At 41.6% G+C, this 288358-nt stretch overlaps 2 protein-coding genes, 1 long non-coding RNA gene and 1 pseudogene across 7 annotated transcripts; 1 reads left to right on the plus strand and 3 right to left on the minus strand.

The window, feature by feature from the left end:
• Positions 1-389: 389 nt before the first annotated feature.
• Positions 390-139159, minus strand: TXNRD1 (thioredoxin reductase 1). Of its 5 annotated transcripts, XM_077914819.1 has the most exons (17): positions 139046-139159; positions 112143-112315; positions 106777-106837; positions 85762-85871; positions 66173-66295; positions 64097-64169; positions 62158-62277; positions 56819-56961; positions 56299-56414; positions 54688-54913; positions 50651-50743; positions 49982-50058; positions 48237-48393; positions 41444-41551; positions 39135-39230; positions 35681-35815; positions 21674-23601 (listed from the first exon to the last, which is right to left on the minus strand). In XM_077914819.1, exons 1-17 carry the CDS (start codon positions 139131-139133, stop codon positions 23539-23541), a joined length of 1962 nt encoding a protein of 653 aa, XP_077770945.1. In that variant the 5' UTR covers positions 139134-139159; the 3' UTR covers positions 21674-23538. The 5 variants fall into 5 exon arrangements, 3 of the variants coding, with proteins under 3 accessions (XP_077770945.1, XP_077770946.1, XP_077770948.1); XM_077914820.1 differs by lacking the exons at positions 106777-106837; positions 112143-112315; positions 139046-139159 and adding an exon at positions 87163-87316; XM_077914822.1 differs by lacking the exons at positions 106777-106837; positions 112143-112315; positions 139046-139159 and adding an exon at positions 86024-86173.
• EID3 (EP300 interacting inhibitor of differentiation 3) lies at positions 74165-75849 on the minus strand. The gene has a single exon (XM_077914823.1). The coding sequence runs from the start codon at positions 75725-75727 to the stop codon at positions 74621-74623; it is 1107 nt and encodes a 368-aa protein (XP_077770949.1). The 5' UTR covers positions 75728-75849; the 3' UTR covers positions 74165-74620.
• LOC144323884 (ATP synthase F(0) complex subunit C2, mitochondrial pseudogene) lies at positions 98679-99197 on the minus strand (annotated as a pseudogene).
• Positions 131297-138237, plus strand: LOC144323885 (uncharacterized). Its single transcript, XR_013389239.1, has 2 exons — positions 131297-131448; positions 136095-138237. It is a non-coding gene; the product is annotated as an uncharacterized LOC144323885 (long non-coding RNA).
• Positions 139160-288358: the final 149199 nt, after the last annotated feature.

Consider the following 288358-nt stretch of genomic DNA (forward strand, 5'->3'; position numbering starts at 1 on the left):
GTGCATGGAGCCTGCTTCTCCCTCTGCCTGTGTCTCTGCCTCTCTCTCTCTGTGTGACTATCATAAATAAATAAATAAATAATTTAAAAAAAAGAAAATTAAAATTTCATCTGTAAACACTTTTCCATGGTTTTATGCTCTTCGTGGTAATTCTCATAACTGCATCCATTTCATTGCATTCAATACCACAGATTTCTCAACCAGAATGTAAAAAAATAGTTTTCCAATATTATAAATAATGCTACAACGAACATCTCTATGCCTATGGGATTTTTGCATACTGACTACTTAATTTTCAGTTATCTGCTCAACACATGTTTATTGTAACCTATTATGTGAGGTCCTAGAGATAATAGAAAAAAAAAACAACAACAACAACAGACACAGTCTCTGCCACAAAGGCTAAGTAATCTGTATTTTTAATGATCTGCAGGTCTTTCTTGAATACAATAACCCTCTGATTCAGATATTGTAGCATTCACTGCCAAGAAAGTAGATTGGGGCCTGGGACACACATTATTGGGGCTAATCACCACCACCCCTCTCTCCCCCACACCGCACCCCAGCGGAGCATGTGTAGGTCACAGGGAAGGACTTGCCACAGGAGCTGGGCTGAAGACAGAGGCTCTGGCAATGCCGGAGGGGGCTGAGGCCCCACTGCAATGGGACCAGGCCCACCCCATGACAGAGTGCCCTAGGCCTCTGTAGGCCTCTCCTTGTCCCCTCCCTACAGCTCATGCACCCAGGGACGGGCCCTGCAAAAAAGTGCTGGGATTCGGGGAGCAGGGAGGGTAGAAAGTAGGCTTCCTACGGGCCGGGCTGGCTCCCAAGGGGAGACGATGCTGTAAGCATGCACAGCTCCTTCTGCCATGCTCTGGAAGCAGGTATCCCTCTCCTCTGGATGAAGCCGGGATGCTGCTTCTCCAGGGGTTCCCCCTCTGTCCCCACCCGCCACCCTGCATGGAAATGGAGGGATGGGCAGCAAAGGCAGTGATGGTGGATGACGGTACAGACAGTTGGGAGCCCTCAGCCCCAGGTTGCTTTTGATTTATTGTTGCTAAATTAATGTACTGAAGCCTTACTGTGTGTCAGGCAGGGGGCCAACCTTTTGATGTCACTGTCCTGTGGAATCATCTGGAAAGCCCTGACCGGGAGCACTTACCATCTATCTTCACATCTTCTCCAGGATCACACTAGGAAGTGGCAGCAACTGGCTGCAACCAAAATGGGTCTGATGGCAAAGCTGGGGTTCCCAGCCTCTGAACTATGCTGGCTACACTGGTCACCCCCGTCCTTCTTGCAGATGCATGGATTGCTTTCAAAATCACTGCTCACGATACCAAAGGGGAAAGAAAGAAAGAAAATGTGTCTTTTGGCACATGCAAGAATTCTTGGGTCTAGCCAAGAAAACCCCGAGTCTCCTGACGGCCAGATCTGCCACCTGCCCATGGTTCACATGTGATCACCACTCACAGTGGCAAGTGCTCAGTCCTCCTGACGAGCATGTGAGGGGGAATGATATTATCATCTTTTTTGCTAGCTGAGGAATCAAGGCCCAGAGAGGTTAAACAACATAGCAAGTGGTTCAGCTAAGATTTGAATCCAGCCCGTATGACTTCAGAAGCTGTAATTGTCACTACCTCCTCTAATTCCTTTTGGACCAAAGATGAACAAAGCAGCTAGGACAGGACACTGTGGTGATTGGTCATGGGGATTTTCCCTCGGTCCTTTTGGCATATACACTTCTAGATTTTTCCACCAGTCTCGGGGAAATGTCCATTACTCCGTATAATGTGGGCGTGGAGCAGCAGGGAGGGGCAGTCTCCAGTTATGGAAGTCTCCAGTTATTTCTGAGCCAGTTGACTCTTCAGGGGCTTATTCTTGTACCAAAGTACTTAACCCTTTTTAGCCTTTTTATTGACTGTCCTTGGTTCTAAAATGTCTCATGCATAGAACATTCCATTTCCATAATGTGGCCTTTCTTTCTCGTGAAGACTTCTCTTCCCTGCAAATATTGAGAGGGTTTTTTTTTCTCTGTTGATGAGTTAACACACGCCACAGCCCAGCCGGCTTTCACTGCCCCCTGTGCACCTTGAAATGTACCCAGAAGGTTTTTCACCAATTTTATTTGCAGAGAGCACTAAGAGGCCCTCATTGCACTGAGAACAAAGAGTAAACAAAACAAGGAGGGATCACAAGAGGTGAAGCTTTAAAGCAAATCCTTAGGATGCTTAATGATGACCTAACTCACAGCCAAACCTTCTCTAACAAATAAACAGGGGAATGCAGACTGCTCCGGGGTGGTTAGCCTGGCTTTCCCTTTCAGCAGCTCTGATATTCTGAATCATGACTCTAGCTTGTTGTGTAGCACATTACAGAGCTCTTTCATGCCCACAGTCTTCTCTGATCCCTCTAAAACTGTAGGGGAGTGATGGAGCCCGGAGGAGGAAGACAGACATGAAACAAAGATCAGCTTCTCCCCTGCCTCTCTCCACTGCCTGGTGTTATCTCTGCCTTGTGTGGCTAATCCACCCAATAGATTGGAAAAGCTCAAAACAAAACAAAACAAACCTCACTTGCCCAGTCTCCCTTGTAGCCCAAGGTTGTCATGGGGCATAGCTCTGGCCAGGGAGGTAAAAGCAAAAGTCTGCTGGGGATTGCTAGGATAGCTGCATAAAAGGTAAAGAGGCAGTTCCACCTCTTTTACCCTCTCTTCTTAGTGCCCTGAATATGGACTTGATGCTTGGAGCTGCAGCAGCCGTCTTGTGACCATGAGGGAAAGGACAAGAGAATTGCCAAGAAGCCAAAGCAGAACCCTGACATCACTGAGTTGCTGCTCCAATAGCTGAAAGCACCTGCCTTGGGACTTCTCCTTATGGGAGAAAAAGAAACGTCTGTTTAGGCCCCTGTTAAAGAGTGTTTGTTCCTTGCAGGCAAAAACATTTCTAAACAATGGAGTGCTACTTGGGTGCTATTATCTCCATTATTCAGGTATCGAATGAGGTCAGAGACACTGTCTTGTTCAAGGTCCCATTGCCAATCAACAGAACATGCACTGAAGCATGAGCCTTGTCCTGGCCTCTCCCTGCCCTTTCACAGCTGCCTCCATAGTACGGTAGTGGCAGAAATTCTACCTAGCAAAAAAACCCCACTGCCCTGAATAACTAGCACTTCCTTCAAGCCGTGAATATGTTTTCCTGAGTCAATGGTCCAAGTGTTTGTGTGCAGCAAGAGGGCTCCCTCAGTTACTTTCCAGACACTAACCAGTTGGGACTTTGGCCACATAAAGGGAAGAGTGAACTATCTTAGCTGTTGGAAGCTTTAGGATGGAAGCTTTAGGTGTTCAGTTGGATTGAAGTAATACTCGGTAAGCTTTCCCTCCCATCTTGAGGCACAGCTGAGTGCAGTCCTGCATCGTCACTGGACGAAGTCAGGGGACATGGACACCAGCTGAGTGTCCAGAGGGGATCTGGTGACCCTTGGCCTCCATCCACCTGTGTAAATGCTCATGGAGTCTCACAAGCCAACCATGCACGTTTTCTTAACAAACACCTGCTTCTGGCCTGTGCAGGGTGATTTTCTGGATGCCTACCCCCAGTCTCCCATGTCCCTACCCTCCAGACTCTAGCAGTTCTCTGTGTTCAAATGCTTTTAAGTCATCTGGACTGTATTGTGTGTCATTTAACTGCAGTTGTAATTAAACAATTATTTATGCGATGATCTGCTGAAGGTCTGTTTCCCACATTAGACTGGAAGCTCCACATGGGCAGACACCCTGCTAGCCTTATTCACAGACATACCCCTCAAGTCTAGCACAGGACTTGGGCAAAGTAAATCCTTAATGATGTGCTTTGAATGAATAAATGAGCAGATAACTGGGTGGTTTCAGGAGCTCTTTCTACCTCTTGCTAATTTGGAATCCCCCGTCTCTCCATCTAGCACAGGAGGTTTACCTGTTCTCTCAGCAACTGCCGTTTTTCCCTCCTCTTCTGATCTGGCTCTGGTTCTAGGCCTTGAAAGAAGAGAGGTGAATGATAATAATATTAATAATAATAATAATAGCAGTTAACATTTATGAAACAGTTAGTATGGGCGCCGAACACGGTGCTAAGTGCTCTCTAACCATTACCTCATCTGATCTACATGCCAAGACTCTAAGGTAAATGCTACAACATTTCCATTTTGGGGGGAAGGAAAGTGGGGCTTCTTTGAGAGGGAGAGGGAGGGAGAGGAAGAGGGAGAATGACCAGGGGGTGGGGCAGGCTTTGCACTGAGCAGGGAGCCCGATGCGGGACTTGATCCCAGGACCCTGGGATCACGACCTGAGCTGAAGGCAGATGCTTACCTGACTGAGCCCCCCAGGTGCCCTGATAAATCTTTTGAGATACAGGAAGAGCCTGTTGAATACCAGGGTTTCCCTTTTCTTTCTTTCTTTTTTTTAAAGATGTTATTTATTTATTCATGAGAGACACCGAGAGAGAGACAGAGACACAGACAGAGGGAGAAACAGGCTCTCTGCGAGGAGCCCAATGTGGAACTTGATCCCAGGACGCTGGGATCATGCCTTGAGCTGAAGGCAGACGCTCAGCCACTGAGCCACCAAGGCATCCCCAGGGTTGCCCTTTTCAATGCCCTTCTGGGTTGAAGCCCGGGGGGCTGTGGGGAGAAGCTCTCTGGCTTCGGTTCCCAGTCCTCAGAACACAAGGCCATGGACAAGCTGGAAGACCACCAACCGAAGGCCGATGAGCTGCTGTTGCAAAACTCCCCATGGCCTCCCTTCCTCTGGGGGCTTCTCTTGCATATCTTGCTTCTCACGCATCCTTCCTGGTCCCCACGCCAGCTCCAGACAAGACTTCAGGCCTTCCAGGAGCCCTGCCCACCAGAATTTACCTCAAAATTTCTCCACAGACTGTGATGTAGGGGAGACTGTGGGATGTAGGTTGCCCCAGTGGTGGCCAACTGCCCTGATCAGGATCCCACATTTCAGGGGGTGGTTGGGGCCTTCCGTTGAAAGGCTATACTCTGGAGGGGCCACCACCCACTTGGGCTCCTCTTCATCCCTGGTCCATAGTGGAGAATTTGCTACTTATCAATAATAGATATTAGAAATAGATTTTGGTGGTGAATATTCATGGCTGGGGAACATCATGGAAGCTAGAAATGAGCTCTCCTTGGTAAAATCTGTGGTTTTCAGATACGTGCGGTGGCTGACATACGCTAAAGGCATCTCATCCATGTGTGAACAGGAAATGGAGCCCAGGGCGCCCTCCCCCAGGCCTCCGCTGTATGCTCCATTCCTAAAGGGCCTGTGTCCAGCCACCAGTTGAGAGGATTTGGTGACACTTGGCCTTAATGAGCCTTTTACCCAAGGTACAGGTAGAGCACCTACAAGGACTATGAATTGGGACTGAGTGAGCAGGCTGTAGGATTGCTTTGCAGGTCCTTGCTGATACATGTGAGTCCAAGTGGGTAGCATTCCTACCAGGGAGCAAAGTCGGGGAGTACCACCCCTAACAACCACCAGCCTCTGCTATCAACCAAACCTTGCCAAATTGCCATTTGCCTAATGAAGTTGGCTAACATTAGTTCGCAATACATATTTCTACTACTCAACCCCAGTGCTGCATGCATGGATCCTTGTAGGGTTCTGTGAGTTGGCTTTTAAAAATTTAATTTAATTTAAATTCAATTAAATAACATATAGTGTATTATAGTTTCAGAGGTAGAGTTCAGTGATTCATCAGTTGCACAGAACACCCAGTATTCATTCTACCACCTGCCCTCTTTAATGCCCATCACCCAGTTACCCCACCCCCCAACCATCCTCCAGCCACCTTCAGTTTGTTTCCTAGAGTTAAGAGTCTCTTATGGTTTGCCTACCTCTCCAGTTTTGCTTCATTTTCTGTGGAGTTTTTTGTGTGGAGTCTTGGAAACAGCTCTGGAAGACATTCTAAAGCAACCCTAGAGCAAGGTATTTCAACCTTAGCACTGTTGGCAATTTGGCCTGGTTCATTTTTTGTTGCAGGAACCATGAATTGCAGGCTTTTGCAACATCATGGCCTCTTCCACAAAATGCCAATAGCACTCCCATCCTACCTTCTCCTGGCCCCCTGTGTCCAGTTGTGACAACCAAAAATGCCTCCAGACACAAATGACTGCTGGGAGTAAAATTGCCCCTAGTTAAGAACTACTTCCCCTGAACTATTGGGTTAGATTCCAATACAGTCAACACGTCCAGTAACTGAAGGAAGGGCTCTCCAACCTCCCAAAGAACAGAGTCTCTGCAGAAACACACTGGCCAAAACACAGCCCCCCATCTCCACTTTCTAGTGGAGACACAACCTTAAAAGTTACAGAAAAACTAGGTCTGAGGCACACTCTCATCTCTGAATCATCTTAATGTTTGGAAAAGAACGCAATCTGAATGACAGAGGTGCCTTGGAGTGCAAGCCACCAGTGCCATAGCCATTCCCAGTAGTCGATGATGTCAGAAATTCCCATTCCCCACAATCAGAGCAAATTTTCCCACACTCAGCTTGCTTTGCTTTGCATGAGCGTGACATTTGATCACTGCATAAATGCTGGAGCCACGAGCATCCCACAAGAGTTTGCTGAGAGACGCCAAGAGCCTTCGGTCTGACGCTGCTACCAGGCATGAGCTGCGCGTCTTTGAAGTCACTCCTTCCCAACCTTCACAAACGTGCTCCTGCAAAATGGGTGGATTTTAGAAGCTGCAGAATTCTTTGTAAACCTGAAAAAGACCAGGCACCATCTCCCTGGAAAATATGAGCATAAAAGTTCCTCGCATAAAACGTCAGGGGTTTCACAGGTGTGTGTGTGAGGATGCAAGACCCCGGTTAGGAATATTCGGTGGGAGGCCTCTAAGCCTGCTTTCAGTTCTGACTTTCTGGAGCCTGTTCTCTTCCTGGAACAATGTTGACCACCAGTTAGGGCGGCTGGGAAGCTGAGGGCAGGGGGGAGCTTGACCAGGGGTGGAAGGGAACAGCATGAGTAACAGAGTATGAGTAACAGAGTGGGGAGAGGCTTCTTACTGTTTTTCTCTGAGTACATCAAAGAAAGTCTCAGCTGGATGCTGTAGTCTCCTTACCCCCTCCGCTGCCATCTAATCCTCTTTATGGTAGAGGCCTGAGGCTGAGCCCCTTCGGGAGGCAATGCTATGAAATAATTAGTGGTAGAAGATCAATAATCCAACAAAACTCTACAGCAATGTGGGAATATAATCTGACCCCCTTGATATTTATAATCCTGGGGAAAATAAGGCATGAGTAAGTAGCAGAAAGCAGAAACCCACCCTGAATTCTAATTACAACAAAAAGTCGTTCTATCCAGAAAATGTTGGAACTGTAAGATCATTATGCTGCACCCCTTATACACTGCTGTATGTCAATTATATTTCAATAAAATTGGGAGGAGGAAAAAAAAAGCCTCTACATCAGGAGGTAGTTCCCTTGCAGTGTCTCACCAAAAATTACGAGGCAGAAATTTCATTTACACCTAAAAGTCATTCTCAAATCTTGACTCTAGTTCCAACAAGAAATTTTCCAAGTGTTTCAACATCTCCAAGTGAGGACAAATAGCAGGTGTTAACACCCCCAGTATCTCCAGGAGTACCTTAACTGCCCAGGGGTCCCAGCAGCACAGTAAAGTGGGCACTTGGCTGACTCAGTCAGTGGAGCATGCAACTCTAAATCTTGGGATCATGAGTTTGAGCCCCATGTTGGGCATGGAACCTACTTATAAAAATAGACTTTTTTTTAGAGTAGCTTTAGATTTATAGATAAAAGCAGAAAGTACAGACTTCCCATCTACTCCATCCCTCAGATTCTTCTATTATTAATATCCTGCATTGGTGTGGCACATTTGTTATAATTAAGGAGCCACACTTTGCATTAGGATTCTCGCTTTGTTATCCACAGTTCTATGGGTTTTACAAAGACATGATATCATGTATCCACCATGATATGGTCATACAGAATCATATCACCATGCTGAAGATCCTCTGTGCTCTACCTACTGACCCCTCTGTTCTTCCCTCCCTCAACGCCTGGCAACCACTGATCTTTATCCTACTGCCTCCATAGTTTGCCTTTTCCAGAATGTCTGATAGTTGGAATCATACAGTATGTAGTATTTTCACACTGGCTTCTTTCACTTGGCAATATGCATCTAAGGTTCCTCAGTGTGTGTGTATGTGTGTGTGTGTGTGTGTGTGTGTTTAAGATTTTGTTTATTAAAAAAAAAAGATTTTGTTTATTCATTTGAGAGAGAGAGCACAATTGAGGGTGGGGAGAAGAGGGAGAAACAGACACCCCCTGAGCAAGGAACCCTGATGTGGGGCTCAAACCCAGGACTCTGGGATCATGACCTGAGCCAAAGGCAGACCCTTAGCCTCCCAAGCCACCCAGACGCCCCCCTCTGTGTGTTTTTGTAACGTGATTGTTCATTTCTTCCTATAGCTGAATAATACTCCATTGTGTAGATGTACCCTAGTTTATCTATTGAAAGACATTTGTTTGATTCCAATTTTTGCCAGTCATGAATAGAGCTGATACAAAAAAAAAAAAAAAAAAAAAAAAACGGAGGCAATGCTATGTAGTCAGAATGTAATGCCAACTTTTTTTTTCACTGCATTTTTTTTCAAACCATTTATTTTTGTTTAATTCCAAAGGCAGAAAGTATAAATGGGATCACCCAGGAATCTTCACTCAAAGTGGTTTCCCGCCCCGGCCATCAGCTTTTCCTTCTCTCCTAGGTGATCCCCGAGTGCTTCTTATGTGGCCTTCCAGAAATATCTCATGCACTGCGAGTATATGCAATATGCATTTTTTGCATTTGTTTTAAAATTAATATTTATTTATGGCAAGTAAAGCTGGTCTCTGTTTATGATTTTGATGTATGGTTTTGTTTTCAAATAAATGTGTTCAGGGGCGCCTGGCTGGCTCTGTCAGTAGAACACATGACTCTTGGTCTTGGGTCGTGAGTTCAAGCCCCACCATGGGTGTGGAGATTACATACATACACACAGATGCATGCGTTCACACTTAAAGGAAGGAAGGGGTCACTTGAGTAAAGCACAGTGTCAGGTGTATGCACAGAGACGACACAGCCCCCAGCCCTGCTCTGCACGGGGCCAGGGCCAGGCTTCACTGCCTCTCTTGGTTGCCCGCCTGTGGTGACCAGTGGCAGAGGCTGGAGGCATTTGGTTCAGAGCCAAATGTGTCGTGTCGTGTCGGAGCAGCCCCCTCCCTGGCACCCTGTCCGCCGGAAAGGAAGGGGAGCCCAGGTGGAGGGCACAGGCCCTCTGTCAAAGGGATCTGGAGGTGGGATCCTGGCCTCTGGTCTCCTAGGCTCATCAGAAGCTTTTGAGCCCCTCAGTTTCTATTGTTGCCCCCACGTGGAGGAGCTTCCGTTACATCATGCCTGACGTGTATCTGCTTTCAGAAAGAACATATCATCTGGAGACTGTCCTTCCACTGTGCGGGGGGCCTCGGTGCAGGGGCATGCACACGTGACTGCGGGAGGGCTTGTGGGGCCCCACATGGGTCTCAGCAAAGGAGCAGAGAAGCTGCAGAAATGGACCAACGACTCCGAGCTCCTATCTGTGCCACATTGGCCCAGCTGGAAGCACTTAATAGTCATGAATAGAATATTCATGCATTTTATTTGTGCACTAATGAATTTCATTATAAATACAATGAATGCCCTCATTCTTCTCAGACACAACACCTCATAAATCTAAGGAACAAAATTGAGAGAGAACCACTTACTGTCATTTATCCATAACTAAATTCCAATTTTGGAAGATACACGCAGACTCTCAGGATGGACCCTTGTGACTCAGACCCTGGACCACTCTCGTGCACGTGGATTCGTTTTAGGAGCCGTGTTAGATTCAAAAGAGGTGGGATGTGTTTACCATCGCACAGAACAATTCTAGGATTAATTTCACAGGGTTAAATGAAAACATGCTCAGAAATGCCTGCCACTGTCAGAGTCACTGTGATGCCACATGATAGTCACACAGTGACAGACCCGGTTTTCCTTTGATCACTAGATTCTTGCTCATTCATCAGTTGCAGGGATCATGAGAACTGTAGACCTGGCTGAGCCCTGGGAACCCATCCAAGTATCTTACAGACAATTGTTCACTAGTCACAAAAACCTCCGTGTCCCGGGGCTGCCTTCAAATAAACACGTGGACCTCTCAGCAAGCCATGAGAAGGTTAAGCCCATTCCACGGAAAAATGTGTGGGTCTTCGTACTTGGCATGCATCTATGCAACTGGGTTTTTTCTTTTCGTTTTAAAGATTTTATTTATTTATTCATGAGAGACACACAGAGAGAGGCAGAGACACAGGCAGAGGGAGAAGCAGGCTCCCTGCAGGGAGCCCGATGCCGGACTCGATCTCAGGATCCTGGGATCACGCCCTGAGCCAAAGGCAGATGCTCAACCACTGAGCCACCTGGGTGCCCCAAGCCTCCCTCAATTCCAACATCTTGACCAGAATGCTACAATCCATGAACCTACATTTGACATGTCATGATCACTCAAAGTCCAAAGTTTACATCAGGGTTCATTCTTGGTATCGTACGTTCTATGGGTTTGGACGAACGTATAATGACATGCATCCATCATTATATCACCATACAGAATAGTTTCAGTGCCCTAAAAATCTTGCTTTTATATACTGACTTTTTTTCCCCTGATGAGCTATACACCATAAGCGTTTTCTTGGATCATTAAATATTCTCCGGAAAAAAAAATTATTTACGTGGCTGGATTAGCTGGAGAGCAGGCTAAGCTGCTACATCAGAGAGACCACTTCTCCCGGGTGCCGTATCTTCAAAGAGGGATCCACATACAGGTTTCTTTCCCTCTCATCCAGCACATAGAGGTGGGCAGGGTGCTATGGGGCTGCTCACTCAGGAACCTGCTTCCTTCCATCTTTTCCTCCCTTTGTACTTCATTTGCTGAAGAGAGAAGACTATCTGCCCACAATCTGTGCTTGTGCCAACACCTAGAGATTCTTCTAAAAAAATAGGACAATAATGCCCAGCTCTCGGGGTCATCTGTGAGCTAACCGAGACGAAGGCATGACCGAGCCTCTGATGGCACCCTGCAGAGTGGGTACATTCATAAGCGCTTCCTTCTTATTGCAGAGGCTCAAGGGAGAGCAGAGTCGGTGATGGTAACCGCAAGCAAAGTGTTTATGAAGTGCAGCTCTGATATCTGTGTGTGGCTGTGGGAGGGCCCCACGCCAGCCTCCCAGAGCTGCGTGACCACACCTAGCAGGGAGGGCCCTGGCAGGCCTGGCCCTCAACACCTGCTGTTGGCTTTCTCTTCCCTTCCTTTGTTTAATGGTCCTGGGTATGGACCCAGGCTGAGTGCTACCAGATTCGAAAAAAGAAATTTATAATAAGGCAGGCATCAAACTCCATGAGCCACACAGGAGGCAAGGCAGTTACATCCCTAATCATTTTCCTATCTCTGCACTTTACCATGAGAAATTCATTTCAACAACTATTAGGCTTGAATTCGCTACAGTAGGAATGCCACGGAAGGGATGGCGGATGCACCCACAAAATTCCCTTCCCATGGGTTGTTTCTTGGTGAGACATCACACTAGAGTGATGCTACAGTGGACAAGGTTAGGCACGTTCCCTTATGGACCTGAGAACTGTCTGAGGCTGGTGCCCTGGAGCAGAATGGCCAGGTCATGAGGTACATGGTGCTGGTCTGTCTCAACTCTTACCAGCACAGCCTGAGAGTCCCCTCGTTAGGCATCAATCAGCTTCTGATGTTGCCAGATCTCATGAGGATAAGGTGACCTCTCGTCATTTCGATTCACTTCTTAGTTACTCGTGAGCTTGCATCTCTCTGGTCTTGTCAGATTCTTCATAGAATTCCCAGCTCAGCGTCCTCCGCTTGTTTTCCTCCAGGCCCCTGAAGGTTGAGCAGAACTCCTTGGTGGCATCTGGTCTAGGCCCCTTGTCAGCTTTAGATGCTGAAAGTTGTCTTTTCCCAGTGTTGCTGGGACTCTATTACCTCTTTTTCATGGTGGCCCTTTGGATCAGAACCTGTGATGCTGTCGGTCTATGGTTCACGTGTTGAGACCATGGTTTCAAAGTCCTTCCCACCTCCAGATCACAAAGATGGTTTCCTGTTACTATATACATTTTCTGTTTGTAGCACACACAGGCATTTCGGTGTTAATCTGTTTCAAGGCTAATTTTGTTATAGGGTTTTAGACAAGGATCCAGTTTTACAGTTATACATACAGTGATAGAGTTTTCCCAGCATCATCTGTCAAATTGTCCTTTCCTCTTGATTTGCAAGTCCTATACTTCTTTAGCTCTGTGGACTTACTCATTCAAGTATAGTTTGTGTCCCAGTAAAAGTAACCGATTATAAGCAGGAGGCAGAAGCAGCAGCCTGCTGTTCACACAGATGGACGCCAGGGGACACACCTTCTCTTTGTGCTTTCAAGCCCTGGGAGCTTGGACAAATGTTTGGAGGTCCGACCTTGAACCTCACCTTTTTCACTAGGACAACGGGTACAATAGTCTCAAGGATTCTTACAAAGATTAATCGAACCGCTGCCTGTGAAATGCCCTGGGTGTGCAGTCTTTTGTTTTCTTTGTCCAAAGTTTCCATCAATTCCTGCCTCTTTTTCTCATTTCATCTCCAGGCTGTTTTGAGGCCTTCGTTTTCCTATGCATTTGTTTGCAAGTCGCCCCCACATCATCCCAGGCATAAGCAATGCATCCCCTTCCATGTTGAATATAATGTTTGCAAATATATAGGAACTGGATCTGATTGCATTTGATTGGCTGAGATAATATCATGTGCACGTTTAAAGATGTCTCCATTGCAATTTTTGTGTCGACATTTTTCCTTCATATTTTGAAGCATTTTTTTTAAAGATCTGAAATGTTTTATAAACACTACCACTTAGTGGATAAAACAGCCCAGACTTCTCTACCTCTGCAAAACTAACCTTGTGGCTACCATTTGCCTTCCTGTGTAGATACCTACTCAGAACCCAGCATGGCCGCTCCCTCATGAACCCAAGCCCCACCATTCCATCTTCCACCTGACCAAACCCACTCAGTGCTCTACCTGGGTCTCCACCGAGGACATGCAGTATTCTTTTCTAGAGCCAATAGCCAAGGACACACGCCCTGGACCAGGCTAGCTGGGTTCAAATTCTTGTTCTGCCACTTACCAGCTGTGACTTTGCAGAAGTTCGTTGACCTCCCTATGCCCATTTCCTAATTTGTAAAACAGGGCAGGAATGACAGCTACCTCATGTGCAAAGTGCCTGGGCAAGTGAATGCCAAATTCCCTTGTGCTATCAGTACAGTTCTGTTCAGAGATGCAGTCTTCTCCACTGGAGGCACTCAAGTATTTCCAAATTTGACTCACAAGAATCACCTGTAGGACTTGATAAAAATCTAGATTTTCCAGGTTGATCCCTTGAGGGATCTAATTCTGTTGGTCTAGGGTGGGGCCCTGGGTTTTGTATTCAACCTCAGTTCTGTAATGTGAATCATATAGTGTTAGGCAAATTATGGAATCTCTCTGTGCCTCAGTTTCTTCTATGTAAAATGGGGATAAGGGCTATCTAGGCTGTGGTAAGAATTAAAACAGTGTCTATAACACCCTGCACAATGCCTGGGGCATAGATTCCTTTTCCATCTGTCATCTTAGCCTCTGGCATAAAAACAACAGTTCCTTGGACCAGATCATTATTCAATTTTTTGGAAAATTGTTTTTATCGGTTAAATTTTTTTAAAATAAAAACAGCTATAGGGGCACCTGGCTGGCTCAGTCAGTAGATCACAAGACTCTTGATCTTGGGGTTGTGAGTTCAAGCCCCATGTTGAACAAAACACTTACTTAAAAATTTTTTTAAAAGGCTCTAAATTTTCCTAGGACCTTAACTATACCCCATCAGTATTCTTTTCTGTTATTTTCAATTATTATAGTTTCAGTGACTTCTTTGATCCAGTTTTTAAAGACTGTTTCTCAGTTTCCAGGTGGGTAAGTTTTCTGGGTTATATTTTTGCTTCTGATACACTGTAATCAGAGATTATGGTTGTGATCGCACATCTCTGTGAAATGTACAAAGGTTTCTTTTTTTTTTTAAGATTTTATTTATTTATTCATAGACACACAGAGAGAGAGGCAGAGACACAGGCAGAGGGAGAAACAGGCTCCATGCAGGGAGCCCGATGTGGGACTCGATCCCGGGTCTCCAGGATCACACCCCAGGCTGCAGGCGGCGCCAAACCGCTGCACCACCGGGGCTGCCCTGTACAAAGGTTTCTTTTGTGGTTTCCAGAAATGCTTCATAGACATAAAAGAAAAACGTGTATTTTCTATTTGTAGGGGCAGAGTAATACAAGCTCATTGATTATGTCATCCAGATATTCTGTATCCTTATTATTTTGGCTTTTTTCAGTGTTTTCTAGAGTCATTAAAATACTCACTTTTGTGATTTCCCCCCCATACTATACTGCTATTTAATATATTTTACTTTAAAAGGAAACCAATATTAGGGGCCCCTGGGTGGCCCAGTCTGTTAAACGTCTGCCTTCAGCTCAGGTCATGACCCTGGAGTCCCCAGGGTCAAGCCCTGCGTTGGGTTCCCTGCTCAGTGAGGAATCTGCTTCTCTCTGCCCCTCACCCTGCTCATGCTGTCTCGCTCATTCTCTCTCAAACAAATAAATAAACACAATCTTTAAAGCAAAATAAAAGGAAACCGATATTGTCTCTTAATTTCCACATCAACACAAGTCTAGCATAGGGCACTGAAATATTTGAGAATGAACATGTTCAGGGCTGAACTGCATCCTCCCTAAAATTCATCTTAAAGCCTCAGAATATGACTATATTGGAGATAAGATGATTACAGAGGTTAGTTAAGGTTAAAGGAGGTCATGTGGATGGGCCCTCATAAAATATGACCAATGTCCCAAAAGAGGAAATTTTGGATAATCAGAAACACCAGGGAGGCGAGCATAGAGAAAGGGCGTGAAAGAGATCAGCAGGAAGGTGGCTGTCTGTGAGCCAAAGAAAGGAGCCTCAAGAAAACAAACCTGCCAGAACCTTAATCTTGGACTTCTAGCCTCCAGAACCACGAGAAAACACATTTCTATGTTTAAGCTCCCAGCCTGTTGTATTTTAATAGGCAGCCCTAGCAAACAATATGTAATGAATGAGCTGTTCCCTTCTCCCTGGCACTTAACATCAGCTACTGTTTTATACAATTGACTTATTTATTTTTGCCTGTTTCCCTCAACTATGCTGTACAGGATTAGTAATGTTTTGCTTCCTGTTGAATTCTGCCTAGAACAGTTCCTGCTGCATAGCATTTTTGAAAAGATTTATTTGAGAGAGAGAGAGAGAGAGAGAGAGAGTTAGCTCATGGGCAGGGGGAGGGCAAGAGGAAGAGGGAAGAAGCAGGCTCCCCACTGATCATGGAGCCTGATGTGGGGCTTGATCCCAGGGCTCTGAAATCATGATCTGGGCTGAAGGCAGATGAGCACACACACCTTCAGAGTTTTAGTCAGAGTTTTCTAGAGAAATTAGACCTACTGGCCATATGGATAGGAAAATATTTCTTATAAGAAACTGGCTCATGCCATTATGGAAATCGAGAAGTCCCACGATCTGCCTGGGCCAGCTGGAGAGACCTGGGGAAGCCGGGGGTGTAGTTCAGTCTGAGTCCAGAGCTCTGAGGGCCAGGAGTACCAAAGGGCAGGTGAGGACCGATGTCCCAGCTCAAGTACTCAGGTAGGACAGGCTGAATTCTCCCTTCCACTAAGGCCAAGGGCAGGAGAAGACTGATGTCCCAGCTCAAGCAATCAGGTAGGACAAACTGAATGCTTCCTTCCATTAAGGCCTTCAATGGCACCCACCCACCGAGGGCAAACTGCTTTACTGAGTCCACTGATTCACTGCTAATTTCCTTCAGAAACACACTCACACCACACCCAGAAATAACGTTTCACCAAATATCTGGGCATCCCATGATCCAGTTGAGTTGATACAGAAACTAACCATCTTGTTTATTCACTCTCTGTATCCACTGCACCTTGGATGTAAGGAACATTCCATAACTGTGTCTGTCTCCTCACTCATTCAGCAAACTCACCCAGGATTTTCACTCTTGCAAGGACTAGGCAGGCTCTTCCTCATTTTCCTGATATCCAAGAAGATACCCCCATCATGCCCACAAGGAAGTGACACCATGGGCTCTGATGCCCCGCTGTACTCTGCACATCCTCTGTGCGCTGGCCACCAGGCCAATGACCAACCTATTTGCTGCATATTTCCAAGTCAACACATGCTTTTGTGCCCTTGGTTCCCTTGCAATCAAGAGTGTGCTCACATGGCTGGTGTTCTTAGACATGTGGAAGAATCTACAGAGGAGATGGTGGCAGGAACAAAGCAGTACCATGCTGCTGTGGGAAAGCACAGAGCAGGAACACAACGGCTTCTGGTTCCAGCTCTATGTTGAGCTGTTTAACCTTGACCTTGATGTCGAGGCGGTAGCTTCACGTCGAGCCCTCAGCTCCTGCACCCGTAACTGGACTTGGAGGAGCTGACCTGCCTTTCCAATCTCAAGTACTAGGAAATAGTGCCTGAGAGGCACATGGCTGTAATAAGGCAGTTCATGGTGGGGTACCACTCACAGCCATCCAGGGGATCCAGAAACACCCCAACCCCGCTCTACTCAGCATCTGTGAGACTCCCCACAGTACCCAAAGGACGGTGTATGGGATCAGTGCTGTGGAGCATTAGCAGGAAAGGCTCTGCAGTAAAATCCCGCTTTCTTGCAGTAGAATCTCAAGTTTAAAAACAAAACAAAAAAAGGCTCTTTTCTTTTTCTAAATAAAATCCTATGAAATATTAAAAGTTGAGTGCTCTCGGCAGCCCTGGTGGTGCGGCAGTTTAGCGCCACTTGCAGCTGGGGGTGTGATCCTGGAGACCCGGGATCGAGTCCCACATCGGGCTCCCTGCATGGAGCCTGCTTCTCCCTCTGCCTGTCTCTGCCTGTCTCTCTCTCACTGAATAAATAAAAGCTTTAAAAAATAAATAAATAAAAGTTGAGTGCTCGGACTTAAAGTGGGTTTAAGGGAAGAGATATGGGCTATTCATTTTATGACCTCCTTCTCTAACCCCCATTGCTGTGTCACAATTACCCCATAATTAGGTTTATGTTCTGCTCATTCCTAGATCTCATATCAGGGATGGAATTATGGTGAGAGATGTTCAGGAAAGACCTTCCGCTGTTCGGGTACACCTCGGAAATACTGCGGGTCTGGTTCTGGGCCACTGTGATAAAGTGACTATCACAATACAGCGACAATATATGTTTGGTTTTTTTCGGTGCATGTAAGTTATGTTCACACTATACTGTAGTTTATTAAGTACACAACAGCATTATGCCAGAAAGTACATACCTAAACTTAAAAATATTTTATTGATAAAATAGCCATCATCTGAGCTTTCAATGAGTTACAATCTTTTTGCTGGTGGGGGGGGCGGTTCTTACCTTGATGTTGCTGGCTGCTGATTGGGGCAGTAGTTGTGGAAGGTTGGGGTGGCTGTGGAGATTTCTTAAAATATTGAAGTCTGCTCTATCAATTGACTCTTGCTTTCACCAACGATTTCTCTGTAGCATGAGATGCTGTCTGGTAGCAGCGTTTTTTTTTTTTTTTTTTTTTTTTTAAGAGAAAGAGTGCATGTGTGGGGGTGGGAAGAAACAGAGAGCGGGGGAGAAAACCCCAAGCAGGCTCCACACTCAGCACAGAGCCTGACGAGGCTGTTCAATCTCATGACCCTGAGATCATGAGCTGAAACCAAGAGTTAGACACTTAATCAACTGAACCACCCAGGTGCCCATCTGGTAGCTTTTTACCCTCAGTAGAAATTCCAAAATTGGGAGTCAATCCTCTCAAACTCTGTCACTGTGTTATTAACTAAGCTTATGTGTTATTCTAAATCTTTGTTTTCATTATGATCTTCTTAGCATCTTCATGGGGAGTCGATTCTCTATCAAGAAACCACTGTTTCTGGGCAGCCCAGGTGGCTCGGTGGGTTAGCACTGCCTTCAGCCCAGGGTCTGATCCTGGAGACCCGGGATCAAGTCCTGCGTCGGGCTCCCTGCCTGGAGCCCGCTTCTCCCTCTGCCTGTGTCTCTGCCTCTTTCTCTCTCTGTGTCTCTCATGAATAAATAAAATCTTTAAAAAAAACAAAAACAAACCACTGTTTCTATGTTATAGAGATGGCTTCTCTCCTTAAACCTCATGAACTAACCCCTTCTAGCTCCAAATTTTTCTTCTGCAGCTGCCTCCCCTTTGAGCCTTCATAAAATTGGGAGTTAGGGCCTTGCTCTGGGTTAGCTTTGGCTTATGGGAATGTTGTGGCTGATTTGATCTTCAATCCAAACCAAATTTTCTCCCTATCAGCAAGAAAGCTGTTCCACTTATCATTCATGTGTTCACTGGAGTAGCACTCCAAATGTCCTTCACAGACTCTTCCTTTAAATGCAAAACCTGGCTGTTTGGTGCAAGATGCCTTGCTTCCAGCCTGTCTCAGCTTTTGACATGCCTTCCTCACTAAGCTTAATCATTTCTAGTTTCTGACTTAAAGTGAGAAACACATGACTCTTCTTTCGCTTGAACACGTGGAGGTCACTGTCGCGTTATCAACTGGCCTCATTTCAGCACTTTAGTGTCTCATGGAAAAGATGACGTAGAGAGACTGGGGAATGGCCAGCTGGTGGAGCATTCAGAACACACATTTATAGATTAAGTTTACTGTCTTGTGTGGGCAAGGTTCATGGTGCCCCTAACCCATCACAACAGTAACATCAGAGATCACAGATGACAGATCACTGTAACAAATATGGTAATGAACAAGTTTGAAATATTACAAGAATTGCCAAAATGTGACACAGACACAAAGTGAGCAATTGTTATTGGACAAAGAGCACCAGTACTATGCAGGGTTGCCAGAAACCTTCAATTTGTAAAAACAAACAAAAAACAAACAACATAGGATCTGCAAAGCACAATAAAGTGAAGCACAATATACTATTCTCTTAGAGTGTGGTTTCCTAGCTCCCAGGGCAGAACTTCAGTGGATTCATTCTTGCTCCCTGGCATTCTACTAATATTCAAGCTGCTCCCCACCCCTGTCCTTTTGAAGTTGTCTGAATGAGCTACCGAGTAGATACTAAGGAACTTTTGTAAACATAAATGATACAACAGATACAGAAGTCTTCCACATGGGTTAAGTAAGAAGCCTTTAAGGGGCCCTTGGATGTCTCAAGTCATGATCCCGGGGTCCTGGGATCGAGTCCCATATCACCTGGAGCTCCCTGCTCAGTGGGGAGCCTGTTTCTCCCTCTGCTTCTGCTGCTCCCCCTGCTTGTGCTCTCTTGCTCTGTCAAATAAAATTTAAAAAATTTTTTTCTTAAAAAAAAAAAAAAATCTTTAGGTGGCTCAGTCGTTAAGCATCTGAGAGCCCCATGTTAGGAAACTGTGCTCAGTGGAGTCTGCTTCTCCCTCTGCCCTAGTTCATACTCCTTCTTAAACAAATAATCTTAAAACAAAGAATCCTTTAGTTCCTACATGTCCCTTCTTGACCACCCCCTCCATTCTATCCCTTCCTAGGCAACCACCAGCCTGTACTCTACATATTCTTCATTTTGAATTTTCATGCTTTTGCTTTCCCTTACTGTTCTACACCAATTTTCTCTCTAAACATTGCTTCGTCCTGCCTGTGTAGGCAGTAGGGTCACACTGACGTTTTCACTCAGTGCTGCTTTAGACTCATCTGTCATATTATTTTGCTGCTGTAGTCTTGTTACATGGAGACACAATTTGTGTGTCCATTCTTGTCTGATGGCTTTTGGGGCTGCTCCAAAAGTTTCCCAAAGTGACTGTACCCATTAATGTACACTCCTGCTGGCAATACATAAACGTTCCATGCTCCACGTCTTGCCAACATTTGGTTACTGTCAGACATAAAATCTGCCAGGTAGCTGCAACGCAGTGGTGCCTCCAAGCAGTTTAGTTTGCCTTTTTCCTCATTGCTGAGGTGGACCAGTTTTTCTGTTCCTGCCCTTTCTACTCTCATTAACATTTGCATCAAAGGTTCCTAAGATAAGAGGAAGAGATTAACAGGCTCCCTTAAAGTGGCCATCTCCGACAGGATCTGATCCAAGGTTAAGGCTCCACCAGCCAAGCCAATTACAAACTTTTTTTTTTTTTTTTTTTTTGGTGCTTCTGCAGTGCACTTGCTCTTGTGCATACATGTGGCCTTGTGCTACAAGCTGGGGGGCAGAAAGAGGTAGAGAACCCTGATTATTAAGAAGTAAAGACAGATGAGAAGACACATGTACCAGTCTCTATGCGGAGTAATTCAAAGTGCTCTAGAGAAAGCACAGAGTACCACGATGTGTATAAGGAGAATTCTTGATGGAGGCAGTCCAGAGCAGCAGGGAGGTCAGGGGAAGAGTGTGTGTGGAGCACAGAGCTAGTGTGACCAGACGAGCACGTGAAAGCCAAGGTCAGAGGTACAGGGCACAGGCCTGGTGTCTGGCAGGGGGCTAAGGGCCTATTTAGAGGCCTCTGGAAGATCCTGACGGCTTGGAGCAAGGGAATCTGAGCAATAAAATCCTGGCTTTCGTGTGGAAATAAATTGGCAGTGTAAAAACCAGTCAGGAAAAGTGCTAGGACATCTCAAAGTATTAACCATGCCGACGATACTGCACCATGTGTGTGAAAAATGGAGAGTCCCTGGAATGGCTCCAGCAACCCTGAAAGCTCCCATTTGTCACAGGTGGATGGGAGGCAGTAAGGAAAGGTGGTGAAGAGGCAGGGCCCAGTGAAGTCACAGATCTAGCTCTTGTTTCCAATACTTGCTACATCACTAACTAGCTGTGCAATCCTGAACAGGGATTCCCACCCTTGGCCAGTTTCTCCACCTATAAATGGGTGGGTACAGGAGCACTTTAGGACAGAGCTGTTTAAGGATGAAGGGTGAAGGCAACTCATGCCTGTCAAGCCACAGCACCCAGCACAGGCTATGGTGAGTGCGTATTACACTATGACTGTTAGCACTCTGCAATCACTCAGGGTGGAACAGAAATATTCTGGAAAGGTTTTTTGTTAAGAATGAACACATAGAGGAGTTTCTGCTTAGCAACTGCAACTGATGCATAAGAAAATGAAGTGCTTTACATGAGTAAGTGGAGCATGACGATTGGCATTATTGTAAATAAGTACTGAATGCCTACCCCATGCCCAACACGGCCAGAGGCTGGGAATGCCAATAACTTGTCGATTGCTCTCCAAGGACTGCTGGGAGGAAGGATGGAAGGCCTGCAAGCTGCTCTGTGGGGCAGTGACAGGTGCATAGCCAGTGGAGTGGGAGTTTGCCGCCCTAAAGATCAAGACTGAGTGGGAAAATCATAGTAAACTGGAAAATGGAATCGGAAAAGCCAACAACATGGAAAAATACACCTTAGTGGCCTCAGTGGAGCTTCTTCAGCAGTGAGTCATCATCATCGTCAACACAAAGCCTGAAATCTAGCCGGCACTCGTGCAAAGAATCCTGAGAACACACACAGGGTGCATATTAATACCTTTTAATGTTTCACAGTTTTTTTTTTTTCCCCAGAAGATACATAACAAAAATACATGGAATTTAATATGAATCTCAGTACAGTGGGCAATTACAGAACCTAAATAAGACAAGTCTATCAAGTATAATCCTTCTTATGGGGGCCAAACATTCCATTCTACTAAGAAGAAAGAATCACAACATGATTAGGCACAAACATATCATACTGCCTATTGTTCTAACTTCTGAGACTGGTAGTCTTGGAGAAAAAAAAAATCGATTAAAAAAATAAATAAAGCTGAACACAGTCAACTGCCTCAGTTGTTGTCCCCTCCCCCCCCACATCCCCGTTTTCCTTTTTGTGCTCTTCAAAGAGCCGTATGGGTGAGGGCGTGAGGCAGAGCCGTGTGGGACAGGGGTAGGCACCCTGCTGACTACATGCCAGGCAGATGCAGAAGTTCCCTGAGGTGACCAAAAAATGTACTGCCACTCAGCGTTGCTGCTGAGAACTCGAGCTGAGAGGAGGTGATGGGCTGGCAGGGGCCTGACAGCCACAGCATATGGTGCAGATCCAACTTTGAGAGACAAAGTGGCCCACACGTCATCGTGGAATAGTCAGCACATTCATGTAGGAATCTCGAACTGCAGAGCCAACCCTCTCTGTCATGCTACAAGCTGGAATGCTTTGACCACAATTCTGCCAGGATCAGTCATTCATTCAACAGAAAAAAAGTCAAAACCATTTGGTTTTTAAATGAAAATCCTTCACGTCCACCTGTGTTCAAAAATAATAACTTAGGACATTAATACTTCCTTAAAACATCAATTACCATAACAGAGTTGAATCGTAAGTGTGGGGGACCTATTTTCCTATGAACACAGCTCATAGGAAGGGATAGATATGTAACACACATGAAAAGTAAGGCTGTGATAGTCTTTGTTTTTAGCTTAAAGCTCAGGTTACCCCCAAAAAGTATTACCCAAGTTAAATGTTTCTTACTGAGAAAGAGCTCACTTAGACCAACACGATACACTAAATAAAGGAAAATATTTATTGTTCCTCCCCATTTAAAGGTGCACCTCTGCCTCCACGGTGAGTCCTGGTGGGAACCCTCCTCTCTGACTAGGTCTGCGCAGTGGAGTATTACTTCAAACAAGCTGGCCAAGGAGCCACCTTTTTTCCTAAACAGCATTAAAACTAAGAACAGTAGGTGATGTAGCAAATGGGACAAATGTGGCCAGATCTTGTCATAACTGTACTTGTTCTGACACAAAACCCCTGAGGGGAGACACTGAATGATAGGTTGGTCACAAAGGACAGGACACTGGAATCCTGGCACAGTTCTGTTGTGCAGGACAAGCCTAAGCAGCCTCCAAGTGACCAAACCACGCCTCCCGTGCACAAGGCACCTTACTTGCATACTCAAGACCTACTTTTGAACAAAAACCAACTGCTAACATTTCTCCTCTCTAGTATCATTTACACCTTGGAGGGGAAAAAAAAGGAATCAACATTAAAAAGCTTAACAGTGAGAATAGGCAAACTCAGAAAGGAAAGATCACACTAAAACTGCTCGACAGTTGCTCCATCACTGCCCACCGCATGGCTTGAGGCCAGTGACTTCATGGACGCACCACGCCGATGCATGCCGAATGTCAGTTCCAGTCCTTCACGGTGACCCCAGTGTGACGCTGCCTGCCTTCCATTCACCACCTCCTGCCCAGGAGATCCAAGGGGGCCTTGGGTGCTGTGCGCACAGGACGTCCAGGTGCCAAAGCCCAAGACCTTCCTAAAAACTTCCCCTTGGGTTTGGGTAAGGAAACACAGCAGTGGTTTGGAGTATTGGCAGCAGCATCCACACTGGGGCTTAACCTCAGCAGCCAGCCTGGAGGATGCTTGCCCCAGAGCGCTTGGTCACTGACAAGGTCGTGAATACCTGCGGGAAGGACAGAACAGGAGATGTTCAGACACCCCAGCCAAGAAGTCACCAGGGAGCGGTGCCAGTAACACCAAACCTACTAAGATGGACTCAGAGGACTACTTACAGTGAACAAAATGGAAAAGAAGTATGACCAAAGGTATCACAACTTTTTCAGAGGATAAAAGGGGAGATGTATTTTAAAAACAAGGTAAAAGAGGAAAAAAATTTAAGTTTTATCTAATTTTATTTTCATGAGAGTGATTAAAACAATTAAATGTGTCATCCCGGTTGCCGGCCAACTCTCTCAAAGAAATGCATGGTGAACCTAAGACCCAGCAATTGCACTACTGGGTATTTACGCCAAAGATATAGATGCAGTGAAACACCGTGACACCTGCACCCCAATGTTCATAGGAGCAATGTCCACAATAGCCAAATTGTGGAAGAAGCCTCGATGTCCTTCGACAGATGAACAGATAAAGAAGATGTGGTATATACACAATGGAATATTACTCAGCCATCAGAAAGGACCAATACGCACCATTTGCTTCGATGTAGATGGAACTGGAGGGTATTAGGCTGAGTGAAATAAAACAGTCAGAGAAGGACAATCATCATATGGTTTCACTCATACAGGGAATATAAGAAATAGTGAAAGGGATTATAAGGGAAAGGAGGGAAACTGAGTGGGAAAAATTAGAGAGGGTGACAAACCATGAGAGACTCCTAACTCTGGGGGGAAAAAGGCTTATGGAAGGGGGGATGGGGTAACTGGGTGACAGGCACTGAGTAGGGCACTTGATGGGATGAGCACTGGGTGTTAGACTATAATTTGGCAAATCGAATTTACATTAAAAATTTTTAAAAAGAAAACCTTTAGTAACGTGGAGGGAAATAAAACATAGCAACTAAATAAAACATAGCAACTATAATTTTAATAAACTGTAGATTATGATGTATTTACCTTTCTTTAAAGATGTGTTTTAATGATACTATGATTAAATATGGAAATGGAAATTTTCTCCACTTTTTTCCAAATGGAAAATTTGAAGACAGAAGGGTTATGCCTTTTTTCAATTATTGTAATTTTATAAAATGTTTAGTTTCACATCAAATAAGAGAAACTTTCTAAATTATCTATGAGACAACTTTCAATTTTACTAAGATGATAGTATGAGGAGGATCAGAAAAAAAAGAGGGGGACGCCTGGGTGGCTCAGTGGTTAAGCGTCTGCCTTTGGCTCAGGGCATGATTCCGGGGTCACGGGATCGAGTCCCGCATCAGGCTCCCTGCATGGAGCCTGCTTCTCCCTCTGCCTATGTCTCTGCCTCTCTCTCTATGTCTCTCATGAAAAAATTAATAAATAAAATCTTTAAAAAAAAAAAAAGAAAAAAAGAGAGGAACTAATTGGAAACTAGCAACTATTTAAAATTTCTAGAGAAATGCTGGGATTTCTATAAGAAGAAAAAAGTAATTTTGATTCTTGATGGAGTTATAATAATCTAAGTGTTGCTGTATGTGGCTTAGGTTCTCAATAAAATGTTTGTGGAAATAAAAAAAGAAAAAGAAATGCATGGTGAGATATTCTGGAAATGTAGAAAGGTATACAGTATACTGTCACAAATACCCATGTGCTATTAAGCGTGTATAAATGTGGTTAGAGCCCCATGTGCGCTCCTCCCTCATCACCTCTCTCCTCTCCTCCCCAACCAGTGCTTACCACTCCTATACATTTCTTGCATTTCTTTGGTGGGTTTCTACCAACTTTACCTCTAAATAGCAAGATGATAAATGTACTCTTCTGCCACCTGCTTCCTTGGCATCATCTTGCATTTCTGTAATTCATTCACCGATAAGGATACAAGTATCTCTAATTCTTCCACTTTTCACTGAATAGTATTCAAGTAACTACAGTACACTATATACACTGTGTACTAGAGAATCCAATTATTCAGTGAATATATTACAAATTACATACCCAGGCTCCTATAGGTGGCCCTTCCAGCAGTTGCTAATATTCTATTTGCAATATGCTCTGTGACATTCCAGTTGTCTCCTTGTACCTGCAGTTAGAGGTACAACTTCTGGGTTGGAAAGTATATGTCACTTCTACGTGACTGGATTCCCAAGGTGCCAGACCAACTGATGAGTCCACCTCAAGTCACATCCTGCAAACATCTGGTGCTTATGGACTTAGAGCCTCAACATCTTCAAGTAGCTATTTTACCATCTACTATTCATAAAAGCAGTGATTCTCAAGCATTAGTGAACAAAGTCTACTCATAGATAAAAATACACAGAAATTATACTGATGTCAATATGGCAGATTTAGGGTAGGGCCCAGCAATCTCATTTTTTTAGCAGGAGTCCCAAGTGATTGATTCTAATGCAGGTTTATCTATAGTACACTTTCTTGTGGAACACTAGCGCAGGAATTTTGGGCAAAATCCAAATTCAAGAAGTCTACTGCATGTAAACTAACCAGCACTTGCTTATCTTTGTAGTTTTACCAAATAGGAAGCCTACAGTCAAGGTTTTTAAAAACCTATACTCTACACATTTAGAAACAGAGAAACAAGGTGAGCCTTCAACAGTCCTGGCTTTCTACCCGGAAGCCTCTGTATGACCCTGGTACAGCCCAGAGACAACACAAACATCTCAGGGACTTGAAGAGACAGAGTGGAGACTGGGGAAGCTGAGGTGGCTGGGCTTTGTGGGGCCAAATTCCTAAGAGGAGGCAGCCATGTAGAGAAAGAGCTGTCCCCTCATCTCCACCTGAATACCAAGCTCTGCACATGTGGGGGGCAAGACCCCATGAGGCCAGAGAAGAACCACCAGCAGACAACTGTATGCTGAACCAGCACCAGAATCCACTTGGGGCTGGGAGATGTTCCAGTTGTCACCAACTGGAGTCCGGAGACTTCTCTGAGGCCCTGGAGCAATCAGTAGAGACCCCAGAAAGCCACATCTAAAAATAGGGCTAAGCTAGTAATGTTACTGGCCCCAGAGTAAAAGCTACCCTAGACCACCCTAACAAAGCTCAAAAACAAGCTTCCAAAGGATCAAATGATCCACAAGGACATTATCTACCACAAGAAAACTCGTACCTTTTAAAGGAAGACAACAAAACCCAGGTACCTGGCATGGATTCAAAGAAAAAAACCTGTCAACCCAGAATTCTATGGTCAACAAAACCTTCCTTCCATGAAGAAAGCAAAATGAAGACATTTCAGATAAACAAAAGCTAAGCGACTTGTCACTAGCAGACCTACGATACCAAAAATGGGAAAGGAAGTCCTTCCAGCTCAGGGAAATGCACCAAGAGGTAACATCTTTCCTACCATCACCGGCCTGTCGCTTGCCACCCAGGGATAGCCCACTCTTACCACCACTCCTCCTCCATGACTCCGCAAGAACAGTCTTCAGGCTGCCAGGCTGGGCTTAGGATCCCACCCCTAGCGTTCTTTCATACATCACCTGAACCCACCTCTTTTTATTCTCAAGTTTGCCTTTACCACTGCTTCTTCCTCCTTGGCTTTCAAAATGTGTTTATACTGCATTTATCCTGAAACAATTCTCCTTCCACCTTATGATCACCTGTACCACCAATGTCTCTCATCCTCTTTACAGACAGAATCTTGAGCTCTTGGTACTGTACTTACAGTCTATTTTGATTCATTTCACAGTCTATTTTGATTCATTTCACTGGATTCTGTCCCTGCCACCACGCCTGGGGTTCATTAAGAATGTCTGGCTGCCAAACCCAGGGGGACACCTTGAGTTTTCTCACCCTCACACACCCTCTGCAGCACTTCTTGTCATCCCCCTCATCTCCCTTTTAACAACTCCTTCCTCTTCCCATGCCCATGTCCTCCCCTAGTGGCTCCTCCCACCGTGCAATGGACACATGCAGGAACACCTATCTCCCCTGGCTAATGCACTGGCTGAGCCCTTGGGGGGCTGCGCAGCCCAGCTGCCTGTCTGCTGTGGGGTGCTGCACCAATGCTGCCCCAGGCTTCGGCCACCATTTCTCCCCGTAAGACAGCCTCACAGCACATGTCTTATTCAGTTGGTCTCTCCCTTTTAGGCAGATGAAGGCACCACTTCTCCAGCCACCGTGTGTCCCTCCTGAACTGTATCTACCAGTAAGACCCAACACAACACTTCTTCCCGGATGACACTTCAAACCCATCACGTCCAAGACTGAACTATCCCCCTCCCTGAATCCAGCTCCTTCAGTGAAGGCCATCACTAGGCCACATATCTGCAGTTAATGTTTCATTCTTTTGTCTCCTTCCTGCTGCTAAGCAATCAATTCTGAGGTCTTCCATAGCTTCTCTTCTGTCATATCTGATCTCTTTTTGTGTTAACACTGACACTCAGCTCATGTCTCATCATTCTGACTGACCTACTGGGAGGTTTTTGCTAGTTTCCAATGTCTTCGTCTCACCATGAAGACTTCTGTATGGCACACATTACACACTTTTGCCCTATTAGATGTTAGGGGCCCAGCGCTTGCAGTGTAAGGAAGAGGGATGCGTCACCTCTGAAAACCGGGAGCACCAAAGTGTGCCTTCCTACATCTTGTTCCCCTCTGCATCTTAGCCAGAAATGCCCCAGGAAGGGGCTGCTTCTATGAGTCAGGGCCTAGAGTGAAGACAGAATGGAAATAGTCACATCTGGTCCATGATGACCATGGAGCACTGGCAAGGAAGAGACCTGGTTTTATAAGCAAAACAAACACCACCACCCAAACTGTCCATCTGTACTGCCCAGTCATGAAAACATAAAAAGGCATTGTGTTCAATTAATTAAACTTAGAAGCCTATTTGGATATCAAGTATACTTAAGATTTCAGTCCAAACCTTTTTGGCCACAGCACTTGGATGGAGAAAAAACACCAGTAAGTTTCTGTAGACTCCATCTGTCCTCTACACCCAGGCTGATCCCCTCCAGCCAGTAAGCATCTGGAGTAAGACTGGAGGCCATGGCTTAGTTATGAGAGTCCCCAGCAGAAGCAAGACTCATGCAGTACCCACAACTGTGCTGGCACACCAGGACACCTGGGCAAATTTTTTGGTCAGCTACCCCCTTGCTTCCTGAGTAAAAACTAGTTTCCTGGTTTTTAATATAAAGAAGAAAGAGCACAAGAAAGCAAGACTACTTTGACTTAATGTCAGTCAAAGCAATAGCAATCAGCATCAAAACTACTTTTGAGGGCAGCCTGATGGCTTAGCGGTTTAGCGCCGCCTTCAGCCCAGGGTGTGATCCTGGAGACCCAGGATCGAGTCCCATGTTGGGCTCCCTCCATGGAGCCTGCTTCTCCCTCTGCCAGGTCTCTGCCTCTCTCTCTCATGAATAAATAAATAAAATCTTTTAAAAAAATACTTTTGAATAAAAGGAGAAAAACTTTTGTGTAAAAGAGGAACATTATTGAGAAAAGCCCTTGGTCCATTTCAGTCTTAAACTAGTGACAAAAAGCCTTTTTACTACTTACATACATATAGATACACTTATCTATAGAACTATATATATCATCAGCACCTTAAAAAATTCAGACCCAAATAATAATGAACAGTATATTAAAACATTAAAAATATGAAGCTAGAAGAAAATATGAATAATTCATATTTTTAAAAATAGGTTAACAAAGATATGTAAAAATCCTTGAAAGTTAGTCCTTTTTTACTTGATACAGAAAAAGATTTATTTACACCGAATTTTGCAACATTTTCATTAGCACTCCCAAATTCATGCTGATGACACTGTAAGCTATGGCAACTTCTGAAAAGCAATAAAAAATTTTTTGTTTAAAAAAATGTGAAACTGAACAAGGACAGAAAGACAATACATGATAATGAAAATAGCTGTGTTAGGATGATATCATGGGCAATTTAAAGTATCATCAAATGCACTGGCCTCAATTTTTATAAAAGAAGAAAGATAAAGAGCCAAGGAATACATTACAACACATTTCAGGCTTCGCGATGTACAAGCTTCAGTTTTACTTCTCAGGAATTAATTTGGAAATAGAACTGATGGGAGATTTTTGGTAGAAAAGGAAACCTGGGTGGCTCAACTGGCTAAGTTCCCAACTCTTGATTTCGGCTCAGGTCATGATATTAGGGTTGTGACCCCAAGCCCCGAGTCCAGCTCCGCACTGGTGTGGAGCCTGCTTAAAATTCTCTCTTTCCTTCTCCGTCTGCCCCATCCTGCCCTGCTTGTACAAGCTACCTCTCGGAAGGAAGGAAGGAAGGAAGGAAGGAAGGAAGGAAGGAAGGAAGGAAGGCAGGCCCATCAAAAACGCAAAGTGCCACTGTTGATTAGTCTAAATGAAAAAAGAAATAAGGTCAATTTTTACAACATTTTTATTTGTACATAGCTGCTTTAGAATTTTCCTAAAAGCACATATTTTAAAGATGAGCATGGAGGCTACCCCTTCAAACTTTCCTAGCCCAGCAAGAAGTGCACTCACGAAGGTCAAGTGCTGCTATAGGCACCCCCCTCACATTCAGATCCACCACCACCTCCCAGCCTCACAAGCCCCCCTGTTCCAAGGCTGCGATGTTGACATTGTTTACAACTTTTGATGTTCAGCACTAAGACTGACTTAAAAACATTTCCCGGGTCTTTCCTAATGTTTTCTCCTCTTGGGCTATTATTTTTCCCCTACAAATAAACATGATTAGTTGAAATTACTCCTCCAAATGATGTGCAGTTTCCTATTCAATTACTGCTGCTCCAAAACCTGGAATAAATTATCACCACACTATCTTCACACTGAATAATGCTAATGCATTACTGATGCTCCAGCCATTAAGATTCCCCCAGTATTGATACCAAAAAAAAAAATTGCAGGCTAAAAGAGTTCTCTCCTTCTCTTAGAGCAATTCTTCAACTGAGCAATCTGTTGACTTTTCTCAGTAATTACTCCTCAGAACCAAAGGTTGGTTGCTCAAACAACAGGTTACATTCCCACAATGGTGTGAAGAGCCTTCCGTGATTCATTCCGCAAACCAGCGCCACTGGCCCCAGAGCTGTGGCTAGTTCCGGTCACTACAACAGTGTTCAGGACCAGTTTTTAACTTACTTCTAATCCAGCCCATGGACTGATATTTGTGAAATCCAATAAAATGAAATTTTCAGAGGCACGTAAAATTTTTTTTTTTTAATTTTTATTTATTTATGATAGGCACACAGTGAGAGAGAGAGAGAGGCAGAGACACAGGCAGAGGGAGAAGCAGGCTCCATGCACCGGGAGCCCGACGTGGGATTCGATCCCGGGTCTCCAGGACCGCGCCCTGGGCCAAAGGCAGGCGCCAAACCGCTGCGCCACCCAGGGATCCCTCAGAGGCACGTAAAATTAAAAGCCAACCTGAGATATCATCAAGTTTCTAACCTTCCCTTCTTCATTTCCATCCATATCTCAAATGCACTACTAACACACACTCTGGGGTGGCTGTGAGAGGCATGTCTCTATAGCATAAAGCTGGACATGAAAAAACTGGGTCCAGCAACTAATCCAATCATCATCCAAGCCAGACCCCCCATTTAACACAGAAAAAAAGAGCCCCTAAAAACTGCCTCCAAATCAAATTTTACTTTCCCTTGATCAAGAAGCTGTAAAAAAATATTTCCATAGTTAGAGATTGGAAGAATTTGATTTTTTCAAAATCCGATTTGCCAGCAAGCAGTTCATACTGAGAGATTAAAAAAAAAAAAAAAATCACTTCTCTCTTGCCTGAACAGAATAATTGTAAATCCATATCTATTAAGGGGCTAAATATGTAAAATACACAAAGAATTCATACAATTCAACAGCAAAAAATCAAATCCAATTAAGAAACAGATCTGAACATTTTTCCAAAGACACCCAAAAGGCCAACAGGTACATGAAAAAATGTTCCACATCATTAATCATCATCATTAATCATCAGGGACATGTAAAGCAAAACCTACAATGAGATACCATTTCACACCAGTTAGAATGGCTATTATCAAAAAGAAAAGAATTAAGTACTGATGAGGATGTGGAGAAAAAGGAATCCCTGTGCACTCACTGTTGGTAGAAATATAAGTTGGTACAACCACTATGGAAAACAATATGGAGGTTCCTCAAAAGTTTAAAATAGAACTACCAATATGATCTAGGAATTCCAATATTGGGTATGTATCCCCTCAAGAAACACAAAATACCAATCTGAAAAGGATATCTGCACCCCAACGTTCCCTATAGCACTACTTACAATAACCAAGATATGGAAGCAACCCAAGTGTCCATCAGTAGATAAAGAAAATGTGGTGTACACACACACACACACACACACACACACCCTCTGGACTATTACTCAGCCTTAAAAAAAAGAATGAAATCTTGGCATTTGCAACAACATGAATGGACCTCAAGAGCATTATGCGAAGTGAAAGGAGTCAGAGAAAAATATTATAGGATCTCTCTTATATGTGGAATCTGAAACAAACAAAAAAACATGATCCCAGAGAAAACAGGCTAGTGGTTACAAGAGGCAGGGGTGAGGGTGGGAAAAGTGGACCAACTGTTTTGTTTTCTCCTTGTTTCACATGTTTTTAGTTTAAAATTTATTTAAGATTTTATTTTTAAGTAATCTCTACACTCAACGTGGGGCTCAAACTCATGACTCTAAGATCAAGAGCTGCATACTCTTCTGACTGAGCCAGCCAGGTATCCGGGACAGGACCTTTTTCAAAATACACATCCCTACCCACCCCACCCTCCAGCCCTCTTAAGAAATACTGTAAGGATGACCTTGAGTGAAGCTACATCTTCTATAATGATAGAAGAACCCAGCCTACACACTCTCCACACAGTGTCGTCCACTAATGATAGAAGAACCCAGCCTAGACACTCTCCACACAGTGTCGCCCACTAATCCTAGGACTCTAGCACCATCTCTGCTTTAGTTAAGGTGTCTGAAAAGCTGGATGCCATGGCCAGGCTGAGATTCTGCTGAGATTACAACCCAGCTCTGTGTCTCCAACTACGCTCATGTTACCACCAGGAAATCATTTCTATGTTTTAAATTCTACGTCAAATATCATAGAAGAGGTATGCAAGTAGAGTATCACTTGTGGTGTCTCAGGAGCCAGACTGGTTGGGTTTGAAGCCTGGTTCTGCCAGTTCCATTCAACCTCCCTGTCCTCCATTTCTCCATCTGTCAAGTGGAGCTACTACCGCCCCCGGGGAATGCTTGTATGGACTTTGCAGAGAGCAGAGTGCCTGTCACACAGAGGAAGGCCTGAAGAATGTCAGTGCTGTGGTTAGAATCACTCCCCTGGAACCTGCTTTTTTTTGCCACCACTTCCCACTTCAAGCCATAGCTGTGAATCACTCTGCTTCTTCCCTCTCCCACTTGCAGTCAGTTGGCAAGCACCATGAAGTCCACCTCCTATTTTTCTCTCAAATGTCTCAAGGTCTCCTGACATCCACTGCCACTACCCTAGGCTGGCACCACCTCCCCATTCCCTTCTGGATGTGTCTGCTCTGGTCCAGTAGAGCAATGCCCCAATGTAGCCAGTGATTTCTCTCTACAGTGCATCTGATCACATTACCCCTGGCTCTAACCTTCTCCCAGCCAAACCTCAGTGCCCCCAGGATAAAGCCCCTGGTTTACAAGGCCATGACCTTCCTACCAGCTTCTCTAGCATCATTGTTTTTACTTCTCTATAGGCTCCTCAAGCTACAGCAGTAGAGGTCCTCCCTGTTCCTCCTTGAAGAAACATGATCTCTCCCACAGAGGCCTTGTACTTGGTATTCCCTCTGACAGGCTAACTACCAACACACTACTCATCATAGACCAGAACTACCTCCTCAACTGTCCTGCCTGGGTCTCCCCACTCTGGACACCATCAGGATTGCCCCTGATCTGGGGGCCTGTCACACTGAACTGCAATTGCTATTTCACTCAGCTGCCACTTGCTCTTTCTGAGTCTCATCTTCTATCTCTGCTCTAACCCCATAAATGCCTGGCACAGTGCTACACTCATAATTGTACAACAAATGTGTTCACAGAGTGACGTAGCACCCAAGTTTTCTCTCATTAATAACCAAACACCAGCTTGGGGAAAAAAAATTTTTAAAGCCCTAACAAATCAGTGAAACTTTCAGCCTCCAAGCTTCAAAGTCATAAGAGAACCAACAAATGGAGATGCACAGGAGCAAATGCTCAAAATGTGCCAAGTATACCAAAAGGAAGAGACCTTTGGCTGACCTACCTGCAGGCAGGGGCTTCAGGAAGACTCCCTGCCTCTTCAATACCATCTCTCTGCACAGCTGGCTGTCATCCTGCCAGATGCCACCTCACCTGCCACTGCCGGGTCACAATACAACAAAACCACGTGGATGATGGGAGTCAGTCTTTTAACCAGTCCACTGAGGGCTAAACTCAAACTCAGAGTTAAAAAGTTAAGACACTCACATACACAAGTTGAAAAGTCACCTTTTCATCCAGGACAGAGACGACTGCTGTGGTTTTTAAATATCTTGGATTGGCTTCTAAAATTTTAAATATACTCAGTGTAGTGGGTTAAGTCTCCCAGAATGACATGCTCAATACCTGTTAACGTGATCTTATTTGGATAAGGTCAGGCTGGATTGAGTGGGCCTTAATCCAGTGACTGAGGTCTCTCTAATAAGAGGAATCCAGACACAGACACACAGGAGGCAAGGCCATGCACGTGAAGACAGAGATGACAGTGATGCAGGACTCAGCCAAGGTCGACCAAGGACTGCCAGCAACCACCAAGAGCTCGAAGAGGCCAGCCAGGCAAGATTCTTCTCCAGAGCCTTGGGAGGGAGCATGCCCCTGCTGACACCTTGGTTTCAGACATCCAACCTCCAGAACTATGCAAGGATAAACTTTTTTGTCTTCGGCCACCCAATGTGTGGCACTTTGTTATATCAGCTTGGTCTTTTAAAGACATCATATTATATACTAATATTTATCTCAATGGAAGTATTTATGAAAAAACTGAAGTTAACTGGTTCCTTCCCCAGGCAGATAGTCTTAGTCATTACAATGAACAAAAAAGATATGCTGTATATTCTTTAAGAGCTTCAATCTGGACTCTTCAATTTTGGGGTCATTTTTTTAGAAGCTTAGTTTTATTTCACAAAAACAGAAGTTTTCTATGAATAATGCCCTGGTCACTAAACATGTTAATATTTTATGCTTCCATCCTAGCCTGGTGTATATTATTAACACAGAGGAGGACCCTATCCCTAATTATAGAAAAGGCAAAAGCAAAAGGAATCCCAAATGTTTCCTCAGTCTTGAAGCTGACATTTCACATATTCAGCAAAGAATTCAGTTGTGCAAGGGCAAAAAGAACAGACACCCATCAGTAAACCAGCTGCAGAATGAAATCAGGCATGCACCTGCAGGTATACACCCTGGAAACCACTCACTCTGGTGACCAGATAACAGCTATGGTTTTCAACTCCATACCTACGCTGGTCTAATATGAGCTACCTTCTCCCAACCTTCGCCAGTCTCCAAAGTCGACACATTTTTGGTTTACAAGCCCTGCTTAGTAGTAAACATAATAACCTTCAACTCTTGCATGATCATGGGCAAGCATGAAGAAATGCTGGCACCCCAGAGGCCCAGAGTGGTCAACTTCCAGTTCTAGTGTCAGTTGCTTGATCTTTTAAAAGCAACACTTTCAAATCTCATCCTTTGATACAGAAAGCTAGAGGCAGACAACATCACTGAGCCTTGAGGTGGCTCTGGGATAACTAGGACTGCAAGCTCTTTCTGGGTATGAAGGGCACTAGTCATTGACTGCCAAGAAAACCATTTAGGAGACATGACAAAAAAAATTTAAGGCACATCTCTATAAATAAATCACTGCCATCATTTTACCATTAGCATGATACTCCTATCCAGTTCATGTCAGGAACAAAAGTATCTGAAAAAGGAAATTAAACTGTAAGGAGGTACAGATATAGCTCAACTACAACAGAAGGACACTAACTTCAGAGTCCTGGACTTGCCACTTGAAAGGCAGGTGATGTTGTGCACTTTTAAACAGAGCTGTCAAAGTGCAGGGGACCCACCTCTGCACAGATGGGGTGGATTCCAATGGTACTGTCCAGCTGCATTTTGGTCAGTCCACACTTGAGGGCAGCTGCAAAGCCTTGTGTAACTTCTCCAGCATTTGGACCCAGTACGTGGAAGCCCACGACACGTTCCTAAGATATAAAATAAAGTAACAGTTACGCTGATTCTTTCCCCCTTAACAACCTAGAACATGAACCCAGTCTATTCTAAAAACCCTGTTCAGAAAGACTTATACTAACACATGCTAAAAGTGACTTAGGCTGAAGAGACTCCAACATGGGCTAGTAGAGTATAGTGGTTACAGCAAGTAAGAAGGGAGAGACATGAGTTGGCCTTGAGGGATGAGAAAGAAAATCACTAAAAGCAAACATGCCTGCAACTCCATGGGCACCAAAATGTTCTGGAAAATATTTTCAACGAGCAGTTCTATCCTCATCTCCTCTATTTGGTTGTCTCAAAGCTCCAGATAAGCTATGTGTGATAGCTGTACATTCAAAAACAGTCATTTCAGGGTGCCTGGCTGGCTCATTTGGTAGAATGTGACTTTTGATCTTGGGGTTGTGAGTCTGAGCCCCACGTTGGGTACAGAGATTACTTAAAAAAAATCTAGGGGTGACTGGGTATTGCAGTCAGTTAAAGCATCTGACTCTTGGTTTTGGCTCAGGTCATGACCTCAGGCTCCAAGCTTAGTGTGGAGTCCCCTTGGGTTTCTCTCTCTCCCTGTGCATCTGCCCATCACTCTCTCTCTTTCCCTCTAAAATAAATAAGCCTTAAAATAAAAATAAATAAATAAAAATAGTCATTTAAATTTAGAAAGTATTCTAAGGCCTTGAGGGCAGGCAGCATAGTTAGACTTCAGACCTTTTTAATCTGAAGCCATTTAGAAACCAACAGAAAAATTTTTGGCAACTATGAAAAGTGATGTGGGAATTACTTTGAATAAACTCCAAATCTCAGACTCCAGCTACCTCTGCCAAAGGCAAAGAAATCTGATGCATTCTAATGTTCAGACTTTCATGACTGAGCTACACTATCTAGTCCAACCTCCTCAGCACAGGAAAGGCAACTGACACTGCAGGGTACACAGCCTTATCTAAGGTTCAATTGCTGCCTGGAAAACAATCAGGATGGTTGTCCTGTTGCCAAAGTACTATAATATATTCCACGCTGAGTTCCTCCATATTCATTCTGCCAATCAGGGGTTTAGTGTATGGATAAAGCACCAAACACACTGCACTTAAGATATATAGACTTACGTTTAATGATATGGATATATCTCAAAGAAAGAGATTTTTAAAAAGTTACAAGGTTCTATTTTTAGCTGAGGATACCACTCTTAAATCACAATGCGTGTTTATGGATACGTAACAGGCAGCAAATGTAAAAACGTGAACAGGTGAGACACTCGCTTCAAAACAGTGTTGCCTCTGGAGCAAGGAGTGAGGAGTGAGTAGTACAGGATCACAGGACTGAGAAGGACTACAAACGATTACTCAGGCATACGGTAATGCTTAATAGTTTGAGATCTACATTGCCTGGGATTGAGTTCCAACTCTGCCATCAACTAGGTTAGTGACCTGAGCACAGTTACACTTAATCTCCATGTGTTCCAGTTTCCTCATCAATGAAGAAGGGATAACAGGAGTACACACCTCACAGGATTGTGTAAGAATTAACTAAGTCAATACAACAGACACCCAAGTAGTACCTAGTGGTACATAGTAAGTGCTCAATAAACATAAGCTATTCTAAATTTCCTCTGTGATGGTTTCTCTCTTACAACAGAAAAGCTCTGAAGCAGACACACTAAATCTGGATGGTAGGTACTTTCCCTATCCTTCTGTAAATGTTAAATATTTCACATAAGAACAACATACAGAAAAATAGAACCCCAGCAGATAATAAACACTGAAAAAGCCAAGCATAGGTAGACACTGTAAAGTGACGGACTCAAAATGAATAAAACATATGCCCCAAAGATGGTCAAGTTCTAGAAGCATGCTTTTGCATAAGACTGCTCATGATGGCTGAGTGTCTGCCTTTGGCTCAGGGCTTGATCCTGTAGTCCTGGGATTGAGTCCCACATCAGGCTCCCTGTAGGGAGCCTGCATCTCTCTCTGCCTCTCTCATGAATAAATAAATAAAATATTAAAAAAAAAAAGAGACTGCTCGTGACAAAAGAACAATGACAAGTATTCATTTTTTCTAATACAGTCTTTGTGAAAATAATTAAAAACAGTATCATCCTCCTTAAGGCCTCAACTATTTTAATTAAGATGGGCTCATTAGTAGTGAAAACTGCTCTTCATATTTTATTTAAAAAGTGTTATTTGAACACATGACACAACAGTGGGAAAAGAAAACACATACAGTTAAAGAAGATTTGCTTGGTCTGAAGGAAAATGTGGAGGTTTCATTGCTACATGCAACATGCAACTGAACTACTTCTTGTTGGAGGCAGTTATCAGACTGCTAGTGACAACCTCAGACATTGTCTCCTTTTGTCTACAGCCGCATGAGAGTTTTGTATACGCAAACACTTTTAATAATAAAACATGTCTGCAAAGGAAAAACTGCATAAAATCATTCTTTATGCCAACTGTATCCTAGTATCCTCATTTATTAAATGCATCTAAATGCATCTAGGATCACCATTCCTGTAGGCAGTGCAGGTTTTCCTCTACTACTACCTGAGGCAGGAGTTTCTTAGTAGGATACATGGCTTAATTTTATTCAAACCCTCCAAATAAGAAAAGTATGGATTCTTCAGAACCATTTACATTTTTACTTAGGTCTTTTTTTTTTTAAGGTAAGATCCCAACTAAGTTAAAAATACCAGTTCTCATCAGATTTAATCCATAAGCATATGTGCAAAGATATATACATTCTGAATCACAATATAAAATGAGGACAGTAGCTAAAAAAGAAAACCAACCGTGTATTCAATCATTTTGTGGGTATGGAAACAAAACTGTGAGGTGAAGGAGTTTGCCCACAGGCTTTCAGTTACCAGTTGTTACACGTAGGAGCTGGCAATGAAATCTTCAATCAGAACCCAATTAAGAGCTCTTCCTATTACACCTTTATCATTAGTGCCAGCTGCCCAGGATACGAACACGTGTTACTCCTTTTATTTTTCATTATTTCTAGATAGTCACTGACTTCACTGCTTCCCTTTCGCAAACACAAGTGTAAACAGTTCTCAAGCTGTCTCTGTGGTCTTTGCTCGGCGAGGTCTTGTGGACCTGCGACCACGTGCGGGGCCCTGTGACAGTGACCCTGAGTAGAGATCAAGCAGTGTCACCATAGTCCTTGCCCTCAGTGTCCACACGGCTGGGAAGACCAACAATAAAACACTAAAGGAATGTGAGGTACATCATGTGGTCAAAATAGAACTACATATTAAAAACGGAATTACTGAAAAAAGGATTCAATGAGGATTTCACTTACATTATCTTTGATGTTACAGATTACTTTTGCGTAACATTTGTTATTATCTCTTGAGGGAATTGTCCACTCCAATGGCCAGAAGTAACTATGATAAACCTGAGAAGATACACAATTTAGGCCCATTATCTTAAGAAGTCTGTTTGTCAAACACCAGCTGTGATTTGAAAACACTGAAGGCTCTTTGATACTTAGACTTTCATGAAACAATAAAATTCATGGAATAAATAGGAAATTTGGTCAGAAGGTAAATGACCTTACACTTGTCGTCAGGCCCCTTTGCTATAAGCTCCTTCCCTTAATTACATCTCAACCTCAGAACAGTAAACCTTAGGTAATAATAACAACAAAAAGCAAGCAAATGAGAGAAAGAAACCAGGTAATTACTTGCTGTCTTACATTAAAAAAAAAAAAAAAAAAAAAAAAGAAAAAACCCAACACTATCTTGCATCTTGAATGGCAACTTTGGGCAAAAAACAAGCAAGGTGCCACAAACAATTATAGCAATTACCCAGTTCCTTGCTTAATGCTTCCAAAGAAATTTCCTCCTTTGGTATTTTTCACCAAAAGTAATGAAGAGGAGGAAGAGGGAGAGATGGAGGGAAGATGAGAGGTGGAAGGACACAGATATCTTTACTGATGCTTCATGAACTTAAACCTGGGTGACTACAGGGATTTATTTCCACCTCCAGCTGCTAGCCTCAATTGAAAACATACATGGCTGGCTACCTTTTAAAAAAATATGGATTATGTAGCCATTATAATAAGTGTTCTTTGATGTTATAATACAATGTGAATTTTTTTAAAATGTGGGTTATAAAATTGAATATATAATGTTATAGTATCACCACAATTACATAGGGAAAAGATATTAAAGAAATTATCCCAAATTGCGAAGAATGGCTATTTACAGACATAAGTCTATGGATAATGGTTTCCTACTTCCATTTTCAAAATTGCAACCCAAATGCATTACTTTTAAATGAAAAATGCAAATTTCATAAAATGAAAGCCAAAGCCTGTCAAGAAATATGAAATATATACTAAGAACCTTAAAACATAAGACTCTTGACAGGACTCTATTGTCAGAAAATAACCAGAGAAATACAGTGAATTATGAAGATGTTCACTGTTCTATTTGTAAAAGTGAAAAACTATGAACAATCTAATAAAAGTATGGCTTATCAAATTATTTTATAGCATCCAAAAAAAATAAGTCATTTTTTAAAATGCTGGGTTTAGGGTGAAATGCTCATGACCTAACATTAACTGTAAAAGAGAAAACTGCAATAACTTAATCATACTTAAATTAAGACACATGTACCTACAATTATACAATACACACAATGTATATATACAAGTATACAATATATAAACATGTAAATAACTTGGAAAGAAACTAGAAGGAAATATGCCAAAATATTAATAGCAGTTTTTGCTTCATGAATTACAATTTCCTTTTTTATATTTTCCTAATTTTTCAAAAGTCCTAGAATGAGGAGATACTATTTTTGCAATCAGAAAATGCTACTAATGTGGTACAAATAGACCAAGATATTACATACTACCACTAATGTATATAGTAAGAAAAAATTAAGATATTTAAAATAGGCTTTTATATAATAAAATTTACTCTTGATTTACAAATCTGGTCTTCTGGAAGGTTTTACTGGAAACTTTTTTCCTGAACAATTTAAAGCAGCAGTCCCTGGGGTAGCATCCTGTTTCCAAAAATAGCATCTTTCAGGTGCCTGTTCCTGGATTATGGCAAAGTTAGAAGAGGGTAATGGTACCAAAAACCCCGACTATTACTAACAGAGTCGTAGAAATGGAGTTTATTTTTAGTTTTCTTCTTTGTATTTTCCATAATTCCAACAATATTATTTTAATAATAAAAGGAACCAGTAAAAGTGGTTTCAAAAAGTAGAAGGAAGTATTCCTGGGTCAGCTGACAATATTGAAAAACAGAAGGTAGGTCATATCCAAGTATTGTATCAACATTAAACTTGTGAAAAGTGGTGACTATAATGTAGTTAAGAAATACCCTGTTCGCAGGAAACACACACCGAAGAATTTAGTAGTAAAGGCGCATTTCATCCTCTTTCAAAAGGTACGGGGAAAAAATACAGATACAGAGAGAGAAAAAAGAAAATATGAAAAGTATAAAACAAATGGCAATACGTGAATCTGAATTATAGGTATACAGAAAGGTCTTTCTACAATTTTTCACCTTTTCTATGTGCTTGAAATTACTTTTAATTTTGAACAAATGAGCAGTATAACTTAACATAGGCATAAAGAATATAACTTACCTCAATATTTTCTTCCCCGAATTTCTCCACAGCTCTCTCCTCAGAAAGACCACAGGCACCATATTCCAAAGGAGTAAACACAGTTGTTGGAACATTTTCATAATCACACTGTTTCAAAATGAAAGGTTAAAGACTGGAGAAATTATAACTCTAAAAAGAATATGTCAAAAAAGTTTAAAATCAGGAGGGGAGGGCAGCCCTGGTTCAGCGGTTTAGTGCCTTCAGCCCAGGGTGTGATCCTGGAGATCCAGGATCAAATCCCACGTCAGGCTCCCTGCATGGAGCTTACTTCTCTCTCTGCCTGGGTCTCTGCCTTTCTCTCTCTCTCTCTGTGTCTGTCATGAATAAACAAATTTTAAAAAATCTTAAAAAAAAATCAGAAGGGGAAAGCAGACTAATAAATTTCTATGAAAAGTATGGGAAGTCACAACACCAGATATAAACCTACTACACTGAGAACCATTAACTCATGTGGCAGTTTTAAGAGGTCTGAAGTCTGTCAAGACCAGGTATAAATAGATTCATGTGCCTTCTCCATCGATCTACTAACTGATGTTAACAACAAGGACACACTTTTTCTCCCTTTATAAAGCAGCCAAAAACAATACGAGTGTATTCAATGCTGACAGTCTCATACAGGTGACAGAAATTAATAGACTTCTTTGGAAAATCAATTAGGTAATACCTAGTAAGAGCCATAAATACATTCTTTATCTTTGTGTCAAGAACCCCACCCTTAGAAATCTTAATAATTTATTATATGGAAAAAGTGACAGGCATTGAGCATTGCTGCAGTCCTCAACAGGGGCAATATACTGAGTGGTTATAAATAGCAAACAGGAGAGTGATTCTATAGTATATACTCTCAGTGTAGTATTATACAACCACTAAAGTGGAAGACCACAGAAACAAAAAAGTTAATGATGGTATTTCCAAAGCATATTTCATGATGTTAATAGTAGAGATGACAAAAGGATTCTGAAGTCAAACAAGTTTGTGAAACACTAAATAAACAGGTTTCTCTACTATGGATTTCTCAGAGCTTCCAGTATACTGATGTGAATTGTGTTAAAGATATTATGCAAAAAAAAAAAAAAAAAAAAAAAAAAAAAAGATATTATGCAAATACCAAACATGTTTACAAATGATTTGGTAAAAACCTACCAAATCACATTTGTACACAGAGGTGAGCCTAAGTAACATTTTGCATTTAAAATATCAGATATTCAATTCCCCTTTAAAACACTCTCCCTCTAGAAACAATATAATCCTTCTTCTTTAAAAAGAACATAAACTCTTAGAATTATGAATCAAAAGTATAGGTAGACATCAACAGACAGCCATAATAGTGTATCAGGGACCAGATGTCCCTTCCTTCTTTCAACAAGCAGAAAACCAGACAAACAGCAGCCACCACTTGCAGACCCTGGACAACAGGCAGTGCAGGATGTGTGATTCCGGACAGAAGGGAAACAAATGAGGTGAGCCCAGTGATTTCTCATTTACTGTCCAGAGCACTAAGGACTGGTGCAAGAAGAGGGAACACAAACAGAGCACAGCAATCTCTCTTAGTTATGGAGATAGAGACCACAGTTTAGGCTTAGGGCTGCAGGGCAGAGCACCTGAGGGTAGAGCAGGACGAACTCTTGAGATCTGCAAAGAATGGGGCTGAGAACTGATCCATAAATGTGTCATAGGTGGTCCTCAAGGGTGAGGAAAGAGCTACTGGAAAGCAGAAAGCAGCAGGCCCCCAAATGACCAGAACTCTTATAGGACTGGAAATAGCTCCTGTTTCCTCAAGCCAGAGTAGAAAGAACTCATAAGGAGGAATGGGGTAGAGTCCTCCAAAAGGCAGGAGTTAGGAGTGGAATTAAATCAGCCCTAGATAGAAGGTGGCTACTTGCAGACCCTAAAAAAAGCTTAAAAGCAAGTTACAAAAGGATAAAACTAATTCCATGTAACTTAATGGGCTGCCAGAACAAAATTCAACACTGTATAAAGGAATTCAATAAAACCCACCACCCAACAGAGTAAAATGTACAATGTCCACATCCATCCAAAATAACGAGACATGCAAAGGAGAACATGTGAGCCAATAACGAGAGAAAAATCAATGAATAGAAACAGACACTAAAAATGAGATGATGGAATTATCAGAAGACATGAAATGAGCATATTATAAATATGTTCTGTATAGTCAAGTAAATAAAGACATGAACCCATTGAGGAGAAAAAACAAAAACATTTATTTTTTAAAAGATTTTATTTATTTATTCATGAGAGACACAGAGTGGCAGAGACACAGGTAGAGGGAGAAGCAAGCTCCTCACAGGGAGCCCAATGCAGAACTCAATCCCAAGACCCCAGGGTTACAACCTGAGCCAGAGGCAGAAGCTCACCACTGAGCCACCCAGGTGCCTTGAGAACATCTTAGGTAAATAAAACTTGTAGAGATGAAAAAACTATTTGAAGTGCAAACTACACAATCTGGATTTAATAGCCTAAGACAGTGCAGAAGATAGTCAACTTGAAGACATCACAACAGGTCCTTGAAAAAAACACAGCACAGAAACAGAGGGGGAAGAATATGAAAAGAGCATTAGACACTCAGGATAACACTGAGTGAACCAACATTCATTAACTGGATGCTGAGGGGGAAAAAGGGAAGGGGGAAGACAGGAAAAAAAACGAATGGCTAAAAATTTTCCAAATCTGATGAAAAGGAGAAACAGAAGTCCAAGAATCTTGACAAACCATAAGCAGAATAATAATAATGAAAAGCATGCCAAGGCACACAGTAATTTAGCAGTAATTGCTAAAACACTGTGATAAAAGGCAATCTTATAAAGAACAAAGATAAAAATGACAGCATACTTGTGTTCAGAATCTATGTGATCAAAAGATAATAGGCAAATCACTAAAATATTTAAAAAACACAGTAAATCTAGGACTCTATATTCAGCAAAAATACCTTCCCAAAAATTGGAGGCAAAATGAATCTAAAAAAACAAACAACAAAGAGTAGAAAAGGAATCTACCAAGAGCAGACACACACTAAATAACTATTAAAGGAAATTCTTTAAGCAGAAAACAGTGTATCAAACGGAAATCAGTATCTACATAAAAGACAGGTTTGTCCCCGGTTCCAAAATGCAGATTCCTATGGACTTAAAGTGGACTGTGTGGCCTAGCCTGGAAAATGTAACCCTTGTTTCTATCACTTCCATTTGGAGAACACACTTCGCAGTTTTCACAACATCAGCTTAATGCACTTTTAGAATGCACATTCTGAAGTTGAAGATATGTGTACTGCAGTTTCTCTATGGTTTTCACATAAAATACATGCACACACACACACACACACACACACATATATATACACACACATATACACATTTTAAGTAGGCTTTACACTCAATATGGGACTTGAACTCACAACTCTGAGATCAAGAATTGGACACGCTACAGACTGAGCCAGCCAGGCACCCCTAAAATATTTTATATATACTATAATACTCAGTTAACAAAAAGTACCACCTTAATAATAAAGATGCTAGTGTTTACTCTTTGTAAAAACGAAGTATTTCAAGTGTTTGAGAGCAACTTTTTTTTTTCATTTCTTCATTTTGTTTCCAAAAGAATGGAATAGTTTAATGGCAAATATTTTTAAGTTTTGAAAGTTTAATTATTTTTTTCTAAGATTTAATTTATTTATTCATGAGAATACACAGAGAGGAGAGAGAGGAGAGAGGCAGAGACACAGGGAGAGGGAGAAACAGGCTCCACACAGGGAGCCTGACATGGGATTCGATCCTGGGTCTCCAGGATCAGGCCCTGGGCCGTAGGTGGCGCTAAACCGCTGAGCCACCAGGGCTGCCCGAAAGTTTATAATTATTAAGTGCTAAAAAGGGTCATACAAATTTTCCCTATATATTTTCTGCTTCATTTTATTTAGGAAAATTTTATTTGTTACAGAAATTTTTGCAAATTGGTAGATTCTTTAAGTATGGAGATATCTTTCCTATTCCACCCCCTATTTTTCTATAATCTATACGTCCTAGATCTTCTTTCTTAGGCAATAAATTGTTGTGATTAAGAGAGCAGTACCTACAATCAGAAATGGACTTCATTTTTATGCCTTGGCTGCCTCCTAGCCTCCTGACCTCACGCAGTTACCTAATTTCCCTGTATTATGTCATCAATCTCCACAACTGCCCTGAGGCTGAATGAGATAAGGTCTACAAAGCCCTTAGCGCAATGTCAAGCATGGCACAAGCACTCACATGTAGCATTATCTCTTTTTCCTCCCAACACTCTTGTGAAGCAATAAGGAATAGATGATAGCAATTTTGGAGTAAGGCACCAACACCCACGATTCAATTTGAGCTCCCTTAAAATCCCATAATGGATTGAACTCAGCTAGGTGTTGATGTTAAACTAAACTTTTCAATAGAGCTGCTCCCTTAGAAGGAAGGAAGTCATGGATCCTTTCACCTTCTTAGATAATATGTGATAATGCTCTCATTAACATATGTTGGGCAAAATGAAAGGGAACAAAATTATGCAGTTGCTTTAAAAGTGTGTGATTTCCCCAAATACATTTAACCTAGATATCTACTGGCATTTTGACTTTATTTATTATATTGAAGGACAGACCAGGGAGACTTCAAACTCAGAGATAAGAGCGCATCTGCATCTGTTTATTTTCTTGTTCAGTAAAGTATGTCTTATTATTATGGTTAGACTAAAAATAAGGAAAAAAACATAAAACAGAATAAAAAAAGAGTCCTTTAATTTCAACCTACATTAAACTCTGATGTTGATAAAAGCTTAAGGCACTTTAAGAAAATTGGCTCTACCTAGGAGAGAACAGAATACAGTACCATGCCAACACATGGAAGGCCACAAATAAGTAGGTGCAAATAAAGGTTTTTTAAGAATTAAAGTTTTTTAAAGAATTTTGTGCTACTTAATTTAAAATTTGTTTAGGAGCAAATTTTTGCACGTGTCTTCTTTGGTTATTGTTGGTATACAAAAATACCTCCATTTTAGGAAAACACAAAGATATAAGGTCAGGAACAAATACAATGCATCTCAAGCTGTATTTCCAGGTTCCCTTTTCTTGGTTTACCAGATACTCAATAACTGCAACAATGAATACAAGACATAACTCATTCCAGTAAGTAGTTAAATTTATCCCAAATAGTAATAAGAATCAGCTACTATGCCCTGGATGTTCAGACAATCTGGAATTCAAATCCTTTTTAGTCTAAATCCTATTAATTTCAAGATAGAAGATCTTATTATGCCACTATCCAAACTAACCCCAGGTACATTTGAAATGCCTGTCATAAATTTTACTAGCCATATTTTTGAGGTTTCCATTACTATAACCAACCCAGATCAACCCACGGTGATTTATGTGCCAGGAAAATGAGTAATGACTAAGTTCTTTAAAATCAATGTTCCTGGAATCCTTTCAAATAATCAATTAGGGAGGAAATGCTGATGATGGGGAAGGCTATGAATGTATGAGTGCAGGGAATAATATATGGGAAATCCTGGTACCTTCCTTTCAATTTTGCTGTGAACCTGTAACTGCTGTAAAATTTGTCTTAAAAAATTACAGTACATTTATATTTGCCATCTAGTCCTATGAAACATACCTAAAAGTTTCAATTTCATACACTGACTTAAAAAAAAATCGAAAACATTAATATAGCACATTAAACATTCCAAGAGCAGAAGACATATTTTTAGAAAGGACAAGGTAATAAAAGCTTAAGTATCTGTTTAAGCAGCTCTGTACAATGACATTATTACCTACATCCTCAAATCCTTTTATAGCCTAGATGGGTGCCATAGAAAGATTCAGAAAATTATACTAAAATGGGTAATAATGAAATTAATGTAAAATGCAACTATTATGCATCTATGAAACATAATAGTGCTGAAACTTGATTAATCAAACTCATTTTATTCCGAGTGTGATTCCAAGAATGACAATTTTCATAATAAAGTCAAAAAAGAACAGTAGTCTTAACAATGTCTTGTTTTGAATACAGTTAATAAAGCACATCTAAGATGCTGTCAGCAGATAGCTAAATTATTCAAGACCCGGAAAACTTGGGACATCTGGGTGGCTCAGTGGTTGAGCATCTGCCTAGGGCTCAGGTTGTGATCCCAGAGTCCCGGGATTAAGTCCTGCATTGGGCTCTACAAGGAGCCTGCTTCTTCCTCTGCCTATGTCTCTGTCTCTGCCTCTCTCTGGGTTTCTCATGAAAAAATAAAATCTTAAAAAAAAAAAAAAGACCTGGAAAACTTCACAGCTACTCCTAACTAGAGAATTGGGAGCATTATTAAAAACAGTCTCGGGATCCCTGGGTGGCGCAGCGGTTTGGCGCCTGCCTTTGGCCCAGGGCGCGATCCTGGAGACCCGGGATCGAATCCCACGTCGGGCTCCCGGTGCATGGAGCCTGCTTCTCCCTCTGCCTGTGTCTCTGTGCCTCTCTCTCTCTCTGTGACTATCATAAATAAATAAAAATTAAAAAAAAAAAAAAAAAAAAAAAAAACAGTCTCAATAGGTGGGGTGCCTGAGTGGCTCAGTAGGTTAAGTGTCCGACTCTTGGTTTTGGCTCAGATAGTGATCTCATGGATCATAGGACTGAGCCCTTGTATAGGACTCCACACGCAACAGAGTTGGCTTGGGATTCTCTCTTCCCCTCTCTAATAAATACATAAATATTTAAAAAAAAATAAAAAACAGTATCAATAGGTGTCAGCTACAACTCACCTTCACATTGGAGCCAGCATAAAGCCTCTGAGCCAACAATCTTCCTGCCTGGATTGCTACTGGGGTGAGCTCCAGCTTCCCCTCCAATATATCACCAATGGCATAGATGTAAGGTACATTGGTCTGCTCTTCATCTGTGACAGGTATTTTTCCAGTCCTGAAAATTCATTCAGTTAAAATTATTAATTACCACTATTAAGTAAAACAAAATCTCCTTTCTCCCAAAGAAGCCCAAAACTGTGATTCTAGCTAAGGCCAACATTCTAATGCATTAACTTAAAAATACATACGTCAGGGGCAACTGGTTGCTCAGTTAAGCATCTGACTCTTGATTTCAGCTCAAGTCATGATCTCAGGGTTGTGGGATCAAGCCCTGTATCAGGCTCTGCACTGAATGTGGAGCCTGCTAAAGATTCTCTCTCGCCCTCTGCTTCTGCCCCATGCCCCAAGCACTCTCCTTCTCTTAAAAAAAATAAAAATAAAAATAAAAAAATAAAATAAAAATTAAAAAAAATTCTTAAAAAGCTTAGAGACAATTCTGGAATAAGAAAAGCGTAAGAAACTCTGGAGGGTTTCAACAGTGGTTAAGAACATGCAGGTGGATACTAGGGGTGCCTGGCTAGCTTGGTGGGAGGAATGTGCGACTCTTGATCTCAGGGTTCTGAGTGTGAGCCCCACGTTGGGTGTAGAGATTACCTAACTAAATAAAACAAAAAAAGAATATAAAGATTCTAAACTGTAATAATCAGGTCTGTTAGTTATCACCTCTATGATGCTGGGAAGGCTATTTAATGTCACTAAGCTTCATTCTCCCAGGGGAAAATGGGAACCATGTATTGGGAATGGGAACCATAATACTGGGAATACCAGTAAGAAGGAAAAGGATACCATCTTCTACTTTAAGAGGCAGCGAGGACTGAATGAAAATGTGTACAAAATATTTAGCACAAAAGGCCATGGCTCATAGTAAGTGCAGAGTAAGTGTTAGCTGTTAACATAACACAAAATCTAAGCCTTGGGCCCACTGGAAACAGGCTAGCAGGTATATTAAGCTGATGGAACATTTGGTCTGCTAAACCTTACTGATGACCTCCTCAACAACTGTCTCTTCATTCACCCTAGTAAAAAATGAATAAAACAAAAATCCTCACAATCAGATTAGGGAAGTCTCTTCTCTAGAAGATAAGATTATTCCAGTAAAAGGGAAAGTAACCTGCATTTTTAGTTTCCCAGACATTTGGCATTCACAGTGCTTGTTTTTACTTGGTTTAAGGAAGGGGATATTGAAAAACAGCCTCAGGCAGCAGATAAGCAGATACCACCCAGGTCAGTTATCTCAACTAGTGCTACAGTCCAGAACGTTTTAACTTTTAACCTTGAAAAGTTTTTGATACTTGTAGCTGTCACTAGAAATACAGTGACCACTCATCATCCTAAAATTTGGTAGCTCTAAACTTGGTTCAATTTATATATTTAATGAGGCTCAAAGCACACACCTGCAATTAACTGTGGGGTTAGATTCTTTTTCTGTACCCTAAACATTAAAAGAAACAAAATGCAAGCTGCTCTATCTTCCATTTAGATTCTGAAAAGGGGAAAGAGGTAAAAACAGAAAATACTACTGTGAATAGCACTGAGAGTTTTCTCCAATATGACAACTAACTAAAAATCTAAAACTTCACTATTAATCAGTATTATAAAATAACTGGAACACTAATTCAGTAAGACATAAATTTTTTTCTTACTTTTCATTTATTTTTACTCCCACGGTTTCTAAGCCAATTTTTCTTGTGCAAGCATCTCTTCCTATTGCCAGCAATACCTGAAAAATTATTAATATATCAGTGACTGTTACCAAAAGGTTGCATATAAGTTACTTAATCATTAAGCCAATCTCATTGCATTTTCCAGTCCTGGAAAGAAATACTTCACTAAGAAAATACTGCAAGAGTTTAAACAAATTAAAATCTTAAAAAATATATATATAGCCATTGAATAGGATACGGTAGAAATCCTTATCCATTTATTAAGAAAAAGAAAGTTAACAATTCCTTTATAAATCTAGCCAAGTTTAGGGACAAAGAAAGCACAGCCTATGACTGAACTACTTTTTTTTAAAGTAGTGAGCTAGAGAAATTAAAATTTTTAAGGACAGAGAAGTTCTAGCTCATTTTAAAAGTTGGATGTCCTTTTCAGCTCTTTGACAAATGATGTTTTAAAGTTACATTAAAGAAAATCTGAAGCCATCCCTATACTAAAACAAATTGTAATACCACAAGCAATAACAATGTCTTAGAATGGGAATATAATCAAGGGTTTTGGAAATAGCAAGCAGCCATTGTATATACCCAGCAAATAACCAATAAGCACATTATCTGCTTTCTAATGCATAATGACCTGGGTCCTCTCCTTACCGTATTATACTCTCCTTCAATGGTTTCACTACTACTGGTGGACTGAGCTACCACCCTGAGTCGGCCTGGTGTCCCTGCTTCAATTTGTTCAACCTATAAAAGTAATAAAGTTTCACTTACTCCACAATAAGGACATGTACCAAGCCTTTTCTATCAGGTCAACCCAAAGTTAAAACACAAAATCTGGCTCGAAAGGTCTTTCATGTCTCATCTCCCTCACCTTAACATCATGAGGATAATAAGAGATTTTTCTATTTTATCCCCTTCTTTCTTATTGTTTGTTTGCTAGAGGGGCTTTCTTTCAAATAGTTCCCAAACAGAATAAAATTCAAAGAGAAAATTGGGAGAGAAAAAAGTCAGAGACCCTGGTAACCCAGTAAAATGTTATGTGCACATATTTATTTTACTAGGGGATAGTCCACAAGATTCTCAAGGTGCTCACAACTCTCTAAATGTTAAGACATTATAAAGGAATGGTCAATTAATCTTCAACAGAGAAGGAAAGAATATGTAATGGAAAAAAGACAGTCTCTTCAACAAATGGTTTGAGGAAAACTAGACAGCTTCATGCAAAAAAAAGAAAAAAAGAAAAGAAATGAAACTTGCCCACTTCCTTACACCACACACAAAAATAAACTCAAAATGGATTAAGGACCTAAATGTTGAGACCTGAAACCATAAAAATCCTAGAAGACAACACAGGCAGTAACTTCTTTGACACTGGCCTTAGCAACAATTTTCTAGATAGGTCTCCTCAGGCAAGGGAAAAAAAAAAAAAAGCAAAAATGAACTATTGGGATTACATCAAAATAAAAAGCTCTTGCAAAGCGAAGGAAACAATCAACAAAAGTATAAGAGAATACTTTCTACTTCTGTAGAATGAGAGATGAGATTTGCAAATGACATATCTGATAAAGGGTTAGCATCCAAAACATATAAAGAATTTATATAAAAAAATTTATACAACTCAACACCAAAAAACCAAATAATCCAATTAAAAAGTGGGCACCTGAGTGGCTCAGTTGGCTAAGCATCTGACTTCTGATCTCAAACCAGATTTTGATCTCAGAGTCATGAATTTAAGCCCAACAGAGCTTACTTTAAAAAAAAAAAAAGGGAGAAGACATAAACAGAAAGGCATCTCCAAAGGCATCCAGATGGCCAACAGACACATGAAAAGATTGTCAACAATATTCATCATCAGGAAAATGCATATCAAAACCACAATGAGAAAAAAAAAAAAAAAAAACAAAACCACAATGAGGAGGAGGCGCCTGGGTGGTTCAGTCAGTCAAGCATCTGCCTTTATTTACACTGCTGGGGATTTACCCCAAAGATACTGATGCAGTGAAACACTGGGACACCTGCATCCTGATGTTTCTAGCAGCAATGTCCACAATAGCCAAAATGTGGAAGGAGCCTCAGTGTCCATTGAAAGATGAATGGATAAAGAAGATGTGGTATATGTATAAAATGGAATATTACTCAGCCATTAGAAACAGCAAATATCCACAATTTGCTTCGACGTGGATAGAACTGGAGGGTATTATGCTGAGTGAAATAAGTCAATCAGAGAAGGACAAACATTACATGGTCTCATTCATTTGGGGAATATAAAAAATAGTGAAAGGGAATAAAGGAGAAAGGAGAGAAAATGAGTGGGAAACATCAGAGAGGGAGACAGAACATGAGAGACTGCTAACTCTGGGAAATGAACAAGGGGTGGTGGAAAGGGAGGTGGGCAGGGGGTGGAGGTGACTGAGTGACGGGCACTGAGGGGGCACTTGATGGGATGAGCACTGGGTATTATGGTATATGTTGGCAAATTGAACTCCAATTAAAAATAAATAAATAAATTGCTTTAACAAACATGAAAAAAAAAATGCATCTGCCTTTAGCTCAGGTTATGATGCCTGGGTCCTGGGACTGAACCCCTCATCAAGCTGCCTGCTCCACGGGGAGTCTGCTTTTCCCTCTCTCTCTGCTCCTTAACCCCCACTCATTTTCTCTCTAAAATAAATAAAATTTTTAAAAAAAACACAATGAGGTATCACTTCACATCTGTCGACGGCTAAAATAAAAAACACAAAAAATAGCAAGTATTGGCATGGATATGGAGAAACAGGAACCCTTGCACACTGTTGGTGGGAATGCAAACTGGCATAGCCACTGTGGAAGACAATATGGAGGTTCCTTAAAAAATAAAAAATAGGGATGCCTGGGAGACTCAGTGGTTGAGTGTATGCTTTTGGCTCAGGGTGTGATCCTGGGGTCCCACATCGGGTTCCCTGCACTGACCCTGCTTCTCCCTCTGCCTATGTTTCTGCCCGTCTCTCTGTGTCTCTCATGAACAAATAAAATCTTAATTTTTTTATTATTTTTAATATATTTTTTATTGAAGTTCGATTTGCCAACATAGTTTTTAACACCTAGTGCTCATCCTGTCAAGTGTTCCCCTCAACGCCCATCACCCAGTCACCCTAAATAAAATCTTTTAAAAAATTTAAAAATACAGGGGTATCTGGATGACTCAGTCAGGCATCCACCCCTTAGTTTCAGCTCAGGTCATGATCTCAAAGTCCTGGGATCAAGCTTCACAGTGGGCTCTGTACTCTGTGCAAATCTGCTTAACCCTCTCCATCCCTCTCTGCCCCTCCCTCCATTCATGCGTACACACTCTCTCTAGAATAAATAAAATCTTTTTTTTTTTTTAATTAAAAATAGGGCAGCCCGGGTGGCTCAGATTAGTGCCGCCTTCAGCCCAGGGCATGATCCTGGAGACCCAGGATCGAGTCCCACATTGGGCTCCCTGCTTGGAGCTGCTTCTCCCTCTGCCTGTGTCTCTGCCTAGACTCTCTCTGTGTGTCTCTCATGAATAAATAAATAAAATCTTAAAAAAAAAAAAGTTTTTTTAAATTTAAAAATTAAAAATAGAACTACCATATGATCCAGCAATTGCACTATCAGGTATTTACCCAAAAGATATAAAAACATTAATTTGAAAGGATAAATGTACTGTTATGTTCACTGCAGTATTATCTACAATAGCCAAATTACAGAAGCAGCCCAAGCATCCATCAATAGATGAATAAAGATGTGGTTTATACAAACAATGGAATATTAGCCATAAAAAAGAATGAAATCTTGCCATTTGCAACAACATGGATGGAACTAGAGAGTATAATGCTAAGCAAAATAAGTCAGAGAAAGACAAAAAAAACCTATGATTTCATTCACATGTGAAGTTAAAGAAACAAAACAAATGAACAACAACAACAAAAGAGACAAATCAAAACAACCAACTCTTATTAGAGAATAGATGGTTCCCAGAGGGCAGGCTGGGGTGGGGGGGGGGGGAAGAGTGAAATAGGTGATAGGGATTAAGGAGGGCACTTATCATGATGAGCATAACATGTTGCTGAATGACTATATTGCACACTTGAAACTAATATAACACTGCATGTTAACTACACTGGAATTAAAAAAAAGACATTATAGGAATAGGTTACTCTTCTATCAGACAACACGTACATCCAGCTGTTGTTTTCTAATCACAGTCCTAGTGCAAACATAGGATATCTACCTCCACTCCTTAAAAAAACTCTAGTAATTATAAAGTAAAGGGATGTCCAAAGAGAAGCATTAAAAAAAAAAAAAAAAAAAAAGAGAGAGAGAGAGAACCTAAGGTAAGAAAGTTGAGAGGAGAGTATTATTATTAATTATTAATCTGCAGACAAGAACAAAGCTGTTGGGGTGCCTGGGTGGCTCAGTGGTTGAGCATCTGCCTTAGGCTCAGGTCATGATCCCGGGGTTCTGGGATCAAGCCCCACACTGGGATCCCTGCTCAGTGGGAAGCCTGGTTCTCCCCCTCCCTTTGCCTGTCCCCCAGCTTGTGCTGCCAAATAAATAAAATATCACAGGTGAGGCTAACGGTTTATAATGCTGAAAGAAAGCTCCCATCATCCACCCCAATGCTTTCTCTCCTGCCTTTTAAACCTAAGTATAGAAACAATAAACCTACCAGCAACTCCACTTACTTTTATTGGTACAAACTGTCTTATAAACTTGACACCATGTTCTTCCATATGTTCACCAATTTTGTTGGCCATGTCCTGGTCAAATCCTCTAAGGAGAATGGATCGTACCATAACAGTAACATCTAAACCAATGCCAGCAAGAAATCCAGCACATTCCAGGGCAACATAGGATGCTCCAACCACCAGGGTCTTACCCGGGCAATAAGGTAAGGAAAAAAGATCATCACTGAAAGGAAATTAAAAAAAAGAAAAAAAAAAAGAAAAGAAAAGAAAGAAGGAAAAAAAGAAATTGAAAATGGTCGTATGTGAATAATGACTAAATGAAAGTAAAACTTTTGGTTTCTTAAGTATGATACACTTTTAATATTAAAAACATTCAATTAGCTACACACATAATATATGGAAAGTGTTTGCAAGGCCTTAGACACTGTCCCTTTCTTGCCACTCAGTTGCTTTGGGAGTAGCTCAAGCTGCTCATGGCCAAACAGCTCACCGCCCGATTTCTGACGTTAGTCCCAGCTCGTGGTCAAACAAAATAATCCTGAACGGTCTGGAATAACTGTCCACTAATGTGTTTAATATCGTATTTTCGCAAATCAAACCCCCATCCCTCATCTCACCACTTAGCTCTCTCCGAGGTAAAAATCTGTATTACTTTTTATTTAGAACACCAATTATCAAGAGTGGGGAGAAGAGTTGGAGAAAACTTGCAACATAACTGTTTTGTAAAATAAAAACCAGCTCTAAAAGGTAAAACCCAACAAAATCTTTTAGTCAAGAATATACAGGACATGAGAGAGATCACAAAGGCATTGTTGGGAAATTATTTTTTAAAATATGAGAAGGGAAGCTATCCGAGACAACAAAGAGAACTGTTACCATCTGAGCTGCCCCTATATGAAGCACAAGGGAAAAAAAAAATAATATCCTTGCCCAGAAAAAGGGCCCGAAAGGAAATAATTTATAACATAATCAGAAACTCCTTGAGCAAAAAACACCCAAGAGGACGTATTTATCAACAACCTGTCATAATTTCATCATAATGTAAAATTCCTGATTGAATTCCAAATGTGAATTGCTATGTCACCGTACAATCACCTGATGGGCAAAAATAAATCACACAGCCAAACCTTGCCTGACTCACTTATTTCAGATGGCCAGCCTACAGTGACATTATAACCTTGTAAACAGCATGAGGAGGGACGAGGGTTTAATAAATCTATATGGCCTGCCACCCTGTCATTGTTTTAGTGTCCCCATGAATATTCTTCTGGTTTTATGTTTTATACATTTATAACACACACTCACACATATATACATTTCAAACATAAATCTATATGTCAGCAGTGATGTTAACCGGGTAGTAAAAAGACCAATGTTTACGGCTTTGAATTCTTTCAATGTTCTCTTGCATAAAATGATTTTTCCTGTGTTTTTTTCCCCAACTCCCTGTCCCTTTTGGGCAAAAAATGTGGCAAAATACTTTGAAGTTCTAGGAAATGGACTGAATGGGTTTGAAGAAAAAGCCTAAAAAAACAAACAAACAAACAAAAAAACCTGAAAAGCATAAATCTAAAATGAATTTCTCTTTCCCCTGCAAGGTCCCCTTACCTGCTGATGCAGTACTCTCGGTCACCGGGGATTCCCAAGTAACGTGGTCTCTCACCAGTAGCAATGAGAAATCTCTCTGCTGAATAAATTTTTTCTTTGCCTTTGTTATTTGTTGCCTGCAAAGAAACCAATGTCAACTTTTAATAAGTTATTATTCATTAGAATTGCAGACTTTATAATTAACAAAGGCCATTCACCACATTATCCAATTTGATCGTCACAAAAATCTGGTAATACCCAATAAGATGTTAAGGCTCTGAGTAATTAATACATTTGTTTAAAATCATAAATCTAATAAGCAGCAACACTCAAATCCAGGTCATCTGGCCCCAAATCCAGTACTCTTACACTACCACCCCACAAAAGAAAGCCCTGTAAGATGTGACTGCAAAATCACCAAACTGGGCAATTTGGGTCACCATGGCTTTTATTTTATTAAGATAATCACTTTCTTTTTCCTCCCCTACCCCCAACCAAAGTTTAAAACAAACAAAAGCTACTCAGGGTGTCACACAATTACCTTAATCCTATGAGGACCCACAAACTGTCCATATGCATTCTCATAGGTCACCTTTTTCTCCCGCAGAGCTACCCGGTAGCCCCAGTTCAGAGAGCCAATGTGGTTCTGTACAGCTTCTGTCATTTTATCCCAGTCATGTTTAACTGCACAAAAAGATAAGACAAAATGCTTTTAGCTTTTCAACTGCCTGGCAAAGATCATTTCTTAGCAACTATTCACATGGAATATGAAGAGCAGAGCTTTTAGTCTAAAAGAGCAGGGTCGGGATCCCTGGTGGCGCAGCGGTTTGGCGCCTGCCTTTGGCCCAGGGCGTGATCCTGGAGACCCGGGATCGAATCCCACATCGGGCTCCCGGTGCATGGAGCCTGCTTCTCCCTCTGCCTGTGTCTCTGCCTCTCTCTCAATAAATAAAAATTAAAAAAAAAAAAAATAAATAAATAAAAGAGCAGGGTCCTTCATTTCAAGCACATCAACAACTTTTTCATGCTCAAATATTCTTTCTTTTTTAGAAGACCACCATACAATTAAGTCATGCAAGGCCTCCTGGCAATTCTTAAAACTAAGATAACCAGGTATAAACTTTTTAAGAAATGAACAGGATTTATTTTGATTGTAAATACTGATTGTTGGGGTAATGAGGTGTGGTAAAGCCTAGGATTCTGTAGTTTTAACAATCCCCAAAGGATCCTGATGTAGCCAGGTTTGGAGTTACTACGCTTGTAACAGAGTCTAGACCAGAGACCAGCAAACAAAGGCCAAGTATGGCCCCACAGCCAAACATAGCCCATCACATTTTTTTTTTTTTTTAAAGATTGTATTCATTTATTTGACAGAGAGAGAGCACAAGCAGGGTGAGTGGCAGGCTCCCCACTGAGTAAGGAGCCCAATGTGGGACTTGATCCCAGGACTTTGGGATCATGATCGGAGCTGAAGGTAGACGCTTAACTGACTGAATCACCCAGGCGTCCCCAACACCTTTTTTTTTTTTTTAAAGATTATTTATTTATTTATTCATAGACACACACACACACACACACAGAGAGAGAGAGAGAGAGAGAGAGAGAGAGAAAGAGGTGCAGAGACACAGGCAGAGGGAGAAGCAGGCACCATACAGGGAGCCTGACGTGGGACTCGATCCCGGGTCTCCAGGATCACGCCCTAGGCTGCAGGCGGCGCTAAACTGCTGCGCCGCCACCAAGGCTGCCCGCCATCACCTTTTTTTTAAAATCAAGCGTATACACTCATGATCATTTATTTACATATTATCTAGTATCTAGGGCTTCTATTGTGCCACTGGGCCACACCCTTAAGTTTGACAACAGTAATCAGACTAACTGAACTTTGTGGAATCTTTAACATCTTCAGGGCAATCCTGCCTGTGGTCTAGGTCATTATTTTTCCAGGCAGGCATTATTGGCATGTTGGACTGGATACCTTCTAATTGGAAGGAACTATATATAGCGAAGGATATTTAGCATCACTGGCCTTTGGTCATTCCCAAACCACTGTAATAGCCAACCACATCACCAGTAAAATGCTTAGGGTTTCTAGTAAAAGGATGCCTAGGAAGCTCAAAGGTCTGACTTTGGCTCAGGTCATGATCGTGGGGTCCTGAGATTGTGCTCCATGCTCAGTGGGGAATCTGCTTCTCCTTCTCCCTCTCTTTCTGCCCCTTCCCCTGTGCACATGTACAAGTGCTCTCTCTCAAATAAATAAAATCCTAAATATTCTAGTAAAAAAATGGGGGTATATGAAATGAGATTGGCAAAATGTTGGTAATTTTTATAGCTAGATGATTGGCACAGGGGGTTGAGTTACACTCATTATTCTGTTCATTCCTTGGAGACAAAGCAGGAGTGAATCTTGCCCCTTTTTCTAGTGTTGCTAGATGAAGGCCAGATGGGCAGGTTGGCAGGGCTCCCTCAGTGTCCCCCAGTCCTGCCTCCCAGCACCTCACCCTCTCAGCATTGCAACCACAGTGGCTTCTATAGCCGCTGTTTGTTTCCACTGATCTCAAGTCTAACATTTTATGATTATGTGAATTCAGTATTGACAGTCTGCTCTCTCGGGTTCCACAGACCAATTTTTGTGTTGTTATTCCCAGTTCCAGAGGCTGGCCTTTGGGTTGTATAGACTTGATTCACCACTTTCTCCATGGCTAAGCTGCTTATTAATCCTGAATCTAAGATTCAGACTCCTCATTTTCATGACAGATCTTTTGAGTATAATTTATTTTTTTTAAATATTTTTTTTTTATTTATGAGAGAGAGAGAGAGAGAGAGAGAGAGAGAGAAGCAGAGACGAGAGACGTAGGCAGAGAGAGAAGCAGGCTCCATGCAGGGAGCCCGATAAGGAACTTGAACCTGGGACTCCAGGATCACAGCCTGGGCCAAAGGCAGGTGCTCAACCGCTGAGCCACCCAGGTATCCCTCATTGATAAGTTATTAATGGATGAATGATTGATTTTTTTATCCACTGAAATTTAATATATTAGTGCCTGACTCAAAGGATTCAATTTTTTTTTTAACGCTTTATTTATTTTAGAGGGAAAGAGAGCGAGCATATGTGTGCGTGTACACGCAGGGAGGGGCAGAGGGAGAGGGATTTAAATATAGGGCATGGCTTTCATCAAACCCTTTGGGATTGGTGCTGCTAGCAAATAAAAGAGGAGAGTATAAAAATAGAAAATTGTAATTTGTAATGTTTAAATCTGGAAAGGAGGAAGAAGCACAAGATTAAAACTGTTCATTTAGCTGAATAAATAATTTCTTTAAAGACAACTTTGATTTGGCCAAGTTTTAAAATCCCATTAAAATTCAGGGAGATTTTACTGGTTTTAATGTATAGATCTGGATTTATGCTGGTAGTGGCTCTTTATCACTCCAGTAACTATATATTTATTAGTTCTTTATTATACAATTCAGAAATAAATTCAACATAAATAAGCATAGCTAATGTTTATTGTTACATGACAGATACAGAAATATTCATCTGCTGGAAAGATCTGTCGATTCACTAAATATTTTACCACCCACCTGATTACTGAATTTATTAGAATTACACTTAGTTGGTCCTGTTAATAAAAATTCACATTCAGCAGAGGCCTGTACTTAACTCTTTTTAAGATTCTAAAGACCCACTATATATACACTTCCCTACATTTCTAGCTAAAATTAAGCAATTCTGTTCCACTCACTTTATTTTTCATAAGAGTGGATAGCTTAAAGCTAACATCAATTAGTACAACATGCCAATTTGAGTATTAGATCCTTACATGAATGAATAAAAATTGTGTGACTGAGTTATATAGCTCCCTGGCCCTGTTACTTACCTAGATTTAAGAGACAGACATGTTGACTGTAAATGCCAGTATGTGGAAATTACAAAGCTGTGTAAATCAAAATTTGCTTGGAACAATCTTACTTTTTCCAACAGATTCTAGACTTTTTCAGATTAATGTTCTTGTTACATGTCCTTTTTAAGAGAGTAACTAACTAGTTCAAATATACAACTTCCTGGAGTACCTGTAAATGTTGTTCTACACATTAAAGAACTAAGTGCTTGGCAGAGTCTACCCAATTTATTCAAACCATGAATGGAAGAATTAAAGGCAACAAGTCCAGAGGCAAGGATAAAAACTGTATGTTGAGTGGCAGCTATTTTAACCACACTACTATACTTAATCCTCATCACAAGCAGTGAATGGAAAAGTCAGAAGTTGTGCCAAGGGCTATCTCATTTTAGTATCAGGAGGGCTGGGGTGAAGGAAGCTCTTAACTCAAGGGACCCAGAATACCAGCAAAGACTGTGTGTTGCCACTTAACTCCTGTTACCAATTCTACCTCTGGGCCCCCTGGGTACATGGTCTGCACTTTGATGATAGTGGTACATCAGTGATTATGGAATCTGTGTACCTATACAATTGCTGTTACTCATCTCTGTATCTCTCCAGGACAGACTCAAATGCAAACAGTGGGCACTCAATAGCAATATTATTTAACTTTACCACTTTAAAATGTCTATTAAGAAGTCTAATAATTAACTGAAAGGAGACCTCTTGTTCACGGAGGTACATTAAAAGTAGGCTTCCAGGAGGGGAAAGAGTGTATCTAATGGCAGACTCAGTGGGGAGACATTCAGACATGAGAGTAACAATAATTTGGGGAGGGGCACAGAGATGGGATTAGGGACGGATTATCGGTAGATTATGTGTTAAATTCACATTCCGTAGGTCAAAAGAGTCACTTTGACTGCCCTGTTTGTTGGCAAGAGAAAAGGCATGGCACCTCAGAAACAAGTAATGAAACTCTCAGTACCAGCCTAAGGCCCCAAAGGTCATAGACAGAGAATAGCCTCGTAAGGATCTGAGGAAAGAAAGATGACCCCAACACAAAAACATTTTTTGAGTAACTGATTTTCTAAAATTCCAAACTTGGATAAAAAAGTACTGTTGATTTTAAACAGGAAGTAAAAGCATCAAACAAAGGAAGCATAGCTAATGTGAGTAGGAGCAAAATTTTTCAAAGCACTTATTTATTATGCCTTTTTAAAACAATATTTAATAAACTTAATTAAAATTCAGAAAAAGCTACAAAATAATTTACCCTAGCAAATGTCCCATACCCTATAAGATCTCATAACTGTATCAGATACAGTTGGAGTTTATCTCTTCAAGGACATGGTGACCTATGTCATTAATTATGAAGCTATGCTAACCTCATTTTTTTTTTTTTTCAACCAGATAATACAATCTACTTTCCAAAGGCAACAATTCCTTTTCAACTTTCCTGGGGTCACTAGGGTACTTTAAATATTTTATCCAACAAAGTCTATCTCTTCCTCAACAAATAAATAGCACCCCCACACCCAAATTATCAGCTTATGAAACTGATTTCTTGGGAGAGAGAAAAATGAAACCATTTCCAAGGAAAGCAAATGTTATTTACACTCTTTATGAAACCCTAAGAAAGAATTTATTTGAGGAGCACCTGGCTAGCTCAGTCAGTAGAGTGTGACTCTTGATCTTGTGGTCATGAGTCTGATCTCCACTCTGGGCACAGAGATTACTTTAAAAAATAATAATAATAAAAAGAATTTATCTAAAAAATTCTGGTTTTCTATTACAGAAAGGCACTCTAAGTACAGTATCTGTCCTTACCATACCAGCTATGCAGCTACCTGACACAGGATAATCACAGTAATTTTAGACATAAAAAACGTCAACAATAAAAACTTCCCAGTCATTTTCTAGTCCCACAGAAATGGATGGTGCATTAGTGCAGGATCACAGCTCAAACCCATCAAAAGCACAAATGGAAAAGCAGCTTTTCCTGCCGTACCCGTCTCCTCGGTGCTCCAACCATAGTTCCGAGAGTCCTGTAGGGCTTGTCCTAACAGAGCTGCTTGGTGCATCAGTTTTTTAGGTATGCAACCCACATTTACACATGTTCCTCCGAGACCTGCAACAACATTGAGAAATCAGTTTATATCCAGCTTCACAATCCTTGAGAGAAAAAGGTCAATAATTATTGTTATGCTAGGAAAGATCATCATTTATTTGTTTAATGTAGCCAATACTATCTACACAAGTTTATTCCTACGACTCATGGTATTTCTAAGCTCAGAAAGCCTTATATATCAAACATAGTGATACATCCTAAAACGAAAGAAAAATGAGATCTCCCCAATTTCCACAGACTTCAAAGATTCAAAATTAACTGCTGATTAAGATGCCACAAATTGACATTTTACTTTGTCCACAACCCTACACTCGGCACCACATCTGTGACTAGAACTAAATGGTAAAGGGGTTGTTAAGCTGGCCACGGATGGACTAGAAGTACATACAAAATCTGGTATATATGAGCATTTTCTAAAGTAGGATTCATGAGCGAAACAAAACAAAGAAACAAAAAGAAATTTAGCATCTCTGAGCTGAAAGAACATGGCAACAGACTGTCTCCATTAGAACAAAATGTAGACAGGCAGGGAGGGAAGACAAAATGGCATAAGCGTACAGGACAGCAGTGGACTTCACAGCTCAGGAAACATAAGCCCTTTGAAGAGAATGCTTCCAGACTGCCACTATGGAGTGGAAGCTCCACAGCCCAGAACACAGCTATGTCTGGCACAAGAATAGTGCCTGACACAAAACTCACACCTAATAGGTACTTGCTGAATGGATTAATCGGAAATTCAGACACTCTCTTATCCAGAGTTCCTGCTTCTTGTCTCCTAATTAGAACAGCTAAGTCATCTTGTTAAGATTTACATTATCACATCAATCCCCGTCTCAAAGGCTTCCTACTATGCTCCAGTTAGATCCAATTTCTTGTCTTGACCTACCAGGACTTGTACACCCTGACACTTGCCTTCCTCTCCAATCTTACCTCCAGGTCGTACCACTCAAGCTACAACCATGAAGGACTCCTACTTGTCTCAGGGCCTTTTTATGTTCTATTCTCAAGAAAAACTGAGAAAAGTCCCCTGAAAGGTTTTTTCTCAGTTTTTGGCATAGTTCGTTCACTCTTAATTCTTTTGGCCTATCTAAAAGCCACCTCTTCAGAGGTCTTCTCTGATAATCTTCTCAAAGTTAAACTCTTTCCTCTACCCAGGTCCTCCCTATTCCACCATATAATTTTTTCTAGTACAACTTATCATAATTCATAAAGTTCTTGCTTGTCTCCTCACTAGCATGTAAACTTGACAAAGGCAGGAACTTCATGTCCACCAAGTCCACTGCTATAATCTCCAGTGGTTCATAATAAGTGTTTAATTAATACTTATAGAATAAATGAACACAGAATATTTAATTCACCAAGACTGGGAAGCACCACGGGCTATCCATTAAGATACCTGATTCCAGTTCCTGTTGAATATAGGAATTGGTTTTAAAACGGAAATCCACAGATAAATGTTTAAACTTTCAGTTAATAAGCCACTAATTTCTAAATTTTTAATTGGGTTTTAGGAGCCATTTAAACCAATTTTGGAATTTGGAAGAGCCAGGGAAAAACCTGCTCTTCCAAATTCACTTCTAAAATATTTTAAAGTGGGATCCCTGGGTGGCGCAGCGGGTTAGCGCCTGCCTTTGGCCCAGGGCGCGATCCTGGAGACCCGGGATCGAATCCCACATCGGGCTCTCGGTGCATGGAGCCTGCTTCTCCCTCTGCCTGTGTCTCTGCCTCTCTCTCTCTCTCTCTCTCTCTGTGACTATCATAAATAAATAAAAAAAATTTTTTTAAATGTTAAAAAAAAATAAAATATTTTAAAGCTTACCCCATCTAGTTCCACGAGGGGTTGGAGTGACAAAATCCAGGACCATTATCTTCTTATTATATCTGGCTGCCTCCTAGAAAATAAAAGTATTAAAATAAATTGGAAAGGTGAATATGACAGACTAGAAATGGGTTATTAAAACTCCACACTCTTCTTATTAAGCTATAGTGCCTAAGGCATAACCAGTTATTACTACCTGGGAATTTCATATACAAAATGATTAGTGTGACTCCAAGATAAAAATTAAGGAACATTCAGACAGTCATAAAGGTAGTTTAAAGAATATGCAGAGTACAGCTATAAAACTATCCGCTGTAAACACTAGAATCCTCTTACAGAATTCCACTCAAACAAAAGCATGTTAAGCAATAATCTGAAAAACCTGTGGTCATTTTTTTTTTTTTTTTTTTTTTTTTAAAGATTTTATTGATTCATGAGACACACACACACACACACACACACACACACACACACACACAGAGAGAGGGGGGGTGCAGAGACACAGGCAGAGGGAGAAGCTGGCTCCATGCAGGGAGCCTGACGTGGGACTTGATCCCGGATCTCCAGGATCACACCCTGGGTCGAAGGCAAGTGCTAAACCGCTGAGCCACCCAGGGATCCCCCCGTGGTCATTTTTAAGCAAACGAGTATTCAGTAAAAAAGATTTATGACAGTCTACAGCTCTTGATTCAACCTGTATCGTACAAGTATTTTTTAAAGTACTTCTAAGTTTTATCTAATTCAGTATCCGGCAGAATATTGGAAATATTTTTCTTCTAAATTTGTCAGATTTCTTAAAATTTCACATGAGGAGCCAATGATAAAGTTAATGGTATCTAGAAGGTTTCCAAATCAATTTTAGGGGAGTGATCACAACAGTCAGAAGGTCATTTTGCAAAGTATCCTTTAAACTTCTCAGAGAATAAGCTTTGTGTACTGGCAACTAGAACTCCAAAGGTTACTTGAAAAGGTTGAGTCTGGTGTCCTTTAAAACCACCAGAACTGGAGTAAAATACATCCAGCATTATTCCTGTATCATTTACAGCAAAGTATTGCTTGATGCCAGACACTGGCCTGATCTTTATCTGGGCAGCTTCATTTGAATCTACCTTTCCTCTTTTTTTTTTTTTTAAAGATTTTATTTATTTATTCATGATAGACATGGGGCGGGGCGGGGTGGGGGTGGCAGTGGCAAAAACACAGGCAGAGGGAGAAGTAGGCTCCATGCAGGAAGCCTGATGTGGGACTCAATCCTGGGACTCCAGGATCACACCCTGAGCCAATGGCAGGCGCTAACTGCTGAGCCACCCAGGGATCCCCTGAATTTACCTTTCCTGATCCACAAGCTACATGTTAGGGGAATATAACCATCTCATCTTTTAAAAGTACCTGTTGGGGAAGGATGACAGGTCCCAAGCTCTTCACACATGGAAAATGTATTTCAATTTAGGGCCAGGAGCCCTAAATTTTTTTAGTTGTTTTTTTTTTTTTTTTTTTTTAATTTTTTTAGTTTTTAAGTAATCTCTCTTAAGGTTACTCCTTAACCTTTCTTATATATACACATCTTCTACCCTCTTACCCCCAGGCCAGAGTTGGTAGTTATTTCTTAGTTCTCTTCACATACAAAGGAGGCAAACATTTTTAATGATTAAGTTTAAGAACTCGAATTGCTCTCCACTTTTCTCTTGGGGTAGAGGGCTTGTGAATATTGAAAATCACTGAAGTGAAAAGTTCATATTAATATTTATAAAAAAAAGAAAGATATTTAATTTCAGGCCATTTCTAGACAACACCTTGATTATCTTTGAAAAATCAGTCAAAATGAACAAAAACATGTCCCAAAATATTGGGGCTGGTTCTGTTATATAGAAGTACTTCCATAAAGAAGATCCAGTTCAACCTGGAAAAATGATTTATAAAATAGTTCCTTTATACACATGTGCTGCCCAAGTTAATGTGCAAAATGTCACAAGAATGGCTAAAAGAAATTCCAGTGAGAACCAGATTCCAGTAAGAACCAGAAGTCTGTTAGGAATAGGACTATTCTACCCATCCCCCAGATAACACGGAACTTGCCTTAGCAGCTGCCAGTCCTCCTGAGCCCCCTCCAATGATGATGAGGTCATAGTCATAGACCTCAGGAAGATCCTCAGAGCCATTCATGTTTAGTAGGTTTTGAAGTCTGCCCTCTTGATAAGCCTAAAGAAAAACAATGGAAGGGGAAATACTTTAACTTAAAAGCAGCAATATCTGAAAAGTTTTGTGAGAAAACCTTTCTTTAAAGAAAAACAAAAGGAATTTTTAAAGGAAAAATAGTAATTATATTATAGCACACAAAACAGAAAATGTGCAACCCTTTTCTGAAGTGGTGATCAATGATTTGCTTTTGTTAGGGCTGTTCAAATTCCTTTTTATAGCACAGATAGCTAACTTTGAAATGTTCATATAGTACTTCTACGTAAGTTAGGTCTTCACATTCCAACAAGATCAACTTAGCCTTTTTTATTTTTTATTTTTTATTTTCAACTTAGTCTTAAATTAAGTAAATTTTTCCTAGAATTATTATACTAGGTTTCAAATTAGGTTTTTAAAACACTTGTCCTATATGTTTTTAGTAAAATCATCAATACCAGTCAGCAGCATCTTTATTTTCTATCATCAAAGGTACCACAATGAATGGGCTAAGGTCTCAGGTTAAGATAGAGGACTGGGAAATAGCAACGGAAACAGATCAGCCAAATACTTTCCTACATTGTTTAGGTAAAAATTCAGAACAAAATCATTAATTGACATTTAACTGCATGAATAGCTAAATGTAAAAGTCCCTAATTTTCCAAGGCATTTTAAATAAGCAAAGGGGAAAAAAAAAAAAGGAAGGAGGATGGAAGAGGGTAAATAAACAAACACGTCCCTGTAAAGCTTCTCTCTCTTTTTTTTTTTTTAAAGAACACATTTTATTTTATTTTATTTTTAGTTTTTTAAGTAATCTCTCCCATCCAACATGGGATTTGAACTCATGACCCCCCTGAGCCAGCCAGGCTCCCCTAAAGCTTACTTCTTTAATCTACCTATGCACAAGGCCTCTGGTATTTTATTTAAAATTTAGTTTCCATGTACCTGACACATAACAAGGTATATAAATGTTATGTACTTTTAATTTTAAAAGCCATTTTATTCCTAGCTTTTATACACATTTCGTATTAGTTTGGAAGACTGTTTTGATGATATATTTAATTAGCTTTTATTAAAACAAAAATCTGTGCTAAGGTGAGATAATGGTTAGAAATGTTAATAGGCATGAAAAATTTTTATAAAAATCAAGTTTTAATCTCAATAATAATAATAAAAAAAAAAAACCAAACTTACCAACCCAGACTGCACATTTTTCTCCTGCCTACCATCAGCTGCAGGGGGTGAAAGGCAGGGTTTAGGGTCAGAAGAGCAGGATGCTTGGGATGTGGAAGGGGGTACAGTGGAGGAAGGTGGAGGAAGCCCAGCACTGTGGCTGCCCCTTGGCAATGTGGCAGGTGCACCCGGTGGCTTGGGGACTGAAGGAAGAACACGTGGAAACCAGCAACAATGGGGGAAGAAGGGAGAAGACTTCACCCTGACCATCTGTACAAAAGGTCTAACGTGAGAGGCTGGTAAACACAGCCAGTATTCATCAACTGGCATTATGGCAGAGGCTTCTCCTCCAATACAAGGCACTGTGGGGGAAGGGAAACAATTTGGTAATAATAGCCATTTAGATTAAAGGATCAATATAAGCTTCAGATAGCAAGCATTACTCTCTTGTTGGTCTCAAAGAGCACAGGTTGACTGGCTGACTTGCTGGCTTAGAGGAATTAATAAATGCAGCTAGATGTTCTTCTGGAAAAACAAAGTATAACCATTCTAAATTTCAGCCTCAATTTTATCTGCAAGTACATGACACAGTGCCAGAACAGTCATTGGCTGTCTAAATGGCAATTACCCATTTCATAACCACTTCCCCCCAACATATCCACTAGAACAAAGGAAAGAAAATGCACTGTCATACTGAAAAACCACTTACTCCCTCCACCAGAGCGTAATCTGTTCTGCACTGAAATTCTGGATCACACCTGATTCTTATGGTTCAAGTTGAAGTCAAATTATATTAACTAGTATACAGATTTTACAAAGAAAGCTGCGTGAGCTTGAACACTTCACTCTGTACAAGTAAAATGAGTAAGACACAGGCACCTAAAGCATTCCACTGACCCCAGAACATGGTGCTTTAAAATTTTAATCCAACTTAAAACTGAAATTGGTGTCAATAAGGTCCAAATTAAGTGGTTTCCCACCTGAAATATAAATACAATAGACAGTAGAACACAGCTCCCCAAGACAGGGTCAGGAAGGAACACACTGATGGCTATGGAGAGGAGGAGAAAAATACCCCCCATTCTCCAATTATGAGTGCTAGAAATAGTGGCCACTGACCATAGTAACTGATAAAGAACAGTTCTCAAACTTTTTAGTCTCAGGATCCTTAAATTACAACCTTAAATTAGTTAGGACCCCAAAGAGCTTTGGTTAGTGTGAGACTTATATATCAATTTTAGTAGATTAAAAATTAAAACTAAGAAAATATTAAAATATCTTAAATTATTAAATATCAGGATGCCTGAGTAGCTCAGTGGTTGAGCATCTGCCTTTGGCGCAGCACATGATCCCGAAGTCCTGGGATTGAGTCCCACATTGGGCTCCCCAGGGGGAGCCTGCTTCTCCCTCCACCTATGTCTCTGTCCCTCTCTCTGTATTTCTCATGAATAAATAAATAAAAATCTTAAATAAATAAATATTAAATACCTTAAGTACTACTGTTAAACATACCTTATTAACAATAATCTTTTGATTAGTGAGAAGGGTGGCATTATTTTATATCTTTGTAACTCTTTTTAATGTCTATCTTAATAAAAGACAGTTCATATCCTTTCTGCAGTCAATCCATTACAGCATTACCTGTCTGGAAAATTCCAGAAAATTGAGAAAGGATTATAACACAAAAGCATCTTAGTATTACGGAAATAATTCTGACTTTCAAGGCCTTCCTCTTCGGGCCTCAGGAGGCCACCAGAGGAATTCAGTCCACACTTTGAGATCCACTGCTTTAGGTCTTAAGTGCAATTATACAACACCTTACACCAGGAGGTGTCTGTCTGCCTTAGTTACTGGATCCTTCCATTTCTTCCATCTGTCTCTCAGGAAAGCTTCTGCCCGCCCATCCCACTCCTAAGTGAAACACTGCTCCAGACTCACCTCTGAAAAGGCACAACATAGAAAGTAATTCAAGTGTGCCAGATTTCTTTAAAATTAGAATAATCTCTATCCCCCTTCCCCCAAACAGGATTCATATCCACTGGGCACAGATGTGTACTAGTTTTACCATTATACATTAGCTCTGGTGTTGGACTCACCTGGGTTAAAATACTTGCTCTACTACTTTCTAAGCTCAGTGAAATAAGCTAATCACTTAATTCTTAAGAGTCTGTTTTCTCATTTTGTAAAATGAAGTTAACATACCCCTGTACTTCACCAACCTGCAGGCTTTAAGTAAAATAATGCATATCGGCAGAATGGCTAGTAGGAAAAATCTCTTTAGGTTACTAACTCTCCCCTTCCTAAACAAAAGGAAATCTGTGTGGTCAAAAAGCTCCTGGAGTGTTTAAAAGATGTCCCTTGCACCGCACCTCACCTCTTCCCATCAAATCCTGATAAGAGTACAGGAACAGCACATAAACCTCGATGCTAAATTATTTTTATTCAATGTACACAAACACACTATTCTTTCTAAAGCATTCCTTTAGGGGCAGGGAAGGGTTCTTTTACCAACATTCTAAGACTCCAACACAACGCCCGTTTCTTCCATTAGATCTCCCCTAAAGTTCTCTTATTGTTTCTTGTCACTCCATTAACATATAGCATATCCTCACATGAAGCAGCAGAGGGAGACTTCACTACAGTAGTAAATGTGAAGACAGATTTAAGAAGTTGCACTGGCAGCTTTGAAAATGGAGGAAGAGATGGGGAATCAAGGAATACAGGTAGCCTCCAAAACCTGAAAGAGGAAAGAAAACAGATTCTCCCTCCAGAGCCTCAGCAGAAGCAGCCCTGCTGACATCTTCATTTTAGCCCAGAGAAACAGATTTGACTTTCAACCACTAGAACTATAAGATAATAAATTTTTGTGTTTTAAGCCAGTAAACATTTGGTAAATTGTTACAGCAGCAATAGGACACCAATACACTCAGTGAAATATAAAGTGCGTAAGAGATGGTCCACCACGTTTCCCCCAGTGCCTAGAGCAGTGTTAGAGCAGTGTCTGGTACAGAGAGCACTCAAACAACTAAGTTAGCAAGTGCCAATTTCAATAGCTTGGTAATGGAGTCCTCAAAACAAAGGCAAAGCATGATGAAGTCCTATCCTGACGTAGAGTGAATGAACCATAACAGAGATGTCACCACTGAAGGAGGTGGCAACGCAGAATTTCTGACCGTAAGATTGAGGCACTAACATGCATGATCACAACAGGCCAGACACAGTGTTAGATGCTTTATATATATTATCCCATTTAATCCTCACAACAGTCATCCAAGCAAACGTCATTCCCATCTCCTAAGTGACAATATAGAGATCCTTGGAGATGAACTTGCCATGAATCAAAAACTGAACCCAATAGTAAGTGATTACAAGCTCTTGCTTTTCTCACTATACCATGCCCAGTAACTCATATTTCAAAGAACAGTTGACCCTTGAACATCAAGGCTTTGAAATGCAGTCCACTTATACAGATTGTTTTCAATATAGTATTTTAAGTGTATTTTCTCTTGTCAGTTTTTAAAAATTTCATTGATTTGAGAGAGGGCACACATGTGAAAGAGAGAAGGGGGAGGTGCAGAGGGGGGAGGAAAAGGGAGAAGGAGTGAAGAGAATTTTGAGTAGTCAGCACTGGGCACAAGCTCGACATGGGGCTTGATCCCACAACCCTGAGATCATGACCTGAGCTGAAATGAAGAGTCAGACGCTTAATGACTGAGCCACCCAAAGCACCCCATTCCTTATAATCTTTTTTCTCTAGCTTCCTTTATTGTAAGAATACAGTACATAATACATTTAACATGTTTCAACTAACTCTTTATGCTAATGGTAAGGCTTCTGGTCAACAGTAAGCTATTAAGTTTAGGGGGAGTCAAAAGTTATACCTAAATTTTTAACTGTGCAGGGGGGATGGTGTCCCTAACTCCCTCATTGTTCAAGAGTTACTATACTCGTCACAGAGATTTTCTAACTTTACACTTAAACATAATAGACATATTATATAAACATAATAGAGGTATCATTCCCACTTAACAAGTCAAAAACCTAAGGTTTACATGTTCAATAATTTGTCCAAAGCCTCTAACCAGAATGGTTAGTCAGGATTTGATGCCAGGTGCTTTTATTTTTTTTATTTTATTTTTTTATTGGAGTTCAACTTGCCAACATATAGCATAACACCCAATGCTCATCCCGCCAAGTGCCCCCCTCAGTGCCCATCACCCAGTCACCCCAACCCCGCCCACCTCCCCTTGTTCATTTCCCAGAGTTAGGTGTCTCTCATATTTTGTCACCCTCACTGATATTTTCACTCATTTTCTCTCCTTTCCCTTTATTCCCTTTCACTAATTTTTATATTCCCCAAATGAATGAGACCATATAATGTTTGTCCTTTTCCGATTGACTATTTCACTCAGCATAATACTCTCCATCCAGGTCCCTCTACATCGAAGCAAATGGTGGGTATTTGTCGTTTCTAATGGCTGAGTAATATTCCATTGTATACATATACCACATCTTCATTATCCATTCATCTTTCAATGGACACCGAGATGCCAGGTGCTTTAATCAGAAAAGTGATCGTTACACAATAAAGTTCTAATTAAAATTTTTTTCCATAGGGACACCTGGGTGGCTCAGTGGTTCAGCGTCTGCCTTTGGCTCAGGGCGTGATCCCAGAGTCCCATGATCAAGTGCATGGAGCCTGCTTCTCCCTTTCCCTAGGTCTCTGCCTCTATGTCTCTCATGAATAAATACATTTTTTCCCCATAATATTCTCCTAAAATTCAACTGAGTTTATTGAACCTGTGAAACTTAAGCCACTCTAATTATATTACTGGGAAAATACCAGATCTGCAGTTGGGCTCATACCTATCTCCATAATTATCTATTTGTCTATTCTTTTTTTTTTTTCTTCCAAGTAAGCAGTCACTTTAATTTCAAAGAGATGAGGCAACTGAGGTGTCACAATAACCAGCAGAAATACAAACAAGGGGTCACACCATGATTTGTATGTTAAAAGCTGTAACTTTAGAGAAGACCCCCAAAATTACCTTCCCCCTAAACCTGTACATCTTCTATTGTTTTAGTCAAGTCTCCAATACTCCCTGTAAAGAAAGATACAGGGCACCTAACAGAACCACCTGGGGATGAGTCAAAAAGGGAGGCAGGATCTTCTTGCTACCAAGAATGTCAAATCTCTGGAAAACCCAAGAAATTTGGTTGGGAGAGACAAGCTAAAGTGAGGATCAGCGAGAGTATGGTATTTCCCTGACTGCTAAATAAATCTAAGAGTGGTAGACACCAGAACGGTTAGCATTCCTTCAAGACATGAAAAAGGGGAAGGGATGGCTACATTAGAAAACTGAGCAAGTTTCAAGAGAAATCTGGCTTTTGGCTAAAAACAACTATTACTGAAGAATCTTCCCCACACATACATTAAGATCGCTCCTGTCAATCCTGATGTCATTTATTCAGTCTTTGGATTTCCCTTCCCTGTACCACACTAGACTTAGGAAAATTTATTGTTACTTCTATGGAAAACAGATACTTCTCCATTTGCCAAATCATGCTTTAGGGCAAAATTCACTACCAAAGATTAAGCTCCCTTAGGGATCAAGAAAAGCAGCCTACAGGGCACCTGCCTGGCCAGTCAGTGGAGCATGTGACTCTTGATCTCTGGGTCCTGAGTTGAAGCCCCACATAGGGCACGGAGCCTATGAAAAAGAACAAGAACAAGAAGAAGAAAAGAAGGGAAGGGAAGAAAAGCAGCTTATTTAGGCATGCTCTGTACCTTCAAAATTATTTTCTTAAAAACTTAAATTTTTGGTGTAACCTCAAAATAAAATTGTAATTTATAACCTTAAAACAACTGCAAGCAACAAAAAGAAAAAAAGAGCTTTCATGGTTAAATAAAGAACATTTGGGGAAGTCAATTACACATTTCATTTTTTTAAAAGATTTTATTTATTTATTCATGATAGACAGAGAGAGAGAAGAGAGGCAGAGACACACGCACAGGGAGAAGCAGGCTCCATGCCGGGAGCCTGATGCGGGACTCGATCCTGGGACTCCAGGATCATGCCCCGGGGCCAAAGGCAGGCACTAAACCCCTGAGCCACCCAGGGATCCCCAATTACACATTTCAGTATAAAGAGAGATTGTTTCCAGGCATTTAAAGCCCAAATAAGAAACAAAATTGAACTGGGAATTTTCAAGGCTGTAACATAATGAAACACCACTGATTCTGAAGGTCACTCTGTGCACTAGCAGAAATTACCAAGGGTTTGGAGATTAGAGACTAGAGAAGAAATTAACCAAGTAGATAAAGCCTATAACTGGTTTGTGTTTGAAAAAAAAAATACCTTCTACCTCTGAGGATACTAATAACAAGGTATTTCAATTTTTGCTCAGTTTAACATTCAAATCGAACACCAAATCTCCTGATTCTCTCTCTGGTGCCATTATTTCTTGTAATTCCATGTATTTGGCCTCTGTATTCCCCTGCCTAGAATACCCTTCCTATCTTTGACTAATCGCTGCTCACCTTTCAGCATACACTTGATGCCTCACCTGACAAAAGTAGAATGACTCTACAGTAGATAAGTCTCATCACAGGAAAATTCTTTAGAATATAGATATCCACTCATTAATCATACTGAATCCTCCTTGCAATGAAGCTTGGCATCTAGTTTTTTCTGCAGCATTAACATTGCTTATTCACTGCCCTAAGGATAAAGTCTTCCTTGAACTTTTTTCCTTTTTTTTTTTTTTTTACAGCTTCCCCTAACCTTGTCAGGAACCCCATATGGGATTCTTTTTGTTCCCTCTAACGGAGGAAGCAAGGCAGTATCATAGAGCATCATAAAATTGATATTTTTGGTAAATTATCAAATGCCTTTTAACTTATGAAATTCAGAACTGATTTTTATTGATAAAGACTTAAAGGGCATTCAAAAAATCTTGCAAACATGCAAGTGAATATTTTTTAATAACAGAAGATCATGACAACCTTATAAAGTACCAAAAAAAATACACTGCACAGTAAAACAATTTCTGGTGTTTCTGAAAACACTTTTTCATTCTACATGAAATACAGTATGTGCTTCTGCTTGGATTTTACTCTCCATTTTGAGATACATTAGGAAAGCCAGATAATGCAGCCTATACTAAGAACAAAAATCCCTAGTATGAGTTTGTGATCATAGCCTCTGAAATTTCAAAAGTTGCCACAATATTTTTCCAGTCCTGTAAACTTAAAGATATAACTCCTTGTTTCCTGCCATGAGAACTGGGATCATTTCCCTCATCCACTTGGTTAATATTAATCGGCTCTAATATTGGCAGCCTGTCTTGGTCAAGCCTTATTCTCGCAAAACCATCCCTTATAATGAAAGAAACATAAAATATATTCTCCACAGTACGAGAAAAAGAGTTTGGATCAATCACAAACTCAAAATAGGACACAGGAGTATCAGGATACTTTCGAAAGTACGTTTGCAACAATCCCAAGATTCTCTCTACTTCTTTTTCTGTTGCTTCTTGATTGTTACTCAGGTCCAACTTCCTCAGCTTTGTAGGCATATCCCCACTTTCTTCTACTTTGTGAGCTTTTTTGTGGTGTTCAAGTCGGGGCTTTGGTGCAGAAGGTCTGGACTTGAATGAACCGAAAATAAAGTGAAATGTTTCAGCTTGCAATATCCAGGATGTTGCTTCCTTCTGTACTGTCTCCCAGAAGGAAAGAGCTATATTATCATCACAGCCACTCAGTTCACCAGGTTCATCATCTTCCATCCAGTTCAGACCCACAAATATAAACAGAAAGTCACAAAACGCTACTTGATTAAAAAAGCTCATATCAGAGTTTAGTTGCTTTGCTTTTTCTTTACCCAAATCAGAAGCCAAAACAAGAAACTGGGCATCGAGAGCTGCTTCTCTTGTCCGGCTCACTCCATCAAATAGGACATTGGCTTCTTCAAGAGCCTCGGTTAACGAGTCGCTGGCAGTGTTCACGATGTCATCACGGTTCTGCTGGACGTTATAGATGAGCTGCCGGTACTGCTTGCGGATCTTCCGGCATTTCTCCTCGTCATCCGCAAGCTCTAGGAGGCTGGGGTCTATGTCGGCCTCCCCACAGCTGAGGTCGTCAGAGCAGCCATCAGCCACTTCCACTTTCACGGGCTCCTCGCCGTCGTCCGCCTGTTTCACCGAGTGCACAGTAGCAGCGAGGGTCCCCGGGGGCGCCTCTCCTTCCTCTACCGCTCCGGCGCGGGAGCCTTGTTCCTCAGACATTTCGGGGCCGGCGCACTCACTGACACTCCGCTAACGGCCCTCGCGACGTTTGCGACAAGAGCGGAAATCGAAGGGGGTCGGTGGGAGCAGAGGAGGTCCGCCCATGCGCACTGGCCAGGCCCCGCGCCCCGCCCCCAGCCCGCCCCGCCCCTCGGCGCCGGGAGCCCAGACCCGTCGGCGGTTTCCCACCAGCCGACCGCCCCGGCAGGCGGCAGGCAGCAGGCAGCGGGCAGCGTAGAACGCGTAGAACGCGAGCAATAATGGGCCCCCCTCCGCAGGCGAACAATACCCGCTCAAACGACAGCTTCATTTTAGCAATTACCGACAGTGTCCTCTAGCTTTCAAAGAAATACCTGAAAATCTTACGACATTTTAAAATTGAGGGGGAGGGGGAGGGACTAAAGGTCCTGCGCTTTGAAATACCTGCTGTCACATACTGCAGTTAGGTCAACCTATGGTTTTCGTTTTTACTCTGATTAAATGGTAGGGTCTTTAGAGTTTTCTTTTTTGTGTGTTTTTAAAAACTAAATCTGGCTTTGCTGTCAACTGCCCATAATGCTAAGCATAGTGAACTGCAGAACGTCCACTACAAATAGGCCGAATTCTCAGGGTTCATTTGCAAGGTTTGGAATTTATTCATTATACAATTGCATATTGGGTTAATTACCCTACACTGGCCCTCAGAAGCCAGACCCCTTTCAACCAACAGAGGAGGCAGCTGCCAGGCAAGTGAGTGGCTGAGCTGGCGCTGGGGCAAAAGGTGGGGGAATGTCAGGCATTACCCAAGTGACCTTTGGGTCTCCACCACCCAAGGGTGGAAGAATAAAGTGGGTACAGTCTCTGCAAAGAGTGGTTTATTAGGGAGCTTACCAAAGGCTAAAAGCCACAGACTGTGGAGAGAAAGCTAAGCCCTGAAAGGTGAGCAAAGCTATTAAGATTTTAAACACAATCTGGGGCAGCGCCGGTGGCTCAGAGGTTTAGCGCCGCCTTCGATCCAGAGCGTGATCCTGGAGACCAGGATAAGTCCCGCGTCAGGCCCCCTGCATGGAGCCTGCTTCTCCCTCTGCCTGTGTCTCTGCCTCTCTCTCTCTGTCTCTCATGAATAAAAATAAATAAAATCTTAAAAAAAAAAAAATCTGATGTAAGGGTATGAAAGTGAATGCTGCAAATCAAGTGACTACTTTGGAAAACTCACCCACTAGTTCACTGGGAATTCACATACAGTTGGGAGAAAAGGCTTAGCTCAATGGTTTCATAAGCAGCAAAGTATATGTAACAATAAAGAATATATTTTGTTGGCCCCGGGGGGAAAAAAAAGGAATATATTTTGTTGTTAAAGAGAACAAAATAAAGTGCACTCTTAGCCCACAGGATCAAAAGCTTTTCACTTCCAACAGGTGCCCCTTTAATGGGGGCTGGGGGGGGGGGGCCTGAACACCATACTGCACCTGTCAACTCTGGTTTCAGGGTACTAGGAAGTAAACTAGCCCTACCTTCCTTCCTATGCATCTAGACTAGTTCATTTTTCCTTGTTTTTGGCAGAAAGTTTCTTGTAAATGCATTAGCAGCACAACCTAGTATTAAATTTCTCTGACCTATTTGTATTACTCTTCATCCACCACAATTTTCTCTTTTTTTTAAGATTATTTATTTTATTTGAGAGAGAGAAGAGGCGGAGGAGCAATGGGAGAGGGACATGCGGACTCCACACTAAGCCTCACTCAGGGCTCTATCACACACCCCTGAGATCACAACCTGAGCCAAGACCAAGAGTTTGGAAGCTCAACTGACTGAGCCACCAAAACACACCACCACCACCACACACAGTTTTTTAAAGTAGAGGTATAATTCAGAGGGAAAAATATGCATTTTTCAAAAACACCAGGCATTATGGCTATTCATGCATAAATATTATCCTGCTGTATTAGACCGAACTACTCTAAAGCAAGAATCTGGTTTTAAATCTTCCAAGCAAAGCTGTTTTCACATGAACATAATTGAATATGCACATTGGAATGTATAAATGAATGTAGATAAGAAACACTGTTCCAGCACCTACTGCCAAGTTATTTGGCAGAAAAGATTAATTTCACAGATTAGTGGGAAAAAATAGATCCAACACACTGAAAATAAAAGTTGACTGCTTTTCAGAAAGTCAACCTTTACTCTTCTCTGAAATAATGGAAAAGCAAGAGAAAAACAAAGGTGAGCCCTAGTATCATCAAAGGGCCATATTTTCCTCCCCAAGTCTGGCCAATTACAAACTATTTAAATGTTTTAAATCTTAGATGAAGAGACATAGTTAATTATAAGTTCCAAAACGAAAAATATTTTCTTTTAGTTAACCATATTCTTGGGAGCTCTTATATCTTCTTCAAATTCAGTAAAAGCAATCTATAAAAGAACTCCAAAAGACAAGCCAACCTTCCCACCCTAAGTTGTCTATTTTCTCCTGTCTCACCAGAGGGAAAACAGGCAGACAACAATTTGCTCTACACAGAGGCTTTCATCTAAGAATTTCAAAATGGTTTAGAAAAATAATTCTCCCACCCTACTTATAAAGTATTACTTGTACCATTTACAGGGATTTCTCAGGAGATAACAGCCCACACAACTTGCTCAGAGCAACAGAACACATCAAGACAAGCATCATATTATTAAGCAGTGATTTCCAATGCTGAATTCATTCATTAGATGCTAGTTAGATCTCAATCCCTAAGGACCTTGGTAACATGTAACATATCATCCTCAGAAAGTCATATTTGCATTATATATATTCAGCCTTTTTAACTCTGCCTTCAGAGCAAAGTTTAAATGTCGCTACAAACCGCAAATCTCAAGGCTAATGATTTTCCTTAGTCATTTAAAAAAAATGGGATTTCTATACTTGCAAATGCTAAAATCACTATATAGTGATTTTCTACCCTAAAGTCCGATTACTCATGATAATTATATAAAAGCAGCTTAAAAAGAAGGAACAGCAATAAATTGTTATGCTGGTAAACTTCTTTATGGATTGTAAAAGAAAGCAAACATGCACTAGCACTACAAAGAAATCACTAAAGTTTACCTTCCTCATTCAGTAAGGCTGGTTCAGGTCACCATGACACAGAGCTTGGGCTTCAAGATAATTTGGCTCTTCCCCTTCCCCCTTTTCCTCTTTCAAAAGGAGTTGCTGCCAAGTGCTCAATATGGCCCAACATCTCCTTTCTTCTCTTCAGTTTTTTCTATTTTCCAGTCCCCCTTTACTACAAGTTCAGAATCATTCATTTCCAGCTCTTAGGCTCTCTCCCACAACACCAGGGCTCAACACAAACATGATGGGGTGGATGTCACAGGTTCCAGGCCTCTCTATGGCCAAATAAAAAAAAGAACTCACACAGGGTCAGTGGGGGTTTTTACTGCAGGATTAATCGATAATGGACCTAGAGACTTCTGGGCCAAAGCCAGGGACCAATCAGGTTTGAGTCCCACACTACAGCAGATATGCTTAGCCTATTAGCTACTTCCCTGAACTTTCCTATTCTTTCTTTCACGGCTGTTTCTCTTCTCTCATCCTGCCAGGGTATCTATTTTATACTCAGCAGAGAAGAGTCTTGCTGACAAAAGCACTAGTTTGATTTGTCAGAGTAGCAGGGTTATTAGGTATATTTTCTCTTTCATCTTAAGGTTATGCTTTTGCTTTGGTTGGTATTTTTGTATTTAAGGTAAGCTTCGCCACGATCAAGGCAGATACATATTTTTAAAATAACCATGGACAGTGGAAGGAGGCAAACTCAGGTTCCAATCTTGACCTATTATTAGTTATTAGGTTTCTCTTAGGTAGGTGGCTTAACTGCTCAGCTTCCAGGTTCCTCATCTGAAATACTACTAGTTACACACCATAAAGCTACTGTTAAGTACTAAATGAGAATTATGGGACAGATCTGATCATACTTTCAACTCTGAGTAGGCACTTAGTAAGTTTTAAATTATCCCAAAGGTACTAAATGTTTATTAGTAAACATTAAGAACTAAACAGAAAAAAAGTATACAAACCAGTAGCCTCACTCCTGAATGCTGTTTTAGGAACAGGAAAATATTTTAAAGGTTAAATCCATAAGCAGGAATACAGGAATATGTCCCACTATAACTAATGCCAGTGAAAAGAAAATTGCCATAGAATGCAATTTAAAAACCTACTAAGGTTTCAACTAATGGAAGGGCACATCATACTTTGAAGAGGTAAAAAAAAAAAAACCAACCCAGTACTAGATAGATAATCTGAACCAGGTCTATTAAGAGTCTGAGATTATACGCAAAATTCTTATGTACACTTTTCTCATGAGTGGTTCCTTGGATTTTAGCAGATTCTTAAAAAACAAAACAAAACAAAACAAAACACATACAGTACCCAAGAGAGGCTTCAAATAACAGTTCTATTCAAATAACATGGCTTTACTGTTAGTGAAGTAAAAGATAAAATGACAGTCAAGTGCCACAGAATAATGCAGATCCAAGCATTTAAATACTTAAGAGTACATAAAACCTCCACCCTTACTCTGTGGTCAGTCATACACTTCACTGTCACCAGAAAACCCGGTCCTGGCTGACTTACGAAGCCTCAAGAACAAACATAAACAAGGGTGTGAGTTGAGAACAGAACCTTTCAGGTTATGAGAGCAATTACCAACTCTCTTAGGACACATCTCAGAAGTCAGCAATGACCAGGAGCATCATTTTGATAGACTACAGGCAGGAAAGTACTGGGTATTAAAGAAGGCAGCCTTGAAGGAACTCATTCTGGAAGCCTGGGCTCAAATCAAGACTAGTGCTTTATTAATTTCCATTTATTTTCTTCAGTCTGAATTTCCTCCTTTGTAAAAATGAGTCTATTGGAGATCTTCGCTGCCACACAGAGTGGTTGTCACTCTTTATTAAAAAAAATGATAAAGAAACATTGACAAATTTATCTTAAAATATATACATTTGCCCTACAGATTTGTGTTACAGAGAGCAAAGACAATGCCTAGCCCAAAGTTGAGAACACAAGTATTCAATAAATAGTAGCTAAATGGGATCCCTGGGTGGCGCAGCGGTTTAGCGCCTGCCTTTGGCCCAGGGCGCGATCCTAGAGACGGGGGATCGAATCCCAGGTCGGGCTCCCGGTGCATGGAGCCTGCTTCTCCCTCTGCCTGTGTCTCTGTCTCTCTCTCTCTCTGTGACTATCATAAATAAATAATTAAAAAAAAAATAGTAGCTAAATAAATGTAATGTGATTTCCTTCTAAACTGACCCGGACACACTTGCTTAACACAATGAAGGCAGATAATGCTGCTGTCATATAGCTCTTTAAAATTCTAAACTGTCTATAATACACTGCCTAGAATCTCTCCAGAGTATCTTAGGGGTTGGTCTCAGGTAGAAATAGTCCATCTTCTCAAAATTAGATACCCTGTAGCTAAATATCTCACTTGAAGTGAGTCTCCTCTGGCCCTACCACCATCCATTCATTCAACAAATACTTACTGAATGCACACTAGGTGTTAAAACACACACATACACAGGTTTAAAAAAAAAAAATCATTTTTGTCCTAAAGGAACACACAATTTAGTAGGCACAGAGGAATGTAGTTCCACTCAGCAAGCATTTAATGAATGAAAGCCATCTGCCAGAGCTACGCTAGAAATACCAAGATTTGCATGGGCTCAGGCCTGAATGATGAGCACACAATCACACTGGGGAGATCAGGCATGTATCCTAGTAGCTGTAAAATGAAGTGCCTGCAGGTATGAGTACAACACAGTGAATTTCAGACAGGCCTGGATTCCATTCCTGCTTCTGCCATGTAACTTGCTGTCTCATCTGTAAGACTAGATAATAACCCCTTCTGCACAGGACTACTGTGAGAATTTAATCACCTAGGCATTATATGGCATGGAGACCCTAATGTATAGTAGATACTCAAATGAATGATAGTTACTATTATTAATGGGCATGCTTGTTTAAATATTTGCTGAACTCTAATATAGGCCTGGGATCCTAGGCACAAAGAATATGACTTTCCACTTTTGATATGTAAGTCAAAAAAATTATAATTGGTAGGACTCCCCCTTTTCCAGAGATAAGAGGTCGTGGCAAAGATTGGGCAAATCTGGCCTTGTACTCTAACACAGGCAATTGGGAAGGTGGGTCTGAGCAGGAAGATAAATCAGAAACTGGAATAAAGAACTGAACAAAAGAGGGAAATTTTAGGGACTCTAGCTGTGACGGCAATCCCACTTCCTGTAGGTAAGGGAGCAGAGCAGGAGATAAGCAGAAAAGCAGGCAGGGGTCAGACCCTGGAGAATATAGAATACCTAGCTGAGGAGGGTGCCCTGTACCCTGCATGCATGCCCGAGGGCAGGGAAGGAGCAAGCAGGAGATGCCTCCAACAGCAGACGGGAAGGAGAGGAAGATTAAAAGTAGAAAGCCTAGTAGAGAGACTGCTGAAGCGCTTTAGGCAAGAGGAAATGAGGATGTGTGAAGAACTTGGGCAAAAGTTAATAGAGGCAGTGGGCAAGTATGAGAGAAAAAAGTCAGGCCCCACCCAGTGAACAGACAGGAGAGGCCAAAGGTGACCTAAAGCAGGACCAGCAGAACATTGACACTACTGTGAAAGAACAGATGAAGAGCAAGGAGGTTTGTGTTGTCACTTTGTTTGAGGGGGATGAAGAGGCGTGGAGTCTCAACACAAATTCACAACTTCTAAAAACTTCTTTACACAAATCAGCCCCAGGGGGATCCCTGGGTGGCGCATCGGTTTGGAGCCTGCCTTTGGCCCAGGGCGCGATCCTGGAGACCCGGGATCGAATCCCACGTCGGGCTCCCTGCATGGAGCCTGCTTCTCCCTCTGCCTGTGTCTCTGCCTCTCTCTCTCTCTGTGACTATCATGAATAAATAAATAAAATCTTTAAAAAAAAAAAAAAATCAGCCCCAGGGAAATTTGTCTGCAGTCCTAACAATCCAGGCCTTTTCTTTTTTTTTTCAGTTAAAGAATTCAGTTAAAGAATCTGGTTCCTGTAACTTTAGAAGTCAGGCTTGAAAGGAGACCTGCCTTTGTTGTAGTGTCTACATGCACAGCCTAGACCAGGGGGCAGGAGCCTCAATGCAACAGCATCATACTGGAGCTTCACCCACAACTGTCTCCATAATTCACCTGGAGGCCAATCAGGCAGGCACTGCTTTATATCTGGCATCTCTCCTCTTATTGCCTTGAAGAAATTAAGTACCCTGGTGCCAGTTTTAGTCTATTATCTCAAACTACTAGTCTTCATTATGTCATCCTGTCCTCAGTGTGCCAATAAACATATTTCATACACTTCTCTTTTCTTCTCAATTTCCCTCCCCATCCTAATTATTTATTTTTTTTAAGATTTATTTATCTATTCATGATAGACACACACAGAGAGGGGGGGGGGGGCAGAGACACAGGAGGAGGGAGAAGCAGGCGCCATGCCGGGAGCCCGACGCGGGACTCCATCCTGGGAGACCAGGATCGCGCCCAGGGGGCCGAAGGCAAGCGCTAAACCGCTGAGCCACCCAAGGATCCCCACATCCTAATTATTTAGCAACCAATCTTGACCAAACCTCCTCATACATTAGTCTCAAATGTAATATTTACCTTAAGAATTACTTGAGTGGAAAAAAAAAAAAAAAAAGAACTACTTGAGTGGACTTGTTTAAAGTAAGTTAAAAGGCAGCTCCTAGTCCCTTCCAGAGGGTTTCCTTAAGACCTCAGGTAAAGCCCAGGCATGCAGGTTTAATGAGCACTGCGGGGGATTCTGTGCAGGTGGCCCATATACTAGTCTTCTGAAATATAGTTCCTTAAAACAAGGTAGGTTTTGCTGTGGCTGCTGCTGCTACTGTTTACTGAGGGGAAAGGGAGATAAAGGAAGAAACAAGAGAAAGGAAAAAGCAGACATTTTAAAGAGCTCCCTCTCCCCTATTTAGGTTGCAATTAAGGTATAAAATCTTCATTTTTTTTTAAAGTGTGGACTTTAGAGGACTATGACACTAATCCTATAAATACTTAATTCTCCACTAAATAAATTCCTTTCTCCACTCAAACCCAACGTTCCCTAAAGATTTTCAGAAGCCTCCATTTAGCCCCAAATGTGGGCAACAGTTGGCTGGAAATTCACAAACATTTCCAACTAGTAGTCCTTACTTTGTTGTGTCTCTTCTTCCATTTCTTAGTACTCATTAGAAACCAATATTAGATGATATAAAGTAGAGTGACAAGCTTACTTAAAAATGATGTGCTAAATGACTTTATTTTAATTAAGACTTGGGTGGTGTACTTCTCAATCTTGACACTGTACCTCACTAAATGTCTGAAATTAACTACAATCAGGGATCCCAGGGTGGCGCAGCGGTTTAGCGCCTGCCTTTGGCCCAGGGCCCGATCCTGGAGACCCGGGATCGAGTCCCACATCGGGCTCCCGGTGCATGGAGCCTGCTTCTCCCTCTGCCTGTGTCTCTGCCTCTCTCTCTCTCTCTGTGACTATCATAAATAAAAAAAAATTTTAAAAAAATTTGAAATTAACTACAATCATATGGATTGAAAACATCAATCATACTAATAAAAGTGGACTCAAAGCTTATAAAAACTGATTCTTTTTACTCCCCCTGATGCTAAAACCAGAACTATTTGTAGAATTTACATAAAGGTCAAATGCACGTATAACTTTTTAAGTGGAAATTTATGACACAGGTGGAGAAAACAGAACAATCAGACATAAAGTAAGATTAATAAGCCTTTGTTTCATCTTACTTGAAACTCAAGCTAAAAGCCTTTTTATCCTTTAATTTTTAATTTTCCATTAATTTGCTCTGTGGGACACCTGGGTGGCTCAGTGGTTAACTGTCTGCCTTTGGTTCAGGGTGTGATCCTGGAGTCCCGGGACTGAATTCCACATCGGGTTCCCTGCATGGAGCCTGCTTCTCCCTCTGCCTGTGTCTCTGCCTTACTTTCATGAATAAATAAATTAAAAATCTTAAAAAAAAAATTGCTATTTGTCTTTGAAGTCTATCTGCATTTCCTATTCCATTGCCCATTCTTTAAAAATGGTAAATAAGAATCTTTTAGGAGAAAAGGTAGTAAATAAAAATGCAAATTGTGAATATTCTTCCTAAACATGCACATATCTAGACTTTTACATTTAACGGAGGCCTCAGGTTTACCTCTAAGAAGGTAATGCTCAAGTATGAGTTCCATTTCTTAAAAATTACACAAACAAGAACAAACTGATAATCAGTAAAAAAAAAAAATTAAGCAAAAAAGCATCAAGGTGGTGAGATTATGATGCTTTTTAACCTGCTAACCAACCACACTTGATGTAGAACAACATCCACGTTGGGTGTCCTCTCAGTCCTGCAGCTGTCTCCAAGCACTCTGCCAGTACCAGGGCCATGACTCATCCACCCCACGGTGCCTGGTCGGTGCCTGGTCCTACCGGAGGGTGCCACCACGCTTGCCACCAGCCAAAGAAAGGACTTCTCCCTTCCCTCTATCCAACTGTTAACTCCGGGCTAGAAAAGAGAGAACTGAAGGGAAATAAACTCACTGGAGAAACTTGTGGGTTGCTCTCCCCAGGGCCCTGGGGCATCAGAATTAAAGAGAAAGAGGATAGGGGATGGACAAAGGTAGGCATTTCCTGATCCCCTTTTCTCAGTACTTAAAACGACTCACTTTCAGCAGTTCACACGGCCGCTAGATAATTTTTAAAGTTTTTAGACTGGTTAGAAGGGGCAAAGGGAAGGCAGAAGAGGAGGAAACAAATTTTCCGAACACGTGTTTTAAAGGACAAAAAGTTACATATTTCCTTCCAGGCCTCCCCGGTTCTAATGTAGCCGCCGACCCATCGAGCTCCCCCGACGCGCCAGTGGCCGCCGTGCGTCTCGGTGGTTTTTAAGGACCCACCGGGCGCGGGGCTGTTCGCATCCCGCCGGCCCTGACCTGACGCGAGGGCCGCGAGCCGGCGAGTAAAGAACATGAACGCCCCTCACCTACCTTCAGGGTTGGACCATGGCCGCCTATGTTCCGCCGCTTCACGAACACCACGGGCACGTCGGTCTCCGGCGTCAGCTCCGAGAGCGCTAGTTCCAGGCCCCGGGCGTCCTCTGCGACACAAGAGCAGGGGCGGACACGGGTCAGCCCCGCCGGCCCGCGGCGGCGGGAAGCGCGCGACGGGGGCGGGGCTTGGGCGGCGGCGGCCGCGACAGCGCAGCCCGGGGCTGCCCCCCCCACCCCCCCCCACACAGCCCGCCGCGACCGTCGAGGTCGGCCCGGGGCCGGGGCAGGCGCTCGGAACCCCGGTAGGTCCCAGAGCGCACACCGGGCGTCTCCGCGCTGTCAACCGCCTCCGTCCCTGGGTAATTCGCCTTTGAACTCTGCTTGTGCCCAGACTGCAGAGCCCGCTCCTCGGGCTTCTTTCAAATTCGGAGCCACGAGGCGAGGTGAGAACGCGCTGCCCCGCTGGAGCGCCCTCACTCCGGGGCCTGGAAGCCGCACAGCAGCACCTCGCCTGACACAGCGGGAGCTAGTGGCCCAATTTTACGACCGGGTGAACTCAGGTAAGGGTGTGAGTCAGCGCCGGAATTAAAAATAGACTCCAGTTACTCTAACAGCGTCAGGTCCATTCATGAGGCGGAAAGCACCGCGACGCTCCCCAGCGCGCTCCCCAGCGCGGCGGGCTGACGGCGGTGGCGGCGGGCCCTCCCCCGGGGACACGGCCGCACCGCGGTCCTCTGGCGTCCGCGCAGCAGGCAGGCAGGCAGGCAGGCGCAGAGCGGCCCGCGCGCCCGAGCCCAAGAGGCAGGGCGTCCGCAGCGGGGTAGGGTTCGCCCCGCCGCCGCCACCCTGGCCTGCCGACAACCGACCCACGCGCCGGGTCCCGAGTCTGCGGCAAGCCGCGAGATCCTAAGCCTCGGTTTCCCCGCAGGCAAACCGGGAGGTGCAGACGATTTGCCAACTCAGGATTTCCGGGGACTAAATGGTGCAAGCGTGTCTTCAAGAGGCCCCCGTCGATCCCTCTGCTCCCTCAGCGCTGTCGAGGGTCGGCCCGGCCGCGCGGCGCACTGGCACCCTCGGTCCGATGCTCGCAGTAGGGGCCGGGGCCGCTCCACCCCCCTCCTTCCCGTTGCTGCGCGGCGGCTCTCCCGGCAGGTAGCGGAAGGACCGCCAGGCCGCCCCGGGCAGGGCGCCCCGCCCCCCCCCCCCCCCCCCCCGCCCCGGGCCAGGCGCTCACCGACCCGCGCAGGCAGCCACGAAGGCGGCCACGCGGCTCACCGCCCGAGGAAAGCTCGCCCCTGCTCGGACACCCCTCAAAACATCGCCCCTTCCGGGACCCACCCCCATCCCCGGCCTCAGGGCCCAGGGGCCCGCCGCTCCGCCCGGCTCCCGCGAACCCACCGCTGGCGTGAACCCGAGCGCCCGGCCCCCGGGCCCTCCTCGCGGGCGGCTCCCCGGCTTCGGCTCTGGCCCGGCGGACTGGCTCGGCGAGGCGGAGACGGCGGGCTCCCCAAGGCCGCCAGAAGCCACGCCCTGCTCGGAGCGGGCGGGCCGCCTCCGGAGTCAGAATGACAAAGCAGAAATCCACTCCCGTGCAGCTCTGCGGACCAAGCCGACAGGCTCTGCGGGCCGGGACCTCCTAATTGGGCGACACCACATGCTCTTCCTGCTCTCAGCGCCCCCAACCCGACAAAGGAGCAGAAACAATGTGAGGAATGTTTGGAAGCGGAACCCAAAGGAGAGTGCTTTAACCACACAAAACCGGCTCTGCCCTAAGGCAGTGACTCCGGAACTTTGCGCCCAATGCAGTCACGAGAGGATCTTTAAAAATACTGACGCCTCGTCCCCACACCCAGACACTCTGAGGTCATGGTAGTGGGTGCGACCCAGGTATCTGAGGGTTTTGTTTGGTTTTTTGGTTTTGTTTTGTTGTCGTGTTTTAACTCCCGGGGTGATTCTCGTGAACAGCAAAGTTTGGGACCCAATGCCCTAAGGTAACAGATTAGTCAGTCTGGCAGTTCCCTAAAGGAAGTTATCTATCAGGCTTTTAAAAGAAACATCTAAGTCATGCCGAGTAATCCTGAAAAGTGACAAATTCCCACCAACACATAACTTCCCCTTCTAGCCTTCCTCTTTAACCCACTCAGGTTTTGATTTGTTCTGTTTGTTTTCGGGAAAACAATAAGTATGATCGACTCCGGCCAAGCCAAACCACCTGCAGCTGCCCTGGTGGGTCATGCTCTCTCATCTTCCTGCTTAGTCATATTCTTACTCAGCACCTTGCTTCAGTAGGTAGCCAGGAATATTTGATGAATAAATAAATGAGTGAACGGGGATCCCTGGGTGGCGCAGCGGTTTGGCGCCTGCCTTTGGCCCAGGGCGCGATCCTGGAGACCCGGGATCGAATCCCACATCAGGCTCCCGGTGCATGGAGCCTGCTTCTCCCTCTGCCTATGTCTCTGCCTCTCTCTCTCTCTCTGTGACTATCATAAATAAAAATAGAAAAAAAATTTAAAAAAAAATGAGTGAACGAATGTCTCTCCCCCTTCTTTGTCTGGATACTGACAAACTGAAGCGCACTGGAGTGAAAGGACTTGATTTCTTAAGGCTAGGAGAAGACCTGCCTTCTCTGAAGTGGCAGGCAACCACAATTTGCTCCTGTGAGTACATTCCCAGGCACAAGTTAGAGGTTTGGTATACAGCCTCTCAGCGTCTGCACAGTTTGTGCACTTGTGCAAACACACACATAGCGTATATAAATGGGCACTCTCCCTGCATGGTGGTTGCTCACCTAAGTGCATGCCTCACCTGTTCTGGGGTCCTTTGAACAGAGAATGGGTCTAGCACAGGTGTTTGGGAAACAATGTGATTTAAGGAGCAAAGGATGAATAATGAGAGGGCAAGAAACCCAGGACTCCAAAGTAGAAAACATTTCCTCCTGGCTGCTGTGCCCAGCTCTGTTAACCGTTTTATATACCTTAGCTCATTTAATCTACACGATAATGATCCATGAATCAGGGTCATAAACTTCTCCCTAAAATGCATAGAAACTACAGCTTCTTCCAAAGGTATGTCTCAAGATAGAGAGGAACTGTAAAATTATTTAACTTGAAATAATGTACTAAAAGCAAGTGATAAAGATTGATTTCTATGAAATTCATATCAGGTCAGAGCTGCTATAGTTCATATCTCCTAACAGCATATCAAAAAAGCATTTTAACTTCACACTGTCATTAAGTGAGCAAATTATAGCACAAATACCTACAATAGCTCCATGTAGCTTTTTTTAAGTTAAAAAAAATCACCATTTTTTAAAAACCTTCACTTTCAAACCTTTTTTTGTGCAGTGAAGGGCCCAGATGCCTCACCCTTGTCACAAAACACAGAGAACTCCTTAGTTACTGTTAGTTTCTGGGTAGTGGAAGAAGTGCTTCATCATCTCCCACCATTTCTCAACATGCAGCACTTTGTTCTAGACATAACTCTTTCATCTCTTGACTGAGCTCATGTTATTCCCACGGCCTAAAATAATCTCCCTCCCTAAGGCCTACTCCTTCAAAGCTCATCTGAAATGTGACCTCTTCTGGGAGGGCTTCCCAGATTCCCACTCAGTGTTGATAGCTCCTTCCCTATCCTGGGATCCCAAATACCCAAAAGTAATTGTAAATCATGTAAATCCAAGAGGGCTTTGGGAAGGCAAACCCTTGTTTAATTTACCCTGTCTTCCCAGAACCTGCTATACATAGTAACTTGCTCAGGAAAGGCTGGAAAAGACCCTCTATGTTGCTGAGCTGTCGCATAAACACAGTATAAACAGATCTATGCAGGGTCCTATTGCATTAAACTACTGTTCTTCCTACAGTAAGTTTCCCTCTCACACACATATACCACCCTGAGCTAAAACAATCTTTCTGACACTCAAATCTTCTCTGCTCAAAACTTGTCACTCTCTGGGGCACCTGGGTGGCTCAGTGGTTGAGAGTCTGCCTTTGGCTTAAGTTGTGATCCCAGGGTCCAGAACCCCAGGGATTAAGTCCTGCATCAGGCTCCTGATAGGGAGCCTGCTTCTCCCTCTGCCTATGTCTCTGCCTCTCTCTCTCTCTCTCTCTGTCTCTCATGAATAAATAAAATCTTAAAAAAAGAAAAAAAAAAACAAAAAACGTGTTACTCTCTAGAACCCTCAAAACAAATTCCAAGCTCCTCAATTGTACTGACTTGGCAAGGCCCACCTTGTTAAACCTTGCTGTCCATATATTCTGTACCCTACTTATACAGCAAAAGATTGCTGGAGAAAACACAGAAATTAAAAGTGATTTCACTTCAAAGTCAAGAGTGCAAATGTCAGCAAGTCTCCAAAGCTGCCCAGCAGTGCTTTGCATCTGTGATATGTTTTCCTAGTTTCCAAAGTAAATATTTCATACTTAGTCTTTTTTTCTCAAACCTCTAATACACCTACACTTTGCCATTAACTCATAATCTGCTAATTTAAGAAAATAGAATCAACCAGACAGAAATCCCTCCCATTTTCCTCTGAATCACCACGCTGCCATATTCTCTACCTTTGCCCCTGTTTTAAAGAGGGCCAACTTCTCCACTTTTGTACAGATTCTCATCTTGTCTTGCCTTCTCGATCTTTAATAATTTCACTTCTGAAATTAGCCTCTCTCTGGCATCATTAGATTCTTGTTCTCTGCCTGATCATTCCATCATCAAATATACTGTAGTTTTTCCATTAAAAAAAAAAAAAAGCCTCCTGTGATCCCATGTTTACTATCCCATAGTTACTATTCCATTTCATTGTTCCCCTTCCCTGGGTGGGGGAGAGGGGGAATACTGTCTTGAAAGAATCCTTTCTACCCTGAAGAAGAAGAAAGTAGAATATGGAAGTCAGGAAAGATTGAAGAATATGGCACTTGAGTAGAGACCTAATGAAAAGAGGGAACAAGTCTTATTAAGAGGGGAGAAATCTTTCTAAACAGAGGAAATACGAAGTACTAAAGTCCTAAGCTGGGAGCCTGCTTGACTTGTCCAAAGATCTGCAAGGGAAGCAGTGTGAACAAGGAAAAAAGTGGTAGATAATGAAGCCAGAGGAGTAACCAGGGGTCAGAGCCCAAAGGCCGTAGGACTTTGGATTTCATTCTAAGTATGATAAACCAAAGCATCACAAGAGAGGACAAGGAAATCACCTAGTTTGTGTCTTAAAAGGATTGCTCTGCTGTGTGGAGAATAGACTAAGGTGGAATGATGGAGCACAGACTAGCTAGGAAGTTGCTGTGGTAGTCCAAGCTAGAGATGATGAAGGCTTGGATTAGGGGGTGGGAAGAGATATTTGAAGGTAAAGCTCATACATTTTGCAGATGGGTGAAATGAAGGACATAAATGAAGGGGAAGACTTGGCAACTGAGTAAATGGGGGCACTCTTTAAAGACAAGTGGAAATACTCCAGGAAGAGAGGAAAGATGGGAGTGGGACAGTTGGAATGAAATAGTTTGGGACAAATCCACAGTGTGGTTTGAGAGGCCTATTGTTATCCAAATAGAGATGCTGAGTAGGCAGCTGGTATGCAAATCTGGAGTTCAGGGAGGAAGTTAGAGCTAGAAATAAGAATCTGGGAGTCAAATATAAAAGATGTTTAATGCCATGTATATTAGTCAGGGTTCTCCAGAGAAACAGACCCGATAGGGTGCAGAGATAGAGAGAGAGAGAAACAAATCGGCTCTCAGGAGGGCAGTGCAGGTGGCTCAGCAGTTTAGTGCCGCCTTCAGCCCAGGGTGTGATCCTGGAGACTGGGGATCAAGCCCCACATCGGGCTCCCTGCATGGAGCTTGCTTCTCTCTCTGCCTGTATCTCTGTCTCTGTCTCTCTCTCTCTGTCTCTCATGAATAAATAAATAAAATCTTTTAAAAAATTGGCTTTCAGGATTGTGAGGGTTGGCAAGTCCAAAACCTATAGGACAGGCCAGCAGGCTGGAAATGCAGCATTCTTCATGTTGCAGTCTTGAGTCTCAAGGCAATCTCAATTCCTTCCCCTTCAGAAGACCTCAATCTTTTCTCTTAAGGCCTTCAACGGATTGAATGAAGCCCACTGGCCTTACAGAAAGTAACCTGCTTCATTCAAAGTCTACTGTCTTCAGTGTTAATCACATCAAAGAATACCTTCACACAGCAACATTTACCCTGGTGTTTGGCCAAACAACATGCCACATAAAGTAACCGTCACACATGGGACTAGATGAAATGACCCAGGGAATTAATTAACATAGCTAAAGAAATGAAGACGGTCCAGGACTGAGCCCAGCACAGTGCAAAGGAGGATGAGGGTCCAGCAAAGAAGCCTGAAAAGAAACTGGAGGGAGGTGGGAGGAAAACCAAGAGAATGTGGTATCTCGGAAGCTAGGGAAGAAGTGCTCTCCAAGGAGGAAGACCAACTATGCCATGTACTGCTGAGAAATACACCAAGATAAAAATTGAGTCTTGGGCATCATTGCTGATTTTTATGAAAACGAGGGAGGAAAGAAAGCCTGATTGAGGAGGTTCAACAAGAAACAGAAAAAAGGACATGGAGGTAGTGAGTATAGTTATAAAAACAGAAACGTGGGAAAGTAGATGAAGAGGGATAAAGGACCAAGGAAGGTGTTTTGTTTAGTTTTGTCTAAGAAGGAAATTATTAGAACATGTATTTATGTTGGAAAAAAAAAAACCAATCTAGCTGAGGGAGAGTTGGCAATTTTCAAAGAGGAAAGCAATGAGAGGAGGTCGTTACAAAGTCCTCTGAACATGCATCTATGATGCAGCATAGACTTAGTCAAACCCAGGCTCTATCTGTGATTAGACTGTCCAGATACTCAGCCTCTAGCTCCCTCATCACCTTTCTCCAAGACCTTCTGTGGTCTTTCTACCTCTCTATCTCACCCAAACCTGCCCTCCATCTCTATACCCCAGCCTTTAGCCTTTAATTACCTAACCCTGGGGCTTTGCTAACTGCCAGTGGTTCAGCAGATCTGAGTTCAAGCAAGTCTTCCTTGAGGAAGCCATCAAAATGGGTCACCTCCCCCGATGAAATGCTCCTGTGTTATCATGTATTCTTTCTTTTTGCTACTTATCACAATTGCAGCTATATTTTTACTGATGATTATTTGATCAATGTCAGCCTCCCTCTAGGACAGCACAGTTCAACAGAATTTTCTATGATGGAAATGTTCTGTATCAGCACTGTCGAACCAGCACTGTCACTGTCCCACTAACCACATGTGACTGTTGAGCACTTAAAATATGGCTAGTGCAATTGCACATCTGAAGCTTTTATTTTATTTAAGCTTAATTTGCTTAAATGTAGGTTGTCCCATGTAGGCAGGATCCAGGGTTATTTATGCTCACCACAGTGTTCTCAGTACTTAAAACAGCACACATAGCAATTGCTCAATAAATATTTCTTGAAAAACTCAATCTGTAAAATGGGAAGAATACTAGTTAATTTGTGGATTCCATCTTTTCCATAGAGGAGAGGAAAAAAGACTTTTATATGGCAACTCCTGTAGGTTCTCAGTCCTCCTACAAAGATGAATTTGCCCTTTAAGTTAGAACTTGATCTATCCCAGAGGGTAGCGGGGATAATAAATGAGAACTTACTGAGTAGTCTGAATGAAATTGCATCTGTAATATGCCTAAGAGTGTGCCTGGAACATAGTAGGTGCTTAAAATGTGGAGGTCATCCATCAACTTCAAATAGAAAAAGCAAATAATGGTATGGGAAGATTGGGAAAGGCCTCAAAAAGCAGATGATACCGAACCATATCTTGAGGAATAATAAAGGTAGAAGTAATAGGAGTGGGAGAAATGCCTGAGAATATTTTAGTGTTTGAATGTTTCAAGAAATATTTATTGAGCAATTGCAGTGTGTGCTGTGTGGGCACTGTTTTAAGTACTGAGAACACTGTGATGAGCATAAATAACCCTTGATCCTGCCTACATGGGGCAACCTACATTTAAGCCAATTAAACCTGAGGTATAGAAGGGGTAATTATTTTGCCCACAGCCACCTAAATAACCATCAGCAGAGCTGAGACTGACCCTCAATCCTTGGCAATCACCACGATGCTGTTCTACCTCTTGAACAGAATGTTTTCTAGGCAGAGAGAGCAATGCATACAAAGACACAGCCATAGAAAAGAAATGGTGTGTCCTATAGGAGACGCAGAAGCATAAGAGGAGATGAAACTATATGTTGGGTTCACTTTGGGGTTCACAAGACAGCTAAGTATCTGGTTCTTTTCTCTACATTCTCAGTTAATCCTCAAAAATCATCTAACTGTTACACCATATTAAAAACTAGAAACTGAGATTTCAGGAAGTTTAAGAATCTTGCCAAAGATCACAAACCAGTATGTTGGAGTTAGGATATAAATCCAGGTGTGCCTATCTCCAAATTCATTGTTTGTATTACAATTCAACAATATATAGTGAGGTAGGGGCCAAAAACAGGCAAAAGCAACATGCTGTAGGGAAAACAAAACAAAGAAACAAACCATTAACTTTCTGGGGTACCTGGGTGGCTCAGTCAGTTAAATGTCTGCCTTCAGCTCAGGTCATGATCCCAGAGTCCTGGGATCCAGTCCCATGTCAGGCTCCCTGCTCAAAGGGGAGTCTGCTTCTCACTCTCCTCCCTGCTCGAGCTCTCTCACTATCTCTGTCTCTCTCTCTCAAGTAAATAAATCCAAAAAAAAAAAAAAAAGAATTAACTTCCTGACAAAAATCAGGGCGGACTTCATCCATGAAGCATGATGAAAACTTCAAAATCCTGAAAACTTCAAAACTTCAAAAAAAGTTCAAAATCCTGCTTGGGGGGGTGGGGACCATGATCTCTGTGATGCCTTCTCTGATCAAACACAGAAGTAGTCCTTTTATTCCTTATATCGATCTACATTAAAACTGTTTACATGTCTGCCATGCTCAGAATGGTCACTTAGTGAGTACTTCTGTGCCAGGAGCTTTGCATGTTCTCGTTAATCATTGCAATAACCCTTTGGGATGTGTATTACCATTTCTATTTGCAGATGGGAAAAGCAAGGTTAAGTGACTGGCCCAAGCAAGTTCTGGCAGCTAGTGCAGAATTTATGTCTCCTACTCTATTCTCTCTGCTAAGGTATTTTTTACCTGAGGCGTTGGTCTTTGTAGCCCCAGTACCTGGCACAGTGCCTTTCCCATAGTAGCTTGCACTTGAGATTTGAATTCAACTGTCAGTACAGCAGGCTTTCAAATGTTAATGAAGTAGAGAAGAGAGTTCAAAGAGTTCTGGTAAACCAGCTTGGGGGTGGGGGCTGAATTTGTAGCATTTGCCAATTTTTGTGGTATAAATACTCCCACTTTGGCTGATTTCTAGCTATCAACCTGCTTACAGAATTCCTCCACGTTTAACAATGGCTGTCTCAAGCTGATAGGAGCAGTTCCAGCACAACCTCTAAGGCCTCAAGATTATCAGGTACAAGCTTCTTCCCCTCCTACATCTCCTCTTCACTGCAGTTCTCTATTCTTAGACATGACAGCAATCTCAGAAGGCTAAGGATTGTTCTACTTCTACCTTTACCAGAGCCCCACAACCTATCCCAATTCCAGGCGGTGTTAGGAAACCCCACATCCCTTAAACATCCTCTCCCTCTCTTCTATCCAGGACCATTCAAGCCCTCCTGCCTTCAAACACATCCATGTCTCCTCTTTTGTAAATATCTCACTGACCCCACAGCCTTATTCAGCTTTCTACGGGCAGTATGGCCCAATAGTCAGCACACTTCTTCTGAAGTCCTGTAAACCTGGCTTTTCTGCCCACAAGATGCATGCCCTTAGGCAAGTTCTTTTCCCTCTCTGTTTACTCATCTGTAAGATGGTGATAAATACAGCACCTACACTTCATGGTGTGGCAGTGGGAATCAGATGTAAAGGGCTCAGAATGTGGTAGGTATTCAATATCTGTGTTATTATCATCATTATGTCTTTATGCATGGTGTAAATCTAGGAAGAACACAGAGTGGTTAAGAGTTTGGATTTCCTCCTTTAACAAATTATTCATAGTAACCATCAACAATGTGTTGCACTAGACGATATTCAAAACTTAATTCAAGGGGGCAACCTATTCATCTTTCTTTTAATTAGCAATCTGTGACTAAGCACACCATTTTCCACGGCTATCTATCCGTATTACTCAGAACTTGTTCTTTACCTGCCAGAAGAAAAATGTAATTTCCTTAAACAACTTGCTAAAAGAAATGCAAAGGACATGAGGAACTTCTAAAAGAATCAGTACATGCATCTCATATTGAGTGTTCATACACACAAAATGTAAACACACTAGAGCATGCAGAAATAGTCCCCTTCTGCACTCCATTTGTTTTAGGTCTCTTGGTGTCTCATCTCAATTCTAGAAGAAAGAAAATGTTTTTAATGCAGAAAACCACCAGCCAGCAGAACCTAAGGAGACACAGGCTCTCTTGAAGTCAACTCTCAGATGTCTTGTCTGAAAAAACTGGAGATCAGCCACCTTTACCACTAGGGGTTGTATAAGTATTAATTAACAGTGGTAAACAGCTTTTAGATCCTACAGATGAAAGAAGAGCCATACAGTTTATTACCATTGTTAACCTCTAAATTCTTAAGCCCTATTAGGTAGTTGATATTGAGAAGAACATTCGCCTCTAATTTTTCCCAGAGCACAAATTCCAGAATCTCCAGACAGTTGATGACCACAAGTCATTGGTGGAGGGTTAGTGTCACCTCATGAAGTGGCCTTGGATCTCCCTGGATGGTAACTATCATCCAGACCCTGATTTGAACAGAGAGTGATCTATGTCTCATTTATAAACATAGATGTAGTAAGACTAACTTTTCCACTGTAAAGACAAATGAGAACATTATATAGTTCTCTACTAAAATATTTCTGAACTTCTTTATCTACAGATTTACAATATCTATAATAATCTTCAATATTCTCAGAAACTTTTTTGAGGCCATGTTGTAATGGACAAAGCTGGACTACTTCCTACTTCTCTTGATAAGTCCTGGTCAATGTTAAACATTAAGTGAGATTACCAGGCCTCTAGTTCAGTCCTTTTTCAGTCACTGGCCTTTCTAAGACCGCAAAATATTTCCCACCTCACTACCATCATGTAATGACCATAGCAGGGTGCCTCTATACTTGTGATTTAAATAGGAAATAAATGTATGGTTTATATAGAAATTATTATACTAATCTTCAGGTGAACCAACCTCAGCTATTCTGCAGGCAAAACCAAGATGAACTAGCATCACTAACTGGACTCTTGATTTTTAACTGTGTACTTGACTCCCCAAATAAAGGTTTCATTTCCCCGTCTCCTTTCACCATATATATGGCTAAGTGACTAAATTCTGCTTATGTCAATAAGACATAAGCACTCTATCAAGTGCAACTTTCAGGAAATGTTCTTAAATAGTAAAGGCAGTCCTCCTTCAGCTCTTCTTTCAACTGATGGCTGTAGTTGGAATCCCCATCTTGGGACATTAGATGGAAGACAAATGCTGAGGAGTATGGGCCATGAATACAGGAGGACTCAATATTGGATCCAGCGCTGTGGAGTATCACACCAGTCCTGGACAGACTACTCTATTTAGACTTCTTTTAGGTGAGAGAAAACTAAGCTTATATCTAGTATAAGCCATTGTTATTTTGGGTTTGTTGTCACATGAGACCAAACTAAAAACTAACTAAAACACTTATATTACACTATAGGAAACACATTTGCATTATAGGATGTTTAAAAATATATATAAATAAAGCAAAGGAAGAAAAAGACATCATTCAGAATCTTACCCTCTGGATGCAATCAAGATCTAAGTCTCCTGGGGGATCCCTGGGTGGCTCAGCGGTTTGGCGTCTGCCTTCGTCCCAGGGTGTGATCCTGGAGTCCTGGGATCGAGTCCCACATTGGGCTCCCTGCGTGGGGCCTGCTCCTCCCTCTGCCTGTGTCTCTGCCTCTCTCTCTGTGTATCTCTCATGAATAAATAAATAAAATCTTAAAAAAAAAAGATCTAAGTCTCCTGCTTCACTCACAGACTTTCCCTGAGTGCTCTTCTTCATTCACTTCACCTAGAAATTAAACCCTCTCAAATCTGTATCTCCCACTCATGCAGACCTATAAACCAACCAGCCTATATATCCACATTGGATAATCATTATATGTCCAAAACCAAATTCATCATCTTCCTTAGTCTAAACCATCTCCTCTCTCAATGAATACCACCACAATCCTCCATTCTTTGTAGCAGAAATCAAAGCAGCATGTTTGGCTTCTTTCTGTACTTCATCCTACACTACTTTGTGACTGTCTGTCTCCCTTATTAAAACCTTTTCCTCAAAACAAAAACAAGAAAAACCCTTTTCCCTGGGGTGCCTGGGTAGCTCAGTGGGTTAAGCATCCAACTCTTGATTTTGGCTCAGGTCATAATGGCAGAGACTTGGTCCAGTCTGCTTGAGATTCTCTCTTCCTCCCTCTCCCTCTGCCCCTTTGCCCCCACTCTAATGAATAAATAAATAAGATCTTAACAAAACAAACTTTTCCCTGACAAAGAAACACATCATTTCACCTGTATTTCCTCAGTGCCTATTGCACTAGCAAAATAGATGCACAAATAGTTGAGTGATTATTCATATTTAGTGTACCTTTCTAGTCCTTTTTCCTATACTTTTAAAAACAAGATGGGACTATTTTATAAAAACTATTTTAAACTCTGCTTTTTTCCACTAAGTATTATAGTATAGAAAATTTCCCCATGCTATTAAAAACTTTTTTTTTCTTATGAATATAGTATTTGTTTGTCTTCCCTCTGTCAAACCCTGAGCCAACCACTCTCCCCAGGCTTCCTGGGGAGGCATAGGAAAAGGAACATACAGAGCAGACAAGACAGGGGAGAAAGACCTATGAGAGGTGGAGAGGACACCTTCACATGGTGCAAAGGATGAAAAAGGCCACCATCAGGCCAAAGAGCCCCATGGCATCCAAGAGGGCAAAGCCCAGAATGGCGTAGAAGAAGAGCTGTTGCTTCAGAGAGGGATTCCTGGCATAACCAATGATAAGGCTCCCAAACACAGTCCCAATTCCAGCCCCAGAGCCTGCCACCCCTACAGTGGCAGCCCCAGCCCCAGTGAACTTGGGGCTGCTATGTCAATGTCCCTTGAAATGGCGCTGGTTCGGAAGCTGCAGCTAGAAATATGTGAGGTCAGGGAATGTGGGGCAGCCCAGCTGCTGAGGCTCTTATCTGTCAGTGTCAGTTTTAGCACCACTGCCGACAGTCATCAGCTCAACAGCTGAGAGGTGCTCCGGACCAAGAAGGCAGTGGAGACAAACTTTGCACAGGCGTACATTTTCAGGGGATGAGGGAATGTAGACGGAGAACTGCTCCCAGGGCAGAGACGACAGGGAGCTTTGTGAATCTTTTTTAATGGCTGCATAATATTACATGAGTTAGCATCTACTACTAAGGACTGAGTGTGTGTCAGTGCTAGGTGTTCTTATATACATCCTCATTAGATCCCCTACTTGACAGATGAGGAAACAAGGGCTCAGAGAAGCAAAGAGCCCTCTTTGCACCTGTGGTGCCTGTGGCCTGTGACTAATAACCCACAACATATAGAGTCCACAAAGGGCAGAACTCTTATCATTTATGTGTAAGAGCAGGCCCTCCAACATTTGTTCAAAGATTGAAAAGAATCAACAATTTACTAGAATGTATGTCTGGCTTTATCTTGCTTCATAAAAAGCTTAATCTAACATTTTCTTACCTAAGTACAGTGGGAAGAGGACAGTAATTGAACACTATGTTAGATGTGTTATATACATTAGTCTGTTTTTTATTTTTCTAAATTTATTTTTATTTAAGTATAATTAGCATACACTTATGTTAGTTTCAAGTGTACAATATAATTTTTTCAACAATTTTATACATTACTCAGTATAGTTTTAATCCCCTTTATCTATTTCACCCATCTCCCCCACCCACTTCCCCCTTTTCTGGCAACTACTAGTTTGTTCTCTGTACTTAAGGCACAAACATTATCTCCTATTAATCCTTACAACTCAAACAGAGGAACAACATTATTCCATCTGGCATGGATTTGAACCTAGGTCTGTGTGATAGGAAAATGTATTTTTTATTTCTTACTTAAAAGAAATCCTTTCATAAGATGTGTGAGTTGTTTTCTTAAATAGATAATCAGCTCTCCCACCCACCTCGTATTCATTCTAAAACAGAAATGGACTTGAATAGAGGTGTATGTATATGGATTCCTATGTGAATGCTACATGACCACTGGTCTCTGTCCTCTCTGTGCTCTTTATCTAAGAGCAAAGCATACACAAGTGGTGCAATCAGTGCAGTGGTTACTTCCACAAACTGCATGGAAACAGGTATAAAAAGCAATCGGGGGGGAGGGGGTGTGGAAGTTAGTGAGGAGCACCAGGACCTGCACGATCATCAGCAGAGGTTAGAACAGAGTTCAGCAGTAAGTCTGGTTTTATGACCTTGAGCAAGTTGTCTGACCTCTTTGTACCTTAATTTCCTCATCTGTGAAATGGAGATAATAGAAATATCGGCTTCACAGAACTGTGTAGTTAAACTAGTTAACATTGGCCATGGCAGTAGCTCCTAGATATTGCTATAAAAGGGTTTCCTGGTATCATTACTGTTACATGAGGAGCATGAACACATAATTCACATAATAAAGGACAATAAATGAAATACAATGCAGATAAAGTGCTACAACATATAGAAAAAACTGCCTCATTAATAGTCAAAGAAATACAAATAAAAATGACACTTTTTTATCTCTCAAATTGGCAAACAATCATTTTTAAAAACCTCTTATCATTTCTAATACTCACTAAATACAGAGAAAACTCATTGAATCTGTGGAGTTTAACAATTAGTCCACATCATTTAAAAGGCTCTAGAAATTTAGAAATGTTAATACTCTGATCCAGGTATTGATTCTAGTAATCTATCCTATGAAAAGAATTCTAAATACAACAAAAAATTTAGTACAAAGAAAAATATTTCTAACCTATTATCCCATAATAGCAAAAACACCAGCAATAGACTATTTGTCCAACCAAAGTGGAATAGCTAAATAAAAATATTATATGGACTATTATTTTATAGCAACTGGGAAGATTACTAAAAACTTTTTTTTAAAGATTTATTTATTTATTCATGCAGAGAGAGAGAGAGAGAGAGGCAGAGACACAGGCAAAGGGAGAAGCAGGCACCATGCAGGAAGCCCAATGTGGGACTCGACCTAGGGTCTCCAGGATCACGCCCTGGGCTACAGGCGGTGCTAAACCGCTGCGCCACCGGGGCTGCCCACTAAAAACTTTTAATAACACGCAAAAACATCTTAACATAACAGAACAGAACGCAGAATACATAAAAGGCATACAAAAATATTTATAGTGGTTCTCCTGGATGCAATTATATGTGGTTTTTGTGTTTTATTATACTGCATTCTACAAAATCTCTAAAATGAACCTTTTTATGGGCAAAATCAAAATGTCTAAAGAACATTTTGAGGGACGCCTGGGTAACTCAGTGGTTGAGCATCTGCCTTTGGCTCAGGGCATGATCTCAGGGTCCTGGGATCAAGTCCCACATTGGGCTCACTGTATGAAGTCTGCTTCTCCCTCTGCCTGTGTTTCTGCCTCTGTGTGTGTGTGTGTCTCTCATGAATAAATAAATAAAATCTTTAAAAAAAAAAAAGAACATTTTGAGTTTCATTCGTTGAAATAAGCAGAACAATCTACGGACCCCCACTTCCTCTACCGTCAAGCCTCTTGATTTCTCCATTTTCATCTCTTATTATTCTCTCTGCCAGGTACTCCTCACTAGATTCACTCTAAATGAACAAAGCAGGATGCTTTCTAATTTGTTTTGTTTACAACTACAAATTCCTTACTTGCCACATTTTTTCTATCAGGAAAACACTTGTGCAACATGCTCTTACAAGTACTCTGTGATCCTGCAGCCTCTCCAGGTACCAGATCACACTGAAATTAGAAGGGAGGCAGATGCAAGCCAATAGGATGATCTTAAAGAATGAGACTGTGCCTTATTCATCTTTTTTCTCCTGCAGTGGCTGGCACAGAAATCAGTGCCCAAGCACATCTGTTGAATGAATAAGCATTGGTACCTAAGTGGTAAGGTCTGAGCTGGGCTAGGGTACCTCTGCATGTAAGGGGTTTTTATTTGTTTAAAGAAAGCAATCCCTGGGGATCCATGGGTGGCTCAGGGGTTTAGCGTCTGCCTTCCGCCCAGGGTATGATCCTGGAGTCCCGGGATTGAGTCCCACATTGGGCTCCCTACATGGAGCCTGCTTCTCCCTCTCTCTCTCTGTCTCTCATCCATAAATAAATAAAATCTAGAAAGAAAGGAAAGAAGGAAAGGAAGAAAAGAAAAGAAAAGAAAAGAAAAAAGAAAAGAAAAGAAAAGAAAAGAAAAGAAAAGAAAAGAAAAAAGAAAAGAAAAGAAAAGAAAAGAAAGAAAAAGAAAAAAAGAAAAGAAAGAAATCCCTGAAGAGGCAGCTGGGGAACCAGACAAGCCTGGGCTTGACATAGCAACACTGAGCAAGTTACTAAAATGCTGAGTATCTGCTTCCTTGCTTGTAAAGTAGAATTAAATCCAGCAGCCACACAAGGTCAGTGTGAGGATTAAGCAAGAGAGATGTGAAACACAGACATGAGAAAAAAAAAAGTTCATCAATATAACTCAAATATGTGTTAAGTCAAGGTTGGTTCCTTTCCCTCTGGGTAAGGGCATTAAAGCTATGCCCTCCATAAGCAGCCGGGGTAAGGATGATACCCATCAGAACCCCCAAGCCAGTGAGTGACATATGGCATCCAGACATACATCCTGGCAAACTATCACATGAGTCCTCTTAAACCTTACATCTGTTTTCCATATCAACAGCTGAAGAGCGGCAGCAGCTTCCAGACCAGATTAAAATGACTACACTGATGTTGTCTGTTCCTCGGATCGAAGCCGCTGGGCAGATACCCAAGTCCAAGAGAGAGGTTTCACAGACCAACAAGCCCTGTGAATGACAGCTCATCCACAGGGATAGCTAAGGTGCAGCTATCACAGTGGTAGGTTGCATAACCTCCGGTCACAATAAGTCACTGTCCCATCCAGGAACACCCATCATAGTATCAATGCCATGAACATCATACATCATACATAAGGCAGATAGGGTGAGTCATGACAGCCTCTGAGGATGTAATCAGAGGAAACTGAGGGGAGGGACCAGGAATTACCCATGGGTTCACTAGCAAGCCATACATCCTCTATATTAATACTTTTCTACATTTTGTTTCTTCATCATAAGAAGGTGATATCACACCTACCTCACTGACGGTATTTTGAAGATTAAGTAGGAAGATATGCATAAGCCCCTGGCACAGGGAGGAAAAACATTTATGCCCATTACCGCTGCCCATACACAGATGCTAATGCCATGCATTCCAGGTGCTGAGTTCTCTCCAGTACCAATCTTGGTAGATCTGAGTTGATCTTGATGGTTCTCAAATAGTAATCTTAATTTATATAGACTTGTCCAAAATATAGCCCAAAATAAGGAAGAAGAAACTGTCAGGGTGGGAGGGGAGGTTCCTGGCAACAGAGCTTCCCTTCTTGATTTTCCTTAAGAGATCATACTACTGCCACCAGGAACTCTGCGCAGCACTCCATTACCAGCCCCATCAGATAGCACACTGCACTGGCTGCCACAGACATTCAACTCTAAAAGAAGACGAGGGGGGTTTTGTGAGTGGGGGGAAATGCAAGTCTAACTTGACAAGAACACAGTTCCCCACTATATTTCCAGTGCTTAGTACAGAGCCTGGCATGCAGCAAATACTCAACAAGCTGGGTGAAAAAATGTACCCACTTCATTCTATACCAAACACCCCTGGCCTACCAAATGACCCTCTGGCTCTTTGAGAATCTACTGTGATCCAAGAGCTGAGGAGATTAGGTAGCCAAGACTGGTGAGAAAATAATGCCTGGGCAGTGTTCTTCATAGAGCCAAGCCAAAACAGATAAAAAACTATTCATTCACAAAACCAGCACTTAGAGACCACAGCAGCAATTCCAGCTTTGTAATTACAAGCTGCTTGCCAACACAAACCTGATCACGTATCTCTCCTGTGTGGCTGGTTCTGAGGCCCAGGACATGTTGTACAGTGTTCCTCCTGTGCTGGAGACAGGTAAATCACGTAGAATCCAAAGTTCTTAATTGTTTGTTTGTTTTTTAAAAAGTTTATTTTTTTTTAATTTAAGCAATTTCTACACCCAACATTGGGCTTGAACTCACAACCTCCAGATAGTCTCATGCTCTTCCAACTGAGCCAGCCAGATGCCTCCCATGTTGTTAGATTAATACACACTCTTCCTACTTGCCTTAGAACTCAAGATGTCAAATTTTTGGTGTCAGTAGCCCTTTATACTCTTAAATAATTATTGAGGACTTCAAAGAATTTTTGTTTATATGGGGTATAGCTATTAAAACTTACCACATTAAAAATTAAAACCAAGACATTTTTAAAATATTTATTTATTCTCTTAAAATTGGTAAACCCATTACATGTTAACGTAAATAACATCCTTTAAATAAAAATGACTGTATTTTTCCAAAAAAAATAATGAAAAGTTGGCATTATTTGATATTTTTGCAATTTTTTGTCTGCTTGGTTTAATACTAGACAGATTCTCATATCTGCTTCTGTATTCAATATATTGTAATATATGTTGTTGTAGAAGTATATGAAAAAAAACCCACTCTCACAAAGACAAATAGTTGGAAATAAGATAAATATTCAGTAGATTTTTTAGATAATTGCAGATATTCCTTGATACTGCACCAAAACTTTGAATAGCTCTTTTACCCATGAACAACTCTGTAAGATCATACATTGATCATTCAGAAAATATTCATTCACTAAATACTGAAAAGCTATTGAGCTCACATGCCAGGGACAGCTTCCAAATTTCTTATTTTCACCTGAAAGCTTAAATTTTATCATGGACAACAAATATTGTCAGTAGTTTACCTTTAAGTGACAGACTCGTTTTGTTCATTTGAGGGGAAATATCTGTCAAATACCCAGCTCTGAATAATCTATATCATTTGAATAATTTGACTGCTGGTCATTCTTTCAAGTATATATGGTATTTCATGAGAAAAGCAGCTAGTTCACTTTGCAATGCAAACTGTTAATTGTACAAGTGCTTTTCTTTGAGACAACCATTGTGTTTCATGCAACAAAAACACTTTATGCATTTTTACCCACAACTGCTTTTTTTTTTTTTTAAGATTTTATTTATTTATTCATGAGAGACACACACAGAGAGAGGCAGAGATATACGCAGAGGGAGAAGCAGACTCCTCACAGGGAGCCCAATGTGGGACTCGATTCCAGGACTTCTGGATCATGCCCTGAGCCAAAGGCAGATGCTCAACCACTGAGCCACCCAGGTGCCTCACCACAACTGCTTTTGCACCATCAATGAAAATATCAAGACGGGGCAGCCCGGGTGGCTCAGCAGTTTAGTGCTGCCTTCGGCCCAGGGCCTGATCCTGGAGACCCGGGATCAAGTCCCACATCGGGCTCCCTGCATGGAGCCTGCTTCTCCCTCTGCCTGTGTCTCTGCCTCTCTCTCTCTCTCTCTCTCTCTCTCTCATTAATAAATAAATCTTAAAAAAATATATCAAGACAGTAAAATAGTAAACATCTTAAACATTATTAGAAAACAGTTTTGAGCTTAAGGATCCCTCCAAAATCACAGGTACACCAGGGGTGTGCAGACATTTTGAGAACTGCTACCTTACTCTATAAATCCTTATCTGAAAAAAATAAAAATAAAAAAATAAAAAATAAATAAATCCTGATCTGTTCCTACAAACTGCCTGGCATGGGAAGGAAGAGAGCTTATTCTGTGTGATGAAGCAGCAAGTGAGGACACAGAGGATCATCAGCTCTCTCATCGAGGAAGAGACTCCCATCTTTCAACTACAGAGGCTGGTTCAGGTCAAACCTATTGCAGCTCATGTCCTTCAGGTTTTCTGAGGTAGGACTTGACCAAGGGGTGAGTGGGAGCTCCCAACTGTGATCTGTAGATCCACTGCCACATCCACAATAAAGGGAAAGAACTGCCTGTCTGATTAGTGTTGCCAGAATTAAAATGTCTGAATAGTTGGCACTTGCCTTTACTGATCTCCCATCTACCTTTGGCATTTCTGTCATACTCTTTGTCTCTTTCTGTGTTAGGGAATCTGTCTTTAGAAGCATCAAATAGGAGCGCCTGGGTGTCTCAGTCAGGTAAGCATCTGCCTTCAGCTCAGGTCATGGTTCCCCCGGTCCTGGGATGGAGCCCTGCATCTGGCTCCCTGTTCAGCAGGGAGTCTGCTTCTCCCTCTTTCTCTGCCCACTCCCAACCCCGCTCATGCTCTCACTCACTCTCTCTCAAATAAATAAATAAAATCTTTTTAAAAATTCTTTGGAATAATAATTTTCTGTCCTACAACCACCTCCTTCCTCTTGACCCTAGAAATGAGCTTTCTACCCCAATTATCACATCTCTATAGTTGAGTCTCTTTTATTTTCAAATACTATTTGGTATGACTTATTGGAAAGGTGGCAAATTTGCAAAAATAATAGTTACCATGAAACCAGAAAATACTGTATCTGTAACTAGACTCAGGATTAATAGGAAGAATGATTTCAACATGAAGCTCATATAAAGGCTATAAACAAGGTAAAGACAAAAAGGAAATACAGTTAGTCCCTTGGAATGGTCTGGCTAAATGGTCAAAAAAAAAGAGATCTACTGGAAAGAGCTCCCTAAACAATAAAAACTTCAAAGGAGAAAAATAAAAACCAGACAAACTAGATTAAATAAACTGCACAGTCACCGGATGTATTTTACATATTCAGTAGAATCTTACCTGCTTGATCAAGTTCGAGCAAAAAATACGGAACACTCATCGACTCAAATAACTTCTTTACCTGAAAAAACAAGGGGGAGAATTGTTTTTCAAGAGTCTTCTCTCCAGCTTTTTACTTTCCTCTTTAATCAGGCTTCTCCTTTGCAAACTTACCAGCCCATTTTTATAGAACCCACAAGATTCTCCCTGTTGTTGGCAGTAATGATACTTAATGGCTATTTGAAGTATGTTGATTCTACTCTATGTTCAGTGATTCACCTCAGATAGCTTCATAAAATACATTTTACATGTTTAGTGACTCCATCTACCCCACTATAAAATGGGTTTAGTACTAACCATGTTTAAAAAGGCACTGTCATATTTAATATTTCCAAAACATATGTGGAAACTCTAAGAAAAAAAACACATCCTGCAATAGTCAAAGTATTATTTATTTTTTGGCCAAGTAAACCTCAACCAACACATCAATTACAGAAGTCGTATGCTCAATATTACACAAACCATAATGGTAAAAAAATTACTGGAAAGATAAAGAGTTACTTTTGCCAAATTTGTGCCATTAAATAACAAATTACTGATAAAAGGGACTGTAAAATGACATTTATAAATAAGACACAATAGCTTGTCATTAATGCTTCAGGAAAATTTAGAACTACATTTCCTCCAGCTTCTACAATAAAATGAAAAAGGTCTGAACTATGGCCTGGGGTTCATAGAAATTACCAATCTAGAGAATGTATTCCTGTCCCATTCTAATGTAACTACTGAAACAGCAGGTTGAAAGAAATTTTCAATTTTATAGGACCAAAGACTATATTTTGATAAAAATGGAAGAATAAGCTCATTCACACAGTCTCAGGGCCCTCCTCTTAGCACTCCTCTGAGCAGCTTCTGTGCCCCAGTAGGAATTCAGTTCCCCCTGGCAACATACAGTTAAAAAGATAAGAATCATTTGGAAGAGTGATAAGGTGAGTAAAGAGGGACTTTAAGGAAAGGGCAAAGAAAGCTACAGCTGAGAGACCATCTGGACAAAAGTTAATTCCTATTCCAATGCTCATTTTCTAAGACTAAAAATAAACAAGGACAAACACATATAAAATTATGGGCTCTTAAGGCTTCCTTAGCCACTTAACTTTAGAAATAAACCATTTGCAGTTTGTTATAAAAACAAACAATTTTCCAGATATAGAGAGTAATCCTAAAAACAGCTCCTAAAAATATCAACATGTGACAATATATGAAATGTAGAAAATATAAGCTCTAGATTCCAGAGTACACATGACCCTACTTCAAGAAACTCTTTGGTAGGTTATTGTAACTCTGATGAGGGGCACCTGGGTGGCTCAGAGCTTGAGCATCTGCCTACGGCTCAGGTTGTGATCCCGGGGTCCTGGGATCGAGTCCTATATTGGGATCCCCACAAGGAGCCTGCCTCTCCCTCTTCCTGTGTCTCTGCCTCTGTGTCTCTCACAAATAAATAAGTAAAATCTTAAAAACAAACAAACAAACAGAAACCTCTGATGAAACTTTCTCACTGATCCACAGTACAACATTAAAGATCTGTATTGAATATCATTAGCACCGGTTTCCAGAATACTCTAATTGGTAGAAGTAAAGGATGGTCAACTTTGCCTATAAAATATACACACTATGGAGAAATGGCAGTGGATCTGGGTGTCAGGCAATTGATAAGTTATATGAGACTTCATTTGCTAATTCCAACTTCATACATCTAATTTCCCATTGAAATATCTGTAAGAAATAAATATCACATTTCTGAAGAGATAGGAAGTTATCTTTGCACTTTAAAACCCAGCCATCACAGCAGGATGAAAGCAAAGCACACACCGTAATGTGTTATGCAATAAGTGGGAAACTAACTTATGTAGAAGTTCATTTCTTTGCGGGCATTTCTCAATTTGAATTAATGCAAATTACTTACTCATCTCAGAGAGAAATATATATTCATTAGACTAAGTGCAGATATAAAACTGAAGTTTCTCCATTCTGATTTACTCACAACTGTTAGACAATCAAATCAAAACTGAAGGAAATTAAAAAAAAACTGAAGGAAATAACCTGGGGAAATGCTACTTCAAGGTAACTTTTAAAAACAATAAAATAGAAAATTAAAATTAAAATAAAAAACCATGAACAGCCAAGTATAGAAGTTGTACCCTCAAGAAAAATCACTATTTTGGGATCCCTGGGTGGCGCAGCGGTTTGGCGCCTGCCTGTGGCCCAGGGCACGATCCTGGAGAACCGGGATCGAATCCCACGTCGGGCTCCCTGCATGGAGCCTGCTTCTCCCTCTGCCTGTGTCTCTGCCTCTCTCTCTCTCTCTCTCTCTCTCTCTCTCTCTCTGGGACTATCATGAATAAATAAATAAAATCTTTAAAAAAAAAAAAATCACTATTTTTACCAGAAGAGACACCTAACCATCCTTCACAAAGGAATTGAAAATTAATTTCCATATTAATTGGCACAAATCTGAGAATAGCTTATATATTACATATTCAGAAAAGCTAAGGAACTGGTATTTGTCAAGGTAAAACTAGGGGATATTTGTCCAAAGGCCCTGGTATACCCAGGAATTATTCAGATAATGACATTAAATAAAGTTGCCAGAATTACCCTGCATTTTAACACAATAAATATGCAAGATCTACCACAAATTTTACAGGAAATGTTCACCATTCCTAGAGCATATTTAATTGAGGAAAAGAAGGTTTTGTCTTTTCAGAGTCAGGGAGGAGACTTAGGAAATGAATTCAGGGAAAAGAGTGTAAAATAAGAATAATTATAGGTCAAAGAGATGGGCGATTGTAGGGAACATGCAATGAAACTGCCTATAGCTACTAGCAATCCTGGCCAGGCTAGCCCAGTTCTTTGCTGCAGGACTAGAGCAGGGTGAAAAATGCAATTTTCCAATTTTTTAGTAGTGTTTTAAAATACAACTAGAGTGACCAAACATTGCCTTGCACACAGTAAACACTCAATGGTGGCTCCTAATACAAGTGTAGTACTGTAGGCTTCCAAATAGATCTAAAATGACTGGTCCTCATAAGGAAGCTGTGCATAAACAAGAATAGCAGATAAGGTGGCATTGTCAGTCTTACTGTTGAGGAAGCTGATTTACAGAATGAGAACTGAGCCCTTTCAAATCCAGGTGTTTTTCATTACACCACCAGGTGCATAGAGTTTTGAAGGGAGTTGTTAGTTTAGGAAAAAAAATAGCCACTTTTTAATAGGAGTAGCTATAGTAGGAATAGAATCGGATACTTGTTGATTTCCACCTACCTGAGGCTCAATATTGATGAAAGAAGATCTCATCCAAGGTTGGAAGTCATGTTAGGAAAACAGGAAGGGCAAGTAGTTCTTTTATTAAAACAAAAAACAAAAAAACCATTATGTAGGGGCACCTGGGTAGCTCAGTTGGTTAAGCACCTGTCTTAGGCTCAGGTCATGATCCCAGAGTTCTGAAATCAAGCCCCACATCAGGGCTCCCTGCTCAGCGGGGAGCCTGCTTCTTCCTCTCCCTCTGCCTTCCTCTCTCCCTGCTTGTACTCTCTCCTTTTCTTTGTCAAATAAATAAATAAAATCTTTATAAAAATCAAAAAACATTATGTAGCATTTACTATGTGCCAGGCATGTTCTGTGGCTTCTATAAATATTAGCTAATTTGATCCTCACGACAAACTTCTGAGATAGGTGTATTATTACCCATATTTTACAGATGAGGAACCTGATGCACAATAGATAAAAACCTTAACCAAGATCATATGGCTAATAAGTCACAGAGGCAAGATTCAAACTCCGACTTCAGAGTTCAGGCACCTGACCATTATTTGGAAACAGAAAAGATTAGACAACTCCATAATTTCAGAACTAACAGGAATCTCAATAGTCAACTAGTCCAAGCCCTTTATTTTACAGATTGCACAAACAAGGGAGAAGAGCCTCAAAAGAAGTTCCCAGAGGACGGGAATTATGCAGGGGATTTCTGATACCCAGTCCTCTTCCAAATTCTCTAATGTTTACTGCCTATGCTAATGATTTAGAATTTAATGGTTTACCTTAGGTCATTTTTCTTTTCTTTTCAAGATTTTATTTATTTATTTGAGAGAGGAGAGACAGAGAGCATGAGCAGGGGAGGGGCAGGGCAGAGGGAGAGGGAGAAACCGACTTTCCACTGAGCATGGAGCCAAAAAGCAGGGCTCCATCCCAGGACCCTGAGATCATGACCTGGGCCAAAATCAAGAGTTGGTGCTTAACCGATTGAGCCACCCAGGTGTTCCAGTTCATTTTTCTTTTTAAGGCCAATGTCTGCCTTCTCAGTTTGATTAAACCTTCTGGGGATGGAACTTGTGTCTCCTACCTCTTTACAACCCTGTTCCCAACATGATGGACTACACGAAAGGTTCCACGATGATGTTAATAGAGGTGAAGCCCCAGGTGACACTGAGGCAGACTATGTTGGGATGAGAAACAAGCATGAAAGGTTTTGCCTACTTTCAATATTTCCACTGCTTGCCCACTTTCCTTTTTATTTACAAGAGAAGCACACATACACACACACACACACACACACACACACACACACCAGGAGTCCAAGAAACCTGTCTCTGTGTAAGGCTTCCAGAATATAAAGGCTTCTGAGTTCAGTCTCCTTGAGAGCTAGAAAATAAATCAAGAGATAAACAGAGAAAATTGAACTTAATAAATTACAGGTGAACCCTGACAGAAGGTCAGCTATGTTCACTTAAGAATCCACTGTGTCAAATCCTGGAGCTACCCTGAGTATAATCTAAAGCTAAGCTTCAGTGACATTTAAACATCCTCAACCTTCCCATAAAGCACCTGATCAGATTTGTCTATTAATTCTCGACATCATTCTGTGGTTAAATCAGGGAGGACTAAACCAACCCTCTCCATGGCTGTGATCATTGACCTTTTCTCTAAGAACCAAGTAGGAAGCACAGTTTATTCTTTGGGAAGTCATTTTCCCCATGATGAGCATGAAGAGATACTTAACAAAATTTAGGAATATCTTAAGTAACAGCTCCTAGGAAATATTCTCTGTAGAAGTGCCTAAAAGAGCAGCCAATCACCTGGTTTGGGAGTTCCCACCCCGACTTTGCCTGACCCTTGATTACCTGAAAGTATCTAGTATTTTGGAAAGCTCAGGAGATTACTCAAGCAACCTTTTGTTCTCAAAGCATCACCCTCCAAGGTTTCTGAAGCAACTTACAACCACGCAAACCCCTTCCTCAGGTGAAATCCAATGACTCACAGCTGAGCTCAGAAGTCTGTCAAATTTCTCTAAGGCAACAGTTTATCGCAGCTCCTAGAGGCTGAAGGCTTACCTCAGCACAGCGCTTGCATGCGGACTTGCTGACAATGACTACAGGGTGGCTATCTATATAGGCCCTGAGCCGGGCTCTGGGGTCCAAGAGGCTTGTGCTGGTGGACCCTGAGGGTCTGCTCACACCAATGGCTGGGTTTTCTGGCAAAGGCTGACAAGGGAAATGGTCCTTAGCTAGAAGAAATGGAAGCAAAGATGGTAATTATCAGAAAGGAAAACATGATGATGCATTTCCTAAAATTAGTTTACTCGACAAGCCTCACAATTTTAGCTCCAACCACCAAAATAAGGAGTCTGAGGAAGGACTCTAAGGTGGATTACACATTAAATTCTGTCATCTGACCGGAGACTCCTGGCAACTCACTGGATATTTCCAATTTGTTTTTGTTACATTCGAGATTAGTTGGGGGCTGATAAAAAAAGGGAAGAGACTGAAACTTCCTGAGGCAGGAAACTAAGTGACAGGTCTGGACATTGAGGGCCACATATGACCTCACCCCGACCCTGCCCATGGTATAAATGCAGAGGGGCCAAAGTTCAGAGACTACATCCCCTTCTCACACAACCCTGCTCGGAGCACTGGAACGGGCAACTCAAATCAAGGCTCATTCCTTTCCCTCTAGCTAACTTCTGGACAAGCAGAAACAGGATCTTCAGACCACAGGCACAGCAAGATTTTAAAAAAATGACTTCAGATTCTGTTTTCCTCCCCAGGATTCTGTGGCAGCCCAAACTGGCACCTTAGTACACATGACCCAACTCAGTGGTATGTTACCCCACATGACACCACTATCATCTCAGGCATCATAGCCAGACAAAAACCACGGAGAGATTGCTACCTCTGGCTTGTAAATATTTTAAACTAGCTATCTTCTCCAGGGCCACAAGCAAAGCAAGCTTGATCCTACCCTTATTACCTACTCCACAAGTTATTTCCTCTCATTTTTGCTTGTCTAACTACCCATTCTTCTTCAACCTCCTCATCATCTTCATAGTTGATATTAATGTTTACTCAGAACTAGACAGGGAGTATCCGATATTTGCATGCATCATCTCATTTAATCTTTACAAGGATATCATAATGTAAATACCATCATCCCTATTTATGCAAATAAGGAAACAGATTCAGAGAGGTTAAGCAACTTCCCCACAGTAAGTGACAGAACTGAGATTCAAAGTACATCTTAATTCTCTGGAACCCATACTTCAAAAAACCCAGCTTTATTGCTATATAATTTATATACCATAGAATTCACCAATGGAAAGTATATAATTCAATGTTTTTTTTTGTTTTAGTTCAAGTTGGGCAACTATCATCACAATCAAATCTAGAACATTTTCATCACCTCAAAAAAGAAGCCCTGTAGCCATTAGAAGCTGCTCTCCATTCCCCGCCGCCCCCCCAGCCCTTCTCCTTATTCCCCTCGGCAACAACTACTCTATGGAATTATATAATATGTAGTCTTTTGTAATTTATTGTTATATTTTTTAAGGTTCATCTATGCTGTAGCATGTGTCAGTGCTTTCTTTTTTATTGTTAAATAATAGTCCATTGTAGGAATATACATTTTTTAATCTATTCATCAGTTGATGGGCATTTAGGTTGTGTCCACTTTTTGGCTGTTATGGACAGAGCTGCTATGACCATTTGTGCACAGGTTTTGAATACCTGTCTTCAGTTTTTGTTTTTGTTTTTGTTTTTTGAGTAAATGCCTAGGAGTATGAATCTTAGGAGGAACCATCAAACTGTTCTCCAAAGCAGTAACATTTTACATTCCCATCAGTGATGGATGAGGGCCCCAATTTCTCCACAACCTTGCTAATACTTACTATTTACTTTTTGATTTGAGCCATCCTAGTAGATGTGGAGTGGTGTCTCATTGTAGTTTCATGTGTATTTCTCTGAGGGCTAATAATGCTGAGCAACTTTTCATGTGCTTATTGATTATATATCTATATCTATAGAAGATATAGATATATTTCTTCTTTGGAGAAATGTCTGTTCAGATCCTTTTCCCGCTTTCTAATTGGGCTATTTGTCTTTTTATTGCTAAATCGTAAAAGTTTTTTTTTTTTTTTTTAAGTAGACTCCACACCCAATGTAGGGCTTGAACTCATGACCCTGAGATCAAGAGTCACCTGCTATACTGTTAAGGCAGCCAAACACCCCTAAGTTACAAGAGTTCCTCATATAGTCTGGATATAAATCCCTTATCTATATGACCTGTGAAATTTTTCTCCTATTCTATAGGGTTTTTTTTCCCCCTTTAATTGATGGTGTTCTGTGAAGCCCGGACATTTTTAACTCAGTAAATCTAACTTATCTATTTTGTTTTCTCGTGCTTTTGATGCTGTATCTAAGAAATTGTTGTCTAATCAAAAATCACAAAGATTCACTCCTATAATTTTCTTCTAGGAGTTTATAGTTTTATCTCTTACGTTTAGTTCTATGATCCATTTTGAGTTAATCTTTGTGTAGGGTATAAGGAAGGGGTCCAACTTCGTTCTTTTGCATGTAGATATCCAGTTGTCCCAGCACCATTTGTTAAAAACATTATTCTTTCCCCATTGAAATGTCTTAGGAACTCTGTCAAAAATAAATTGACCATGAATATAAGAGTAGAACCCTTGCCTTTAACTAGTGTGCCATACTGACACAGCACTCAGAACAATATTTGCACAAAGTATTAACAAAATCTGCTAATCTCAAGAATGTTAACGATGGTTATCTCTACTAAGCTTGACTTTTTTTTTTTAGATTTTATTTATTTATGAGAGAGAGAGAGAGAGAGAGAGAGAGAGAAAGAGAGACAGGCAGAGGGAGAAGCAGGCTCCAGGGAGCCGATGTGGGACTCGATCCTGTCCGGGATCACGCCCTGGACTGAAGGTGATGCTAAACAACTAAGCCACAGGGGCTGCCCCCTAAGCTTGACTTTCATTTTTCATCATAAAATCTTTTGTATTATGTGTTTTTAAACCATAAGTATTATTTTTATAAAAAGTTTTTTAAGTGCTAGTTAATTTTAAATTTTTAAAAAATCACCCCTATTATACGTGGTCAAGACAGGGTCAAAAACTAAGTGACTGTATTTTTATATGCCATTCAAATATTACTAACTGAAATAAAGTAAAAAGGGATATAGAAATCTCTAAATCTGAGACATGGGTGCTTTTTTTTTTAAGATTTTATTTATTTATTTATTTATCTATTTTTATTTTTTTTTATTAATTTTTTTTTATTTATTTATGATAGTCACAGAGAGAGAGAGAGAGAGAGAGGCAGAGACACAGGCAGAGGGAGAAGCAGGCTCCATGCACCAGGAGCCCGACATGGGAATCGATCCAGGGTCTCCTGGATCGGGCCCTGGGCCAAAGGCAGGCGCCAAACCGCTGCGCCACCCAGGGATCCCTATTTATTTATTTTTGAGAGACACACAGAGAGGCAGACCACAGGCAGAGGGAGAAGCAGACTCCCTGCGGGGAGCCTGATGTGGGACTCGATCACAGGACCCCGGGATCACGACTTGAGCTGAAGGCAGACACTCAACCACTGAGTCACCCAGGTGTCTCATAGGCATGCGTGCTTTTTTTTTTTTTTCATATTCAATGAATTGTAGACTTTTTTTCAGTTTATTAAGAAAAACTAGAATTGACATGTCTGTCAAATTCTTGTCACATCTACATTTTTGTATTCAGAATATCTCAGACTTCACCCAATAGATAATACCACTGTATTATTCAGGGCTCACCCCATTGCAAGTGACAGAAACCAAATGCAAATTAGCTGAAGCACTACTGGTGGCTCTAGAAACTACTGGTGGCTCTAGAAAAAAGCATAAAGGACTCAAGAGACTTCATGACTGCAGAATTAGATCTAATCAGGCAGATATTAAAAATCAATTAAATGAGATGCAATCCAAACTAGAGGTCCTAACGACGAGGTTTAAAGAGGTAGAAGAACAAGTGAGTGACATAGAAGACAAGTTGATGGCAAAGGGGGAAACTGAGGAAAAAAGAGACAAACAATTAAAAGATCATGAGGATAGATTAAGGGAAATAAGTGACAGCCTGAGGAAGAAAAATCTATGTTTAATTGGGGTTCCTGAAGGCGCCGAAAGGGACAGAGGTCCAGAATATGTATTTGAACAAATCATAGCTGAAAACTTTCCTAATCTGGGAAGGGAAACAGGCATTCAGATCCAAGAAATAGAGAGATCCCCCCCCCCCCGCTAAAATCAATAAAAACTGTTCAACACCTCGACATTTAATAGTGAAGCTTGCAAATTCCAAAGATAAAGAGAAGATCCTTAAAGCAGCAAGAGACAAGAAATCCCTAATTTATATGGGAAGAAATATAATATTAACAGAAGACCTCTCCACAGAGACCTGGCAGGCCAGAAAGGGCTGGAGGATATACTCAGGGTCCTAAATGAGAAAAACATGCAGCCAAGAATACTTTATCCAGCAAGGCTCTCATTCAGAATAGAAGGAGAGATAAAGAGCTTCCAAGATAGGCAAAACTGAAAGAATATGTGACCACCAAACCAGCTCTGCAAGAAATATTAAGGGGACTCTTAAAATTCCCCTTTAAGAAGAAGTCCAGTGGAACAATCCACAAAAACAGGGACTGAATAGGTAACATGATGACACTAAACTCATATCTTTCAATAGTAATTCTGAATGTGAATGGGCTTAACGACCCCATCAAAAGGGGCAGGTTTTCAGACTGGATAAAAAAGCAGGACCCATCTATTTGCTGTCTACAAGAGACTCATTTTAGACATAAGGACACCCACAGCCTGAAAATAAAAGGTTGGAGAACCATTTACCATACAAATGATCCTCAAAAGAAAGCAGGGGTAGCCATCCTTATATCAGATAAACTAAAATTTATCCCGAGGACTGTAGTGAGAGATGAAGAGGGACACTATATCATACTTAAAGGATCTATCCAACAAGAGGACTTAACAATCCTCAATATATATGCCCTGAATGTGGGAGCTGCCAAATATATCAACCAATTAATAACCAGAGTTAAGACATACTTAGATAATAATACACTTATACTTGGTGATTTCAATGTAGCGCTTTCTACACTCGATAGGTCTTCTAAGCACAACATCTCCAAAGAAACAAGAGCTTTAAATGATACACGGGACCAGATGGATTTCACAGATATCTACAGAACTTTACATCCAAACGCAACTGAATACACATTCTTTTCAAGTGCACATGGAACTTTCTCCAGAATAGACCACATACTGGGTCACAAATCAGGTCTTAACCAAAACCAAAAGATTGGGATTGTTCCCTGCATATTCTCAGACCACAGTGCCCTGAAATTAGAGCTAAATCACAAGAAGTTTGGAAGGATTTCAAACATGTGGAGGTTAAGGACCATCCTGCTAAAAGATGAAAGGGTCAACCAAGAAATTAAGGAAGAATTAAAAAGATTCATGGACACTAATGAGAATGAAGATACAACCATTCAAAATCTTTGGGATGCAGCAAAAGCAGTCCTGAGGGGGAAATACATCGCAATACAAGCATCCATCCAAAAATCGGAAAGAACTCAAATACAAAAGCTAACTTGCACCTAAAGGAGCTGGAGAAAAAACAGCAAATAGATCCTACACTCAGCAGAAGAAGAGAGTTAATAAAGATTCGAGCAGAACTCAATGAAATAGAGACCAGAAGAACTGTGGAACAGATCAACAAAACCAGGAGTTGGTTCTTTGAAAGATTTAATAAGATAGATAAACCATCAGCCAGCCTTATTAAAAAGAAGAGAGAAAAGACTCAATAAAATCATGAATGAGAAAGGAGAGATCACCACCAACACCAAGGAAATACAAAAAATTTTAAAAACATATTATGAGCAGCTATATGCCAATAAATCAGGCAATCTAGAAGAAATGGAAGCATTTCTGGAAAATCACAAACTACCAAAACTGTAACAGGAAGAAATAGAAAACCTGAACAGGACAATAACCAGGGAGGAAATTGAAGCAGTCATCAAAAACCTCCCAAGACACAAAAGTCCAGGGCCAGATGGCTTCCCAGGGGAATTCTATCAAACGCTTAAAGAAGAAACCATACCTATTCTACTAAAGCTGTTCGGAAAGATAGAAAGAGATGGAATACTTCCAAACTCGTTCTATGAGGCCAGCATCACCTTAATTCCAAACCAGACAAAGACCCCACCAAAAAGGAGAATTCTAGACCAATATCCCTGATGAACATGGATGCAAAAATTCTCAACAAGACACTAGCCAATAGGATACAACAATACATTAGGAAGATTATTCACCATGACCAAGTGGGATTTATCCCCGGGATGCAAGGCTGGTTTAACACTCATAAAGCAATTAATGTGATTGATCATATCAGCAAGAGAAAAAACAAGAACCATATAATCCTCTCAATAGATGCAGAGAAAGCATTTGACAAAATACAGCATTCATTCCTGAACAAAATTCTTCAGAGTATAGGGATAGAGGGAACATTCCTCAACATCTTAAAAGCCATCTATGAAAAGCCCACAGCAAATATCATTCTCAATGGGGAAACACTGGGAGCCTTTCCCCTAAGATCAGGAACAAGACAGGGATGTCCACTCACCACTGCTATTCAACATAGTACTAGAAGTCCTAGCCTCAGCAATCAGACAACAAAAAGAAATAAAAGGCATTCAAATTGGCAAAGAAGAAGTCAAACTCTCCCTCTTCGCAGATGACATGATACTGTACATAGAAAACCCAAAAGACTCCACCCCAAGATTGCTAGAACTCATACAGCAATTCAGCAGTGTGGCAGGATACAAAATCAATGCCCAGAAGTCAGTGGCATTTCTATACACTAACAATGAGACTGAAGAAAGAGAAATTCAGGAGTCAATCCCAATTACAATGGCACCCAAAAGCATAAGATACCTAGGAATAAACCTAACCAAAGAGGTAAAGGATCTATACCCTAAAAACTATAGAACACTTCTGAAAGAAATTGAGGAAGACACAAAGAGATGGAAAAATATTCCATGCTCACAGATTGGAAGAATTAATATTGTGAAAATGTCAATGCTACCCAGGGCAATTTACACATTCAATGCAATCCCTATCAAAATACCATGGACTTTCTTCAGAGAGTTGGAACAAATTATCTTAAGATTTGTATGGAATCAGAAAAGACCCCGAATAGCCAGGGGAATATTAAAAAAAGAAAACCATATCTGGGGGCATCACAATGCCAGATTTCAGGTTGTACTACAAAGCTGGGGTCATCAAGACCGTGTGGTACTGGCACAAAAACTGACACATAGATCAATGGAACAGAATAGAGAATCCAGAAGTGGACCTTCAACTTTATGGTCAACTAATATTCGATAAAGGAGGAAAGACTATCCACTGGAAGAAAGACAGTCTCTTCAATAAATGGTGCTGGGAACATTGGACATCCACATGCAGAAGAATGAAACCAGACCACTCTTGCACCATACACAAAGATAAACTCAAAATGGATGAAAGATCTAAATGTGAGACAAGATTCCATCAAAATCCTAGAGGAGAACACAGGCAACACCCTTTTTGAACTCTGCCACAACTTCTTGCAAGATACATCCACGAAGGCAAAAGAAACAAAAGCAAAAATGAACTATTGGGACTTCATCGAGATAAGATGCTTTGCACAGCAAAAGAAACAGTCAACAAAACTAAAAGACAACCTACAGAATGGGAGAAAATATTTGCAAATAACGTATCAGATAAAGGGCTAGTTTCCAAGATCTATAAAGAACTTCTTTTTTTTATTTTTTTTTTATTTTTATTTTTTTTCTATAAAGAACTTCTTAAACTCAACAGCAGGCAGCCCCGGTGGCGCAGCAGTTTAGCGCCGCCTGCAGCCCAGGGCATGATCCTGGACTCCCGGGATGGAGTCCCATGTCAGGCTCTCTGCATGGGGCCAGCTTCTCCATCTGCCTGTGTCTCTGCCTCTCTCTCTCTCTCTGCATCTCTATGAATAAATAAATAAAATCTTAAAAAAAAATAAACTCAACAGCAAAGAAACAATCCAATCATGAAATGGGCAAAAGACATGAACAGAAATCTCACAGAGGAAGACATAGACATGGCCAACACGCACATGAGAAAATGCTCCGCATCACTTGCCATCAGGGAAATACAAATCAAAACCACAATGAGGGATCCCTGGGTGGCGCAGTGGTTTAGCGCCTGCCTTTGGCGCTATGTATGTATGTCTTCTTTGGCGAAATGTCTGTTCATGTCTTCTGCCCATTTCTTGACAGGATTATTTGTTCTTTGGGTGTTGAGTTTGATTAGTTCTTTATAGATTTTGGATACTAGCTAGACCTTTATCTGATAAGACATTTACAAATATCTTCTCCCATTCTATCAGTTGTCTTTTGGTTTTACTGACTGTTTCCTTTGCCGTGCAAAAGCTTTTAATCTTGCTGATGTGGCAATAGTTCTTTTTTGCCTTTCTTTCCCTTGTGCCTTTGGAGATGTGTCTAGCAAGAAGTTGCTGTGTCTGAGATCATAGAGGTTGCTATCTGCATTCTCCTCTAGGATTTTGATGGATTCCTGTCTCACATTTAGATCTTTCATCCAGTTCAAGTCTATTTTTGTGTATGGCATAAGGGATTGGTCCAGTTTCATTCTTCTGTACTTGACCGTCCAATTTTCCCAATACCATTTGTTGAAGAGACTATCTTTTTTTCCATCGGATATACTTTCCTGCTTTGTCAAAGATTAGTTGACCATAGAGTTGAGGGTCCATTTCTGGGTTCCCTCTTCTGTTCCAATGATTTGTGTCTGTTTGTGCTACAGTATCATACTGTCTTGATGATCACAGCTTTGTAATACAGCTTGAAGTCTGGGATTGTGATGCCATCAGTTTGGTTTTCAACATTCCTTTGGCTATTTAGGGTCCTTCCTGGTTCTATACAAATTTTAAGATTATTTGTTCCGGCTCTGTGAAAAAAGTTGATGGTATTTTGATAGGAATTTTACTGAATGCATAGATTGCTCTAGGTGACATAGACATTTTAACAATATTTGTTCTTCCAATCCATGAGCATAGAATGTTTTTCCATTTCTTTGTGTCTTCCTTGATTTCTTTCATGAGTATTCTATAATTTTCTGAATACAGATCTTTTGCCTCTTTGGTTAGGTTTATTCCTAGATATCTTATAGGTTTTGGTGCAATTGTAAATGGGATCAACTCCTTTATTTTTCTTTCTTCTGTTTCATTGTTAGTGTATAGAAATGCCACTGATTTCTGTGCATTGATTTTGTATCCTGCCACTTTGCTGAATTCCTGTATGAGTTCTAGAAATTTTGGGGGTGGAGTATTTTGGGTTTTTCACATACAGTATTATGTCATCTGCAAAGAGTGAGAGTTTGACTTCTGTGCCAATCTGGATGCTTTTCATTTCATTTTGTTGTCTGAGAAAAAAAAATTTTTTTAAATAGTATGGTGACGGTACACCTGGGTGGCTCAGTCTGTTAACTAATTTTGGCTCAGGTCATGATCTCATGGTCATGAGGTCAAGCCCTATGTTGAGCTTTGCACTGGATGTGAAGCCTACTTGGGATTTTCTCTTTTCCTCTCCCCCAGCGCCCCTCCCTCTCTAAAAAAGTGTTTAAAAATTTAAAAAAATTAAAATAATATCGTAATTATGGCTCCATAATTTGGAAAAAAGTTTTTTCACTTATCTCTTACTATATAACAAACAAAAAGAACTCAAGCAAATTGGTGAATAAACAGCAGGATCACAAATGATAAAGTGAATAAAGAACAAGAACAACTAATTCATTAGAAAATAAAGAACAAACCTAGAATAAAATGTCTATTTCACTTTTCTTTCAAAATCAGAATTGAAGATTAAAGCAATGAAGTATAGTTTCATATTTATATACACATATATATGTAAGAGATTTTATTGATTTATTCATGAGATACAGAGAGAGGCAGAGACACAGGCAGAGGGCGAAGCAGGCCCCCTGTGGGGAACCTGATGTGGGACTCGATCCCAGGACTCTGGGATCACGCTCTGAGCTGAAGGCAGATGCTCAACCATTGAGCCACCCAGGTGTCCCCATTTTTTATGTATTAAAAATGGAAACTCCCAGTGTTGGTAAATGTACACTAATGGGAGTCCATGAACATAAGGGAGTATCTAGTATAAGCTGTTACTATTCTTTTGGAAAACCATTTGATAGTGTGGATCAAAAACCATTGAAATAGCCATCCTTTTCCTTTTTTTTTTTTAAGATTTTATTTATTTATTCATGAGAGACACACTGAGAGAGGCAGAGACACAAGCCAGAGGGAGGAGAAGCAGGCTCCATGCAGGGAGTCTGATGTGGGACTCGATCCCAGGACCCCAGGATCATGACCTGAGCTGAAGGCAGACGCTCAACCACTGATCCACACAGTCACCCAACAGCCATCCTTTTCAACCAAGGATTCTTATAGGAATTTATCTTAAGAACAACAACAAAAAAATTAAACTAATGAAAACATTATATTCATAAAATGACCCTCACTTTCTAGTCTTCTCATAGGAAAAGTTTTTAGTAATTTTTATTTATATAATTAGCATCATCTGGTTAATGGGAAAATTTCCAAATCTCTTTTCAATATGAGTTCTATAGCCTTAGGAATAATCATGTTAACTTCCTGTGAAATCCAAGGGAGCAAAACAGACCACTGACCTATCAACATTTTCCACTCCCTACCTCCTGAACATGTGTATCACCTTTCTAAGGACAGGGACAAAATCATATCTTGTTTCAGCCACCTTTCTCTCTCCAAAGGCTAAATTGCAAACAGCTTCTATTCCTCCTCTCCAGCCTCCTTCACACCTTTCTATTCCCATCCTCAATCCATTCTTTTTATCTATATGTTACCAACACAGCATCATTGGTTATAGTAAAAAAAAAAAACTGGAAAACAACATATGTCCAACATTAGGAGAATGGCTAAATTATAGTACCTCTCTTTTTCTTCAATAATTTTAATGGTTCTATACTTATGCAAGATTCAAAACAATATGGAAATGGCTTAACGTATTGTTAATTGCAAAGAAACAGAATACCGAATCCTATATACCATAGTTTTACAATTACATGAAACTTTGCATATAGGAATCCTAAAAAGGGATATGCAATATGGTTATAGAAGTTATATTGGCAAGATAGAATTATGCATGACTTTTCCTTTTTTGTATTTCTCAAACTTAAAAAAGATTTTTTTTTTGCAAGACACAATAATTGGCCACAATTTGCAATATATGATCCTTAATTAGAGCTCTAACTCACAACCCCAAGATCAAGAATTGCATGCACCATGGACTGAGCCAGCCAGGTGCCCCACAACTGAGTAAATTTTAATATGAACTTACATAGGATGATATTATTGTGTTAAGTCCACTGACTTTATATGGAAGAGTATTTGTTCTTAGGAGACACATGCTGAAATACTTAAGGCTAAAAGTTGTGATGTCTGTAATTTATTTCAAATGGTTCAAGATAAAAGAGTAGAGGGGGATTGTTTGGGAGAAAAAAGAGGATGTAAGGAAGGAAAATAAAACAAATGTAGCAAAATGTGAATCTTAAGAAGAGAATTTGGGTATCCATTATACTAGTCTTTCAACCTTTCTGTTGACTGGGGAAATTGCTAGAATTATTGGGATAATAGCCTTCAAAGCTTTTCTACAAAGCCCATAATACTGTATTCCTGTTCAGAGTTGCGGGAAAAGTCTGGCTCATTCGTCTTCATTCCATTACCTTCAGTCATGTCTCTGCAGATGGCTGGTTTGAGTTTGAAAAACTCCGGAAGTTGTAAGTCAGCCAACTTTGGGTACATCAACTTGTAGCTAATAAGGAATCCCTGGGACTTATTTCTTGATTTCCTTTGTTTAGGCAACATAAACATCTCTTAGAGCAGTGGCCCTCAAAATGTGGTAGGCATACCTCTGGAATCCCTGAGGTCAAAACTGTTTTCATAATAATAAGATGCATTTGCCTTTTTCACTGTTGGCATTCTTAATAACGTCGAAGAGTAAAAGAGTATTAAGACCAAAAGTTTGACAAAAGTTTGACAACGACCAATCTTGATGTTTTCAAAGATTTGAAAGAAAGAAAACATGAAAGGTAGAAATTCCATAGGAGCTAATTTTATCTAGGCCTGAAAAAAAAATTTTTTTTAAAGATAGATTTATTTATTTATTTATTTATTTATTTATTTATTTATTTATTTATTTATTTATTTATTTATGAATGATAGACATAGAGAGTGAGAGGCAGAGACACAGGCAGAGGGAGAAGCAGGCTCCATGCCGGGAGCCCGACACGGGACTCAATCCCGGGACTCCAGGATCGTGTCCTGGGCCAAAAGCAGGTGCTAAACTGCTGAGCCACCCAGGGATCCCATGAAAAAAAAAATTCTTAAAGCGAACACAACTTGGCTTCTCTCCCCAGAGTCCCCAACACTAATTAGAATAGGGCAGTCCTTCAGTCTAGGCTCCTCTTAAAAAACAAAAAAATTGCTTTTGTCACTGTTGTTAGTTCTAACTCCATGCCACTTAAAACAAAATGGAGGAGGAGATGGTGGAGGAGGAGGGGAGGAAAGTAAAGGAGGAGAACAAGAGGAAGAAGAGGAAGGAGGAGGTAAAGTGACCTTACCAACTGTAGAACAAACAGATTCAATGTTCCCCTCCTTCCTTGATCCTTACACATTGCATGAGGCTCTCAAGGCCTGCAGGTCTATGCTGTAGTCACCAGGACAAAAAAAAAAACAGCAGCAGATTATTGGAGTTGACAGTTTAGACTTCTGAGAGCACGGGGTCAAGGCTGTCAAGAGATGAGAGGAGTAGCTTGTAAATTTCAGAGCAGGGGAGTCAAGGGGGAAAGCAAAGCAGAGCCCAGCAAAAGGAAGCAAAATGCAGAGTTAAATACAAACTAAAACTGCCACTTGTTAGAACTTGAATTTCTGCCATTAATAAGCCACATGATCACTTCAAATGTGATGATAAAAATTTTATAGCACTCCACTCTGCCCGCTGTCATCACTTCCTGGTTCATAGGTTTGTCACATTCATGTGTTTACTCTGTTGCCTATGGTGAAAAGCACCTAGACTATAAGACATCAGAAGAAATCAAGGATTTCCGCAAATCCTATAGCTCTAAAACTTTTTATTTGGCTCAAGGATTTTGCAAACATGCCACTGCTCTCAGATTTCTTTTAATAAATTAACATTTGTAATGGTATTTTTTTCAACCCGGAATATTATTACACTTGGGTCTAATAAGACTCCATGAAATAACAAGATATTCCATAAAAATCCTAAGAGTGGGGAAGCTATCATGGGGAAGTATGACATGATCTATATGGTGAGAAGACAAGATAATTATGCACGCTTTTTAAAGGCTGCAGGGTATGAGACATGTTAGAAAAATAAAACATAAGAACATAAGAAGGAAGACTAAAGACTCCTTAATGTGACATGATGATGACTTCTCTAACACTGAATAAATGCATCTTAGTCTTTAGTACTATTTATTTGCCAAATTAAAACAAAACACCTAGGATGTTTTTTTAAGCCTCAGAGGGATTTTTAATTCTTACAAAGAACTTGCCATGTTAAGTACTTAGTATGTTTCAGAAGAGCTGCTACAAACAGGCCTACAAGTCCTGATTATAGCTCTTCTTTATCTCAGAGGAGTCTCATTAGAGGGTTAAAATTAAACCTGGGTTATGCTGAAGGTGCTACCTCTTAGGGATTTCCCACTTGCCTCACCCCACAGTTGTATACTATTATGATGATATGCCATGTCCAGGATTAGATAGCTATATGAGACTGAGAAGATACATTTGAAAGGAAATAGCCCTTCCCCAAAGGACTGGATTATGGAATGATCTATGATGGAAGAAAATATGCCAGAAGCTCAAATGAGTTGTCACTAGAAACTGACTCTTCTTGTGGGGGTGGGCAGGGGTGGGCAGAAGGTTATTCTTATTTACTGGATCACTCAGCCCAAAGATTATCAGGTCAGGGTTAGGGTCTACTACTGAATGATCAAATGGAAGAAGAAGAAAATCCAACTTCTTTTCACCTCGCTGTTAAATTTTATATTGATGCTATTAATAAAAACATCATTTTAAAGGAAATACTATAGAAGTTTTTTAAAATTGGAAGTGTGAAAACAAAAGATATTACATGAAAGAATAAAATCTTTTTATTTTCTATTGGTGTTCAATTTGCTAACATATAGAATAACACTCAGTGCTCATCCCGTCAAGTGCCCCCCTCAGTGCCCATCACCCAGTCACCCCCACCCCCGCCCACCTCCCTTTCTACCACCCCTTGTTCGTTTTCCAGAGTTAGGAGTCTCTCATGTTCTGTCTCCCATGAAAGAATAAAATTGAGAAGCTTTCCTTAGTATGTCCTTTAAAAATGACTTTCAATGACTTGAGAGATAGATCTGGCTTAATAATGCCTTCTGGACTTCAATTTTTCCATCTGTGATATGAGTTGGTCTAGACATTTCTGCAAATGTGCCCTTTGTGAACATAAAGCATATACATGGCAGAAAATGTATAACATACTTACTATTAACATACTTTGTATAACATACTTACTATTAAACCTGAATAATAGTCATTAAACTACAAAAAGAATCTGTGGAAAATGACACAACTGATTCCTCACATACGTACGTATGCGCACACACACACACACACACACACACTCCTACTACATACCACTTAAGAGCTAGCTAAAAAGATCTCACCTATACTACACCATTAATTCTCATAATTTCAATAAACATGCTTCAAACATTTATACAGAAAATATTCTGCATTTTTCATATTCTTTATGTGACCTAATGAGTGTTAAGAATAGCCAATGAGAAAAAAAAAAATAGCCAATGAGGGGTGCTTGTGTGGCTTTGTTGGTTAAATATCTGCCTTCGGCTCAGGTCATGATCCCAGGGTGTTTATCCTGGGGATACAAGACTGGTTCAATATTCAAACTCAATCAATATAATCCACCATAGGGATCCCTGGGTGGCTCAGCGGTTTAGCACCGGCCTTCGGCCCAGGGCGTGATCCTGTAGTCCTGGGATCGAGTCCCACGTCAGGCTCCTGGCATGTAGCCTGCTTCTCCCTCTGTCTGTGTCTCTGCCTCTCTCTCTCTTTATGTCTATCATGAATAAATAAATAAAATCTTTAAAATATATACATATAATCTACCATATTAATGGTCTAAAAGAAAAACCCGTATCAGTTATATGCCAATGTACTAGATGCCCTGTAACTACCCAAACTGACTCAAGAAGAAATGCAAATCTAAACAGACCTATAACTAGTGGAGAATTGAATCACCAAGAAAACTTCCCACAAAGAAAAGCTCAGACTCAGATGTCTTCATTAGTGAACTCTAACAAACATCCAAAGCAGAATTAACACCAATTCTTCACAAACTATTCCAAAAAACAGAAAAGGAAAGAACATTTCCCAACTCATTTTATGATTACCACTATTACCTTGAAAACTAGACAAGAACATTACATGAAAAGAAAAACACAGAACAATATTCCCTATACACACAAAAATCCTCCACAAAATATTAGCAAACCAAATCCAGCAACATAATCGAAATAATTATGTATCAATCATCAAGTGGAATTTATCCCAGGATTAACTTTGCATAGGTTGATTTAACATATGAAAAAATCAATTGAGGAACCCCTGGGTGGCTCAGTGGTTGAGCATCTGCCTTCTGCTCAGGGCATGATCCCAGGGTCCGAGGATCAGGTCCCACATCGGGCTCCCCATAGGGAGTCTGCTTCTCCCTCTGCTTGTGTCTCTGCCTCTCTCTCTGTGTCTTTCATGAATAAACAAATAAAATCTTTTAAAAAATTAATTGATGTAATCATTTTTAAACAGAATAAAAAACAAGGGACCCCTGGGCGGCTAAGTGGTTGAGCATCTATCTGCCTTTAGTTCAGGGCATGATCCTAGAGTCCTGGGATCGAGTCCCACATTGGGCTTCCTGCATGGAGCCTGCTTCTCCCTCTGTCTGTGTCTCTGCCTCTCCGTGTTTCTCATGAATAAATAAAATATTTTTTAAAAAGAATAAAAAATAAAAAACAAAAACTACATGATCATCTCAATAGATGCAGAAAAAACATTTGACAAAATTAATAACCACCTTTCATGATAAAAAAAATACTCAACAAACCAGGAATAGAAGGAAACTCTCAATTTGATAAAGGCCATCTGCAAAAAACAAAGGCTAACATCATGCTTAATGGTGAAAGAATGCTTTTCCTCTAAGATCAGGGACAAGATAAAGATGTCTGGTCTTACCATTTCCATTCAACACTGTATTGACAGTTATTGCCAGGGCAATTAGGCAAAGAAATAAAAGGTATCCAAGTTGAAAAGTATGAATAAAACTACTTGTATTCACAGATAACACGATCTTCTCTGTAGAAAATCCTCAGGAAAACACACATACACACACCTGTTAGAATGAATAAGCAAGTTCAGCAAGGTTGTAAGATATGAGATTATATTCCTATAGATGAATCTGAAAATGAAATTAGGCAAGCATTTTCCCCCCGTTTACAATAACCTCAAAAAGAATAAAATACTTGGGAAAAAGTTTAACAAGACTGCAATGATTCAATTTCTATGAAATGTCTAGAATAGGCAAATCTATAGAGATAGGTAGATTGGTGGCTGACAGGGCTGGCAGGGGTGGGGGTGGGTGGGTGGAGGCTAGTATTTATGGATACAATGTTTCTTTTAGGGGTAGTGAAAATTACATGGTTGTACCTGAACTATGCATTTTATTTTATTTATTTATTTTTTAAATTTATTCATGAGAGACAGAGAGAGGCAGAGACACAGGCAGAGGGAGAAGCAGGCTCCATGCAGGGAGCCCACGGGACTTGAGCCTGGGGTCTCCAGGATCACACCCTGGGCCGAAGGCAGCGCTAAACCACTGAGCCACCAGGGCTGCCCAACTATGCATTTTTAAATGGTGATTTTTTTTTTTAATGGTACGTTAGTTATGTCTCAACTTTTAAAAACCCTTATGTAAATATTTATAGCAGCTCTACTTATAATCCAAAAAAGTGGAAATAATCCAAATATTCTTTTTTTTTAATTTTTATTTATTTATGATAGTCACAGAGAGAGAGAGAGAGAGAGAGAGAGGCAGAGACATAGGCAGAGGGAGAAGCAGGCTCCATGCACCAGGAGCTCGACGTGGGATTCGATCCCGGGTCTCCAGGATCGCGCCCTGGGCCAAAGGCAGGCGCTAAACTGCTGCGCCACCCAGGGATCCCTCCAAATATTCTTCAATGAATGAAAGGTAAATAAATTATGGCATATTCATGCAATGTAATAAATGCAATGAAATGGAATAAACTATAGTTACACACAACAAATTGGATAAATTTCTAAGGCATTTTACTGTGCGGAAAAAAAAATCTCAAAAAGTTATATATTGTGTAATTCTATTTATATGACATTCCTGAAAATGCAAAACTATACGGAGAACAGATAGTGGTTCCCAGAAGTTAGAAGTGGGGGTTGGTTGTGTCCAGAAAAGGACAGCATAAGAGAGTTTTTTCAGGATTATGGAACTGTTAATATATGCTGATTATGTACACATGTGTTAAAACTATCAATTTTGCTTGTATCATAAAAATTAAAAAAATAAAATTTAACAAGGTATCTCAAAAGATACACTCATTTCCTATGCAGTTGTTATAAAATGAAAAAACAAGACTGCAATAGAGATCTTATATGAACAAGAGGGACATGAATTTAAGGATCAGCCTTCTCAGAGAATGGGTTCTTTTTTTTTTGTAATAATAAATTTATTTTTTATTGGTGTTCAATTTGCCAACATACAGAATAACACCCAGTGCTCATCCCGTCAAGTGCCTCCCTCAGTGCCCATCACCCATTCACCCCCACCCCCCGCCCTCCTCCCCTTCCACGCCCCCCAGTTCGTTTCCCAGAGTTAGGAGTCTTCTATGTTCTGTCTCCCTTTCTGATATTTCCTACCCATTTCTTCTCCCTTCCCCTCTATTCCCTTTCACTATTATTTATATTCTCCAAATGAATGAGACCATATATTGTTTGTCCTTCTCCAATTGACTTATTTCACTCAGCATAATACCTTCCAGTTCCATCCACGTCGAAGCAAGTGGTGGGTATGTGTCATTTCTAATGGCTGAGTAATATTCCATTGTATACATAAACCACATCTTCTTTATCCTCAGAGAATGGGTTCTAAAAATATACTTGAATTTATGCATATTCCTCTACTGAAATCTTAAAAAATGCAATTAAGATATTATTTGGATCTTAGCATATTTATTACTTTAAAGCAAGCTCCTTCCTGCTATGTCAGAAGTTACTGACGTACCCACATAAAATGAAGCAAATGAGTTAAAATCCTAGTTGTTCAGGCATGCGTTCCAGCAGCCAAGATGAGAAAAAGGATATGTCTTAGATAATACATGCAAAATTCCTTTGTATATTGTGGGATCCTATAAAATGCTAGTTATTTTTATTTGGAATTAATACATTTCCTATGCATCTGGTGACTTGATTAACTTTTCTGGGAGACAGATCTACAGAATATTAGAGCTGGAAAGGTCTTTTTGTCTTAAGATTTTATTTATTAGTGAGAGACACAGAGAGAGAGAGAGGCAGAGACATAGGCAGAGGGAGAAGCAGGCTCCCTGCAGGGACCCCAAAGTGGGACTCCATCTGGGGACTCCAGGATCATGCCTTGGGCCAAAGGCAGGCGCTTAACCGCTGAGCCACCCTGGCGTCCCAAGAGCTGGAAAGGACTTAACATTTATCCATTCACCTTATTTTGCAAGGAAACCAAGGCGCAAAAGTGCTATGGAAATTGTCTAAGATCATATAGCTAGTTGTTGGTACAACAAGAATTAGAGGTTTGTTTTCCATTGTCTCTCAAGTGACTTGTGGAGCATAATCTAAATGAGCAGCTACATCATCACTGTCATGACAGTGACTATATCAGGGACCTAACTTGGAAGCTAAGTTTGTTTGTTTGTTTATTTTTTTTTAAAATATTTTATTTATTTATTCATGAGAGACACACAGAGAGAGGCAGAGACGCAGGCAGAGGGAGAAGCAGGCTCCATGCAGGAAGCCCGATGTGGGATTCGATGCCAGGATCCCAGGATCACACCCTGAGCCGAAGGTAGACACTCAACCACTGAGCCACTCAGGTACTCTGCTAAGTTGTTTTATATCAAGTTCTTCCTATTGGTTCAAGGTTATATTCCAGGGACACAATTGGTCTTGTGGACATGAAGTGATAAAGGGATCTACTCTGCTTTGTAGGCAGATCAGTGAGCCCATTGCATTCAGCATTCACCACCTAAACTGGGTATTGAGGGCTATTCAGGATTTCTATGACTGATTTTTATTCTACTTGTCCCTAAATATAAGGTTAAACTACATAAACATGCTCCTTTCCCCATTATTTCCAGGTACTGGCAATCCTCCAAAAAGTTTTATTTTAATTCTAGGGCTGGTTCTCATAATAACACAACGCTTTACTTTCAAGGGGGGATCCATATTGCCATTAGATTAGAAATGGCTAATCAGTCTATTATGGGAAGGAGTATGGCACAGTACTTAAGAGCATTAGTTCCTAGGTGAGAATCCTGGCTCCAGTAAGGACTGGAGCCTTACCAGTTACATGCCCTTTCCTCTTCTGCGCCTCATTTGCCTACAATGCCTAACGTCTATAAGATGGTTAGCTTAAGTGTTGAATGAGGAAATGTAGCCTAATTTACAAGAATTATCTTCCCTTTCAAAAAAAATTATTACTGGAAACTACAACATTCCATATGGTATATTGGAAAATTGACGAAGACAATTTTACCTGCCTGAGATGTCCCATTTGTAGGATTCCAAAGAGGTGGGGAAAGAGAAGTAGATAAGAGGTTTCCAAAAGGAAAGAAAGATGGTCCTCCATTGACTTTCACCAGGATAGAAAAATCAGACAGGAGGGGTGCCTGGGTGGCTCAGTTGGTTAAGCGTCCCACTCTTGTTTTTGGTTCAGGTTATGATTTCAGGGTCGTGAGACATGCCCTGTCTCAGGCTCCATGCTCAGCCTGGATCCTGCTTAAGATTCTCTCTGTCTCCCTCTCCCTTTGCCCGTCTTATGCTTGTGTGGGTGCATGGATTCTCTCTCTCTCTCTCTCTCAAAAAACAATAAAGTAAAAGAAAAATCAGAGAGATGGAAAAAACTTGACTCACTTGATACAATTATTTTTGAGCATCTACTATGTGTCATGATACATCATCCCAAAAAGGAAATTCAACTCTGAGCAAGACATCCTTACCCTGGGAAGTCAGCCTAGTAGAGCGCACAACACAATGCACTATATGTCCTGTAACAGAAAATGGAAAAGGCCATAGTTTTCCACAAGGCACAACACTAACTCTACTTGGGGAATCTCAACACTGTCACTTGGAATGGGTCTTTATGGGTAAGGAGAGCTTGCTCAGCAAAGAGAAGAAGGAGAATATTCTAGGCAGACAACCAAATGTTCAAGAACAGATGAATGAAGGAGCTTGGCAAGATCAGCGAACAGGAAGAAAAAATGTGTCAAATGCAAGAGAAGGGCTTAGAAAGAGACCTAACCCTGTCAAAAGGTCCTTTGTTCTTAAAACAAACTTCACTAGGAGCTCCAGGATTGGTCCAATGTAGTGAGAATGATTACTAATCAGTACCTATGCAAAAAGAAAAGATCCAACACACAATTCTCTTTAAAATCTACCTCCTCCTGGGGTGCCTGGGTGGCCCAGTTAGTTAAGTGTTGGACTCTTGCTTTTGGCTCAGGTCATGATCTCATAGGTTATGGGATCAAGCCCTGCATCAGACTTGATGCTTAAGATTCTCCCTCCTTTCTTTCCCTTCCCACTGCTCATGCACTTTCTCTAAAAAAATTAAGTAAAATAAATAAATCTTAAAAAAAAAATCTACCCCTCCCCTTCTCACACTACTCTGCCCACACCCAGAGCTAAAGACATTGACTTGGCTTTTTGTTGGGTTGTTTTAATAAATACAATTAACATGCTTTAGCAAGTCATTCCTGCTGTTGTGCTCCCAAACCAGTTGCCAAACACACACTGGCCCATGCTTTTTCCTCCCTCCTTGCCAATCTCTACCCGCAGCTGCCTCTTTGTAATACCAACGAGCTGTTACTGCTATTCCCTGCACTTGACTGAGGACCCAATCCCAGTTTAACTTCCTTTTCATTTCACTTTGGTTTGGACACCCGCTCTTGCCCAGCCAGATCAGCCCCACCAAATCCTGAGGATCATATTACCAGTCTAGCAAATCAAATCACATCCAGAAAGATACCATGGAATCCTACTGCAAATAGGTACAAGGAAACCTTGCCTCCTGGCTCTCCCAGCATAAAGACTGTTTAGCTCAGTATTAACATTTCTGACAAAACCTGATGGGGGTGGAAAGCAGCTTACCAAGCAACCCCCCTCACTTCTTTGACCTCACTGCCTACATAAAAGAAAAAAAAAAAAAAACCAAAGAACTAGCCGTTGCTCAAATATGTACAATTACTTCCATGAACCTAAAACAGTACAGTACATGACTGTACTGTATCCACTTCCAATTAAATCTTTGTTATAAAGTATTCAACGAAACAATCATTAACTGGATATAGAGGGGTGCAAGTCTTTAATATGGTCACAGAGGTTTAAACCTTATGTAGGCTGTGGCACATACCAGAAAAAGTAGTTGAATTTGGGCAGCACATTGGGGACGGAGGAATAACCAGCTTCAAATGCCACTAAGTAAGTGAGCAATTACTCCATGGTAACCATAACTCTGGTATAATATCCATGATCTTAAAAAAAAGCATCCAAAACTTGAAAATAAAGGAAGAGGATGACGATGCCATTTCAATGTCATACTGGGGCATTGTTTGTTTAACAAGCCCAATAAAGGATCATTCAATCCTTGAAGAGAATGTGCTTGTTCTTGACTTTGTTATTTACTAGTTCATTAGTGTCCAGACACTGAAGTTTTGTCATTGTTTTAAGATGTTGCTGTTAAATAATCTCTACACCCAATGTGGGCCTGAACTCATGACCCCAAGATCAAGAGTCTCACACTCTACCTACTGAGCCAGCCAGGCACCCCTGGGACTCTGAAGTTTTATTTTAACTTATACACGTCTATCCAGTAATACCAAAGGTTACAGTTTTATTGCCCTGTAGGACATTAACCAGTTCTGTAACTACTAGCAAAATTCAATTCAGTAATACTTTGACTGATTCTCTATTCCTTGGATTCTCCCTCAAAACAGCAGCTTTACCACCTACTGATTACTTCATACATTCAGTTTAATAAACTTTTATACATGTTCATCTTATTTTTACAAGAATCATGTTTTTAACTTTTTGAAAATCATACTTTAGTCACTACATCGTTCATTCAGTTGTTCCTCTGTGTTGCGTTGCTATCTATGAAAACAATGTAGATTTTCTGCCTTGTCTACTTTTCCTACACCTTCAAAAGGCACCATCTTTTTTTCCTTAATGTGTGCCAGCTTGACACGACATATTCACAGGCCATAATTACCTGCAATTGTATCTTGTTTGGCCCTCAGTGTTTTGTTTTATTTAACTGAATTATCACTGACATTTACAAACTGGAAGAAGTCACAAGCCAATATATGTGGATTTCTAGTTTCTCTTGAAGAAAATCAGAAGTATCTAGCAACACTAGAGTCATCTTCCCACCCAACAAAGAAGAGCCGAGCCCCTTTTAGCGCATGTTGTCCCTTGTTCATCCCAGTCTCCACTGTTGTCTATTGTTACCTGCCTGTCTTCGCAGTTAATTCAAATTTTCAATCCCTCAACTGTGTCCATTCTTCCCATAACAAGCTGATTCTCAGTCTGTCCCACCTCCCACTACCTGCTTAACTCAATTCTTCATTCAATAGACACTGACATCTGAAGAGTGTCTGTGTGTGTATACATATCCTATACACACATACATTCAATTATGGCAAAAAAATAACTAAAATATTGATCGAAAGTTGGTAGCACATTTTTAAGGCATTCTTGACACACCTAATGGTTGAAAGCTGAAAACCTTTGCACTGTCATTTAAACCAACAAGTAATAAATTGTTTTACAACACCAAATAGGGATTCATAATAGTGATTTACAGCTGTACACATGTAAGACTAGCAAAGCTCTGAGCTAAAGAACAGGATATAAGGAACATTCATGAAATGCTCAATGATGTTGTATGAAGGTTAAAAAAGAACCAACGTTACACATTAATCCCTCCTTTCAAGGGCTTAATCCAATTGTAAATCCAAAATATACTTTTAAAAAGGACACATTTAAAAGCTTTAAATACTCGGAAAACATTAATACAAAGAGGTGAACATTCAAGTGTAAAGATTCAAACAATGGCTAAAGACTTTTATTTAAATTATCTGGCTATTGTGGGCTAAGAGCAAGTTTTCCCTTGAATTATCCAGCAAATTATGCAAATTCACTTTTGACTGCAGATTCCTAGCATGTCACTCAGGATGATCTTAGTTTCTACACCACAGCTTTCAATTTCCTATTACATCCTCCACCCAAGCCTCAACCCCACTGCTAAGGACAGGAGCCTCTCCCCAGTAAAAGGTGGGTTCACTCTGGCTCAAACACCTCCCTCCTGTGTTCTCAGACCTTGGTTCAAACAGAATCACCTGAAGCACCAAACATGGCAATTCCTGGCCCAATACCATGAGACTTGATTTAGTAGGATGAAGCCAGGAAAACAAACTTTTAACTTACATATAACCCACCCTCTGTGTAATTAATTCTCTTACAGGTGGTCTTAGAAGAGGAGACACACTGGCAAACACTGTGTCCTTGCCTCACTGGAGAAGCTGGTTGTAGAAACCAAAATGGAGTCACTCATGTAAAACAGGGGCCTGTGTCAGGTGATGACGCAAGTACTTGAGATACTGCAGCTACAAGATATCGCTGAGACCAGCAGCAGCTGACACCCAGAACTGATAATAAGCCGAAGTGGAGGAGGTCTGCAAGGGCCCAAGACTAATTAAATCTCTCTGAAAAGGGAGGATTTTTGCTGCAAACTATCCTCAGACATGACCCCTTTATGTCTGGCCTCTTTAAAAAGGCAGCTGCCACCAAAGGCTCTTCCTGATTGATCTCTGAACAGAGGTGAGATCCTTCATTGCTCGAACATCATAAGCAGTAAGTGCTGAGAGCTGACCCGGACCAGACTCTACCGTGGGCTCACAGGCTGAATTCACGTTTAGTTTGTTAACTTCTACCCAGTGTTATCTTGTTTACCGTGTGACTTACGTTCTGCTTTGTGTGCCATGTAAGAAGCCAAGTTAATGATATCGGGACATGTCTTTGAATTTGGAATCCTGAACCTGCTTCATAATTACATTAATCCTGCTTTATGACCGAACAAAGCTGACATTATGGAAAGATACAACTCACGTGTGCGCCTTGAGAGCATGCTCATGACGCAGGTCAATGTTAGTAACATCGGCTTTTGGAAAGTTTCTCACAAAAAGTTGTCCTTTGCCGTATGGAGCATATGGACACATTTACTGAGTGCTAACCATGTGTAAGGCAGCGTGTCAAGGACTGTGGCCGACAAAATAATGAACAAAACACATTCCTAACCCTCACAAATCCAGCGGGGAAAAATAAGCATTTACCAGTTAATTAAAATAGAATGGAATATGTGTCATGGCAGGAGTCCAAATTAAACTCTAAGCACTCAGAAGTTAACTCCCTCTACCATTCTTCCCCAGCATCTCAACGATCTATCTTTATGATTACACATGATGATACAGCATTTTCCAAACCCTTGCTCTCCACTGGACTGCAAGTTCCAGGGCTGAGGTCATGCCTTGTTCATTCCTGAGTTGTTAGTGCCTGGTAAATAATGAATGCTAAGTAGAAGAGTCATTTAATCAACACACGCTTCATCATTACAACTTGCCCCAGATTGTGAGAAACTTCACATTAATTTCTGGCTGCTCATTTAGGAAAGTCAGTTCCTTGAAACCTAGCCATGTAATTTCACATTTGGCGGTAACATGTGGTCTGGCATGTCACAAATTTGGTGTGCAGATTATTAGTGGCACTCAAGGAAGATAGCTTCTAGAATGTTTATAGGTGACATATGAAAAACATTTTAAATTTCAATAGGACGCATATGTAGGCGTGTATAGAAAATATCTAAAAGCAGTGCTTTCACAGATTAGTGCTTAAAACAATTTATTTCAAAAAGTAAATGTAGAACGGGTGAAACTACTATGCTATTAGGAATCATAGTGGTTGCCCTTGGTATGAGAGTAAGAGGCACAAGGTGGGTTTCTGGGGGACAGGAAATGTTTCTTTAGCTGGGTTCTAGCTGCTCTTTTCTGTAATGTACAGTATATTTCGATCCAAAAGTATTTTTTTAAGGGGATGTAGTTAAATAATAAATGATAGCACATGGACACTGGAAAAATCCTGAAACTGGGAAAGGAAAGGTTAATTTGGGACACAGCTACTCAAATTCCATTGTGAAGAAACTCAAGTGATTACCACAAATCAGCTGCTTGATCTTGAGTAGGAGCTGCCTCTCTCCCATTCTCCCTTTTCCCACCTCAAGTCCTAAATTCCAGCAGGATAAGCACCTTCAGTGTCTCCACAATGGTTTTTATCAGCCGCTTCCCACTCAGACACCGGAGCCAAATCCTAATTCTTCCAAGAGATTCGCCTTCCCCACTTGGCTGTTTTTTTACCATTCCTCTAAGCCCTTCGCCATATGCTGCCTTGTCACTAAATTATAAGCCACAGGAAGACAGGTGCTGCGGTATTTAACAATTCCATCTTTTGGGCAAGTGACTCTTTTATGTCTCGCTTTTAACACCTGTAAATCTGGGAGTTGCCGAGGTCAGCACGAAGATTTTGATGGAGTCTGGAATCAAACATTGCACCTATCCCAGCGCTCCCGCTTACTACCGGGGAACTTTGGGCACGTTTCATCATCCTTTTGTGCTGTCTTTTAGTGCTGCTGGTAAAGTGACACAAGATCATCCACGTGGGGGGCTTGAAACCGTGCTTAGTACCTGTTAGGCACCGTCACCGTCATCTACAAAGTGGAGGGAATCCCAGCGCCTTTCCCCTGCCGGAGTCCTGGAGAGAGTGGGCCATCGCGGTCAGAAACATGCCTAAGACTCAAGGGGTGGAGAAGGCCGGGGAGGGCAGCAGAAGGGCACCCGGGTGGCTCAGCTGTTGAGCGTCTGCCTTTGGCTCAGGTCAGGGTCCCGGATCGGCATCGAGCCCCACCTCGGGCTCCCCGCAGGGCGCCTGCTGCTCCTGCTGCTCCCTCTGCCCGGGTCCCTGCCTCTGTGTCCCTCGTGACTATATACATCTTTAAACAACAAAGAACAAAAGATTCTCCAAGGCGGAGGGTGTGCGTGGGCAAAGGGGTGCACGAGCCCCCCCCCCCCCCTCCCACGAGCCACCAATTCAGGATCTCCGGTTAAAACGGCCCTTAAGTTCCTTGGATTTTGGTTCTGTACCCCCGCCCGCCACTCCTTGAGAGGTGAGGGGGAATTCCCCTTCGAAACACGGTGCTTGGAACAAGGGAGCAGCCCAGGGCACCCCGACACCGCCCCGGCCTCGCTCGCGGGAAGCCGTCTCGGGGCAGGTCCTGGGGGCGCCCACCTGGGGAGGCCGCTCGGAGGGCGCCCCCGGCCCCGCACGCCCCGCGCCCTGAGGCCGCACCTCCGCCCACGCTCGTACCTGACGATTGGCTGCCCGGGCCCCGGCGGCCGTTGGCTTCCGGCTGGGGCGGGGCGCCCGCCCTCACCTTGCTCTTCCCGCAGCCCATAGCCCGCGGAGGCCTCTGGGAACTCGCGGCGGACGGCCCCTGAGCGGAGGCCGCGCGCCCCCTGCCGGCGGGCGGGGCGGTCACACCCTGACGTCCCGCCTCCTCTCTTTCAAGCAGGTGAATTTTTTTCATATTAAAATATTCTCACCAGGGGCCCCTGGGTGGCTCAGTTGATGAAGCGTCTGCCTTCGGCTCAGGTCCTGATCTTGGGGTCCTGGGATCGAGCCCCGCATTGGGCTCCCTGCTCAGTGGGGAGCCTGCCTCTCCCTACCCCTTTGTCCCTCCCACCCCGGCTCCTGTTTGCTTGCGCGCGCGCTCTCTCTCTCTACAAACAAACAAACAAACTTTTTTTAAAAAACGTCCTCTCAATAAATAAATAAATAGACTTTTTTTTAAAAACGTCCTCTCGGGCAGCCCGGGTGGCGCAGTGGTTTAGCGCCGCCTTCAGCCCAGGGCGTGATCCTGGAGACGCGGGATCGAGTCCCACGTCGGGCTCCCTGCATGGAGCCTGCTTCTCCCTCTGCCTGTGTCTCTGCCTCTCTCTCTCTCTGTGTCTCTTATGAATAAATAAATAAATAAAATCTAAAAAAAAAAAAAGTCCTCTCAATAGAGCTACTGTACTAGGCTTACCTAGTCCTCTACTGATGGACATTTAATTCATTTCTTATTTTAAAATATAATGAATAAGCTGACAGTGAATATCTTTGTTTTTAGAGCTTTAAGGCTCTCTCTTGCTTTCCACAATGGTGGTGCCCATTTGTACTCCCAGTGGTAAGGAATGAGAGTTCCATACTACCCAAGACTGATTTTTAACACCAAAACCACATTGTGCCACATCAGGTGGGGTCATTGTTCTCAGGGCAGTGCTTAGTTTTCCCTTCTTTCAATGAATTACCATATGTGAAGCATCCAGCCCATATCTGGCTTCGTTCTAGGGCTACAGGGTGTCTGAAACATGTTTCCTGTTCTTGAGGAACTTCCATCCCAGCTGAGATTTAGTGAACACATTTGGTCATTAGATGTGTGGTAGTGGTGCAGGCTCTTTGTTTGCATCTGGATTTGTGTGCAAGCTTATTTCCTGCTTTTCTTGGGTGCAATCCAGAGTCAAAATGCTCTTGGAAAATGTTGGGTGTTTATTTGCTTAAATACAGAAAGCAAAGGCTGAACCAAAACCTTTTAAAAACACACTACACAAAGCCAAAGTGGAGCTGGAAAACCTCATCCAGTTGTTTGCAATCTGTCATGATGGTCAGTAATATAATCAAGCTGGGAACTTTCAAAGGCAAAGAAAAGTTCGCTCCCTTGGTGAGCCAGCTCACAGTTCCTTTCTGCAGTTGGGCTGATTATTTCAGAGATTTAAAAAAAAAAAAAACATGCTATTCAACTTATGCTAAAATTACTACATATTTTGTCAACAAAATTCTAATTGTGGTTGTCTTTTCTTTTTCCCTATTTAAAGCACACATTAAACTAAAATGATGGCTTTTCCAAAAATTTTTTTAAAAATATCTGTGCAACAGAAGCTGACAGTCACATGCTTGCCTGAGTCATCTTACCACATGTCAACAATTTGTTGGATGCTAAGATGAGCCTGGCACCCTCACCTTATGTTACCTATACAAGAGCCCTGTGTGGTAGAGACAACCATTATTCCTATTTTATTTTATTTTTTCTTTTTTTCAAAACACATCTTAGACACACTGTCACCTGTCTAGCTGCCTAGACAAAGAATTTCTGGTCAAGGTCAACTGTTGCTACACCATCCTGGACTGCTGAAGTGACTGTTGGGGTTTTAGTTCTTTCAGCTGCCTTTATTTATTTATTTTAAAATATTTTATTTATCTATTCATGAGAGACACACACACAGAGAGGCAGAGAAACAGGCAGAGGGAGAAGCAGGCTCCATGCAGGGAGCCGGACGTGGGACTCGAGCCCGGGTCTCCAGGATCATGCCCTGGGCCAAAGGCGGCGCTAAACTGCTGAGCCACCCAGGCTGCCCTATTCCTATTTTATAGTGAGAATCCTGAGGCTTGTGGATTAATTGTCCAGATTCACAAAGCCTGATATACAAATCCAGGTCTCCTTACTTTAGGACCTCTGCTCTTAACTACTAACTTATATAATCATTGTGATATTGCAATCCCCAATCTCTATACATGGAAGGACTCTTCTTTGGGAAACGTTTTGAGTGTTGATTTAATTATATAAGATCTGTTTAAAGTGCATCAAAAGAGAAGGCATCTCTTTTCACTCAATAACAGTCGATGTTTAGTCCTTGGCTTATGTGACCCATCCATCCCATGTGACCCCCGTTTGTCATTCTCTCCTCCTTGCAACAGTTGGCTTCTAGAATACCACACTCTTCCCTTCCTCTGAGCTTGCTGGATGCCCCTCTGGGTCTCCTTTGCTGGTTGCCTCCCATTTTCCATAGCACTTAGTATTTAAGTGCCCAGGGCTCAGTCCTTAAACTTTCTCTGCCCTTCCCCCCCATTCTCAATCTGCATTTGCTCCCTTGGTGACTTCACCCAGTCTCAAAGCTTTCTGAGCCATCTGCCAAATTCACATTTCCTGTCCTGTCATCTGCACCTGAGTGTCTAAGAAACCTCTCAAACCTAAAGTGTCCAAACAGATTGTCCCCTCCCCAAACCTGTATGTCCCTCCATCCAATAAAAAGGCAACTCTGTTCTTTGAGGTACAAATTGGTGATCTTGGAGCAGTATTCATTCATTCCTGCAGAAAATACTTATGGATCCCCTGTTGTGTGCAGGGCATCACTTGCAGACCACCAGATAGTAACTTATGGATGCCCACCCTCACTGTTACCATACTTATAATTATCGTTCTGGGATGATTAATGTCAAAGCTGCTGTCAGGTCAAAGTCAGAACATCTCATTTATCTTAAACCATCAGTGCACCTCAGAGGGCTACTCCATAAATGGAGCTTATGAACAAAGTCTTGAAGTCACAACAATTAAGGTTCAACAATTATTTCTTTAATTTAATCTCTGAGTGTTGACAATCTGGGTACAGTACATCCTTTATCCAGAAGAGGAATTTCTCTTTCCATGTAACTCTATGTGCCTTGCTTGGACCATCCTCCCCCTGCCTATTTCTGGTCCCATGGTCAGAGGCCACCCCTAGCCCATCAGGTTCTACTCACTCTACCTGCTAAACCCCTGAATCCACCTGCTCCTCCCAGCCCTACCTGGGGAGATACCTGTGGTACCTTGGTCTCCTGCTCCTTTCCCTACACCATGGTGAATGTGTTAAGGGCAGGTATGTGACTAATTCACCTCTGTGTCCTCAGCACATGGCTCAGTATCTAAGAAAATCACTGTGAAAATATTACACAACATCCACCATCAATTATGCATTGAAAAGCCTAACATTGGTCATCAATTACACATTGAAAAAACTTCCAGTTTTTTTAGTTTTCCAGTTGTTTGGATTTGCTGTGAAATTCACATTTTAAAACAATTTTCCTAGATATAATGTCTCTGCTATTAGCACTTTCTGCTTGAGTAACATGCCAACTCCACCGTCCATTTTAAATCTTTTTTTTTTTTTTATGATAGTCATACAGAGAGAGAGAGAGGCAGAGACACAGGCAGAGGGAGAAGAAGCAGGCTCCATGCATCGGGAGCCCAACGTGGGATTCGATCCCGGGTCTCCAGGATCGCGCCCTGGGCCAAAGGTAGGCGCCAAACCGCTGCGCCACCCAGGGATCCTTCCACCGTCCATTTTAAAGTGATTATATATAACCTTGCATGCAGCTTTCAAACAGCCTCTCACATAAAGGAGTTAGAGGCTATCTCAACAGTAGTTGTGGAGGTGCAATGGAAATGTGCTGTACTTAATTCTGAGAAGCAAGCTTTCCTTGAAGGAAACGTTCAACTGCCCTTAACATATGGAAGTTAGATCTTTTTTTTTTTTTAAAGGGGGTGGGTATTTTTTTTTAAAGATTTTATTTATTTATTCATGAGAGATACAGAGAGACAGAGGCAGAGACATAGGCAGAGGGAGAAGCAGGCTCCCCACAAGGAACCTGATGCGGGACTTGATCCCAGACCCCGGGATCATGCCCTGAGCCAAAGGCAGATGCTCAACTGATGAGCCACCCAGGTGTCCCTGGAAGTTAGATCCTATCTCAACAGTAGGTGTGGTGGTGCAGTGGAAATGTGACATACTTAACTTTGAGAAACAACCTTTCATTAAATGCAGCTTTCAACTAGCCTCTACCACAAGGGAGTTAGAATGTATATTGATAGTAGATGTGGAAGTGCAACCTAAATGTGCTGTACTTAAGTCTGAGAAACAAAAGTTCCTTGATTGGGGTTTTCAACTAGCATAAGGGAGTTAGAACCCATTCTAACAGAAGGTGTTGAGGCGTAATGGAAATGTGCTGTACTTAACTCTCAGAAACAAGAGTTCCTTAAATGCAGCTTTAAACTAGCCTCTTACAGAATGGAGTTAGAACCCCTCTCAAAGTAGATGTGGAGGTGCAATTGAAATGCGCTGTACTTAATTCTGAGAAGCAAGTGTTCCTTGAATGAAACTTTAAACTGGCCTCTAACATATGGGAGTTAGATCCTATCTCAACAGTTGGTGTGGAGGTGCAATGGTAAAGTGATATACTAAACTCTGAGAGGCAAGCATTCCTTGACTGCAGCATTCAAATAGCCTCTGACATAAGGGAGTTAGGAGACTGGAGAGATGGTGGAAGAGTAGAGGCCCTCAACTCATCTGCTCCCACAAACTTACCTAGATAACTTTCAAAACACCCTGAACACCTACGAATTTGACCTGACATGTAAAGAGAGAACAGCTAGAATGCTACAGAGAGAAAAGTTTTCACACCCAATAAAGTAGGAAGGCAAAAAAATAAAAATAAATCAAGTGGGGGAGGGGAACCATGACTAGCAGTGCTAAAGCAGAGCTGAGAAAGCCTCCAGGGCAGGAAAGCCCAGCCCCGGACAAGAAGGCCGCACCTCAGTTTGCCCTGATGCAAAAGTGCTTAGCAGGGAAATCGGGCAGAATCGCAGGAGGAGCAGTGAAGCCTCAAGATTCCCAGAGTCACTATAAGAGGACGGGCGCCTCGGGGAAAGCATACTGCAAACCGTGGACTGAACTTGGTAAAGGGCTGGAGCGACGCAAGGGCATCTGGGAGATGCCAGTTAATCAGGGGGCCAGCTCTGGAGCGCCCTTTACCCTAGAGGTTGGCAACAGACAGAGGCAGCTGTCTGTTGGGCGAGGCGGCCCTTGGGAGCATGGGTCCAAGGGCACAGGGCCCTGGATCTGAGGGTGCAGAAGGGGACAAAGCCAGCTACCCTCCATTCTCCCTGGGACAGGGGGAAGTGGGGAGGGCACAGGACAGCGAGAACTCTCCTGCTGCTGGACACCCCTGAAGCTGTGCAGATTAGTGCACCTGCATCTGCCCCAAGGAGCATCTAGGCCAGTGTGGACTGGGAGACTGCAGTTAGTCACCCGGGGGGGAGCTTGACTACAGACCTGGCAACCTGGCTGCCACCATTTTTTTCTCTTCTTTTCACCTTGCACCTGGGAGAGTTGGGGCCTCTAGGGAACAAAGGTCTCACAGGATAAACAGCTCACACAGAGCTCTGCACCTGGCAAGGGGTGGAACATCTCCAACCAGGCACACACACCTGAGAACCAGCACAGAAGACCCCCTCCCCAGAAGACCAGCTGGAAGAACAAGGGAAGAGCAAGTTTACTGAACAAGCAGCACTGGAAAGCTCCAGGACTGAGGGAGAATAGTTTATAGAATTAGATGGTCCTTTGTTTTTTTTGTTACATTTATTTTATTTTCTTTACATTTGTTTTATTTAAGTTCGATTTGCCAACATATAGTATAACTCCCAGTGGTCATTCCCTCAGTGCCTGTCACCCAGTTATCCCATCCCCCACCCACCTTCCCTTCCACAAGTCTTTGTTTCCCAGAGTTGGGAGTCTCTCATGATTTGTCTCTCTCTCTAATTTTTCCCACACAGTTCCCTTCCTCTCCCTTATAATCCCCTTCACTATTTCTTATATTCCAAGTATGAGTGAAACCATATGATGATTGTCCTTCTCCAAATGACTGATTTCACGCAGCATAATACCCTCCAGTTCCATCCACATCAAAGCAAGTGGTGGGTATTCACCCTTTCTGATGGCTGAGTAATATTCCATTGTATATATAGACACATCTTCTTTATCCATTCATCTGTTAATGGATATCGAAGCTCCTTCCACAGTTTGGCTATTGTGGGCACTGCTGCTATGAACATTGGGGTGCAGGTGTCCTGGTGTTTCACTGCATCTATATCTTTGGGGTAAATACCCAGTAGTGCAATTGCTGAGTCATAGGGTAGCTCTATTTTTAACTCTTTGAGGAACCTCCACACGGGTTTCCAGAGTCGCTGCACCAGTTTGCATTCCTACCAACAGTGCAAGAGGGTTCCCCTTTCTCCACATCCTCTCCAACATTTGTTGTTTCCTGTTTTGTTAATGTTCACCATTCTCACTGGTGTGAGGTGGTATCTCATTGTGGTTTATTTAGATTTGTATTTCCCTGATGGCAAGTGATACAGAACATTTTCTTATGAGCTTGTTGGCCACATGTATGTCTTCTTTGGTGAAATTTGGTTACATTAGAAGTGAAAACTTCTCTCTGTAGCATTCCAGCTGTTCTCTCTTTAAATCTCAGGTCAAATTCGTAGGTGTTCAGGATGTTTTGAAAATTAGGTAAGTTTGTGGGACCAGATGAGTTGAGGACCCCTACTCTTCTATCATCTTGCCCCTTACCCCACAACAGCTTTTTTTTTTTTTTAAAGATTTTATTTATTCAAGAGAGACACAGAGAGAGGCAGAGATATATGCAGAGAGAGAAGGCTCCCCACAGGGAGCCCAATGTGGCACTGGATCCACAAACTGGTATCATGCCCCTGGCCAAGGCAGACACTCAATCACTGAGCCACCCAGGCATCCTGACAACAGTTTCTTGAATGCAACTTTCCACTAGCCTCTTCCATAAAGGAGGTAGACCCTATGTCAACAGGAATCTGTACGGGGAGTGGAAAGGTGGTCTGGTTCACACTGAGAACCAAGCTTTTCATGAAAGCACCTTTCAACAAGCCCTCACAACTGAGGGAGGTTAGCAGCGAGCTCCAGCATTGGTGGAGGAAGGGCAGTGGAGAGGCAGGTACTTTTCATTGAGAAAGCAACATTCCTGGCCTTCACCTTACACCAGGTCTATCATTGGACAGAGTTAGCACCTCTCTCCAGTTGTTGTGAAAGTGAAATGACAATGCGATATACTGAACAATGAGAAACAAGTGTTCCTTGAATGAAACTTTCAGCTAGCCTCTCCCATGTAGGAGGTGGGCCTTGGCTCAACATTAGGCTGTAAACACAATGGAATTCACTCTCCTGAACTCTGGGCACAAGGTTCTTTCCACTGGCTCTAAATGAAGGGCTTTAGAACCCAGCTCCTCAGTAAGTTTGGGGGGGTCCCGTAAGGCACTGTCCACCTCTAGGCGATATAGGCCTTCACGGAATGCACCTTCTGACTAGCTTCTCACATCAGAGAGCTGGGGCATCTGTCTCAGCAGTGGTGGTGGTGCAAAGGGAAAGCAGGCTACCTTTCTCCAAGGACAAAGCTTTCCCTGACTAAGCTTACCTGTAGGTCTCTCCCAGAGGCCTGTAAGACCCTGCTTCCCCAGCAGCTGTGGGGGCACAATGGAAAGGAGCTGGCCTTAGTTCTAAGGCTCAGGCCTTCCGTGAAGGTTAGCTTCTCAATGAAGGGAGTTCAAACCTGTCTCCCCACAAGGTGTCGAGGGGCAGTGAAAAAGTGCTGGAGGGCCTCTGGGACACCATAGTTCCTTGAATGCAGCTTTCTACTAGCCTTTTCTCTAAGGAAAGTAGAACTTATCACCCCAGCAGATAGACATGGGCAGTGGAAGGACTGTCAGCTTCAGTCCGAGCACCAAGCCCTCCCTGAGGGAACTTTTCAATGAGCCCGCACAGCTGAGGGAGGTTAACACCAGCTCCACCCTTTGAGGTGGAGGGGCAGTAGAGAGGTCTGGTACTTTTCACTGAGAGAGCAGCTTTCCTGGTCTTCACCACTGGGCCTATCACTGAGGTGAGTTAGCACACCATCTCCACAGTTGTGGAAGTGAAAAGACCATGCGACCTACTGAAACTATCAGTAGCCCCTCCCTAGTGGGAGGTATGTCCTGGCTCCATCTTAGGCTGGAGACCCAATGGCACTCTCTGTCCCGAACCCTGGGCTCAAGGGTCCCATGAGGGCAACTTTCCACTCACTTCTTCAGGAAGGGCTTCAGAAACCAGCTCCTCAGGAAGTTTGGAGGGGCCTCGGAAGGCTGGTCCACCTCTTGGGGACCTAAGGCTTCCTGGAGTATCCTTTGTGACTAGCTTCTCACCTCAGGGAGTTGGAACATGTGTCTCAGCAGTGGTGGAGGCACCAAGGGAAATCAGGCTACTTTCCTCTGAGGGCAAAGCTCTCCCTAACTAAACTCACCACTAGGCCTCTCTCAGAGGCCTGTGAGACCCTGCCTACCCCGCAGCTGTGGGGGTGCAATGGAAATGAGCTGGGCTGAGTTCTGAGGCTCAAGCATTCCCAGAAGGCTGGCTTCTCAAAGAAGGGAGTTCAAACCTGTCTCCCCTGAATGTTTGGTGGGGTGGTCCAAAAGCATTGGGAGGGCTTCTGGGACACCACATTTCCTTGAGTGCAGTTCTCCATTGGCTCCTTCCTTGAGGTAAGTCAAACCCCTCATCCCAGCAGACAAGCCTGGGCAGTGGAAAGGCTGTGCGGCTTCATTCAGAGAACCAAGGCCTCGCTGAGGGAAACTTTCAAGGAGCTTTCACAGCTGACGGAGGTTAGCAGGTACCTCCAGCCTTGGTGGTGGAGGGGAAGTGGAGAGGCTAGGAACTTTTCACTGAGAAAGCAGCTTTCATGGCTTCAGCTTACAAGGAGTCTGTCACCAGGGTGACTTAGCACACCCTCTTCATAGATGGTGTGGAGGTAGAAAGACCATCTGACATACTAAATGCTGAGGAAATAGCATTCCTTGAATGAAACTTTCAGCTAGCTCCTCCCAGGTGGAAGGTATGCCCTGGCTCCACCTTAGGCTGGAGACTCAATGGCACTCTGTCCTGAACCCTGGGCCCAAGGGTCCTATGAGGGCAGCCTTCCACTGGCTGCCCTTCCTTGAGAAGCCAGCTCTTAGGGAAGTTTGGAGGGGCCTTGGAAGGCACTGTGCACCTGTAGGGGAACCTAAGGTTGTGACTTAGGTTCTCACCTCAGAGAGTTGGAACATGGGTCTCAGCAGTGGTGGAGGCACCAAGGGAAAGCAGGCTACTTCCCTCTGAGAATAAAGCTCTCCCTGACTAAGCTCACCACTAGACCTCTCTCAGAGGCCTGTGAGACCCTGCCTACCCAGTAGCTGTGAAGACACAATGGAAACGAGCTGGACTAAGTTCTGAGGCCCAGGATTTCCCAGAAGGCTAGCTTCTCAATGAAGGGACTTTAATCCCCTCTCCCCACAAGGTTTGGGGGGCAGTCCAAAAGCACTGGAGGGCCTTTGTAACACCATAGTTCCTTGAGTGCAGCTCTCCACTGGTCCCTTCCGTGAGGAAAGTAGAAACTCAGCAGATAAGCCTGGGCAGCTTCTTGAATGGAGCTGTGGGCTTCATTCAAAGAACCAAGGCGTCCTCACAGCTGACGGAGGTTAGCAGGTACCTCCAACCTTGGTGGTGGAGGGGAAGTGGAGAGCCTAGGAACTTTTCTTTAATAATAAATTTATTTTTTATTGGTGTTCAATTTGCCAACATACAGAATAACACCCAGTGCTCATCCCGTCAAGTGCCCCCCTCAGTGCCCGTCACCCATTCACCCCCACCCCCCGCCCTCCTCCCCTTCCACCACCCCTTGTTCGTTTCCCAGAGTTAGGAGTCTTTATGTTCTGTCTCCCTTTCTGATATTTCCTACCCATTTCTTCTCCCTTCCCTTCTATTCCCTTTCACTGTTATTTATATTCCCCAAATGAATGAGAACATAGAATGTCCTTCTCCGATTGACTTACTTCACTCAGCATAATACCCTCCAGTTCCACCCACGTTGAAGCAAATGGTGGGTATTTGTCGTTTCTAATGGCTGAGTAATATTCCATTGTATACATAGACCACATCTTCTTTATCCATTCATCTTTCGAAGGACACCGAGGCTGCCTAGGAACTTTTCACTGAGAAAGCAGCTTTCATGCCTTCAGCTTACAATGAGTCTGTCATTGGGTGACTTAGCTCACCCTCTCCACAGTTGGTGTGGAGGTGAAGAGACCATGTGACAGACTAAATGCTGAGGAAATAGCGCTTTTTGAATGAAACTTTTAGCTAGCCCCTCCCAGGTGGGAGGTATGCCCTGGCTCCACCTTAGGCTGGAGACCCAATGGCTCAAGGATCCCATGAGGTCAACTTTCCACTCAATTCTTCAGAAAAGGCTTGAGGAGCCAGCTCCTCAGGAAGTTTGGAGGGGCCTGGAAGGTGCTATCCACCTCTAGGTGACATAGGTGTTGCTGGAGTGCACTGTGTGACTAGCATTGCACCTCAGGGAGGTGGAACACGGGTCGAGGCAGTGGTGGCAACACCAAGGGAAAGTAGGCTGTTTTTCTCTGAAGACAAAGTTCTACCTGACTAGTATGCTCACCACTGTACCTCTCTCAGAGACCTCTGAGACCCTGCCTACCCAGCATCTGTAGGGCCGTAATGGAAATGAGGAGGCCTGAGTTCTGAGGCTCAGGCCTTCTCAGAAGGCTAACTACTCAATGAAGGGAGTTTAAGCCTGTCTCCCCAGAAAGTTTGGAGGGGTGGTCCAAAACTGCTGTAGGGCATCTGGGACATTACAGTTTGAGTGTAGCTCTTCACAGGTGCCTTCCATGAGGAAAGTTGAATCTCTCAGCCCGGCAGACAAGTCTGGGCAGTGGCAAAGCTGTGGGCTTCTGTCTGAGAACCAAGCCCTCCCTTAGGGAACCTTTAAATGAGCCCTCACAGCTGAGGGAGTTTAGCAGCTAGCTCCAGGCATGGTGTTGGAGAGAGTGGAGAGTCCAGGTACTTTTCACTCAGAAAGTAGCTTTCTGGGCCTTCAGTTTACAAGAAGTCTGTCACCGGGGTGAGTTAGCACATTGTCTCCACAATTGCTGTGGAGGTGAAAAGACCATGCAACCTCCTGAACTTTCAGCTAGCCCCTACCAGTTGGGAGGTAGGCCCTGACCCCACCTTAGGCCGGAGAGCAAATGGAACTCGCTGTTGTGAAACCCTGGGCCCAAGCGTCCTGTGAGGGCAGCTTTCCAGGCCTCTCCAGGAAGAGCTTGAGAAGCCAGCTCCTCAGGAATTTTGGAGGGGCCCTGGAAGGCACGGTCCACCTCTAGGGCACCTAGGCCTTCCTGTAGTACCCACTGGTGGCTAGCTTCTCACCTTAGGGAGTGTGAACAGGTGTCTCAGCAGTGATGGGGGAGCACAAGGGAAAGCAGGCTACTTTCCTCTGAGGACAGAGCTCCCCCTGACTAAGCTCACTCATAGGCCTCCCTCTCCCAAAGGCCTGTGAGACCCCGCCTCCCCAGCAGCTGTGGGGCGCATTGGAAATGAGTTGGCCTGAGTTCTGAGGCTCAGGCCTTCCTAATGTAAGCTATGTCCAGAGTAGGTGTGGAGACCAAATGGAAAGGTCCTGCGCTCAACTCTCAGAAAGAAGCATTCATTGAACACAGCTTTCAGCTAGCCTCTCACCTATGGGAGTTAGAAACTAACACCACTGTAGGTGAGGAGGTACCATGAAAATGCACTGAACTCTGAGATACAAGCTTTCATGCCATGCACATTACCACTAGCCTCTCACCTAAGGGAGGTAAAAGCTATATCCACAGGAGTGGAGGGGCCATGGAAATGCTGTGTAATGAGCATTTATGTAGTGAACTGTGAGCAACCAACGTTACTTGGTGCAGCTTTCCACTTCCGTCTCACCCTCTGGCATTAGAACCTATATCAAAAACACCTGTGGAGGCTCGAGTGAACCTGTGGGCTACTGAACTCTGAGAAAAAAAAAAAAAAGTGTTCCTTGGAGGCAGCTTCTGAGAAGCCTCTAACATAAGGGAGTAAGAAGATACGTCCACAGGAGGTATGGAGGCCCAATGGAAAAGTCCTGTGCTCAACTCTGAGAAAAAAGCATCCTTGAACGCAGCTTTCAACTAGCCTCTCACCTATAGGAATTAGAAGCTAGCTCCACTCAGGTGAGGAGGTGCCATAGAAAGGCACTGTACTGAACAATGAGGTACAAGCATTCTTGCCCTGCAGCTTTCCACTAGCCTCTCACCTATGGGAGGTAAAAGCTATCTCCACAGGAGTGGAAGGGCCATGGAAATGGTATGTAGTGAAGTGTGAACAACCAGCATTCCTGGAGAGCAGCTTTCCACTCACCTCTCACCTACCTGCATTACAAGCTCTATCAAAAGTACCTGTGGAGACTCGAGTGAAATGTGGGCTACTGAACTCTGAGAAAAAAAGTGTTCCTTACAGGCAGCTTCTGAAAAACCTCTAAAAGAAATAAAAGGCATTCAAATTGGCAAAGAAGAAGTCAAACTCTCCCTCTTCGCCGATGACATGATACTGTACATAGAAAACCCAAAAGACTCCACCCCAAGATTGCTAGAATTCATAAAGCAATTTAGCAATGTGGCAGGACACAAAATCAATGCCCAGAAATCAGTGGCATTTCTATACACTAACAATGAGACTGAAGAAAGAGAAATTCAGGAGTCAATCCCATTTACAATGTCACCCAAAAGCATAAGATACCTAGGAATGAACCTAACCAAAGAGGTAAAGGGTCTATACCCTAAAACCTACAGAACACGTCTGAAAGAAATTGAGGAAGACACAAAGAAATGGAAAAATATTTCATGCTCATGGATTGGAAGAATTAATATTGTGAAAATGTCAATGTTACCCAGGGCAATTTACACATTTAATGCAATCCCTATCAAAATGCCATGAACTTTCTTCAGAAAGTTGGAACAAATAATCTTAAGATTTGTGTGGAATCAGAAAAGACCCCGAATAGCCAGGGGAATATTAAAAAAGAAAACCATAGCTGGGGGCATCACAATGCCAGATTTCAGGTTGTACTACAAGGCTGTGATCATCAAGACAGTGTGGTACTGGCACAAAGACAGACACATAGATCAATGGAACAGAATAGAGAATCCAGAAGTGGACCCTCAACTCTATGGTCAACTAATATTTGACAAAGCAGGAAAGACTATCCACTGGAAAAAAGACAGTCTCTTCAATAAATGGTGCTGGGAAAATTGGACAGCCACATGCAGAAGAATGAAACTAGACCACTCTCTTACACCATCCACAAAGATAAACTCAAAATGGATGAAAGATCTAAATGTGAGACAAGATTCCATCAAAATCCTAGAGGAGAACACAGGCAACACCCTTTTTGAACTTGGCCACAGCAACTTCTTGCAAGATACATCCAAGAAGGCAAGAGAAACAAAAGCAAAAATGAATTATTGGGACTTCATCAAGATAAAAAGCTTCTGCACAGCAAAAGAAACAGTCAACAAAACTAAAAGACAACCTACAGAATGGGAGAAGATATTTACAAATGACCTATCAGATAAAGGGCTAGTTTCCAAGATCTATAAAGAACTTATTAAACTCAACAGCAAAGATACAAACAATCCAATCATGAAATGGGCAAAAGACATGAACAGAAATCTCACAGAGGAAGACATAGACATGGCCAACACGCACATGAGAAAATGCTCTGCATCACTTGCCATCAGGGAAATACAAATCAAAACCACAATGAGATACCACCTCACACCAGTGAGAATGGGGAAAATTAACAAGGCAGGAAACAACATTCCAAATGTTGGAGAGGATGTGGAGAAAGGGGAACCGTCTTGCACTGTTGGTGGGAATGTGAACTGGTGCAGCCACTCTGGAAAACTGTGTGGAGGTTCCTCAAAGAGTTAAAAATAGAGCTACCCTGCGACCCAGCAATTGCACTGCTGGGGATTTACCCCAAAGATTCAGATGCAGTGAAATGCCGGGACACCTGCACCCCGATGTTTCTAGCAGCAATGTCCACAACAGCCAAACTATGGAAGGAGCCTCGGTGTCCACCGAAAGTTGAATGGATAAAGAAGATGTGGTCTATGTATACAATGGAATATTACTCAGCCATTAGAAATGACAAATACCCACCATTTGCTTCGACATGGATGGAACTGGAGGGTATTATGCTGAGTGAAGTAAGTAAATCGGAGAAGGACAAACATTGTATGGTCTCATTCATTTGGGGAATATAAAAATTAGTGAAAAGGAATAAAGAGAAAGAAAATGAGTGAAAACATCAGAGAGGGTGACAAAACATGAGAGACACCTAACTCTGGGAAATGAACAAGGGGTAGTGGAAGGGGAAGTGGGCGGAGGATTGGGGTGACTGGGTGATGGGCACTGAGGGGGGCACTAGGGATGAACGCTGGGTGTTATGCTCCAACCCTTTATGGAGCTCAGCCCACGGTGTGTGGCGCGCTCTCTCCTGGGGTGCACATCCTCCGTTAGTGACCCTGGGAGCCTGGGGGCATCACTGCCCCTCCTGGGAACTCCTGCCCAAGTTCCCTGCGAGTGCCTTTCTGTCCAGGAAGATTGGTAAAGTTCCTGCTTCTCCTGGACTGGGCTTTCCTGACCTGTAGGCACTTGCTGCCTGGCCTTAGCCCGGCTCCTCGCAGGGGCCCCTCCCTCTTGGATGCTTTTTTATTTATTTAATTTTTTAAAAGTTTTTATTTATTAATGAGAGAGAGAGAGAGAGAGGCAGAGACAGAAGTAGGCTCCACTCAAGGAGCCCGACGCGGGACTCAATCCTGGGACTCCAGGATCATGCCAGGGGCTGAAGGCAGGTGCCAAACTGCTGAGCCACCCAGGGATCCCCTGCTTTTTTATTTCTTTATTTTTTTTCCGTCTTCCTACCTTGATAGAAGCACGAACTCTTCTCACTGTAGCATTCCAGCTGTTCTCTCTTTAAATCTCAGGCTGAATTTGTAGGTTTTCAGGATGATTTGAAAGCCATCTAGGTAAGTTGGTGGGGACAGGTGACTTGGGGATCCTACTCTTCCACCATCTTGCCGCTTCCCCCCTTGATATAAGTTCTAATACTGATAGGTGAGGGGGGTGTGGAAAGCTGCACTCAAGGAACGCTGGTTGCTCACAGTTCACTACATAGCATTTCCAAGGCCTCTCCACTCCTGTGGAGATGGCTTCTCTCTCCCTTAGGTGAGGGGCTCCTGGAAAGGTGCAGGGCAGAAATGCTTCTATCTCAGAGTTCAGTACAGAGCATTTCCATGGCACCTCTTCACGTATAGTGGAGTTAGCTTCTAACTTCCATAGGTGAGGGGCTGGTGGAAGCTGCATTCAAGAAATACTTCTTTTTGAGAGTTGAGCACAGGGCCTTTCCATTGGGCCTCTATTTTTAAAACTTTGAGGAACCTCCACACTCTTTTCCAGAGTGGCTATACCATCTTGCATTCCCACCAACAGTGCAAGAGGGTTTCCCTTTCTCCACATCACGCCAACATTTGTTGTTTCCTGTCTTGTTAATTTTCACCATTCTCGCTGGTGATTTCTCATTGTGGGTTTTTTTTAAATAATAAATTTATTTTTTATTGGTGTTCAATTTGCCAACATACAGAATAACACCCAGTGCTCATCCCGTCAAGTGCCCACCTCAGTGCCCGCCACCCAGTCACCCCCACCCCCTGCCCTCCTCCCCTTCCACCACCCCTAGTTCGTTTCCCAGAGTTAGGAGTCTTCCATGTTCTGTCTCCCTTTCTGATATCTCATTGTGGTTTTGATTTGTATTTCCCTGATGGCCAGTGATGTGGAGCATTTTCTCATGTGCTTGTTGGCCATATGTATACCTTCTTTGATGAAATTTCTGTTCATGTCTTTTGCTCATTTCATGGTTCTCTATTCTGTTCCATTGATCTATGTGCCTGTTTTTGTGCCAATACCACACTGTCTTGATGACCACAGCTTTGTAGTACACCTTGAAATCCGGCATTGTGATGCCCCGGCTCTGATTTTCTTTTTCAATATTCCCCTGGCTATTCAGGGTCTTTTCTGATTCCACACAAATCTTAAGATTATTTGTTTCAGCTCTCTGAAGAAATTCCATGGTATTTTGATACGGATTGCATTGAACGCGTAAATTGCCCTGGGTAGCATTGACATTTTCACAATATTAATTCTTCCAATCCGTGAGCATGGAATATTTTTCCATCTCTTTGTGTCTTCCTCAATTTCTTTCAGAAGTGTTCTATAGTTTTTAGGGTATAGACCTTTTACCTCTTTGGTTAGGTTTATTCCTAGGTATCTTATGCTTTTGGGTGCCATTGTAATTGGGATTGACTCCTGAATTTCTCTTTCTTCAGTCTCATTGTTAGTGTATAGAAATGCCACTGACTTCTGGGCATTGATTTTGTATCCTGCCACACTGCTGAATTGCTGTATGAGTTCTAGCAATCTTGGGGTGGAGTCTTTTGGGTTTTCTATGTACAGTATCATGTCATCGGCGAAGAGGGAGAGTTTGACTTCTTCTTTGCCAATTTGAATGCCTTTTATTTCTTTTTGTTGCCTGATTGTTGAGGCTAGGACTTCTAGTACTATGTTGAATAGCAGTGGTGAGAGTAGACATCCCTGTCTTGTTCCTGATCTTAGGGGAAAGGCTCCCAGTGTTTCCCCACTGAGAATGATATTTGCTGTGGGCTTTTTGTAGATGGCTTTTAAGATGTTGAGGAATGTTCCCTCTATCCCTACACTCTGAAGAGTTTTGATCAGGAATGGATGCTGTATTTTGTCAAATGCTTTCTCTGCATCTATTGAGAGGATCATATGGTTCTTGTTTTTTTTCTCTTGCTGATATGATGAATCACATTGATTGTTTTACGAGTGTTGAACCAGTCTTGCATCCTGGGGATAAATCCCCCTTGGTCATGGTGAATGATCTTCTGAGAATTGGAATAAATAATCTTAAGATTTGTGTGGAATCAGAAAAGACCCTGAATAGCCAGGGGAATATTGAAAAAAACCAGAGCCGGGGGCATCACAATGCTAGATTTCAAGTTGTACTACAAAGCTGTGATCATCAAGACAGTGTGGTACTGGCTCAAAAACAGATTCATAGATCAGTGGAACAGAATAGAGAACCCAGAAATGGGCCCTCAACAGTATGGTCAACTAATATTCGACAAAGCAGGAAAGACTATCCAGTGGAAAAAGGACAATCTCTTCAATAAATGGTGCTGGGAAAATTGGACAGCCACATGCAGAAGAATGAAACTGGATCATTCTCTTACACCTTACACAAAGACAAATTCAAAACGGATGAAAGATCTAAATGTGAGACAGGAATCCATAAAAATCATAGAGGAGAACACAGGCAACACCTTTTTTGAACTTGCCACAGCAACTTCTTGCAAGATATATCTATGAAGGCAAGGGAAAGAAAAGCAAAAATGAACTATTGGGACTTAAGATAAAAAGCTTCTGCACAACAAAAGAAACAGTCAACAAAATTAAAAGACAACCTACAAAATGGGAGAAGATATTTGCAAATGACATATCAGATAAAGGGCTAGTATCCAAGATCTATAAAGAACTTATTAAGCTCAACAGCAAAGAAACAAACAATCCAATCATGAAATGGGCAAAAGACATGAACAGAAATTTCACAGAGGAAGACATACACACATCCAACAATCAGATGAGAAAATGCTCTGCATCACTTGCCATCAGGGAAATACAAATCTAAACCACAATGAGATACCACCTCACACCAGTGAGAATGGGGAAATTTAACAAGATAGGAAATAACCAATGTTGGAGAGGATGTGGATAAAGAGGAACACTCTTGAACTGTTGGTGGGAATGTGAACTGGTGCAGCCACTCTGGAAAACTGTGTGGAGGTTCCTCAAAGAGTTAAAAATAGAGCTACAATACAACCCAGCATTTGCACTACTGGGGATATACCCCAAAGATACAGATGCATTGAAAATTCAAGACACCTGCACCCCAATATTTATAGCAGCTATGTCCACAATAGCTAAACTGTGGAAGGAGCCTCGGTGTCCATCAAAAGATGAATGGATAAAGAAGATGTGGTCTATATATACAATGGAATAATACTCAGCCCCTAGAAATGATAAATACCCACCATTTGCTTTGATGTGAATGGAACTGGAGAGTATTATGCTGAGTGGAGTAAGTCAATCAGAGAAGGACAATCGTTATATGGTTTCACTCATACAGGGAGTATAAAGAATAGTGAAAGAGATCATAGGGGAAAGGAGAGAAATGAGTGGGAAAAATTAGAGAGGGTGAAAAAACATGAGAAGACTCCTAACTCTAGGAAACGAACAAGGAGTAGTGGAAGGAGTGGTGGGCAAGGGAATGTGGTGACTGGGTGACGGACACTAAGGGGTGCACTTGACTGGATGAGCACTGGGTGTTATAATATATGTTTGAAAATAGAACTGCAATAAAATATATATACTTAAAAATTATTAGTCCCTGTATTTTTAATATACCTGTCTTCCTATGCACATTGAATTCCAGTAGTATCTGTGTAATGATATTCTTCCCAAAAGCTTACTGTATCACATAGCTCATTTTTACAGATTGTATTTTTTTAAAGATTGATTGATTGATTCATTCATTCATTCATTCATTCAGAGAGAGAGAGGCAGAGACACAGGCAGAGGGAGAAGCAGGCTCCATGCAGGGAGCCTGATGTGGGACCCTATCCCAGGTCTCCAGGATCACACCTTGGGCTGCAGGTGGCGCTAAACCGCTGCGCCACCGGGGCTGCCCTACAGATTGTATTTTTGTGGCATATATAAACATGTCACACAGATTCTGCTAGATAAAACCTATTTCACACTAGTTATATATTGCTTTTATTAATGTTGACTAATTTCAGAAACATTAGGGTATATATGGTCAAATGCAAAATATCAAAACCCACAGCCAAGTCATAGATTACTTCCATCATATCCTAAATCTCTTACCTCCAGCAAGTGGTCCCAGTGATCTGCTAAAACTGGAAAATTTGGAACTACCATAATCTCCATATTCAGCTCACTGACACTGACTGACATGTGTCTTATGCTGCCTACCTATGTGTCTCAGGACTCCCTTAGCCCTCTACTTAGTATTTCCTGAAATCACAGGTAAGACTGGAGATGCCACCAATAGACCAAGAGGTAAGAGGAGGCTTATTACCTACATAATGAGGCTCTGAGATCAGGATAAGTCTCCAGAGATGATCCAAAAATGGTTAGGGAATGAATAAATGTAAAAGAAACTGACCAGATTTCTTTCTTATTATTGTTATGGTTACAGGTGTGGCTGGGGGAATGGCTTATACATGCCAGCAAGGGGTTGGTTGCATGGTGCCACAGCAGGGAGAACTTTGGATTTCTTATCGCTTTGCCCAGAGTTGAGGCACAAGGGGAAGAATAAGGAGGAAAGCCTAAAAGCTGATAGCCAACATAAAAGAAAAAAAAATAGAGTCAGCCTTATTATTACAACTACCCGCCCATCAGAATAGCCACAATTTTACAAGTGACAACACCAAGTGTTGGCAAAGATACGGAAAATTTACCACTTGTATACATCCAGTTGTAATGTAAAATCTTACAATCACTCCTGGAAAAGAGTTTAGCAGTTTCTTCACAAAATATTTTGCATACAAATACCACATAATTTAGCAGTAGCACTTTTGGAAATGTATCTCAGAGAAATAAAAAATTATTTTCAAAAAAAGTTATTTTCACATAAGAAGTATGCTACCATTGATAACATTATCTACAATAGCTAAATTATGGAAACAGTCTGGTGTCTATCAACTGCTGAGTGCATATGGAAGAGTGGTATACATTGTCTGTATGTATATATATTTCTAATATTTCTTCGTGCCAAAGGGACTTTCATGCCTTCAGAAATATGCAAACATGTGATAATTTTAGCTCTTTTTAAAGTCAGATATAGTTTAAACTATCACAAATTTCTCTTAAATGTGCTCTTATCTAATGGTTCATGTACATCTTTATGGAACACATAAATTTAAGATGGCACTGATGATTTTTATCGTATGATGTTACTCATATGATAATATGGCAAAAGTTAAATTATTCAGCTGGGCTTAATCCAAACACATGAGACCTTTAAAAACAGAGTTTCTCCAGGTGGTAGTAGAAGGCGGATGTCAGTAGGATTTAAACTGCAAGGACTCAGTGCACTGCTTTGAAGATGGAAGGGCCATGTAGAAAGAATGTGGGTGGCAAGAATGTTGATAGTATCTATGAGCAAAGCATGCTCCCATCTGACAGCAAGAATGTTGATAGTATCTATGAGCAGAGCATGCTCCCATAACAGCAAAGGACCTATGGCCACAGGGAACTGGATTCCGCCAACATACTGAATGAGCTTAGAAGTACATTCTTCTCTAATCCTCTTGCTATAAGCCTACTCAGGCTGACATCCTGACTGCAGCCTTGTAAGGCACTAAACAGAGTTCTATTGAGCTCACTTGGACTTCTCATCTACAGAACTGTGAGCTAATAAATGGGTATTGTTAGAATCTGCTAAGTTTTGGTAATACACCAAGATTTGTTTAGGAAAAAAAGGAAGATATATATGAATTGCTCTGCCATAAAAAAGAACAAAATCTTACCATTTGCAAGTACATAGATGGAGCTAGAGAGTATTATGCTAAATGAAATAAGTCAATCATAGAAAGACAAATACCATATGATTTCACTCCTACGTAGAATTTAAACAAAACAATTGAGCAAAGAGAAAAAGAGAGGCAAACCAAGACACTCTTAACTATAGAGACCAAACTGATGATTACCAGAGCGTAGGTGGGTTTGGGGATGGGTGAAATAAATGATGGGGGTTACAGAGGGCACTTGTTGTAATGAGCATGGAGTGTTGTATGGAATTGTTGAATCATTACATTATACACCTGAATCTGATATTAGACTGTGTGTTAACTGGAATTTAAATGAAACTTTAGGAGGAGGGACAAGATGGCGGAAGAGTAGGGTCCCCAAGTCCCCTGTCCCCACCAAATTACCTAGATAACCTTCAAATTTTCCTGAAAATCTACGAATTCGGCCTGAGATTAAAGAGAGAACAGCTGGAATGCTACAGTGAGAAGAGTTCGCGCTTCTATCAAGGTAGGAAGACGGGGAAAAAAGAAATAAAGAAACAAAAGGCATCCAAGGGGGAGGGGCCCCGCAAGGAGCTGGGCTAAGGCCGGGGCGAGTGTTCCCAGGACAGGAGAGCCCCGTCCCGGAGAAGCAGGAGCTGCACCAACCTTCCCGGGCAGAAAGGGCCTCGCAGGGAGTTGGAGCAGGACCCAGGAGGGCGGGGATGCCCTCAGGCTCCCCGGGACAGTAACAGAGGAACTGCGCCCCAGGAGAGTGCGCCGAGCTCCCTAAGGGCTGCAGTGTGCACGGCTGGACCCGGAGCAGCTCGGAGGGGCTCGGGCAGAGGAAGAGGCTCCATGCGGAGCGGGCTGCGCCGCTCCGGGAGCAGCTCGGTGGGGCTCGGGCGGTGGCTCCGCGGAGGGGGCTGCAGGCGGGAGCGCGAATCCAGCAGCGCAGGCGCCGGAGCACAGGGCGCCGGGGACACAACCCAGGATCTGGCCTCCGCCTGGGACAGGCAGAGGCCCGGAGGGCCCAGTACAGCGAGGACGCTCCTGCCCTGAGCTGAGCAGATCAGCGGCCCCGCCCCGGAGCCTCCAGGCCCTGGAGACGGAGAGCTCTGGAGCTACTGCGGGGGCTGACTCCAGGGCTCCAGGGCTGGCCCCGCCACTGCGGTTGTTCCTCCTGGGGCCTCACGGGGTAAACAACCCCCACTGAGCCCTGCACCAGGCAGGGGGCACAGCAGCTCCCCCAAGTGCTAACACCTGAAAATCAGCACAACAGGCCCCTCCCCAGAAGACCAGCTAGACGGACAAGTTCCAGGGGAAGTCAAGGGACTTAAAGTACACAGAATCAGAAGATACTCCCCCGTGTGTTTTTTTTTTTCTTTTTGATTTCTGATTGCTTCCCCCACCCCCCCTTTTTTTCCTTTCTTTCGTTTTTTTTCTTTTCCTTCTCTTTTTTCCCTTCCTTTTTAATTTTTTCTTTTTCTCTTTTCTTTCCTTCTTTCTCTCCTCTCTTTTTCTCCTTTTCCCAACACAACTTGTTTTTGGCCACTCTGCACTGAGCAAAATGACTAGAAGGAAAACCTCACCTCAAAAGAAAGAATCAGAAACAGTCCTCTCTCCCACAGAGTTACAAAATCTGGATTACAATTCAATGTCAGAAAGCCAATTCAGAAGCACTGTTATACAGCTACTGGTGGCTCTAGAAAAAAGCATAAAGGACTCAAGAGACTTCATGACTGCAGAATTTAGATCCAATCAGGCAGAAATTAAAAGTCAATTGAATGAGATGCAATGCAAACTAGAAGTCCTAACGACGAGGGTTAACGAGGTGGAAGAACAAGTGAGTGACATAGAAGACAAGTTGATGGCAAAGAGGGAAACTGAGGAAAAAAGAGACAAACAATTAAAAGACCATGAAGATAGATTAAGGGAAATAAACGACAGCCTGAGGAAGAAAAACCTATGTTTAATTGGTGTTCCCGAGGGCACTGAAAGGGACAGAGGGCCAGAATATGTATTTGAGCAAATCATAGTTGAAAACTTTCCTAATCTGGGAAGGGAAACAGGCATTCAGATCCAGGAAATAGAGAGATCCCCCCCTAAAATCAATAAAAACCGTTCAACACCTCTACATTTAATAGTGAAGCTTGCAAATTCCAAAGATAAAGAGAAGATCCTTAAAAGCAGCAAGAGACAAGAAATCCTTGACTTTTATGGGGAGGAGTATTAGGGTAACAGCAGACCTCTCCACAGAGACCTGGCAGGCCAGAAAGGGCTGGCAGGATATATTCAGGGTCCTAAATGAGAAGAACATGCAACCAAGAATACTTTATCCAGCAAGGCTCTCATTCAAAATGGAAGGAGAGATAAAGAGCTTCCAAGACAGGCAGGAACTGAAAGAATATGTGACCTCCAAACCAGCTCTGCAAGAAATATTAAGGGGACTCTTAAAATTCCCCTTTAAGAAGAAGTTGAGTGGAACAATCCACAAAAACAAGGACTGAATAGATATCATGGTGACACTAAACTCATACCTTTCAATAGTAACTCTGAACGTGAACGGGCTTAATGACCCTATCAAAAGGTGCAGGGTTTCAGACTGGATAAAAAAGCAGGACCCATCTATTTGCTGTCTACAAGAGACTCATTTTAGACAGAAGGACACCTACAGCCTGAAAATAAAAGGTTGGAGAACCATTTACCATTTGAATGGTCCTCAAAAGAAAGCAGGGGTAGCCATCCTTATATCAGATAAACTAAAATTTATCCCGAAGACTGTAGTGAGAGATGAAGAGGGACACTATATCATACTTAAAGGATCTATCCAACAAGAGGACTTAACAATCCTTAATATATATACCCCGAATGTGGGAGCTGCCAAATATATCAATCAATTAATAACCAAAGTGAAGAAATACTTAGATAATAATACACTTATACTTGGTGACTTCAATCTAGCTCTTTCTATACTTGATAGGTCTTCTAAGCACAACATCTCCAAAGAAACGAGAGCTTTAAATGATACACTGGACCAGATGGATTTCACAGATATCTACAGAACTTTACATCCAAACTCAACTGAATACACATTCTTCTCAAGTGCACATGGAACTTTCTCCAGAATAGAGCACATACTGGGTCACAAATCGGGTCTGAACCGATACCAAAATGTTGGGATCATCCCCTGCATATTCTCAGACCATAATGCCTTGAAATTAGAACTAAATCACAAAAAAAAAAAAAAAAAAAAAAAGAACTAAATCACAACAAGAAGTTTGGAAGGACCTCAAACACGTGGAGGTTAAGAACCATCCTGCTAAAAGATGAAAGGGTCAACCAGGAAATTAAGGAAGAATTAAAAAGATTCATGGAAACTAATGAGAATGAAGATACAACTGTTCAAAATCTTTGGGATGCAGCAAAAGCAGTCCTGAGGGGGAAATACATCACAATACAAGCATCCATTCAAAAACTGGAAAGAACTCAAATACAAAAGCTAAACTTACACATAAAGGAGCTGGAGAAAAAACAGCAAATAGATCCTACACCCAAGAGAAGAAGGGAGTTAATAAAGATTCAAGCAGAACTCAACGAAATCGAGAACGGAAGAACTGTGGAACAGATCAACAAAACCAGGAGTTGGTTCTTTGAAAGAATTAATAAGATAGATAAACCATTAGCCAGCCCTATTAAAAAGAAGAGAGAGAAGACTCAAACTAAAAAAATCATGAATGAGAAAGGAGAGATCACTACCAACACCAAGGAAATACAAACGATTTTAAAAACATATTATGAGCAGCTATACGCCAATAAATTAGGCAATCTAGAAGAAATGGATGCATTTCTGGAAAGCCACAAACTACCAAAACTGGAGCAGGAAGAAATAGAAAACCTGAACAGGCCAATAACCAGGGAGGAAATTGAAGCAGTCATCAAAAACCTCCCAAGACACAAAAGTCCAGGGCCAGATGGCTTCCCAGGGGAATTCTATCAAACATTTAAAGAAGAAACCATACCTATTCTACTAAAGCTGTTCGGAAAGATAGAAAGAGATGGACTACTTCCAAACTCGTTCTATGAGGCCAGCATCACCTTAATTCCAAAACCAAAGACTCCACCAAAAAGGAGAATTACAGACCAATATTCCTGATGAACATGGATGCAGAAATTCTCAACAGGATACTAGCCAATAGAATCCAACAGCACATTAAGAAAATTATTCACCATGACCAAGTAGGATTTATCCCCGGGACACAGGGCTGGTTCAACACTCGTAAAACAATCAATGTGATTCATCATATCAGCAAGAGAAAAACCAAGAACCATATGATCCTCTCATTAGATGCAGAGAAAGCATTTGACAAAATACAGCATCCATTCCTGATCAAAACTCTTCAGAGTGTAGGGATAGAGGGAAATTTCCTCAACATCTTAAAAGCCATCTACGAAAAGCCCACAGCAAATATCATTCTCAGTGGGGAAACACTGGGAGCCTTTCCCCTAAGATCAGCAACAAGACAGGGATGTCCACTCACCACTGCTATTCAACATAGTACTGGAAGTCCTAGCCTCAGCAATCAGACAACAAAAAGACATTAAAGGCATTCAAATTGGCAAAGAAGAAGTCAAACTCTCCCTCTTCGCCGATGACATGATACTCTACATAGAAAACCCAAAAGACTCCACTCCAATATTGCTAGAACTCATACAGCAATTTGGTAGCGTGGCAGGATACAAAATCAATGCCCAGAAATCAATGGCATTTCTACACACTAACAATGAGACTGAAGAAAGAGAAATTCAGGAGTCAATCCCATTTACAATTGCACCTAAACAGCTATTAGAAATGACAAATACCCACCATTTGCTTCAACGTGGATGGAACTGGAGGGTATTATGCTGAGTGAAGTAAGTCAGTCGGAGAAGGACAAACATTATATGTTCTCATTCATTTGGGGAATATAAATAATAGTGAAAGGGAATATAAGGGAAGGGAGAAGAAATGTGTGGGCAATATCAGAAAGGGAGACAGAACGTAAAGACTGCTAACTCTGGGAAACGAACTAGGGGTGGTAGAAGGGGAGGAGGGCGGGGGGTGGGAGTGAATGGGTGACGGGCACTGGGGGTTATTCTGTATGTTAGTAAATTGAACACCAATAAAAAATAAATTAAAAAAAATTGCACCCAAAAACATAAGATAAACCTAACCAAAGAGGTAAAGGATCTATACCCTAAAAACTATAGAACACTTCTGAAAGAAATTGAGGAAGACACAAAGAGATGGAAAAATATTCCATGCTCATGGATTGGAAGAATTAATATTGTGAAAATGTCAATGTTACCCAGGGCAATTTACACGTTTAATGCAATCCCTATCAAAATACCATGGACTTTCTTCAGAGAGTTAGAAAAAATTATTTTAAGATTTCTGTGGAATCAGAAAAGACCCCGAATAGCCAAGGGAATTTTAAAAAAGAAAACTATAACTGGGGGTATCACAATGCCAGATTTCAGGTTGTACTACAAAGCTGTAGTCATCAAGGCAGTGTGGTACTGGCACAAAAACAGACACATAGATCAATGGAACAGAATAGAGAACCCAGAAGTGGACTCTGAACTTTATGGTCAACTAATATTCGATAAAGGAGGAAAGACTATCCATTGGAAGAAAGACAGTCTCTTCAATTAATGGTGCTGGGAAAATTGGACATCCACATGCAGAAGAATGAAACTAGACCACTCTCTTGCACCATACACAAAGATAAACTCGAAATGGATGAAAGATCTAAATGTGAGACAAGATTTCATCAAAATCCTAGAGGAGAACACAGGCAACACCCTTTTTGAACTCAGCCACAGTAACTTCTTGCAAGATACATCCATGAAGGCAAAAGAAACAAAAGCAAAAATGAACTATTGGGACTTCATCAAGATAAGAAGCTTTTGCACAGCAATGGATACAGTCAACAAAACTAAAAGACAACCTACAGAATGGGAGAAGATATTTGCAAATGACGTATCAGATAAAGGGCTAATTTCCAAGATCTATAAAGAACTTATTAAACTCAACAGCAAAGAAACAAACAATCCAATCATGAAATGGGCAACAGACATGAAGAGAAATCTCACAGAAGAAGACACAGACATGGCCAACATGCACATGAGAAAATGCTCTGCATCACTTGCCATCAGGGAAATACAAATCAAAACCACAATGAGATACCACCTCACACCAGTGAGAATGGGGAAAATTAACAAGGCAGGAAACCGCAAATGTTGGAGAGGATGTGGAGAAAAGGGAACCCTCTTACAGTGTTGGTGGGAATGTGAACTGGTGCAGCCACTCTGGAAAACTGTGTGGAGGTTCCTCAAAGAGTTAAAAATAGATCTTCCCTACTACCCAGCAATTGCACTGCTGGGGATTTACCCCAAAGATACAGATGCAATGAAATGCCGGGACACCTGCACCCCAATGTTTATAGTAGCAATGTCCACAATAGCCAAACTGTGGAAGGAGCCTCGGTGTCCATCCAAAGATGAATGGATAAAGAAGATGTGGTCTATGTATACAATGGAATATTACTCAGCCATTAGAAACAACAAATACCCACCATTTGCTTCGATGTGGATGGAACTGGAGGGTATTTTGCTGATTGAAAAAAGTCAATCAGAGAAGGACAAACATTTTATGGTCTCATTCATTTGGGGAATATAAATAATAGTGAAAGGGAATAGAAGGGAAGGGAGAAGAAATGTGTGGGAAATATCAGAAAGGGAGACAGAACATAAAGACTCCTAACTCTGGGAAACGAACAAGGGGTGGTGGAAGGGGAGGAGGGCGGGGGGTGGGGGTGAATGAGTTACGGGCACTGAGGTGGGCACTTGACAGTTTGAGCACTGGGTGTTATTCTGTATGTTGGCAAATTGAACACCAATAAAAAATAAATTTATTAAAAAAATAAATGAAAGTTTAAAAAAATAGACAGCAAAAGAAAACTAAAGGCATCTATTACATGAACACAGACACAAATATCTCAAGCTAAGTATTAGCAAACTGAATCCAGGAATACATGATAAACACAGGGGAAACTGTCATGATGAAGTTGGGTTCGCTCCTGAAAAATATGAAAAGATGTTCAACGTCATTATGCAATGCAAATAAATAAAAACCACAATGAGATGTGACTCCACACTCACTAGGAGTATCATAATCATCAAGAAGGAAAATAATGACAAGTATGTGGGGAAGTTGGAACTCTCAAATATTGCTGGTTGGAATATAAAGTGGTCAGCCACTGTGGAAAAGTTTAGTGGTTTCTCCACAAGTTAAACATTACTATATGTTCCAACAATTGTTCTCCTAAGCATATACTTGAGTAGAAATAAGAGTTCAGACAAAGACTTATACACAAACGATATAGCATATGCAGTTGCAATAGCTACAAGATGGAAACAACCTAAACGCCCAAAAATAGAAAAATGGATAAGCAAAATGTGCACACTCATGTGATGGAATATTATTCAGCTATAAAAAGGAATGAAGTGCTGATACACACTGCAACATAGGTAAGCTTTGCAAGCATTATGCTGAGCAAAAGAAGCCAAACAAAAAGCATCCATACGTATGATTCTATTTACATGAAATATAAATGTGTATATAAATATAAACGCTCAGAATAGGTAGATCCACAGTGATGAAGAGCAGAGTAGTGGTTGCCAGAGGCTGGGAGTGAAGAGGGAATGAGGATGAACCATCTACACGGCATGACGTTTTCATATGGAATAATGAAAATGTTCCAAAACTAGATAGTGGTGATGGTCACCTGATATCGTGAATGTACATAATGCCACTGAATTATAGACCTTAAAATGGTCAAAAAGGCAAATTTTATGTGTATTTTGTCACAGTAAAAAATATGAAGAAAATATAGAATTTAGCTCAAAGGTGAGACATATTATCATTCTTCAGAGTATTTCTCCACTTTTTTTTTTCCACTTGTAATAGAAATCACAATATATATGAATTAAATATATTATATGTAATATATAAGATAATATATAATAATATATTATTAATATATATTATATATTATTATAAAATATGTAGTAGAATTATATATTTAATGTGATTTAAAAAATAACTCCTAGAAATTAAATACCAATGAAAATGTTACTTAGGAGTAAAGATACACTGAGGATATTTTCAGAGACATATATGCACATACATGCACACAAGCACACACACCAAAGCTACTGCAGTCAATACAAAAGGAAATTCTAAAGAATGTTTTTCAGGAAGGAGACAAGTTACCCCTGAAGGGCAGGGGTAATCCTAAGTTGGATTCCTATGAAGCAGCCCCTACAGCACAGTCACCAAAACCCTTCCACAAGTAAACTACAGAACCAGAGAATATCATGGTGAACTCTATTACACAAAGTAAAGTAATTCCACACTTACATTTTGGCAAATAGTAAAAATTGCAAGCATTCCACAACTAATTTTATTATACTAGTAAAACTTTAAAATAAAACCAAGAAAGGAAAATACTAAGACACATCAATATCATTCATGAAGATCTAATCCAGACAAAATCACTTAATTCAACAGTACACAAAATGATAGTTTCCATGTATGAGTTAGGTTTACCCCAAGAAAACAAAATTACCTTACTGTTAAAAAGTAGTCAACTAATCTTTGACAAAGCAGGAAAGAATATCTAATGGAAAAAAGATAGTCTCTTCAATAAATGGTGTTGAGAAAATTGGACAACTACATGCGGAAGAATGAAACTGGACCATTCTCTTACACCATACACAAAGATAAACTCAAAATGGATGAAAGACCTAAATGTGAGACAAGAATCCATCAAAATCCTAGAGGAGAACACAGGCAACACCCTCTTTTACCTTGGCCACAACCACTTACTGCAAGACACATCTCTAAAAGCAAGGGAAAAATAAAAATAAAAAAATAAAAAAAATAGGGATCCCTGGGTGGCGCAGCGGTTTGGTGCCTGCCTTTGGCCCAGGGCGCGATCCTGGAGACCCGGGATCGAATCCCACGTCGGGCTCCCGGTGCATGGAGCCTGCTTCTCCCTCTGCCTGTGTCTCTGCCTCTCTCTCTCTCTCTCTGTGACTATCATAAATAAATAAAAATTAAAAAAAATATAAAAATAAAAATAAAAATAAAATAAAATAAAAGCAAGGGAAACAAGCAAAAATGAACTACTCTTGGGACTTCAAGATAAAAAGCTTCTGCACAGCAAAGGAAACAGAAAAACTAAAAGGCAACATACAGAATGGAAGAAGATATTTGCAAATGACATATCAGATAAAGGGTTGGTATCCAAGATCTACAAAGAACTTATACTCAACAGCCAAAAACAAAAAAATCTAATCAATAATGAGCAGAAGATATGAACAGACATTTCTCCAAAGAAAACCAACAAATGGCCAATAGACACATGAAAAAAAAGCTCCATATCACTTATCATCAGGGAAATACAAATCGAAACCACAATGAGATACCACCTCACACTAGTGAGAATGGCTAAAATTAACAAGATAGGAAACAACAAATTTTGGTGAGGATGTGGAGAAAGGGGAACTCTCTTACACTGTTGGAGTGAATGAAAGGTGGTGCAGCCACTCTGGAAAACAGTGTGGAGGTTCCTTAAGAAGTTAAAAATAGAGCTACCCTCTGACCCAGCAATTGCACTACTGTGTATTTACCTCAAAGATACTGATGTAGTGAAACACCAGGATACCTGCACCCCAATATTCACAGCAGCCAAACTGTGGAAAGAGCCATGATGTCCTTTGACAGATGAATGGATAAAGAAGATTATATATATATATATATATATATATATATATATATATATATATATATTCAGCTATCAAAAGAATGAAATCTTACCATTTGCAATGACATGGATAGAACTAGAGGGTATTATGCTAAGTGGAATAAGTCAGTCAGAGAAAGACAAATACCATATGATTTCACTCATATGTGGAATTAAAGAAAAAAATAGATGAACATCGGTGAATGGTAGGAAAAATAAATAAGATGAAAACGGGGCGGGGGGGAAGAGACCCATAATCATAGGAAACAAACTTAGGGTTGATGATTGGGAGAGGAGTGGGGGGATGGGGTAACTGGGTGATGGGCATGAAGGAGAGCAGGTGATGTAATGAGCATTGCGTATTATATCCAACTGATGAATCACTGAATTCTACCTCTGAAACTAATACACTATATGTTAATTAATTGGATTTAAATTAAAATTTAAAAAAATTTTTTAAAAGATCCGTTGGCCATATCAGAATGCATTTCCTTCTGGGCTCTCTATTCTGCTCCATCAGCTTATGCCAGAACCACACTATTGTGGGGTTGGTTTTATTAAGTAGGCCCCATGCCTTGTCCATAGCCCAGTACAGGACCTGAACTCATGACCCTAAGATCAAGACCTGAGGTGAGATCAAGAGTCAAACACTTACCGACTGAGCCAGACAGGTGCCCTAGAACCACACTGTTTTAATTCTGTGGCTCTGTAACATAGTTTGAAATAAGAAAGTGCTGCATCCAGCTCTGTTCTGCTTCTTCAATATTGTTTTTGCTGTCCAGGGTCATTTATGGGGGTGTATGAATGTTAGGGTTGCTTTTTCTATTTCTAAAAACTGCCATCATTATTTTGATAGGAATTACACTGAAACTGAGGGTCACTTCAAGTACTATGGACATTTTAACAATATGAAGGCTCCCACCCCATGAGCCCAGAATGTCTTCCCAATGTCTTCTAGTTTTCAGTGTACACGTCTTTCACTTCCTTGGTTCAGTCTAATTATTTTGTCCTTTTTGATGCTACTGAGAATGGAGTCATTTTCTTAATTTTCTTTCTGAGTGTTCATGGTTGGTACACAGAAAAGCTACTGATCTTCAAATGTTGATTTTGTGTCCCACAACTTTACTGAATTCACTTATTAGTTCTAACAGTTTTTGGTGGAGTCTCTCGGGTTTCCTGTTTATAGTACCATGTCTTCAGCAAATAGGGACAGTTTGACTTCCCCCTTACAGGTGTGGACACCTTTTATTTTTTTGTGTCTGTTTACTTCCAGTGCTAAGGACTTCCAGTGCTAAGAAGGGACTTCCTTGTCTTATTCTTGCTCTTAGGGGAGACAATTTCAGCTTTTCACCATTGAGAATGATGTCAGCTGTGGGCCTTCATACACAGCCTTTATTCTGTTGATGGACATTTCCTCAAAACCCACTATGCTTTTTAGGATGTATTTTGTTAAATGCTGTTTCTGCAACTATTGAGATGATTGTATGGTTTTTGTCCTTTCTCTAGTTAATGTGTTGGATCGTGTTGATTGATTGCCAGAGGGAAGGAGATGGGCAAAATAGATGAAGAATATTAAGAGCCATAAGTATCTGGTTCTAAAATAAGTTACAGAAATTTGAAAAGTACAGCCTAGGGAATGGAGTCAGTACTATTGTAATAACTTTGTACGGGGACAGATGGTGATTATACTTCTCATGGGGAGAGCTGAATAATGTACAGAATTGTCAAATCACTATATTGTAGTCCTGAAACTAATGTAACATTGTGTGTTGATTATACTTCAATAAATATTAAAGAATAGGGGCTTCTGATATAAATCACGAGGGGTCCGTGAAAGGCATTTACACAGCCTTTACAAATATGAAGGCACCTCTGCAGAAGGGATAAAGATTTCTGAAATGTTTTAAATGTTAGTTTTTAAAATATGTATTTGAGAGAGCATTCCGATGCTAGCAGGAGGGAGGGGCAGAGGGAGAGGAAGAATCGGAAGCAGACTCTTCACCCAGCCGGAGCCCGAGCCCCACATGAGGCTTGATACCACAACCTGACGATCATGACCTGAGCCAAAATCAAGAGTTGACATTTAACCGACTGAACCGCCCAGGAACACCTCAAATGTTCTTAAGTGAAAAACCCATGCTATGAACCCTTGGGGATGGGAGGACATTTGCGACACCCAGTCTACCTAGAAAGACAAGAGGCCTGGAGGGCCTGATGATGGGAGCTAAGGATTTGGGAGGGTGCCAGCATCCCCTTCCCACCTTGCATGGTGACAGGACCCTCCCCTGGGATACTTGCCCTTCAGGGTGAAGGGCTCAGTGATGACTGGACCTCCATCAATCTACAGTGATGATGTGGGACCCCATTGTGAGTGGAACTGTGGTGCCATGCTCACTACGTGTCCGCAGGCATTTGGAGGCACTCATGCTCCATACCCTGGCTCTGCCATAATGGAACTGTCCCACTCTCCCCAATTATCCAGTCTTTAAACGATAGGTGCTCACACAGTGACAGGTCACAGGTGAGTGGGAGCTGTTCCCTGCTTCCCTTGGGCCACAGGTGGGGGTGCTGGTCTCTTGGGCTGGGTCAAGAATACCCCAACCCCCATGCAATGACCATGAGACAGCTCCTGAAGCCCTTCCACAGCTCCATGGGGTGAGGGCTGCCAAGCTGCTGCCTCAGTCCAGGAAAGGAGGCTGAAGTCAGAGCTCAGGCAGCTCACCTGGGACCTCTGCTCCCCTGAAAGCCCTGTCCTGTGCGGGAGAGACCCAAGCCATGACCTTTCCAGCCCATCCGAGACCCATGGACCCCAACACATGATGACCCATCCACCCACCCTGTGGTCTAGGGTAGACGGTCAGGGCTTTCTGGATCCTCCTGGCCTGTGAGCAGGCTTGCTCTTTATGAACTGGAACATGGGGTCCCTTGTGCTCCCCCTAGACTCCCCCCTCAGGCTATTCACAAATCATTGCGTTCAGGGGGTTCGTTGCATTCAGTTGGTCACACTCTTGCTGGCATAAGTTTTTAATTTTGATGAAGTCCAGTTCGTTGCTTTTTCCCTTTGGTCATTGTGCTTGTGGAATCTAAGAGAAACCTCCAATCCTCTCAAGCCTGTAGGAACACTCACTGGCCGGGCCACTCACCACCATCTTGGCACCAGCCCTTGGCTGGGAAACATCACCCCAAGCATCAGGTCGGCAGTTCCCTGGAGACTCCTGGGCCCCCCGTGTGCTTCTGATAATGGGGTGGGAGAGCTCTGTCATCTCAGTATGACGGTGTGTCCTGGAACAGTGGCTGGGAAGGTGGACTGTAGTTGGGTGAGCTATAGACAGTGAGTGCCCGTGTGTGATCCTCCAACCCAGCATGTCCCCCTAGGAGCTATAGGGTTGTCTCCATGCTCTGGTCAGACATATAGGGATCTGCCCACAGGGAGCAGATAGATGCATGTGTCCTCTGAAGGTTTGCATGCAGTATCATATTTGGATATGTTTGGTTTGTAGTCCATGCAAGAGGACTTGGAGACCCTGCTGGCCCTGGAAAGGGCTGATATCATACCAAATACCATCAGGTGAGGCCCAGACAGGTACCATAGACACTAGAGCACCCACTAGAGGTGGGGACCATATCTGCAAGAGCAGGTGAGGCCCAGGAGGAGATCAGAGCCAAGGATGAGCCAGGTCAGCCCAGACAAGGACCATAGACATCAGAAACAAGTGAGACTCTGGGGATGGTCCTGGCCATTAATAGCACGTGAGGGTCCATCCTGGATCATAGTCATTGGTAACTGATGAGTCCAGGTGAGGCCCAGGCGGTGATCAGACCCAGGTATGGCCCAAATGGTATCATGAGCAGCAAGAGCAGTTATGTACCAGGTGGGGATCATAGCCACAGTCCAGCTGATGAGACCCAAGTGGGTACTGTTCCTAGAGCAGATAAAGCCCAGGTGGGGATCATAGTCCTCAGGAGCACCAGATTTCCAGGTGGGTGTTTTAGCCAGCAAGTAGAGGTGAGACCCAATCAGGGATCCTAATCTCGGCCAAGCAGATAGAGCCTAGGCAGAAATGAAAATAAGAGGAGCAGAGCTTCAGGAAAAGACTGGAGGCATCAGAGCCAGGTGAGGCCCAGGTAGGGATCACAGCCAAGGATGAGCCAGATCAACCAAGACAAGGATCATAGTCATCAGGAACAAGTGAGACCCTGGGGATGGTCCTGGACATCAGTATCAAGTGAGAGTCCATCCAGAATCATAGTCATTGGTAGCCCAAGAGCCCAGATGGGGACCATAGTCACTCACATAGTCAGGTGAGGCCCAGGCAGCGATCATAGTCACCAGGTCCAGGTGAGGCCCAGGTAGGGATTGTCACTGGTAGGAGCAGGTGAGGCTGTCAGGCTGCTCCCACTGGGCAGAGGGGCCCTTCCTCTCATGCCCAGCCAATCTCAGGGGGTCCTGGGTTTCCTCAGGATTCAGGGGAGGGATGAGCCATTCTGCTCCCTCCTTTCCCCATGTCTCTGGCTCTGATCGGTCCCCATCACGGGGCCCTCTCTGTTTCAGGCACACTAAGCAGGGTCTTCACGGGACCCTTGGGATGATGCTGACCTGTCACTGTGGAAGGTCACGGACCATCAGGGCTTTCTCCAGTGAGTCCCCTGGACACAACTTCATCCATCTCAGGGGTGGTTTGCATTTGCAGGAACACCTCTCTGGAAGGTGACCCATCTCCCCAGGTCAGGACCTCATCCCCTGGAGCCCACTTAGGGCCATGTCTGCACTGGGATAGAGCTGAGAGACCAGGAGGCAAACCGCGGAAGTGGGCAGAAAGGGAGCCGGGCCTGGGAGCGGGCTCCCGGGCACTCAGGGGAATGGCCTCCATGCCTGCTTCGGGGAGGGCCTGGTGTCTGTCTCCTGCTTTGGGGTGGGGTGAAGGGGGTGTCCAGTCCCTTCAGCAAGTGCTCTAGAGGGTGAGGGGTTCTGGGACAGTGGTGTGCTTTCTGTAGGAGGATGACCTGGTCTGGGGTGAGTTGGAAGGAGTGCTACTCACTCACACCCCCCAGGCCAGGGCCTCCACAGTCCCAAAGGCTTCTGCAGGGCTGCAGGTAGATGCCAGGGACAAGGCAAGTTCAAGGAGGGAGGGTGGGCACAGTGGGAGGGGCTGACCAGCTTGGGCAGGAGGAGGGAAGAGGAGGAGGAGGCTGCCCTGGGGCAGGAAAGAGGGAAGGGGACGGGGGACCCAGTGGCCTTGGTCAGAGGGGAGGAGGCTGCTGGGTTGACAGCCCCACAAGAACCTCACGGAGGCTGGAGATTCCATGTGGGGCCAAAAGGGCTGCTTCCTGCCCTCTCAGCCCTGCTCCCTGCCCAGTGGCTGCTTGGATGGGTCAGGGGTGGGTCGTGCTCAGGGACTGTGATGAGACAAGAGGTAAAATGGGCCAAAGTGGCAGAGATGATAGCAAGAGGAGACACAGCCAGGGGGCAGCAGGGGGCATGGCCAGGATGCGGGGGGAGGCTGGCTGGACACCGGGCAGTCAGGCCCTGGGAAGGTGGGGAGACCTCAGTCGGACAGTCATGGGGGCACTCGGGGCACGCTGACAGGTCTCAGGCTGGTCCATCCCAGGACAGTGGCAGGTCACCTCCCAGGGGTGCCGAGGGGCCCCTGTCCAGCCCACCACCAGCAACAACCCTTCTCAGACACCCCAGAATGCTGCTCCTATCTGACCACAGGCAGCTGACAGCCCCTGCCCTCCCTGGGGGAGAGCCCTCCCCTCCTGAGGCCCCTGGGCCCAGACATGGGGGTGTGGGGGTTAGGGCCTGGGCCTCAGGGCTCTGCGTCTCTTGCCTTCCAGGGAGAAGGAGCTGCCTGGCCCCAGCCCCCTTGAGGCCAAGGTGAGAGCTTGTCCTGGGCACCAGACAGGATGTGGACGGTGGGCTTGGGGCCAGGTGTCTGCAGACCTTGTCCCCCAGGATGTCCCCCGGGGTGTCTCCTCAAACCCCCTGTCCCAGCACTGCATGGGCTGCTGGGAATGTGCCCCAGACCTGGAGCCGCGGTCAGCAGGAGAGGCCCTGTACCTTCCTGGCTCCTCTGAGTCCCTGCGGGGGCAACTGGACATGGCACCAAGTGCCCACCTCCCATGGCTGGAGGCTCATCTGCTGCCCCCACTTGTCCTTTACCAGAAACATCGCCAGGAGACCTAGTGAGCTGACAAGTGGCTAACAATGCTCAGAAAATGGGCCACTACCATCAAAGCGTGCCCCCCGAGGGTACCCTGTCCTGACCGAGCGGGGGGCCACCCACAGTCTCCTCCTGCCCCGTCCCCAGGAGAGTCCCCTGCATGGGGAGAGTCTGCTGCTGGAGCTGAAGCCTCCCCAGGCCCAAGGATGGCAGTGGGGGAGCGTCAGGTGAGAGCCACGGTCCCCTGCTCCTTGTGGGGGAAAGGGGCCCAGCTCTAGGGATGCCCAGCCTCTCTGGAGACACCGTAGAACCGAAGCTGGAATCTCTAGATGCCTCCTGCTCCCTGGGCTCCATGGTGCTGCCCTGGGCTTGTCTCATCAGCACTGCCTTCCTTCCTGCAGCTGTGTCGCCGGGTCTATAAGGGGGTCCCTCCCCAGGTATGGGGACAGGTGTGGTTGTGTTTGCTGGACAGGTAGGGCCCTTCCACTCCTGGCAGACACATGGCCCCTAATGGAGGCCGGGGCAGGAGCTGAGGGGAACCTGGGAGGATGGGGTGAGGTCACCTGCCTGGAGACCTGGGGTGGCCCCAGCATTTCCTGGTGCCTCTCAGACCCAAGGACCCTGCCCACCTCCCTGCTGTCCCCACCTCAGTCCCACTGTTCCTGGAGCAGGGTAGGTCTGGGGTCCAGAGAGGGACAGGTCTGCGGGGCTCTGAGCTCCTCCTGGGCAGGGTTGGTGTTGGAGTGATGGGAGCTGGCCCCCTGGACAGGCCTGGAGCCGCAGCAGCCCAGCCCTGGAGCCCCAAGTGGGGCCGAGCAGGTGGGATGAGGCCAGGTTCCTGCTGGATGAAGCAGAATGAGCTCTCAGGTGGGGATGGGAAGAGGAGGACAGTTGGCCCGTGCCACACCTCACTCAGGAGGGCATCAGGAACAGAGGCCCCCCAACTCTCCTTGTCTCCCCAGGTGCCCTGAGAGCAGCCGGTGCCCTGGGAGCAGGTTTCAGGGAGGTTTCTCCCTGAGGGCAAGCTCAAGGTCTAGCCTGGGGCTCAGTCCTGGACAGGCCCTGTGCTGGAGGAGGGGAGGAGCCTTGGGCTGAGCCCTGGGAGTCCCCTCCCTACCCGAGGTTGACCCCCTGTGTCCCCTCCCTGCCCATGACAGCTGAGCACAAGCCCTCACACAGGCCCCATGGGCACAGTGGGCACTTCTCTGGCTTCACAGGAGAAGGAAGGAGGTTTCTGCAGGACTCACTCACATGGTAGCCAGCAGTGCTCCCTGCTTAGGATGGCAGTTGGTGAGAGTTCGGGTTCTGTGTCCCTGATGCCAGCTCCTCCTCCCGGGTGCTCCCCACAGGAAATGAAGGAGGAGGCCCAGGTCTTCTATGACATCAAACAAATCGACCTGGATGTTTTTTATTTTTATTAAAGATTTTATTTTTTATTTATTCATGAGAGACACAGAGCAAGAGAGAGAGAGGCAGAGGGAGAAGCAGGCTCCATACAGGGAGCCCGACATGGGACTTGATCCTGGGTCTCCAGGATCACGCCCCGGCTGCAGGTGGCGCTAAACCACTGTGCCACTGGGGCTGCCCACGACCTGGATGTTAACAGAACCTTCCACTACCACATCATGTTCTGGGACCACAGGGTTCTGGGGGCCCCAGGGGAGCCCCAAGGGGCTTCTGGGTAGCGAACATGGGATCTCTGAGGCCAAGGGGAATTACAGCAGCAAACAAAATACTGCCGCATGGTAAAGTGCTTGGATGACCCATGTGCCCCCTACCCTCTGGGGTCTCTGCAATGGGGAGGCCACTAGGACAGGGCCTCCAGGTGTCACTGTGTGAGCTGAACCTCAAGGTGGTGTGGGGTTGCCCCATGAAGATCAGGGGCTGTGGAGGGGCAGTAAGAGGACATGAGGGCCAGGCAGCACAGCTGCGGCTGGACCAGGACACACATGGACCGAATGAGGTTTGGACAGGTCAAAGTGACAGCAATCCTCAGTGTTTTAATGTATTTCTGAATTTTTTGCATTTTATTTTAGACAATTTGTACTGTTTGTAAATATACATAGTATGATGAACCCCCACATACCGCCCTGGGTCCAGCCAGGGTCCTGCACTGACTGCACGGGACCCAAAAAGCAAGTGTGTCACAGAGCAAACCCCAGACCTGGGGTAGACTTTACTTGTGGACATCTCCGTATGCATCTTACAGAATGGGGATGCCCTGTGTCTGCATGCTCCCCACAGCATAATCCCCCACACCATCCCCTGCACCACCACCCCGCCCCCTCACCATCCCCTCACAGCATCCCCTCCACAGCCACCCCCCCCCACACCATCACCGTCCACACCATTGCCCTGCACACCATCCCCCCACACCATTGCTCTCTACACCATCCCCCATACCATCGCTCTGCATATCATCCCCCCACACCGTCACCCCCACACTATCCTCCTTGCACACCATCCCCCCACACCATCGCCCTCCACAACATCACCCCCACCCAATGCCCCCACACTATCACCCACACCATCGTCTGCCACACCGTCGTCCCCCTGCACCATTGTCACCCTGCACTATCGCCCCCCACACCATCGCCCCCTTGCAAGGATGTGGTGCAGCTGCTTAGTGTGGGGTATGTTTGTACCTCCCCCACCACGTTAGCGTTCTCTGGATGGTCTGTTCCCATCAGAAGCCTGGGTGTCCTGTAGAGTCCCAGGGGCCACACGGGAGGGAGGGGAGGAAGTGTGCCCCCAGACAGGTGAGTCCAGGTGGATGGAATAGAGGATAGAGCTCTATCTGTGTGCAGCGTGGGGTGGCTGGTGGTGTGTATCAGAGCCCGAGACCCACAGAGGCTGACCTGGAGGGGCACCAGGGACAGGGCTGAGGAGCCACCAGGCAGGGGTGCACTGGGGCTTCCTGGGGGGCCGCTTGGACCATCTCAACCATGAGGGGTCGATGCTCCTCCATGCAAGGAACCTGGTGAACCCTGTGTCACCCTTGGCTCTCAGAGTACAGCTGCGTCAGGCTGACCCGTGACCAGGTCCAGAGTGAGTCAGCCTCTAGCAGCCCTGGCACGAGGGCAGTGGGAGCTGGGGGTGCAGACTCAGGCAGCAGTGTGGGAAGGCAGGCGAGCGGCTTCTGGGAAAGCTGAGCGGGGCTTTACCACAGTACACCCCAAAGTGCTCATAGAGAGTGGACCAATTGGTTCAAATCCTTGTATCCAAGTCAAACCTACACGAACGTTCCCTGCTTTCTTCACAATGGCTCAAACCTGGAAGCACCCAAGATGTTCTTGGATGAGCAAGCACGGGAATCCCTAACACAGAATCCAGTTCAGGGACACAAGGAAGGCACTGTGGATGCGCTCAGTGCCATGGATGCACCCACTGCGTTTGCTCAGGGCAGGAAGCTAGATGGGGGCTGGTGGTGTTCCCAGGACATAAGGAACAAGCCAGAGCAGGGAGACGAGAGTTGTCAGAGCAGGGTCAGGGGGAGCGCCTGGCTTCCAGGGGGGCGTTCAAGGTGGGGGGCTGCTCCAGGGCTGGAAGGGGAGCTGATGACTCAGGGAGAGCCCAGGAGCTGCACACCCCACAGCAGGAGCTCTCCTGGAGGCACACGGAAAACACCAGAATGCAAATAAACCCCAGCATGCTGTATGTGTGAGGTCGCTGCCTATCACCGTGTGCAGGCCTGACCCCAGAGAATTGTCCCCCACTGAGGTGCCCTGAAGAGTGCAGGGCCTGTCTGGCTGGTGTCCACACCTTGCCAGGCTTGCTGGGCAGGGGGCCGGACTGAGCAGACTACCCTGCTGTCCCCCCTCCTAGCCAGCAAGCCCTGTTCCACATGCTGTCGGCCTATTCCATGTACAACACCATGAATGTCCCTGCCCCCGGGCCTCCTGCCCTGCAGGTGTCCTTGTCCTGAGTATTAGTGACCAACAGGTTACATAGTTAGGGCCCCAGCTCCCACTGTCCCAAGATGCAAGGGAGGGTCTGTCTCCTTCAGGACCTGGGCAGGGGGCTGGGGTGCAGACCTCCCTGTGGGAGTGCCTGAGTGCTGGGGCTGCCTGGGGCTCTCATGTGCAGTTGCTGTCCTAAAACTCAGGTAGGTGCTGCCATCTGGGCTTCATCTGGCTGTGGGCTGGCAGGGTGGCCTGGGTGGGGAAAGCAGGCAGCCAGATGGGAGGCTGGAGGAGCAGTGGGAGTGCAAGACTGTTCTGCAGATGGTGGGGCGGGTGGCCATGGCTCAAGGACCCCAAGGGCCACCTGGGGAGGCGGTGCCCTTGCTGGTGTGGAGGCAGGCTGGGTGGGGGTCCCCGCCTGCCCCACGGCTGGAGCAGCCCTGCAGGCAGGCTGGCTGTGGCAGGTGGGAGTCCCAGCCTGAGTTGAGACCCCCAGGGGCCCTGCTCAGGCTGCTCCTCTCACCCCGCTGTCCCTTAGACCCCCTTCTCGCTCACCCTGAAGCTCTGGGACTCCTACATCCTGGACAGGGAGCGTGTGCTCACAGCCATGGCTTACAGGATCCTCAAGGTGCACAGGAGTAAGTGAGCCTCTGGGAACCCAGGTGTGCCCGAGGAGGGGGACAGGGACGTTGACCTACTACTTTGAGTACCCATCGCGCTGGCCACGCACTGCCCACGGCACTCCTGGGCACAGCTGGACCCCCAGCCACTGCCCCTGGGGGGCACCCTGGAGCTACAGGGTGGGGCCCCTCTGGGTCTGACTCACCCACTGCCCAGAGCACTCCTGAAGCTGCCCCTGGAAGGTCTTTGGGAGTTTCTGCAGGACTCGCTGGCCCAGCCCTGGGCCCTGGAGGATGAGGTGGTGTTCAGACGCCCCCGGGCAGCTCCGAAGGATGACGTATGACCTCCCCCACCCCCCAGGTGGGCTCAGGGCCCTATCCCCTCCCGATTCAGCCTCCTGGGGCTGCCCACAGTGGAAAGAGCCCCCAGGGCCTTCCTCCTCATCTCTGGGCCTCTCCTCTTCTGCTCCAACCTCGGGGATGCCAGGCCAGGGCTAGGGGTGCGGGCACTTACTGCAGAGCCTGGGCACCAGCAGTGTGGAGAGCTGCGGACAGGGTCAGACCGGGCGGGGGGGCACGCAGGGTCCGTGAGGACCCCTGGGGCCCCCCTGCTGGGGACACACAGCCTGCTGGTGATGCTAACTCAGTTGGCCTTTTTCCAGAGGAACCTGAAGAGTTCCCCATGAGGCCCCTGGGCCTGGAGTGAGTGTCCCCAGCGCCAGGGCCTCTCCTCCCTTCTCCTACTGTTGACATGCTGCCCAGAGTGGACGAGCAGGCCTCCCCAGGCCCAGCCACCCAGCCTGAGCTGCCTGGACTCCACTCCTGGCCAGGCCATCCTAAAGGCCGAGGAGCCACTGTAGGAAGGAATACCCAGAGCCCATGGCTGCATACCTGTGTCCAGGAACACTGGGGGCTCTGCTTCTGGCCAGGCTGCCCCCAGCCGAGGACCCCTCACTGGCCAGGCTGCCCCCACAGTGACGGAACTCCCTCCCCATCCTCCCAGTGAACCAGGAGGGTGCAGACAGGCAGTCCACAGACATGGGCTTGAAGCCAGAACACTGGGTCCCCTTCCCTTTGGCACTTGCCTGGGCCACCCCAGAGGCCATATGACAGGCCAGGCCCTGGACTCCCCTGGGACTCCTCCCATCATGGGGTCCACCTAGCCCACTAAAGACAATGCTCTAGTGCCCAAGACACCCTTCCTGCTCTGTGGCCACAGCAGCTCAAGCCCCTCACTGGGCAGTGACTGACCCAGCCAGGGGAGAGTCAGGGCAGCACTGAGCCAGCTGCCCCAAGGCCCCACACATGCCTGGGACCCTCTGACCTCTACAGCCCCAGGGAAGCTCAATGCTCACAGGCCTCTGGAGCAGAGCATGATGGGGAGTGTGGGGGCCCTAAGGCTCTGGCCAGCCAGCACCATGCCCTGCCTTGTCTCACTGTACTTCCTGGAGGGCGGTACACTCAGGGGTACCGGGGCTGACCCAGAGGGACCGGGGCTGGCCTCTCCCCAGGCTCTGAGGGGGCAGGGTCAACATGAGCCCCACCCAGGGCCAGAATGAAGACTGATGGAGTCAAGCCCCCCGTGGCCCTGGCCAGTCCTGGATTCTGCCCCAAGCCTGTTTGAGCCCTCTCAGAGCAGTATGTGGCCTCCTGGGACCTGGGTGTGCCCCACAGATCCAGGTCTCTGACCTAGGGCAGCACTGGGAATAACAGGACCCCCCAGGATAGGGGCAACAGGGACAGGCCAGTGGGCCCCACCCTCACCCACACTAGGAGGCAGGCTCCTCCACATGCTGGGTCTCCAGCAGTCAGTCATCAATGAGCCAGAGGCTGGGGTCCAGCTGGGACTCGCCCCAGGAACCCAAAAGCTGCAGGTCTGGGTAAGGTCTGCTGTCCTCAGAACTGCTTCTCATGGCCCAACCTCAGGAAATATGCCCCCACCCAGAGTCAGCACAGGCTCCAAGGTGGGGCACTCTAGCACCCACAACCCCATGTGATTTCAGCATTCCTATAAAGGACAAGGTCTCCCTCCCCAGGGGAAGGCACACACCCTCAGCTCTGAGCCCCTGTTTGCTGTTGAAAGTTCAATAAAGTGTTGTTGTGTTCAAATGCACACCCAGCCCATTTCTGCATCTCCCAGAGCTCTGCGCAAGAAGCACCAGACAGACCCCCAGAAAGTAGGAGGGGGCACCTCCCAGGCCCCTGACCAGCTCTGCAGAGGGGCCACCAGGCAGACAAAGCTGATGTTCCTACATGCCTTCCAAGGTTGGCCAGATGCCAGGGTCAGAACCATCACAGACTTTACTGTGACTCAGCCTATGCCCCATAGGCCAGGACGGGGCTGGGAAAGAGTAACACCCAAGGGGGCCCGGTGGCCTCAGTTCATGACAGTCTGTGCAAAGCGCCCTGGGAGGTCTGTGCTCCCTCTGTCCAGGGAGCCTGGACTGGCTGGGTTCTGGGGGTGCTTCCTCCCTTCCTTGCCCTGTGCCTGTGCTCCTGGGGCACAGAGGGCCAACAGGGCTGTCAGCATGGCCCTGGAAGAGATGTAAGGACAGAAGGCACTTGCAGCTCACGCACCTGGGCCACCGTCACTAGGTGGGCTCAACTTGCGCACCTCGTGCTGCTGGATCTCTTGCACCAAGTTGTGGAAAGCAACCACCACGCCCTAGCAAGAAGGGGCTGGGTGAGAGAGGGGCTTGGCCCAGGGGCCTGGCAGCACAGGAGACTGAGGGACCCCAGCCCTTTCCCCATCCTGACTCCCACACACAGGCAGCCCCAGGGCTCTCCCCCATCGGGCAGCTTGCTCTTCAGGAGCTCCCCCACAGGGTGGCCCTGAGGTCTGGCTCCCAGCTTGGGAGGCATCGAGAAGAGAAGCCAGTGCTCAGCTGGGACCCACTGCCAGACACATGAATGTGGCCAAGCTGGACCTTCAAACTCAGCTGACCCTCCAGCAGAAAGTCATTGCACAAGTGAGTCCAGGGTCGACCAGTAGAACCCAGCTAGCCACCCAATGCCAGCACCAGAAATAATAAAGAAATGTTGTTTCAAGCCAGTTCAGTGTGAAGATGACACAGCCTGGGGATCAGATAGCTGCACAGCGATAGATACACACACACACACACACCTCAAAACGAACAAAAGTCGGAATCCCCCCTCAATGTTGTCAGCAGCAGAATTTTTACATACACGATACTCTAGTCACACGAGAGAATAGACTGAAGATGCTACAAATCATGACTGCAGAGAGGTGTTGGAGGCATGGAGATGTGCTTGCTGGGCTCTGACAATTAGTGAAGAGTTGTAGGAAACATTTGACAGAGGGTGGGCCCTCTCTTAGGAAAGGACACCAGAACATTTTGAAGGCTATAGCTGGTGAAATCTGTCCTTCTCTTTTGCAGCTTCTGTTTCTTCCTCTACTTGTTCTTCATAATTATATTTCAGCCTCCCCCCTTCTTCCAAGCCAATGGCCATACAGGCTTTTTAAAGACATTAGGTCCTAAAAGGAGGCAGAGATTTGGCTACTGGTTTCAGGAATGATTATTGCTTAGATGTATGCTGATCCACCAAACTCCTGCCTTCACAGCTCTTCTCTCCTTGCAGATGAGGGGGAACACAGGTCTTATAATGAAAGAAGTCCACTCCCACTTTGGTGGGACCATCACTTGTGGAGGATGTCATCTGGGCAAAGCAGTGAAAATAGGGTTGATGAGGAATGGGTTGCAGATTAGACATTCCGGTTTGTTTTTTCTTTCTGAAGCAAGCACTTACCTTTGATGCCATGTTTTGTTCATCCATTTATTATTTTTAAATACTGTATTTTTGTGTAATCTCTATATCAAACGTGGAGCTCAAACTCACTACCCTGATATCAAGAGTTTCACACTCCACTGACTGAGCCAGTCAGGCACCCAGTGCCATGTTTTGTATCTTTGCTTGCACGCCTATCTCTGCATCCGGCTGGAACATTAAGTCCACAAGGGGGGAGCTTTAGTTATCTCCAAATCATGGAATGTTCTTGCTATATCCCAATCCTAGAACAATGTTTGCCATTGAATAGCACTTTAAATAAATAATCGGTTAAAGAACTACTGGTAAAGGAAATTGTCAACATTTAACATATATGGGCCCCGCTCTCTGGGCTCCCAGGGAAGCTATGCTTTCTTTAACACTTATCAAGGTCCAAATGATTCCACAAAACTTCAAAGGGTGGGCTTAATTTCTTCCCTGAACACATGCTGCATGTCTGGTTCAACTAATATCAATCAATCAAAGGGGGCCTGGCTGGCTCCGTGTGATTGGTAAGAGTATGCGACTCTTGATCTTGGGGTAGTGATCTTGGGTGTCTGCGCCTAAGGGAGCTTCCCCGCCCCCTGCTGGTGCCAGGCTCAGTGGGAGCTGTTTGTCCTGTGAGGCCTTTGTCCCCTGGGTGTCTCCCAGGCACAAGGTGAAACAAGGAGGAAAAACACCACTGTGGCAGCCAGAATTCCAGCTCTGGAGTCAGTTCCCGGTGAGTAACTAACAGAGTCTCCCTGTCCACACTGGCCTAGGTGTTCCTGGGGCAGCGAGGGTGTGCTGATCTGCACAGCTTGAAGGTGCCCAGTGGCAGGAGAGGCCTCGGTGTCCTGGGCCCTCCCGGCTTCCGCCTGTCCCAGGGAGCACAGGATCCTGGGCTCTGTCTGTTTCAATGCTCTGGGATCCAGGGGCCCTGTGCTGCTGGACCCACACCCCCGGGGACTGCCTCTTCCGAAGGGAATGGAGGACAGCCACCTCCATCTGGAGCCAACCCAACTAACGACTGGCTTCTTCCAAATGCCCCCGAGGGCTGCGGTGCTCCAGCCCTTTACCAAGATGGGCCATTGGTTGGTGGTGAGCTTTCCCCTGGACACCTGAGAACCAGCACAACAGAGCAAGTTCTTGACCAAGCAGCCCTGGAAAGCTTCAGGACTGAGAGAAAATAGTATATAGAACTAGAGGGGCCTGGGATCCCTGGGTGGCGCAGCGGTTTGGCGCCTGCCTTTGGCCCAGGGCGCGATCCTGGAGACCCAGGATCGAATCCCACATCGGGCTCCCGGTGCATGGAGCCTGCTTCTCCCTCTGCCTGTGTCTCTGCCTCTCTCTCTCTCTCTCTCTCTCTGTGACTATCATAAATAAATAAAAAATTTAAAAAAAAAAAAAAAAAGAACTAGAGGGGCCTTTATTTTATTTTATTTTTTCTTTCTTTTTCCATTATGACTCATTTTTATATCAGATAAAAATTTCTGATATATTTTCTCTTTTCCCACCTTAACTACAATATTTTACCAACTCCTCATTTTTAAGTGTTTTCCTTTTTGACTTTAATATTTCTACAATTACATGTCTTGGATATATTTTTTACTTCTGGATTTCCTTCAATGTATTGAATTTAATTTTGGTAGATATATATGAGATATGGGTTTTTATTTTTTATTTATTCTGCCTTGTTTTGTTTTACCATGGTGGAAGTTAGTATCTTCTAAAGCAAGACCACATACACCCAGAACTAAGTGGTTAATTGTGTGAGATTATATTCTCTCTTCCTTCCCATTCTGTCCCCCTAATTTATCTTTTTTATATTTTGATGGTCAATGTTGGGTCTTTATATAAGTATTTCTGGTTTATATAAGTTTGGGATTGAGCATCTTCTAACATACAGAACAAAATACACTCAGAACCAAGAAGGTCACTCTCGAGGATCCCCGAGGGACATTACATTCTCTTTCTACTACCACTACTTCACCACAACCATCACCTCTTTTTACTTTTACATATCAATTTATTTATTTTATTTATTTTTATTAATTTATGATAGTCACAGAGAGAGAAAGAGAGAGAGAGAGGCAGAGACATAGGCAGAGGAAGAAGCAGGCTCCATGCACCGGGAGCCTGATGTGGGATTCGATCCCGGGTCTCCAGGATCGTGCCCTGGGCCAAAGGCAGGAGCCAAACTGCTGCACCACCCAGGGATCCCACATATCAATTTATAATATTTTTTATTAGAGTTCGATTTTCCAACATATATTATATTATAATACCCAGTGCTCATCCCATCAAGTATGGCCCTCAGTGCCCGTAACCCAGTCACCACATTCCCCTGCCCACCTCCCCTTCCACAACCCCTTGTTCGTTTCCCAGAGTTAGGAGTCATGTTTTGTGACTGTCTCTGATTTATCTCCCTCATTTTCTCTCTTTCCCCTATGATCCCTTTCATTACTTTTTATATCCCCTGTATGAGTGAAACCATATAATGATTGTCCTTCTGAGATTGACTTACTTCACTCAGCGTTCCATCCAAGTCGAAGAAAATGGTGGATATTCATCCTTTCTGATGGATAATAGCCCGTTGTATATATTTTACCACCTCTTCTTTATCCATTCATCTTTGCATAGACCGAGGCTCCTTCCACATTTTGACTATGGTGGCCATCGCTGCTATAAACATTGGGGAGCCAATGTCTTGGCTTTTCATTGCATCTGTATCTTGGGGTAAATCCCCAGTAGTGCAATTGCTGGATCGTAGGGTAGGTCTTATTTTAACTCTAGAGGAACCTCCACAAGGCTTTCCAGAGTGGCTGTACCAGTTCACATTCCCACCAAAAGTGCAAGAAGGTTCCCCCTTCTCCACATCCTCTCCAACATTTGTTGTTTCCTGCCTTGTTAATTTTCACCATTCTCACTGGTGTGAGGTGGTATGTCATTGTGGTTTGATTTGTATTTCCCTGATGGCAAGTGATGTGGAGGATTTTCTCATGTGCTTGTTGGCCATGTGTATGTCTTCTTTGGTGAAATTTCTGTTCATACCATTTGCCCATTTCATTATTGGATTGTTTGTTTCTTTGCTGTTGAGTTAAATAAGTTCTTTTTTTTACATCTTGGATACTAGCCCTTCATCTGATATGTCATTTGCAAATACCTTCTCCTGTTTTGTATGTTGTCTTTTAGTTTTGTTGACTCTTTTTTTTTTTTTGCTGTGTAGAAGTTTTTATGTTGATTAATATTCAATAGTTCATTTTTGCTTTGTTTCCCTTGCAGAAATAGAAAACCTTGCAAGAACTTGCTGTGGCCAAGTACAAAAAGTGTGTTCCTGTGTTCTCTTCAATGATTTTTACAGAGTCTTCTCTCAAATTTTGGTCTTTCATCCATTTTGAGTTTATCTTTGTATCTGGCCTAAGACAATGGCCTAGTTTCATTCTTCTGCACATAATAGTCCAATTTTCCAGCACCAATTATTGAAGAGGCTATCCTTTCTCCAGTGGATAGTCTTTCCTGCTCTGTCAAATATTAGTTGATGAAAGAGTTGAGGGCCCACTTCTGGGTTCTCTGTTCTGTTCCATTGATCTATGTATCTGTTTTTGTGCCAGTACCACACTGTCTTGATGATCACAGCTTTGTAGTACAACTTGAAATCCAGTAGTGTGATGCCACCGGCTCTGTTTTTCTTTTGACCATTCCCCTGGCTATTCAGGGTCTTCCCTGATTCAGAACAACTATTTTTTTTAAGATTTATTTATTTGTTCATGAGAGACACACACAGAGAGAGGCAGAGACACACAGGCAGAGGGAGAAACAGGTTCCACACAGGGGAGCCTGAGGCAGGACTCGATCCCGGGACTCCAGGATCATGCCCTAGACCGAAGGTGGTGCTAAACCGCTGAACCACATGGGCTTCCCTGATTCAGGACAACTCTTAAGACTACTTGTTCCAACTCTGTGGAGAAAGGCCATGGTATATATACATCACCTAACTAAAATCTTAGAAGTAACTATGCCTTCAAGCCAGATTCTGCTAGCTTCTCTTTTATGCGAGTTAGACCCTAGCTCCATTCAATTTGAGCATATTACTAGGAAATCGCTGTACTGAAGTGGATACAACAGGCATCTGGGCCTGCAACTTCCAAATGCTTTGCACACAACTTCTGCCAGCATCTAACTTAAGGAGGATGGAAGCTAAGTCTACAGGAAGTCAGGATGTGTGAGAGTCCTGCAAGAAGCTAAACTCTAAGAAATAAGGATGTCTTGAAACCAGCTTTCAACTAGAATCCTACTTGTTGAAGTTAGAACTTAGCACCTTACTTAAGGACGAGGTTCCACTGAAGCGCTGTACTTTACACAGAGACACAAGCCTCTCAGGCCCGCAGCAGGCCACTTAGCTCTTTCGCAGATTCCGACGATCATCTAAGAGAGGATGTTAGAAATTACATTCACAAGCACTGTGAAAATGCCAGGGACAGCACCTATGTCCCACAAGCTGAAGGAAGTCTGTCTAGTAGCCAGATTACAAGTACACATGCTCCTATGGGAGTTATAAGCAAACATCATTCTAATGTAGGCAATTCCATTGGAAAAGGTGTCTTGAACTCCGAGACACTAGCCCTCCATGACTGCAGCTTGCCACTTGCCTCAACGCAGTTTCTGACAAGCAAATAAATTAAGGATATTACAAAGTAAATCCACAGGAAGTGTGGAACTGCAAGGGAAAGCACGTGTGCTCAACTCCCAGAAGTAAGCATGCCTCGAATCGAGCATACAGCTAGACTCGCTCCTATGGCAGATAGTGGCAAACGTCATTGTGAGGTAGGATCGACCGAGGCAAAGGCAGCCTTCAACTTGGAGACACACGCCTTCCAGGCCTGCAGCTTGCCACCAGATTCTCATGATGCTTCTGACAAGCTTCGAAACGAGGTTGTTGGAAAGTAAATCCCCAGACAGTGTGGAACTGGGAGGGACCTCACCTAGGCTCAACTCTCAGAAGGAAGTACGCCTTCAAGCCAGATGTCAGCTAGCTCGTCATTTAGGCCACTTAGCACCTGGCTCCCTTCGCATTGAGCATGGTACTAGGAAATCGCTGTATTGAATCAGATACGACAGGCATGTGGGCCTGCAACTTCCACGTGCTTTTCACACGACTTCTGCCAGCATCTCACGTAAGGATGTTGGAAGCTAAGTCCACAGGCAGTCAGGATGCGGGAGCATCGTGCCAGAAGCTCAGCTCTCAGAAGTAAGTAGGTGTTCAAGCCAGCCTTCAACTAGCTTCGTTCTTCTTCGAGTTAGAAGTTAGCACCTTACTCCGTGATTAGGTTCCATTGAAGTGCTGTACTCCCCTGGTGACACAAGCATTCCAGGCCTGTCACTGGCCGCTAACCTCTTGGGCAGCTTCTGACGATCATAAAAAGAGGACGTTGGAAATTACATCCGCAGGTAGTGTGAAAGTGGGAGGGACAGGACCCGTGTTCAATTCGGTGATGGAATTCTGCCGTGTAGCCTGCTTACAAGTATACATGCTCCTATGGGCATTACAGGCAAACACTATTCTACTGTAGGAATTTCTATTGCAAAAGGTGGCTTGAACTCGGAGACACTAGGCCTCCATGACTGCAGCTTGCCACTAGCCTCAGACACAGCTTCTGTCAAGCCTACCAAAGGAGGATGTTAGAAACTAAATCCACAGGCCGTGTGAAACTGCAAGTGGCAGTACATCAGCTCACGTCTCAAAAGTAAGTACGCTTGAAGCCAGGTTTCAACTAGGCTCTCATTGATGGCAATTTTAATCTAGCCCCCTTCTTAGTGAGGATGTTGTGGGAAATCTCTCTATTGAACAGGGAGACACCAGACATCTGGACCTGCAATGTACACTTTCTTCTCACGCAACATGTCAAGCATCGAACATTAGGATGTTAAAGCTAAGTGTTTAGGCAGTCAGGATTGGGGAGCTACAGGTGGTAATCAACTCCCAGTAGTGAGTATGCCTCGAATCCGGCATACAGCTAGACCCCGTAATCTGGGAGTTAGTGGCTAACTTCATTCTGCCGTATGATTGACTGTGGCAAAGGTGTCTTGAACTCACCCCTTCCAGGCCTGCAGCTTCCATTTGCCTCTCATGCTCTTCTGTCTGCTACCTAATTGAGGATGTTGAAAATAAATCCCTGGGCAGTGTGGAAGTGGGAGGGAACTCACCTAGGCTCAACTCTCGGAAGTACTTATTCCTTCAAGCCAGATGTCAGCTAGCTCCTCATTTATGCCACTTAGAACCTGGCTCCTTGGGCAGCCCGGGTGGCTCAGCAGTTTAGCGCCACCTTCAGGCCAGGGCATGATCCTGGGGTCCCGGGATCTAGTCCCACATCAGGCTCCTTGCATGGAGCCTGCTTCTCCCTCTGTCTGTATCTTTCCCCAGCCCCACCCCCATCTTTCTTGAATAAATAAAATCTTAAAAAAAAAAAAAAAAAGAACCTGGCTCCTTTCTCATTGAGTATCTTTCTTGGAAATCGCTGTATTGAATCAGATACAACAGGGGATTGGGATTGCAACTTCCACATGCTTTTCACACAGCTTATCCCAGCATCCAATATAAGGATGTTGCATGCTAAATCTACAGGCAGTCAGATGCGGGAGTGTCCTGCAAGAAGCTGCACTCTCTGAAGTTAGGATGTCTTTAGCCAGATTTCAACTTGCTTCATTCTTCTTCGAGCTAGAACTTAGCATCTTACTCTGTGAGGAGGTTCCTTTGAAGCGCTATACTCTACTCGAAGACACAGCCTTCCAGGCCTGCAACTGGCTGCTTAGCTCTCACGCAGCTTCAGACAATCATCTAAAATGGATGTCAGATATTTTATCCCCAGGCAATGTGAAATTTCCAGGGACAGCTCCTGTGTTCAATTCTCTGAAGGAGAAGTCTGTCTGTAGCCAGTTTATAAGTATACTTGCACCTATGGGAGTTACAAGGAAATAGCATTCTATTGTAGGAATTTCCATTGCAAAAGGTGTCTTGAACTCAGAGGCACTAGCGTCCCATGCCTGTAGCTTGCCACTTGCCTCACATGCAGCTTCTTACAAGCATATAAAACGAGGATGTATGAATGTAAATCCCCAGTCAGTGTGGAACTGCAAGGGACAGCACCTGTAGTCAACTCTCAGACGTAAGTATGCTTTGTAGCCTGTTTTCATCTAGCCTCTCTTGATGGCAGTTAGAATCTAGCTCTATTTAAAGTGAGGTTGTTCTTGAAAGTCTGTCTATTAAACATGAGACACCATACCTCTCGGCCTGCAACGTTCAAGATCTACTTAGTAGAACAAAACTACAAGGCAACCTACACAAAGGGAGAAGATATTTGCATGAGATTTTCGGACAAACAGCGAATATCCAAGATTTATAAAGAACTTATTAAACTCAACAGCAAAGAAACAAACAATCCAATCATGAAATGGGCAAAAGATATGAAGAGAAATTTCACAGATGAAGATACAGATATGGAAAGCACGCATAGGAGAAAATGCTCCGCATCACTTGCTGTCAGGGAAATACAAATCAAAACCACAATGAGATACCACCTCACACCAGTGAGAATTGTGAAAATTAATAAGAGAGGAAACAACAAATGTTGGAGAGGATGTGGAAAAATGGGAACCCTCTTGCACTGTTGGTGGGAATGTGAACTGGTGCAGGCAGTCTGAAAAACTGTATGGAGGTACCTCAAAGTGTTAAAAATAGAACTTCCCTATGACCCAGCAGTTGCACTGCTGGGGATTTACCCCATAGATACAGATGCAGTGAAACGCTAGGACACCTGCACCCTAATGTTTATAGCAGCAATGTCCACAGTAGCCAAACTATGGAAGCAGCTTTGATGTCCATTGAAAGATGAATGGATAAAGAAAATGTGGTATATGTGTACAGTCGAATGTTACTCAACCATTAGAAACGACAAATACCCACAATTTGTTTCGACGTGGATGAAACTGGAGGTTATTATGTTTAGTAAAGTAAGTCTATAGGAGAAGGACAAACATTATATGGTGTCATTCATTTGGGGAATATAAAAAATAGTGAAAGGGAATAAAGGGGAAAGGAGAGAAAATGAGTGGGAACTATCAGTGAGGTTGACAGAACATGAGAGACTCCTAACTCTGAGAAAAGAACAAGGGGTAGTGGAAAGGGAAGTGCACGGGTGATTGGGGTGACTGGGTGATGGGCACTGAGGGGGGCACTTGATGAGATGAGCACTGGGTTATATGCTATATGTTGGCAAATTGAACTCCAATAAAAAAATAAGAAGAATAAAAGAAATGATTAAGTGGAAAGTTTGATGAGAAATGGGATATTTATATAGAATCTCCCATAAAATAGGAATTCATTATAGAGAAGTAATAGAAAAGCCTGAAGACACCACTTTCAACAATGATCAAAGAGAATATATTTAGTTATAAGCAACTGAAATTGTTCTCCACCAAATAATATGCAATAGAAGAATCCATCATGGCTTTTGTAGTAATCCTGGCAAAGTTGCATAACCTGAATTGAATCAAGAGAAAACTCAGAAAAAAGCAAATCCGTGGACATTATAGCAAATAACTGACCTGAGGTCTTCAAGGTGTCAAGATCTTGAGATAGAAGACTGAGAAACTGTCTCAATCTAAAGGAGACTAGAGAGACATTATCAACTGCAACACATGATTCTAAGTTGTATCTTTATCCTATTTGGGGACAACTGGTGAAAACTGAATCGATTCTGAAGATTAGTTGTAAAAATGTTAATGTCCTGATTTTGATGATTCTGTTGTGGTTATATTAAAAAAATGCCCTTGATTGGGGGAAATTACACTAAAGCATTTGGGAGTGAAAGGGCATCATGTCAGCAAATTATAGATAAATATTTCAGGGGGAAAAGGTCTTTGTGCTGTACTTGCAAATTTTGTAATTCTGAGATTGTTTTGAAACTAAAAAATACGTGTTATTACATTTATAAATTAAAAACTCTAGTTATTGATACTCTAAAAAAAGCCATCTATGAAAAGCACACAGCAAGTATCATTGTCAATGGGGACAAGCTGAGAGCCTTTCCCCTCAGATCAGGAACACGACACGGATGTCCACTCTCACCACGGTTATCCACCATTGTCTCTCCTTTCCCTTTATTCCCTTTCACTAATTTTTATATTCTTCAAATGAATGAGACCATATAATGTTTGTCCTTTTCCGATTGACTTATTTCACTCAGCATAATACCCTCCAGGTCCCTCCACGTCAAAGCACATAGTGGGTATTTGTCGTTTCTTATTTTTTAAAATACATTTATTTTTTATTGGTGTTCAATTTGTCACCATACAGAATAACACCCAGTGCTCATCCCATCAAGTGCTCACCTCAGTGCCCACCACCCAGTCACCCCCACCCCCCGCCCACCTCCCCTTCCACACCCCTAGTTCGTTTCCCAGAATTAGGAGTCTCTCATGTTCTGTCTCCCTCACTGATATTTCCCACTCATTTTTTTCTCCTTTCCCCTTTATTCCCTTTCACTATTTTTTATATTCCCCAAATGAATGAGACCATATAATGTTTGTCCTTCTCCGATTGACTTATTTCACTCAGCATAATACCCTCCAGTTCCATCCACGTCAAAGCAAATGGTGGGTATTTGTCGTTTCTAATGGCTGAGTAATATTCCATTGTATACATAGACCACATCTTCTTTATCCATTCATCTTTTGATGGACACCAAGGCTCCTTCCACAGGTTAGCTATTGTGGACATTGCTGCTATAAACATTGGGGTGCAGGTGTACCCAGGGCAATTTAAACGTTCAGTGCAGTTGCTGTCAAAATTCCATGGACTTCCTTCAGAGAGTTGGAACAAGGACTCAGAAGAGTTGCCTGCACTGAAAAAGACTCTGAATAGCCAGGGAAATAGTGAAAAAGAACACCAGAGCCAGGGATATCACAAGGCCGAATCTCAAGCTGTACTACAAAGCTGTGATCCTCAGACAGTATGGTCCTGGCACAAAAATAGACACCTAGCTCAGTGGAACAGAAAAGAGAACCCAGAAATGGGCTCTCAACTCTATGGTCAACTGGTATTCGACAAAGGAGGAGAGACCTTTGGAAGGACAGTCTCTTCAGAAATGGTGCTGGGAAAATTGGACAGCCACATGCAGAGGAGTGAAACTAACCATTCTTTACACCAGACACAAAGGTAAACACAAAATGGATGAAAGTCCTAAGTGGGAGACACAAAGCCAGCAAAATACAAGAGTAGACACAGGCAACACCCTTTGTGAACTTGGCCACACACCTTCTTGCAAGATACATCAATGAAGGCAAAAGAAACGAGAGGAAACGAACTATTGGCACTTAAACAACAGATAAAGACTCTGCACGGCATAAGACATTCAGCAAAACGAAAAGACCACCTACAAAATGGGAGAAGATATTTGCAAATGACATATCAATAATTGGCTAGGACCCGAGATCTACACAGAACTAATTAAACTCAACACCCAAGACACAAACAATCCAATCCTGAAATGGGCAGTTGGCATGAACATAAATGTCACCAAAAAGACGTAGACATGGTCAACAAGCATATGAGAGAATTCACCACATCACTTGCCATCAGGGAACTACAAACCAAAACCACAATGAGATACTACTTCACACCAGTGAGAATAGTGAAGATTAATGAGACAGGAAACCATGAGTGCTGGAGAGGATGTGGAGAAAGGGGAACCCTCTTGCACCATTGATGGGAATGTGAACTGGTACAGTCTCTCTGGAAAGCAGTGTGAAGGTTCCTCAAAGAGTGAAAAGAAAAACTGCCCTATGACCCAGCAATCGCACTACTTGGGATTTACCCCAAAGATACAGAGATAGTGAAAGGCCGAGACACCGGCACCCCAATGTTTATAGAAGCAAAGGCCACCATAGACAACTGTGGAAGTTAGCCTCGGTGTCCATGGAAAGACGAACGGATAAAGAAGAGGTGGTGTAATATATACAATGCACTATTGCTCAGGCATCAGAAATGACGAAGACTCACTGTTTTCTTCAACGTGGGTGGAACTGGAGATATTATGCTGAGTGAAGTCTGTCCATCGGAGCAGGACAATCATTATACGGTTTCACTCATACAGGGAATACAAGAAATAGTGAAAGGGATCATAGGGGAAAGGAGAGAAAATGAGGGAGAAAAATCAGAGAGGGTCCCAAAACATGAGAGACTCCTAACTCTGGGAAACGGACAAGGGATAGAGGAAGTGGAGGTGGGTGGGGGCATGGAATGACTGGGTGAGGAGCACTTTGAGGAGCACTTGATGTGATGAGCGCTTGGCCTTATACTGTATTCTGACAAAGCGAATTTCAATGAAAACATAAAAGAAAGAAAACAAAAAACACCCAAGGACTTGATTAAAATTCTTTTACACCTATTACTCTCACAAGATGTTTTCTTTTTTTCAAACACTGAGGTGGATCTTATCATATAACCATGCTTTACTTTTGTCTAGTACATTTTCGTTCAACTTTATTTTAGATTTACATTTAGTCTGATGAGACCTCTTAAACTTAGAAATCATATGGTAGTCTTTAATATCCTACTCCGACTGTCTTTATTTTTGAAATAATATTATGAAATGCAATGTTTATTAGTTCCAGGTGAACAGTAGTGATTCATTAGTTCTGTATATTACTTAGTGCTCTTAGCAGTAAGTATACTGAATCCTCTTCACGTATTTCACCCACTCCTGCATCCATTTTCCTCCTGGTAACTACCAATTTCTTTTCTATATTCGAGTCTGATTTTAGTTTGTCTCTTTTTTTTCTTGGTTCTTTTGTTTCTTAACTGCCACACATGAGTAAATTCATATGTTAACCTAACAGTCAATTTTTAAAAAATATTTTTAAAATTTATTCATGAGACACACACTGAGAGAGAGGCAGAGACACAGGCGGAGGGAGAAGCAGGCCCCATGCAGGGAGCCTGATGTGGGACTCAATCCCAGGACTCCGGGATCAAACCTTTAGCCAAAGGCAGATGCTCAGCTGCTGAGCCACCCAGATGTCCCCACAATCATTAATTTTAAATCCCATTTCAGTTTTTTTGGTCTAGGCAAATGTAGTGAATAAACCATGAGGTTCACTCCACCATGGTCCCCGGTGGTATCCGTCATCCCTGGTCTATATCTCTCTGTAAGCTCTGATTGGTTGCTAGTAGGTCTCTGAGTTATGATGTCAACTCTTGTCTTCCCTCAACTATACAAAGCAAGATTGGTGTTTAGAACTGCCTTATATAGAGGCCCACCAAGGAAGAACCTAGGGATTGCCCAGGCCAAAAGGCAGAAAGGAGCTTAAACAGTAATTTTAAGTTAAATCCTGATACTTGGCACTTGGGAGCAAATATTACCACAGCTGAGCCTCAGGTGAGGCCACAGACTACACCACACAGAGAACTTGAGGCAGAGACACCTTGGTTAAGCTGTGTACAGATTCCAGCTCCAGACTCAGTTTTACAGCAGTGTTGTCAGAGAGAAAGAGATAGCTAACACAGTCTACCAAACTTCAGCATCTGGCCCCACCATCTACCCCCATCCGTTGTTCTCCCCTCCCAGCCTCCACCACACTCTGGCCACTTTTCTAAACTTATCTATCCAAACTAGCTTCTGTCTAAGAGACTCTGCCCCAGAAGTGCCTTCTGCCTGACACTCTGCTCCTAGACTTGTGCAGGTTGCTCCCTCTTGTCATTTTGCCCCCAACAGGGAGGCCTTCCAGATCTTCCTATCCTGTGACTCCCCAGCCCTCCCTACCACAGTGTGGTTTTAATTGGGGTATAGTATTTGCTCTTTTCTGTCACATATCTTTGCTTTCAAGCTTTTGTCCTACATACTTTGAACACCTGAACAGCAGAAACAACTTGGCCATTTTCAGCACTGCACTGGGGCCCACCAAGTCATCTGGCACAGGGTGAGTGCTCAGATCATAGCTGCTTAAAGAATAAATGGGAAGATCTTGGAGCCTCTCCTTCATGATTCTGACTAATTCATTCTGTAGGGATAATGACTAATAATAGGACATGCATGTTGTTTCTGAGGTAGAGGCATGGCCAAAATAATCTTTGTATTATCCTTTCTCAAGTTGCTCCAGAAATGCTCAGTAACACCACAGACACCGCTACCTGCCTCCTAGTAGCCAGCACTAGCGCTGCAGCACCACACAGCAAACTAATTGGGTATTTTTGGGGCAGAGGCTCTCCACAGCATAAAGTTCAGCATAAAGCTTCAGTTCCAGCAGCTTCCAGGGCTGTGGAAGGAACCTCAAAAGACACTCTTGATAACCTATTCTCCTCTACACTCTGAGGCGTTTTATTTACTCACAAGGCATCCTCACCTCACCCAGGGTCGTGATTACACCCATCTTTCAAATGAAGACTCTAAGGATCCAACTAGGACAGATATTGTCCCTTATACCCTTCTTATTCAGTCCATGGCTCTGCCTCCTCTCCACCCAAACTCCTCATTTGCCAAGCTCCAATGTTCCCTTTTCTCTGAAAAACTCATGGAGTGGAAAGCATTTGTCCATGTTCTCAGGGAACAATGAGCTTTTGGTTCTGAACTAAGGTCTAAAAACTTTCCAAACAGACATAATCCTTGTGGTCAGACACATCAAGTACACATTTTGTAGTGTAGGAAACTGAGTCCTTTCCTATAGCCCCTGTCTACACTGAAGGATATGTGCCCAGTTTCAGGAGCCGAGAGCTGTCGACATTAGGAGCCCTGGCCTTATCCTCTGGAGACTACTGGGATATGGCCAGGCAGGGCTATGGGGACTTTGAGAGTCCCTCTCATGCTGTGGACCTCTAGATGTATCACCAGGAGAATAGATGCCCCTTGTCTGTGCCTCCAACTTCTTTCTTCTTTTTTTGTCCCTTGCAGGGATTCTGCTCTCCTTAACCATCCCTCAATGTCTCCAACTGTGAAAAAGTCTGCTTCCATTTGTGTATGCCCATGTACTTCTGGGGATGAGGTGAGTAAAATGGCCCATATTGGAAGGGGTTGTGCAAGGATAACCAGGATCTTAGGGACTCTAGTTTCCAAAGTAAATGTGCTGAGAGGGTTGAACTCTGTTCTAAGGAAGCCAAAGTAGTCACATTTCTTCTGGGATCTTCCTATGTACTGAGACCTGGACCATCCCTGCTTCTTTTAGGGCCTCTGACTCCCACATGTATAAAGAGCGTTGGGATGTGGAACTGTGAAAGTATGTGCACAGGAGGATATGATCTCTGGCTCCATCCTCACTGGATGGGGTGTTCGTTTGGGTGGCCTCTGGCAGGCACAGGTATACAAGTCTCCACTAACATGGCTAAAGTGGCTGGACATGGAATGGGAGCAACAGGACTCCTGTGGAGGTTCCAAAATCGACAAGAAGCCATGTACAGTCCCCAGGACAATGAGTACTCCTGTGCTCCAGCCGCCTGTGCAGGCATTCACCCTGCACCAAGAGATCTGCTCAGTAAGCAAGTTCTTTGTGATGCTCTCACCTGCAACCTATGAATGCCCCACAGATGAAGATAATTCACATTTCACAAGTAGTCCATGGTAAGTAAGTATGGGTGGCAGTGATATTTACCCTATACATGTTCACACCATGAAAACTTGCTTCACAATCTACAACACTTCCCTCTTACAACTGAGAGGAATAATCCTAGTGAGAATACCCACAGCTGAAGGTACACATTGATTATGGCAAATCCAGTTGTTCAGCTGAGTCTCTGAATCTCTATTTGGAGAAAATTCAATAGGACAAGTCACTTGCTACTTGAAAGCCTATGTTTATGCTTTATGTGAAGTAAATATGAATTTGTGTAATGTTAAAAACTGATATTTTCATGTTTGCCATTATAGCAGCTAACTTTAAGGAAGTCTGGATATACACATTATATCATATTGTATATATAATACATAGAATTTTTTCAGATATTTTACAAATGGTATCAGTTCTACTTAATTTAATTTCCATAAAAATTTAATTGAATAGAGAGGGTTATTATCATAATGTTCTTCCTTATCTGATTAACTTTTTATTTATTTTTTATTTTTTAATAATAAATTTATTTTTTATTGGTGTTCAATTTGCCAACATACAGAATAACACCCAGTGCTCATTCCATCAAGTGCCCACCTCAGTGCCTGCCACCCAGTCACCCCCACCCCCCACCCCCCTCCCCTTCCACCACCCCTAGTTCGTTTCCCAGAGTTAGGAGTCTTCCATGTTCTGTCTTACTTTCTGATATTTCCCACTTATTTTTCCTCCTTTCCTCTTTATTCTCTTTCACTATTATTTATATTCCCAAATGAATGAGACCATATAATGTTTGTCCTTCTCCGATTGACTTATTTCACTCAGCATAATACCCTCCAGTTCCATCCACGTCAAAGCAAATGGTGGGTATTTGTCGTTTCTAATGGCTGAGGAATATTCCATTGTATACATAGACCACATCTTCTTTATCCATTCATCTTTCGGTGGACACCGAGGCTCCTTCCACAGTTTGGCTGTTGTGGACATTGCTGCTATAAACATCGGGGTGCGGGTGTCCAAGAGTTTCACTACATGTGTATTTTTGGGGTAAATCCCCAGCAGTGCAGTTGCTGGGTCATAGGGAAGATCTATTTTTAACTCTTTGAGAAACCTCCACACAGTTTTCCAGAGTGGCTGCACCAGTTCACATTCCCACCAAAAGTGCAAGAGGGTTCCCTTTTCTCCACATCCTCTCCAACATTTGTGGTTTCCTGCCTTATTAATTTCCCCCATTCTCACTGGTGTGAGGTGGTATCTCATTGTGGTTTTGACTTATATTTCCCTGATGGCAAGTGATGCAGAGCATTTTCTCATGTGCTTGTTGGCCATGTCTACGTCTTCCTCTGTGAGATTTCTGTTCATGTCTTTTGCCCATTTCATGATTGGATTGTTTGTATCTTTGCTGTTGATTTTAATAAGTTCTTTATAGATCTTGGAAACTAGCCCTTTATCTGATACGTCATTTGCAAATATCTTCTCCCATTCTGTAGGCTGTCTTTTAGTTTTGTTGACTGTGTCCTGTGTTGTGCAAAAGCTTCTTATCTTGATGAAGTCCCAATAGTTCATTTTTCCTTTTGTTTCTTTTGCCTTCATGGATGTATCTTGCAAGAAGTTACTGTGGCCGAGTTCAAAAAGGATGTTGCCTGTTTTCTCCTCTAGGATTTTGATGGAATCTTGTCTCACATTTAGATCTTTCATCCATTTTGAGTTTATCTTTGTTTATGGTGCAAGAGAGTGGTCTAGTTTCATTCTTCTGCATGTGAATGTCCAATTTTCCCAGCACCATTTATTGAAGAGACTGTCTTTCTTCCAGTGGATAGTCTTTCCTCCTTTGCCGAATATTAGTTGACCATAAAGTTCAGGGTTCACTTCTGGGTTCTCTATTCTGTTCCATTGATCTACGTGTCTGTTTTTGTGCCAATACCACACTGTCTTGATGACCACAGCTTTGTAGTACAACCTGAAATCTGGCATTGTGATGCCCCCAGCTATGGTTTTCTTTTTTAAAATTCCCTTGGCTAAAAAAAATTTAAAAAAAAATTCCCTTGGCTATTCGGGGTCTATTCTGATTTCACACAAATCTTTTTTTTTTTTTTTTTTTTTTTTGATTTCACACAAATCTTAAAATAATTTGTTCTAACTCTCTGGAGAAAGTCCATGGTATTTTGATAGGGATTTTAATAGGGATTGCATTAAATGTGTAAATTGTCCTGGTAACATTGACATTTTCACAATATTAATTCTTCCAATCCATGAGCATGGAATATTTTTCCATCTTTGTGTCTTCCTCAATTTCTTTCAGAAGTGTTCTATAGTTTTTAGGGTATAGATCCTTTACCTCTTTGGTTAGGATTATTACTAGGTATCTTATGCTTTTGGGTGCCATTGTAATTGGGATTGACTCCTGAATTTCTCTTTCTTCAGTCTCATTGTTAGTGTATAGAAATGCCACTGACTTCTGGGCACTGATTTTGTATCCTTCCACACTGCCAAATTGCTGTATGAGTTCTAGCAATCTTGGGTGGAGTCTTCTGGGTTTTCTATGTAGAGTATCATGTCATCGGCAAAGAGGGAGAGTTTGACTTCTTCTTTGCCAATTTGAATGCCTTTTATTTCTTTTTGTTGTCTGATTGCTGAGGCTAGGACTTCTAGTACTATGTTGAATAGCAGTGGTGAGAGTGGACATCCCTGTCGTGATCCTGATCTTAGGGGAAAGGCTCCCAGTGCTTCCCCATTGAGAATGATATTTGCTGTGGGCTTTTCATAGATGGCTTTTAAGATGTTGAGGAATGTTCCCTCTATCCCTACACTCTGAAGAGTTCTGATCAGGAATGGATGCTGTATTTCGTCAAGTGCTTTCTCTGCATCTATTGAGAGGATCATATGGTTCTTGGTTTTTCGCTTGCTGATATGATGAATCACATTGATTGTTTTATGAGTATTGAACCAGCCTTGCATTACAGGGATAATTCCTACTTGGTCATGGTGAATAATCTTCTTAATGTACTGTTGGATCCTATTGGCTAGTATCCTGTTGAGAATTTTTCCATCCATGTTCATCAGGGATACTGGTCTATAATTCTCCTTTTTGGTGGAGTCTTTGATTTTGAAATTAAGGTGATGCTGGCCTCATAGAACGAGTTTGAAAGTACTCCATATCTTTCTATCTTTCCAAACAGCTTTAGTAGAATAGGTATGGTTTCTTCTTTAAACGTTTGATAGAATTCCCCTGGGAAGCCATCTGGCCCTGGACTTTTGTGTCTTGGGAGGTTTTTGATGACTGCCTCAATTTCCTCCCTGGTTATTGGCCTGTTCAGGTTTTCTATTTCTTCCTGTTCTAGTTTTGGTAGTTTGTGGCTTTCCAGAAATGCATCCATTTCTTCTAGATTGCCTAATTTATTGGCGTATAGCTGCTCATATGTTTTTAAAATCGTTTGTATTTCCTTGGTGTTGGTAGTGATCTCTCCTTTCTCATTCATGATTTTTTAGTTTGAGTCTTCTCTCTCTTCTTTTTAATAAGGCTGGCTAATGGTTTATCTATCTTATTAATTCTTTCAAAGAACCAACTCCTGGTTTTGTTGATCTGTTCCACAGTTCTTCTGGTCTTTATATCATTGAGTTCTGCTCGAATCTTTATTAACTCCTCTTCTACGTGGTGTAGGTTTTATTTGCTGTTCTTTCTCTAGTTCCTTTAAGTGTGAGGTTAGCTTGTGTATTTGATTTTTTCCCCAATTTTATGAGGGATGCTCGTATTGTGATGTATTTTCCTCTTAGGACTGCTTTTGCTGTATCCCAAAGATTTTGAATGGTTGTATCTTCATTCTCATTAGTTTCCATGAATCTTTTAAATTCTTCTCTAATTTCCTGGTTAACCCATTAATCTTTTAGCAGGATGCTCTTTTAACCTCCACGTGTTTGAGTTTCTTCCAAATTTATTCTTGTGGTTGAGTTCAAGTTTCAAAGCATTCTGGTCTGAAAACATGCAGGAGACAATTCCAACCTTTGGTATTGGTTGAGACGTGATTTGTGGCCCAGTATGTGGTCTATTCTGGGAAAGTTCCATGTGCACTTGAGAAGAATGTGTATTCAGTTGCATTTGGATGTAAAGTTCTGTAAGTATCTGTGAAATCCATCTGGTCTAGTGTATCATTTAAAGGTCTTGTTTCTTATTTGAATGATAAATGGTTCTCTTGTTTATCTATCTATCTATCTATCTATCTATCTATCTATCTATCTATCTCTTGTCTCTTTCTGCTTTAAGGATTTTCTCTTTATCTTTGGAACTTGCAAGTTTCACTAGTAAATGTCAAGGTGTTGAATGGTTTTTATTGATTTTAGAGGAGAATCTCTCTATCTCCTGGATCTGAATGCCTGTTTCCCTCCCCAAGTTAAAGAAGTTCTTAGCTATGATTTGTTCAAATATACTTTCTGGTCCTCTGTGCCTTTCAGCGCCCTCTGGAACCCGAATTATACATAGATTTTTTTCCTTCTGAGGCTGTCATTTATTTCCCTTAACCTTTCCTCATAGTCTTTTAAGTGTTTTTCTCTTTTGTCCTCAGCATCCTTCCTTGCCATCAACTTGTCTTCTATGTCACTCACTCTTTCTTCTACCTCATTAACCCTCATCATTAGGACCTCCAGTTTGGATTGCATCTCATTTAATTGATTTTTAATTTCAGTCTGATTAGATCTAAATTCTGCAGTCATGAAGTCTCTTTAATCCTTTATGATTTTTTCTAGAGCCACTAGTGGCTTTATAATTGTGCTTCTGAATTGGCTTTGTGACATCGAATTGTAATCCAAATTCTGTAACTCTGTGGGAGGGAGTACTGTTTCCAATTATTTCTTTTGCAGTGAGTTCTTCTTTCTAGTCATTTTGCTCAGTGCAGAGTGGCTGTATTAAGAATATCAGCCACGACCCAAGTAAATTTTACCCTAGATGATTCTGCCATGGTCAGAGACCAGAAATTGAAAACAAAGATCAAAATGAAATAAAAAAAATGGACCACTAAAGTGAAAAACAAATTTTACAACAAAGTAGTAAATATAAAAGGCCAGGAACCCTAAGGAAGAATAGAATAGAAAAGAAAAGAATAGAAAGAGAAAAAAGTAAAAAAAAAAAAAGAGAGAGAAAAAAAAAGAGAAAAAAGTGGGAAAAAAGGAGAAGAAAAAAAGGGGGAACTGGGAGATGGTGGTGGTGAAGAAGTTGTAGTGGAGGGAGAATATAGGCTACCTGAGGGGTTCTAGAAGGTGATCTTGTTTCTGAGTATATTAAGTTCTGTTATTTAGAAGATGCTCAGTCCCAAATTTATATAAACCAGAAATACTTGTTGACAACTCTACAATTGACGACCAAAACAAAAATGATATAAGGGAGGGGCAGGTTGGGAATTAGGAATCTCACATAATGAACCAGCATGGTATACCACTTGTTTCTGGGTGCATGCTGGTCATGTTTTAGAAGGTATTAACTTCTGCCATTGTAGAACAAAATGAGGCAGAGAAAACAAAACACACACACACACACACACACACACAAACATATCTTGTATATCTCCCAAAATTAAGTTGAGTATGTTGAAGGGAATCTAGAAGTGGAAAATATATCTAGGACCTGTAATTCTAGAAATATGAAAGTCAAAAAGGAAGAATCTTAAACATGAAGAGGTGGTAAAATATTGTAGTTAAGGTGGGAAAAGAGAAAAAAATTGGAAATTTAGGCTGGTATAAAAATGAGTTATACTGGAAAAAAGAAGAAAAAAAAAAGGGGAAGGGTACCCAGGGTAACCAGAGCTCTATATACTGTAAATCCCTCAACTTTCCCTGTAGCTTTCCAGCGATGCTTATTCAAGAACTTGCTCTTCCCCTGTCCTTCCAGCTGGTCTTCTGGGGGTGGGGCCTGCTGTGGGGTCTTCCGGGGGTAGGGCCTGCTGTGCTGATTCTCAGGCGTGAGCACCTGGGGGAGCTGCCCCACCCCCTGCCAGGTGGTGGGCTCAGCGGGAGTTGTTTATCCTGTGAAGCCCCTGTACCCTGGCGGCCATGCTGCGTCCCAGGCATAGGGTGATGCAAGGAGGAACAACAACACTGGCAGTGGCCAGCTCTCCAGCCCTGGCGTTTCCTCCCACAGTAACTACTACAGTCCCCCAGTCTGCACTGGCCTAGATGCTCCCGGGGCAGTGCAGGTGTGCTGACCTGCACAGCCTGGGTGCTCCCAGCCACAGGAGAGTCCTCACCGTCCTGTGCCCTCCCCGCCTCTGCCTGTCCTGGGGGGGAGCCAGGATCGTGGGCTGTGTCCCCCGTCGCCCTGGGATCCAGGGCCTGCGCTGCTGGAATCATCCTCCTGGGACCATGGCTCTCGAAGGCAGCAGGGTGCAGCTCCCTCCATCCAGAGCTTCTGCCTGAGCTTCTTTGGAGGCCCCACCGGGTGCACACTCCAGCCCTTTACCAAGATCCGCCCACAGTCTGTGGTGCCTTTCCCCCGGGGGGAACTTCCTCTGTTAGTGACCCTGGGAGACTGGAGGCTCCACTGCCTCTCCTGGGATTCTGCCCGAGTTCCCTGCTAAGTGCCTTTCCATCAGGGAAGAATCTGGTGTGGATTTTTAAGGTTCCCGCTTCTCTGGGACTGGGCTTTCCTGTCCTGGAGGCTCTTGCTGCCCGGCCTTAGCCCAGCTCCTCATGGGGGCCCTCCCACACTTGATTATTTTTTATTTTTTTCCACCTTCATACCTTGTTAGAAGTGAAAACCCTTCCCTCTGTAGCGTTCCAGCTGTTTGCTTTTTAAATCTCATGGCGAATTCGTAGGTTTTCAGGATAATTTGACAGTTATCTAAGTAAGTTGGTGGGGACAGGTGACTTGGGGACCCTACTCCTCTGCCATCTCACCCCGCCCCCCTCTGATTTGTTCTAATATACTTTGTGGCCCTCTCTCCTTCTCAGGACTTCTGGAACCCCAGCTATATGTAGATTCTTCCTTCTCAGGCTGCCATTTATTTCCCTAAGCCTTTCTTCATGGTCTCCTAATTGTTTTTCTCTTTTTTCCTCAGCTTCCTTACCATCAACTTTTCTTTTATCTCTCACTCTTGCACCTCATCAACCCTAGCAGTTAGGGCATCCAGTTTGGATTACATTTCACTTAAAATATTTTTAATTTCGGCCTGATTAGATGTCAATTCTACAGTAACAGAGTCTCTAGAGTCCTTTGTGCCTTTTTCCAGAGCCACCAGTAGCTTTAGAATTTTGCTTCTGAGTTGGCCCTCTGACATCGAATTGTAATCCATATCCTGTAACTGTGGCAGAGAATACTGTTTCTGATTCTTTTGTAGTTAATTCTTCCTCTAGTCATTTTGTTCAGTGCAGAGTGGCTTTATGCACAGGCTGAGTCAAAAATATCAACCACGACCTAAGTAAATTCCGCCTTAGCTGATTCTGATGAAGTCAGAGACCAGAATATGAAAAAGAAGGTCAGAACAAAATAAAAGGACCACTAAAGTGAAAAACAAAATTTAAAACAAAGGAGTAAAGGTATAAGGCCAAAAACCCTAAAGAAAAAGGAAAAAGAAAAAGAAAAAATAAGAAGAAAAAAAAAGTAAAGCTGAAAAAGAGAAAAAAAGAAAAAAATGGGGTGGGCACGGGGGATGGTGGTGGTGAAAAGTGGTAGTGGAGAGAGAATGTAGTTTACCTGAGGGGTCCTAGAGGGTGATCCTCTTTGCTCTGAGTGTAATGAGTTCTGTATGTTAGAAGATGGTCAATCCCAAATTTATATAAACCAGCAACGCTTGTAGAAAGCCCCAAAATTGACCACCAAAACATAAACGAGATAAAAAAGGGGGGCAGAATGGGATTGAAGAGAGAATATAATCTCACAGAATGAACCAGCACGGTATTCCATTGGTTCTGGGTGTATGCTGGTCATATTTTAGAAGGTATTAACTTCCACCATTGTAAAACAAAATGAGGCAGATAAAACAAATACAAAAAACAAAAACGCATATCTCTTATATCTACCAAAATTAAATTGAATATGTTAAAGGGAATCCAGAAGCGAAAAATATATCTAAGATATGTAATTGTAGAAATCTGAAAGTCAAAAAGGAAGAAACTTAAAAATGAAGAGCTGGTAAAATATTGTAGGTAAAATGGGAAAAGAGAAAAAATATTGGAAATGAGTTGTAATGGAAAAAGGAAGAAAAAATTTTTAAAAATTAAAGGGGGACTCTCTAGTTCTATATACTATATTCCCCCATTTTCCTTTGGTTTTGGAACTTTCCAGCACTGCTAGGTCAAAAATTTGCTCTTCCTCTGTTCTTCCAGCTGGTCTTCTGGGGGAGGGGTCTGCTGTGCTGATTCTCTGATGTGTGTGCCTGGACTGAGATGCCCCATCCCTCACCAGGTGCTGGGCTCAGTGTGAGCTGTTTACCCTGTGAGGCCTTTGTTCCTTTTCGGGCCCCTCCTCTCCCGGGGACAGGGTGAAACAAAGAGGAGCAACAATAGTGGTGGTGGCCAGATTTCCAGCTCTGGAGTCAGGCCCCCCCTGTGTAACTAATGCAGTCTCCCAGTACGCAGTGGCCTAGATGCTCCCTGGGCAGCATAGGTGCACTGATCTGCACAGATTGGGGGCTCCCAGCGTCAGGAGAGTTCTTACTGTCCTGTGCCTCCTGGCTGCCACTTGTACCAGGGGGAATGCAGGATCGCAGGCATTGTCCACTTTGGCACCCTGGGATCCAGGACCCTGTGGGCTGGAACTGGGCTCTCGCGGGCTGCCTGTCTGGAAGGGAACAGGGCACAGCCACCTCCTTCTGGAGCCACCTGCCTAACCCCCTGACTTCTCCCAAATGCCCCAAGGGCTGTGGAGCTCCAGCCTTTTACCAAGATGGACCCGCGGTTTGTGGTGAGCTTTCCCCCAGGCGCCCCTCCTCTAATAAAGACTCCGGGAGGGGATCCCTGGGTGGCTCAGCGGTTTGGCACCTGCCTTTGGCCCAGGGCACGATCCTGGAGTCCCAGGATCGAGTCCCACGTCGGGCTCCCGGCATGGAGCCTGCTTCTCCCTCCTCCTGTGTCTCTGCCTCTCTCTCTCTGTCTATCACAAATAAAAATAAATGAATAAATCTTAAAAAAAAAAAAAAAAAAAAAGACTCCGGGAATCTTGAGGCTTCACGGCCCCTCCTGCGATTCTGCCCGATTTCCCTGCTAAGGACTTTTCCATCTGGGAAAACTCTGGTGCAAATTTTAAAAATTCTCACTTTTCCAGGGCTGGGCTTTCCTGCCCCAGAGGCTTTGCCTCTCAGCTTTAGCCTGGCTAGTCATGGTGCCCCCTCCCACTTTATTCTCCACCCCCCTTCCTACCTTGTTAGAAGTGAAAACTTTTCTTTCTGTAGCATTCCAGTTGTTTTCTCTTTAAATCTCAGGTCAAATTCATAGGTGTTCAGGATGTTTTGAAAGTTATCTAGGTAAGTTTGTGGGACCAGGTAAGTTGAGGACCCCTACTGTTCTGCCATCTTGCCCCTCTTCCCTGGCCTTCCTTCTTCTTTGTTTTTATTTTTTAAATTCTTATTACTTTCTTTTATAATTTGTTTTTCACTTTAGTGGTCTTTTGTTTTACTTTGTTCTGTTCTTCTTTTTCTTTTATTTTCTGTTCCCTGACGCCTTTGTAATCTTCTAGGGTGTGTTTTACTTTGTCAGGATTCCTATTTTTGACCCTGCTCTCTCATACAACCACTCTGCACTGGACCAATGACTAGGAGACTAGAAGGAAGACTTTGCCACCAAGAAAGAACTGGAAGCAATACTCTCAAGCCACAGTGTTACTGAATGTGGATTTTAAAACGATGTCAGAAATTCAATTCAGAAGTACAAGTATAAAGTTACTGGTGGCTCTGGAAAAAAACATAAAGGACTCTAGAGACTCTTGTACTGCAGAATTGAGACCTAATCAGGCTGAAATTAAAAATACTTTAACTGAGATGCAGTCCAAACTGGATGTCCTAACTGCTAGGGTTAATGAGGTGAAAGAGAGAGTGAGTGACATAGAAGACAAGTTGATGGGAAAAAAAAAAGGGAGCTGAGGAAAAAAGAGAAAAATATTCCCATGAAAAAAGGCTTGGGGAAATAAATGATAGCTTGAGAAGGAAGAATATATGGGATTCCAGAAGAGATTGAGAAAGAGAGGACCACAGAGTATATTTGACGAATCCTAGCAGAGAGCTTCCCTAACCTGGAGAAGGAAACAGGCATTCAGATCCAAGACATAGAGAGGTCCCTACAAAAAATCAATAAAAACTGTTCTACACCTCATCATTTAATAGTGAAACTTGCAAATTCCAAGATACAGAGAAAATCCTTAGAACAGCGAGAGACAAGAGATTCTTAATGTATATGGGGAGAAATTTCAGATTAAGAACAGATATCTCCACAGAGACCTGGCAGGCCAGAAAGGGCTGGCATTATATATTCAGGGTACTAAATGAGAAAAACATGCAGCCAAGGCTGTCATTCAGAATAGGAGATATAAAGAGCTTCCAAGATAGGCAGAAATTTAAGGAATATATGACCATCAAACCAGCTCTGCAGGAAATATTAAGGGGCACCCTGTGAAAGAAAGAGACAATCCACAAAAACAGTAACTGAGTAAGTTTACAGTGACACTAAATTCATATCTTTCATTAGGTACTCTGAACATGAATGGGCTAAATGATCCCATCAAAAGATGCAGGGTTTCAGACTGGATAAAAAAGCAAGACCATCTATTTACTGTCTACTCATCTTAGACCTAAGGACACCTCCAACCTGAAAATGAAGGGGTGGAGAACCATTTACTATTCAAATGGTCCTCAAAAAAAAGCTGAGGTGGCAATCATCCTAACAGATAAATTAAAGTTTATTTCAAAGACTGTAGTAAGAGATGAAGAGGGACACTATGTCATACTTAAAGGGTCTATACAACAAAAAGACTTCACAATCATGAATATTTATGCCCCTAATGTGGGAGCCACCAGGCATATCATTCAATTAATAACCAAAGTAAAGACATACTTAGCTAATAATACACTAATAGTAGGAGACTTCAATATGACACTTTCTGCAAATGACAGATCTTCTAAGCAGAATATCACCAAAGAAACAATGGCCTTAAATGATATACTGGACAAATTAGATTTCACAGATATATACAGAACTTTGCATTTGAATGCAACTGAATACACATTCTTCTCAAATGCACATGGAACTTTCTCCAGAATATACCACATACTGGGTCACAAATCAGGTCTTAGCAGATACCAAAAGATTGGGATTGTCCCCTGCATATTTTCAGACCACAATGCTTATAGACTAGAACTCAATCACCAGAAAAATTTTGGAAGAAACTCAAACACATGGAGGTTAAAGAGAATCCTACTAAAAGATGAATGGGTTAAACAGGAAATTAGAGACGAATTTAAAAGATTAATGGAAACTAAAGAAAATGAAGATACAACCTTTCAAAATATTTGGGATACAGCAAAAGTAGTCCCAAGAGGGAAATACATTATAATACAAGCCTCCCTCAAAAAAAGTGGGAAAAAAAATACACAAGCTAACCTCACACCTAAAGGAATTGGAGAAAGAACAGCAAGTAAAGCCTACGCCAAGTAGAAGAAAAGAGTCAATATAGATTCGGGCAGAACTCAATGAAATAGAGACCAGGAGAACTGTAGAACATATCAACAAAACCAGGAGTTGGTTCTTTGAAAGAATTAAGATACATAAACCATTAGCCAGCCTTATTAAAAACAAAAGAGAAAAGACTAAAATTAATAAAATAGTGAATGAAAAAGGAGAGATCACAACAAATACCAAGGAAATACAAACGATTTTTAAAACGTATTATGAGCAACAATAAGCCAACAAATTAGGCAATCTAGAAAAATGGATGCATTTCTGGAAAACCACAAATTACCAAAACTGGAACAGGAAGAAACAGAAAACCTGAACAGGCCAATAACCAGAGAAGAAATTGAAGCAGTTATCAGACACCTCCCAAGACATAAAAGTCCGGGGCCACATGAGTTCTCAGGGGAATTCTACCAAACATTTGAAGAAGAAATAATATGTATTCTACTAAAGCTGTTCTGAAGGATAGAAAGGGATGCAATACTTGCAAACGCGTTTTAGGAGGCCAGCATCACCTTAATCCCCAACCCAGACAAGTACCTCACCGAAATGGAGGATTATAGACCACTATCCCTGATGAACACAGATGCAAAAAATTCTCAACAAGATACTCTCCAGTAGGATCCTAAATACATTAGGAAGATTATTCACCATGACCAAGGGGGATTTATCCCTGGAATGCAAGGCTCTTTCAACAATCGTGAAACAATCAACGTGATAGATCACATCACCAAGAGAAAAGACAAGAAGCATACGATCCTCTCAATAGATGCAGAGAAAGCATCTGACAAAATATAGCATCCATTCCTGATCAAAACTCTTCAGAGTGTAGGGACAGAGGGAACATTCCTCAGCATCTTAGATGCCATCTATGAAAAGCCCACAGCAAATATCATTCTCAATGGAGAAAACCTGAGAGCCTTTCCCCTAAGATCAGGAACATGACAGGGATGTTCACTCCCACCATGGTTATTCGCCATCATCCTAGACATCCTAGCCTCAGGAATAAGACAACAAAAAGAAATAAGACATTAGACATTCAAATTGGCAAAGAAGAAGTCAAACTCTCCCTCTTCGCCGATGACATGGTACTGTATATAGAAAACCCAAAAGACTCCACCCTAAGATTGCTAGAACACAAACAGCAATTCAGCAATGTGGCAGGATACAAAATAATTCCCATAAATCAGTGTCATTTCTATACATTAACAATGAGACTGAAGAAAGAGAAATTAGGGAATCAATCCTATTTACAATTGCACCAAAAAGCGTAAGATACCTAGGAATAAATCCAACCAAAGAGGTAAAGAATCTATACCCTAAAAACTACAGAACACTTCTGAAACCAATTGAGGAAGACACAAAGAGTTGGAAAAATATTCCCTGCTCATGGATTGCAAGAATTAATATTGTGAAAATGTCTATGCTACCCAGGGCAATTTACACGTTCAATGCAATCTCTTTTAAAATACCATGGGCTTTCTACACAGAGTTGGAACAAATAATCCTAAGATTTTTGTGGAATCAGAAAAGACCCCAAATAGCCAGGGGAATATTGAAAAAGAAAACCAATGCTGGGGGCATCACAATGCCAGATTTCAAGCTGTATCACAAAGCTGTGATCATCAAGACTGTTTGGTACTGTCACAAAAACAGACGCATAGATCAATGAAACAGAATAGGGAACACAGAAATGGACCCTCAACTCTATGGTCAACAAATATCGACAAAGCAGGAAAGAATATCCACTGGAAAAAAGACCAGTCTCTTCAATAAATTGTGATGGGAAAGTTTTACAGCCACATGCTGAAGAATGAAACTAGACCATTTCTTACACCATCCACAAAGATAAACTCAAAATGGTTGAGAGATCTAATGTGAGAGAAGAATCCATCAAAATTCTAGGGGAGAACACAGGCAACACCCTTTTTGAACTCGTCCACGGTAACTTCTCACAAGATACATCAATGAAGGCAAGGGAAACAAAAGCAAAAATAAACTATTGGGACTTCATCAAGATAAAAAGCTTCTGCACAGCAAAAGAAACAGTCAACAAAACTAAAAGACAACCTACAGAATGGGAGAAGATATTTGCAAATGACATATTAGATAAAGGGCTAGTATCAAAGATCTACAAAGAACTTATTAAACTCAACACCTGGGGTGACTGGGTGATGGGCACTGAGGGGAGCTCTTGATGGGATGAGTACTGGGTGTTATACTGTATGTTGGCAAATTGAACTCCAATAAAAAAATACACACAAAAAATAAACTCAACCCCAAAGAAACAAACAACCCAATCATGAAATGGGCAAAAGACATGAACAGAAATCTCACAGAGGAAGACATAGACATGGCCAACAAGCACATGAGAAATGCTCCACATCACTTGCCATCAGGGAAATACAGATCAAAACCACAATGAGATACCCCCTCACACCAGTGAGAATGGGGAAAATTAATGAGACAGGAAACAACAAATGCTGGAGAGGATGTGGAAAAAGGGGAAACCTCTTGCACTGTTGATGGGAATGCAAGCTGATACAGCCACTCCTGAAATCAGTGTGGAGGTTCCTCAAAAAGTTAAAAATAGAGCTACCCTAAGACACAGCATTTGCACTGCTGGGGATTTATCCCAAAATACAGATGTAGTGAAAGGTCGGGACAGCTGCACCCCAATGTTCACAGCAGCAATATCCACAATAGCCAAACTGTGAAAGGAGCCAAGGTTTCCTTTGACAGATGAATGGATAAAGAAGATGTGGTTTATATATATAGTGGAATATTAGCCATCAGAAAAGACGAATACCCACCATTTTCTTTGATGGGGATGGAACTGGAGGGTATTATGCTGAATGAAGTAAGTCAATCAGAGAAGGACAATCATCATATGGTTTCACTCATACGGGGACTATAAGAAATAGTGAAAGGGATTGTAAAGGAAAGGAGAGGAACTGAGTGGGGAAAAATTAGACAGAGAGACTAACCATGAGAGACTCCAAACTGTGGGAAGCGAGCAAAGAGTTGCAGAGCAGGAGGTGAGCAGGGGAAGGGACAAGTGGGTGATGGGCACCGAAGAGGGCACTTGATGGGATGAGCACTGGGTGTTATACTATATGTTGGCAAATTTAATTTAAATTAAAAAAGTAGAAGACACGGCTCTGTGCATACTGCTAACTACTGCAGAATTTGGTTAGGAAGAACGACTGGAAAACTATTTTAATTATCCATCCTTTTTTGTGTTTTTATGCATGAAGCCTTAATATACTGTCATTATTACATGTAATTATTTTTCCATATCTCTCTTTAGCTTTTTAAATATTAGTATTATTGGTAATATCTCTCTCTCTCTCTCTCTCTCTATCATGTTTCATGTTCTAAAGTTTACAAAGGAAGGAGTACACCAGATTTTCCCTCAGAAATAGATGACGGGGCACCTGGGAGGCTCAGCGGTTAAACATCTACCTTTTGCTCGGATCGTGATCCCAGGGTCCTGGGATGGACAAGTCCTGTATCAGGCTCCCCAGAGGGAGCCTGCTTTTTCCTCTGCCTATATTTCTGCCTCTCTCTCTCTATGTCTTTCATGAGTAGATAAAATATTTTTTAAAAAAGAAACAGATGATGACTTAAATGCTATAATGATTTGAAGCCAGAGGTAGAAAGATGCAATAGGAAGGTCAAGTGCCATTAGGTGGCTCTGTTACTCGTTAAGTTTTTTAGGCTTTGGTTTAAAGTAATATTCACCAAAGTCTCATATATATATACCAGTTTTGGTGCTCCCATAAGCACATCAGCCATGATAGTTTAACTGAACTATTGATGGAGAACAGTTCTGAAAAGCAGCTCTGGATTGAATGGGAAGAAATATATTTAATCTGTATCTATTTCCATTGCATGCAATGAATGAATATTCTTAGGTATTTTCCTAGTTTTTAAAATTACTTTTAATAAAATATTTGAAATAAAATATGATTGAAGTAATCCTAATTACTCATACCTTTCCTTATTATTACTCTTTTTGGTCAAATTACAAGATAGAGAAGAAAGTCTGGAAAACCCCCCTAAAGGTCAAAATGCCTTCAGGTCCCCCAAAAAAACAGAAGCAAAGTTTGTTTCACAAAGATAAACTGCAAGTCCTTGAGACAGTTTTTCTCTGAGTTTCAGATGGTCATCCTACTGGTATGAATGACTCACGGGGTCAACCTGACAATTAAAGTGTATGAACTGAATAAGCCCTGAGGACACTTGCATGTGCACTTCCCTGTTGGATCTGATGTGTAAGTGTCCTTCCATTCTGTCATGTTATGACTGGTTTACACATTTATTTTCAGTGTAAAAGTTAAAGTCATTTTTCTTATTTTTTATTCATGTCTCTCATGAATAAATAAAATCTTTAAGAGAGAGAGAGAGAAATTTGTTTCATATCAGTTTCACTTGTTATTTGAAATGTTCTCAAGTGTGCCATAGTATAGCTGCTGTGGCACATGGACATGGGGTTCCTGCTCAGCCTTTCCTATTTCCTCCATCTACTCCAAGCTGGCATCTGGCCTTGAGGAGTACATAGCACTTTGCAACCCTGAGTCCTGTGGGGCTAATGTCTGAGCAGTTTCAGGAATTGAGCTGGCTGATGTGGCAGTGGAAGAGGGTAGCAGTGAGTAGAGGAGAGCTGGAGAGAAGGAAGGAAAATAATCTGTGTTCCTGATACAGGAGAGACTCATGTTCAGGCATCAAGAGAGACTGGGGAGGGAGTGGACCTAAAGAGAATGGTTTCTTGGTGCCTACATGCTAGCTTTTCCTTTTGCTGAAGATCCTGGAAGATACTAGCCCAGGCTCCCTTCACCCCAACCAGGCCATTATGGCTGCATTATTTTCTGCCAAGTTTTTATTCCCCTTTTGTATTTGCCCAAGATCTGGGGTCCAAAGCAGATCCCATGAATGCCCCCAGCAGATGAGATATTATTCTTCAGCTTACCTCCTGCCCCCACCTCTCATCAGAATGTGAGAGAAGGAGAAAAGCAGCCCATGCCATCCAGAAAGTGACCTGGTTCCCTCAGTTCCTGGTGCACATAAATACCTTCACAGAACATCAGTATCATAAGACCATCAGATGGCCTGGGTCAAGGGAAGTACAAGTCTACTCTGTAATCTGATGTGAACAGAGACAAAGAAGACATCATCCAAGTCATAAAATTTTGACTATCCCCCTTCTCCAAGCCAATATGACAACTGGTGCTTCTTTATTGACTACAACTATAGTTTTGCTCTGGGATTACCTATCTAGAGATGAAATTACCAATCATAAAAGCATCCCTGATTACTGATACACACCACCCTGATTAAAATTCTGCTTATTTTAACCCACATCCAAAATCAACTAACATTAAGTGCAAAGTCTATATATAATAAGACTCTTCTAACAATTGTTTTGAAAATGGCCCATGATTCCCATGGTGCATTTCTCTCTTGCTGAATGGAGTAATCCAGATTGTATTTAATTATATATATGTTCCAAGTGGTCTTTCACTTGGAGGTTATTGACCTGTCTCTATAAAATATGAATGTATACATGAACATTAAGACAGATATTGTTTTATTCTACAGACCCGAATCTGTGTTCACCAAATTTTAAAGACATTTTCAATAAAGAATATACCTAAGCTTGTGCTGAAAGACCCAGTGGGGAATGACACAGGATGTGAGGGCCAGTTATTGCAGAGTCATGGCATATTGGTATTGTGTATGTGTGTGATGGAGGTAAAGGTGCATAGGAGGAGAATACAGTTTGTCCTGATGAGGGAGAGCCCTCAGTTATTGAAACCAACAGAAGGTGTTTGTGGTTTTGCACATCTCTCCACCAAAAAGCAAGTAAGCAAGACTGAAGAAAAGACCATCACAAGGATGGGTGTTGGGGGTTGTGGTGAGTGGAATGTGGTAAAACCATAACCGCTGGGGAATCCAAGTGAAAGGATCAGAAAGAATTCATTATACTGCTATTGCAATTTTTCTATAAGTTCTATAATTATTTCAAAACAAAATATTTTTTAAATGACGATGTCACTACTGTGCCAGTAACAAAGGGACATTAATCTGCTTTTTAAGGAGATTAAACTCAATTCAAACTCACTTCATTCACAGTTGTGAAACTTCTACTCACCATCCTAAGAGTCTGAATTTTATTAAGGAAGCAATGTGGGAATATTATAGTGATGGCTGCTAAGGCTTTGGTGTTGTGAATTATTTCTGGATTCCATGGAGACAATGGGGTTTTGAATTCCATTTCTGCTCAGCACTCTGGAGCCAGGCTGGAAGCCCAAGGCCAGGGGGTGGGAGAGGTAGAAGGGGCATTTACTTGCACTATCTTCTTACTTCTATCCTCCAAGGGAGCTACCTGCCCTCCAGAGTCATAGCTAAGCTCACTCTCAAACACCTCAGGAGGCCCATCAATTCATTTGATGAATTTTCTGTCCTGGCTGCAGCTTTTTCTATCCTGGCTGCAGCTTTTTCAGTTGGTTTCATGCTTGTGTATTCCAGAGGTCATGCAAAGAGATGTGTGGACAGAGTTTGGGGATCCCTTCAGTGGCTATTTCCTTTCCAGGATTCTATTGGGGTTTTAGTGCATGTGAGGCATGACATATTGCCTTGACTGTGATTTACCAGATGGTGATCAAGGTCCTTGGGGGCCATCAGATGCTGGGATTTCCTCTAGTGTGTCAGGGAAACAGATCCTTTATGGGGAACTTGGCTGGAGTATCCTTTAGGACTGGGCCTCAACAAGAGTTTGGACGGGAATCATGAGATGAACTTGTGCTCTCTCCTGGCCCATCTCAGAGGATGCCAGGGCAACTACCAATGGCCCTTCCTTGTAGCAGTGAGGAGGAGTGGCCCTATGTGGGCACCCTGGAGCAAAGCACAGCCTGAAGAGCCACCGCAAAGTTTCAGACCATGACCCTTGGATGCTACAAGAAAGAACCTGGCCATCCTCACTTAGGCTAAGGCTTTGGGCATCCAAATGAGAGGTAAGCAGGGCTGAGATTTATGGAGGTGATATTACAGGCCCTGGGGAGTTTGATTTGGGGAAAGGAAGTTGGAGGGAGCTGCTCTGAATTGTGAGGGATGGTGTGAGAATAGTCAGGGCTCATGGGCATGGCATCTCAGGAAGGTGACCAAGACTAAAGGTGCCATCCTAAGTGAAGAGAGACTATGGGTGAACATTCCTATGGGAACAAAGACCTGGGGCCAATTTTGGGGAAGGGAAGAAGATCAAGAAGACTCCGATGAGCTGAACTGGAGACAAAGACATCTTTGACTCAGTGGAAGGGAGTTGGAGTCCTAAAGCAAGGCTTGAGGAGGGTGGGGCAGAGGACCACTGGAAGGTGAGTTGAGGGGAAGGCAGAAACTGCATGGATGGTGACAAAGGCCTGGGAGGACCAAGCAATGAATGGGAGCAAGAGACCTTGTCCCACAGAAGGGGTGAGGCAGAGGGGCTGGGAGGAATCTCAGGGAGAAGGGACTTAAGAAAGAGGTAGGGAGGAGACCAAGCCAGGCATCCAGGGGAGACCAGAGTGCAATGTTGAGGGAGGATGAGAGGAGGTAGAGGGACAGGGTGTGTGGACCACAGAAAACCATGCTGTCTGTACAGAGCAAAGTCAGGCCAGAGGAGCTAAGCCATCAGCATGGAGGTGAAGAGACCAAGAGACAAAAGGAGGGCTGAGGTAGTGCCAGAGAAGAGACACCCTCTGAATATCTAAGGCAAAGTGGGACCCCAAGAGGTGAGAAAGGGGTGACAGAATCAAAAAGGGGGAAGGCAGATTCACCAACTCAATTACATTGTGGTCATGGCTGGTGCAGGGCAAGGAGCTGCGGTTATGGGGTGAAGTGTCAGAGAGGAGTGAAGCTCCCATGGCTGAGGTGAGGAAGTGGGCACCAATTTGTGTTTGAAAAGGTTGGTAATATCCTGAAGAGTCCTTGAAATTACAATAAAAATTAAATCAACAATACACATATCACTTTTCTGTGTTGGGATTGTTCCCTCCACATGGCTTTCATCCTTCCCCAACTGCAAAATGAAATGAACCAGAATGGCTGCCCTGGAGCCACTCCCTTCCTAATTTATCATTTCTTCCTGGCATTAATCTACCTGACACACATAGGTAAATCCCACTGGAATGTGAGCGCAAGCTCCTCCCAGGAGGGACCATCTGCTTTATTTCTGGGGAGGTCCCTGCAACAGGCACCCCACTCCTGAAAACTCCTAAGGGAGGAGGGAGGCAGTTCTTAGTTTAGCCACCAGAGGACACTCAGAGTTGGTTTTGGTCCAGTGACTACAGCTAAAATTAATACAGACAGCCTCAGGGGAAATTAGTTATTGTTTTAGCAGATCAGGCTATTTAGAAATGCTGTGACCTGAAAATACTTTACAGATTGGCTATGAAAACATTTCAATACAAAAATGAGATGATGACCAGTGATGTACCCAACTGTCATATCCTCCGGTATTTTTATTTCCAAACATTGATGAAATACTGACTACCTATAAAAAATTATATTTACAAAAAAAATTATATTTACAGTATAAATTAATTTATTCTCATTAACAACTTTAACATAGTGGTACTAGTCCTATCTCTACTTTGGAAGTGAGGACACTCATAGAAAGACACAGAAGCGTTCAGTAACAAGTCCAAGTCCACAGATTTCTCATTGGGATCAAAACCCCTTGGGGCTGTCCCCAGGGTCTGGACCCCTAACCACTAGCTTGTTCTCTTGTTCCCTTGTTAACTAGTGTTGACACCCCATGAACCTGCCTAATCATAGCCCTTTCTCTTCCATGATGTGCCCAGACCCTGAATTGGATGTTCATCCCCTTCATTCACAATTTGACTTTTGCTCACCCTGGCTGTACGGTAGAACCAAAAATTAATAAAGGCTCAGCCTCATCGAGGGATGTGCTCATTTAATTGGTCTAGAGGTGATTCCATAGCTTTGGGATTTCTGCCTATTTGGGGAGAGCACACAGTAGCCTAGTTGATCCCCTGGGAGTATTTCCCTTTGAAGTTTAGGTTCAGTGTGCGTCCCAGGGGGAGTAGTGATAGTCTGGCAAAGGTCAATATGTTGCCCAGTGCTGGGGGACAAAACAGGGAGACCCCTTATGTGAGAACTATCATATTGCTATAGGAGCATTGCACTAAATTATTGATAAGAGGGGCTTATAAGGTGGCTTACAGGTTAGAGGACTTTACCTGGGTGGGGATTTATCTTGTGGGCTGCTGTGCTATGAATTTAACCTGTGGCCTTGCCTGAGGAGACTGGTGGGTAGATAACTCAGGACTGGCCTGATGTGGTTACAATCACGGGATGAACTTCTGCCCTCTCCAGGGCCCTCTCAGAATCTTCAGGAATAGCATTCAAGGAGTTTTATATGAGCTTGAAGGGCAGGACTGCCTGTTGCTCTGGCTCCAGGTGGCTGTCCAGGAGCCGAGTCAAGCACCAGAGCCCTCCCCCACACCTCCCACCAAAGCTTCAGACTGGCACTGTGCCCCATGACCAGCTAGGGCCATGACAGACAGGGCCAATTGGTGCTAGTGAAGGGATGAATGTTTAGAGTTGAGCTGAGTTCTGTTGGAGGAAGGCAAGACTCATGGAAGAGAGTGGATCTCTGCCCACATGCCCAGTGGTGGCAAATCTGGGGAGAGATGCAATGACAGGTCTGGTGACTATGGGACAGGTCACTTGAAGCCAGTGAGGAGATCTGTGGAGGAAAAGATCAGGAGGGAGGAGAGAGCCAAGCTGAGATGACTTGAGTTGGGGAGGTGGAATGAGAGCTGGTAGACTGACTCAGGAAAGAGGGGCCAGAGATGGTGAAAGAGAAGGGAGTTATGGATGCAGAGGAAGTGAGATAGTGAAGGAGAGAAGAAGGAAAGTATACTAAGGAGAGAGAGGACAGACAGGGAATGAGGAGAAAAGTGGCCCAAGGGAAGGAGAGGACCAACGAGGCAAACTGAGGAGAGAAGAGAGCTGAGGAGATATTGGAAAGGAAAATTGAATGAGGGGCAAGAAGGAGTCTGTGTGAGGAAGAAGACCTAAAAAGAGGGAAGAGGAAGTGAACTATGGGAGAAGGAGTGGAGAGAGGTAAGAAGAGTGAGCCGGGAGCGGGGGTTGGAATGAGGTGGGTGGGGAGAGGATGTGTTTAGAGGGGCAGCCACCTCAGCAGAGGGAAGAGGATAAGAGGATAATTGGTGACAGGGCAGAGAGGTAAACTGATGCAAAAGGGGAATCACACAGAAGGGAAGCAAACATTTTGGAGGAGAGTGAACTGAAGACAAAGAAAGATGAGTGTGAGGTATGAGAAGAAGAAGCAGTGAGGAAGGGTTGGGGTGGTAAACTCAGGGCAGGTTAAAAGAGCAGAGAGTGGAGCTGAGGGTAAGGCAATGGACATGAGCCATGGGGCATGGTAAACAGAAGGGACTCTGAGTGGGGAAGAACTGAGGGACAGAAGGAGAAGGGGAGTGAATTCAGGGGAGGCAGGTAGAAGAATTGATGCCAGGAAGAGTAAGATCAGAGGAAAAACCAACTGTGGAGGAAGTGGAAGTCTTAGGATGAGAAGGAAGAATTATTTTGGAAGTGACTCAATGGGGAGGGCATGAGACAAAGAGAGGTCTTTTCAGGATGGAAAGGGAGGGACAGGAGGAAATACTGCCAAGACACTGTGCAACTCTTTGAAGGAGTGTCAGAAATCACACCTCAGAACTGAGCCAGGCAGAATCTGCCCTTGCTCTGGTTCTCATCATTCCTACTCCTATTCCTTAAATTTAGAAATAAAACCCTCTGTCTTCCTCATCAGCATGACCACCCCACAAACCCACATGGTGACCTGATGGGGAGACATGAATTGAGAGTCATTTCTTTCCTAGTACTTCACCTTTCTCTAGCCTCACATTAAACCTGATTGAGATAAAAAAAAAAAAAAAAAAAAAAAAAAATAAACCTGATTGAGATAATTTTGATGACAGTGTCCCATGTCATGTGTTACATAGATTATCCATGTGTAAACCATTTTCTCCCAAACTTTTTTGTGGATTACAATTGCCCATATCTGAAACCTTCAGATAAGAAGGTCACTAATTTTGACACCATGGGGGAAAAATTGTTTGCAGGATCTCTCTTTTACATCACTTTTACCTCCCTAAGCAGGAGAGTGCTATGCTTTTATTTATGACTAAAAACAGTTACAGAGAAACACTAAATGTGTTTTTGCACAAACTTTTAGAACTATGCATAGAAAAACTAAGATGAAATCAATATTTGTAACTCTATGGAAAAAACTTTTATTGTCTTATCTATGACAAAACATTTAAAATTTCAGTGTTTTCTCTTCTATGCATTAATAGTATTGGTCTATCATAGACAGATATTCACGTCAAAAATGTGGCAAACAGAACTTCTTGTATCTGCCACATTCAAGGCAAGACTTGCCTGGATGCCCAGCAGCCACCTAAAGCTGCCATGTGAAGGTTGCTGACAGCAGCAAAATGGAACATAAAAGACCCAGGGAACAGCTCTGAATCAAGAGTGGACAGACTTAGCAGAATACAGAACAACAGACCAAAACCACAGGATACATTATACACAAATAACTGAAATTAATGTCAGGTAGAAAACACTGAATTTTGGGGACCACTAAAATATACTCAGCTTATTTGCCATATATTTTCATGGCAATAGATGATAGATAGATGATAGATAGATAGATGATAGATAGATAGATAGATAGATAGATAGATAGATAGATAGATACCTAAGTTACTTGTAAACTCAACCATTCACACATCTGGACACAGAGGAGTTTCTTTTGTCCACTGAAGCTCACTCTTAAATCCATCAAATGTGGATGTTACTGTAATTGTTTCATTCAGCTGCCAAGGTAGATTGACTTTAGGGACGCCTGGGTAGATCAGCGGTTGAGTGTCTGCCTTTGGCTCAGGGCATGATCCTAGGGTCCTGGGATCCAGTCTCACACCGGGCTCCCTGTGAGGAGCCTGCTTCTTCCTCTTCCTATGTCTCTGTCTCTCTCTTTGTGTCTCTTATGAATAAATAAATCTTAAAAAAAAAAAAAAGACAATAGATTCCTAGTTCTCCAGTGTTCACATTGATTATGTTATAAGATTTTTTGGAATTTCTTGTGTCTCCAGAAAAATCTGTGTCTGGAGTATTTCCTACTAATGGTCCAGTCTTTCTCGGAGACTACAGAACTTCCTCACTACAATCATTGGCTCCATGGATGAGTTCTATGTGAGAACATTCGCTTCCACACTCCAGATTCTTAAATCTGCTTTAGTATTAATGCTTACTCCCAGCACTGTATCCTATGTCTTTGATATGTCTACTCTTGCTGAAAAAGCAGTATCATTAGTTACAAGCTTATTAAGATTTATGATGATTTGTTCTAAGTTGAGAGAATCATCAGAAGTGGCTTTTGAGTCAAAGCTCAGGTAGAACTTTTTCAAGCCATATTCAGGTAAATCAAGATATTTTTATTGTGAACTTTAAGTTTTTCATATTTTGAACTGTTTAAAATATTACCTGTTTGCAGAAGGCTATCAAATATTAATTTTCTTATTTATACAGATGCAGAAAAATATGTCCCAAATGAAAAAAAGAATAGGACAAATTCACAGCAAAAGAGATCAACGGAAAGGAGATAAGCAATATGCTTGATAAAGACTTCAAAGTAATGGTCACAAAGATCCTTAGTAGACTTGAGAAAAGGGTGAAGAATCTCAGTGAGACCTTCAATAAAGAGATAAAATATTTTAAAAGAACCAATCAGAGATGAAGAACCAATAACCAAAATTAAAAATACACTAGAGAGAATCGATGGCAGATTAGAGGAGGCAGAAAAATGGATGGTAGCCTGGAAGAGAGTAATAGAGAGCAAGCAAGCTGAAGAGCAAAAAGAAAAAATAATAAAAATGAGAATAGGTTAAGGGAACTGAGCAACATCATCAAGAATAATGTCATTTGAATTATAAGGATCCCAGAAGGAGAATACAGAGAAAAAGGAGGCAAAATGTATTTGAAAATAATAGCTGAAAACTCGTCTAACTAGGCAAGGAAACAGAAATCCAGATTCAAGAGGCATAGACAGTCTCTAACAAAAGCAACTCAAAGAGATCCACACCAAGACACTTAATAATTAAAATGCCAAAAAAAAGTAATAATAAAGATAGGATTTTAAAAGCAGCAAGAAAAACAGGTGATTATATATATACAAGGGAAATACCATAAGGCTATCATCTGATTTTTCAGCAGAAACTAGACAGACCAGAAGGAAGTAATGTGATATATTCAAAGTACTGAAAGAAAAAGAGCCCTCAATCAAGAATACTTTATAAGCAAGGCTGTCATTCAGAATGGAACGAGAGATAAAGAATTTTTCAGACAAAGGAAAGTTAAAGGAGTTCATCATCACCAAACCAGTCTTACAAGAAATATTAAAGGGAAGTATATAAGAGAAATAAAAGGCCATAATCAAGAGTAAGAAAATTAGGAAAGGAAAAACTTTCATAGATACATACAAACAAAATAAAAATAGTAGATTAATCACTTATAAAAACAGTACAGAGGTTAAAGCACAAACACAGTAAAATTATATCCATAAAAATAAGTCAAAGGGCTCATATATAAAAGGATGCTAAGTATGACACATATACATAAAATGTACGGGGTGGAGAGTAAAACTTTTGTGCTTCTTAGAATGTGTTCAAACTTAAGTGACCATCAACTTAATATAGACTGCTATATGCATGAGGTTTTATATAAACCTAATGGTAACCCAAATAAAAAATCTGTAATAAGTATACAAAACAGTAAAGTGTAAAAAAATCCAAATATATCACTAAGAAAGCCAACAAACCATGAGAGAAGAGAGCAGAAGAAAAAAGGAACAGAGAAGAATTACAAAAGCAACCATAAAACAAGTAATGAAGTGGCAATAAGTATATACCTATTAATAACTACTTTGAATGTAAATGGACTAAATGCTCCAATCAAAAGACATAGTGTGATTAAATGGATAAAAAAGCAAAACCCAACTATATGCAGCCTATAAGAGATTCATTTGAGACCTAAAGATACATGCAGATTGAAAATAAAGGAATGGAAAAATATTTACCATATAAATGAAAGGAAAAGGAAACTGAGATGGCAATACTTATATCCAAAAAATTGACTTCAGAGAAAATACTGTAACAAGAGAAAATGGAACACTGCATATTGATAGAGGGAACAATCTAATAAGAGGATATAACAATTGTAAATATGCACCCAATGTTGAGAGCACCTAAATACATAAAGCAACTATTAATAGACATAAGGGAAGAAATTTCTAGTAATACAGTAAAAGTAAGAGACTTTAACATCCCACTAACATAGCAGATAGATAATCCAGAAAGAAAATAAACAAGGAAAGAAGGGATATAAATGATACATTGGATCAGATAGACTTAATAGATATATTCAGATCATTCCATCCAAAAAATATCAAAATATACATTTTTTTTTCAAGTGCACATTCTCCAGAATGGATCACATGCTAGGTTGGAAAATAAGTACCAATAAATTTAAAAAGACTGAAATCATATCATACATCTTTTCTGACCATAATCATATGAGAATAGAAATCAATCACAAGAAAAAAATCTGAAAAGAACACAAACACATGAAGGCTAAATACTATGTAACTAAACAATGAGTGGGTCACTTCATTTCTCTTTTTCAAAGAGAAAATTAAAAATACTTGGAGGGTGTGCCTGGGTGGCTCAGTTGGTTAAGCATCCAGCTCTTGATTTCAGCTCAGGTCTTAATCTCAGGATCATGAGTACTAGCCCCACATTGGGCTCCACACTGGGCATAGAGCCTAATTTAAAAATTTATATGGATACAAATGAAAATGAAAACACAATGGTCCAAAGTCTTTAGAATGCAGCAAAAGCTATTCTAAGAGGAAGGATTATAGCAATATAAGCCTACCTTGAAAACCAAGACATGTTAAAAAGAGGAGAGAGGGAGAGTGAAAAAATCAGAAATGAAGGAGGAGAAATAACAAGCAGTATCACAAACTACAGAAGATTATAAGAGAATATTATGAAAAATTGTATCTCAACTAGTTGCACAATCTAGAAGAAATATTTAGGTTCCTAAAAACATATAAACTTCCAAAATGAGTCAGTAATAAATAGAAAATTTGAGCAGACAAATTACTAGCAATGAAATTGAGTCAGTAATAAAAAAACACCCAACAAATGAAAGTCTAAAATCAGATGGCTTCACAGGTGAATTCTACCAAATATTCAAAGAGGAGTTAATACTTGCTCATCTAAAACTATTCCAAAAAGTAAAAGAAGAAGGAAAGCCAACATTACCCTGACACCAAAACCAGATAAAGACACTAAAAAGGGGGGAGAGGTATGAAAGGCCAATATCCCTGGTGAACACAGATGCAAAAGTTATCAATAAAATATTAGCAAACCAAATCCAACAATACATTAAAAAATTATTTACCACAATTAAGTACGAATTATTCCAGTAATGCAAGAGTGGTTCAATATTCACAAATCAATCAACATGATACATCACATTAACAGAAGAAAGGATAAAAACCATATAATCATTCCAATAGGCAGAAAAAGGCTTTTGACAAAAACTCTCAGCAAAGTAGGTTTAGAGGGAACATACCTCAACATAATAACAGCCATAAATTTAAAACCCACAGTGGTTTTCATACTCAACGGTGAAAAATTAAGAGTTTTTCTTCTGAGATCTGGAAGAAGACAAGGATATCTACTCTCACCACTTGTATTCAATATTGTATTAGAAGTCCTAGCAACAGCAATCAGATCAGGAAAAAAATAAAAAACATCTAAATGCTAAATATATTTGTATATAGTATGATACTATATATAGAGTACCCTAAGGACCCTACCAAAAAGAAAAAAAAAACTACTAGAACAGATAAATTCAATAAAGTTGCAGAATGCAAAATTAATACATAGATCGGTTGCATCTCTATACACTAATAATGAAGTATCAGGAAGAGAAACTAAGAAAACAATCCTAATCGCAATTGCACCAAAGATTAAAAAAAAACAAACAAACCTAGGAATAAAATTAAGACCTGAACTCTGAAAACTATAAAAACATTGAAATAAACTGAAGATGACACCAAAAAATGGAAAGACATTCCATGGATTGGAAGAATTAATGTTATTTAAATGTCCATACTATCCAAAGCAATCTACAGATTTAATGTATCAAATATCAACAGCATTTTCCACAGAACTGGAACAAAAAGCCAAAATTTTTTTGGAATCACAAAAAATCCTGAATAGCCAAAACAATCTTGGGAAAGCAAAGCAAAGCTGGAAGTATCACAATTCCAGATTTCAATTTAAGCTACAAAATTGTAGTAATCAAAACAGTATGGTACTGGCACAAAAATAGACATATAGATTAATTGAACAGAATAGGAATCCCCCAAATAATCCTATAACTATATGATCAATTAAACTTCAACAAAGGACACAAAAATAACCAATGGGGAAGAGTCACTTCAACAAATGATGTTGGGAAAACTGGACAGCAACGTGCAAAATAATGAAATTGGCCCACTTTTTTCACCATGGACAAAATAAACTCATATAGATAAAATACCTCAGTGTGAGACCTGAAACCATAAAAATTCTAGAAGACAGCAAAAATAATTTCTCTCATATCATCTGTAACATTTTCCTAGATATGTGTCCTGAGGCAAAGGGAAATCATATATGGTCCTTTTCGTGTATTACTGAATTTGGTTTGATAATATTTTGTTGAGGATTTTTGCTAAGTGAACATTGGGACCATTGTGGAATCCTTGTCTGGTTTTGGTATCAGAGTAATTTTGGTTTCAAAAAATGAGTTTGGAAGATTTCTCTCCTCTTTTATTTTTTGAAATAGTTTGAGAAATATTGATATTAACTCCTCTTTGAGCATTTTGTATAATTCACCTGTGAAGCCATCTGGTCTTGGACTTTTGTTTCTTTGGAGGTTTTGATTACTAATTCTACCTGCTTAGTAATCTGTTCAGATTTTCCATTTCATCATGATTCAGTCTTAGCAGGCTGTATGTTTCTAGGAATTTAGCAATTTCCCTTAGGTTGTCCAATTCGTTGTTGTATAATTATTTATAGTAGTTTTTTATGATCTTTTGTATTTCTCTGGTATCACTTTTAACATCTCCTCTTTTGTTTTGTATTTGAGTTCTATCTTTTCCTCTCTTTCACTTTTTTTTTTTTGGCAAGTCTAGGTACTGGTTTGTTGATTTTATTTTCAGAGTACCAGTTCTTGGTTTCATTGGTATTCTCTATTATCCTCTTAGTTCTGTTTCATTTTTTCTGCTCTAATCTTTGTTGTTTCTTTCCTTCTAATAACTTTGATGTTTTGATATGCATGTGTGGTGTTTTAAATACATTTTGATGACAGAAATGAATACTACATCCAGTCAAAAATTAATCAAAACAAAACCCAAATATATCATGACATTTCCTAAATGTGTCCTCACACCTTTCTTTAAGCTTCTAAAGTATTTTGTAGAATTGCTTATAAATTGTAAATTTTCAGCATGAGATATTTGAGTTTGCCTATATTTTGAAATCATTCATAGTCATAAATAGACAATACTTCATATTACAGGTAGCTTGTGTTGAAAACATAATACATTAGTACTGTTAGAATCAGAAAGACAGTTTCTAACTGAATTCTGACTATGACAAGAAAAGGGTACACAGTCACAGCCTTAGAAGAGTATGTGAATAAAGGATATCTTGACCGTGCCCATAGAATATAGGAGCACCTTCTAAGTGTTCTGTATTGCAGTAAGAGTTGAAAAAAGCAACATGTGGGAGTTCTGTAACCTTGGGCTTAAGCCTTCTGGGATTAAGCCTGGGATTTCTAATGTTTCAATAAGGCTGAATTAGATAACGAATATTAATTCCTAGTTACAGTCCTCTTATGGGACCATTGTGGGAGTTTAATGGAGTTATGGGTATAAAAGGCTGTGTGGTAACTGGCACCTAGTTAGTGCTCAAGAGCTATCAGATATCACTATTATCACTATTTTCCTGAGCTCTCCAAATCCATATACAGCTACTTGGATATGAGTAAATGCCTCAGACCAGGGCTATTCATGTATGTGCTGGGAGATTGTTAGCAAGGATTCAGGCATTATTTAGATTCAGTACTGGGGTAAAAACGGGAAGGAAGACTAGATACCAGTATTAGTTTTCTGTTTCTGTGTAACAAACTTAGTAACTCAAAACAACACAAACATTATTGGGGAACATCCAGGTTATTTCAAACCGCAGTCTATGTGGTATTTCTTTTTACTGAAGTTATTATGTATTCAGAGTATGTGTATAACTCTGAGCATATGTGAAAGGTGCATACCAGGTCATCAAGGAAAAACATTGGGTCAGACCATCAAAGGCAACCTGAGCTTTCTATTGCACACAGCCCTCTGTCCCCAGCATGTTGAATCCTATCTGGGACTTTAGTAAAGATGGCCCTGAGTGAATCAGAATGCATATGATGTTGTAGGGATCAGTGACCTTAGAATGTGGCTATGGATGTCACCCAGGAAGAGAGAGTCCTGCTGGACAAATCCTAGAGAAAGCTGTATAGAGAGTGATACAGGAGAACTTCAATCACCTAGTCTCCATGGGTGAGTCTTGTCAACACAATTTATTTATTCAACAAGGGTCCAGAACAGCTTCTACATATGCTACTACTTCCCTCTCTTCTGTCATCTGTATTCTTTCATAGTACCTACAACTATCTGAGATACACTTTATTTACTTACATCTAGCTTGTCACTGACTATATATTGTCTTTATGACCAAAATTTCTTTTTTTTTTCTATTTTATTGATATATGATTGACACACAGCTCTGTATAAATTTCAGGTATACCCCATAATGACTTGACATACATATGTTGGGAAATGAATACCAAAAAAAGTTTAGTGTTTTTTAAAATATGTATTTATTTATCCTAGAGAGAGAGCAGGGAGAGGGCCAGAGGGAAAAGGAGAGAGAAAATCATTAAGCGAACTCCTCACTGAGCAGGGAGCCCAATGCTGAGCTTGATCCCAGGACCCTGAGATCATGACCTGAGCTGAAATCAAGAGCTGGCAGCCTAATCTACTGAGCCACCCAGGCATTCTTTTCTTTTTTTTTTCCACAATAAGTTTAGTTAATATCCATTTCCTCATATAATTACATCAAAATTATTTTCCTTGTGATGAGCTCTTAGTAACTTTCAAATAAAACATATGTCGGTGATAACAATAGTTATGTTGTATATTGTATTCTTGGTATTTATCTCATAGCTGGAGGTTTGTACCTCTTGACCACCTTCATTCAGTATCCCCTCTCAGCACCCTTACCTCTGGTAACTATAAATCTGATCTCTTTTTCTATGAGTTTGAGCAGGGGGATTTTTGTTTGTTTTATGTTTTAGATTCCACCTATAAGTGAGATCATCTAGTATTTGTCTTATTTTACCTAATATAATGTCCTCAAGGACCACCCATGCTGTTTCAAATGGCAGGATTTCCTTATTTTTATGGCTGAATACTATTCCATTGATATATAGACCAAATTTTCTTTATCCATTAATCTATTGATGGATATAAGTTGTTTCCATATCTTGGCTATTATGAATAATGCTGTTATAAACATGGGAGTACAGATACCTCTTCAACATGCTAATTTCTTTTTTTCAACTTGCTAATTTAATTTTGTTCAACTCTATGACCAAAAGTGGAATTGCTGAATCATGTGGTAATTTTATTTTTAATTTTTTGAGGAAAGTTCATAGTGTTTTCCATACTACCTATACCAATTTCATTCCCACCAACAGTGTACAAGGGTTCCTTTTTTTCTATACCTTCACCAGCGTTTGTTATCTTTTGTCATTTTGATGATAATCATTCTAACAGGAATGATATCTCATTGTAGTTTTGATTTGTATCTTCCTAATGATTAGATGTTGAGCATCTTTTTATGCTGGTAGTCCATTTATTCATTTTCTTTAGAGAAATATCTATTCAGGTTCTTTGCATTTTCTTTAGTCTTTTTTTGCATAAAATTGAGTTGTATGAGTTATTTATATATTATATATTAATTTCTTAATATTATATGCAAATATTTTTCCCACTCCATATGTTGCATTTTCATTTGTAGATTATTTTTTTTTACTATGAAGAGGTTCTTGAATGTAGTATCACTTATTTATTTTTGTTGTTGTTGCTTGTGCTTTAGGTGTTATTTTTTAAAAATACATTTACCAAGACCAATATCAAGTAGTTTATTCTCTATGTTTTATGATTTCAGATCTTGCATGTAAGTCTTTAATCTATTTTGAGTTAATTTTGTGAATGATGTTAAGATAGGGTTCCAGATTTGTTCCTTTACATGTGAATATATCCACTTTTCCCAGCAACGTTTATTCAAGAGGCAATTTTATTTTTCTCCATTGAGTATTTTGCCTCTCTTCTCAAAGACCGTATATCTAGTCTCTCTATTGTGTTCATTAGTCTATGTGTCTTTTTTATGCCAGTACCATTAGATTTTGATTACTATAGCTTTATAGTACAGTTGAAATCACAAAGTATGGACACTCCAGCTTTGTTCTTCTTTCTGAAAATTGTTTTGGTTATTCAGAATCTTTCACTGTTACACTCAAATTTTAGGATTTTTTTCTACTGTAAAAAATGTCATTGGAATCTTGATAGGAATTTCATTGAGTCTATACGTGGCTTGGGTAATGTGGGCATTTTAACTATTATTTCTTCCAATTCATAAACATGGAATATTGTTTAATTTATTTGTGAGTTTCTTTTTTTATATCTGTCATCAATGTCTTACAGTTTTCAGTGTACAGATCTTTCACCTCCTTAGTTAAGTTTACTTCTAAGTATTTTATTATTTTTATCCCAATTTATTTATTTATTTATTTATTTATTTATTTATTTATTTATTTTTTAAGATTTTATTTATTTATTCATGATAGTCACAGAGAGAGAGAGAGAGAGAGGCAGAGACACAGGCAGAGGGAGAAGCAGGCTCCACGCAGGGAACCCGACGTGGGATTTGATCCCAAGTCTCCAGGATCGTGCCCTCGGCCAAAGGCAGGCACTAAACCGCTGTGCCACCCAGAGATCCCTTTATCCCAATTTAAATGGAATTGTTTTCTTTATATCTTTTTCAGATAGTTTGTTGTTGGTGTATAGAAATGCTACTGATATTTGTACATTTATTTTGTGTCCGACAACTATACTGAATTTATTTATTAGATATAACAAGGTTTTTTTTTATTTGATAGAGTCTTTAGGATTTCTTTACATAAAATAATGTCATCTGAAAATAGAGACAGCTTTGCTTCTTCCTTTCCAATTTTGATGCCTATTATTTCTTTGTCTTGCCTGATTGTTCTGCTTGGACTTCTAGCAGAAGTACTTCTAGTACTATATTGAATAGGAATGTTGAGAACGGGCACCCTTGTGTTGTTCCTGATCTTACATGACTAATTTTCAATTATCACCATTGAGTATGATGTTAGCTGTGGGTTTGCCATATATGGCCTTTACCATGTTGAGGTACATTTCTTCAAGATCCAGTTTGTTGAGGGTTTTTATCATGAAAGCAAGTTGTATTTTGTCAAATTCTTGTCAAATGCTTTTTCTATATGTATTGAGCTTAAGAATACAATGATTGGACTGAATAATCCAATAGAGAGCTTCAGCTGAAATATTTTCATTTTTTTTAATTTATTATTTTCATGTGTTTTTATCTTCCATTCTATTACTATGATGTGTCACTGTGATTGATTTGCATACGTTGAACCATCCTTGCATTCCATTTGATCATGTTGTATGACCCTTTAAAGTGCTGCTGAATTCAGTTTGCCAATATTTAAAGATAATTTTTTTCACCTATATTCATCAGGGATACTAGTATATAGTTTTCTTGTAGTCTTCTTATCTGGCTTTGGTATCAAGGTGATACTGGCCTCTTAAAATAAGTTTGTGTGTATTCCTCCTTCTTTGATATTTTTGGAAGAGTTTAAGTACTATAGGTATTAATTCTTCTCATAGGGCAAGTCTAGTAGTGAGGAACTCATTAGCTTTTGTTTGTTTGGAAAAGTCTTTATCTCTCCTTTATTTCTGAAGGACAGTTTTGTCAAATAAAATATTCTTGGTTGATAGGTTTTTAAAATTTCAGTATTCTAATGTATCAATCCATTCTCTTTTGCCTGAAAAGTTTCTGTTGTGAAATCCAAGATTGGCTCATGGAGATCCTGTGTATATTTTCTCTTCTCACTTTCTGCTTTCAAAATAATTTCTTTGTCTTTGAATTTTGACATTATGATAAATCTTGGTGTAGACCTACTCAGGTTCCACAGACTTGGGGTCTTTTGAGCCTCATGGATGTGAATATCCATTTCTCTCTCCAGGTTCAGGAAATTTCCAGTCATTATTGCTTTAAATATGCCTCCTGTCCCTTTCTCTTTCTCTTATCTTGGATTCTCATAATCACATATAGGTTTTTTTTTTTATTGCATGCCATAAGTTCCATAGGCTTTATTCATTTTTTTTCATTTTTTTTGTTTTGCTTTTGTGACAAGATAGTTTCAGTGTAGCATCTTCTAGTTCTTTGATGCTATCTTTTGCATGAAAGTCTGATGTTGAAGCTCTCTATTGAATTATTCAGTCCAATCATTGTATTCTTAAGCTCTAAAATTTTCAGGGGACTATTTTTTTTATGGTTTCCATTTCTTTGTAAAACTTCTCACTTTGTTCATGCACTGTTTTCTTAATTTTGTTTCATAGTCTGTGTGTTCTCATATTTCACTAAACCTCTAGGAGGATTATTCTGAGTTCTTAGTCTAAGAGCTCATAGACCTCCATTTCCTTAGCTCAGCTATTAGAGCTTTCTTAGTTTCCTTTCATGGTATCGTGTTTGCCTGATTTTTTTGTGATTCTTGATTATTTACATTGATATATGCATATGTGAGTCAGGAGCCACCTCTTCTAATATTTATAGGTTTGCTTTGGCAGAGACAATCCTTTGCCAGTGAGCTTAGCTTGGGGTTTGGAGTGTGTCAATTGGCAATGTCCTATTGAGTGTTGCTATTTGAGTCAATCTTGGAGTGAAGCCACTGCTGAGCTTTGAGGTAGTTAGTACCATCGACAGAGAACAATTGAGTAGCACTGTTGGCTAGATTTCTTGCTCAATAGAATGTGTTCCTATTTGTCTAAATTCTCTGGTCAGACTTCCTCTGTGTTTGGGACTGAGCATGGTACTTAGCAGTAGATGTGACTCTAAATTAGCTTCCTTGAGAGTTAATAAAGATTCAAACAGAACTCAATGAAATTGAGACCAGAAGAACTGTGGAACAGACCAACAAACCAGGAGTTGGTTCTTTGAAATAATTAATAAGATAGATAAACCATTAGCCAGCCTTATAAAAAGAAGAGAGAAAAGACTCAAACTAATAAAATCATAAATGAGAAAGGAGAGATCACTGCCAATACCAAGGAAATACAAGCGATTTTAAAAACATATTATGAGCAGCTCTACGCCAATAAATTAGGCAATCTAGAAGAAATGGATGCATTTCTGGAAAACCACAAACTACCAAAACTGGAAGAAATAGAAAACCTGAACAGGCCAATAACCAGGGAGGAAATTGAAGCAGTCATCAAAAACCTCCCAAGACACAAAAGTCCAGGGCCAGATGGCTTCCCAGGGGGAATTCTATCAAATGTTTAAAGAAGAAACCATACCTATTCTACTAAAGCTGTTTGGAAAGATAGAAAGAGATGGAATACTTCCAAACTTATTCTATGAGGCCAGCATCACCTTAATTCCAAAACCAAAGACCCCACCAAAAAGGAGAATTATAGACCAATATCCCTGATGAACATGGATGCAAAAATTCTCAACAAGATACTAGCCAATAAGATACAACAATACATTAAGAAGATTATTTACCATGACCAAGTAGGATTTATCCCCAGGATGCAAGGATGGTTCAATACTCGTAAAACAATCAATGTGATTCATCATGTCAGCAAGAGAAAAAACAAGAACCATATGATCCTCTCAATAGATGCAGAGAAAGCATTGGACAAAATACAGCATCCATTCCTGATCAGAACTCTTCAGAGTGTAGGGATAGAGGGAAATTTCCTCAACATCTTAAAAGCCATCTACGGAAACCCCACAGCAAATATCATTCTCAATGGGGAAGCACTGGGAGCCTTTCCCCTAAGATCAGGAACATGACAGGGATGTCCACTCTCACCACTGCTATTCAACGTAGTACTAGATGTCCTAACCTCAGCAATCAGGCAACAAAAAGAAATAAAAGGCATTCAAATTGGCAAAGTAGAAGTCAAATTCTCCCTCTTCGCCAATGACATGATACTCCACTTAGAAAACCCAAAAGAGGGGGAGGAGCAAGATGGCGGAAGAGTAGGGTCTCCAAATCACCTGTCTCCACCAAACTACCTAGAAAACCTTCAAATTATCCTGAAAATCTATGAATTCGGCCTGAGATTTAAAGAGAGACCAGCTGGAATGCTACAGTGAGAAGAGTTCGCGCATCTATCAAGGTAGGAAGACGGGGAAAAAGAAATAAAGGAACAAAGGCCTCCAAGGGGGAGGGGCCCCGCGAGGAGCCGGGCTGAGGCCGGGGCGAGTGTCCCCAGGACAGGAGAGCCCCGTCCCGGAGACGCAGGAGCTGCACCGACCTTCCCGGGGGAAAGGGGCTCGTGGGGAGTTGGAGCAGGACCCAGGAGGGCGGGGATGCCCTCGGGTTCCCCGGGACAGTAACAGCAACTGCGCGCCCAGGAGAGTGCGCCGAGCTCCCTAAGGGCTGCAGCGCGCACGGCGGGACCCGGCGGGACCCGGAGCAGCTGAAGGGGCTCGGGCGGCGGCTCCGCGGAGGGGGCTGCTCGGCGGGAGCAGCTCGGAGGGGCTCGGGCAGAGGAAGAGGCTCCGTGCAGAGAGGCCTGCGCGGTTCCAGGAGCAGCTCGGAGGGGCTCAGGCGGCGGCTCCGCGGAGGGGGCTGCGCGGCCCGGGAGCGCGAATCCACCAGCGCAGGCTCCGGAGCACAGGGCGCCGGGACACAGCCCAGGATCCGGCCTCCTCCGGGACAGGCAGAGGCCGGGAGGGCCCAGGACAGCGAGGACGCTCCTGCCCCAGCTGAGCAGATCAGCGGCCCCGCCCCGGAGCCTCCAGGCCCTGCAGACGGAGTTCCTGCCGGAGCTGAATCCAGGTTTCCAGAGCTGCCCCGCCACTGGGGCTGTTCCTCCTGCGGCCTCACGGGGTAAACAACCCCCACCGAGCCCTGCACCAGGCAGGGGCACAGCAGCTCCCCCAACTGCTAACACCTGAAAATCAGCACAACAGGCCCCTCCCCCAGAACACCAGCTAGACTGACAACTTCCAGGAGAAGCCAAGGGACTTAAAGTACACAGAATCAGAAGATACTCCCCGGTGGTTCTTTTTTTGTTTCTTTGTTTTTGTTTTTGTTTTTGTTTTGTTTTGCTTTTTGATTTGTTTCCTTCCCCCACCCCCTTTTTTTCTCCTTTCTTTTTCTTTCTCTTTTTCTTCTTTTTTTTTTTTCCTTTTTTTTTCTTTTTCTTCCCTTTTTTTTTCTCTTTCTCTTTTCTTTCCTTCTTTCTCTCCTCTCTTTTTCTCTTTTTCCCAATACAACTTGCTTTTGGCCACTCTGCACTGAGCAAAATGACTAGAAGGAAAACCTCACCTCAAAAGAAAGAATCAGAAACAGTCCTCTCTCCCACAGGGTTACAAAATCTGGATTACAATTCAATGTCAGAAAGCCAATTCAGAAGCACTATTATACAACTACTGGTGGCTCTAGAAAAAAGCATAAAGGACTCAAGAGACTTCATGACTGCAGAATTTAGAGCTAATCAGGCAGAAATTAAAAATCAATTGAATGAGATGCAATCCAAACTAGAAGTCCTAACGACGAGGGTTAACGAGGTGGAAGAACGAGTGAGTGACATAGAAGACAAGTTGATAGCAAAGAGGGAAACTGAGGTAAAAAGAGACAAACAATTAAAAGACCATGAAGATAGATTAAGGGAAATTAACGACAGCCTGAGGAAGAAAAACCTACGTTTAATTGGGGTTCCCGAGGGCGCCGAAAGGGACAGAGGGCCAGAATATGTATTTGAACAAATTCTAGCTGAAAACTTTCCTAATCTAGGAAGGGAAACAGGCATTCAGAACCAGGAAATAGAGAGATCCCCCCCTAAAATCAATAAAAACCGTTCAACACCTCGACATTTAATTGTGAAGCTTGCAAATTCCAAAGATAAGGAGAAGATCCTTAAAGCAGCAAGAGACAAGAAATCCCTGACTTTTATGGGGAGGAGTATTAGGGTAACAGCAGACCTCTCCACAGAGACCTGGCAGGCCAGAAAGGGCTGGCAGGATATATTCAGGGTCCTAAATGAGAAGAACATGCAACCAAGAATACTTTATCCAGCAAGGCTCTCATTCAAAATGGAAGGAGAGATAAAGAGCTTCCAAGACAGGCAGCAACTAAAAGAATATGTGACCTCCAAACCAGCTCTGCAAGAAATTTTAAGGGGGACTCTTAAAATTCCCCTTTAAGAAGAAGTTCAGTGGAACAGTCCACAAAAACAAGGACTGAATAGATATCATGATGACACTAAACTCATATCTCTCAATAGTAACTCTGAATGTGAATGGGCTTCATGACCCCATCAAAAGGCGCAGGGTTTCAGACTGGATAAAAAAGCAGGACCCATCTATTTGCTGTCTACAAGAGACTCATTTTAGACAGAAGGACACCTACAGCCTGAAAATAAAAGGTTGGAGAACCATTTACCATTCGAATGGTCCTCAAAAGAAAGCAGGGGTAGCCATCCTTATATCAGATAAACTAAAATTTACCCCAAAGACTGTAGTGAGAGATGAAGAGGGACACTATATCATACTTAAAGGATCTATTCAACAAGAGGACTTAACAATCCTCAATATATATGCTCCGAATGTGGGAGCTGCCAAATATATAAATCAATTATTAACCAAAGTGAAGAAAGACTTAGATAATAATACACTTATACTTGGTGACTTCAATCTAGCTCTTTCTATACTCGATAGGTCTTCTAAGCAAAACATCTCCAAAGAAACGAGAGCTTTAAATGATACACTGGACCAGATGGATTTCACAGATATCTACAGAACTTTACATCCAAACTCAACTGAATACACATTCTTCTCAAGCGCACATGGAACTTTCTCCAGAATAGACCACATATTGGGTCACAAATCGGGTCTGAACCGATACCAAAAGATTGGGATTGTCCCCTGCATATTCTCGGACCATAATGCCTTGAAATTAGAACTAAATCACAACAAGAAGTTTGGAAGGACCTCAAACACGTGGAGGTTAAGGACCATCCTGCTAAAAGATGAAAGGGTCAACCAGGAAATTAAGGAAGAATTAAAAAGATTCATGGAAACTAATGAGAATGAAGATACAACCGTTCAAAATCTTTGGGATGCAGCAAAAGCAGTCCTAAGGGGGAAATACATCGCAATACAAGCATCCATTCAAAAACTGGAAAGAACTCAAATACAAAAGCTAACCTTACACATAAAGGAGCTAGAGAAAAAACAGCAAATAGATCCTACACCCAAGAGAAGAAGGGAGCTAATAAAGATTCGAGCAGAACTCAACGAAATCGAGACCAGAAGAACTGTGGAACAGATCAACAGAACCAGGAGTTGGTTCTTTGAAAGAATTAATAAGATAGATAAACCATTAGCCAGCCTTATTAAAAAGAAGAGACAGAAGACTCAAATTAATAAAATCATGAATGAGAAAGGAGAGATCACTACCAACACCAAGGAAATACAAACGATTTTAAAAACATATTATGAACAGCTATACGCCAATAAATTAGGCAATCTAGAAGAAATGGACGCATTCCTGGAAAGCCACAAACTACCAAAACTGGAACAGGAAGAAATAGAAAAACTGAACAGGCCAATAACCAGGGAGGAAATTGAAGCAGTCATCAAAAACCTCCCAAGACACAAGAGTCCAGGGCCAGATGGCTTCCCAGGAGAATTTTATCAAACGTTTAAAGAAGAAATCATACCTATTCTCCTAAAGCTGTTTGGAAAGATAGAAAGAGATGGAGTACTTCCAAATTCGTTCTATGAAGCCAGCATCACCTTAATTCCAAAGCCAGACAAAGACCCCGCCAAAAAGGAGAATTACAGACCAATATCCCTGATGAACATGGTTGCAAAAATTCTCAACAAGATACTGGCCAATAGGATCCAACAGTACATTAAGAAAATTATTCACCATGACCAAGTAGGATTTATCCCTGGGACACAAGGCTGGTTCAACACCCGTAAAACAATCAATGTGATTCATCATATCAGCAAGAGAAAAACCAAGAACCATATGATCCTCTCATTGGATGCAGAGAAAGCATTTGACAAAATACAGCATCCATTCCTGATCAAAACTCTTCAGAGTGTAGGGATAGAGGGAACATTCCTCGACATCTTAAAAGCCATCTATGAAAAGCCCACAGCAAATATCATTCTCAATGGGGAAGCACTGGGAGCCTTTCCCCTAAGATCAGGAACAAGACAGGGATGTCCACTCTCACCACTGCTATTCAACATAGTACTGGAAGTCCTAGCCTCAGCAATCAGACAACAAAAAGACATTAAAGGCATTCAAATTGGCAAAGAAGAAGTCAAACTCTCCCTCTTCGCCGATGACATGATACTCTACATAGAAAACCCAAAAGTCTCCACCCCAAGATTGCTAGAACTCATACAGCAATTCGGTAGCATGGCAGGATACAAAATCAATGCCCAGAAGTCAGTGGCATTTCTATACACTAACAATGAGACTGAAGAAAGAGAAATTAAGGAGTCAATCCCATTTACAATTGCACCCAAAAGCATAAGATACCTAGGAATAAACCTCACCAAAGATGTAAAGGATCTATACCCTCAAAACTATAGATAACTTCTGAAAGAAATTGAGGAAGACACAAAGAGATGGAAAAATATTCCATGCTCATGGATTGGCAGAATTAATATTGTGAAAATGTCAATGTTACCCAGGGCAATATACACGTTTAATGCAATCCCTATCAAAATACCATGGACTTTCTTCAGAGAGTTAGAACAAATTATTTTAAGATTTGTGTGGAATCAGAAAAGACCCCGAATAGCCAGGGGAATTTTAAAAAAGAAAACCATATCTGGGGGCATCACAATGCCAGATTTCAGGTTGTACTACAAAGCTGTGGTCATCAAGACAGTGTGGTACTGGCACAAAAACAGACACATAGATCAGTGGAACAGAATAGAGAATCCAGAAGTGGACCCTGAACTTTATGGGCAACTAATATTCGATAAAGGAGGAAAGACTATCCATTGGAAGAACGACAGTCTCTTCAATAAATGGTGCTGGGAAAATTGGACATCCACATGCAGAAGAATGAAACTAGACCACTCTCTTTCACCATACACAAAGATAAACTCAAAATGGATGAAAGATCTAAATGTGAGACAAGATTCCATCAAAATCCTAGAGAAGAACACAGGCAACACCCTTTTTGAACTCGGCCATAGTAACTTCTTGCAAGATACATCCACGAAGGCAAAAGAAACAAAAGCAAAAATGAACTATTGGGACTTCATCAAGATAAGAAGCTTTTGCACAGCAAAGGATACAGTCAACAAAACTCAAAGACAACCTACAGAATGGGAGAAGATATTTGCAAATGACATATCAGATAAAGGGCTAGTTTCCAAGATCTATAAAGAACTTATTAAACTCAACACCAAAGAAACAAACAATCCAATCATGAAATGGGCAAAAGACAGGAACAGAAATCTCACAGAGGAAGACATAGACATGGCCAACATGCATATGAGAAAATGCTCTGCATCACTTGCCATCAGGGAAATACAAATCAAAACTACAATGAGATACCACCTCACACCAGTGAGAATGGGGAAAATTAACAAGGCAGGAAACAACAAATGTTGGAGAGGATGCGGAGAAAAGGGAACCCTCTTACACTGTTGGTGGGAATGTGAACTGGTGCAGCCACTCTGGAAAACTGTGTGGAGGTTCCTCAAACAGTTAAAAATATACCTGCCCTACGACCCAGCAATTGCACTGTTGGGGATTTACCCCAAAGATACAAATGCAATGAAACGCCGGGACACCTGCACCCCGATGTTTCTAGCAGCAATGGCCACGATAGCCAAACTGTGGAAGGAGCCTCGGTGTCCAACGAAAGATGAATGGATAAAGAAGATGTGGTCTATGTATACAATGGAATATTACTCAGCTATTAGAAATGACAAATACCCACCATTTGCTTCAACGTGGATGGAACTGGAGGGTATTATGCTGAGTGAAGTAAGTCAGTCGGAGAAGGACAAACATTATATGTTCTCATTCATTTGGGGAATATAAATAATAGTGAAAGGGAAAATAAGGGAAGGGAGAAGAAATGTGTGGGAAATATCAGAAAGGGAGACAGAACGTAAAGACTGCTAACTCTGGGAAACGAACTAGGGGTGGTAGAAGGGGAGGAGGGCGAGGGGTGGGAGTGAATGGGTGACGGGCACTGGGTGTTATTCTGTATGTTAGTAAATTGAACACCAATAAAAAAAAATAAATAGAAACTCAAAATAAATATATAAATAAATAGAAAAAAAAAAAAAGAAAGAAAACCCAAAAGACTCCACCCCAAGATTGCTAGAACTCATACAGCAATTCAGCAGTGTGGCAGGATACAAAATCAATGCCCAGAAGTCAATGGCATTTCTATACACTAACAATGAGACTGAAGAAAGAGAAATTAAGGAGTCAATCCCAATTACAATGGCACCGAAAAGCATAAGATATCTAGGAATAAACCTAACCAAAGAGGTAAAGGATCTATACCTTAAAAACTACAGAACACTTCTGAAAGAAATTGAGGAAGACACAAAGAGATGGAAAATATCCCATGCTCATGGATTGGAACAATTAATATTGTGAAAATGTCAATGTTACCCAGGGAAATTTGCACATTCAATGCAATCCTTATCAAAATACCATGGACTTTCTTCAGAGAATTGGAACAAATCATCTTAAGATTTGTGTGGAATCAATCAATAGCCAGGGGAATTTTAAAAAAGAAAACCATAGCTGGGGCATCACAATGCCAGATTTCAGGTTGTACTACAAAGCTGTGGTCATCAAGACAGTGTGGTACTGGCACAAAAACAGACACATAGATCAATGGAACAGAATAGAGAATCCAGAAGTGGACCCTCAACTTTATGGTCAACTAATATTCGACAAAGGAGGAAAGACTATCCACTGGAAAAAAGACAGTCTCTTCAATAAATGGTGCTGGGAAAATTGGACATCCACATGCCAGAAGAATGAAACTAGACCACTGTCATGCATCATACAGAAAGATAAACTCAAAATGGATGAAAGATCTAAATGTGAGACAAGAATCCATCAGAATCCTAGAGGAGAACACAGACAACATCCTTTTTGAACTTGGTCACGATAACTTCTTGCAAGATACATCCACGAAGGCAAAAGAAACAAAAGCAAAAATGAACTATTGGGACTTCATCAAGATAAGAAGCTTTTGCACAGCAAAGGATGCAGTCAACAAAACTAAAAGACAACCTACAGAATGGGAGAAGATATTTACAAATGACGTATCAGATAAAGGGCTAGTTTCCAAGATCTATAAAGAACTTCTTAAACTCAACACCAAAGAAACAAACAATCCAATCATGAAATGGGCAAAAGACATGAAGAGAAATCTCACAGAGGAAGACATAGACATGGCCAACAAGCACATGAGAAAATGCTCTGCATCACTTGCCATCAGGGAAATACAAATCAAACCACAATGAGATACCACCTCACACCAGTGAGAATGGGGAAAATTAACAAGACAGGAAACCACAAATGTTGGAGAGGATGTGGAGAAAGGGAACCCTCCTGCACTGTTGGTGGGAATGTGAACTGGTGCAGCCACTCTGGAAAACTGTGTGGAGGTTCCTCAAAGAGTTAAAAATAGATCTTCCCTAGACCCAGCAATTGCACTGCTGGGGATTTACCCCAAAGATACAGATGCAATGAAACGCCGGGACACCCGCACCCCGATGTTTATAGCAGCAATGGCCACAACAGCCAAACTGTGGAAGGAGCCTCGGTGTCCATCGAATGGATAAAGAAGATGTGGTTTATGTATACAATGGAATATTACTCAGCCATTAGAAACGACAAATACCCACCATTTGCTTCGATGTGGATGGAACTGGAGGGTATTATGCTGAGTGAAATAAGTCAAACAGAGAAGGACAAACATTATATGGTCTCATTCATTTGGGGAATATAAAAAATAGTGAAAGGGAATAAAGGGGAAAGGAGAGAAAATGAGTGGGAAATATTAGAAAGGGAGACAGAACATGAGAGACTCCTAACTCTGGGAAATAAACTAGGGAAGGTGGAAGGGGATGTGCGCGGGGGATGAGGGTGACTGGGTGATGGGCACTGAGGGGGGCACTTGATGGGATGAGCACTGGGTGTTATTCTGTATGTTGGCAAATTGAACACCAATAAAAAATAAATTTATAAAAAAGATAAAGCTCAGCATATAACCAATAGATAGATAGATAGATAGATAGATAGATAGATAGATAGATAGATAAAATTAGCTTCCTTGCTCTGGTGGGACAGCAGAATGGGCACCCAGACCAGAAATCCTGATTGTTTTGGGACCCAGACATTTTCCTTTTCCACACAGAATTTATATTTTTCTGGTATACTTTATGTGTATTAGATTATTTATGAACATAAAATTGAATCCACTGTGTAATCATTTATTTACTCTTGTTCAAAACCACTGAGGATTCTTCACACCTTGTCTTTGAGCTTAGTCATGAGCATCATTAGCAAGAGATTTCTCACTGTCTTGTGCTCCCTGCTTGCTGCACACTTTCAGTTAGTTTCCAGAGTTATGTAAAAATTGATTTTGACAATTTTTCACCAGTGTTTTTACTGTTTTTATGGAAGGAAGACTTTTGGAATTCCTAACTCCACCATCTTCATTCCAAACCTATGCATGGATGGTTTTAAAGGAATTAATTTCCAGATCTTTAACTTCTACATATACTTTTTCCAAAAAGTGATCTAAGATCTAGTATAAAAACGAATATTTCCCTTTCCGATAAACCTTCTCCCACTTCACAAAAGAAATATTGCTTTTCAAGAATCTTTCATTTTACCTTGGGCCATGGATCCATATTCCAGTGCCTAACAAAGGGATAATTTAAAATATTGTAGTAGGTATTGAGAATAAGCCTCATTCTAATTCCTGGATATCAAGTCTCATTACAACTCAGGTAACTTTCAGTTCTTCATTTAAACAATTTAAGCATTGGAACTAATCCAGTTGTTAGCATATGGGTCATCTATAATAACTTTTATTAGTATTGCTGTATGATTTTTTATCTATAACTTTGACAAAATTCAAGTAATTGCATAAGGACTCTTTCCATTCATGTCTACTTATTTGTAAACAAATACAACATACAAATACAAAAATGAAAAATATGTATAAAACTGATGTCAAATCTTGTCTTATTCTAGTAGTAAACTGTGTTTGCTCATAGTTCAGAAATAAAATGATGAGGACGTTATGAAAGTTTAGCAGCGGAGGGGAGGAGCAAGATGGCGGAAGAGTAGGGTCTCCAAATCACCTGTCTCCACCAAACTACCTAGAAAACCTTCAAATTATCCTGAAAATCTATGAATTCGGCCTGAGATTCAAAGAGAGACCAGCTGGAATGCTACAGTGAGAAGAGTTCGCGCATCTATCAAGGTAGGAAGACGGGGAAAAAGAAATAAAGGAACAAAGGCCTCCAAGGGGGAGGGGCCCCGCGAGGAGCCGGGCTGAGGCCGGGGCGAGTGTCCCCAGGACAGGAGAGCCCCGTCCCGGAGACGCAGGAGCTGCACCGACCTTCCCGGGCGGAAAGGGGCTCGTGGGGAGTTGGAGCAGGACCAGGAGGGCGAGGAGGCCCTCGGGCTCCCCGGGACAGTAACAGCAACTGCGCGCCCAGGAGAGTGCGCCGAGCTCCCTAAGGGCTGCAGCGCGCACGGCGGGACCCGGCGGGACCCGGAGCAGCTGAAGGGGCTCCGTGGAGGGGGCTGCGGGGCCCCGGGCGCAGCTCGGAGGGGCTCGGGCAGAGGAAGAGGCTCCGTGCGGAGGGGGCTGCGCGGTTCCAGGAGCAGCTCGGAGGGGCTCGGGCGGCAGCTCCGCGGAGGGGGTTGCGCGGCCCGGGAGCGCGAATCCACCAGCGCAGGCTCCGGAGCACAGGGCGCCGGGACACAGCCCAGGATCCGGCCTCCCCCGGGACAGGCAGAGGCCGGGAGGGCCCAGGACAGCGAGGACGCTCCTGCCCCAGCTGAGCAGATCAGCGGCCCCGCCCCGGAGCCTCCAGGCCCTGCAGACGGAGTTCCTGCCGGAGCTGAATCCAGGTTTCCAGAGCTGCCCCGCCACTGGGGCTGTTCCTCCTGCGGCCTCACGGGGTAAACAACCCCCACCGAGCCCTGCACCAGGCAGGGGCACAGCAGCTCCCCCAACTGCTAACACCTGAAAATCAGCACAACAGGCCCCTCCCCCAGAACACCAGCTAGACTGACAACTTCCAGGAGAAGCCAAGGGACTTAAAGTACACAGAATCAGAAGATACTCCCCGGTGGTTCTTTTTTTGTTTGTTTGTTTTTGTTTTTGTTTTTGTTTTGTTTTGCTTTTTGATTTGTTTCCTTCCCCCACCCCCTTTTTTTCTCCTTTCTTTTTCTTTCTCTTTTTCTTCTTTTTTTTTTTCGTTTTTTTTTCTTTTTCTTCCCTTTTTTTTTCTCTTTCTCTTTTCTTTCCTTCTTTCTCTCCTCTCTTTTTCTCTTTTTCCCAATACAACTTGCTTTTGGCCACTCTGCACTGAGCAAAATGACTAGAAGGAAAACCTCACCTCAAAAGAAAGAATCAGAAACAGTCCTCTCTCCCACAGAGTTACAAAATCTGGATTACAATTCAATGTCAGAAAGCCAATTCAGAAGCACTATTATACAGCTACTGGTGGCTCTAGAAAAAAGTATAAAGGACTCAAGAGACTTCATGACTGCAGAATTTAGAGCTAATCAGGCAGAAATTAAAAACCAATTGAATGAGATGCAATCCAAACTAGAAGTCCTAACGACGAGGGTTAACGAGGTGGAAGAACGAGTGAGTGACCTAGAAGACAAGTTGACAGCAAAGAGGGAAACTGAGGAAAAAAGAGACAAACAATTAAAAGACCATGAAGATAGATTAAGGGAAATAAACGACAGCCTGAGGAAGAAAAACTTACGTTTAATTGGGGTTCCCGAGGGCGCCGAAAGGGACAGAGGCCCAGAATATGTATTTGAACAAATTCTAGCTGAAAACTTTCCTAATCTGGGAAGGGAAACAAGCATTCAGATCCAGGAAATAGAGAGATCCCCCCCTAAAATCAATAAAAACCGTTCAACACCTCTACATTTAATAGTGAAGCTTGCAAATTCCAAAGATAAGGAGAAGATCCTTAAAGCAGCAAGAGACAAGAAATCCCTGACTTTTATGGGGAGGAGTATTAGGGTAACAGCAGACCTCTCCACAGAGACCTGGCAGGCCAGAAAGGGCTGGCAGGATATATTCAGGGTCCTAAATGAGAAGAACATGCAACCAAGAATACTTTATCCAGCAAGGCTCTCATTCAAAATGGAAGGAGAGATAAAGAGCTTCCAAGACAGGCAGCAACTAAAAGAATATGTGACCTCCAAACCAGCTCTGCAAGAAATTTTAAGGGGGCCTCTTAAAATTCCCCTTTAAGAAGAAGTTCAGTGGAACAGTCCACAAAAACAAAGACTGAATAGATATCATGATGACACTAAACTCATATCTCTCAATAGTAACTCTGAATGTGAACGGGCTTAATGACCCCATCAAAAGGCGCAGGGTTTCAGACTGGATAAAAAAGCAGGACCCATCTATTTGCTGTCTACAAGAGACTCATTTTAGACAGAAGGACACCTACAGCCTGAAAATAAAAGGTTGGAGAACCATTTACCATTCGAATGGTCCTCAAAAGAAAGCAGGGGTAGCCATCCTTATATCAGATAAACTAAAATTTACCCCAAAGACTGTAGTGAGAGATGAAGAGGGACACTATATCATACTTAAAGGATCTATTCAACAAGAGGACTTAACAATCCTCAATATATATGCTCCGAATGTGGGAGCTGCCAAATATATAAATCAATTATTAACCAAAGTGAAGAAAGACTTAGATAATAATACACTTATACTTGGTGACTTCAATCTAGCTCTTTCTATACTCGATAGGTCTTCTAAGCAAAACATCTCCAAAGAAACGAGAGCTTTAAATGATACACTGGACCAGATGGATTTCACAGATATCTACAGAACTTTACATCCAAACTCAACTGAATACACATTCTTCTCAAGCGCACATGGAACTTTCTCCAGAATAGACCACATATTGGGTCACAAATCGGGTCTGAACCGATACCAAAAGATTGGGATTGTCCCCTGCATATTCTCGGACCATAATGCCTTGAAATTAGAACTAAATCACAACAAGAAGTTTGGAAGGACCTCAAACACATGGAGGTTAAGGACCATCCTGCTAAAAGATAAAAGGGTCAACCAGGAAATTAAGGAAGAATTAAAAAGATTCATGGAAACTAATGAGAATGAAGATACAACCGTTCAAAATCTTTGGGATGCAGCAAAAGCAGTCCTAAGGGGGAAATACATCGCAATACAAGCATCCATTCAAAAACTGGAAAGAACTCAAATACAAAAGCTAACCTTACACATAAAGGAGCTAGAGAAAAAACAGCAAATAGATCCTACACCCAAGAGAAGAAGGGAGCTAATAAAGATTCAAGCAGAACTCAACGAAATCGAGACCAGAAGAACTGTGGAACAGATCAACAGAACCAGGAGTTGGTTCTTTGAAAGAATTAATAAGATAGATAAACCATTAGCCAGCCTTATTAAAAAGAAGAGAGAGAAGACTCAAATTAATAAAATCATGAATGAGAAAGGAGAGATCACTACCAACACCAAGGAAATACAAACGATTTTAAAAACCTATTATGAACAGCTATACGCCAATAAATTAGGCAATCTAGAAGAAATGGACGCATTCCTGGAAAGCCACAAACTACCAAAACTGGAACAGGAAGAAATAGAAAACCTGAACAGGCCAATAACCAGGGAGGAAATTGAAGCAGTCATCAAAAACCTCCCAAGACACAAGAGTCCAGGGCCAGATGGCTTCCCAGGAGAATTTTATCAAACGTTTAAAGAAGAAATCATACCTATTCTCCTAAAGCTGTTTGGAAAGATAGAAAGAGATGGAGTACTTCCAAATTCGTTCTATGAAGCCAGCATCACCTTAATTCCAAAGCCAGACAAAGACCCCGCCAAAAAGGAGAATTACAGACCAATATCCCTGATGAACATGGATGCAAAAATTCTCAACAAGATACTGGCCAATAGGATCCAACAGTACATTAAGAAAATTATTCACCATGACCAAGTAGGATTTATCCCTGGGACACAAGGCTGGTTCAACACCCGTAAAACAATCAATGTGATTCATCATATCAGCAAGAGAAAAACCAAGAACCATATGATCCTCTCATTGGATGCAGAGAAAGCATTTGACAAAATACAGCATCCATTCCTGATCAAAACTCTTCAGAGTGTAGGGATAGAGGGAACATTCCTCGACATCTTAAAAGCCATCTATGAAAAGCCCACAGCAAATATCATTCTCAATGGGGAAGCACTGGGAGCCTTTCCCCTAAGATCAGGAACAAGACAGGGATGTCCACTCTCACCACTGCTATTCAACATAGTACTGGAAGTCCTAGCCTCAGCAATCAGACAACAAAAAGACATTAAAGGCATTCAAATTGGCAAAGAAGAAGTCAAACTCTCCCTCTTCGCCGATGACATGATACTCTACATAGAAAACCCAAAAGTCTCCACCCCAAGATTGCTAGAACTCATACAGCAATTCGGTAGCGTGGCAGGATACAAAATCAATGCCCAGAAGTCAGTGGCATTTCTATACACTAACAATGAGACTGAAGAAAGAGAAATTAAGGAGTCAATCCCATTTACAATTGCACCCAAAAGCATAAGATACCTAGGAATAAACCTCACCAAAGATGTAAAGGATCTATACCCTCAAAACTATAGAACACTTCTGAAAGAAATTGAGGAAGACACAAAGAGATGGAAAAATATTCCATGCTCATGGATTGGCAGAATTAATATTGTGAAAATGTCAATGTTACCCAGGGCAATATACACGTTTAATGCAATCCCTATCAAAATACCATGGACTTTCTTCAGAGAGTTAGAACAAATTATTTTAAGATTTGTGTGGAATCAGAAAAGACCCCGAATAGCCAGGGGAATTTTAAAAAAGAAAACCATATCTGGGGGCATCACAATGCCAGATTTCAGGTTGTACTACAAAGCTGTGGTCATCAAGACAGTGTGGTACTGGCACAAAAACAGACACATAGATCAGTGGAACAGAATAGAGAATCCAGAAGTGGACCCTGAACTTTATGGGCAACTAATATTCGATAAAGGAGGAAAGACTATCCATTGGAAGAAAGACAGTCTCTTCAATAAATGGTGCTGGGAAAATTGGACATCCACATGCAGAAGAATGAAACTAGACCACTCTCTTTCACCATACACAAAGATAAACTCAAAATGGATGAAAGATCTAAATGTGAGACAAGATTCCATCAAAATCCTAGAGAAGAACACAGGCAACACCCTTTTTGAACTCGGCCATAGTAACTTCTTGCAAGATACATCCACGAAGGCAAAAGAAACAAAAGCAAAAATGAACTATTGGGACTTCATCAAGATAAGAAGCTTTTGCACAGCAAAGGATACAGTCAACAAAACTCAAAGACAACCTACAGAATGGGAGAAGATATTTGCAAATGACATATCAGATAAAGGGCTAGTTTCCAAGATCTATAAAGAACTTATTAAACTCAACACCAAAGAAACAAACAATCCAATCATGAAATGGGCAAAAGACATGAACAGAAATCTCACAGAAGAAGACATAGACATGGCCAACATGCACATGAGAAAATGCTCTGCATCACTTGCCATCAGGGAAATACAAATCAAAACCACAATGAGATACCACCTCACACCAGTGAGAATGGGAAAAATCAACAAGGCAGGAAACCACAAATGTTGGAGAGGATGTGGAGAAAAGGGAACCCTCTTACACTGTTGGTGGGAATGTGAACTGGTGCAGCCACTGTGGAAAACTGTGTGGAGGTTCCTCAAACAGTTAAAAATATACCTGCCCTACGACCCAGCAATTGCACTGTTGGGGATTTACCCCAAAGATACAAATGCAATGAAACGCCGGGACACCTGCACCCCGATGTTTCTAGCAGCAATGGCCACGATAGCCAAACTGTGGAAGGAGCCTCGGTGTCCAACGAAAGATGAATGGATAAAGAAGATGTGGTTTATGTATACAATGGAATATTACTCAGCTATTAGAAATGACAAATACCCACCATTTGCTTCAACGTGGATGGAACTGGAGGGTATTATGCTGAGTGAAGTAAGTCAGTCGGAGAAGGACAAACATTATATGTTCTCATTCATTTGGGGAATATAAATAATAGTGAAAGGGAAAATAAGGGAAGGGAGAAGAAATGTGTGGGAAATATCAGAAAGGGAGACAGAACATAAAGACTGCTAACTCTGGGAAACGAACTAGGGGTGGTAGAAGGGGAGGAGGGCGGGGGGTGGGAGTGAACGGGTGACGGGCACTGGGTGTTATTCTGTATGTTAGAAAATTGAACACCAATAAAAAAAAAATAAATAAATAAATAAATAAATAAATAAATAAATAAATAAATAAAAAAAAAAAAAAAAAAAAAGAAAGTTTAGCAGCAACCCTGGGTAGAACACTGAGGTGGGCCTACAACATCTCATGTAACCCTACTGGCCAAATGCTCCATGAGTTCTTTGCAGACAGGAATTAAAAAGAATGATTCACAGTTTATTCTGTGTTATAGTTGGACTCTGTGTCTTACTAGCTGTGGCCCTTGGGGCAAGTCCCTTTTCTGCTCAGAGCCTCACATGTCCTACAGGTTCTGACCCACAGTGTAAAGGACACAAACTCAAGAGCGTTCAAGAAACCAGCTGCAGAGTATACATAGACACTCATGCTTTTCCTTAAGCACAGTGTTTTTCCTGTTTGCCAACGTATTTTTCACAGCACAGGTTCAAGAACGTGACTCTAGATAGAATACTGGTTTTGCTATGGAATAGCAGTGAGCACTGGACAAGTAACTTAATGCTTATGTTCCCTAATTTCCTCATCTTTAATATGGGGGAGATACAGTATTTATTTCAGAGAATCATTATGAGTATTAATTAAAAATTCTTGAAAAGCAGAATTGTGCCTGACAAAAATAATAAGTCATGAGAAGTTGTTCCTTAGTGAGCAAACAGGAGGGTGGTCACAGATGGTTTCTTGAAGGAAGCTTTGAGGCTCTGGGAAAAATATCTTTTTCTGACATGAGTTTTATTTGTACAGTATATTGAGCTTGTGGAAATCTATTGCACTGTATATTTTACATCCATTTATGTAAATTTTCAAAAAAAAGTAATGGCAGAGAATTTTTTTAAAGTCCTGGGAGAGGGATCCCTGGGTGGCGCAGCAGTTTAGCGCCTGCCTTTGGCCCAGGGCGCGATCCTGGAGACCTGGGATCGAATCCCACATCGGGCTCCCAGTGCATGGAGCCTACTTCTCCCTCTGCCTATGTCTCTGCCTTTCTCTCTCTCTCTCTCTCTCTCTCTCTTTCTCTCTCTCTCTCTGTGACTATCATAAATAAATTAAAAAAAAAAAATAAAGTCCTGGGAGATCTTCAGACCTCCAAAGATTTGGTCAAAGTCTACATATCTAAGGAGGAATAGGAAACCCTATTAATATATGAATTATAGGTGGAGTAAAAAGTAACTTGAAGTAGAGTAATTTTGGAAATAGAAAATAAGTAGTTCTATAGAAAGGTAGAGGGAAAAAAAAAAAAAAGAAAAGAAAGGTAGAGGGATCTAGAACCAAAAGAGATGGTGGATATACTAGGATGCATGGTAGGGGAGTGGCTGTTGGTTCACTTTCCCTTTTTTGCCCCCTCCCCCACACTCAAGAGCAATTTGTGACTGTTCCACATTTTGTGATATAAGCTTGGAGCTTGACATTGAAACATGCATTCTCTGTGCTCAGTTGCTAAGGCAGCAGCATACTTTAGATTATGAAGAATGATGAGTGGTTTCATCTGTATTTTGATGAGTCCTGGGGCTTCAATTCTATCTTCAGTGATTTTGCATGGGTCTTCTCAGAAGATCCTAATTAGTGGTATCCATATTAACCAATGTTTGGGAAAAAGAGAGACATCTAAGGAAACTCTAATCTCAGCCCACTGAAAGAAATGGACACTTTTTCCTTTCTTCCCAATTTTTTAGCTTTATTGCTGAACGATAGACACTGAAAGCTGAAGGTAGGGATGTGGGTTTGAAGTCTCAGGGATAGGAGTGCTTCTGACCTGTCTGGGAGGAGTCAGTAGGTGGGCCATATTGGCTGGGATGGGGAGATATGAGATGTAGGTAAGGCCAGGCTTCCAAGAGCCTTCACTGCACACCACCCCCATGTGGTAACTTGGAGATAGTCAAGGAGCTAAAAGAGAGCCTACCTATTGGGCCCTCATTGTCTTCATCTCCCAGCCACATCCCACCCATCTATCCCCACTACCTGTCTTCTGAGTGCTTTCCCTGGTTCTGTCATTCTCTTTCTTCCTTAAGCTAAAGCCAGGCTGGCCATAGTTCTAGAGCACCCCTTTCCCACCCTTAGATCCAGCACTGCCTGCTCCACAGCACAGCCTCCACAGAGGGTCCACCAAGTCAATCAATGGGTACACATCCCTCCAGTTCCCAGAGCTGTTTTGGAAAGTTCCTGTGGAGATGGAGTACTTCATTGGCAAGCTACAAAACAAGCACTGTCCCATCATAGCAGGACATTCTCTTTAAAGGCTCATTTCCCAACAGATTATCCCCCTTTAAAACCACCTCAAATTTGTTTCTCTCTCAGACCACTATTGTTTCTCATAACATAAACCTGTTTGTTGCAGATATCTGTTGAGATGCTTTGGCTGCCAAGTTTCTGAACCCCTTTTTCTATTTGGAGAATCCCTTACTGTGGGGACAAAAAAAAAGTCAAATATTCCTTTTCCCAGCTTCGCTTGCCACTAGAAGACAAGCAGCAAAGCTAGGCCAACCAGATGCACCCACCCCAGGTTTTAAATCGAGAGCCAGTGATGAGAGGAAGCAGTAATGGGAGAATCTTCTTCGATGATGGTGGTAAGGGCAGCAACACCTAGCATCCAGAGGCAGAAGCAGCAGGCAGAGAGGCACCCAGTAACCTGCAGCAGGGGTGCCAGGTGAGGAAGACAGCAGTCCTATGGCACAGTTCCTACTGCAGCTCTGGCTAAGTCAGCTTCTGGTTGTTCCTGCCCTTTATCCAAGCCTGTATCTGAGAATATCCTTGTGATAAATTCCCTTTCAGCTCAAATCAGCCATCCAGTTTCTGTTGCTTGTGTCTAAGAACATTCCCTGGAGGCAAGAAATGCAGACTGCCTGTAAAAGGTCTGGAATGGGCCCCAGGGCCTCTAGGACCAGGCCTCCAGTTGGCCTCACGCTCAACAGTCCTCTCAGTCTCTGACTCTTTCCCTCATATGTTGAATTCATTCTCTAAAAAATGAAAAGCAATTTAATTATAAAAGTAATATTAGTTAAATATAAAAAAATTCTAGCAATACAGAATAGAGAGTCGAAAGTAAAAGTCCCCTTCTAGAGCACTCTCTCCCTTGCAAGTTATATGGTAAGTATTTTGGTGTTAGCTTCTCACTCTGCCTTTGTTACTGGTATCTAAGGCAACTTGATACCCATTTTCCAGAGATGAAAGATGTAACTAATCATTCACTTTCTCATTCAACATTCACTGAATGCCACCATGTGCCATCATTCCAAGTGCTCTGAATGCCTCAGTGAACAAAAGAGAAACATCTTTGGCCTCATGGAACAAGGAGTAGGAGGTAGACAAACATAATAAATGACAGAATTATACACCACATTAGAAAGGACTAGGTGCCATGAGGGGAAGCAGAGCAGGACATACGGGGAGTAGAGGCATTGAGAAGTGTGGGAGGTCAAGGCAGGCTCCAATGGTAGATGAAACTGGAACTAGTAGATGAGATTGGTCTTAGAGGAGGAAAGGGGTCAGCCACATGGGTTTCAGAGGAAGGACATTCCAGACTTAAAAAAGGCCAGTGTGAAAGCCCTGAGATAAGGATGTGCCTAGTGTCTCCAAGGACCAGTATGATCCAGTCTGTTGGAGTGGAAGCAACACCAGAGAAGTCATATGGATCTTCCTTCCTGGTAAGACTTTGGCTCCTCATCTGAGTGAATGGACACTACTGCTGGATATGAGCAGGAATGGGCTGGCCTACTTTATGTCTGCTGTGCTGAGAATAGGCTCAGGGGATGGGGGCAGGAGGAGCAGCCAGGAGGCCACAACATAACCCAGGTGAGAGGTGACAGTAGTTCTCACTAGTGAGTCAGTTAGAAGCAGTGGTTGGATATTTAGTATACCCTAAATGATATCCTAATAGTCTGGGTATGAATCTGAGAAGGAGGAATCCAAAATGACACCAAAGTTTCTTATTGTTGGTTTACATGAACAGCTAGAGTTACTTTTATCTGACTAGAGACAAGTGGAACAGTGTGATTTTTCACAGTGGACTGACATTAGGATTTCTATTTTAGACATCGGAATTTTAGATGACCACTAGGTAATCATTCCCTAAAACTTTCTTGGCTGAACTTCAGAGACAATGGCTCTATTTTTACAGGTCCTAGACTTCCTTGGGGACTGAGACTTTAACTCCTGCTCCTAAATGCAAACTTGGAAAAGCCTGCTTGGCTGGACCAGAGTGGCTCTGCCTAAATTTTAGGGAAAGCCAGCACAATGCCAAAGGTCTGCGGGGGCACCAGGCTCCGGTCCAGCACAGTCACCCTGATCAGTTCTGTGCTTTAGAGAACCATGGCTGAAACACTGGGGTGAACTCTGGGCACTGTAACTCTGAGTCTGAGCCTGGAACAACAGGGAACCGGGCCCACAGATACATGCCCACAAGGTTTCCAGCAGCCCTGGGAGGCAGCAAGAAAGCCTCCAGGAGTCAGCTGAGCAGGCTCTGTGCTCTCTGTCCATCCACCATCCTCACTGCATGTATTCCATTTTCTTTTTATCTGCTAATCTGATTGGCAGGAATGATTGTTGTGTCATTATGCATTTTTATGATTCCTAGAGGGGTCTGAGCATCCTATGTGAGTACTGACTTATACCAAATCATTGTATTTCTCTTACTGACTTTTTGATACCTGCCTTCCTCTTTTCTCTCTAGAGGCAGTTGTCTGTGTTGTGTAACACATGGGGTACAAATATGGCAGTCTACCAGCTCAGTTCAAGGCTCAATATAGACTAACTGGGGCTTCTGAGCCCACTTCCAAATGTGTGGGGAGAGATGACCTAACTAATCTGATGGATATAGTTTCTACCCTGGGCCAAAAACCTCTGGTGAGCAGGGTCAGTTCATTCAGGCCCACACCCCGGGTAGCTCTCTGATAAGGAGGGATAGAACAGTGAGAAAATGGTGATGGAAGAAATGCTACCTCTAGTACATTTTACAGCAGGACTGTACCCTCTAGACAACTCCAATGATGGAAGTCTGCTTTGCTCTTCATAGTGTGTCACCAGTTCTTGCCCAAAAGTGGCCAGTTATGTGACTTGAGCTTAACAAATAGGTAATTAGCAAACTTTATATGTTTTTGAGCAGGAAGAGGACATTTGTATAGTGGTTTTTAGAGATTCTATTCTGATGGTGTGTATTAGATGAAGGGAGGAAGGAAGATGGTAAAAGAGGAAGATTAAGTTGGAAAGATACTCACAACAAATCACAAGGTGAAGAGCAATTAACATATAGAAAAAAACCCAGACCACCGCCATGCAATATTTAAGCATTGTCTGCGTGAGTGTGAACACATCCTGTTAGATAACAGGACACAGTCACAGTTCAAAAGATATGGTACTATTTTATTAGTGTTTACACATTACAGTTCAGAATGTAATATAAAAAACTAACCACTCAGGATCTCTGGGTGGCTTGGTGGTTTGGTGCCTGCCTTTGGCCTGGGGCGTGATCCTGGAGTCCTGGGATGGTGTCCCATGTTGGGCTCCCTGCATGGGGCCTGCTTCTTCCTCTGCCTTTGTCTCTGCCTCTCTCTCTCTCTCTCTCTCTCTCTCTCTCTGTCTCTCATGAATAAATAAATAAAATCTAAAAAAAAAACAACAACAACAAAACTAACCACTCAAACTTCAGAGTAACAAATTTTTTGTACAGTCCATTCCTAGTCCTGACCCCAAATTTGATCAATGTTTTTTGCTATTTTTGTGATATAAATATTATGCTACTCTGTCTGAGGTTAGGAAGTGGGTAAGAATGTGGTGAGCAAAAAAAAAAAAAAATAGAGTAGGGAAACTAGATAAATGGTTATTTCAATTCTGAATCACCTACAAAAAATTTAAAAAGTAAAATCAAAATCTCAATTTTCACATTTTTTTATATAATTGAGGTTTCAGAAAATTTTCATTTGTTTTTAGAACACCTGACCTAGCTGGATACAACCAAACTTTCCATGGATTAATGTACATTAAAATATTTATCAGATCAATAAAGTCTAATAAAGCTAAACTAAAAAAAAAAAAAAAGAATGTGGTGAGCATGCTTATATAGAAGCAAAGAACTTTTGAGAGAATGGACCATCATCTAACTAGCCACACCTCTGTTGTCACACTACATAATATACCTATAATAAAAGTAACTGACTAGAGCCCAAAGAATGTAGGGTGAGAAAAGGAAAGATCTACAGAAATAAACTGGTTATGAATATCAGCCCAGCGCTTTCTGAAACCACCAAGTAATATAAATCCTCCAACATATATATTACTGATAGGATCAGAACAAGGAAGGAATGCTCTGGGGTGAATTTCCTTTTAGTGTGAATTAAAGGCTTGTCTTACTGTATAGTTGGCCATTTGTTATCTTCGTGTGGGATCTAAGAGAGAGGCAGGGTTATACCCAGTGTTTATATAGTCAGGTAGCATGGGACATTCTCCGGCATATCATGTATATGTGGAATCTAAACAAAAAGTCAAGAGGCGCCTGGGTGGCTCAGGCAGTGAAGCATTTGCCTTGGGCTCAAGTTATGGTCTCGGGGTCCTGGGATCGAGTCCTGCATCAGGCTCTCTGCTTCCCCCTCTCCCTTTGCCATTCGGACCCCACTAGTGCATGCTCTCTCAAACGAATAAAACATTTAAAAAAATAATCAAGCTCATAGAAATATCAAGTAGAAAAGTGGTTGCTGGGAGGTTGGAGGGTGGAGGAAACCGGTAAAGGCTAGTAAAAGAATACAAACTTTTAGCCACAGTTTAGGATGATTAAGGTCTGTTTCTCACGTGTAATATGGGGACATTGAAGGTTACCACTGTGAAGTGTCCTAAAGGAAGAAACCTGAGAATACTTTCAACACTCCTCCCCCTGCAAAAAAAGATAAATATGTGAGGTGATAGCTGTGCTAAGTAACTTGATGAGAGAAGCTCTTTACGATGTGTATCAAATCATCATGTGCACTTTAAATATCTTCTAATTTTGTCAATTATACCTTGAAGTTGGAATAAAAGTAAAATTGTAAAAGAGAAAAAAAATATGCCTTTGGCCAGGAGGCCAGGTGGATCAGTGGTAGATCAGCCATGGACTCATAAGCTGGACTGAAAATCTGGGAATGCAAGCCATATGAGACATTGGACCAGGGCTTGCCCCAAGTAAACACATGGATGAAATTTGTGTTTGGTTTCCCTTCACTTCCTCTTTTTAATCCCCTGCTTTAATAATCTCTAATCCTGAGTTTTTAAATCCTCCACAGTTGTCCACTCCGGAGAACTTTCCAAGAAAGTTATACTCCTTTCTTTACCACCACCCAATTGATATTTCTCCGTGGCCTGGTCTCAGTCGTTTTTCACAAGGAAAATAAGCGAATACATTACCAGGGCAGGGCAACCAGCTTGTGGCATTTCCCTTCTTGGAGGCATCACACAGTGGGACTTCTGACTTTGCAGAAAACATATGGAAGTAGCATTTCAGGCAGGTGACCCTTCTTAGTATCCTTCAGATCAAACTTTTTAAGTGATTGCTTACTTTAACCACACAGAAGATATGGTGTGAGGATGCCTGGGTGGATCATTGGTTAAACGTCTGCCTTCAGCTCAGGTCATGATCTCAGGGGTCCTAGGATCAATCCCCACATCAGGGTCCCTGCTCAGTGGAGAGTCTGCTTCTCCCTCTTCCTCTCTCTGCTTGTGATGTTTCTTTTTCCCTCTCTCTCACTCTCTCTCTCTCTCAAATGAATAAATTAAAAAATCTTAAGAAAAAAAGATATGCTGTGAAATAGTATGCAAGCATAGTCATTAATGAAAAAAAGTCAGGTAGATGTTCAAGGGACTAATTGGCCTCTGTGACTAAAAAGAAAAAAGTACACATTTTTGGTTAATAGTCAACAAATTCAAGTTCAAATTTAAAATACTTGCTTTGGAAACTAAAAGCAAAGTCACTGTTAGAGAAAATAATTTGATTTATTTTTTTCTAATTTGCCCAGGGTAAGGGAATTGCATCCAATTGCATGTGGTAATCCTCATGGGATGAGGCTCATTTTGTTGTATCCTGACTGTAGAAGGTGACTGATCCTCTTAGCTTAAGTTCTTTCTGCAAAGTAAGTGGCAATGCTGAGCCCAGAACCCCTGCTTCTGAGAACCTATCCCCTGCAGTTTGGATTCCATGGATTTCCCTCAGGCACAAAGGGCTGTGAGGATATATGTATCTCTATTGTTGGTTTTGAAGTTACTGTTATTCACAAGTTCTCTTTTGCCTTTGCCTTCCCCAGCTTTCCTCCTACTTCATCTTCTGATTTGTTCTTTTGCCATTTCCTTAAGGGAAAAAAGTCATCAATCTTCTGTCCTCTGCACTTGATGGGATGAGCACTGGATGTTATACTATATGTTGGCAAATCAAACTCCAATAAAAAAATGCGAAAAATCAATCAATCAATCAACCAATCAATCTTCTGCCCTCTGACTATGGTAACTCCCTGTTGACTCCGATGGGCCTTTCCTTACTTTTTCTTCTTACCATGTCCTTATTAGCTGCAACTACATTTCAATATAGAAGTGCATCACAGTGTGGAGGCCGAGAAAAATTAAGGCCATTCCACCTCAAGTTTAGCATTAGCACAAGTACAGCCATCTTATGTCCCTGGGAATAAGAGCTGAACTTTACAGGGAAAACTGCCGATTGTCCTATGCAGGACAAATCGGAAAGACAATAAAGCTCAATAAAGCTCAGAATGCCTTCAGCAGAGAATCCCGTATCAGATCTTAAGAAACTCCCCCACCCTTTCCCCCATATTGGAATGGAAAAAATTCCTCCACCTCTTCTGAAGATCCCCTAGACCAGCCCATAGAAAACCCAACTGTAACCCACTTCGGGGTCCAAGTCCCCGGTCTGCTGTATGGAGTATACTTGGACCCAAGCTCGAGCTTGTAAATAAACCCTCATGTGCTTCCATCAGTGTCGGCTCCTTGGTGGTTTCTTGGATTCACAGTCTTGGGCACAACACACAGGATGTGCAAACAACAATTAATCTCTCCAATATCCCCTATAGGTTTCCAAATACTCACACTAGGTTGCAATTATGATAATTATTGTTTTTACTTTGACCTTGAATTTATTACAAAATATCCTGGACACTGAATGCTATTCAACTTAAAATGTACTTCAGGTTTTCTTCTGGCAAGAACTTTTTAAGACAATATAATAGTAAAAATAAAGAATTATCCATAACATCCGCTCCACCCATTAAAGATAAACTACTGTAGAAATTATCTTCCTGCAATAAAACTAGAAAACAAACAAAATAAATGAAAAGTTTTTTTCAGAGATTGAACAACAAGCAGTGCAGGAAAATAATCCTTGAGACAAGAGTATCAAACAAGGTAAACCCTGCAATTGTCTCGGCTTCCTTCCTGGAGGCAGTGTCTAGCCTGCGGCACAGGGAAATGGAACCTAACGTGATCCCAGATGACTAACTGAATTGAAAGAAAAAGATCATAATGTGAAGCCAGTGCAGCAGAGTACTAAAAGGGAAGGGCTTAAAAGAAACAGCATTTCAGAGATGTGTGGGATTCCCTGTCAGCTAAAATAAATTACACAAAACTACATAAAATTAAATTACACAAGGCATGAGAAGAACACCAGAAAGTGGAATATCAGTACAACAGAACTCACTCAGGCAAATGAAAGACTTTATAATACTTCTGGGCCAAGACCCCAGAAGACAGAATAGTCCTACCTTAGTAGTGGAGTTAAAGTAAAACACTACATAAAAGCTGCCTCATACCCACCTGGAAAAAAAAACACAACAACTTTAAAACCAACCTATAAAACCATCTATAGGAAACTGAACTGCTCACTGAAACAAAGTACAATGCTCTTAAAATAATACAATAAAATCCAGTATCCAAATGTAAAATTTTTAATTGATACAACAGGTGCAATTAATACAAACGAATCTCAACTAATACAAATGAACCCAGAACTGACACATGATTGATTAGCACACAAGAATATTAAATATGTGTTACTATAAATATTATAAATCTATAATTATAAATATTATAATCTATAATTTAATTAGTTTTTTTCGCTGTTCTTTTTCTCTTTCATGGGTAATGCTACATTGTTTATTTGAGATTTTTCTTGCTTCTTTTCTAAAAATTTTTTTCAAGTTTTATTTATTTATTCATGAGAAACACACAGAGAAAGGCAGAGGCAGAGACATACAGAGGGAGAAGCAGGCTCCTCAGGGAGCCCGATGTGGGACTTGATTCCAGGACTCCGGAATCACACTCTGAGCTGAAGGCAGATGCTAAACCACTGAGCCACCCAGGCATCCCATGAGATTTTTAAAACTTCTTGAAGTAGGCCTGCATTGCTATAAACTTCCTTCTTAGAATTGCTTTTACTGTATCCCAAAGATTTTGGAACTTTGTGTTTTCATTTTAATTTGTCTGCAGGTATTTTTTTTTTTCTTTTTCATTTCTTGTTTGACCCATTCATTGTTTAGTAACATGTTGATTAACCTCCATGTATTTGTGTCTTTCTAGATTTTTTTCTTGTGATTGATTAATCAGTCTTTTTTAATTTCTTAAGACTTGTGGTAATGGCCAGTTTTTTTTTTCAAATCTGATGAAATTACAAATGCAAGATGCAAGAGCCTCAACAAAACCCAGCAGATGGGACAAAGAAAAACACTTTTTGTTTTCATTTTAAAACATTTAAAAATAATATCACTGCTTAAAGCAATAATAGCAACCCTAGGGTACCTGGCTAGCTCAGTTAGTAGAGCATGTGACTCTTGATCTTTAGATATGAGTTCAAGGCCCATGTTGAGTATAGCGATAACTAAAAAAAAGAGAGAGAGAGAGAGAGAGAATAGAAAACTATTTTGTGGAAGTTATAAAATATGGAGAAGCAAAATGAGTGACAAAATAGCCAAAAGGACAGAAAAGGAAATGGAAGCATAATGTCATCCTTAGGACAATGTGTGCCAATGTGTGCAATGATAGGGAAGCTATCACTATGAATCTTACAGACATTAAAATAATAACAAAGGGGGCAGCCCCGGTGGCTCAGCGGTTTAGTGCTGCCTTCAGTCCAGGGCCGGATCCTGAACCTCGGATCGAGTCCCACGTCCGGCTCCCTGCATGGAGCCTGCTGCTCCCTCTGCCTGTGTCTCTGCCTCTCTCTCTGTACGTGTCTCTCATGAATAAAGAAATAAAAATCTTTACAAAAATAAAAAAGGAATATCATAAACAACTTTTGCTAATAAGCTTGACAATTTACATATTATAAATTTACAATTTACATTATTACATTCATATGTCCAAAGAATGGACATATTCTTTGAAAGACACAAACTACCAAAGCTCATTCAAGAAAAAGGTAAGCTGAATAGCTTTACACCTATTTTAAATACTGAATATGCATATGGTCCTTGCACAAAGAAAACTGCAGTCATTGATAGCGTTATTGATGGATTCTACCAAATATTTTAGGAGGAAATAATATCAATTTTTTGCCAGTGCAGAAACTAATGATACCAAAACCAAAACCAATGAGGTTTTGATACCAAAACCAACAAAGGTTTTTTCAAAAAAGATTTTATTTATTTATTCATGAGAGACACAAAGAGAGAGAGAGAGAGGCAGAGACACAGGCAGAGGGAGAAGCAGGCTCCATGCAGGGAGCCTGATGTGGGACTCCATCCTGGGTCTCCAGGATCATACCCTGGGCTGAAGGTGGCGCTAAACCACTGAGCCACCCAGGCTGCCCCAAAACCAACAAAGATTTTAAAAGAAACCTGCATACCAATAAGCCTTGTGAAAATACTTTTTAAAATATTTAACAAAATATTAGTAAATCAAACCCAACAATGTATATATCATGACCAAATAGGGCTGTACCAGAAATGCAAAGTTGGTATGACATTCAAATATCAATTAATGTAACTTACCATGTTAACAAACTGAAAACAATAACATAGGTTTAAATATGGAAAAAAATTGAAAACATTCAATATCCATTCATGAAAGAAATTCAGCAAATGAACAATTGGTGGGAACTTCCGTGTCCTGAAAAAATACACGTACAAAGAACATGTACAAAAAACAAATAGAGCTAACATCACATTTAATAGCAAAAGAACCAAATGCTTTCCTCCTAAGAATATGGCAAACATTCCTGCTCTCACAACTTCTAAATAACATTGTGCTAGACATCTTAGTGCCAATAAGCAAAGAAAAGAAATAAAAAACAAAAGGTAAACAACAGAAAGGAAGAATTATTTGCAGATGGCACAATTGTCCATGTAGAACATTCTCAAGAATGCACAAAAAGTTACTAAAACTACTGACTTTAGCAAGGTTATAGGATATGTTATTATATAATAATTAACTGCATTTCTATATACTAGCTATGAACATTTAGAAGTTTAAATTCAGGAAAAAATATCTTTAATATTGGCATAGACAAATACAAAGGCCTAGAGATAAATCTGACAAAAGTACATGTTTTGTACACAGAAAGCTACAAAATACCACAGAGAGAAGTTTTTGAAGGTTTGTATGCATGGAGAGCTATAGCATGTTAATGAATCACAGGTCTCATTATTAAGATGCCAGTTCTCCCCTAATTGATCTATAGATTCAATACAATTCCAATCAAATCTCAGCAGGTACTCTTTTAATTCTAAAGTTTGTATAAAAGTGCAAAGGAGCTAAAATAGCCAAAACAACTTTAAAAAAGAACAAAGTTAGAGAAATTGTACTACCTGATTTTACTTATTAAAAAGATTCATTATTTGATGATTTCAGAGACAGAGTGTGAGTGAGTGAGTGAGTGAGTGAGTGAGTGAGTAGAGAGCACACAGGGAGCAACAGAGGGAGAGGGACAAGCAGGCTCCCGTCCAAGCAGGAAGCCTGGTGTGAGGCTCCATCCCAGGATCCTGGGATCAAGTCTTAACCCACTCAGGTGCCCCTGTACTACCCAATCTTAAGACTGCAAAACTAAAATAGCTAAGACTGAAAATGGCATAAAAATAAATATGTAGATAAATAAAACAAAATAAAAAGCTCAGCAATGGACCCACAATATTTGATTGATCTTTGATATAGGAACCAAAGTGGCACAACAGGCAAAAATTAGTCTTCTACAAATGGTAATGGAAAAATTAGATCTCCATAAGTAAGTAAAATGAACCTAAACCATTAACACATATAAAAAAATAACTTGAAGTAGATTGTAGACCTACATATAAGAGGTACAACTATAAAACTCCTGATGAAAATCCAGGAGAAAAAGTATGATGAATATAAATTGGACAAGAATTTTTAGAAAGAATACAAAAAAGAATTATACTAAAAAAGTTGAGAAATTGCATTTCATCAAAATTAAAATGTAAATTGCATACCTTAAAACAGTACATTCTGTGGTATGTAAATTTTATCTCAACAAAGCTATTACCAAAAATATAAAACTTTTTATTGTTCAAAAAATATTTTAAGAAAATAAATATGTAAAACACGAGAGACACCTAACTCTGAGAAATGAACAAGGGGTAGTGGAAAGAGAGGTGGGTGGGGGGTGGGGGTGACTGAGGGATGGGCACTGAGGGGGGTACTTGGCGGGATGAGCACTGGGTGTTATGCTAAACATTGGCAAATTGAACTCCAATAAAAAATTTTTTTTAAATAAAATAAATATGTAAGCCAGAGAAAATATTTGTAAAGCATATGTTTATAAAAGGATTTGTATCCTGAATATATAAAGAACACTTACAACTCATTAATAAGAAGAATAACTACTCAAAAAAATTGATAAAATGTTTAACAGACATTGCACCAAAGAAGATATGTAAAAAAGAAAATATGGAAGTGTAAATTAGCATATTAAAAGACACTCATTAGAAAACTCAGATCAAGAGACACCTGGGTGGCTCAGCAGTTGAATGTCTGCCTTTGGCTCAGGGTGTGATCCTGGAGTCCTGGGATCAAGTCCCACATCAGGCTCCCCACAGGGAGGCTGCTTTTCCCTCTGCCTGTGTCTTTGCCTTTCTCTCTGTGTGTCTCTCATGAATAAATAAATGAATTTTTTTTTAAAGTTTAAAAATGCAGACTGCAACCACAATAAAATATCACCTCACCCCTACTAGAATGGTTACATTTTCAAAGGCAGACAATAGTAAGTGTTGGCAAGGATGCTAAACAACTAAATTTCTCATTCACTGACTGTTAGAATGATGATGGTACAGCCAGTCTGGAAAACACTTTAGCAGGTTTTCACAAAATTTAAAAGGTACTCACCATAATCCCAGCAATCATATGTTTATGTATTTGCCAAGAGAAATGAATGCTTTTCACACACCCATGAAATAATGCTTAGAAAAATTTTTACAGAAGTTTTATTCAAAATAGCTGAACAGGGTGTTATTCTGTATGTTGGTAAATTGAACACCAATAAAAAAATTAATTTATTAAAAAAATAGCTGAAAATAAGAAACAACTCAAATGATTAACAACCAGTGAATAAATAAACAAAATGAGATACACTCATGCAAGGAAATACTAATTAGCAATAATAAAGGAACAAAAAGAAAGGTGTAACAACATGGATTAATCTTATAAACATTAAACTAAGTAAAAGAAACTAGGCTGCTGGCAAGATGGCAGAGGAGTAGCATCCTCAACTCACCTGGCCCTACCAACTTACCTGGGTAACTTTCAACCCATCCTGAAAACATATGAATTCGACCTGAGATTTAAAGGGAGAACAGCCAGAACCCTACAGAGAGAAGGGTTTTTGCTTCTAACAAGGTAGAAAGGTGGAAAAAAATAAAATAAAAAAGAATCAGGTAGGGGAGGGGCCCCACGAGTAACCCAGCTAAGGCCAGTGGCAAAAGCCTGTGGGACAGGAGAGCCCAACACTGGAGAGGTGAGAACTTTAAGAAATCCGCACCAGATTCTTCTTGGACTGAAAGGCAATTAGCAGGGAAATCGAGCAGAATCGCAGAAGGGGCAGTGAAGCCTCCAGTCTCCTGCAGTCACTAATAGAGGAAGTGCACTGGGGGAAAGCACGCCACAAACTCTGGACCCATCTTGGTAAAGTGTTGGAGCACACACCCGGCAGGGCTTCTGGAAGAAGCCAGTCAGTAAGGTGGCGGCTCCAGGTGGAGGCTCCAGGTGGAGGATCTGCGCCCTGCTGCCTTCGGGAGCCACAGCCCTGGGAGCGAGACTCCAGCAGCACAGGGCCCCGGATCTCAGGACAAGGAGCAGACTCAGCCCATTATCCTGCACTTCCCCCGGGAAGGTGGAATCAGGAGGGCCCAGGACAGTGAGGACTCTCCAGCCGCTGAGCGCCCCCAAGCTGTGCATATCAGCACACCCATGCCGTCCCGGAAGCATGTGGGCCAGTGTAGACTGGAAGACTGCATTAGTTGCTAGCGGGGAGCTGAAACCTGAGCTGGAAATCTGGCCACTGCCATTATTGTTTCAGCACAGCAGCCCCTCCCCGAGAAGACCAGCTGGAAGAACCAGGGAAGAGCAACTGCTAGACCAAGCACCACTGGAAAGCTCCAGGGGAAGTGAAGGGGTTTACAGTAAATACAACTAGAGGATATCCCTCCGATTTTTTTTTCTTCCTTTTTCCAGTACAACTCGTTTTTATATCAGACTGTAAATTACCAATTTTTTTTCTCTTTTCCCATCCTTAACTACAAATTTTACCACCTCTTCATTTTTAAGTTTCTTCCTTTTTGACTTTAATATTTCTACAATTACAAGTCCCAGATATATTTTCCACTTCTAGATTGCCTTGAACATACTCAGCTTAATTTCAGGAGATATACAAGATATGTTTGTTTTGCATATATTGTACGCATGTTTAGTGCTTTTTGTTTTCTTGCCTCATTTTGTTCTACAATGGCAGAAGTTAATACCTTCTAAAACATGACCAGCATGGACCCAGAACCAAATCATATACCATGCAGGTTCATTCAGTGAGATTCCTCATTCCCATTTTGCCCCACTCTTTTATCTCATTTATGTTTATGTGGTCAATGCTGAGGCTCTCTACAAGTATTTCTGGTTTATATAAATTTTGGACTGAGAATCTTCTAACATACAGAACTTAATGTACTCAAAACCAAGAGGATCACCCTCTAGGACTCCTCAGGTAGACTACATCTCCCTCCACTACAACTTCATCACCACCACCATCTCCCAGTCGCCTCACCCTTTTTTTCCTCCTTTTTTTTTTTTTTTTTTGCTTTTTTCTTTTTTTCTCTTTATTTTTCCTTTTTTCTCTTCCTTTTATCTCTTTTCTTTGTTATTTTTTTTTCCTTTGGAATTCTTGGCCTTTTATTTTTTTACTACTTTGTTTTAAAATTTGTTTTTCACTTTAGTGGTCCATTTATTTTATTTCATTCTGATCTTTGTTTTCAATTTCTAGTCCCTGACCTCGTCAGAATCATCTAGGGTGAAATTTACTTAGGTTGTGGTTGATATTCTTGACTCCACCCCTCATAAAGCCACTCTGCATTGAACAAAATGACTAGAAGGAAGAACTAAATAGAAAAGAAAGAATCAGAAACAATACTCTCTGCCACAGAGTTACAGAATTTGGATTATAATTCGATGTATTAAAGTCAATTTAGAAGTACAATTATAAACCTACTGGTGGATCTGGAAAAAAGCATAAAGGATTCAAGAGACTTCATGACTGCAGAATTTAGATTTAATCAGGCCAAAATTAAAAATCAATTAAGTGAGATGCAATCCAAACTGGAGGTCCTAACAACAAGGGTTGATGAGGTAGAAGAAAGAGTGAGTGACATAGAAGATAAGTTAATGGCAAAGAAGGAAGCTGAGGAAAGAAAGAGAAAAACAATTAAAAGACCACGAGGAAAGGTTAAAGAAAATAAATGACAGCCTCAGAAGTAAAAATCTACATATAATTGGAGTTCCAGAGAATGCTGAGGGGGGCAGAGGGCCAGAAAGCATATTTGAACAAATCATTGCTGAGAACTTCCCTAATTTGGGGAGGGAAACAGGCATTCAGATCCAGGAGATAGAGAGATACCCCCCTAAAATCAATAAAAACCGTTCAACACCTTGACATTTACTACTGAAACTTGCAAATTCCAAAGATAAAGAAAAAATCTGTAAAGCAGCAAGAGACAAAAGAGATCCATAACTAATATGGGGAGAAATATTAGACTAACAGCAGACCTCTCCACAGAGACATGGCAGGCCAGAGAGGGCTGGCAGGATATATTCAGGGTCCTAAATGAGAACATGAAGCCAAGAATACTCTATCCAGCAAGGCTCTCATTCATACTAGAAGGAGAGAAAGAGCTTCCAAGATAGGCAGAAATTGAAACAATTAGTGACCACCAAACTACCTCTGAAGAAATATTAAGGGGGACCCTGTAAAGGAAAAAGGAAGCCCAAAGAAATAATCCACAAAACCAGGGACAGTATAGGTATTACAATGACACTAAATTCATACCTTTCAATAGTAATTCTTAACGTGAATGGGCTAAATAATCCCATCAAAATATGGAGGGTTTCAGACTGGATAAAAAAGCAAGACCCATGTATTTGCTGTCTACAAGAGACTCATTTGTGACCTAAGGACACCTGAAAATGAAAGGTTAGAGAGCCATTTACCATTCAAATGGCCCTCAAAGGAAAGCAGGGGTAGCAATCCTGATATCAGATAAATTAACGTTTAATCCAAAGACTGTAGTAAGAGATGAAGACGGACACTATATCATACTTAAAGGATCTATCCAACAAGAGGACCTAACAATCATGAATATTTATGTCCCTAATTATGGGAGCTGCCAAGTATGTCAATCAATTAATAACTAAAGTAAAGACATCCTTACATAATAATACACTAATACTGGGAGACATCAACATGGCACTTTCTGCAAATGATATATTTTCTAAGCACAACATTTCCAAAGAAACAAGAGCTTTAAATTATATACTGGACCAGATGGATTTCACAGATAGTTACATATTTTCACATCCAAATGCAACTGAATACACATTCTTCTCAAGTGCTCATGGAACTTTCTCCAGAATAGACTACATACTGGGTCACAAATCAGGTCTCAACCAATACCAAAAGCTTAGGATTGTCCTTGCATATTTTCAGATAACAATGCTTTGAAAATAGAACTCAATAATAAGAAGAAATTTGGAAGAAACTCAAACACGTGGAGGTTAAAGAGCATCCTGCTAAAAGATGAATGGGTCAATCAGGAAATTAGAGAAGAATTAAAAAGGATTCATGAAAACTAATGAAAATGAAGATACAACCATTCAAAATCTTTGGGATACAGCAAAAAGCAGTCCTAAGAGAGAAATATATCAAATACGAGCATCCTTCAAAAAATTGGAAAAAAACCCAAATACACAAGCTAACATCATATCTAAAGGAACTAGAAAAAGAACAGCAAATAAACCGTACACCAAGAAGAACGAGACAATGAATAAAGATTCGAGAAGAACTCAATGACTCAATGAAATAGAGACCAGAAGAACTGTGGAACAGATCAACAAAACCAGGAGTTGGTTCTTTGAAAGAATCAATAAGATACATAAGCCATAAGACAGCCTTATTAAAAAAAAAAGAAAAGATTCAAATTAATAAAATCATGAATGAAAAAGGAGAGATCACAACCAATACCAAGGAAATACAAATGATTTTTAAAACGTATTCTGAGCAGCTATACGCTAATAAATTAGGCAATCTAGAAAAAAAGGATGCATTACTGGAAAAACACAAATTACCAAACTGGAACAGGAAGAAACAGAAAACCTGAACAGGCCAATAACCAGGGAGGAAATTGAAGCAGTCATCAAAAACCCCCCAAGACACAAAAGTCCAGGGCCAGATGGCTTCCCAGGGGAAATCTATCAAATGCTTAAAGAAGAAACAATACCTATTCTCCTAAAGCTGTTCAGAAAGATAGCAAGGGATGGAATACTCCCAAACTCATTCTATGAGGCCAGCATCACCTTAAGTCCAAAACCAGACAAAGAACATATCAAAAAGAAGAATTATAGATCAATATCCCTGATGAACACAGGTGCAAAAACTCTCAACAAGATACTAGGATCCAATAGTACATTAAGAAGATTATTCACCATGACCAAGGGAGATTTTTCCCCGGGATGCAAGGTTGGTTCAACACTCGTAAAGCAATCAACGTGATAGATCATATCAACAAGAGAAAAAGCAACAACCATATGATCCTCTCAATAGATGCAGAGAAAGCATTTGACAAAATACAGCATCCATTCCTGATCAAAACTCTTCAGAGTGTAGGGATAGATGGAACATCCCTCAGCATCTTACATGCCATCTATGAAAAGCCCACTGCAAATATCATGCTCAATGGGGAAACACTGGGAGCCTTTCCCCTAAGATCAGGAACACGACAGGGATGTCCACTCTCACCACTGCTATTCAACATAGTACTAGAAGTCAAAAAAAAAAGAAATTTAAAAAAAGGCATTCAAATTGGCAAAGAAGAAGTCAAATTCTCCCTCTTCGCAGATGACATGATACTGTACCTAGAAAACCCAAAGGACTCCACCCCAAGATTGCTAGAACTCATACAGCAATTTAGCAGTGTGGCAGGATACAAAATCAATGCCCAGAAGCCAGTGGCATTTCTATACACTAACAATGAGACTGAAGAAAGAGATATTAAGGAGCCAATCCCATTTACAATGGCACCCAAAAGCATAAGATACCTAGGAATGAACCTAACCAAAGAGGTAAAGGATCTATACCCTAAAAACTACAGAACACTTCTCAAAGAAATTGAGGAAGGCACAAAGAGATGGAAAAATATTCCATGCTTATGGATTGGAAGAATTAATATTGTGAAAATTCAATGTTACCCAGGGCAATTTACACATTTAATGCAATCCCTATCAAAATACTATGGACTTTCTTCAGACAGTAGGAACAAATAATCCCAAGATTTTTGTGGAATCAGAAAAGACCCCGAATAGCCAGGGGATTATTGAAAAAAAAAAAAAACATAGCTGGTGGCATCACAATGCCAGATTTCAAATTGTACTACAGAGCTGCAATCATCAGACAGTGTGGTACTGGCACAAAAACAGACACATAGATCAATGCAACAGAATAGAGAACCCAGAAATGGGCCCTCAACTTTATGGTCAACTAATATTCGACAAAGCAGGAAAGACTATCCACGGGAAAAAGGACAGTCTCTTCAATAAATGGTGCTGGGAAAATTGGACAGCCATGTGCAAAAGAATGAAACTAGACCACTTTCTTACACCATACAAAGATAAACTCACAATGGATGAAAGATCTAATTGTGAGACAAGAATCCATCAAAATCCTAGAGGAGAACACAGGTAACAACACCCTTTATGAATTTGTCCACAGCAACTTCTTCCAAGATACATCTATCAGGGCAAGGGAAACAAAAGAGATAATGAACAATTGGGACTTAATCAAGATAAAAATATTTTGCATAGCAAAAGAAACAATCAACAAAACTAAAAGACAACCTACAGAATTGGAGAAGTTATTGGCAAATCGCATATCAATAAACGGCTAGTACCGGAGATCTGCATGAAACTTATTAAACTCAACACCCACGACACAAAGAATCCCATCATGAAATGTACAGTTGGCATGAACAGAAATGTCACTAAAGTCTTACATACACGTGGCCAATAAGCACATGGAAAATGCTCCACATCACTTTCCACCAGGGAAATACAAATCAAAACCACAATGATATACCACCTCACACCAGTGAGAATCGTGAAGATTAACGAGACAGGAAACAACAAATATTAGAGAGGATGTGGAGAAAGGGGAACCCTTTTACACTGTTGGTGGGACTGCAAACTGGTGCAGCCACCCTGGAAAACAGTGTGGAGATTCTTCAAGAAGTTAAATATAGAGCTATCCTACAACCCAGCAATTGCACTACTGGGTATTTGCCCCGAAGATACTGATGTAGTGAAATACTAGGGCACTTGCACCCCAATGTTCTTAGCAGCAATGTCCACAATAGCCAAACTGTGGAAGGAGCCTCAGTGTCCATCAAAAGATGAATGGATAAAGAAGATGTGATATATATATATATTTATTGGAATATATATATATATATATATGAATATTACTCAGCCATCAGAAAGGACGTATACCCACCGTTTTCTTCAATGTGGATAGAACTGGAGGGTATTATGCTGAGTGAAGTAAGTCAATCAAAGAAGGACAATCATTATATGGTTTCATTCATATGGGGAATATAAAAATTAGTGAAAGGGATTAAAGGGGAAAGAAGAGAAAATGAGTGGGAAATATCAGAGAGGATGACAGAACATGAGAGACTCCTAAATCTGGGAAAGGAACAAAGGGTATTGGAAGGGGAGCTGGGTGGCGGCATGAGGTGACTGGGTGATGGGCACTGGTGGGGGGCACCTGACAGGATGAGCACTGGGTGTTATACTATATGTTGGCCAATCGAACTCCAATAAAAATACACACACACACACACAAAAAGAAACTAGAGTCAAAATAACTATATGCTTCAAAATTTCATTATGGTTTTTGACATTGGGGTTGAAGTAGGGAAGGAACTGAAGTAGAGGAAGGAATTGACTGAAAATGAGCAGGAGGGAACTTTTTGGGTTAATGTAAATATGTAAATAATGTAAATATTCTATATTTTAAATTGTGGTTGTTGTTACACATTGTATGTGTTTGTCAAAATTCATTGAACTATTCATTGAACTTAAAATGGATGAACTTGATTGAAAAATAATTATTTATCAGTAAAGCTGATTAATTTTTTTCCTACCCTTATCATTTCTATTATTGAAAATTATCTTCCAAACACAAAAGGATGGCTGAAAGTAACATGACTAGGAATTTTATATGCCAGTAGGATATAGATTGAAAAGACTTATATTTTCAACAAACCAAGTTAAAAATAATAGCAAAAGCAATTTGTTGTCCAGTTTGGGATAGGATGAAATAATCCTAATCTTTCCATGTCCGCCTTTATAACTCAAAACACTAAGCAAAACATGACATAAAAACATAAGAATACTGAAGAGTGGGGAAAAGATGGACTACATAGAGATTTCAGAACTTCAGGGATAATGTGTGGTGAGCTCTCAGGGTTTCCTTACTGCTTCCCTACATCCTAGACAAAAAGCCACAGATGCCTCCAATCCAGAACTGTCAATAGTCACAGAAAAAAAGGTGTGTGTGTGTGTGTGTGTGTGTGTGTGTGTAAACTCCAATAAAAGCCTAGTACCTCTAACCAAAGTCCAAGAAAAAGGGAGTCGAAAATAGAAAACACTTTTGGCAATATCCACTGTACTCCAGCCAAAAGTAAATGTAAAAACTACCCCCTACCTACTGCAGTTTCAGCAAGACTAAGCAAGAAGCTGGCCTTTCCCTCTAACCCTCTGCCCTATGGAAGCAAGCCTTATTCCAATTTTCCCACACAGTCTGTATGGTTGAGCAGGGAGACAATCTTCCATCTTTACCTGACAGAAGCAATTAGCATAGCTATTCCCCTTCCAAAGTCATGTTAGCAGGGCTGTGCAAATATTTGATAGCTCAAGAAAAAAAATTATTGATCTTCCATCCATCTCTCACCTGGTTGAAGCAGATGATGCCCCAATTTCCCAACCAAGAGGTCTGTGGGATCTGGCATCAAAATGAACCACCGTTTCCATCCAATAGCACCTACTGACTACATTTTTGCTGAAATGATATTAGAAGGACTGAAAATAACATATCCATCCAGCCTTCATGGTACATCTCAACAGGGGAACTGTTCACTAAAAACAAGAAGATTAAATGGGATATGGATTCTTATAATATCCAAAATATCCAGGATACCTATCAATCCGTGCCCATTTTAGCTTTAACTTTACTGCCAGGAGGCTTCCTGCACAGAATATCTCAGTACCTAGCAGCCTACACCCACCTCAGATCCTGGGCAACCCTTCAGGAAACTCTTTGGTCCTGGAACACCATGGCAATATGTATATACCTATCAATAATTATTTTAAATGAGAATGGCCTAAATGTTCCAATCAAAAGACATAGGCTGGTAGAATAGATTAAAAAAAAAAAAAAAAGAAAAAAGAAAACCATTCCCATCTATTTGCTGCCTAAAAAAGACTCACCTCAGACCTAATGATGCATGCAAATAGAAATTAAAGGGATGGAAAAACTTTTGCCATGCAAATGGTTGCAAAAAAAAAAAAAAAAAAAAGAAGCTAAGGTAGCAATACTTATATCCAACAAAATAGACTAAATAAAAGACAAAAACAAAGAAAGATATTATATAATCATAAAGGTATCAATCTAGCAAAAGAATATAACAATGGCAAATATCTACACACTCAACTCTGGAGCACCTAAATACTTAAAGCAAATATTAATGGACATAAAAAGATAAGTTGATGGTAATTTAATAATAGTAGGGAACTTTAACACCCCATTTAGATCAATAGACAGTTAATCCATGCAGAAAAGCAACAAGGAAATAGTGCCTCTGAAAGACACATTGAACCAGATGGACAAAACATATAGGAAATACCATACAAAACAATAGAATACATGTTCTTTGCAAGTGTACGTGGAATATTACCTGGAAGAGATCCCATTTTAGACTATAAAACAAGTCTCAATAAATTTAAGAAGACTGAAATCATAGCATGCCCTTTTTCTGATCACAATGTTATGAGTAAAAATAAGTCATAAGAAAAAAAATTGAAAAAAAAAACCATAAACATGTGGAAGCTAAAGAACATGATGCAAAATAACCAGTGGATCAATGAAACAATTGAAGAAAATTTAAAATACATGGAGAAAAATGAAAATGAAAACACAATGGTTAAAAATCTTTGGGACACAGCAAAAACAATTCTATGAGGGATATATATACCAATACAGGCCTACCTCAAGAAACAATAAAAAGCTTAAGTAAACAATTTTACCTTACAGTTAAAGGGACTAGAAAAAAGAAGCACAACCACAACAAAAATCCAAACCAGTAGAAGGAAGGAAATAATCACAAAAAGAAATGAAGGACATACAGACTAAAAACACAGTAGAAAAAAAATCAATGAAACCAAAAACTGGTTCTTTGAGATAAACAAATGCTAAATGCTTAGCCAGACTCATCAAGAAAAAGAGAAAGGACCCAAAAAAATAAAATCAAAACTGAGAGAGAAATAATAATTGATACTACACAATTACAAAGAGTTATAAAATACTATGAAAAATTATATGTCAACAGATTGAGCACCCTAGGTGAAATGGATAAATTCCTAGAAACATATAAACTTCCAAAGTTAAATTAGGAATAAATAGAGAATCTAAACAGACTAAATACAAGTAAGAAAATTGAATTGGTAATCAAAATACTACCAAAAAATAAAAACCCAACACTGGATGGATTCACAGGTGAGTTCTACCAAATATTTAAAGAAGAGTTAATATTTATTGTCTTCAAACTATTCCAAAAAATAAAAGAAGGAAAGGAAGCCATCAAATATATTTTATGAGGGCAGAATTACCCTGATACCAAAACTAGACAAAGAATCTACCAAAAAAGAAAACTACAGGCCAATATCTCTGATGAACATAGACGCTAAATCGAACTCCAATAAAAAAATATATATACAAAAAAAAGAACATAGATGCAAAATCCTCAATAAAATATTATCAAGCCACATACAATATTTTTAAAAAATCATTCACCATGATCAACTAGGATTTATTCCAGGAATGCAAGGATGGTTTAACATTCACAAATCAATCAATATGATACACCACATCTACAAAATGAAGGATAAAAATAATATGATTATCTCAATAGTTGTAGAAAAAGCATTTGACAAAATTCAACATCGTGCATGATAAAAACTCTGAATAAAGTGTGGTTAGAGGGAACATACCTCAACAAAATAAACACAATATATGAAAAACCCACAGGTAACGTGGCGAAAAATGGAGATCTTTTCCTCTAAGATCAGGAAGAGGACAAGGATGTCATTCTTGCCACTTTTATTCAACAATGTATAAGCTTATCAAATCATTATGTTGTACTCCTGACAGTAAAGTAACACTGCATGTCAACTATACCCAAAGTAATAGTCAAAGTAAAAAAAAATATATTAGATAGATATAGATATAGATATAGATTTTATATTTATGTATCTATATTTATCTCCAGGATACAATTGAAAATTATTTATCATACCATGAAGGAGGAAAAATCATAACTTGAGTTAAAAAAGTAAAGAGACCTCAATACTAAGATGAATTTGATGTTGGAAATATCTGACAAGGATTTTAAAACTATTATAAAGGTTAAATAAGCCATTAGGAATTCTTTTAAATGAAAAAAAGAAAATCTCAGCAACGAAGTAGGAGCTATGGATTTTGTTTTTTTAAAGATCTTATCTATTTATTTTAGAAATAGAGAGCACAAGCAGGAGGGGAAGAGGGAGAAAGACAATCTCAAACAGACTCTACATTGAGCACAGAGCCCAACGTACAGCTCAATCCCAGGACTCTGAGATCATGACCTGAGCCAAAACAAAGAGTCAGAGGCTTAACTGACTGCACCACCTCGGTGCCCCAATATTACATTTTTTAAAAAATAACCAAATGAAACATATAGAACAGAAAAAATACAATAAATGAAATTCTAAAAGTCACTGAATGAACTCAATAGCACAGAGAAGAAGAGAGATAGAATCAGGGAACTTGAATAAGAAGAATTTACCCAATCTGAACAACAGAGAAATAATAGAATAAAAAATAAAATAAATGACTCTAGGACCTGCATAAGTCTTTAGGAATTGTAGGCTAACAACAAAAGAACTAATATTTCTATCACTGGAGTCCCAGAAGAAAAGGACAGTGGGACTGAAAAAATATTTAAAGAAGTAATGACCAGGGATCCCTGGGTGGTGCAGCGGTTTGGCGCCTGCCTTTGGCCCAGGGCGCGATCCTGGAGATCTGGGATCGAATCCCATGTCAGGCTCCCGGTGCATGGAGCCTGCTTCTCCCTCTGCCTGTGTCTCTGCCTCTCTCTCTCTCACTGTGTGCCTATCATGAATAAATAAAAATTAAAAAAAAAAAAAAAAAAAAAGAAGTAATGACCAAAACTTGACAAATTTGCTTTTACAAAAAATAATAATAATAAGCTACATATTAAAGAAGCTAAGAAAACTCAAGTAGGATAAATCCAAAGAAATATATGCCAAGATGCATCATAATTTAATTTATGAAAACTAAAGGCAAAGAGAAAATACTGAAAGCTGCTAAAGAGAAATGACAAATTAATAATAAAACACAAATTCTAATAACATCAGATTTCTTATCTGAAACCATAAATGCCAGAAGGAAGCAACACATTTTTCGACTACTGAAAGAATTGTCAACCATGAATTCTACACCTAATGAAAAGATTCTTTAAGAATGAAGAGGAAATAAAGCCATCCTCAAATGAAGGAAAACTAAGACAATTTGTTGCTAGTAAACCTTAGTCTTATGGAATGGCTAAAGAACATCCTCTAAGCAGAAAAGAAAATAAACAAACAAACAAAAAAGAAAGAAAGAAAGAAAGAAAGAAAGAAAGAAAGAAAGAAAGAAAGAAAGAAATCATAACAGAAGAAGGCCTGGGACTTCAGAATTGAAAGATAAGCATTGAAATGCGCAAATAGGCTGTCTTACTCTAATTAATCTTTAAAATTAAAATACCATCTGATATGGTTTCCAATGTGTAAAGAAAATACACTAGGGAAGTATGTTTTAAAAGCAGAAGGGTAAGGTGCCTGGGTGGCTCAGTCAGTGTCTGCCTTCCATCCAGGTCATGATCCCAGGGTCCTGGAACTGAGCCCCACATTGGACTCCCTGCTGGAACATAAAGGCTGCTTCTCCTTCTCCCTCTGCTCCTCCCCCCTGCTTGATTTCTTTCCTTCTCTCTCTTTCTCTCAAATAAATAAATAAAATATTTTTAAAAAACTTTTCAAGAAATAAAAATAGTAAAAGTAGTGAGGGTAAAGGACTTAAAATGGAAGGAGAGTCTCTACACTTCACTCAAAGAATTGAAATGTTGATACCAGTAGCCTGCAATAAGTCATATATATATAGACATATAGTAAAACTCTAAGCAACCATTTAAAAACTATACAAAGTGATATACTCAAAACACTACCAAAAAAAGAAATTCAAGAGCCCACATTATGGTAAGAAAGGTGAGCAGAGAAACAAGAAACAGGCAGAAAAACAAATAACAAAATGACAGATATATATATCTGTATCTGTATATATCTGTATATATAGATTTATATATATAATTACTTTAAATATAAATAGTTCTAAATACACTAATAAAAAGAGGTTGGCAGAGTAGATAAAAATAATTCAATAACATGCTATCTATAAGAAACTCAAATATAATACAGGTGGTAGAAAGTAAAAGGGTGGAAAAATATACATGCAGACATTGACTTTTTAAAATCAGGAATGACTATGTTAATATTAAATAAAATAGACTCTTTTTTTTTAAATTTATTTTTTATTGGTGTTCAATTTACTAACATACAGAATAACCCCCAGTGCCCGTCACCCATTCACTCCCACCCCCCGCCCTCCTCCCCTTCTACCACCCCTAGTTCGTTTCCCAGAGTTAGCAGTCTTTACGTTCTGTCTCCCTTTCTGATATTTCCCACACATTTTTTCTCCCTTCCCTTATATTCCCTTTCACTATTATTTATACTCCCCAAATGAATGAGAACATATAATGTTTGTCCTTCTCCGACTGACTTACTTCACTCAGCAATAAAATAGACTCTTTTTTTTTTTTAATTTTTATTTATTTATGATAGTCACAGAGAGAGAGAGAGAGGCAGAGACATAGGCAGAGGGAGAAGCAGGCTCCATGCCCCGGGAGCCTGATGTGGGATTCGATCCTGGGTCTCCAGGATCGCGCCCTGGGCCAAAGGCAGGTGCCAAACCGCTGCGCCACCCAGGGATCCCTAAAATAGACTCTTGAGTAAAAAAAAGTAAAAAGGAAAATTACTGGAGAAAAAGAGGAGAATACATAACAATAATAAAAGGGTCAATTTACCAGGAAGACATAAAAGTCCTATATGTGCATGCACCTTCAAACAACGGAGCCTCAAAATACTAATAGAAGTAAAAACTGGTAGAGCTGAAAGAGAAATAGATAAATCCACAACTATAGTTGGGAGACTTCAATATCCCACTCTCAGGAATTGATAAAACTACCAGACAGAAAATCAACAAGGAAATAGAAAAAATGAACAACACAATAAACCAACAGGATCAAATTGACCTATATACAATATATCCACCAACAGCAGAATATACTTTTTAAAAGCATCTGTGGAACATTCACCAAGATGTGGCATATTGTGGACCATTGGACCATAAACTTAGACCACAGAATAAACTGCACAAAATCAATCAGTAACAGAAAAACAACAGAAAAATCTTCAAACACTTAGAAATTAACACAATTCTAAATTATCCATGGGCCAAAGAAGAAATATCAAAAGAAATTTTGAAACATAGAACTGAGTGAAAATGAAAATACAACATATCAAAATATGTGGGATGGAGCTAAAGCAGTGCTAAGAGGGAAACCTATAGCATTAAATACTAGAAAAGTAGGTCTCAAACCAATCACTGATAATCCTACCTCAAGAAACTAGAAAAGGAAGAGAAAAATAACCCAAAGCAAGCAGAAGGAAGGAAATCATATAAACAACAGCAGAAGCAAATGAAATTAAAAATAGGAAATCTATTCAGACAAATAAACAAAATAGAAAGCTGGCTTTTTGAAAAAAAATAGATAATATTGATATCCCTCAAATACAAATCAAAACCACAATGAGATACCACCTCACACCTGTCAGAATAGCTAAAACTAATGATACAAGCAACAATAAGTATTGGCAAGGATGTGGAGCAAGAGAAACCCTCTTGCACTGTTGGTGGGAATGCAAACTGATGCAGCCACTGTGGAAAACAGTACAGAGATTCCTCAAAAAGTTAAAAATAGAGCTACCCTATAAGCCAGGAACTGCACTAGTATTTACCCAAAGGATACAAAAACACAGATTTGAAGGGATACATTCACCCCAATGTCTGTAGCAGCATTATTAACAAACTATGGAGAGAACCCAAATGTCCAATGACTGATGAATGAAGAAAGAAGTAGTATAGGGATCCCTGGGTGGCGCAGTGGTTTAGCGCCTGCCTTTGGCCCAGGGCGCGATCCTGGAGACCCGGTATCGAATCCCACGTCGGGCTCCCAGTGCATGGAGCCTGCTTCTCCCTCTGCCTATGTCTCTGCCTCTCTCTCTCTCTCTGTGACTATCATAAATAAATAAAAATTAAAAAAAAAAAAGAAGTAGTATATTCACACAATGGAATATTACTCAGCTATCACAAAGAATGCATCTTGCCATTTGCAATGACAGATGCAAATGGATGAAGCTAGAGTATATTATACTAGGCAAAATAAGTTAGTTAGAGAAAAAAAATACCATATGATTTCACTCATATGTGAAATTTCAAAAACAAAATAGATGAACATATGGGAAGGGAGAAAAAAGGAGAGGGAAACAAACTATAAGCGACTCTTAATGACAGAGAACAAACAGGGTTGATGGAGCAAGATGGGTGGGGAATGGGTATTAAAAAGGGCACTTGTGATGAGCATTGGGTGTTGTATGTAAGTGATGAATCACTGAATTCTACTCCTGAAACCAATATTGTACTGTATGTTAACTAACTAAAATTTAAATTAAAAAAATTTAAAGGATAATATTGATATCCCTCTAGCAAGACTGTAAAAGTTAAAGAAGACACAAATCACCAATATTAGGAATGAAACAGGAGATATCACCACAGATCCTGCAAGTATTGAAAGGGTAATAGGGACTACTAGAACTTTATGCTCACAAATTCAACAACTTAGAAGAAATGAACCAATTCTTTGAAAACTGCAGAGGTGAAATAGACAAATTGACTAGTTCTATAACCATTAAAGAAACTGAATTCATGATTTAAAAATTCCTAAAAATGAAATCTCCAGTTCCAGATGGTTTTGATAGAGAATTCTACCAAATATTTGAAATGAATTTATTACCAATTTTATACAATCTTTTTCATAAAGTGGAGAAGGAGGGAACACATCTCAACTAATTTTATGAGACTATTATTAACCTAATATAGACAATACAGAAAGAGAAACTACAGGCCTATATCTTCCATGAACTTAAGGATAAAATTCCTCAACAAAATATGAGCAGGTAGAACAACATACAGATGATATGCAAGCGTAACATGTTTCATTGTGCTTTGAAGATATTGCTTTTTTTATATATATATATACTGAAGGTTTTGGTAACTCTCTGATAAACAAGTCTCTTGGCATCATTTTTCCAACAGCATTTGCTCACTTTATGTCTTCGTATCACATCTTGGTAATTCTTGCAATATTTCAAACGTTTCCATTATTATTATATTTGTTATGCTGATCTATGATCAGTGATCCTTGATGTTAGTATTGCAATTGGGGTTATCAGAACCTGCATCCATATAAGATGTCAAACTTAATCAATAAATGTTGTATGTGTTCTGACTGCTCCACTAATTGGCCATTCCCACATCTCTCTCCCTCTCCTCAGGCCTCCCTATTCCCTGAGACAATAGGAAAATTAGGCCAATATTGTAATTAGCCCTGCAATGGCCCATATATGTTCAAGTGAAAAGAGATGCATATCTTTCACTTTAAATCAAAAGCTAGAAATGATTAAGCTTAGTGAAGAAGGCATGCCAAAAGCAGAAAGGCTAAAAGCTAGGTCTCTTGCACCAAACAGTCAAGCTGTGATTGCAAAAGAAATACACTTGAAGGAAATTAAAAGTGCTATTTCAATGAACACAGAAATGATAAGAATGTGAAACAGCCTTATTGCTGATATGGAGAAAGTTTTAGTGGTCCGAATATAAGATCAAAACAGCCACAGCATTTCTTTAAAGCAAAGCCTAATCCAGAAAAAGTTTCTAATTCTCTTTAATTCTGTGAAGCTGAGAGAAGTGAAAAAGCTGCAGAAGAAATGTTGGAACCTAGCAGAGGTTGGTTTATGAAGTTTAAGGAAAGAAGTCTTCTCTAAAACATAAAGTGGCAAGGTGAAGCCGCAAGTGCTTATGTAGAAGCTGCAGCAAGTTTTCCGAAAGATTTAACTAAGATAATTAATGCAAGTGGCTACACTAAACAACAGATTTTCAATGTAGATAAAACAGCCTTATTTTGGAAAAGCATACTATCTAGGACTTTCAGAGAAGGGAAGAGAAGAGAAGGGAAGGGAAGGGAAGGGAAGGGAAGGGAAGGGAAGGGAAGGGAAGGGAAGGGAAGGGAGGGGAGGGGAGGGGAGGGGAGGGGAGGGGAGGGGAGGGGAGGGGAGGGGAGGGGAGGGGAGGGGAGGGGAGGGGAGGGGAGAGGAGAAGAGAAGAGAAGAGAAGAGAAGAGAAGAGAAGAGAAGAGAAGTCAAAGTCTAGCTTCAAAGCTTCAAAGGACAGGTTGACTCTCTTATTGGGGTCTAATGTCACTGAAGACTTTAAATTGAAGCCAATGTTCATTTGCCATTTTGAAAAACCTAGGGCCCTTAAGAATTATGTTGTATCTACTCTGCTGTGCTCTATCAGTGGAACACAAAGCCTGGATGACAGCACATCTATTGACAACATAGTTTGCTGACTATTGTAAGTTACTGCTCAGAAAAAAAGGTTCATTTCAAAACATTACTGGACATCGACAATGCACCTGGTCACCCAAGAGCTCTGATGGAGATGGACAACAAGATCAATGCTATTTTCATGCCTACTAACACAACATCCGTTTGGCAGACCATGGGTTAAGGAGTAGTTTTGACTTTCAAGTCTTATTACTTACGAAATACATTTTGTAAGGCTATAGCTTCCATAGATTATGATTATTCTGATGGATCTGGGCAAAGTAAATTGAAAGCCTTCACGAAATTGAAAGTAGTATTTACCACTCTAGATGCTATTAAGATCATTCCTGCTTCATGGTAAGAGGACAAAATATCAACATTAACATGAATTTGGAAGTTGATTCCAATCCTCATGGATGACTTGGAGGGGTTCAAGACTTCTGTGGAAGAAGTAAACTGCAGATGTGGTGGAAATGGCAAGAGAACTAGAATTAGATCTGGAATCTGAAGATGGGACTGAATTGTTGCAAGCTCATGATAATACTTGAATGGATGAGGGGAAGCTTCTCATGGAGGAACAAAGAAAGTGGTTTCCTGAAATGGAATGTAGTCCTGATGAAGATGTTGTAAATATTATTGAAATGGCAACAAAGGATTTAGAATATTATATTACATAAAGTTAATTGATAAAGCAGTGGCGGAGTTTGAGAAAATTAACTCCAATTTTGAAATTTGGGTGAAATGCTATAAGAGTATTGCTTGCTATAAAGAATCATTTTGTCAGTTGATGCAGCAACTTCATGGTTATCTTATTTTTAAAAATTGCCACAGCTTCTGCAACCTTCAGCAACCACCACCCTGATCAGTCAGCAGCCATCAACATGGAGGCAAGACCCTCCACCAGCAAAAGGAGTCACTGAAAGCTCAGATGATGGTTAGCAGTTTTTATCAATAAAGTATTTTTAATTAAGATATTCACATTGGTGTTTTTAGACATAATGTGGTTGCACACTTAATAGACAACAGTACAGGATAAACACAACTTTTATATGCTGAATGCAACTAAAAATTTCATTTAACTCATTTTATTGCTATACTAGCTTTATTGTGGTGCCTGGGACTAACTCCCCAGTATCTCTGAGGCATGTCTGTATAAAACGTAACATATGCCATAAGCAAGTGGGAATTATGGCATGTATGTAAGTCTAATTCAACACTCAAAAAGCAGGCAATGTAATCCACCACATCAACACATTAAAAAGAGTCTTATGATTATATTAATCAATGCAGGAAAAGCATTTAACAAAATCCAGCACTCACTCATGATAAACACTCCCAGCAACCTAGAAATAGAGGGGAACTTCCTCAACTCGATAGAGAACATCTAAAAAAACCTTACAGTTAACATCATAAGAGTAAAAGGCAAAATCCTTTCCTCCTAGATTGAAAACAAACCAAGCACATCTGTTCTCACTAGTCTTATTTATTATAGTACTGGGGAACTCTAGCCAGACAATCAAAAATAATAGTAAAAGTATAAAGATTGGAAGGAACAAATAAACTTCCCTATTTGCAGATGACATGATTATCTACAGAGAAAATCCCAAGAAATCTACACACTCACACACACACACACACACACACACACACACACACAAAACTCAAAACAAAATACAAAACAAAACAATGACAAAACCTCCTAGAATAAGAAGTGAGTTTAGCAAGATTGTACAATTGAAAATCAACACACAAAAGTCAATCACATTTCTTATACTAGCAATGAATACGTGGAAACCAAAAGTAAAAACACAATACCATTTATAATTTCTTTTCTTTTTTTAAAGATTTACTTATTTATTTATGATAGACATAGAGAGAGAGAGGCAGAGACACAGGAGGAGGGAGAAGCAGGCTCCATGCTGGGAGCCCAACGTCAGACTCGATCCCGGGACTCCAGGATAGCGCCCTGGGCCAAAGGCAGGCGCCAAACCGCTGAGCCACCCAGGGACCCCCCCCCCCCGACATTTATAATTTCTCTAAGGAAAATCAAATGCCTAGGTATAAGCATTTGGTAAATCTAAACAAAACAGGGTTTCCCTGGGTGGCTCAACGGTTTAGCGCCTGCCTTCGGCCTAGAGTGTGATCCTGGAGTCCCGGGATTGAGTCCCACATCAGGCTCCCTGAATGGATCCTGCTTCTCCCTCTGCCTGTGTCTCTGCTTCTCTCTCTCTCTCTCTTTCTTTCTCTCTCTCTGTGTCTCTCATAAATAAATAAAACCTTAAAAAAATATATAAACAATTATGTGATAAATATCCTGAAAATTCAAAGTCCTGATGAAAGAAATAATATATAGAGGTATACTGTGTTCAAGGATCAGAAGACTGAACACAGTAAAAACATCAAGTCTCCCCAGACTGATATATCAGTGCAATGTAATTCCTATCAAAATCAGAAAGATGTTTTTTTTTATAGAGATAGACAAACTTATTCTAAATCCAGGAGAAAACACACAGAACCTAGAATAGCTAAAACAATTTTGAAAAAGAAAATTAAGTAGGGGAAATTATTCTGTCTAATATTAAGGTTTAATATCTAATTATAAAAATGAAGACAATATAATAATCGTGAAGAAACAGATACAGAAATCAATAGAAAGGAATAAAAGAAAAACTAGAAATAGACTCACACAAATGATTTTTTTTAAGTAAAACTTAAAAAAAAGAAATCATCAGGACCTAAGGCTAGGCAATGTGTTTTTAGATCTGACACCAAAAACACAATCTATAAAAGGAAAAATTGATAAATTTGATCTCATAAAAATTTTTCTCTGTGACAGACCCTGTTAATAGAATGAAAAGACAAGATATAGTCTGGGAATGAGCATTACAAGCCACATATCCAGCAAAGGAACTATTTGTAGAATTATACATAAATAACTCACAAATCTCAATAATGAAAAACATTTAAAAAGTAAAATACAATTTTAAAATGCCAAAAAACATAAAAAGATATTTCATTATAGGACATACAGATACATGACATAAAAAGATATTCAGCATCATTAACCATTAGGGAAATCCAAATTCAAACCACAGTGTGATACTACTATGTATCTCTTGGAATGACTAAAATTAAAAATGATAACACCAAATGCTGGCAAGGATGGGAAGAAAATGGATTGCTCATTTTTGGATTGCCATAATTCCCACTTGCTTATGGCATATATTACGTTTTATACAGGCTTGTGGTAATGTGAAAAGGTAATAAGTCTAGTAAAAAGTATAGCAGTTTTTCTAAAACTAAACATGTATTATATGATCCAGCAATTACATTCTTGAGCATTATCCTAAAGCAATGAAAATTTATGTTCACACATAAATCTGTACACAAATGTTCACAGCTGCTTTATTTGCAATAGCCAAAAGCTGCAAAAACACAAATATCCTCCAGTGGGTGAATGGTTAAACAAACCATGATATTTCCATACTATGGAATACTACTCAGAAATAAAAAGGAAAAACTATTGATACAACTTGCACAGATCTCAAAGATATCACACCAAAAATTTAAAAAGCCAACCTCAAAAGGTTAGATACTGTATTATTTCATTTATGTAACTTTCTTGAAATGACAAAATTATAGGGACAGAGAACAGAGTCATGCTTGCCTGGTATTGAGGATATTCCAGGGAAAGGGTAAGAAAGGGTGTGGCTTAAAGAAGTAGCATGAAGTATCTTTGCCATAGAACCATTCTGTATCCTGAATGTGGTGGTGACACTAGTCTACATATGTGATCAAATTATACAAACTAAATACACACAGGCACAAATGAGTGCACATAAAAATGATGAAATATGAATATGGTCAATGGATTATATCAATTTCTTGGTTGTGGTACTGTACTATAGTTATGCATGATACTAGCATTGGAGGAAACTGAGTGAGGGGTGTATGGAATCTTTCTGTACTGTTTCTTAGAACTGTATATGAATCAGAGCTTGAGTGGCTCAGTCAGTTGAGCAATCAACTTTTGATTTTGGCTTAGGTCATACTCTCAGGGTGGTGAGATCCAGCCAAACATTGGATTCCATAGTCAGCCCAGAGTCTGCCTGAGTTTCTCTCCCTCTGCCCCTCCCCCCACTCATGAGCTCTCTCTCTCTCTCTCTCTCTCTCCCTCCCTCCCTCAAATAATAAACAAATCTTTAAAAGAACTGTATGTAGATCTACAATTATCTGAAGATAAAAGTGAAAAAGAAAGAAAAGTTAATCACTGAAACCAGACCTCAAGGTAAAGGTAGATATTGGACTCTGTAAAAATGAACCTCTTAGCCATAAATATAGTTCAAAGACAATTGGAAGGAAATATTGATAATCAAAGGTTAATATTTTTACTAATGAAAGCTCTTATAAACCCATAAGTAAAACATAGACATCTAAAAATATATGTAAAAGATTTTGAAAATAAAAATTTAAGTGTTTAGCAAACATACCAAATATATTCAACTTAACTATCAGATTGACAAAAAATATTTACAAATGCCAAAACCAGCTATTGGCACATATGTGGGGAAAATGGGTCCCTTGGTGAAGGCTTTCTGGAAGGTAGTGTGGCAATGCATATCAATGTTTAATGTGTGTATCCCATTTGACCCAATAGTTCCACAGTTTGAGATTTCTCCTCTGGAAATATCCAGACAAGTCTGGATGCTCATTATCAATGCTAATACTACTAGTAAGTGAGAACCACCTCACTGCCCATTGGTAAGCATGAATGAAATGCTTTGTGTTTTCTGAAATGTTTGCAATGAACATAGATTACCTTCATTAAAATAAAGCCATCAAACAAAGGAATAAATGATACTATGGTAAGTATTTGATTAAAGTACTTTAAGGACACTTCCTTTAAAAAACACGATACCTATTCTTTTAGCAACTTTTAAATATGCAATACAGTGTTATTAACTACAGTTACCATGTCATGCATTAGTTGCTAAGAAAGAAGATCCTAAAAGTTCTCATCACAAAAAAAATTTTTTTGTAACTACATATGATGATAGATGTTGACTAGACTTGTGATCATTTTGCAAGATATACAAATATTGAAACATTCTGTTGTACATGTGAAACTAATATAATGTGATATGCCAATTATCCCTCAATTTAAAAAATATATGAGAAATTGCATGTTATTTCTTAAAATCTTAAAGTAATTTAAATCTTACAAGTATCTTAAAGATTTATTTACTTATTTTAGAGAAAGGGGGTGAATAGAGTCAGAGAGAAAGGGAGACAGAGTCTTAAGCAGACTCTCCATTGAGTGCATCACCCAACGTGGGGCTCAATCTCACCATGCAGGGCTTGATCTCACAACACTGAGATCACTACCTGAGCTGAAAATAAGATTGGATGCTTAACCAACTGTGCCACCAGGCACCCCAGTAATTTTTTTGTTATGAATTATATATAACAATAATTAGTACCATGATTCGGTGTATAGAAATTACTTTAAGTTTATTGTTACTTACGAATGCAGAGAGAATCCACAGGCACAAGTAGAGCATGTAGAGCCAACTGTATTCAGTGAAATGCTTGATGAAATTAAAGTGAATCTACTGAGGATATATTAAATAGTACTTCTAACTATATTTTACCTTGTTTTAATATCACTTTTATGCAAGGGTTTTAAAGGGTTCCATTGCCGTATAAACAAGTTTTCACACTACTCCTTCAAAGGGAAGGAGGGGAATACCCAGACAGAGAGGAAGGCTGGGTAGGCCTAGCTAGTGAGAGTCCCTGAGTTGTCTGTCCCTGTCTCTGTTACTGACATATCCAGAATCAGGAAGACCCTCGAGCTTGGATTATAATTCTTAATTCATAAAATAGTGCTAATAATCCTTCCCATCCCTTTCTTCATTAACATACTGAAGAAATTTTAGCAATCTGAATAAAGGTGTTA

Source organism: Canis aureus, chromosome 11, assembly GCF_053574225.1.
Source record: "Canis aureus isolate CA01 chromosome 11, VMU_Caureus_v.1.0, whole genome shotgun sequence".
Lineage (NCBI taxonomy): Eukaryota > Metazoa > Chordata > Mammalia > Carnivora > Canidae > Canis > Canis aureus.

Coding starts and splice junctions, on each gene's coding strand:
- EID3 (XM_077914823.1), bottom strand. CDS start 75,727: ATGTCTGAGGAACAAGGCTCCCGCGCCGGAGCGGTAGAGGAAGGAGAG.
- TXNRD1 (XM_077914819.1), bottom strand. CDS start 139,133: ATGGGCTGCGGGAAGAGCAAGGTGAGGGCGGGCGCCCCGCCCCAGCCG. Junction 106,838..112,142: donor CATGCAAGCGCTGTGCTGAG/GTAAGCCTTCAG, acceptor TTGTTTTTTCAG/GTAAAGAAGTTATTTGAGTC. Junction 62,278..64,096: donor CCCTCGTGGAACTAGATGGG/GTAAGCTTTAAA, acceptor ATGTTGTTGCAG/GTCTCGGAGGAACATGTGTA.